At 51.1% G+C, this 234,486-nt stretch overlaps 6 protein-coding genes across 7 annotated transcripts; 3 read left to right on the top strand and 3 right to left on the bottom strand.

The window, feature by feature from the left end:
- Window positions 1-31,941: 31,941 nt before the first annotated feature.
- ACTR2 (actin related protein 2) lies at window positions 31,942-60,106 on the bottom strand. 2 transcript variants are annotated; one of them, XM_054177215.1, is made up of 10 exons: window positions 59,953-60,106; window positions 53,334-53,444; window positions 49,113-49,127; window positions 45,396-45,611; window positions 40,644-40,716; window positions 37,642-37,778; window positions 36,960-37,109; window positions 35,574-35,719; window positions 34,418-34,550; window positions 31,942-32,127 (listed from the first exon to the last, which is right to left on the bottom strand). In XM_054177215.1, exons 1-10 carry the CDS (start codon window positions 59,998-60,000, stop codon window positions 31,957-31,959), a joined length of 1,200 nt encoding a protein of 399 aa, XP_054033190.1. In that variant the 5' UTR covers window positions 60,001-60,106; the 3' UTR covers window positions 31,942-31,956. The 2 variants fall into 2 exon arrangements, with proteins under 2 accessions (XP_054033190.1, XP_009899924.2); XM_009901622.2 differs by lacking the exons at window positions 49,113-49,127; window positions 59,953-60,106 and having other exon boundaries at window positions 53,334-53,480.
- Window positions 60,107-74,770: 14,664 nt separating this feature from the next.
- Window positions 74,771-88,341, top strand: RAB1A (RAB1A, member RAS oncogene family). Its single transcript, XM_054177219.1, has 6 exons — window positions 74,771-75,015; window positions 82,197-82,269; window positions 84,276-84,371; window positions 86,332-86,427; window positions 87,689-87,820; window positions 88,043-88,341. The coding sequence occupies exons 1-6, from the start codon at window positions 74,993-74,995 to the stop codon at window positions 88,238-88,240; spliced, it is 618 nt and encodes a 205-aa protein (XP_054033194.1). The 5' UTR covers window positions 74,771-74,992; the 3' UTR covers window positions 88,241-88,341.
- Window positions 88,342-91,572: 3,231 nt separating this feature from the next.
- On the bottom strand, window positions 91,573-104,371 carry CEP68 (centrosomal protein 68). The gene is made up of 7 exons (XM_054177227.1): window positions 104,300-104,371; window positions 98,337-98,765; window positions 95,871-97,319; window positions 93,898-94,020; window positions 93,166-93,262; window positions 92,520-92,663; window positions 91,573-91,713 (listed from the first exon to the last, which is right to left on the bottom strand). The coding sequence occupies exons 2-7, from the start codon at window positions 98,718-98,720 to the stop codon at window positions 91,682-91,684; spliced, it is 2,229 nt and encodes a 742-aa protein (XP_054033202.1). The 5' UTR covers window positions 98,721-98,765; window positions 104,300-104,371; the 3' UTR covers window positions 91,573-91,681.
- Window positions 104,372-112,987: 8,616 nt separating this feature from the next.
- On the top strand, window positions 112,988-180,976 carry MAP4K3 (mitogen-activated protein kinase kinase kinase kinase 3). The gene is made up of 34 exons (XM_054177225.1): window positions 112,988-113,211; window positions 124,311-124,368; window positions 126,363-126,453; window positions 129,726-129,790; window positions 131,463-131,518; window positions 132,883-132,930; window positions 134,301-134,343; window positions 136,747-136,819; window positions 138,957-139,088; window positions 140,025-140,087; window positions 140,172-140,253; window positions 140,376-140,486; window positions 141,958-142,033; window positions 143,099-143,157; window positions 145,671-145,733; window positions 151,999-152,057; window positions 153,218-153,256; window positions 153,548-153,601; window positions 156,150-156,192; window positions 157,642-157,804; window positions 159,928-160,040; window positions 162,211-162,252; window positions 165,104-165,188; window positions 167,492-167,571; window positions 168,556-168,616; window positions 168,704-168,821; window positions 170,614-170,672; window positions 171,488-171,591; window positions 172,856-173,027; window positions 174,351-174,419; window positions 175,627-175,719; window positions 178,087-178,157; window positions 178,578-178,633; window positions 180,568-180,976. The coding sequence occupies exons 1-34, from the start codon at window positions 113,098-113,100 to the stop codon at window positions 180,653-180,655; spliced, it is 2,703 nt and encodes a 900-aa protein (XP_054033200.1). The 5' UTR covers window positions 112,988-113,097; the 3' UTR covers window positions 180,656-180,976.
- A 5,537-nt stretch (window positions 180,977-186,513) lies between these two features.
- On the top strand, window positions 186,514-193,062 carry MAL (mal, T cell differentiation protein). The gene is made up of 4 exons (XM_009901432.2): window positions 186,514-186,609; window positions 191,428-191,595; window positions 192,593-192,730; window positions 192,988-193,062. Exons 1-4 carry the CDS (start codon window positions 186,523-186,525, stop codon window positions 193,060-193,062), a joined length of 468 nt encoding a protein of 155 aa, XP_009899734.1. The 5' UTR covers window positions 186,514-186,522.
- A 4,790-nt stretch (window positions 193,063-197,852) lies between these two features.
- On the bottom strand, window positions 197,853-226,890 carry MRPS5 (mitochondrial ribosomal protein S5). The gene is made up of 11 exons (XM_054177246.1): window positions 226,815-226,890; window positions 224,664-224,801; window positions 218,491-218,616; window positions 217,942-218,175; window positions 216,292-216,326; window positions 203,984-204,074; window positions 202,912-202,958; window positions 201,638-201,695; window positions 200,383-200,445; window positions 199,777-199,913; window positions 197,853-198,088 (listed from the first exon to the last, which is right to left on the bottom strand). The coding sequence occupies exons 1-11, from the start codon at window positions 226,879-226,881 to the stop codon at window positions 197,864-197,866; spliced, it is 1,221 nt and encodes a 406-aa protein (XP_054033221.1). The 5' UTR covers window positions 226,882-226,890; the 3' UTR covers window positions 197,853-197,863.
- Between the last annotated feature and the right edge of the window lie 7,596 nt (window positions 226,891-234,486).

Raw genomic sequence — 234,486 nt, 5'->3', positions numbered from 1 at the left:
CGCTCTGGGTGACGTGTCTGGGTTTGCTGAATGGAAGACAAATACTTTGTGCCTAATTAACAATTGACAAATCTCTCGATGGTGTCTAGTAACCAGCAAGCCAGCCTCAAAAACAAAAAGAAATATATATATATATATATATATAAAAAAATAACTAATGGAACAACCTTTTTCCTTTTCTATTTCTGTTTCTCAAGAGTGGGTTTTTTTTTTTGTCTAAACAAATATCTGTAAGATCTTCTCTCTATAAAGCACAACACTACCAAAAAACAAAACAAAACGACACAAAGATCTTACAGCTTTTTGTGCGGTCTCGCAGTGCCCCTATTTATTTAAGTAAAGCAGACGTGCTTTCTGCATGTCTTGAAATGAAACAAAAATATAGAAAGGGGGAAAAAAAATCCCTTTTTTTTTTTTTTGTTTAATTACCTTTTATTTTTTAGCCCACTTCCTCCCTATCCCTGTACGAGGGGGGTTTGGTAATACTTGCAGGTCTTCGCTGCGTGTTGTCGTTTGGTTTGTGAAGGCAGTGGTGTAAGGGCACAAGGACAGAAATGTGTGTGGGGCTTGGTTGGTTGGGTTTGGGGCTCTTTGGGTTTTGGGGTTGGTTGGTTGGGGTTTTTTTTGTGTGTAAATAATATTTCTCCTTAATTTCCACACTGCTGCTGAACAGTGTGTAGCCTTCTCCTGGTCAGCTTTGCAATACCGGCATCGATCACTTGAGAGAAATTACTCAGATTTTATTTTTGTAGCTGTGGTAACAAAACATTAACCAAGTTTTCTTTTGTTTGGGTTTCTTTTCTCTTGTGAAAAGGGGTTTATTTTATTTTATTTTATTTTATTTTATTTTATTTTATTTTATTTTATTTTACTTTATTTTATTTTATTTTACTTTATGTTATTTTATTTTATTTTATGTTATTTTACTTTATTTTATTTTATTTTATTTTACTTTATTTTATTTTATTTTACTTTATTTTATTTTATTTTATGTTATTTTATTTTATTTTATTTTACTTTATTTTATTTTATTTTACTTTATTTTATTTTATTTTATGTTATTTTATTTTATTTTACTTTATTTTTGGTTGTTTATTGGGGGGTGTGTTTCGTTTTGTTTCGTTTCCTTTCGTTTCGTTTCCAAGCTATTGCTCACGTTAACAAATTAAAGTGCCTGAAGCCTCATCATTATTGTATCTATATACTAAAAGTTAAAAACCCTGTTGTATTGATTTTTATAAGCCTTTTTACCTCTGTGTAAGAAAAAAAAAAGGAAGAAAAAAAAAAAAGACAAAAACAAAAATATCTATACAAGTGTATGATGTACATTTTAGTTCTTAACTTCTTTTTTTATTGTTTCTAATATGTATGATCAGTGTAGCTGTTGCTTTCAAATGTACCATGTAAATACAAATACATGATATCAAAAGTGATCCCTGCTTGCTTCGTCATTCAGCTTGCCTGGAAGGCAGGGGGGAAACATGGGAAGGGGGGAAACATGGGAAGGGGACCATCGCCACAGCTGGCTCCTCCAAGACCTCAAGTTTCTGAGGCACAGTTTCTAGCCACTCTGCCCCAAGCCTGGAGCATTCATGGGGTTGTTGTGCCCCAAGTGCAGGATCCAGCCCTTGGCCTTGTTGGATCTCATCCCGTTGGCCTCAGCCCATCGATCCACCCTGGCCAGGTCCCCTCTGTAGAGCCTTCTGTCATTCATGTCTGGGATGAATCGTGTATCAGCATTCACAGGATCACAGGATGTCAGGGATTGGAAGGGACCCAAAGGGATCATACAAAGGACCATACAATCTAGCTCAGGTCACAGAGGAAGGAGGCTCTGCAGCCTCTCTGGGCAGCCTGTTCCAGTGCTCTGTGACCCTTACAGCAAAGAAGTTCCCCCTTGTGTTGAGGTGGATGCTCCTGTGCTGCAGCTTGCATCCATTGCTCCTTGTCCTGTCCCAGGGAACAAGTGAGCAGAGCCTGTCCCCTCCCTCCTGTCGCCCAGCCCTCAGATATTTATAAACATTTATTAAATCCCCTCTAAGTTTCAGACAAAAGAGCCCCAGGTGCCTCAGCTCCTCCTCAGGCAGTGCTCCAGTCCCCTAATCACCCTCGTAGCCTTCTGCTGGACCCTCTCCAGCAGATCCCTGTCCCTCTTGAAGTGGGGAGAAGAGGGGCATGGATGGAGCCCTGCCTTCCACTCTGTCTTTAGCTGCTCAGTTTTCTGAAGCAAACCCATTTTGGTCAGCCTGATGAGCAAAGCCAGCAGAGCCCTTCTGTAGGCCGTTGTGGCACAATGCCTTTGGAAGTTCTCCTTTTTAACCTGCCCTCTGAGAGGAAAAATGTGCTTTTATTTTAGGGTTTGGGGTTTTTTTGGGTTTGGGGGATTTTTTGTGGCTAGTGCTGCTAGCCCCAGGGGACAGGTGTGTTTTTCAAGTGGTTTCTGAGGTGGTTTTCAGGCGTTTCTTGTGGGTTTGGCAGGAGCAGGCCCCGGTGGCCATGACAGCAGCAAAGACTCCTCTCCTCCTCTCCCTTCTCTTCTCCCCAGGCCTCCATCCCTTGGGAGCTGCTTTGGGCTGGGCTAAGTAGGGCTGCAGGGACGTTTTTGGTTTGTGCTGTTTCAGCCAAGGTGGAGCAGCAGACAAGGGGAAAGTGGAGAGCAGGGCCTGCAGACGTGGCTGCCATTTTGAGAGCCCCCGGTGGGAGCTTGCAGGCTCCACCGGCTGCCACTGCCGCCCAGCCCTGGGGCACTGCCAGCCCCGCTCAGAGAGGGTTCATGGGAATGATGGAAGAGGAATAACCCACTGAAAATGGGCAGCAAGCTGCACCTGAGGGACTGACAAAACCAGAAGGAAAATGGTGAGTAGGTCTGATTTTGGTGTTGTTTTGATAGCTAATGGGAGCTAACCTGGCCAACATCATGGCGGAAGGCAGCTCCACAGAGAAGGACCTTGGAGTCCTGGGGGACTGTAAGTTACCCATGGGGCAGCAATGTGCCTTCTTGACCAAGAAAGCCTCCTGGGGTGCAATGAGAAGAGTGTGGCCAGTAGGTTGAGGGAGGTTCTCCTCCCCCTCTACTCTGCCCTGCTGAGACCACACCTGGAGTAGTGTGTCTGGGTCTGGGCTCCCCAGTTCAAGAAGAAGAGGGAAATTATACAGAGAGTCTAATGGAGGATGATTAAGTGACTGGAGCTCCTGTCTTTGAGGAGGGACTGAGAGACCTGGGGCTGTTTAGCCTGGAGAAGACTGAGAAGGGATCTTACTAATGTCTATAAATACCTGAAGGGTGGGTGTCAAAAAGAAGGGGCCAGGCTCTTTTCAGTGATTCCCTGTGATAGGACAAGGGACAATGGACACAAACTGGAACACAGAAAGTTCAGCTGTGAGGGTGCTGGAGGCCTGGAGCAGGCTGCCCAGAGAGGTTGTGGAGTCTCCTCTGGAGGCTGTGTTGCTGTGACCTGGCTCACACGTGCGAGTCCGAGGGTAGGATGAAGCATATTCCTGTGTGGCCTGCCCTGACTGATCCTGCTCTTGCAGGGGGGTTGGATTTGATGCCTTCTGGAGGTCCCATCCAACCCCTCCAATTCTATGAGTCTGTGATTCTATGTGCTGTGTCATTTCTCTGCAGCTAAATGATAACACCACCAAGGTGGTAGCACAACCAAGCCATTACTCTTTGGTTTGGTTGGTTGGGTTTTTGTTCTGTTATGTGCTGCTCGTTTGCTGCTGAACAACAAAGCTACCTTGAGCAGTGTGTAAGGGGGGAGGCAAAGAGCACAGCTGCCAAACTAGGCTTGCAGTTATTTGTGTCATCTCCACCCACCCAGCACATGGGGGGACACGCTGATGCATTAACCTCCATGACTCCGTTTACTGCAGCTTTGCTGAGATCCTGAGTCCACCTTTGCTTTTTATTGGCTCATGCTTGCATTCATCTGCTTCTGGAAGTATTATGCTGCCATAGAAAAAGAGATCTCTGTTTGCATTGGCCATTGAAGTGTTAGAATTGTTTGTGTGAAAAGGTTTTGCAGGCTTCGTGAGAAGCGTGCGTGCTGTGGGGTCAGATGTGGTCAGGAGGACTCGTTGCACACTAAATCCTTTGGTCTGCATTGGTGTTGCATCAATCCATGGCTAAACTGAGGGCAAAGGGGCCTATGGCTTACAGTTCTTGACTAAAGGTAGCAAGAAGACTTCAGCACTGGTCCCTGGCCGTTTGAGTTCAGCTTGTCCCACAGAAGGCCTGACTGAGCCATGTATTTTCACAGTATCACCAAGGTTGGAAGAGACCCCAAGGATCATCGAGTCCAAGCTGTCACCACAGACCTCATGACCAGACCATGGCACCAAGTGCCACATCCAGTCCCCTCCTGAACACCTCCAGGGACGGTGACTCCACCACCTCCCTGGGCAGCACATCCCAATGCCGAACGACTCGCTCAGTGAAGAACTTTCTCCTCACCTCGAGCCTAAACCTCCCCTGGCACAGCTTGAGACTGTGTCCTCTTGTTCTGGTGCTGGTTGCTAGAGAGAAGAGACCAACCCCTTCCTGGCTACAACCACCTTTCAGGTAGTTGTAGAGAGCAATGATGTCACCCCTGAGCCTCCTCTTCTCCAGGCTAAACAATCCTGCCATGTCCTCCTGCTTTCCTCTGTGAAGCAAAGGGATTACTTGTGCCTAGAGAGCTCTAAACTGAGCCAGTCAATGGTACATTTGGACCCTGGATCCATGGAAAATGCCACCACCAAGACAGAAGGCACCAGGAAAGGTCCATGACCTCCCTGGGCAACCTGTTCCAGGGTCTCACCACCCTCACTCCAGTCTAAATCTGCCTTCCTCAAGCACCAATCCATTCCTTCTCATCCTGTCACTCCAAGCCCTTGTAAAAATCTCTCCTCTCCTGCGATCCCTTTCAGGTTCTGAAAGGCTGCTCTAAGGTTTCCCCAGCCCCCTCTCCTCTCCAGGCTGCACAGCCCCAACTCTCTCAGCCTGTCCCCATAGGGGAGGTTCTCCAGCCCTCTTCATGGGCTCTTCTGGGCCCACTCCAGCAGCTTTATATCCCTCTTATGCTGGGGGCACCAGGACCTGGACCCAGTGTATGGGTTATCACCATGGAAGTCCCACCTATGTGAAGTTTTCTCCTTGGAGCCTGTGCAGCTGAAGAGACAGAGGGCAAGGAGAGGACTTTCTTGACTCTGCTCACTCAGAAAGCCTTCAAATACTTCCACCAAGCAGCATCAGGTCGGGAGCTGCAGGGCGAACGGAGGGCATGTGTGTGGAACCCTCCAGCTACAACATCTCTGTTTTGCTGCAAGGCACTGTGATGACATTGTCAAGCATTTCTCAGGAGTGACTGCATCTGCCCAGCATTGCCTTCAGGGGCAGAATGTTTTGCAGCCAGCCTCCTCTTTATGAGAGTGATTAAAGCTTTGCTCACTCTGCTCAGAGAGCTGTAATTGAAACAGGCAAAAGTGACTTCGCCCTGTTGTGAAAGTGAGGAAGTCCGAGAGAGTCTGAATGACTTGCATAACATCACATCAGGAATTTGTGGCACAAGCACCCTGAGCACAAGCCCACCCCCATCTTCTTCCAAAGGTTCTCTCTCCTCTCTCTCTGTCTGAAGATTAATTATGGGGAGGTTTGGGCTCCTACAGGAGGCCTGGCTGCGGGGAGCGCAAAGCAAACCAACCCCATCAGCAGGGGAGGTGTAAGTCTCCATTCTCTGCTAATTCCACTTGGAAATGCAGACTGGAAGTAGCTGTCAGGATGGCTGGGAACAGGAGGCATCCTTGTGTGTGTTCCCAGTGCTTATCACAGGCAGAACTTGGCTTCTTGCACAGAGCAACTGCAGCCCTTTTCACAACTCATTTGCGAGCTCACTTGCAGCACCAGCAGCCAGCAGCGCTCTCCTTTCTTCAGCACAGGCTGAATTAACATCCTCCTAGCACCTTGTCCATTTCCAGAACGTTCAGCCTTCTGGTATTTTCTTCACATTTTGAATCAGGCAATTAAATTCCTCAGTCTCTCAGTGGCATAGATGGAAATAAATAGAAAAAAAAAAAGAACTGTTTGGCTCCCACCCAGAGACAAGATATTTCAATGGTGGAAAAAATGTGTGTATTTTGGGGGTGATGTACTTAGATAGCCACAAATATTTTTAGCTGCTTCCCTGCACTCGTGCACAGCCATCCCAGGCCCCCATTCCTCACTTGCAAACTCATTTAGGAAGAGTTGACAGACTCGAGTTTGGCTTCTGCTAGATTCCAAGCCTGCTGCCTGACATGGTGTGAGACAGAAGCTTGCAGCAGGGCTCTCTGGGTGGCTGTAAAGGAAAAGGTTTCTGAGCAAACTACCTGAAAGGAGGTTGTAGACTTGGGGTTGGTCTCTTCTGCCAGGCAACCAGCACCACAACAAGAGGACAGAAGTTTAGGCTGGAGGTGAGGAGAAAGTTCTTCCCAGAAAGAGTAATTGGCCATTGGGATGTGCTGCCCAGGGAGGTGGTGGAGTCCCCATCCCTGGAGGTGCTCAAAAAAGGCTTGGATGTGGCCCTTGGAGCCATGGTTTGGTTGTCAGGAGGTGTCAGGTATTAGGTAATAGGTTGGACTTGATGATCTGTGAGGTCTTTTCCAACCTGGTGGATTCTATGACTTAATTGTTGTTAATGATACAGAGAGTGCAATCTGAAGTGGCATTTCTTTCCCTGTGTTTAGAAGGTTATGTCCCAGGGAGCTGCAGACCTGGCCAGCAGCTGTTTTAAGGGACTGCTCTCAGGCTTCCCAAGCCGTTCGGGCACTTCTCTGATCTGCACACTCCCCCCTCCCCTTCAGCCTTGTGCCAGTGTTAGCTTATTCACTGTTTGAGCTCTTGGTGTGACACTTCAGTCCTACCAAAAGGAAGAACAAAAAAAAAGAAAGAAAAGACAGGAGGAGGATAAGGAAGTCGTCAGTGCAAACACTCTGATCCCTGATGATGAGGAACCAGGACTGGTGTGGTCCCAAATGTGTTCTGTCTTCTGAGGTTTCCAATATTCAGCTTGTGTTTAGCTCTGACCTGATTCAGAAACTAAAAGCTCAGGCACTTGTAAAATTTGAAGCATTCATGTCCCTGTGCCCTGGAGGGCCATTTCCAACCTCAAAAGCCCCATTCCAGAACTACTAAACTCAGGTGATTTCACTTTTAAAGTGCTTACTCTTTACAGCTTCCTGAGAACAGTGATAAAAGCCAGGTTAAAAAGGAGAACTTCCAAATGTATTGTGCCCCAGCTGAGAGCACTGGGGTGTGCACAGCCTACAGAAGGGCTCTGCTGGGTTTGTTCATCAATCTGAACAAAATTAGTTTGTTTCAGAAAACTGAGCAGCTAAAAAGACAAAGTAGAAGGTAGGACTGAGTGCTGATACATGATTCATCCCAGATATGAAATGTATTGATGGAAGGCTCTACAGAGGGGACCTGGCCAGGGTGGATTGATGGGCTGAGGCCAATGGCATCAGATCCAGCAAGGCCAAGCGCTGGATCCTGCACTTGGGGCACAACAACCCCATGAATGCTCCAGGTCTGGGGCAGAGTGGCTAGAAACTGCTCAGCAGAGAAAGACCTGGAGGTGCTGGCTGAGAGCCAGCTGAAGATGAGCCATCAGTGTGCCCAGCTGGCCAAGAAAGTCCACGGGATTTTGGCCTGCATCATGAATATTAGGACCAGTAGGAGCAGGAGAGTGATTGTCCCTCTGTAGTTGGCACTGGTGAGGCCACACCTACCTTGAATACTGGGTTTAATTTTAGGACCCTCACTCCAAGAAGGACATTGAGGTGCTGCAGCAGGTCCAGAGAAGGACAAGGGGTCTGGAGAACAGGGCTGGTGAGGAGCAGCTGAGGCAACTGGGGTTGTTTAGTGTGGAGAAAAGGAGGCTGAGGGGAGACCATGCTCTCTACAGCTCCCAGGTTGGAGCCAGGTGGGGCTTGGTAACAAATAATGAGAGGAGAAGAAATGGCCTCAAGTTTCCCCAGGGGAGGTTTAGGTTGGAGATTAGAAGAAACTTCTTCACTGAAAGGGTTCTCAAACCCTGGAACAGGCTCCCCAGGGAGGTGGTTGAGTGCCCATCCCTGGAGGTGTTTCAAAGACTCAGAGATGTGGTGCTGGGGGACATGGTTTAGTCCCAGCCTTGGCAGAGCTAGAGAGTGGTTGGACTTGATGATCTTAAAGGTCTTTTCCAACTGAAATGAATCTGTTTTGGCTTTTTTTGAGTGGTACCTAAACTGAAGCTCCCAGCATTACAGTGATGTATGGGGCCTGATGTTCAAGCTGAGGTACCTCCAGCAGTTTCCATGTGCTCCTGCCAGGAAGGGCAGATGGTTTGTGCCTCTGAGAATGCTCCTGTTAAGACCAATAATGCAGCTCAGGCTGCCAAGCAGGAAATGTACATACACATATGTATGCCTGTGAATCCTGCTGGAGCAGCAATCTGAAACTACCAGCATGAGCTGCAAACCCAAGTGATTTTATCCTTGAAAGAAGTAACTAAGCAGATAAAACTCCAGCTGTGTGGCTGACCCTGGTGGCTTGGCAGCAATGAATGAGCTTTTTTGTGCAGTAGCCCCAAGTGTTGGGTATCTCTGCAGGATTTCTCTGCTCCCTGAGTGAACAGACCTCACTGAACATCCTCATCTCGGGGGAAAACCCCATCACCCATTAAGTGCCTGAGCCAGACACAGAAATGGGAAGGCTTCCAAAGTAGAAAGTGCAATATTAGCAGCAGGATGAAGCAGAGAGGTCTCTTCTGCCCAGAGGAGTCATCTGCTCTGCTGTGACTTGAGGGTCATGTGCTGAGTGGTCAGTGGGTCTCTTTCTCTGAGGCCAGTAAGGAAACCACAGGCATTTTGGTGACCAGGACAGACTGGGCATTGATTCCTCTGCCTGAAATGGAGGGGCTTGCTGCAATCCATTTGGCCAGAGCAAGGCAGCCTTGGCAGTGCTGGCACCACAGTTTCCATCTGGTTTCCCCCATCTGCTGCAGGGCTGGACTTCCAGGTGTGGCCAGACATGCCACAGCTCCCGAGCAGGCTGCTGGCTGAGGCTTTGCAGTGATGCAAAGGGCTGCAATGTGTCAGAGAGGCAGCAAGCAAGATCACATACGTTTTATTTCAGAGCTCTAGCACCCATCAGAGCTGCAACACTGTGTGCTGCATTTCTGCTTCCCCAGACTCGGAACAGATGGCCTCCTTCCAGCAGCAAGCAGGAGAAGACTGGAGAGGAACAGCCCATTCAGTGCCAGAAGATTGTGTTCCCCACTTCCTTGAGGGAAAATCCTGACTCCACTTAAGTCAGTGGCAAAAATCCCATACACTTAGGTGAAGCCAGGATTTGTCTCCTGGGATCTGCAGGATTTGGATGCCAGTATCTCAAGATCTGGCACTCCAAGTCCCCCCTGCACTGGCAGCTCCCTGAGGTGAACTCTCCACAGTCTTCTCCCTCCTCCGTTCTCCTAAGGAGTGCACGAAGCACAATGACAGCAAAAGCCCATGCAAAGGAATTCATTATCTGATGCAATGAATCACTTCCCTACTTCTGTCTTTAAAGGGCCACTTCCTGCTCCTGCAAAGTTGCAAGTAGGTGACTGAGGAGGAAGAACGTCCTGCTGAGAGCAGGACCCCAGGAGCACTGGTTTTAGCCTTAACACTTAGCTCATCACCCTTTTCCCTATGCCCAGTTGGCTATCCACAGCTTGGACCTCCACAAACCAGCTCAGAAAAGAAAAGAACAATAATGCATCTAGAATCATAGAATCACAGAACTGTCAGGGTTGGAAGGGACCTCAAGGATCAGCCAGCTCCAACCCCCTGCCATGGGCAGGGACACCTCACACTACAGCAGGTTGCTCACAGCCACATCCAGCCTGGCCTGAAAAACCTCCAGGCAGGAGGCTTCCACCACCTCCCTGGGCAACCTGTGCCAGGCTCTCACCACCCTCAGGGGCAAGAACTTCTTCCTAACATCCAATCTGAATCTCCCCACTTCTAGTTTTGCTCCATTCCCCCCAGTCCTATCACTCCCTGACACCCTCAAAAGTCCCTCCCCAGCTTTCTTGGAGCCCCCTGCAGGTACTGGAAGGCCACAAGAAGGTCTCCTGGGAGCCTTCTCCTCTCCAGACTGCACAGCCCCAACTCTCTCAGTCTGTCTCCAGAGCAGAGCAGCTCCATCCTTCTGCTCATCCCCGTGGCCCTTCTCTGGACCCCTTCCAGCACCTCCAGATCCTTCCTGTAACAACAGAGGCTCCAGAGCTGGACACAGAGCTCCAGGTGGGGTCTCAGCAGAGTGGAGCAGAGGGGCAGAATCCCCTCCCTGGCCCTGCTGGCCACACTTCTCTTGCTGCAGCCCAGGCTCTGCTTGGCTCTCTGGGCTGCAAGTGCTCCCTGGCTGCTCGTATTGAAAGTGACAAATTGGCAGGGGCATTCCCTCAGCCACCTTTCACTCATTCTTGACAGCATGCAGGGGTTCCAGCTGGCAGCAGCTCTTGCCAATATTAGGCTGAATTTACAGTCCAGGATTAAAAGGCTGAAAGGGTGCCTATGTGCTTGCACACACGGGAAAAGGGCACTGTATCAAAGAAGCACCCATGAAAGGACTGTGTTTTCAAACCCACTCCCATACATAATGTTTTAAGAGCTGTCACCATCAGAGCACATTTTATGGCCAGTTCCTGAAGGAAGTGGTTGTAAAGATGTGGCCTGAAGAGCACAAAATCCAGGTGCCGAGCAGAGAGCTTTTGAACTCACCAGCAAACGCGTGATGCTTTCTTCTGAGCAGAACAACTGCTGCTTGTGACCATCTGAACTTTGAGCTACAAGAAAATGTCTTTGGGGGTTGTCAGGCTGATATCCTGTCTCTAACCACAGCCTGTACCAGATACTTCAAAGGCAGAGAATACAAGAAACTCTGTATTGGAATCATCTGCCAGCAGAGGAAATTTCTTCCCAACAGCAGACAATTTGTCATTGATTTAATCCCTCAAACAGGAGTTTATGTGCCTCTTAGCAAAAAAAATTGTATATATATAAAAAAAAATCCCAACTCAACCTAACAGCAGTGTGAGTTTATTCCTTAAGCCTAACAATTTTTCCTTGGAATGTTATTTGATTTCTCCCAAACTCCAGGACAAGCCTTCCACCATTTTTCCAGTCCTGGATTGATAGTTTGAGAGGTTTTCCCAGCTGGAATGTTGCACAGATAGCCCTGCAAATGTGATGATGTTCAGGAGCTGCAGCCCTGGAGCAGCCATTTTGCAAAAGTCAGTGCCTCCTCCTGCAAATCCTTCTTTTGGCAAGTGGTTTTAATCCCCTTTTATGGATCCTTTAACCTTCACTTTCTTATTGTTGATGTGTTATTATGTTATTGTTACACAGTTTCTTTGAAGCATCCTATGTGTCAAAGACAAAACAGATTGAGGCTATGAAGTGGGTAGTGAAAAGACAGCGAATGTATTGGTTTGGATTGTGTGGATGAGCTCATTCCAGAGCAGACACCAGGAAAGCAATGTAGGAAAAGCCTTGCTGTGAATGCCCTTCCTTTGGATAAACTCTCAGATGGTAGTCATGCCCTACTGGACACTGAACATCCACCCCACAAGAGCAGCTTTGCTTTCACACCATGCCTCTCTCATAAACAGCCAGCCATGCTCAAACACATCCTCTGGAAACCAAGCACCATTGTCTTCATGGCTTGTGGAATCCTTGTTTCAATGCACACAAGTGATAGCCAGGAGGGAAGTGACAGGTTTTACCGCATCAGGGCAAAGAAACATCTCAAGTAATGGCCTGCTTGCTTTCACTCTGGCGCTGGCTGCTAAAGGCTCTGCTTCACAATTTGTTCGCCCAGCTGAGAATGTTGGCTGCAGCTTTGAAAGCCTGTAGGTGGCTGGGGGCTTGTGTTGTTGTTGCTGCCAGATTGAAGAAGATTTAACCTGGGGAAGAGGAGGTTCAGGGGAGAACTTACTGCAGTCTACAACTACCTGAAGGGAGGTTGTGGCCAGGTGGGGGTTGGTCTCTTCTCCCAGGCAGCCAGCACCAGAACAAGAGGACACAGTCTCAAGCTGTGTAGGGGGAAGCTTAGGCTTGATCTTAGCAAGATGTTCTTCACAGAAAGAGATATTGGCCATTGGAATGTGCTGCCCAGGGAGGTGGTGGGTTCAGCATCCCTGGAGGTGTTTGAGACTGGATGAGGCACTTAGTGCCATGGTCTGGTTGATTAGATAGGGTTGGGTGATCAGTTAGACTTGATGATCTTGGAGGTCTCTTCCAACCTGGTTGATTCTATGATCCTATGAAGTCTGTTTTCATCTTTTTTCCCCTGTGCATCCATCTGTGATTAAATTATTGTAGCTGGAAAGTTAATGTGACCATTTGAGGTGTCCCTAGCCACGGCAGCAGGGTTGGATCTGGATGATCCTTGAGGTCCCTTCCAACCCTGACAATTCTAAGGGGGCAAAAATAAAAGGGGGTCCCTTGTTTTCAGACCCTTTTGTCTAATCTGGTTTGATTGTAAGCTCTTGCAGGCAGAGATTGTTACCACACCATCATGGGGGGCAAAGGAAGGGGTCCCTTCCTTTCATATCTTTTTGTCTAACTGGGTTGGATTGTAAGATCTTGCAGGCAGAGATTGTTACCACATGGCTGCATGTTGTCTACTGGGATGGGGACCCTGGTCCTAGTGGTAAATAACAGCCTTCAACACTTACTCTCACGTGAATAAAATACGACCAGCAAAGTGATCCAAGTCATCTATCAAATAACCCACAGCTCCACACGCCTACAGCTCCTCCATATGAATCCTGAGCTTAATTAAAAGAATCTGAAGAATGATGGGGTTAGGATGATTTTGGTTGAGCACTGAAGACTGATGTATCTCACAAGATCCCCATGCTGTTCCTTTGGGCTAGGGGCTTTTCACAGAATCACAGAACGGCTTTAGTTGCCCAAGGCCTCACCCAAGCTGGCCTTGAACACCTCCAGGGAGGGGGCATCCACAGCCTCCCTGGGTAACCTATTTCAGTGTCTCACCACACTTGTACCAAAGAACTTCTTAATATCCAGTCTAACTCTGCTTTCCCTCAGCTTCAAACCGTTCCCCCTTGACCTGTCTCTAGACACCCTCAGGAAAAGTCCCTCTGCAGCCTTCCTGCAGGATCCCTTCAGGTACTAGAAGGCAGCTCTGAGGTCCTGCATGAAGCCTTCTCTTCTCCAGCCAGAACACCCCCAACTCCCTCAGCCTATCCTCATAGCAGAGCTGCTCCATCCCTTGGATCACCCTTGTGGCCCTTCTCTGGACTCACTCCAGCAGCTCTGTGTCCTTCTGGGGACGCCAGAACTGGAGGCAGCATTTGTTTTACGTGATGGCTGGTCAGTCCTCAACAGGCCAGCTAGGTTTCTAGCTGCTCTGTGCAGGCTATACCAAACTACAGGTTTAAATATTCATTGCATTCTTCACATGCCAGATCATCTAAGTTGGAAAGCAGGAGCCCAAGATTTTGCAAAGCTGCTTTTGCACATAAAGACCATTAAAAATTCATTGTGGCAGGGGAAAAAACAACATTGCCAGTAGTAGGGAACTTTATGTTGATTTGGCTAATGCTGTGTGAGGCTAAGTTAGAGCTAACCACATTAATCCACTTAAATGGAAGGGTGAGCCTGATCCAGTAAAAGCAATAAATCCTCTTTAGAACTGACCAGACTCCAGGAGAATGGGGCTGAATGGTAAACAGTTGGCAGGAGGTGACTGGATGGGGCCTGAATTTCCAATGTGCCAGGTAATTTAACCCACAGCATCCACTTGCCCCCATATGCACAGGCAGGTTGTGGGTAGGACCACATCACAAAGCTCTTGGTGCCAGAGGGGAAACGATAGACTGTGGGGAGAGGAAACTCCCTGCCAGTCCAGAGCTGGAAAGCTTGAGAGAGCTCTCCATCATCACAGGGAGTGTACCCAAGGTGACTGCCTCGGCAGCATTATTATCCCAGACAACTGGAGCAAAAGGGGTGAGATGCCTGGAGCAGAGATGGGCAAAGACCTGGCCTGGAGCTAGCGAGGCTCTGCCTCGCCTCGAGGCAGCCCGCAGGCGTCAGGAGAGAAGGGCCAGCTGCTGCTTCTTTGCTGTGGGTGAGGGACTGCCTGGGTTGCTGTCAAACTCCTCAGAAAGACCTCTGAAGCTGAGCTGGCCGGGGAGCAGCAGACCTGCGTGCCCGGGAAGCGGCCGTCGCTATCAGGGAGCGATTTTCTCAAGGCTGACCCCAGACGCAGAACTCAACCCAGGCCAGGCGAATCTCTCTTGTTTCCTTATTCCTCTGAGAAACCCAGCCTGAATTTAAAAGGCTGCTTAACACTTTGAAGCCACCCACAGCTCTGTCTTTGCCTCCCACACAAGGAACTGAGTCATTCCCGCCGTATTTTGGGCTGCGCGTGGATCCCACTGGCAGCGTAGGAAGATCCCTGCTCAGCCAGGCGAGCCGAGCGCGCATTGTGACTGGAGCTCGCTGGGCTTGAAAAGGTTTCTCCATGCCGACTCACAGCCCACTGTATCTGCAGACATCTGGCCTGCCTTCTAAAGTAGAGCAGGAACCAGATTCTTTAGTGAGCTGGGTAATTTATGCCCTGTCTGCTGCTTCTCCATTCACGACGCTTCCTTAATGTCAACTATTAAATAGCTGTCTGTGGAAATAAGTGACACTGTCATCTGCTTTTAAATGAAGAGAGGCTTGCTCTAGGAGCAGGCATTCACCTCTCCTCTCCCCATTCTCCCTGGAAAACTCGCCTTGCTTCTCTTCCCTTCTGGGGATGCCACTTGGAGCTTTGCAGCGCTTTAAAGGGTGTGAGCGATGTGTTCACAGCTCAGGAAAATCAGCCAGGCTTTCTGCGAGGGCAGACCTAGGGCTGTCCCTCAGACCTCTGCCAGTCTGCAGAGCTCAAAAACTCTTCCCAGTCTGGAACACAGTCCTGATATCCCTGGATTTCTCACTCACTACTTCTTCCGCCGCTGAGGAAAACAGCTCACTTCTTGCTGACATCACGCTGTCCTCCCGCTATGCCGTATCCACTGACCCTTTAAAGCTTCATGCTATGCCTGAACAATTACACCCACGTTTTGGCTGGGAAACAGAGACAAATGAAGGCACTTAGGAGGAGGACATGGGAGCCCTGCCTTCCGTTTTCCTGTTCACACTGGGCTCATCAGTGCTGCCTTTCCCCCTGCCTGGCAGCAAATCTCCAGCAGAGACCTGTTGGGTCACCGCTCTGTGCCTTTCCCTGCTCCTCTGCAGGAGATACCTCTGGTCTCTTTGGGCTCTGAACCACTTCTGCGTGCCGTGACACCCATGGCACATTCTTTGCAGATAAACATTTGCTGGGTTTTGAGCTCACTGTATGGTTAGAGAAGAGAGGGGGAGTAAACATCCGTCTCAGTACAAAGGAATTGTCAACAAACTCGGAGAAGAAGGGGAGAAGTGTCCAAAGGCTTGCTCCAGTTTTGGCTTGTTGCATTTGGTCTCCTTCATGCAACTCACTGAATGTTTGCCTCTCTCTGCAAAAAATCTGGGGCAAAGGCTTGGCTCTTGTCTGCACTATTAGCTAACGAAGACAGGAATTTACCTCTGTCACCACCTGGGAATTGAATAATGTAAACCCCATCCTGCTGGCACTGGGCTGAGTTCCATTAGCTCCTGAGGAGCTTTTTGGAGTGCACAGTCCTGACCTGCTCACAGTGGCTAGTATTAGCTGAGACATGAATAAACAATAAAGGAGATAAAGGAGAGGCTGGGTTGAAAGCAACAGCTGTTTCCTATGGAGTCCTGAATAAATTCAGGCTCCTCTTGCTGAGGGGCTGGGCTTTTGTCCTTGTGCAAAGGAATGAGCTGCTGTGGGAGCTGCATTCTGATCTAGCAGCAGAATGGGATCTGTTTGTCAAATGCAAAGGGCTGAATCAAACAGAGTGAAGAAGAGGGGGGAAAAAGTCTATTTCAAAATGTGTTTATTTCAGGTAGTTACAAAACTTTTAGCTGTGTTATCTTGCTCTTGGGAGCAGGGTTACACCCCAGACATGCACGTGTAGATCCTATATGGCAAAGAGCAAAGTCCTTGGCCTGAGATAGCCTTTTGCTGACTTCAGATGTGCTTCTCTGCCATAAACTCATTCGGAGGCCCAGTGCTGCATTACATAAGCCACTCAGTGTTTTTAACATTTCTACAGCAGGAGCTATCCCTTCTCTGTGTAACTAAGCAAAAGGTTTGGCTTGAGCCTGTTGCTATAACAAATTTCTGAAGACTGGCTTGTGGGAGTGACTCCATCAGTAAAGCATGAGCCTCTGCTCTGCTCTGCCTCTAGGAGTGCACAGACAGGCTCAGAGCTTAAAGCATTTACTCCTCATTTCCATCAGTGGAGCAGAGAGAAGAGATTGACCAGGAGAGGTGGATATGAGTCCAGAGAAAGGGTAATAAAGCTGGTAGAGAGTTTGGGGAACAGGTCTTGTGAGGACCTGAGGAAACTGCAGTTGCTTAGTCTGGAGAAGAGGAAACTGAGAGGAAACCCTCTTACTCTCTGCAACTAACTGAATGGAGCCTGGAGAGAGGTGGGGGTCAATCTCATCTCCCTAGTAACAAGTGATAGTGCAAATTGAAATGACCTTAAGTTGCACCAGGGGATGCTTAGGTTGGATATTAGAAGAAAACTCTTCACTGAAAGGGTTCTCAACCACTGGAACAGGCTGCCCAGGGAGGTACTTGAATCCACACTCCTAAAGAGGCAGAGATGTGGTGCTGAAGGACATGATCTAGCACCAGCCTGGGTAGAGCTAGAGAATGGCTGGAGTCTATGGTCATAAAGATCCTTCCTAATCAAAACAATTCCATGATTTTCCTGATACTTCACTTGTGTAAACCCAACCATTCGTGTGGAAACCAAGCCTTTCTTCTTTCACAGTGAGACTGAGCCCTTCAGTTACCTCAGCAGTGCAGCAAGAGGAAATTGTAACATGATGATCTGGAAAACCAATAAACGCAATCTGTCTTAAGGCAGCAGAATGCAACAGTCTCCTTCTCAGTTACTACTATGTTACTATAGCTGAAAATCCTTTGCAGAGTCTATTCACTCAGGTAATCTCTTCATTTGCTGAGGGCTGCTTTTGCTTGCATGCAAAAAATGTGGATTCCAGATTAGCCAGTCCCTGTCCTCCCACCTCTGCTTCTCATCTGCAGAAGGGTAGCTGCACACTGCAGCAGTTTGCTTTCAGCAGCATTGGTGCTGTCACCGCAGAGACCTGACCCACAAGAACTAGAGTTTAGAGGTTTTGTAGGGTCTGATGTGGGTACCCAGGCTGTATCTACCTTTTCAATACAAGGCAACTGGTTGCAGCTGCAGTGGGAATTTAGAATAGAATAGAATAGAATAGAATAGAGTAGAGTAGAGTAGAGTAAAATAGAATAGAATAGAATAGAATAGAATAGAATAGAATAGAATAGAATAGAATAGAATAGAGTAGAGTAGAGTAGAGTAGAATAGAATAGAATAGAATAGAATAGAATAGAATAGAATAGAATAGAATAGACCAGGTTGGAAGAGACCTTCAAGAGCATCACGTCCAACTCCTCAACCAATCCAACCACCTAATCAACTAACCCATGGCACCAAGCACCCCATCAAGTCTCCTCCTGAACACCTCCAATGATGGTGACTCCACCAGCTCCCCGGGCAGCCCATCCCAATGGGCAATCACTCTCTCTGTGTAGAACTTCTTCCTCACATCCAACCTAAACTGACTGGTGTAGCCTGAGTCTGTGTCCTCTTGTTCTGGTACTGGCTGCCTGGGAGAAGAGACCATCGTCTGTCTGACCATCCAGGCAGCTGTGGCTGGTGGGCTGTGCCGGGGGCCAGGGCAGCCACAGGTGCAGTGAGGTTGTGGCTCTCTGGAGCGGCTGCAGAGTAAGAGGGCTGCTGGCAAAGCGGCTGCCCACGGAGAACAGATCACACCAGCCCTGTCTCCTCAGTGAATCTGGTAATGAATGAAGCAGAGCTGTGACTGCATCTGTGCCATCCAGGTTGTTAGCAGCTTTCTTTCCTTTCTTTCCTGGTGTTTTATTCTTTTCTTTTTTTTTTTTTTCCATGGGGAGGGAGAGTAAAATCCCTGGGGAAGTAAAATCTGAGGGTAACCAAGCCTTATAAACCATTCTGCTCTTGGTATGTTTGAAATGAGTTATGCCTTGCCTTAAGACAAACCTAAGTGCATAGAAATACAAGCCTGCTGAATTTCTAATGCTGCTTCAGAAGAGAGCAAATTTAATATTAGCTAGAACTCAGATCCCTTCAGCCTTGCCTTTTCTTTCTCTTTCCTCTTTTTCACCAAGCCATGCCCATCTCAACTGCTTTCCTGAAGCTCTTTTCTTTTTTTTTTTGGTGTTTATCCTACACAATTTCCTTCCTTCAAGTCCAGATCCCCTTGTTCCCCTGGGGCTTCCTATGATAGCTAGGCACTAATCATGTACTTCTGCCTCAGAAGCACAGATAGAGGCTTCCTCCCCCTGCTTCCAGTCAAAGGAGGATGTAAGGCATAATGGTAATCTTAAACAACACTGCTATTCATTGTTTGGGAGATCTGGGAAATATCCTTTAATTCAGCTTGCTAAATTAGCTGCTTCTTGAGTAACCCACAGCTGCTGCCTAGCTGTCCCGTTCCCTGTTACAAAAATGCAGCAGTTCCCATTACATGTGATACTCTCTCAGCATATGGGCCTTCCATTAGTTTATGTCTCTCTCTCTAGCTCAGTTGCCGTGAATGTATACACAGAAACAGTTTCTTTTGTACTGAAAACAAAAACAAACACCCAAGAAAAACAAACCAAACCCCCAGCAGCCCCCAAAACAACAACCCACACCCAGCAGCTCTTGAAAAGAGATTAAAGAGGGACAGCTGCCGTTATTCAGATGGGAAGAAGATGGTGGAAGAAGCCTCTGTCAGGAGTCAATACTCAGATGAGACTGTTGCTCCTGGCAGTAAAAGCGGTAACTAGCAGTGGGTTTAAGGCTTCATCCTGCCCTGCTGTGCACACAAACATCTGCCTTGAGGCTGACAGACGTTGCCTTGTGCACGCAGATAGTGAGAGTCAGAAGGACCCTGGGTGGAAGGTGATGCTTCATCACCTATCTGAGGCTCTGAAGGGATTTGGCCTTGTGTGTTTGCTCCTTCACAGTGATTCACAGGGGAATCTGGGTTGAAAGAAGAGGAGTTCCTAGTCTGAGTGGATTTACACTCTCTGTCCTATTAAGAACTTCTTTGCATGAGCCAAGAACTTGAGCAAACTCCTGGGAGAAAGGTTTCTCTCTCTCCCCTGTCCTGAGTGAGTGTCTAGGCTTTGCCTCTCACAGTGAAGCTGTTTCCAGCAGATCTAGGGAGGTTCTCCTCCCCCTCTACTCTGCCCTAGTGAAACCTCACCTGGAATACTGCATCCAGTTCTAGGCTCCCCAGTTCAAGAGGGACAGAGATCTGCTGGAGAGAGCCCAAGGGAGGGCTACAAGGATGATTAAAGGACTGCAGCATGTACCCTATGAGGAGAGGCTGAGAACCCTGGGGCTTTTTAGTCTGGAGAAGAGAAGACTGAGAGGGGATTTAATAAATGTTTATAAATATCTGAGGGCTGAGTGTCAGGAAGGAGGGGACAGGTTCCTCTCCATTGCACTCTGTGATAGGACAGGAGGCAATGGATATAAACTACAGCACAGGAGGTTCCACCTCAACATGAGGAGGAACTTCTTCACTGTGAGGGTCACAGAGCACTAGAACAAGTTGCCCAGTGAGGTTGTGGAGTCTCCTCTGGAGGCTTTCAAGACCCATCTGGATGTGTTCTTGTGTGACCTGTGCTAGATTCTATGGTCCTGCTCTGGCTGGGGGGTTGGACTTGATGATCTTTGAAGGTCCCTTCCAACCCCTAACATCCTATGGTCCTATGAAGATGCTTGGTGCTAAGAAGAGAGGGAGAGGATGAATATATGATCCTATGAAACCCAAACTTCCATCTTCACTGTTGTCCCTCTGAGATAGCTGGTTCCACTAAGGTGGACTCCTTGATGCATCAAGTACTTTAAATAAACATGCAATGCTAGAAGAAGAGACAGTTTCCCTTGGGGCCCCCAGAGCACTGGCTCATTGACTCCAGAAGGAGCGTGGCCAAGGGTGAGCACTGGCTCTGCTCTGAGCATTGGGGAAAGTGCTGCATGTTTGAACACTGACCATTGCTACCTGCTACAAAACACGGGGTGTGCCTCATCCAGGCCTTTCTTAAATGCTTCCAGGGATGGTGACCACCTCCCTGGGCAGCCCATTCCAATATCTCTCTTTCTGTGAAGAATTTCTTCCTCACATCTATCCCAAACCTCCCCTGGTGCAGCTTGAGATTGAAACTGTGGTGAGTCTCATTCTGTCACTGGTTGCTTGGGAGAAGAGACCAACCCCCACCTGACTACAACCTCCTTTCAGGTAGTTGTGGAGAGCAATAAGGGTGTGTCTTCCTTGTCAGGATGATACAAACTTGAACACAGAAGATTTCACCTCAACATGAGGAAAAAATTCTTTACAGTGAGAGTGACAGAGCCCTGGAGCAGGCTGCCCAAGGAGGTTGTGGAGTCTCCTTCTCTGGAGACTTTCCAAACCCACCTGGCTGTGCTCCTGTGTGCCCTGCCCTGGGTGACCCTGCTCTGGCAGTGGGGTTGGACTGGATGTTCTCTGGAGGTCCCTTCCTACCTCTATGCTCTGTGCATGGGCAGGAGCTCTTTGCAAGAGAGGCCCCTCCCGTGAAACAGAGGAAGCAGCTTTGGCTTTCCTTTCAGTGGCCTCCACATCAGTTGCCCAGAGCACAGTCCTGTCTTTTCCTGGAGGTATTCAGGCCCTTTCCTTTAGAAGTCCTCTCTGGTTGTGTTAGTATTTGTGCATCAATGAATATTAATGGCAAATGTGGTCTGACTACTGGGCCCATTTCCTCACACAGCTGCTTTTGTGTGAGACCTGATCCAAAAACATCTTGCACACACATCTTCCAGCCTGGCTCTGCAGGCAGGCTTGATGGAGAAGGCTTTGCTAGTAAAGCTTATTGTGGTTTAGGCAGGGACACAGCACATAGCTGCTTGGTGTTGTCAGGGTCTCATCAGGATTGCCTTCGCCTCACAGCAGACATTTAGGTACCCAGGGAATTTGTGTTTTAACTGGAAAAAAAGCTTCTGTGCCAGAGGCCTCCTGTTGCAAGGGAAGCTGCAGCTGAGCAGAGGCTTTGGAGGGGCTGAACGCCGGAGTTCACTGCTCCAGCTGGCAAGGAGGGCCACCCACAGCTTAGGTGGCATTTGGGGCTCTGGATTTCAACTTGAGCACCAGCATCTGAAATCAAGCATCGAAACACCTGCACTGTAACACTGCTATTTCACTACACTTCTGTGCATTTCTACATTTACCCTTTTCTGTGGATTTATCCCAAAGAGGTCACTGGGACTGAGCTCTGAGACTCCTGCAGGAAAAGATGGTCTCAGAGACAACAGGTTCTGAGAACAAATACTCCCAGCACTCTGCTTTCTAATCATTAAATGAGCATAACCTTGCAGACTGAGATTTATTTAAGCAGGGAAAGGGATTTGTTGTGTGACTCACATGTCTGAACTAATTACTGCTCATGTGCAACCCCCCTCAGAACTGTTCATGAACAATCTGCAATGGATGTGTGTGCTTGGAAACTCTTGAGCGAGCCATTTCGGACCTGAGAAGGTTGTCTCTAGATGATGTCCTCGCCAACCACTTCTGTTGAGACAGGTCCTCATTTAGAGTGTACAGCAGGCAGAAACAAAAAGGTTCCCATTGCCCCAAACTAGTCACAACTAATTTGCCTGGCTCTTGGGTTTTAATCAGGTGGTGCAATAACAACAACCCCATCCATATGAAATACATGTTCCCACCTTGGAGTATTTTCCTGGTGTGGAAACCCACTCACGGCATCATGCCTGGCCATTTGTGTGCCTGGTTCCTGTTGCAAAAGGTGAAGGGAGATGGGGGAAGGATGGTTGGTGAAACATGTGGCTTGAAGCCCCTTCTTTTGGCCCAAAGCCAGAGCGGGGCAGCCCACAGAGATGCTGTCACAGATCCAGGCCGGCTGGGGTTAAACGGTTTCCTCAGCTTTTCTCCCTAAATCAACTTGAACAATCTTGGCAAGCTCTATTACTATGCATGGTGGGCAGCTGTGATTCAAGCAGGGATTTTATTTCTTCCCCCCCATCCTCCCTCACCCCCCCCCCCCCCTTCCTACTGTCCCAGTCTTCCTGTCTTGTGCAGATGTGATCCTTTCCCTCTGTCTGCCTAACAGCTAATTATTTTACCAGACAAGCCAACAGTCTGAAGAAAACAGACCCTGCATATTCTTGAAGGCAACAACTGTGTTACAGTGTGAGGGGGGATGGGAAATTTCAGGGAGAAGAAAATAATAAAAGCAGTCACTTCCTTCTGACCCCCTCCACTCCTTAAGAAAACCTCCAAAAATAGCAAGGGTTCTGATTTAGGACCGACCTACCTTTCAGTTAGTACTCCCACCACCCCCCCCCCGCCCTTAACAGCAGAAAACTTGCACCATGTAATTGGGTAAAGTGGGGAAAAAGTCAGCTTGCATATAGAAAAGCCATCCAGCCAACAGCTCTGTAATCAACAGCAACCCTAAAATGTCCACACCCTTGTTACTGCGAGAATGTGGACAAGAGCACATCAGCTGCTCCCCAGAAACTGCTGTTGCTGCTGGGCTGGCGGAGATTTCACTCCAAGGCACCACTGCGCCTTGCTGGTTCGAATCAGGGGTCCCTGGATGATAGCTTAGGGTTGGGTGATCGGTTGGACTTGATGATCTTGGAGGTCTCTTCCAACCTGGTTGATTCTGTGACTCTAGAACTCCACTTTCTGCTTTTGGTGGTTCTGTTTGAGGAGGCTTTTCTGGTACAGTTACATTCTTTGACAGTGAAGGTGGTGAGATGCTGGCACAGGTTGCCCGAGGAGGCTGTGGCTGTCCCCTCTCTGGGGGTGTTCAAGGCCAGGTTGGATGAGGCCTTGAGCAAGCTGGGCTGGTGGGAGGTGTCCCTGCCCACGGCAGGGGGTTGGAACTGGGTGATCTTTAAGGTCCCTTCCAGCCCAAACTATTCTATGAATCTATGAATGTGGGCTTTGCAGCCCACCCCAAAGCTAACAGCTCTAAAGCAGTGTCAGCCATGTCCCAAGTGTCAGCTGTGACCTAGAAGGGAGCACAACAGCAGTGCAGTTGTGTTTGGTGGCCTGCAGGCTGCCTTTTGTGAATCACAGAATGACCTAGGATGGAAGGGACCTTGGAGATTATCTACTCCAACAGGACCACCTCTCAGTTAGACTTGGTTGACCAAGCCCTTATCCAGTCTGGCCTTGAACACCCACAGGGAGGAGGCATCCACACCCACTCTGGGTAACATGTTCCAGAGTCTCATCACCCCCACACTGAAGAACTTCTTCCTAAGATCCAGTCTGAAACTACTCTCTCTCAGCTTCAAACCATTTCCCCTTGTCCTGTCTCCAGACACCCTTATGGAAAGTCCCTCTCGAGCCTCCTTGGAGGCTCCCTTCAGGTATTGGAAGGCAGCTCTAAGGTCCCCCCAGAGTATTCTCTTCTCCAGGCTCCCTCAGCCTATCCTCACAGCAGAGGTGCTCCAGCCCTTGTGGCCCTCCTCTGGACTCACTCCAAAATCTCTGTGTCCCTCCTGTGCTGGGGGCACCAGAACTGGATGCAGTAGGAGCTGGATGAGGCAGGCAAGAGAGGCAGAGGAACGCTTCCACATCCCACAGAAGTTCAGCACCAGTCTGCCTGGAGCACCACGGCGACACAAAAGCTGCGCTGTCCTACTGATACCTGCTGAGCCACACTTCTCACCTACCTTGATCCCAGGGCGCTGAAGAACAGCAGGCCAGGCTGGAGGTGGCTGTGAGCAACCTGCTGCAGTGTGAGGTGTCCCTGCCCATGGCAGGGGGGTGGAACTGGCTGAGCCTTGAGGTCCCTTCCAACCCAGACAGTTCTAAGATTCTATGATCAGGCAGGGCTAAGGTCAGGGCTGAGAGGAGGTAGAACACTTCCCATCACAGTGATTTGGGTTAAGCTGAGAACTGTGGACACTGAGACAAGCTCTGAAAAATCTTTCACTGGAGCCTGGGGGGAGGTTCTTCATGGAGATGATTTACAGTGTTCATCAACAGTTGATGCTGCAAAGAGATACATCTTTTTGTGATGTTATCTGAACTTAGAGATGCTTTAGGAAGTCATGGCTAATGGAGTTACCTAGAAAACTTAGTTCTATAGCTCAGGAGTGGGCATCTCTCTGTGCACTTTGTGTACTCTGCTGGGTGGGTATTGAGGTTTCTAAAGCATTCTCTTGCTTAAGTTACTGTATTTCTGTATTTTTTTTTCTCTGCTTGCTGTCAGGTCTGGCAGACCCTAGAGAACAGAAGCAGAGAGGGAGCTGGGGTTGCTCAGCCTGGAGAAGAGAGGGCTCTGGGGAGACCTAATAGTGGCCTTGCAGTACCTGAAGGGAACTACAAGAAGGCTTCAGAGGAACTGTTTGCAAGGCCTGCAGTGAGAGCAGGAGGGGAAATGGCTTGAAATGAGAACAGAGCAGATTTAGATTGGGTGTTAGGAACAAGTTCTGTACCATGAGGGTGCTGGAACACTGCAACAGGGACTCCAGGGAAGTAGCTGATGCTCAGCAAGGCTCTGAGCATCCTGCTCTAGTGGAGGATGTCCCTGGTGACTGCAGGGAGATTGGACTAGATGACCTTTGGAGGTCACTTCCAACCCAAACCATTCTATAACTCTATGACAATGTGTAACCCCTAAAAAAATGTCACAGGGATGATGTGGGTTGGTGCTTCCCAAAATCCTGCCTGTCACATCCTTAATGCCACCCTTGCCTTTCCTGCTTTGGCAGGGAAAGCCAGCAGCAGGGCTACACAGAATCATCCAGGTTGGCAGAGACCTCCAAGATCATCAAGTCCAACTGATCACCCCACCCTAAGCAATCCACTAGACCAAGGCACTAAGTGCCTCATTCAGGCTTTTCTTAAATACCTCCAGGGCCATTGACCCCACCACCTCCCTGGGCAGCACATTCCAGTGGCCAATCTCTCTGTCTGTGAAGAACTTCTTCTGAACACCAAGCCTGAACTTCTCTCTGCACAGCTTGAGACTGTGTCCTCTGGTGCTGGTTGCCTGGGAGAAGAAACCAACCCCCACCTGGCTACAACCTCCCTTCAGGTAGTTGTAGAGAGCAGCAAGGTCTCCCCTGAGCCTCCTCTTCTCCAAGCTAAACAACCCCAGCTCCCTCAGCCTCTCCTCAGAGGGCTTTTGCGGTTTGGAACAGAAACTCACTTCAGGAGACAAAGTTTTTGGTTTGGAGTATCCCCCAGGACAGAGCTGCTGTGCTAAGAAAAGCACCTGATGCAAGTCAGGACTTACAGGATGTACTTGTGTTGAGGTCAGCAACTGGCAATTAATTACTTCATTAAGATACCTGGAGAGATTGAAAGTGGGCACACGGTGAGAACCTGCATGCGAGAAGAGGATCTGGAAAGCACTTCAGCTTCAGGGCAAACAAAACCCAGATGGGAGATGGGTGTGGTGATGAAAAGGTGTAGGCAAGGGGCCCATAGCTGTCATTATTCCTGCAGCTACAATTTAATTACCAGTCCAAGGCTTTGGGGAGCAGAGATTTTTGTTTCTTTATGAAGGTACAGGAGGGAACACAAGTTGGGTGCTTGGAAGGTGCCACTCAGCATCGGCCCAGGGCTCGGTGGGAGACTCTCGTGGCCTTACACTGCCTTAAGGGGGCTACCAGAAATCTGGGGAGGGACCTCTGAGGGTGTCAGGGAGGGACAGGATGGGGAGGCATGGAAACAAATTGAAATGGGTAGATTCAGAGTTGGATGTTAGGAAGAAGTTCTTCCCCATGAGGGTGGTGAGACCCTGGCACAGGCTGCCCAGGGAGGTGGTGGAAGCCTCCTTCTTGGAGGTGTTTCAGGCCAGGCTGGATGTGGCTGTGAGCAACCTGCTGTAGTGTGAGGTGTCCCTGCCCATGGCAGGTGGGGTGGAACTGGCTGCTCCTTGAGGTCCTTTCCAACCCTAACAATTCTATGATTCCATGATCAATAGCAGGTCAGGAAGGATTTTTTTTACAGGGTCTTGTAGTGACAGGACAATTGAGGAGGGCTGAGATCTGTAAGAAATTCTGTACAGTGAGGGTGGGGAGACACTGGCACAGGTTGCCCCAGGGAGGTGGTGGATGCACCCTGGAGGTGTTGAAGGCCAGGCTGGATGAGGCCTTGAGCAAGCTGGGCTGGTGGGAGGTGTCCCTGCCCATGGCAGGGGGGGGTGGAACTGGATGATCGAGGTCCCATCCAACCTAAACCACTCTATGAATAGAGTGCCACAAGGGCAACCACCCCAGCCCAGGGGAGAAGAACAACTTATCACATGGCAGGGCTCAAACAAAGCACAACTTCATCTGAGGTTTAATATTTGCTGGAAAGGGCCAAACCTTTTTTTTTCCTTTTCTTTTCTTTTTTTCCCCTCCTCACCATCCTCCTCCTGGTTGCTAAGAATGCAGGAAGAGATACATTTGGATTTAAAAATCAAACCAAACCAAACAACCCAGCCCCACCCCCCACCAATTGATTTTTCACAGAATTAAAAGAGCTATTTGTGCCAGAGCTGATGTGCCTGCAGGGAGGAATTCACTATTGAAAAAGCTGACTAGCAAATGGCAACTGAGCTGTCTTTTTAGCCCTTGCCACACAAAAGCCATGGCAGGCAAAGCAAGCCAAAGGGGAGTGGAACATGAATTATTGCTCAGCAGAGGTAAAGCCAGATTTAGCATTCCCCCCTTCCCCCAGATAAAGATTTGGGTTGGGGGGGACTTTATTTTTTCACTATCCAAATCCTGTCTACCTGTATCTGATCCACTTTGACCTAGCCACTGAGACAGCTGCAAGCAGAGCCCAGCACTCCAGCACTGAGTGTAGAGCTTGAACTGGACCTGGGGGTGTTTAGCTTGGAGAAGAGGAGGCTCAGGGGAGACCTTCTTGCTCTCTACAACTACCTGAAGGGAGGTTGTAGCCAGGTGGGGTTGGTCCCTTCTCCCAGGCAACCAGCACCAGAGGACACAGTCTCAAGCTGTGCAGAGAGAAGTTTAGGCTTGGTGTTCAGAAGAAGTTCTTCACAGAAAGAGAGATTGGCCATGGGAATGTGCTGCCCAGGGAGGTGGTGGGGTCAGCATCCCTGGAGGTATTTAAGAAAAGCCTGAATGAGGCACTTGGCACCATGGTCTAGTTGATTAGATACGGCTGGGTGATCAGGTGGACTTGATGATCTTGGAGGTCTCTTCCAACCTGGATGATTCTGTGATTTCTCCACCCCTGGAGATATTCAAGGTGAGGCTGGGCAGGGCTCTGGGTGCCCTGATCTAGTGCAGGATTTCTCTGCTCACTGCAGGGGGATTTGGACTAGATGACCTTTAGAGGTCCTTGCCAACTTGGGTGATTCTAGGATTTGTGTCCAAGAAAAGAATGTAGAGCTTGAACTAGCCCAGGTTTCTGTCCAAGACAAGGAATTTATTTGTAAGGAAGCTAGGGTGGAGGGAGTAGAGTCTTGGCTAGAGCATGGAGTAGGGGTGCTTGTCTCAACTCTACAACAGCCAGCAAGGGGGAGGGTGTTGCCATGTCAGATTTCTTCAGCATAAGCACCTCATGAGAGTTTTGGGGTGGAAGTTAAGAGGAAACTAAAAGAGCTGTGATTTCCCCTGAAGGAAAGAAGCAAGCCATCCACACTTTGCAAAACAACTCTTGCTTTTATTCTTCTGCCTTGTCAATGCAAAGAGCTGGGGTTACTTCCACTCCTGCTCTCCACCAGCCTGGTGTTAAGCAACAACTGTACAAAAAGAGTGGTTAACATCCTACAACACTGGAGGCTGGGGTAGGGCAGGGGTTGAGGCAGCTTAACAGTAAAAAATAGGATGTCTCCCCAACAAACAAACCCCAACAACTTCCAACTGCAGTGGCATCTTGTATTCTGATAGGAGCCAAAGGGTATCCCACATACAGCTCAAATTATTGGGTCTTCAAGACAAAAATAATTAATAACAACAATAAAAAGGACACAAAAAACCTCAACCCCCACTTTAAAAGCAGATTGCTTTCAGAGCAAGAGTGAAGAGAACACACAGAGAGAGCCTCCTGTGTGCAGAAAACACACATGGAGAGTGCCAGCCGGAAGGCCCCAGCCAGGCTGTGGGTGATGAATGTGTGCTTCGGAGTCCCTGCTAGCTGTCATTTCAAACGCTAGCTGCCTCTCCCCACCCCCCCAGCCCCCCCCACCTGCTCATCCAGACACTGTTCCCATGGCAACCCAGGGTTCTGCACAAACCACTGACATTTATTACTCATGGTGCTGTGAAGTTCTTGAGCATGAAAGGGCCAAACTCCTGCAGCGTCCCTCAAATGCGCCTGCACCTACCCAAAGCTAAGGAGCAGGGGAGGAGATGGTCAGGAGAAGTGCAGGGGGAGTGGGGCAGGATCTAGATTTTAAAACATAAAAATAATCACATGACAGATGGTCATTGAGGGGGGGGAAAAAATAAGAGGAAAGGAAAAAAAAAAGAGTTTTGAAGTCATTCTTTGGTTTATTTCCATGATTCTCAGCACTGTCTGAAAAGCCCAGAGACAGCCACAAAAGCAACCATCGCTCTAGAGCAAGACACACCTCCCCCCACCCCCAGCACTTTTAGGTCTTGTGTATTAAATGCTCAGAAGACTACAGGAATTCAGAGCACCCCTTACATTCATGTCCCCAAAAATCTAGTAAATGCTGAAGTGCATCCACTGAGGCATGACCAGCATGCCTGTCAATTTAATATTGTTCAAGTTAAGAGTAAATATAGCTAAGGAAAAAAAACAAACCCAAAACCCCAACCCCCTAAAAACCCACCCCACCTATAATTAAATGCTCATCACTAGCACTACTACAGCGAGTGTCTTGTTATTAAAGCAATGCAGACACGGTTTCTGCTCAGCCCAAAGGGAAGCTGCCTGCCTGATTTAGAAGGAAAGCACATTTGGAGAATCCAAAAGGAGTCCAGCATTTCCACGTTCCTGGGGAGGGGTCAACTGTTCATGTAAAAATGCAGACAAATGGCAAGCAGATGAAAGCATCTCTCATACATTCCAAGGTGTGGGAGTCAAAAGAAGACCTTAACTTCCTTAGGCTTCAGTGTTTGGTACGGCAGGCTTGGAAAAACCAAGCGTACCGCCACGGAAAGCAAAGTTAGGGCTGTGTCTGACTGGCATTTGGATGCAAGCAGCTTCTCCTATAAGGCAGATTTTGTTGTCAAGATAGTCTGCTAGCAGGAGGAAAATGCAGGCAACTCTACTCAGAAGAAGAGGGCTTGATAATTACTAGTGACAACTTCTCTTTTTCAGTACAACTCTTCTTTAATGTGCTTTCTGGAAACAGCATTTCCATCACCGCTTTTCACTTCCTTCCCCATCCCACGTCAAAAGTATCCAAAAGCAAACCAAAACAACCAACCTCCCTTCCCCCCTCCCCCCCCCCCCCCCCCCCCAAAAAAAAAATTAATTAATAAAATCCCAAGAGTGGACAAAATGAATTGTGGATATTTACCAACCAACAACGTCTCATATTGCAATGTTATTTTTAACTGGAGCAAATATAGGTCATTCTTTCTAACCTGCTGCCAGGGGCTGTTTATAAATACTCTGCTTGCTGGAATAAGCACTGCTCACTGAAATCCTCAGCTGCAGGCACTGCTTGGCACTAGGGTTAACATGCTTCTCAAAGTTTAATGGAAGTGCTTCTGCTGGACATCCAAACACTTGAAACATCAGACTTTTTAACACTTAGGCTTTGTTTGGGTGGTTTTGTGGGGGGTGGGTAGGGGGGGGTCATATCTGCAGTCACAGTTTTCACAAGCATTTCTTAGAAGCAGTCAATCTCTTCAGAAGTTGAGAGGCTCCTGTCTCAGCATCTCTGTGGTGTTATTTTATTGGGGGGTTTTTTGTTGTTGTTGTTGTTGCAACGATTACAGAATAATTTATTTAACATTCTTGCTCCCTAATGCTGAAACAACACAGTACCAAAATTTAGCTATCAAAAAGAAACCCCCAAAAAACCCCAAAGAAGAGGCATTTTTGGTCAGGTTGACCCTACCCCACCCCCCCCCCCCCCCCAAGCTGTCCCTCAACAGAAAAGCAACACAGCTCAAACCTGTCTGCTCCCCTCCAGAAGACAAGAGCAAAGGCCACAAAGGGACACTTGCCAGAGCACCAGGTGCTTCTCCCCTGTGGGAGCTGTGGACATGCCCCCTTGAGAGAAGCACAGCCTGAGAGCCCAACCACCACCACCCTGGGGATCACCCACCTCAGGAGCCAGCTTAGGCAGCAGTGCATTTGGAACCACGGTGCACCAAGACAGTGTCAAAGCCACGCCAGCTGGTTAAAGCTAGGTTCTAACAATGTTCAAGCAAAATTTCAGGAAAGGAAAAAAAAAATTAAAAGGAAACAAAATAAAAGAAAAAAAAATTAAAAACTAAACATCTTAATCAGAGAGGCAAAACAACAAAGATGGCAAAGATGAGACCACCACAAGGATCCAACAGCCAGAACTCCCTGGTTCATGGTTTTCTCATGCTAAAAAAGGCACACAGCCCCTTGTGAACTAGAGACAAAAGCTAGCAGCACTACAGCAATGAACCCAGAAGGGGAAAAGCCAAGCAACCCAACAAGGGAGTGGGGGGAAAACACCACCAAGCAACCCAACAAGGGGGGGAGGGGGAAACAAACCACCAAGCAACCCAACAAGGGAGTGGGGGGAAAACACCACCAAGCAACCCAACAAGGGTGGGGGGAAACAACCCACCAAGCAACCCAACAAGGGAGGGGGGAAAAAACCACCAAGCAACCCAACAAGGGAGGGGGGAAAAAACCACCAAGCAACCCAACAAGGGAGTGGGGGGAAAACACCACCAAGCAACCCAACAAGGGGGGGGGGGGGGAACAAACCACCAAGCAACCCAGCAAGGGAGGGGGGGAAACAAACCACCAAGCAACCCAACAAGGGAGGGAGAAAAGAACCACCAAGCAACCCAACAAGGGAGGGGGAACAACCACCAAGCAACCCAACAAGGGAGGGGGAACAACCACCAAGCAACCCAACAAGGGGGGGAGGGGGAAACAAACCACCAAGCAACCCAACGAGGGGGGGAGGGGGAAACAAACCACCAAGCAACCCAACAAGGGGGGGGGGGGGGGGGGGGAGACAAACCACCAAGCAACCCAACAAGGGGGGGGACAAACCACCAAGCAACCCAACAAGGAGGGGGGGGGGGGGAACCAACCACCAAGCAACCCAATAAGGGGGGGGGGGGAACCAACCCAACAAAAAAGGGGGAAAAAAACCAAAGGAGAAAAAAAAGGTAAAAAAAAAAACACCCCCAAACTAAACAAACAAAACCCCCACAAAAGACCAAAACAAACAGAAAAAGCCCCAAGCCTACCAGGACTACCCAGCTGCCTCCTGGGAAGCAGCCATGAAGCAGCCAGGGCTGCTCCTGCTGTCTGGCTTGCGGGGAAGCCGTCCAACCGAACACTCCAATTTTTAGCCCCATTAAGAAAACGTTCAACAGAAGCTAACCCCTAAGGAACCTAGAACCAAACCTGCCCTTCAGGTCAAAAGGCCACAGCCAGGCCCTTTCCATAGCGTGTAGCTGAGTGAGTTCAGAGATTGGCAATGAAAGGAGAGGGAAAAAAAAAACCCCAAACAAAACCACAACCCCAACAAACCCCCAACCAACCAGAAAGCTTTAACCACGCGATGGGAAGAAGCTTTGGGCTCTATCGGACAGTCACACCAAGCTTCTCCAGCACACGCACTCCCTTCTCTTGGTACTCCTGTCGGGTCATCCAGAAGTTGTCTTTGTCCTTCATGATGTCAGCCAGGACCGCCCCGCCCAGGAACACCATGTGCTTCCGGCGAGGGGGATCCTCGATCCGGATCTTGAATTTCTAAGGAGAGACAGGAGATTGTCACCGGGGCTCCTGACACAAAGCCAGTCGAGACAGAACTCAGCTTCCCCTGGCAGCAGGCTTGGAACCGGATGATCCTTGAGGGCTATTCCAACCCTGACAACTCTGTGATTCTATGAGGACAGGCTGAGAGAGTTGGGGTTGCTGAGTCTGAAGAAGAAAAGGCTCCAAGGAGACCTCATTGTGGCCTTCCAGTATCTGAAGGGAGCTGGGGAGGGACTTTTGAGGGTGTCAGGGAGTGATAGGACTGGTGGGAATGGAGCAAAAGTAGAAGTGGGGAGATTCAGATTGGATGTCAGGAAGAAGTTCTTGGCCATGAGGGTGGTGAGACACTGGCACAGGTTGCCCAGGGAGGTGGTGGAAGCCTCATCCTTGAAGTTTTTCAGGCCAGGCTGGATGTGGCTGTGAGCAACCTGCTGCAGTGTGAGGTGTCCCTGCCCATGGCAGGGGGGTTGGAACTGGCTGATCCTTGAGATCCCTTCCAATGCTGACAATTGAATCTGTGATTCCCACCAGAAACATTGAAATGGAAACTGCTCAGTAAGAGAAAAGGCAACCAGAAAACTGAACTGCCAAGCACAGACAGCTATGTGTGAGCTTCGAACTCGCACAACCGAAGTAAAAGACCTGGACATTAGAGACAGCTAGTGATGCTTCCCCCAAAATGACACTTGCAGTGCACCTACAAATACCCCAGAAGTCAGAGCACTGTACTTTTGCATTTCATGAACATGGTAAAGGGGGAAATACTTCCTAAACCTCGCTGGCTGAAACTGTCAGAAGTTAGCAGATCATCAAATCACAAAATATTTTTCATAAGGCTGTCCAGGGACAGGCCAAGGGGGCATGGTTTGAAGCTTAGGGAGAGGAGGGTTAGACTGGAGCTTAGGAAGAAGTTCTTCAGTACAAGGGTGGTGAGACTCTGGAGTAGGTTGCCCAGAGTGGCTGTGGATGCCTCCTCCCTAGATGTGTTCAATGCCAGGCTGGATGAGGCCTTGGGCAACCCAGTCTCGTTCAGAGGTATGTGTGCCCATGGCAGTGGGGTTGGAGTAGATGACCTCTGAGGTCTCTTCCAGCCTAAGCCATTCTTGGATTCTATATCAAGCTTTAAAAGGGCAGGTGGAACAGATTTTAGACCATCTTAATTAACATTGCCTTAGACTGGAGGTTAGAGGGAAGTTCTTTACAGTGAGGGTGGTGAGACACTGGAACAGGTTGTGGCTGTTCAAGGTGAGGCTGGATGAAGCCTTGAGCAGCTTGGTCCGGTGGAAGGTGTCCCTGCCCATGGCAGGGGGTTGGAACTGGATTCTATGAATCTAAATTCTTTGGTGCTGAAGCTCTAAGTTCAAGAGCTACTATGAGTACAGTTAAAGCTGCCTGTGAAATACTTCACCTTAAAACATTCTGAACAATTGAGTCATTCCACAGAGACTGCAGAAGATCTTTAGAGAACACTGCATCGAGAAGCAGGGAAGTTCAGTTCAGTTTATCATCAGAAACTCCACTCAAGGAACTTTCTCTACAAATATCTCCTCTCTGAAGAGCAGGCAGCACTACAATGCAGTCTCACCTCCACAGAGTGTAACTCTTGGCTGCTTATCACAGCAACCAATGAGCATGGGAACTTCATTCCACTTGAAGGTGTGTGAGAAGTCCAGCCTCTGACTTTTGAGTATTTCATAGAACCACAGAATTGTTTCACTTGGCAATGCCCTTTAAGGTCAAGTCCAGCCATTCTCTGCCTCTAGCAAGGCTGGTGCTAGCCTGTGTCCCTCAGCACCACATCTCTGAAACACCTCCAGGGATGGGCATTCAACCACTCCCCTGGGAAGCCTATTCCAGCGTGGAACCCTTTCAATAAAGAAGTTTCTTTTCACACTGAACCTAAACCTCCTCTGGTCCAACTCCAGGCAATTTCCTTCCCCTTCCAACACGAACCAAAACTTTCACAGCTTCGAAGAAGTAATTTTGCACACTGATGTCTTTAAGTCTAAGAGCTCAAGTTGTGTCCTCTGGGCATTTATCAGCCCGTTTTACATTCAAACAACCCACAACTTCAGGAATGTCTTGCTAATTACTAGCACCAACCAGCAGGCTGCTTTGCTGCCAATATATAGACAGAAGCCACCTCTATCAAAGGCAGGGCTGTGGAGAAGCAGCAGCGCTTTTGGCCAGCGCCAGAGCCTCTCATTTTTGACTGCTTGGTTCCCTCTAGTGGGGATCCAGCATAGCTCTCGGCCCCACACACAGCCGCGGCTCTAGAACCTACCGACAGCTTTTCCACGTCTCCTTTCAGGACCCGTTCCAGGTAGAGCTGTTTCAGTTCTCGCTCCAGTCGTGAGGGGAGCCCTGGGTACATGGTGGACCCTCCAGACAGCACAATGTGCTTGTAGAATTCAGACCTGACCAAAACAAAAGAAGAGAGTCCTTCCAGTGTCTTAAATCATCCTCTGTAGTACGAGGAGGTGCCTGTGCACGCCTGGGAGGCAAACAACAATCCAAAACCCAGTCGCTACCTGAAGATAGACCTCACATGACTTGGGCAGCCTTGCTTGTCTCATGCTTTATCATCAGACAACCCAGAAAGCAGAAGTAAAGAAAAAAAGATTAAAATGGAGATAAGAGTCTTGCAAGCACAGATTCTATTTGCTCACTCACACCAAAACAAGCAGGATTCCAAACTTGCTAAGTGCCAAGATCTGTTGGAAAGCAGCTCTGGAGAAAAGGACCTGGGAGTGCTGGTGGATAAGTGGGTGACCATAAGCCACCAATCTGCCCTTGTGGCCAAGGGCATCTTGGGGTGCATCAAGAAGAGTGTGGCCAGCAGGTCAAACAAAATCATCCTGCCCTGGTGAGGCCACATCTGGAGTACTGTGTCCAGTTCAAGAGAGACAGGGACTTGATGGAAAGGGTACAGCAGGGCACTGAGGTAGGGGATCTGTAAATACCTAAAGGGACTGAGGTAGGGGATCTGTAAATACCTAAAAGGGTGGGTGTCAGGAGGATGGGACCAGTCTTTTTTTCAGTGGCACCAAGTACCAGGACAAGAGGTAAAGGGCACAAACTTGAGAGAGGAACTTCTTTAATTTAAAGGTGCTGGAGCAGGCTGCCCTGGTTGTGGAGTCATCTCCTCTGCAGACACTTAAAACCTACCTGGACGTGTTTCTGTGTGACCTTCTTTAGGCAAACCTGCCTTGGCAGGGGGGGTTGGACTTGATGCTCTCCAGAGGTCCCTTCCAATCCTTTCCAAGATCTAGCACAGTGTGTGACACTGATCTCAGCCTAAGCCCCCCCCTCCCAGCACACCCACTCCCCAGCAGGACAGGGATTAGGGTCCAGAGCACAAGATAATATTATTGCTTGAATGTGGTTCTCTGCAGTCAAACCTGCACCCTGGCAGAGGATTTGAAGTATTCAGCTCTCACCTGGTATCGATGTCAGCAGCCTGGATGGTGTTAAACAGCAACTCAGCCACACCAACTCCCTCTACATTGATTAGGTGAGGCTGGAAGAGGGCCTCGGGGGCCTCGAACCGTTCGCCGCCGACTTTGATAATCCTGCCATCTGGGAGCTGGTTAATGCAAAAAACAACCACAGCTCAGGAGAACACTTTGAGCCACTTGGTTACTGACCAAACCAAGAGGAAATGACCTACATTGTTCCCTAATGTTCTAAAACAGGAAATTGTTGAGCATTCTCACCACTACAAGAAGTCATTCAGTATTACTGACAGAAGAGACAAATTCTTCCACCATTATGTAATTTAAAGACATCAGGGGCCAGAGGCAGTGATCAGAGAATTGTAGACCCCTTTAGGTTAGAAAGGGCCTCCAAGATCAAGTCCAACCATTACAAAGAGTTGATACTGACATCCCAAACATCTCCAGCTCTCAGTGTCAATTTAGAAGCTGTTTTCCAGCAGAAAGTTCCTTCCTTGTGTGTGATCACAGGAAGTTTCCTTGCACTAAGAGCAAGTTCACCATTCTTCTATCACCAGGAGCAGTCTCAGCTGTGGTACTGCTGGATGGATGAAGCTGAAACAATCTGACATGCTAGAGTAAGGCCACTTTCTCTACAGGTTCCTCCACTGAAACATTCTAATGTCAAGGATCTACAATGACAATAATGAGTACAAAGGATGATGAAGGGACTGGAGCATCTCTCTCATGAGAGCCTTGGGGCTGTTTAGTCTGGAGGAGAGAAGGCTGAGAGGGGACCTTATCAGTTTCTAGAGATATCTGGAGGGTGGCTGTCAGGAGGATGGAGCCAGACTCTTTCCAGTGTTTGCCAGTCACAGGGCAAGGGGCAATGGACATGAACTCAGTCACAGGAAATTCCATCTCAGCATGGGGAGAAACTTCTTTACTGTGAGGGTGCTGGAGCCCTGAAGCAGGCTGCCCAGAGAGGTCTCCTTCTCTGGAGATCTTCGAAAGCCAGCTGGATGTGCTCCTGTGTGACCCTTCCTAAGTGGTCCTGCTTTGCAAGGGGGATGGTCTTGATCTCTGGAGGTCCCTTCCAACCCCTAGCATTCTAGGATTCTAAGATCTGAAAAAGAAAACACTGAGGCTTTTAACCATTTTCCCAGAACCAAGAAATCTGATTCTACAGACTCCTTTGTCTAGGAAGTGAGCTATTGCCAAGACAAACTGAGAAAGAATCCAAGCTAAATGCCACCTGAATTTAAACCTATGAAGTTTAGGCCAGAAAACAAACCAACCACCAACCACCACCAACACAACACACGAAAAACCTACTCCAAAAACCCACCAACAACCCAGAAACAAATAACCATGTTGTCTCCAAAGACTTACTGTGTAGGATTCAACTAGTACTGTGGTCTCTAATGCCAGCTTCTGCTCCTGCTCAATGTTGTATCCCACGTAACACAGCTTCTCCTTGATCATGCGAACGGTCTCAAAGTCAGCCGAGTGGTTGAAAGCATAGCCTCGGAGCAAGAGCAGCTGGAGGGGACACACCAGGTTAGCAGTCAACTAAGAGGCTGAAAGCAAGGCAACTGGTAAATGGCTGGACCTGCAACTAAGCTGTATGAATACCTGCAATTAATTAGGTAATGATGCCCTGGTGAGTCCTCACCTGGAGTTTTGTGTCCAGTTCGGGGCCCCTCAGGGGCCAAAGGGAAGTTGTAGTCAGGTGGGGGTCAGACTCTTCTCCCAGACAGCTTGTGACAGGACAAGAGGGCATGGCCTGAAGCTGTGCCAGGGGAGGTTTAGGTTGGAAGCACTTCCTCAGGGAAAGGGCAATTAGACACTGGAATGAGCTGCCCAGGGAGGTGGAGGAGTTGCCATCCCTGGAGGTGTTTAAGGCAAGACTGGATGTGGCAATTAGTGACACGTTCTGGTTGATGTGGTGGTGTTAGGTCATAGCTGGACTTGATGATCTCATAGCTCTATTCCAGCCTCAATAAAGCTGTGATTCCATGAACCTGAATCAAATGTACCACAGCTTCAGCCTTCAAACTTCTTCAGAGCTTACCTTGATGAGATACCTTGTGATATCCCTGCCAGCAATATCTAACCGCCTGGTGAGATGAGGGAGAGAGAAACCTTCGTAAACCGGGCAGATGTGAGTTACACCATCTCCAGAGTCCACAACAACACCAGTCAACAAACCTGAAAGAAAGAGTGGGGACAGGAATCAACACCACACAAACCACAAACACTGATCAGCACCTTCACAAACCGAACAGAATAGCAGGTTGAAGAGCATTTTCTTTTTCCATTGTCATCTTAACGCAGCCTCTGTTCCTCTTGTCATCACCTTGGGAAGAGCTGCCACAATTCAACCTTCAGCTCTTGCCATTCAGCTGGATTTGAAGCTTGGTTTCCAGAGCAGTAAGTGTTCTCATAGAGGTTTTTACCAAGCATTACTGAGATGCTTAAACTCTACCCTTCACAATTTTCACTCTAATTAAAGAGAGGAGCTCAGGGCATTAAATGCTTGGGGGGTGGGAAGGGCAAAAACTCCTCCTCAGATTCAACTGGCTATAGGCAGCCTTCTAGCAGGCTCTCAAACAGAAGAAATATGGAAGTATTCAGGCCACCATTTTGTCTGCAATTATTAGGACCTCACTACACTCCATTTGCAAAGAATAGGACTTGATTTGGACTGGTGTTCAGAAAACAAACCAAAGCTTTCATCAGAAGGCAGAGCACATTTGAGCTATACAGCACACATCTCGAGTCCAGAGGAGGGCCAAAGAGATGACCCAAGGCCTGGAGCAGTGCTGCTATGAAGGCTGAGGGAGCTGGGGGTGTTCAGCCCAGAGAAGAGAAAGCTCACAGGAGACCTTAGAGCTGCCTTGCAATAGCTGAAGGGATCCTGCAGGAACCCTGCAGAGGGTCTTTTCCTGAGGGTGTCCAGAGACAGGCCAAGGGGGAATGGTTTGAAGCAGAGGAAGAGCAGGGTCAGACTGCAGCTGAGGAAGAAGTTGGTGAGACTCTAGAACAGGCTGCACAGGGAACTTGTGGACGCCTCCTCCTCTGAGGTCCCTTCCAACCTGAGCCACGCTGTGATTCTATGAGTAATAAGAATAGGGTTTGATACCTGGAGCCCTTTTCCCTTGAAAGGCACCCAGAATTCCAGGGGAAAGCAGCAATTCATCTACAGCACTGAAACAAGGCACGTCTGTGTGTGCAGCCCGAGCTGCCACTTTCATCTTGAATGCAGTACCAATAAGCAGGGGGTTTCAAAGGGCTCTTGTTATTAGTATTTATAAACCCCAGTGTTCCATTCCTGTGCCCCTGGGGGGTTTCAATTTCACGTGACAGCAACACCCTGGACTGCCCTAAGGGTTTTACACTTCGTTACTCACAAATCAGCCCAGCCCTAGACCAGAAAACACAGGGACAATGCCAGCAGAGGCCAAGACCCCCCTCCTGGGGAAGAACTTCTTCCTAACATCCAATCTGAATCCACCCATTTCTACTTTTGTACCATTCCCCCTAGTCCTATCATTCCCATCACATTTATTGAACCTGCAATTTTCTCCTCAGGGTGAAGATCATTTATTCTACATTTATATACTGGGGGAAAAAAAGGCCAACCAAACCAATCAAATCAAACCACAACATTTCCCCCCCCAACAACAAAAACAGCCAAAAAAATGCCCATAACATAAAACAATAATAATAAAACTAAAAAAAACCACACAAACAAAACCCAGAACTAACCAAACAAAATGAAAACCAGGAAAAAACAACATAAAAACCCCAAACAACAAAGCCCCCCCCCCCAAGCACCTCAAAAACACAAAACCTCAACCAAACAAGAAACAGACCCCCCCCCTCCCCCCCCAACCCTTAACAAAATAAACCCATCAAAAACCAAAACCAACCAACCACAACAACCACCACCAAACAAACCTCCCCCAAAAGGCAAAGCTCAAAAAGCAAACAAACAAAAGGCTGGAGAGCTGACAAACAGAGAGGGACCTGGGGGTGCTGATTGACAGCTGCCTGAACATGAGCCAGCAGTGTGCCCAGGTGGCCAAGAGGGCCAAGGGCATCCTGGCCTGCATTAGGAATAGTGTGGCCAGCAGGAGCAGGGAGGTCATTGTGCCCTGTGCTCAGCACTGGTTAGGCCACACCTTGAGTCCTGTGTCCAGTTCTGGGCCCCTCAGTTTAAGAAGGACATTGAGAGGCTTGAAGGTGTCCAGAGAAGGGCAACAAGGCCTTGAGCACAGCCCTGTGAGGAGAGGCTGAGGGAGCTGGGGTTGCTTAGCCTGGAGAAGAGGAGGCCCAGGGGTGACCTCATTGCCCTCTACAACTACCTGAAAGGTGGTTGGAGCCAGGAAGGGGTTGGTCTCTTCTGCCAGGCAACCAGCACCAGAACAAGGGGACACAGTCTCAAGCTGTGCCAGGGGAAGTTTAGGCTGGAGGTGAGGAGAAAGTTCTTCACTTGAGAGTCATTCATCATTGGGATGTGCTGCCCAGGGAGGTGGTGGAGTCCCCATCCCTGGACGGGTTCAAGAGGAGATTGGATGTGGCACTTGGAGCCATGGTCTGGTCATGAGCTCTGTGCTGACAGCTTGGACTCGATGATCTTTAAGGTCTCTTCCTGATACTGTAAAACCAAAAGCTCTTTTTTTTTACCTTTTCAATCTGAAACCAGCAGCAAAGCACCAGGTCTTCTTCCTGACTTTTACTGGTGGGCACATTTTTTTGCTGGGCCCCCACTAGAAAATCCCAAGCACGTCCCTTGAGACTTGCTGCCAAAGGCTAAGCGCCTGCAGCCCAGACCGCTGCCGGTTTCGCTGGGGCAGACTTTTGCCTTTCCAAGCACATTTCCACAGTTGGTTCAGGAAAATAACACCAAGAGTGGTACCCAGCAAGAATGCCTCCAAACAGAAAAATCAAGCCCTTAATTCAGAGCTGGGCTGACAGCAGCACTTGGATTATGCCCAGGACCCATTCACGCCACGCTGGCTCAGGAGCACGTTCAGAAACAGGAGAGATCTGGAAGTTATCTTTGCCTACCTTGAGCATACAGAGTAAGAACGGCCTGAATGGCAACATACACCCCAGAAAACTGGTAGGTCTCAAACATAACCTGCAAGAGGAATGCAAAAAAAGAATTAATGTCTAAAAACACCTTGGGAATTTCAGAGGTGTCTGAACAGTGCATTTCAACAATTCTGTCATTTCAGTTCATCATTGTTTTTGCTAATCAAAGATCACCTTCCATCAAGTGTCCTAACTCAGACTCTGCATGAAGATCAGCAACCTGCTTTAAGGCAGCAGGACAGAGAATCATAGAATTGTCAGGGTTGGAAGGGACCTCAAGGAGCAGCCAGTTCCAACCCCCCCTGCCACGGGCAGGGACACCTCACACTGCAGCAGGTTGCTCACAGCCACAGCCAGCCTGGCCTGAAACACCTCCAGGCAGGAGGCTTCCACCACCTCCCTGGGCAGCCTGTGCCAGTGTCTCACCACCCTCCTGGGGAAGAACTTCTTCCTAACATCCAATCTGGATCTCCCCATTTCTACTTTTTTCCCATTCCCCCCAGTCCTATCACACCCTCAGAAGTCCCTCCCCAGCTTTCTTGGAGCCCCCTTCAGATACTGGAAGGCCACAAGAAGGTCTTCTCGGAGCCTCCTCTTTTCTAAGCAGTCCCAACTCCCTCAGTCTGTGCTCACAGGAGAGGTGCTCCAGCCCTCTGACCACCCTCATGGCCCTTCCCTTGGCACATTTGGTTCTAGACCTTACCCAATGACCTAAGACCAGCCATACAAACTATTCCACATCCCTTCAGCATCCCCAGAGCATGCTCACACAGCAACTCCTGCAGCTTTGTGAGGGGCAGGCAGTACTTTAGGTCAGCCAAATACTCCACTCGAATGAAACCTCTGTTAAAGGTGTATGCCCCTGCTGGAGTGGGTCCAGAGGAAAGCCACAAAGATGCTCAGAAAGCTGGAGAACCTCTGCTGTGAAGACAGGCTGAAAGAATTGGGGCTGTTCAGCCAGGAGAGGAGAAGGCTCCAGGGAGACCTTAGAGCTACATTTCAATATCTGAAGGGGAGCTACAGGAAGGCTGGGGAGGGACTGCTCAGAAAGGCTGGGAGTGCTAGGCCAAGAGGCAATCAGGAAGAAGCTCTGCACAAGAAGAGCAGTGAGACACTGGCACAGGCTGCCCAGGATTGTGGTTCCATTCCTGGAAACATTGAAGCTGAGCCTGGCTGTGTCCCTGTGCAGCCTGCTCTAGCTGGAGGCATCCCTGCAGAGTGCAGGGGGGGTGCACAAGATGCCATTTGAGAGTCCCTTCCCACCCAGCACAGCCTGTGAATGTATGACCTTTAGGCTTGATGAAGTTCAGGCACTTGGTTTGCTTCTTCATATCAAGCCCTTGCAGACTTTGGACAACTGCAGACTGTGTTGCAGTCATCCCTGCAGGCACTCAAGGTCAAACTTGAGGGGGCCCTGAGCAACCTGATCCAGTTGGAAATGTCCCTGCTGACTACAGGGGGACTGGACAAGAGGACCTTTGGGGGTCCCTCCAACATGATGCATTCTGTGATTCTGTGTTGCAAAGACTGAAGACTCCTTACACAGAGGGGTGCTGAGCAAGTCCAGTGTCACAGGATTGTTCTCTGCACCTGGGATACCTTCTTACCTCCTTTAAAGCACAGCAGATGACAAACTACCAGAGAAGTGAAAAATCCACTACAACTGACATGATACAGGTAATAATGTCTCCAGAGAGGGAGACTCCACAACCTCTCTGGGCAGCCTGCTCCAGGGTTCTGTCACCCTCACAGTGAAAAAGTTCTCCCTTCTGTTCCCATGGAACCTCCTCTGCTCCAGCTTGCCCCCACTGCCCCTTGTGCTGTCATTGGCCATCCCTGAGCAGAGTCTGGCTCTGTCCTCCTGACACTGCCCTGCACATCTTTATCAACAGCAATAAGGTCACCCTCAGGCTCCTCTGCTCCAAGCTACAGAGCCCTCAGCTCCCCCAGCCTGGCCTCACAGGGAGATGTTCCACTGCCTGCAGCAGCTTTGTGGCTCTGTGCTGGACTCTCTCAAGCAGTTCCCTGAGGTCCTTCTTGGGTTGAGGGGCCCAGAACTGGACACAATACTCCACAGCCAGTCCACAGGTCCTCCACAGCCAGGACCCAGCAAGCCTGGGTTTGTTTCCCATGCTGCATCCCACCCAGAAATCCCCTTTAGGGAAAATCAGTTTTAATGTGGTTTGTTTTCAGGGGGAGCCCAGAACTGGACACAATATTCCAGATGTGGCCTCACCAGGGCAGAGGAGAGAGGGAGGAGAACCTCTCTCGACCTGTCACCTTTATAGGCACAAAATGTCCACCTAAACCAATCATATTACAGAACAGTTTCCCCTCCAAACAGATGACCTCTGACTGTTCAGCACACAGAGAAGTTTAGTTGTTTGCTGTTCTGCAGCCTTCTGAACACTCCTGCAGTTTCCAGGATCAAACTCATTAAACCCTAGCTACTCCCACAGCTCCAGTGAAAGAGCTAAATACTTGCAAAGAGAAAAGAGAAGACACCTGACAATTTTAGCATTCTGAACTAGAGGACCTCCTCTCTTAGGACAACCTCATTTTAAAAGGCTGTCCTGAATCAACCCCCTGATCCTTCAAGTCAAGGTCATTATTTCATAGCTGTATCAAGCACACCACAAAACCCTTGGGAAGCCTCATGCTGCCTTTCTGGGGAAGGTCAGTGACAAGTGGGAGTTCATCTGGGGTCTGCCCTGGGTCTGGTGCTGTTTAACACCTTTGTCTGTGACATGGACAGTGGCACTGAGTGCACCCTCAGCAAGTTTGCTGATGACATTGAGCTGTGTGCTGTGCTGGACTCACTGAAGTGAAGGGATCCATACAGAAGGATCTTGACAGGCTTGGGAGATCAGCCAGTGCCAACTGCATGAGGTTCAACAAGTCAAAGTGCAAGGTCCTGCATCTGGGTTGGGCCAACCCCAGGCACAAATCCAGGCTGGGTGCAGAGCAGCCCTGAAGAAAGAGGCTTGGGAGTGTTGGTTGCTGAGCAGCTCCCCAGGAGCCAGCAGTGCCCTCCTGCAGCCCAGCAGGCAGCTGTGTGCTGAGCTGCAGCCAGAGGAGTGTGGGCAGCAGGGCAAGAGAGGGGATTCTGCCCCTTGGCTCTGCTCTGCTGAGACCTCACCTCCAATCCTGCCTCCAGTTCTGCTGTCCCCAGCAGAAGGAGGACACAGAGCTGCTGGAGTGAGGCCAGAGGAGGCCACAGAGATGAGCCAAGGGCTGGAGCAGCTCTGCTGTGAGGACAGCCTGAGGGAGCTGGGGGTGTTCAACCTGGAGAGGAGAAGGCTGCAGGGGGACCTTAGAGCTGCCTTCCATTACCTGAAGGGGCTACAAGAAGGCTTCAGAGGGACTGTTTCCAAAGGCCTGAAGTGACAGCACAAGGGGCAATGGTTTGAAATTAGAGCAGAACAGATTTAGATTGGATGTGAGGAACAAGTTCTGCACCAGGGGGGTGCTGAACACTGCAACAGGTTGCACAGAGGTAGTTGAGGCCCCATCCCTGGTGATACTCAAGGTCAGGCTCAACAAGGCTTTGAGCAACCTCATCTAGTAGAGGACATCCCTGATGACTGTGGGGGGGTTGGACTGGATGACCTCTGGAGGTCCTTCCCAGCCCCTAACATTCTGTGATTCTAACAGCACTGAACACTTACATCAACTGAAAATAGCTATGATTGAAGGGGGGGGAAAAAAGTGGTGGTGGTGGGGAAACAACTAAACTTTTCAATCTGGTCAAACATTACTGCTCTTCAAAATCAGCCTTGTCACATGGTGCTAGAGCTGAACACTTTCCATCTGATGACCTACATTAATGCAAGGTTCAGATGGAGTTTAGGTCACCCAGGGCAGCACTATGAGACACAGGATTCAAGAGCCAGGCTTTCCTTCTTAGAAGGCTTTCATTGATAATCCCTAGCCTTAACCAAAGATTAGGGAATTGGTTGTCATCACACCCTTGTCTCAGCTACCTCCATCTGGTAAGCATCATCTTGCTCAAGCCTCAATCTCCTCTGAATCATTACTGGCTTACAGGAATCCATATAATTTAGAGTAATTAACAATGATCTCACACTAAGCAATCAATGTATCTTAAACACAGAGAGATAAGCATGTACTGTGTTCTACTGCTGCTATGGCCAGACAGGAAGCCTGCTTACAGCTTTTGAATGAGGCTGGCTTAGAATCAAAGAATTGTTTTGGCTGGAAAGCTCTTTAAAATCATGGAGTCCAACCATGCTCTAACAAGGCTGGGGGGCTAAACCGTGACCCTCAGCACCCCTGCAACACCTCCAGGGATGGGCATTCAACCACCTCCCTGGGCAGTCTGTGCCAGGGTCCAAAAACTCTTCAAGTCAAGAAGTTTCCTCTAATCTCCAACCCAAACCACCCCCTGGCATAACTTGAGGCCACTTCCTCCTGTCCTACCACTTATTACTAAGGAGAAGAGACTGACCCCCGCCTGGTTCCAGCCTTCTTTCAGGCATTGTCAGAGATTGAGAGCTCTCTCCTCAGCCTCCTTCTCTCAATACTAACCCCCCCAAATTCCCTCAGGTACTTGGTTGAATTTAACCATAGCAGCCCTCATGACTATACCTGAGGGCAAATTTTGGTTACAAACCAGAACTGCTTTGCTTCAGAGCTCCAAGAAGTTAAGATCCCTCAGCAATGCCTCCCTGACAGCACAGCCCAGCTGCTACCGGCCAGCCATACCTCCACGATCTTCTCCCTGTTTTTAGTTGGATTCATGGGGGGTTCTGTGAGCAGAATTTTACAATTCTTTGTGTCAATGTTAAGTTTCTCTGGTCCAAAGGTGTAGTCCCAGAGGTGCTTCATATCATCCCAGTTCCGGACGATGCCATTCTCCATGGGGTAGTTCACTTCCAGCATCGAGCGCAGTTCGCTTGCTTCATCACCCACCATCAGATCCTGCAAAGTTGTGAGAGACAGACACCTGTCAGTGCTTGCAAACTCTGCCAACCACCACCACCTTCACCTCCAGAGCTGCTGCAGCCTCTCTCCAGAGCTGTGTTCCTAAAGCCCACATTTTAGTATCGCTTTCAGGCGCTTAAGAGAAAGAGAGGAACCTATTTCACTTCGTACTGCAAGGTGGTGGGGACCCATCCCAAACCTCTCCCAAGAATCAGCTTTGGGAGTTCCTGTTACAGTTTACAGCTATTCCCCTAGTTTAATGTCTTCACTGCAAATAAGACTTTTCCAGAGGCTTTGAGTCTAAAGAATAAACAATTGTAGGCATCAGACATCAAATGATGCAAGATAAATTCTACCACCCCATTGGTTCCTTGAAAGTCTTCTACTTTGTACCACAGATTGCTCTCTTTTCTCCTTGCCTCTCTCTTTGACCCTGCTGCTGCCAGAATAATCTCTTGGTTTGGATCTGTGTGTGTGAGGTGCATGGAGTGGGGGGAAAAGGGGGAGGCAGTCAAAAGCAGGCGAGCTGCATGCAGCCTCCTTTGGGACCTGTGTGTCCAGAGGGGTTGCAGGGGAGGGGGGAGGGGGGAAGAGCTGAATTACTGCACACTGGGGGGGTGTTTATCTGATTATCTGATGTTGTTGAACTGTGACTAGATGTAAACAGACCCTGTATGTGTTTATTGCCTTTTGTAATTGCATATTTAGTCCATTTTTGTAAATGGAACTTCATTTGGCTTCCAAAATTCTGAGCTCATGTGGCAAATTTCTTCTGGGGGATAAACCACCTATTGGGGGGAGGGAGGGGACAAATCCAGCCCACAACAATTCCATTCTCCAGTTAACCTTCAACTGAGAAACCCTGCTACAGTTAGGCACCACAAAGACCTTTAGAAGTGCAGATGTTTCTCCACTGACACCTCCAAATTTCTTCTACCAAATGCTGCTCTAAAAGGCTGAGATGCAAACAAGGGCAGGAAGTGGGACTGGCAGAGGGCTTTCCCATGCATGTTGCAAACTTCTGTGCACAACACCAAAAGAGGAGTAATGAGTGGTGAATGAGCACACTCAGCAGGAGTAAGGGCATGTAAGAGGGTCTAAGCTCCACTTTAGACATGAAAAGAAACAGTGAGTTTTGTATTGTCTACATCCACAGAGTGTGAAGAGACATCCAAGTATAAAATACACCCTCTGCAGTCCCATGCCCAACAGCCCAGTACCACATTCTTGCACACATCCAGCCACCCAGTGCAGACTTTGCACAGTCATTTCACACTGATGGAGCAATTGGTTTATTGAAGTTAGTGAGGCAAACATTGCACATTCAAATTAGCAGCATCATTATCTTCTCCTTTCCCACCGATTTCCCAGGGCAGGTGCACACAGCAGCATCTGGAGTGCTGCAGCTGCTTCATGGAACTCCTGGAGAGGGTTCAGAGCAGGCCAGGAAGATGATCAGAGGGCTGGAGCACCTCTCCTATGGGGACAGGCTGGGAGAGTTGGGGTTATTCACCCTGGAGGGGAGAAGACTCCAGGGAGACCTTAGAGCAGCCTTCCAGTACCTGAAGGGGGCTACAGGAGAGCTGGGGAGGGACTCTTTACAAGGGCTTGAAGTGACAGGATGAGAGGGAATGGATTGAAGCTTGAGAAGGGCAGATTTGGACTGGAGATTAGGAAGAATTTCTTCACAGTGAGGGTGGGGAGACACTGGCACAGGCTGCCCAGGGAGGCTGTGGCTGTCCCCTCCCTGGGGATGTTCCAGGCCAGGCTGGATGAGGCCTTGAGCAGCCTGGGCTGGTGGGAGGTTGTCCTGGCAGCAGATGATCTTTAAGGTCCCTTCCAACCTAAACCATTCAGTGAATCTCATCTTTGTTTCATCCCATACAGCCTCTCCTGGCTTGCTCATATGAGGCCTAGAAAAACATCTTTCTAGGTGCCATGACCACTGTCTCTGTACCAGCATCACATTCACTTCACTGCAAGACCCCAGCTGCTGAAGACACAAACACATCACCACAGTCAGTTACTGGGGCACAGATACCTTCCCAGTGAAGGTTACTCAACCTGCTGCTCGATGCCAGGGGGGAAAAAGATGCACAACAAAAATAACAAACTAAATGCAGAGCCTGGCTGCTAACAGCTTAGGAAGCAACCTAAACAATTAACTGCTGAGTTGGCAACAAGGAAGTTAATTGGAAACAGCTGAAAGCAAACCACCTCCCTGGGCAGCACATTCCAATGGCAAATTACCCTTTCTGGGAAGAACTTTCTCCTCACCTCCAGCCTACACTTCCCCTGGCACAGCTTGAGCCTGTGTCCTCTTGTTCTGCCACTGATTGCCTGGGAGAAGAGACCAAGCCCCACCTGGCTACAACCTCCCTTCAGGCAGTTGTAGAGAGCAAGGTGGTCTCCCCTGAGCCTCCTCTTCTCCAGGCTAAACAATCCCAGCTCCCTCAGCCTCTCTGCTCAGGGCTTGTGCTCAAGACCTCTCCCCAGCCCTGTTGCCCTTCTCTAGACAGTGTCTCAACATCTTCCTTGAACTGAGGGGCCCAGGACTGGACACAGGACTCAAGGTGTGGCCTAACCAGTGCTGAGCACAGGGCAGAATGACCTCCCTGCTCCTGCTGGCCATGCTATTTCTGATGCAGGCCAGGATGCCATTGGCTGCCTTAGCCATGTGGGCACACTGCTGGCTCATGTTCAGCTGCTGCCAACCAGTACCCCCAGGTTCCTCTCTGCCTGGCTGCTCTCAGCCACTCTGACCCCAGCCTGTAGCACTGCATGGGGCTGTTGTGGCCAAAGTGCAGAACCTGCCACTTGGACTTGTTAAATGCCATCCTGCTGGACTCTGCCCCTCTGTCCAGCCTGTCCAGGTCCCTCTGCAGAGCCCTCCTGCCCTCTAACAGATCCACACCTGCCCCCAACATGGTGTCATCTTCAAACTTCCTAACGGTGGACTCTATCTCCTCATCCAGATCATCAATAAAGACATTAAGCAGGATTGGGCCCCACACTGATCCCTTTAAATCCTTTTTAAACAAAGTCTAAAGGGCAGAACAATTGCTCTCAAGAGCAAACATGCAGACTTAGGAGGTGAAGAGGGAAGAAAGCACAACTGAATTTGCAGAGAGGAACCCATTCTCAGGGCAGTCAGTGTCTCCCCTGTTTGGCTACTTGGTAATTTGTGCCTAACTGAAACCTGTAGGTTGTTTCAAGCTTTTGGTTCATCAAATGTTAAAGAGAACAATTTCTAGCATCAAAGACTCTGTGCTCATGCTGCTCCTTAGGAGTTATTCTTACACCTTGCAAAAATACAGATCAGGTAGTGTTCAGAAGCAATAAGAGAGTCTCATGAATTAGTTGCTGGTAAACCAAAGCCATCCAAAACAAGTAAGGATTAAAATGCAGGACAAACCAACAAAGAGCATCAAAAAGGATGTCACAGCTACCAGACCAAGCAAAAAGGGCACAGAAACAGCACAGGGGCACCTCACTTACCAGCTTTTTGTTATTCTACTTCAACAGGTCAAGGGAGGTGAAGAAAGAAGGTAGAAGCAAGAAAGTCAGAAAAGGCCTACATGAAATTCTCAAGGTATTGTAAGCAGACAGTGGAAAGAGGCTGAAAAGAGATGCAAGTACAACAGGGAACCATCTGAGTTAGTTTAGTTAGGGCCAAAGTAACACTTCTAATCTGAGAGCCTGAGAACTGTCTCTTTAAAGGAAGCTGTCACCACCTGGTTGGACCTGCTCATATGAGGGATCTTTTCCAAGGGGGCCTACAAGAAAGCTGGGGAGGGACTTTTGAGGGTGTCAGGGAGTGATAGGACTGGGAGGATGGAGCAAAACTAGAAGTGGGGAGATTCAGATTGGATGTTAGGAAGAAGTTCCAATGGCCACTCTCTCTTTCTGGGAAGAACTTTCTCCTCACCTCAAGCCTAAACTTCCCCTGGCACAGCTTGACATTGTGTCCTCTTGTTCTGGTGCTGGTTGCCTGGGAGAAGAGACCAACCCCCACCTGGCTATGACCTCCTTTCAGGTAGTTGTAGAGAGCAGTAAGGTCTCCCCTGAGCCTCCTCTTCTCCAGGCTAAACACCCCCAGCTCCCTCAGCCTCTCCTCACAGGGCTTGTGCCAGAGACCTCTCCCCAGCCTCACTGCCCTTCTCTGGGCACACTGAAGTGTCTCCATGTCCCTTCTTATTTCAAGCAAAACAAGCCCAGCAATAACTGAACTTTTGTGTTCATGTCCTGGAGATGGTGATTATGAGTGAGGGAAAAAACAAAGCAGGCAGCTACATTCCTGCTGCTGGCTGGAACAGGAATCCAACAGGAAAAATGTGGCCAAAGTAACTTGAAACTGGCAACTCAATGGATGGATGATAACCACTGTTTTGATCAGCTTCCAGACTCTACTCAGAGAGCTGCTGTGAATTCCACTTGACAGGAATGACAGCTTTTCTGAAGAGTTTTGAGAAGTCAAACTGCTAATCCTCTTGCCAGCTTCCTTTACTTGGTTTTGAGTTTATCCCCCAAGAACTGGCAGCAAATGGCTGGGATCAAGCTGTGGCACAAACCTCATCTGCTAAGACACCTTCCTTTTTTTCAGGAAGTCTGCAAGAACCTCCCAAAGGAACACAGCACTCACACTTAACAAGTCTTCCTACTGCATTTTATCCTACTGGGATAGTATCTGTGGCAGGGATTGCTTCTCTTTTCCTCAAGGAAAAGTGCCCAGTGATTGTAGGCAGATGACATAAAACTTCAGGGAACTACTGGAGGGCTATGAGGAAGGGACTGGAGCACCTCTCTCACAAGGACAGTCCTGGGGCTGTTTAGTCTGGAGAAGAGAAGGCTGAGAGGTGACCTTACCCTTGTCTACAAACACCAGCAGGGTGACAGTCAGGAGGATGGAGCCAGGCTCTGCTCAGTGATGCCCAGTGATAGAATGAGGAGCAACAGATGTAAACTCAACCACAGGAAATTCCACTTCAGCATGAGGAGAAACATTTTTCCTGGGAGGGTGCTGGAGCAGGCTGCCCAGACAGGGTGTGGAGTCTCCTCTGGAGACATTCAAAACCTACCTAGAGGCATAGAGTAGTCCAGGCCAGAAGGGACCTCCAAAGCTCATCTAGTCCAATGCCCCTGCAGTCAGCAAGGACATCCTCAACTAGATCAGGTTGCCCAGAGCTCTGTCAAACCTCACCTTGAATATCTCCAGGGAAGAGGCCTCAACCACCTCCCTGGGCAACCTGTTCCAGTGATTCACCACCCTCATAGTAAAGAACTTGATCCTAACATCCAATCCAAATCTGTCCTTCTCTGGTTTGAAGCCATTGTGTTTTATCCTGTCCCTGTAGGTCTTTGCAAACAGTCTCTCTCCATCCTTCCTGTAGCCCCCTTCACATAGGTGCTGGAGGCTGCTATTAGGTCTCCCTGGAGCCTTCTCTTCTCCAGGCTGAACACCCCCAGCTCCCTGATCCTGTCCTTGTAGCACAGGTGCTCCAACCCCCTGATCACTTTTGTGCCCTCCTCTGGATCCATTCCATCAGGTCCATGTCCTTCCTATGTCGAGGGCTCCAGAGCTGGACACACTACTCCAGGTGAGGTCTCACCAGAGCAAAATGTGACCTGCCCTAGGTCTGCTTTGCAGAGGGGTTGCACTCAATCTCTGGAGGTCCCTTCCAACCCCTCACATTCTGTGATTCTTCAGACATCAACCAGCTCATGTTCTCTAAAACACAGTCATGTCATCCATGCTCAAGCAGAAGATGGGCAATGCATGCAAAATTAGAGCTGACTGGTTCTTTCACCCTGACCTCACAGCAGCTACCCACTCTGACCTCTTGTCAACTTTACCAAGACCACCATGTTCATGTCAAGTACAGATCTGAAGCATCCCCAAGTGTTACCAAAAAAGGAAGATGTTTTCCCTCTCCTTATGAAAACTTCTCCCTACTGCAAAGGGAAAGATCTCCATCCTTTCAACCAATCTGCTGCAGCTGACACAAGGTAAGAGGCACTGCAATATTGAAAACCAAAACAAAAAAGGAAAGGAAAAGCTCCTTTTGGAAAGGTCTGACATCCTTCAGCCTCTTGAGTTCCTACTGCAGCCTCTTTTGAGCTCCTAGTATGGCCTTCTGCCAACCCCACTGACTTTTGAGGGGCATTACAGAAATCAAGCTCTCCTCCTTGCCCACAGGTTCTGAAAACAAGGACCAAGACTGGGCAGAGTTGTGGTTTTTTTCCTTTCTTTCTACTCAACTGCAGCTCAGAATCCACAGGGAAAACAAAATTGAAAGCCTGCCCATGTGTGGTTCTTCCTGACCGTCGCTGGCCTAAGTGAGAGCTTCTGCAGTTGACAGTGCCCTGGGCTGGGAGGGAGCATCCAAGGGCATCCTGTGCAACCCCCCTGCACTCAGCAGGCATACTTCCAGCTAGAGCAGGCTGCACAGGGACACAGCCAGGCTGAGCTGCAGGGATGGGGCCTCAAGCCCAGCCCTGGGCAGCCTGTGCCAGTGTCTCCCCACTCTCCTTGGGCACAACTTCCTCCTGAGGGCCAACCTCAAGCTGCCCTGCTCCACTTTCAAACCCTTGCCCCTGGGCCTAGCACTCCAAGCCCTTCTGAACAATCCCTCCCCAGGCTTCCTGTAGGTCCATTTCAGATATTGAAATGCAGCTCTAAGGTCTCCCTGGAGCCTTCTCCTCTCCTGGGTGAACAGCCACAAGTCTTTCAGCCTGTCCTCATAGCAGAGTTTGTCACCTCTCGCTTGCGTGTCACCACCTGCTTCTGCCTTGCTCTCAAACTGGAGCTGGCACAATTGCCTAGTGAGGGAGTCAAACCTTCACCTGACAAAGAAATGAGCCCAGCTGGATCAGCTCACTGAAGTGGCTCACCACACAACTTCACAAGCAGTGCAACCAGCACCAGCTAAGGATGTGTGGCTTCAGGAGGCAGGATGTGACCACAGTAGGGCCACGACATCTACTGAAGCCTGTACTGCAGAAGCAACTGCTGACATCAGAAGTGCTGTTCTGTAACTACAAAATAAAGGGAGAAACCATAGCTCCTTAGACTTCAGAAAAACACTCTCAAACAGCTGCCCACCCCCATTCCAAGCTTGGAATAACATCCCAAGACAAAGTAGCCTGAATACAGCCTCTCCATCTCTCTTCTCCAGCTGGTGTGGAGTACCTTCACCTACCACCAGCCACAAGAAAAGCCAGTAGGAACACTGAAATGCAAACACAGCCCAGGTTAAACACCTCATACAAGATCAGAGATGATCCACTGTAAGCAGAAAGCAAGCAGTATATAAAGACCTGGAAGCCACAGCATCTCCAAATCCAACAGGACACTTTGGTGACAAACATCAACAGCTTCTGTCTGATTTTGGCCTTCTAATCTTGACATCATTCACATGCTGGCATTTGAAGCCACTTTTTTTGCCCAGAACCACTCAAGCCCTGCCTGCTGCCACCTCAGCTGCAGTATCTGAAGACCTCCAGTGCTTTAGATCACTCTTTTAATGACTTTGTCATTTGTTAGCAGGCTGAAACCCGACACGGAAATAAACCAAGAGACACTGAAACAGCACAAAGGGGAACTAAGGGGGAGGGGGGAAACCAAAACAACCCACACCAATTTGTCAGACATTCTGCAAGTCAAAAGCTGCCCTAAAGTCTTTTATCTGTCAGAAAGGAGTAAGAATGGGAACAATTTACCTTGATTTCGATGTTCCCCACTTTAGCAGTTGATCTTATGATGGGTCTGCCAACCAACGCTGGGAAAATGTGCTCCGGGAAATTTGAGCCTGCATAGCCACACTTCACGAACTGGAAAGGAATAAAGACTTGCATTAAAACAGGCATGGCTTCAGCTCCCCAACAAACCTGCCTGGGGGTAAAAGAAATGGAAGCAAACATCAACGTTTAAAAGCATGCAGCCCACTGGAAACTGATTGGCTTTACAACTTCACACATTTCAGAGGAGGTATGGCTCCCTAGAACGGAATGACAGGTTTAAATGGCTACATACATGGAGAGGTCTGCACAGAGTCCCTTGTTTGAATCTGGAATTCCTGACAATCCATTGAGAAACAAACAAAAAAAAAAAGGTGGGGGAGAAGCTGGACAGGAGCCAGCAGTGGGCACTGGCAGCACAGGAGGCCAAGGGCAGCCTGGGCTGCATCCAAAGCAGTGTGGCCAGAGCTGGAGAGAGGGGATCCTGCCCCTCTGCTCTGGGGAGACCTCACCTGCAGGGCTGTGTTCAGCTCTGGGACCCCAACACAAGAGAGACCTGGAGCTGACAGAGAGGGTGCAGAGGAGGCCACAAAGATGCTCAGAGGGCTGGAGAGCCTCTGCTGTGGGGACAGGCTGGGAGAGCTGGGGCTGTTCAGCCTGGAGAGGAGAAGGCTCCAGGGTGACCATAGAGCTGCATTTCAATATCTTTGGACTCTATTGTGTCACCAGTTCCTAATCCATCTCACTGTCTGTTCTATCCCACACTTCCTGAGCTTACTCACAAGGATGGTATGGGAGATAGTGTCAAAAGCCTTACTAAAGTCAAGGTAGACTACATCCACTGGTTTCCCTGCATGTACCCATTCTGTTACATCATCACAAAAGGCTATCAGCTAAGTCAAGCATGACTTCCCCTTGGTAAATCCATGCTGACTACTGCTGGTCATCATCTTCTCTTCCAAGTCCCTAGAGATAACCTCCAATATGAGCCACACCACCATTTTTCCAGGGATGGAGGTGAGGCTCAGTGGCCTGTAGCTTCCTGGAACCCCTTTTTTGCCCTTTTTGAAGGCTGGAGTGACACTGGCTTCTCTGCAGCCCTCAGGCACCTCACCTGTCTGCCAGGATTTCACAAGAAAGAGGGAGAGTGGCAGACAGACAATGAGAATGCAGCACTGCTAGAAAGGCAGAAGTGGCCACAAGCATTTCCTGATCATGCTACCTGACTACACCAGCAGACTTTTCACAGTATCACTAAGGTTGGAAGAGACCCCAAGGATCAAGTCCAACCTGTCCCAACAGACCTCACAACTAGACCATGGCACCAAGTGCCACATCCAATCTCCCCTTCAACACCTCCAGGGACGGTGAGAGAGGATGGAGTGGAAGATCTTCCTCACGAGGAAAGCCTGAGGGGGCTGAGGGCTCTTCAGCTTGGAGAAGGGGAGCCTGAGGGTGACCTCATTCATGTTTATCAAGATGTGCATGGTGAGTGCCAAGAGGATGGAGCCAGGCTCTGCTCAGTGATGCCCAATGACAGCACAAGGGGCAATGGGTGGAAGTTCCATGGAAACATGGGGAAAAAGCAGTTTACTGTGAGGGTGACAGAACACTGGCACAGGCTGCCCAGGGGGGTTGTGGACTCTCCCTCTCTGGAGACATCCAAGACCTGCCTGGAGGTGTTCCTGTGTGATCTGCTCTAGGTGATTCTGCACTGGCAAGGGGGTTGGACTGGATGATCTTTCAAGGTCTCTTCTAACCCCTAACATTCTGTGGTTCTGTGAAACCTAAGACACTTCTCTCTTCCTCACAGAAGAGTCTCCAAAATGTTCAATTAAGCATCATGAACTGCAGTGATTTGGAGGAGAAGCAGCAGCTTCTCTTTTTCAGTGCCAGACAAGAAATACAAGCTGTTCTTTCCACTCTCCATTTGAAAGCTTCTAATACAATTTAAATATAGCATCCTTTTTTTTTCCCCCCTCCTCCACCTCTTCATGTGCACACTCCTTGGAACACTTGCTCCAGTAATTTCAGTACAATGGCAAGGCATACACCACACATCCTGCACAATAACCACGGAATCCTTTCAGATGGAAAAGACCTTTCGGATCATCAAGCCCAACCATGCTTTTAAGGACAAACATGCAGTCTCTGCCAGGTCATCCACAGACTCTAAAAGCACTTTATTCCATTTGGCATTCAAAACAGATTGAAATAAAGCCACCAACACAGGTAAAGTGTCACAGAGTAATTCTTGGTTGGAAAGGGCCAAAAGGATCATCAAGTCTGACCAGCAGCTAACTCTGCAAAGGCTGCTGCTCAACCATGTCCCCCAGCACCACATCTCTGCCTCTCTGGAACACTTGCAGGGACAGGCATTCAGTCACCTCCCTGGGGAGCCTGTTTCAGAGCCTGAGAACCCTTCCAGTGAAGAAGTTTCTTCTAATATCCAACCTTTAGGCTATAGCCCTCTTGGTGCAACTTGAGGCCACTTTCTCTCATTCTGTCACTTCTCACTGGGGAGATGACCAACCCCAACCTCCTCTACAAGCTCCTTTCGGGTTAACACCGATGCTCAGTGAATTTATACACCCTCCTAAGCAAGCCAAGAATTCAGTCACAGATTGCATTGGCTTGGAAGGGACCCTTGAATGGCACCTTTTGTCCAACCCCCCTGCACTCAGCAGGGACACCTCCAACTAGATCAGGCTGCCCAGGGCCACACCGAGTCTGATCTTGAACACCTCCAGAGACAGGGCCTCAACCACATCCCTGGGCAACCTGGTTCAGCATTTTCCCTCTACCATCCCCCTTCATTTTTGCAAGCAGTTGATTCAGGATGTTTGAACAGCAGCTCCCCAGCTTGCCTGTGGGCATGCCCACCTCTGTAAGAAGTTTTACCAAATATAGCTGCTGCTCCGTTTCGCTGTGGTTCACACTGACTCTTTCACTTCCTACTGAGTCACCCAACAGAAAGATCTTGCATCTCTAAAGTCTGCTCTCAAACAATGAGGAAGCTCTAACACAGCTCACATGTTGACACGTTTTAAAATGAAGACTGACATTCTTGCCAGGTCCCTCTGCTTGCTTCTTTCCCTTGATGCAGCTGTCAAGCAAAAGCCCTCAACACAATGAGAGCAACTTTACAGGCCACTGAGGAACTGATTGTTTGTCCTATAAGGGCAACAACATCCACCCCTAAGCCTGTGAGGTGCTAGTGGCTGCTTCCCTCCCACAGCACATGTTGCAAGAACTTCCTTCTAGTACCTCTTCCTCAAAGAGTGTTTGCAACCAGACACATCAGAATCATAGAATTGGAAGGGACCTCAAGGATCAGCCAGTTCCAAGCCCTCTGCTGCCACGGGCAGGGACACCTCACACCACAGCAGGTTGCTCACAGCCACAGCCAGCCTGGCCCTAAAAACCTCCAGGCAGGAGGCTTCCACCACCTCCCTGGGCAACCTGTGCCAGTGTCTCACCACCCTCAAGGGCAAGAACTTCTTCCTAACATCCAATCTGAATCTCCCCACTTCTAGTTTTGCTCCATTCCCCCCAGTCCTATCACTCTGTGACACCCTAAAACATCCCTCCCCAGCTTTCTTGTAGACCCCCCTCAAGATACTGGAAGGCCACAATAAGGTCTTAGAAGTCCTGCTGCAGCACAACAAGAGCAACAGATTTCAAAGACAAGCCTAAAGCCAAAACCCACATCTCATTCTTCTAATATTTTATGTAATATTTCTGACACCTTGCAAGAGATTTCATTTCCATCATGGCTTCAGTATGACACATCACAGCGGATCAGAAATCACTCTGACAAAGCAGCTCCTCTTGGCCAGTCAGGAAAAATATCTGCATCAAAAAGCTTAACAATGCAGGACAACTTGAGAATCTCAATATGCACTTGGAGCTTCCAAGACTTACTGGATGAAATTTTCTTCCAGTTTAATTACCCCAATTCTGATTTAATTATTCCAATTCATAGAATGGCTCAGGTTGGAAGGGACTTCAGAGATCATCTACCCCAACCCCCCTGCTGCTCAAGGCCTCATCCAACCTGGCCTTAAATACCTCCAGGGAGGAGGCATCCCCAGTCTCCCTGGGCAGCCTGTTCCAGAGTCTCACCACCCTCCTACTGAAGAACAACTTCCCCAGCTCCAGTCTGACCCTGCTCTGCCTCAGCCTCAAACCATATCCCCTTGTCCTACCTCCAGATATGCTCAGGGAAAGTCCCGCTGCAGCTATTGCAAGGCAGCTCTAAGGTCCTCCAGGCACCTTCTCTTCTCCAGGCTGAACATCCCCAACTCCCTCAGCCTGTCCTCATAGCTCCAGCCCTTGGATCATCTTTGTGACCTACTCTTGATTCACTCCAGCAGCTCTGTGTCCTTCTCATGCTGGGGACACCAGAACTGGAGGCAGGATTGGAGGTGAGGTCTCAGCAGAGCAGAGCCCAGGGGCAGAATCCCCTCTCTTGCCCTGCTGCCCACACTCCTCTGGCTGCAGCCCAGCACACAGCTGCCTGCTGGGCTGCATGAGCACAACCTAAGTTTGAGTTCACTGAATTAACAATCATTTCTTGATGCTCTGCTCTCCCACACAGTGAACTCTGTGGCCAGGGTAATTCCATACACAGGCTACTTCTGCTTGAAGGCCAAACCCAAGCTGAAGCGACACAGAGCCCTCCTTGTAGCACTGCAACAGCACAACGAAGGCACCTTCTAGTGCTGGTTATTTATATCCTACTGGTACACTTCATAGAGGAACAAAAGAAAGGGGGGGGGGGGGGGAGAAGGTGTAACTGCAAGACATCTCCTGATTTAAAAGCAGGCACAGATCCATTACCCTGCCCAAAATCCAGCAGACTGCTGCCCCAGCCCTCACCTTACTGGGACCAGCCAAAGCACAGCACTGCTGGCAAAGTAAGCATTTGACAATGCAATGACTTATTGCTACATGAAGGAGCACACTACAAGGAGGAAGTTCTACTTTTAGGGGTGCTTTTTGTTTGTTTTTTAACATGGCCAGGTTGGATGAGGCCTTGAGCAACCTGGTCTAGTGGAAGGTGTCCCTGCCCGTGGCGGGAAAGTGCTGGAACTGGATGATCTTTAAGGTCCCTTCCAATCTAAATCATGCTATGAATCTCTGAGTATTAAACAATGCAAAAAACCCCTAACCCAACACAAAAGCTTCCACATCCCTTTTGTGAGAAGAAAATGGGAAATGCCTTCTTTTCCCTTCCTCTTTTGCTACATCACTGTATCAAAAGTACCCAAAGGGTCCAGACCCCAGCCCTCTTAAAGATCATTTTTGCTAGAGGAGATAAAAAGGAGAAGGCATCACAACTGTCAAACCCCACAGCCATCAAACACAACACACATCCTTCTAACCACTCCAGGTGCTAATTGGAAAACCCTCTAACTCAGGAGGCATCCTTTGTCTCAACTATTCCCTCCTGAGCCTGGAAAAAGAAATTTCTTCTTTATACCAACAGTTTTCAAATAATAGAAATTGGGGGAAAAAACCCAACACCACTTCCTCCTCTTTTCTTTTTTGCCATCCAAGAGATCAGTTGTGTTCACTCTCCAGATATTGCCCTGCTGGGGGATTGCTAAACCAAATTACCACGGGGAAATGTCTCTTTTTCCACCCCCCCCACCTCTTTCTTTTGCTTTAAAATGGTATCTTGGCAACTTCCTTCCAAGCTGCCTCAAAGCCTGCGTGCCAGTGACCAAAAGGATGAATTTCTATAGCGGGTGCCACCACGCTGAATGAAGGCAGGAAAAAGTCTTTTCCCAAACCAAAACAGAAGAAGAAAAACCTTTGGGGCTCTCTTAATTAAGCCAGAAACTTAAAAAAAAAAAAAAAGGGGGAAAAAAAAGCCAATTTGGACTGTGCTACAGATTAGGAAGATATTAACAAAAAAGACGCTGCTCCATTGTAACCTGTGGCTGAAAAAAATATCCCCAAACAACGCCCCCCGCCCAAAACTCAAACAAACCCCCATTTCCCTACAACTGATAATCCTGCGTGGTGAGGACACATCCCTGATTGCTCGATACAGAATGTGCTCGTTCAGGATTTTCCCTGAAAATCGGTATTTTTGGTTAGACGTTCTCGTTGATGCAGAGGAAGGAGACAGTCGCAGCAAGCAGCAAAACGCCGGGGGGAAGGGGAAAGACGGGGGCGCGTAGCACCACCTCCGTGCCCCGGACGTAGCACCCCTCGACGGTAAAATGGGCTCAGCCGGTTTAGAAAGAAGCGAACAAACGAGAACCCGCCGGGATCGGAGTTTTCTCCGCGCCGGGCTCTCCCCGCCCATTCATTCCGCAAGGCCCGCACGGCTCCGCCGCGGGCCGGGGCGCTGGCGGAGGGCGGCGAGGGCCTCGCTGGCCCCGAGCAGCGCCTCGGAGCCGGGGTCGGGGATAAAACGCGGCTGGGCGCGGTAGCGGCGACGGCGGCAGCACCAACAGGCCGGGCGCGGCCCGCGGGCGTGCCGGCAGGAAGCCGGGCCGGGGCTGGCGGGGGGAGTCGCCCTGCTTCCCCCTTCCTCCCCTCCTCTTTCTCCGGCGGCAGGGCGGTTCCCGGTGCCGAAGCGACTCACCCCGGTGCCGTTGTCGCACACCACCACCTTCCTGCCCAGCGTGTCCATCCCGGCGCGCCGCCGCCCTGCACCGACAGAGACCCAAACTCGGCCGCCGCTGCTACTGCCTCCTCTTCCTCCTCCGCCGCCGCCCCAGCCCCCGCGCCGCCGCCGGCTCCCCCCACGGCCCGCGCGCTCTGCCGCCCGCCGCGCGCGCACGCCGGAAGCCGTCAGCGCTCGCCACCGCCCAATCGGCACCGCGAGAGCCTCTCCACCACCTCCCACTCAGCGTCGCGACAGCTCTTCCGCTGCCCAATCAGCGCCGCGACAGCTCCGCCGCCGCCCAATCGGCACCTGGAGAGCCCTTCCGCCGCCGCCCGCCTCTTTCCCCTCCGTCCCGCCCCCGTTGCCATGGCGGCGGCTCCGCGCCCCGCGCTCTTCTCCGTCCCCACAGGTCTCAAAGCAGCCTGAAAATGGAGATAAATAACGGAATTTCGTGTTTGCTTTTCGCTTTCCACTCAGGCTGAGATGCGGGACATGGTGCTTCGGTGGTGGTGGTCGTGAGGTGTGTGTGTGTGGGACGGAGGTGGGGTCAGCGAGCTCCCCTCGGCTGCCTGTGCTGTCGTAACAGCGGTACAGACGGACAGACAGACAGACAGACACTTCCTCTATCGCCTCCGGAGTGCATCCTCGAGGGGTCCGGGGCAGCCGGGACAGGGAGCCGGGCTGGAGCAGCGCCCTCTGCCTCCTGAGGAGCGCAGGCCGCACGCCTCGGGGTTGCCTGCCAGTCAGTCCCCGGGCTGAGGGGGCGGCCTGTCTGCCTGTTCCCTTCACCCCTTCCCCTCCCCAGCAGCCTGCGTAGCAGCGGGTTTGTCTGCTAGCTCTGCTTGCCTTGAGCGAAATTAGGAAACTGTCAACGAGCTATCGTTACTACTGTTGTTATTTCACAGCTCAGCCTCCCAGAAGAACTTGGACTCTTCCCCCAAGAGATTTTGCCCAGATGTGCTCAGCAAACACTGCATTTATCTGATGGACTCCAAATAAAGGAAAGAATAAGTATGAGCTCCTGGCTGGATCACAAGATGTTAGGGGTTGGAAGGGATCTCCGAAGATCATCAAGTCCAAACCCCCTGCCAGAGCAGGACCATGGAATCCAGCACAGGTCACACAGGAACAGAGCCAGATGGGTCTTGAAACTCTCCAGAGGAGACTGGCACAACCGCTCTGGGGAGCCTGTTCCAGTGCTCCCTGACGCCCACAGATGCCTCTGTCAGCTCAGGATTTTGTTCTCGTGTTGCCCACTGAATTCCAGGAGACTTAAAAATTCAGGAACCATTCCCTCCCTTTCTAACCTCTGTGTTATGAGCTGTGTCAAGCCAGCATGAACAATGACCTGTTCCAATCCGGCAGAGTAGGAACAAAGTAAGCACAAGGGGGAGCTGGGGGTGGTTGTACAGCTACATTTATATCAGTTATTATACTAAATGTTGTTATAAATATCTAAATATTATAAATAGTGGTGGTTGTAATTTTTTTTCTGCCTTAGATTTTACAGCCTAGTGGGGACAATCAGAAATGTTTAAAATACTGGAATATAGGCTATAATATCTGAATTGGGTTTGATTTTTTCCCCCCCACTTTAAGCACATCCAGATATTGAGAATGTGGAGAAGACAGGGCATTGCCTAAAAGGATGAAGAAGCTATGCAAACATGGACTAATCCAATGCCATGCAGCTGGAATAGAAGGACCCCCTGCTCACTGCAGCAGCTTTACCTGGGTATGAATTGCTTGCCAATACCAATGTGGTTTAGTCTGTTTTTCGTGGCGTGATGCTTTGATGTTTATACAAGTAAGAGGTTTACATTGCTGAGTGAATCCAGGTGTGCAAAGTAATTGCCTTAAAAGCCTGCTCTTTGTCCAGGAAAGAAAAAAACCCCACAGTTAATCTGTAGAGAGCTGCCTATGGTTTCCTAGTAGGAGAGGGTATGGTGACTTGCTGTGGCTTTTGGGAGAGAAGATCATAAAAGAGTAATCAGTAAGCAGAGGGCTGAAGCTTATCAAAAGTACCACAATTATCTTGAACTCAATTTAATGGATCTTTACAAACTTGCCAGGGAAGTGCTTCATGCTTCTCCTCATGTGCCAGAGGCAGGGAACTCTAAGAAAAGAAAGGAAAAATGAGCTCCTGGGACAGCTGTCATAGATTCAGAGAGTGGTTTAGGTTGGAAGGGACCTTAAAGATCATCCAGTTCCAACTGCCCTGCCATGGACAGGGACACCTTCCACTAGACCAGCCTGCTCAAGGCCTCACCCAGCTTGGCCTTGGACACCTCAAGGGAGGGGACATTCACAGCTTTCCTTAGTGTAGCAGAAAAAGGAGAGTTTAGGAGGAAGAGATGACATCTCACACACAGCACACACACAGTCCCACTTTCCCTGTGGAGCCCTCTCTCTCAGTGCAGGCACACAAGATTTGCAGGTGCCAGCTCTGTGCTGACTTGGGGAAACTGAGGCCACTTCCTCTGTTGATGAGGCCAGTTCCAATGTTCTTTTGGCAGAGCAGGGAAAAGACATTCTACCTTTTATCAGTCTCTTGTATCTTCATGAATCTGTTTGGGTCCTTATTGAGGCATTTTTACCTTTGCCTCAGAATTATTGAATTACTTCACCAAAGCCAGAAGATTAGAAATATTCCTAGAAAGCATCCATTAGAACTGATTGATCACTGGCTATGGCTCACTGCATTTCTTAAACAGTGGATGTTGTAAGCTAAAAACATCCAGGGAGTCTGAGTCCTCCTGAAAGTGGAACAAAACTGGAAGTGGGGAGATTCAGATTGGATGTTAAGAAGAAGTTGTTGCCCATGAGGGTGGTGAGAGCCTGGCACAGGTTGCCCAGGGAGGTGGTGGAAGCCTCCTGCCTGGAGGTTTTTCAGGCCAGGCTGGAGGTGGCTGTGAGCAACCTGCTGTAGTGTGAGGTGTCCCTGCCCATGGCAGCAGAGGGGTTGGAACTGGATGACCTTTGAGGTCCCTTCCAACCCTAACAACTCTATGAATAGTTCATGGTTTAAAGAGCAGATAAGCCCTTAACAGACACACCTCCCACACTGTGTGACTACCTCATTTGCACTGAGGGACTCTGACCTTTCCCAGAGCTGGAATATCTAACTTTCCTGGTTATCCAAACCAACCTCACTCAGAAGCAGCATGCAGGGCAGCCTATGCAGGGTCTTTCTCCTGCTCAGAAAAGACAGCTCTGGTGTGCCAGACTGCCAAGCACACCTGGATTTCTGGGAAGGACAAAAGGATCTGGATTCTCCTCCCTATAAGCACCACCCATTCTGAGTCATCTGAGCTGGAAGCACTGGCATGATTGCAAAACATCTTGACACAGATGGCAGGAGCCAGTGCAGGTTACATGAGGCTTCCTGAGAGACTTATTTGGCTGTTTAATTAAAATATGACAAGGACAGGTCATTACTGTTGAGGGTTTTTCAATAGCTTCTTCATCAGGTGGAGAAAAACCTCTGTCCTCTTCAGTGTGGCAGGGTTACAGTCTGTGCTTTTCTTTCTGTTCACTCAGTTCCAGTTAAACAGAAGAACACATTGTAAAGGTTGCTTTGGGTTTGTGGAACCCAAAGTAGGTGGAAACAGAGAGGACTGTTCAGTGATCTGAGGCACTGAGGAGATCTACTCTGAGCATGGAGAAAAGTCCTCATTAAATATGCCTCAGAGTTGTTTGAGAAGAAGATGTAGTTGGAGCATAACTTGGGCTGCAAAGGGCATGAGCAGGTATTTAGGGAGCCCTAGGGCTCTGGTAGGAAAGTCTAAGAGAAACAAGCAAGTGGATCCATGAGCAATGGAATCAATGAAGCCTGGTTTCCAGTGGATTTGTGTCTCATGGAAGTTTCCCCCTTGGCCTGGATGGCCTTTGCATCTGGCCTGGATGGACTGTCTGATGTCTGAGAGGAATGGGGCTTTTGCTACATCCTTTTCCATGGCTGGAGGCAGAATCTGGATCTCCTTCCTAGCTGGCTGCTCGCCTCCATTAAAATTGTGACCACTTTGTATCTTGAAACCTGTGATTCACTTTCAAATGCAGTTGGAAAACAGACACTGGTTTCAAATGTTACTGAAAGAGGAAGTGAAGACAGCAGAGCAGGCACTCAGACACTAAATATGATGACAAAGGCCTTTTTCCCTTAGGAAACTGGAACAGTTGGAGGAGGCACTTCCTCCAGCTCTGGTGATTTCCAGCACTGGCAGTCTCAAACTGGGGCAGAGAAAGGGTGAATGGAAGCAGCACTCAATTCCAGCCAGCTTCTCTCAGCAAATGGGCAATAGATTAGCAGTACAGAAAGTGATTGGTTTCCTCTGTCTTTGAAGCCCATTTCAAAACTCATGCCTTGAAAGGAGGAAGGGCTGGTGTCCTGGAGAAGAGGAGGCTGTGGGGAGACCTCATTGCTCTCTACAGCTCCCTGAAAGGAGGTTGGAGCCAGGAGGGGGTTGGCCTCTGCTCCCCAGTATCAGGTGACAGAATGGCCTGAAATAGTGCCAGAGGAGGTTTAGGCTGGAGATGAGGAGAAATTCCTTTATTGAGAGGTCAGGCATGGGAACAGGCTGCCCAGGAAGGTGGTGGAGTCACCATCCCTGGAGACATTCAGGAAACCTGTGGCCATGGCACTTAGGCACATGGTTTAATGGCCATGGTGGTGTTGGTTGGACTGGATGATCTTGGAGGCCTTTTCCAGCAGGAACAACTCTATGGTTCTATGTGCAGCTATTCTTGCTTAAGCTTTCAAATGAACTCCACATGAACCAGCCTGGCCACCCTGGCTTTGACACTGGAAAAAACCAGGAACTGTGTGACCTGCTCTGCTCTAGTGGCAGGTGAGGCAGACTAGCTCATCTTTGGAGGTCCCTCCCAAGCCCTAGCTTGGTTCTCTCATTCTGTCAGAGAAATGACAGTGCAGTCAGGGTTTGCAAATGCAAAGTTCTGCAGAAAGATGTCGTTGTGCTGCACTGCTCCCAGAGCAGCAGAGGAGCTTTTCATGCATCCACAAAGAACAAAGTGCTGATGTGGCTGGGGGGGTCTTGGAAACTGTCCTTTGCTCAGCTCTTTCTTGTTGCTTCCTCAAGCTGTGCACTTCAGAAGTGAATGAGGACCTACTGTAGAGGTGTGAGACGATTCCTTGGATAGCTGTAGGCATTTGCCAGTAAAAAAGGGAAAGGAAAGTGAAAGCACAGCAGAAAGTTTTGTCTCAGTTGAGGATTTGATGCCTCCTGCCAGCACACCGCCTTCCCCTGGGCTGACCTTGCTTGACATGCTCAGCAGAGGCTGCTTCTTACATCTCACCGCCCGAGACCTTCAGCGCCGTGCATGAGTGCTGCTCCTTTCACCCTGAGACAAGCTCTGCATGCTCTGAGCTCGCCTTGGCAGCGCCCTTCACACAGCTCCGCTGCAGTATCTGCAGGCTGACGCTGGGAGGCTGTCCGCAGGCCACGCACTGCTGCAGAACTTGGAAGCTTCCTCTCTGCGTTAACAGATAATACAATACATCCTCACCAGCCTCCACTGGACTCTCTCCGGCAGGTCTCTGTCTCTCTTGAACTGAGGAGCCCACAACTGGACACAGTATTCCAGGTGTGGTCCAGGGCAGAGTAGAGAGGAAGAAGAACCTCCCTAGCCCTGCTGGCCACACTTTTCTTGCTGCACCGCAGGATGCCATTAGCCCTCTTGGCCACAAGGGCACATTGCTGTCCCGTGTATAACTTGCTGTCCACTAGAACTCCAAGGTCCAGATCCAGTTTGTTAATACCATACAGCATCACATCTTGAATTGTGTGTGAGACTGAACCAAGAGCATTTCCCCCCAAGCTTAATTCTAAACAGAACAGCACAACCTGCAGTGAAGGTACTTCCCTCTTCTTTAGTCTCTTAGTCTTTCTTCCTCCTTTTTCACTGTGAGTGCTGGAGCCCTGGAGCAGGCTGCCCAGAGAGCATATGGAGTCTCCTTCCATGGAGCCTTTCTAACCTTGCCTGGATGCATTCCTGTGTGACCTGCCCTAGGTGATCCTGCTTCGGCAGGGGGGTTGGACTGGTTGATCTTCTGACATCCATTCCAACCCCTCCCATTCTGTGATTCTGTGAAAGGAGAAGAGAGTGGACAGTACAGTGGCTGTCTGCTGGCAGGCCTCAAGAAGCAACATAGTGGAATCAAAATGTACTTTTCTCCCTATTTCTTTGTCACTGCAAATATATGGGCTATTCAGTCTGGAGAGGAGAAGGCTCCCAGGAGACCTTCTTGTGGCCTTCCACTATCTGAAGTGGGCTACAAGAAAGCTGGGGAGGGACTTTTTGGGGTGTCAGGTAATGATAGGACAATGGGGAATGGAACAAAACTGGAAATGGGTAGATTCAGATTGGATGTCAGGAAGAAGTTCTTGCCCATGAGGGTGGTGAGACACTGGCACAGGTTGCCCAGGGAGGTGGTGGAAGCCTCCTGCCTGGAGGTTTTTCAGGCCAGGCTGGCTGTGGCTGTGAGCAACCTGCTGCAGTGTGAGGTGTCCCTGCCCATGGCAGGGGGGTTGGAACTGGCTGATCCTTGAGGTCCCTTCCAACCCTGACAATTCTATGATTCTATAGGGTGAAGTGGTGCTCAGTGCTCTTTCAGTTCTCCAGAAATGCTGCAGGGGTATTGTGATGACTTCTTCACAAGGGAGGTTTAAATCAGCAGGTAGGGAGCCAGTGGTGCTGGGCAGGATGCAGGCAATTGCCTCATCTTCAGCTCTGCAGAGAGCCACACAGGAGCTGTGTTGCTGACAGCCAGGTAGTGAAGGTTCTTTCTCTTTTTTGTCTCTGCTCTACCCAGCAGAAAGCAGCTGCTTTGGCTTTGCAGGTGATTCAGAGACCTGCTGTCCCTGGAAGGCAGGGTGAGTTGTTTGTTACAGCCAGTGTGTGCTTTTAGACATGTGCCCTGGCTTTGGGGGTTTTTCCCTTTTCTCTTGTCACTTACTGGAGGTGGAGACAGAACCATGAGGGTTTTGTCTGTCATTAATCACACAGGAGACAGAACCATGTGGGTTTTGTCTGTCATTAATCACACAGGTAATCCTGTTTGTCTTAAAATCAAGGCAAATATCTCTTGTGTTCTGTCCATCTGTTCCAGACACCACCAGCAAGCTCATCACCATGGTGTTGGAACAGGCTGGTACACAAACAGCAATCAGCAGTTATTAACACAATACTATTACTTGGTCCCTAATATTGCCAGAGATCCTCCCCATCACACCCTGTGAGAGAGTTTCTCAACTGATACACTTCATTCTGCAATATTCTGGATAAAAAGCAGCCAAAGGATGCATTTGTTGCTCTTTCATGCAAGCAGTATAAATCCTGAGTAAAATGCATACAAAATGTTACTCCTTACATCCAGGCATTTACAATCCATTGCTGTCTTGTGCAGACCAACATTCTTTAGAAAGCCAAGGGCTGGTTTTTCATTTGATGCATCAAATCACTGAATTGTCAGGGTTGGAAGGGTCCTCACACATCAGCCAGTTCCAACCCCACTGCCATGGGCAGGGACACCTCACACCACAGCAGGTTGCTCACACCCACAGCCAGCCTGGCCTGAAAAACCTCCAGGCAGGAGGCTTCCACCACCCAAGAGAGACATGGACCTGATGGAGAGGGTCCAGAGGAGGCCACAAAATGTAAATGGTTGTCAAGAAAACTGTTGCCAAATGGGCTGAAATGACTGAAAAGGCCATCAGGAAAACCAGAGGATTGTTCCTATAGCTCAGCTCTGCCTTGAACACTTGGCTTCTGGCTCAGCTGTGGGAAGGAGTCTAAAGTACTGGGTGACTTTCATATGTGAGGGGCAAAGTGCAGCATTTTTTTCCTGTCATTCCCTTTTATCAGTCCCAGTTATTAAGCAAGGGGTGGATATTAAGATCAACATTGCCTTAAACATTTAATAGTCCAGGTCTGGTGTCCCCAGCAGAAGGACACAGAACTGTTGGAGCAAGTCCAAATGAGGGCCACAGAGATGAGCCAAGGGCTGGAGCAGCTCTGCTGTGAGCACAGGCTGAGGGAGCTGGGGGTGTTCAGCCTGGAGAGGAGAAGGCTCCAGGGGCACCTCAGAGCTGCCTTGCAATAGCTGAAGGGATCCTGCAGGAATCCTGCAGAGGGACTTTTGCTGAGGGTGTCTAGAGACAGGACATGGGGGAGTGGTTTGAAGCTGGGGCAGAGCAGGGTCAGACTGGAGGTGAGGAAGAAGTTCTTCAGTGGGAGGGAGCAGTGGGAGCAGGGAGTTGTAGAGAGACAGAAGGTCTCCCCTTAGCCTCCTTTTGTTCAGGCTAAACACTTCCAGTTCCCTCAGCTGTTTCTCCCCAGCCTTGTTCTCCAGACCCCTCACCAGCTTCTTTGCCCTACTCTGGACCTGCTGCACCACCTCAATGTCTTTCTTGTAGTGGTGCCCCCCAAGCTGAACACAGTCCTGAAGGTGAGGCCTCCCCAGTGCTGAGTGCATGGAGGGAGTCTGTTAAGATCTGAGAGAACTGTTTTGCTATACCTGGAAATCAGTCTAGACCTGAATTGGATGAAATGAAATGAAGCATCTATATGCAGAATTTGGAGTTTAACAGGATGTGCCTCATGGACAAGAGCAAAAGTAATTCCCACTGTGGATAGTTTTTGTCTTGGGTCATGCTTTTCTATCCCATTTCAGCCATGTGCCCTGTATGGTAATGTCTTTGCTTTCATGTTTGCTTGTTTGTTTGTCCAAGCTGGGCAGTCATTACACAATGTCATTTAGAATCAACTTAGCATCCTTCCACTGTGCTGGGCAGCTCCACTGAATAATGATTGCAGGATTAGCCTGCAACTAATTAAATGGTGCTGCCTCTGAGCTGGAAAATGAAACACCTCAATGGAATGTAAGAGTTACTGCTTTATTTAGGCTGTGTGTCTAAATGGTATGGAGAGATGCACCAGGCCAGTGCAGACACAGAGCCAGACACTGAAACAAGCAAAAAGGCAAAGAGGGAGAGAGGGAGAAGAGAGCAAGAAAGTGAAAGAAAGAAAGACAACAAGTTCACTGAAACTTCACACACAAATTCATTAAAGCTTTGTATTGCATGAACTGGTTTTTTCCCTACACTCAGCTGAATCCTGAGTGTAATTTCCTCACTTTGCCTTTGTCCCATCCATAGTAATGGGGTTCAGTCTGTCCTCACTGTCACTCGAAGATGGGTGCACGTGAGAAGCTCTGTAAGGTAGGACATGTTGCCTGTTTGTGGAAGGCTAGAGCTGCAGCTGCTGCAGCGAAGCTGAAGCTGGGTTCCCTCCTGTCTGGGGACCACAAACTTACTGTTTGAGGGACTTTTTGCAAGGGTGTGTAGTGATGGGATGAGGGGAAATGGATTGAAGCTGCTGGAGGGCAGATTTAGACTGGAGATTAGGAAGTAACTCTTTGCAGTGAGGGTAGTGAGACACTGGAACAGGTTGCCCAGGGATGCCCCCTGCCTTGAGGTGTTCAGGGCCAGGCTGGATGAGGCCTTGAGCAACCTGGGCTGGTGGGGAGGTGTCGCTGCCCGTGGCAGGGAGGTTGGAACTAGGTGGTCTCTAAGGTCCCTCCCAACCCAACCCATTCTGTGATTCTATAACTAAGTAACACTTGCTTCTCACATTGCCTTAACTGCTCTGCAGTTTTCTTACTTGAATTCACTGATGACTAGCAGGAACACATCCAGACAGGGCTTGAAATTCCCCAGAGGAGACTCCAAAACTTCTCTGGGCAGCCTGTTCCAGTGCTCTGTGACCCTTACAGTAAAGAAGTTCCTCCCCATGTTGAGGTAGAACCTCCTGTGCTGTAGTTTATATCCATTGTCCCTTGTCCTATCACAGGGCACAAGCAAGCAGAGGCTCTCCTCTCTCTCTTGACACATAGCCTTCAGGTATTTATATCCATTTATTAAATCCCCTCTCAGTCTTCTCTCCAGACTAAGCAGCCCCAGGGCTCTCAGCCTCTCCTCACCAGGCAGTGCTCCAGGCCCTTCAGCATCCTTGTAGCCCTCCCTTGGACTCTCTCCAGCAGATCCCTGTCCCTCCTGAACTGGGGAGCCCAAAACTGGACACAACATTCCAGGTGAGGTCTCACTGGGGCAGAGTGGAGGGGGAGGAGGAGCTTCCTTGATCTGCTGAGAGTCTTTTGACTCTCTCAGCAGATACAGAGCCTGAGCTTTTTACCTTAAACTTTTGTCACATTTAAAGATTCCTGCTGAATAACAATATTGAAAGATGAATCCCATCTGCTTTTTCTGTTGCTTGTTAGTTTAGTGCATGACTACTCAGAGTTTAGTCTGCCAGCCAAGGAAGGCCTGGACTTATCAACATTGCTGACAGGATAAAAACACTTATGTAAACTTATTTCCAAACCTCCTCCAATCCCATCATATTAAGAAAGTAAGATACAGCATCAAACAGAGGTTTCATTGAGAGCTTTGGGTGGGCTAAGTAATGTTGTTGACTGATTCTTTGCCCATTGCCATTTGTAGGCATGAAATACAGCAGGAAACAGACAAGAAAGTATGGAGAAGAAAAACACTGAGCTGTAGGAAAGACTTTTGAGAGCTGTCAGGAAGACTTGCCTGCTTAGCAAGCCGTGGAGGCCCAAGCACTGAAAAGGTCAGCATGTGCTGTATTTGGGGGTGAGGGTGGTGGTGTCTACTTGGTGCTGCATCTTTGAGCTGTAACAGGATTTCTCAATCCATTGCCTTGGCAGGACTCCAGATTAATCCTAGGTGGGGAGAGGAAAGAGCCCATGTGGCTTGGCAAAAATTGCTTGTCCTTTCCTCACCAAGATATGCTTTTGTTCCTGGCTAGTGTGGGAGGTGGCTCCTCCTTTCTCTCTGCATTTGTTGCCACTGTGAATACAGATAATTCTAGAAGACAGCCTAGTACACAATTGTAGACCTAAAGGTCATTGTGGAGATCTAAGGCTCGCTCTCCTGACACACAGCTAAATTCTACATGCATGTGGAAGCAGTTCCACCAACCTGCTAATCAATGCCCCAAAGCAAGTGAGACTGAGATTAGAAGGCATGCATAAGGAGAGAGAAAAGTGCCAGGGGGCAAGAAAGGTGAAAAAGCACAAAGAGCAGTGAGAAAGAAAATCAAAATGTAGATCATTGAAAGTGTAAACTGGCATCATGGATGCCAGGCCAAGGAACAAGGCAGGCTTTCTGCTGTTGAATCATGCTGCTGGCCCCTGCTAAGAGTGCAACACACAAAGCATGGAAGATGCTGTGCAAGGCAGGTGAGTATAAGGATGAGCAAACAGAGGGGAGCAGAATGTTTTTAAGAAGAGGTCAGAAGACAGCATACTGACATGAAAACTGATCCAGGAGGCAAAGCATGAGACAGTAGTAGGGAAGATGAAAGTAAAGCCACTGGCATTTGCTGGTTCTCATTAGAAATGTATCCTTTTGCCACTCCAGGATGCCATACACATAGCATCATAGAATGATTTGGGTTGGGAGGGACTTTCAAAGGTCATCACCCAGTCCAACCCCCCTGCAGTCATCAGGGACATCCTCCACTAGTTCAGGTTGCTCAAAGCCTTACTTGGAATATGTCCATGGATGGGGCCTCAACTACCTCCCTGGGCAACTTGTTGCAGTGCTCCACCACCCTCATGGTGCAGAACTTGTTCCTGGCATCCAATGTAAATCTCCTCTTCTCTACTTTCAAACCATTGTCCCTCATCGTGTCCCTGCAGGCCTTTGCAAGCAGTGCCTCTGCAGCCTTCTTGCAGCCCCCTTCAGGTACTGGGAGGCTGCTCTCAATGTCTCCCTGGAGCCTTCTCTTCTCCAGGCTGAACAGCCCCAGCTCCCTCAGCCCATCCTTGCAGCAGAGATGCTCCAGCCCCTCAATCATCTTCATGACCTCCCCTGCACCTGTTCCATCACACATGTAGGATGCCACACACATGGATAAGAGAACACAATCTTTTCAGCTTAACAGACTGAAGCTTCCAGAATGCCAGCATCAAACCCACCAGGCAAACCTAATAAACCATCCTGCAGTAAGGAATCGATGCCAGTGTTAAATAACACCCTGTGCCAAGCAGGCAGCTGCCAGCCCAGCTGGGGGAACACATGCCAGAGCACTTAGATGATAACTGGTATGATGAATCAAATTCTTAAGCAAATAGGTACCCAGGCAAAGAGCAGAGCGACCAAACTCCATGGTGCACTACCCTGCTATCTCCACTGGCTTGTGTGAGTCAGATAGAAGACAGCTCTTGGCACTACTGTGGAGAGTACTATGATTCCCACTTGAGCAAACCCCTGAGTTCTTACTTCCTGATGCTCCTGAGCCCTTTTCAAGGGTGATTTCTAGCAGTACTCTGCCCCAATGTCTGTGTGGCAGTCAGCCAAGGGCAGACTAATTTACTGGAAGGAGCTGTGTGCTGCAAGCAGGTGCTCAGGAGGCAGCAACCTGAGTCCAACCTCCTGTTGCACCCTTGTGGAGCACAGTCTGAGCTGCCACAATGAAAACAACAAATGAGCCAGACAGATCCTCAGCTGGCACAAAGTCACAGAAGCTCAGCATAGGAGAAGAGAATCACAGAATCACAGAAGCATGGAGTTACAGAAGCACAGAATCACAGAAGAGTCAGAAGAATCATAGAAGAATCACAGAATGATCTGGGTTGGAAGGGACCTTCAAAGGTCATCTAGTCCAACCCCCTCTGCAGTAAGCAGGGAGATCCTCAACTAGATCAGGGATGGAGATACTGAGTTCTGTCTTCTTTATCTCTTGTGCCACTGAAAATCAGGATCAAAAAAGATGCCTGAGCTGCTTCATTTATTCTAGGAATTTTACCACTGAGCTTTTGGGTTGGTTTGGTTTGGTTTTTGACCTTTCTTGTGGGTGCTGTCATAAATGGCCTGTGGGAATTGTCACTTCTAGGCATTTTCAAACGTATCACTGTTGGGGTTGAAACAGAGGCAAGTGAAGGAGAGGAACAGACCAGATTGGACTTGATGATCTTAGAGGTCTTTTCCAACCAAAACAGTTCTATGATTCTATCATCTCTTGGTGTCTCTTCCAACAGCAAGTGCATTCACTGCCTGTCCTAGGTTTGCAGTGTGACACTGCTTCCACTAGCCTTGTGTAACAGAGCCCCAACTCCCAAACCCCTCTGCTTCCTCCATGGCTACTCCTCTTCTGTAGCTCCCTTCACATACTGGAAGGCTGCTTTAAGGTCTTCCCAGAGCCTTCTATTCTCCAAGCTGAACAGCCCCAACTCTCTCAGCCTGTTCCCACAGGGGAGTTTCTCCAGCCCTCTGACCATCTTCATGGCTTCCTCTGGACCTGCTCCAGCAGTTCCATGTCCTTCTGTTGAATTGTCTGTGATGGCCACCACAGAAACTGTACCTACAGCAATTTACATGGTAGATTCACCTGCAGATGATGTTACCTAACAAGCAATGCAAGAGAGGAAAGGAAACCCCAAACCTGTTTGTAAGTAATGCTCAGTATTTTCAGCTACATCTGGCAGAGTTTATTGACTTTGATGAATCAAACAGAACTGTATTAAAACCACGAAGATGTGTGGAGCCTGAGCTGACTTCATGATCTTAAGGGGGTGAGGGAGGGGCAAACAGACAAGACTCAGCGATTTCAGTTCCTCTGGGGATTCAGCTCTCTTCTGTTGATGTCCCATGGAAGACTTCCATTCACATTGGTTATTGCAGGAGTCCCTTGGTGCTGGGGTCTGGCTCTGAGTCTGGTGACTTGCAGTGCAGTAGAACTCAGCATAGAATCACAGGATTGGAAGAGACCTCAAGAATCATCTGCTTTCAACCCCCTGCAGTGGTGGCCTAAACTGTCACACCCCCTCTGCCATAGGCAGGGACACGTCACACTACAGCAGGTTGCTCACAGCCACAGCCAGTGCTTCCTACAGGGGGTCAGTCACTTCCTTTGAAAGCCATCCCAGCTTTGCCAGTCACCCCCGCTGTCTGTATTGTTGTGAGAGCTCCTCCACCTTCACCCCACACATGAGCAGCAGAGAGGTTTGTCCCCTTCCCAGCGCCCCGGCCACCGCAGGCCTGTTCTCGCCTCCAAGATGGAATGTTTACAACCCGCTCCAGCTCGGACCTGCCTCGCTTGTCCCTCCTCACCGCCCCCCCGCCCCGGGGCCGTGTGGAACGCGTTCCACCACCCTCGACAGGCGGATGTCGGTCACCAGCAGCCTTAAGGCGGGGCTCGCAATCTCCTCGCCGCCCGCGTTTAGAGCGGAGGAAATGGGAAAGAGAAAAGCTGCGGCAGGGCCACGCTGCGGGGCGAGAGAGCGATCGCATCGCAGGCGGGAAGGGCACGGCGCAGGCCCCACCGCCGAAGCCCAGGCGGAGGTGTCCCTGCCGGGGCTCCACTGCCCCCCACTGCCCCCCGCTTCCCCACCGCCCGGCGCCGCCGGCAGCCGTCGGGGGGCCCCGCCCCGCCCCTCTCCTGGCCGCGCGGTGACTCGTCCCAGCTGCCACGTCTGCTCACTGACGTCACTCGGAGCCGGCCCCGCCCCAGCCAATCGGCAGTGCCAACCGCCGCGCCGAGCCGCCGGGGCTCAGGGAAGAAAGGGCTGCCCGTGCGCATGCGCCTCCGCCGCCGCGGGAGCCGACGGGAAAGCGAGTCCCTCGCTCTCGAGAGCTGCCGCCCAGAGGCACGAGCGAGAGGCGGCGGCGCGGACTCGCTTTCCCGGCAGGCTCCGCGGCCGGCCCCCGGCCATGTAAGCGCTGCTCGGCAAGAGGCCGCCCCGTTTCCTGGTTGGGCTCTGGCAGCCATTTTGGGCTGAGGAGAGCGAGTGCGGAGGCCGTGGAGCAGGCAGGGCGCCGGCTGAGGGGCAGGCCGAGCCGAGCGCCGGGCGAAGGCGGCAGCTGTTGGACGCTTGCATCTGCGGAGCGCCCGCTTCGGCGGCGGGAGGAGCCAGGCCGCGACCGCCCCCCCTCAGAGCGCACTCGTCGTCCCTCGGGCCGCGGGCCCCACGGACATGTCCAGCATGAATCCCGAATAGTGAGTGCGGGCAGGGGGAGGGCCTGGACGCGGTCGTGGGCCCCGCCGTACCGCGCCGTGGGGTCGCGATCGGGCAGGCCGCGGGCGGGGCGGGGGGGGTCGGGGAGGGGCAGGTGGCCGCCGCCGGCGGGTCTGACGCGAGGGGGGGGTGGCTTGGATGGGTGGGCCGAGCAGTTGGGCCGCAGGGCCTCCAGCGACCCATCGCCTGCGCCCGGTCACCGAGGGAGCCGGCCCCCGGCGGCCGTATGGCTGCGGAGGGCAGGCGCCAGGCCTGCTGTTGCGATCCCCGCGGGGGTTGGGTTACGGGCACCGGGGTTGGGGAGGGCGGAGGTCAGCCGCACGGCAGGCCTTGAAGAGTTAACGATGCCCCTGCTGTAAATCGGCCCTGTGAACCGGCTGGCTTCTGCATCCCGGATCTCTCCTCCGGGAGCGCTGTCGGCGATGAAATAAGTATGGGCGCAGCCGACGGCGATTTTTCCGGACCTCGAAATGCGCATCGGAGACCAGGCTCCAACAAGTGAAGGCGGGGGGCGGCAAAACCAGCTCTTTGTGAAAGCCGATCGTCCTGGCTGCTTGCTGCTGGCAGCTTAATAGTCAGAGGTCCACCCTTCACTTTAGCTGCAAGTCATGTGTGTGTCACATGGCTCTTGCAAAACACTTCTTGCCTATGTAGATTTTGCAACGCTGTGACTTGATAATGAAATGCTCTTGGGGCTGTCTTGAGCTGAAATAGCACTTGCCTAGAAAACCTGGTGATGGCACAGTGGCTTTTGGGAGGGTCATGGTACCTGGTCGTGTGAGTGTAGCCGTTTTCTCTTAATTGGCCTGCTCAAGAGCAAGGAGGTCTGAGTCCTCTGGTCAATAGTTGTCCGTATCCTGGCAACTGTAAGAGCAGTGATTTGCCCACCAGGGTGTCGAGGACAATAAACCTTGTTTTGCTCGTGGATTATTTTTGTTTTAGTAAGAGGAGAGGCTTGGGATTAGTTTTAAAAGCACTTTGTAAAACTGCTGCTGCCCTCTCAATGCTTCGCTGTTGAGAGTTGGTAGAAGTATTTCACTGCTGCTGGCCTTGGTGCTCCAGTTTGGGATGGTGAAGCCACTGTGCTCTGTGTAACTGAAGTGGTTATTGAAATGCATGTCAGGTATGAATTTACTACCCTAGGTACCCATGGCCTGTGTCCACAGATGGCCCTACCATCTACTGGGCCTTGAACCATGCTTGTCCTCACTGATAAGGCTTCTGACTTGCATGGTTGTGGGGTTCTGTGTTCTCTGCTTATGGTAGCGCAGCTGCAAGCACTTTGGCCTTGTTAAAATCACCTGAAGAGCTGAGAGGAGTTGAAGGTAATGTAGTCATGAGCTAGTGTGAGGGAGCTGCTGAAAACTAAGAGTACAGCCAGCAACTCAAGTTACATCTTGGCAAGATATAACTGAGCAACCTTGCTTGTGTGGCTTTGGAAAACACCAGAAGAGTAGCTGGAGTTAGTCAGTGGGTGAAAGGCCAACAAATTGTTGGTACTTGTGTGGCCTTAGAGATTCTCAGAGTTAAATTTACCTTGCAGGCTGGGTTTTGTAGTGAAATGCTGCCTGCAAAGCATTAGGCCACAAACACTGCAGTACTGGGTTGAAAGGGGCTTTAACCACAAAATATTCTGGCCATGCCTGAAGCCTCTCAGTTTTCTAGACCCTAATGCAGAGTTGGTTCCCTGCTGTCAGGTATTGAGTGCTGCTTTGAAGGTGGAGAAAACCTTTTGAGGGAGACTTGTTCTCAGTGAAGAGCATGCATGGTGAGGACTGCTGAGCTCTTGCAAGTAAAACAAAGAGGAAAAGCTGTGGTGCAGGATGGATTTGCAGTACTCAGTCGTCACTTCCTGACAGGGTTGTGCCTGCAGGATGAAGTTGGGATGTGGAAGGGTGTGGTGAGATGGACAGAAAATATCTGTCACTGATCTGTATGCTCAGGTCAGTGTTAAACCTGGAATGGGATTTATGGGATTGTGACATTATTCCTGCTGGCTACCTGGAACAGATCCATTTGTCCTTCCAGAAGTGCCTTGCCCCTAACAGCACATTCTCACTTCCCTCTCACAGCTTCAGATCAGGCTGTAGCCCCCAGTCCTGCGTAGCAGTCATGCCAGAGCTCTTGTCAGGGGTCAGTGAGATAGCTAGTTAAGGTTGCTTAATCAAAAGCCTCGCCTTCTCCAATGTTCCTGTTGAAGTTAGAGAAGCAGAAGCTGCTTGGGGCTCTGGGTCAACCTAGAGAATTAGTTGAATGGAGTTGAAGGAGGATGGATGAGATACTCGTGCTAGCATTTGGAAGCTAAGTTCACAAAGCACCTGCCCACCTAGCACTGCAATATATTACTTGTGTGGTTCTCCCCCAACCTCTCATGGTGTTTAAATGAGCAAAATGGCAGTGTTGGCTTATTGTGGCTAGGGCCCTTCAGGTTCAGCGTTTCCTATGCCTTCTGCAGGCTGACTGGTGGGTGAACAACTACCTTAACAACCAGCTGGTACCAGGAATTAATCTTGCTCAGTGTGCTTGACCAGCCTTACTCTTACTGGATCTTCTTCCAGGGAAGATGAGGAGGTGAAGTGCTTTTTAGAGTAAACCTGGTTTGGTTTTTGTTTTGTTGGTTTGGGACTCTTTATTCTTCAGGGGTGTTGGAGAATACCTGTTGTGGGGTTTCACTTTTGTATGACAGGGTTGAGTAAATGACTGCTGAGTGACAGCTTCTGGGTTGCTGGAACCACCTGAAGTTGTTTGTGCCCTAACCTTGCCAAACAACTCTGCAACGTGGCATTACACCTTCTGGAGTCTGTTTACTGACACCAGCAGTATGTAATCACAGGGACAGTCAGGCTCTTCAGAATTTCTTGGGTGGCTGAACAGAGTGGGGATTCGATTGTGTCCTGAGTACCTGTTTACAGTAAACCAGCAGCTGATACCAGCAATTGAAGCTGATTCCAGCTGTTCCTTGCTGGAGACTTGTAACTGCTTAGCCCTGTCTGCTTTGGCAGAAACCCTGACATGGGAAGGAGAAAAATCCCCAGTACAAACAGCAATACCTTAGAGGTCCACAGGTCCTTTGTTCCACACAGCCTTGGCCAGGCCTGTCCTCAGCTTGACTTCCCAGTCTTCAGCTGAACCATTGTGTGGAAAATGTTTGTAAAAGGAGGATGCAGCTCTGCTCAGAAGTTGCAGGGTAGTCTTGGAGGCAAGAGGCAATTAAGCTTAGCACATCTGTGCTCTGTTTCTTTGGCAAGTTCCCGTCTCCTCTTCCTGATGGGGAGGATTTGAAAGCCTTGCTCTTACCAACAGTGCCTACCTGCCTTGCTGCACTTGTTCTTCCAGTGTGCTCTCTGGAGTGCCAGGTGTGACTTGCTTATATCCATGGTGAGAAGTGGCTGAATGATACATCTGAGTTCGCACTCTGTGCAGGGAGTGTGGAGAAGGCTGTGCTGCAGAGCTCAGCGTGCTTCAGAAAGGCTCCCCCAAACTGGGGGAGGCCTCATGTTTAAGAGCAGCAGGAGTGGAGTGGCTTTCCAGGAGCAAATCCCAAAACTAACCTGCAGGCTTGTTGGGCACACTGGTGTTCACAGGTTCAGCAGTACTGGTGTGGTTCAGGCTAGGAGCAGATTCCTGCATGGTTTTGCAGCTTGTTTTCACTTTCTTTGATAAAAGGGGTGGTGCTGGGGACAGCTCTTCAGGGTGCAGCAGTGCTTTGTGACAGGCTGCTCGTTTGGGTCTCAAGGCCATTCTGTAGGTACAGTGGCTTTAGGCCCTTTGAAAGGGAGGCAGAGTGTTGTTGGAATATGGGATCACTTTAACTCTTTGAAACCTCACTAGTCAAGTTCTATTGAAGTTGTGTGAGCTGATGCAGGTCTGAAGTGTTAATCCTGTTCAACAAAACCAGGTTTTGGTAATGCTGTACCCATTTCTAAGGTCAGAGGCCTGGGTGAGGGCCAATTCCAACCATGCTGCAGCTTGACTGGCACTGGCCCTGGTTTTGGTGGGGATGAGGCTCAGGCTGCCATATGAGCCTGTGGTTTTCACCTGCCTCTGAAAATACTGAAGTGCAAAGTGAGGGAAGGTCTTAATGGCAAAGATTTAAGGCTTGTGGGTTCTTGTTAACTTACTTAATAGTAGGGCTGTGTATGAGCCATTATTGCTTCTGCACAGTGAAAGATTTAATAGCAGGGTAGATCTGGTTGGGAGCTGCTCTTAACATTAAGAGGAAAACAGGTTCCTTGGTACTTGGGGGCTGGGGAGACTTGAGTTCCCTTTGGAAGCAAGAGGAGACTCAAGTGAATTTTCAGACTCTTGGCTGAAGCCTTACCTACACCAGGAAGAAATCTTCCCCATTAATTTCAGTGAAGACAAAGTAGTGGTAGTATTCATGTGCTAGCCTTCTTAAGGGGATTAGAACATGCTGCAAGCTCTAATACTTTAGTGCTTACTGTAAGTAGTAATTTCACTTCAGGGCTGCTGAAAATTCTGGTTTTGCAGAGAACTGACCAACCAAAACTTCCTACTGAAGCAGGAAGGAGCTGTTTGAAGGGTGAGGCAGTTGGTAGCTTCAGTTTATGCACAGTGCTGGACACAGGTTTAACAGTGGAGCAAGTTTCAGGGCCATAGTACCTTACTAATACAAGCTAAGAAGTTGTAAATGCCTCTGGCTACTTTTGCTGTTGGCTGGCCCCTTTGCCTCTGTTCTTGGATGGTGCTGGGTTTGAGGCAGCAGACCTGGTCAGAACAGCTGATGGTGATCCTTGGGCTGAAACGTTTGTGGTGAGGCATAACTGTCCTGTCAGTGTGGCTGTGGTGGTGCTTCTGCAAGTGGAGCCACAGGAAACACAAGCCTCCCTTGAAGCACGTGAGGGAGGCAGTGCTCAGGGCTCTGGGTTGTGAGGTGGGATTTGGATGACACCTTAGGGGCTTACTTGAGCTTTGAGAACCATGGATTTCATCTGTGCTCACCAGTGTGAGAGTGCAAGTGCTTCTGGTCAGGAATAATGCTTCAGGTGCCTTGAAGCTGTTGAGATGTGAGCTGAGATGTAAGGGGACATCTCCCCTGGGTAGTTTGGATTAATAACTTGTTCTGCTGAAGTCCTCTTGTGTTACCTGAGAGGTGGAGTAGTGAGTTCTGTGACTGTGCACTGCCAGGTATCCTTTGAGGTTGGGATTTGGTTTGGGGGGTGGGGGTTGTGTTGTTGTTGTGTTTTTCTTTTGTATTTCCAGATGCCTTGAGTTTTTAGCTTTATTTTTAAGGGTCAGTTTATTAGTTGCTACATTTAGAATCCTAGAGTTGTTAGGGTTGGAAGGGACCTCGAGGAGCAGCCAGTTCCAACCCCCTGCCATGGGCAGGGACACCTCACACTACAGCAGGTTGTTCACAGCCACATCCAGCCTGGCCTGAAAAACCTTCTGGAATGAGGCTTCCACCACCTCCCTGGGCAGCCTGTGCCACTTCTGCTGCAGAAACTGGTGAAGGCTTTAGATGAATGTGTTCTTACAGCCTGGGCCCAGCTAAGATGTGATTTGGGCACTTGAGTATAGGAGTGGTTAACTGAGTAGTTAACCATCTGTTTGGCTGTTATCAGCTGGTGATGGGTGCAGTTTCCTGGCTGGATCCCTGCCAATCAGTCAGTGACGTTGTGAGCAGGAATAATAGGTGGAGGCAGTTTAACTTCAGGCATTCACATAAATTCTATCTTGTCAGTCTGCTGAAGTGGGCATAGAAATACATCTGCTGTAAACTAGTGGTTAACAGGGAACAAATCCTGATCCTGGACACTGCAGGGTTGAAAAGCTGTAAAGCTTAAAATGGGTTAGTGTAGAACTTAGAGCAAAATAACTTGTCAGTGGTGCTTTGATGCCTTTTTCTCTGCCACTGTATTCCTAAACCTCCTCCTCAGTGATAACACAAACCATGTTTTGCTAACAATGAAATCTTCCCTAGCCTTTGAAGTGTAAGACTGGTTTTGGTCACTGATGATACTGTGCTTGTTCCCTTGGTATTGTGAGAACTCAACATTAAGCAAAGAAGTGTCAGCCCTTCCAGTGTAACTTGAATTCCTGTTCTCATAGGCTGGTGTGGAAGGCGGCTGTTCATTTGCAGGAAGGATCTGGAGGTGCTGGAATGTGTCCTGAGGAAGGCCATGAGGATGAGCAGAGGGCTGGAGCTCCTCTCCTATGGAGACAGCCTGAGGGAGCTGGGGTTGTGCAGTCTGGAGAGGAGAAGGCTCTGAGGAGACCTTCTTGTGGCCTTCTGAAGGGGGCTCCAAGAAAGCTGGGCAGGAACTTTTGAGGGTGTCAGGGAGTGATAGGACTGGGGGGAATGGAGCAAAACTGGAAATGGGTAGATTCAGATTGAATGTTAGGAGGAAATTTCTTCCCTGTGAGGGTGGTGAGACACTGGCACAGGTTGCCCAGGGAGGTGGTGGAAGCCTCCTGCCTGGAGGTTCTTCAGGCCAGGCTGGCTGTGGCTGTGAGCAACCTGCTGTAGTGTGAGGTGTCCCTGCCCATGGCAGGGGGTTGGAGCTGGCTGAGCCTTGAGGCCCCTTCCAACCCTGACAATTCTATGATTTGTTTTGCTGCAGTCAATGGTTTGTGTATTTAAATGACACATTGTGCTGTTGGGTTCTGCTGGAACCTAAATGTGGGTAAATTGAGGAAAGAATTAAATGCTTTTGGTGAGCTACATGATACTGATGAAGCTGGGCAGTGGAATCAAGCCTTTGGCCTGAAAGAAGAGGCAAAGGCAGTGGCTGTAGTGGACAGTGGGCTGTTACCCCTGTGTGCTGCTCCAGTCATTGAACCAAACAGGGTGGCTTGCACTTAATTGCAAAGCAGGGTTTTAATCTGAGCTAGACCTTGCAAGGGGGAAAGCAGGACTGTGTTAATGATGGGATGCTGGTGTGGCTGTCACCTAGAGGAGTTTCCTAGGGAAGCACAGCTGTACACAGACACTGTGGTGAGAGCATCTGCCTCACGCTTCTCTTACTGAGTAAACCATGAGACTGTCTAAACTGGACAGAGAAGGCTGCAGTTGTAGGGGGCTTCCCTACTAGTGAATTCATGTGCCTTTCTCAATCATCACTCTGTACTAGCTGTAAGGAACTTGATTTGCAGTTGTGCTTTTCATTAAGTGACTTAATTTATTTTCTCCCTCCTACAGTGACTATTTATTCAAGCTACTTCTGATTGGAGACTCCGGTGTCGGGAAATCTTGCCTTCTACTTAGGTTTGCAGTAAGTGATCCTCTTTGAAAACTTGATGTGGCAAAACCCCACCAGATCCTTAAGAACCTGCTGTCTGTCAGGTCTGGTATACCAGGGAATAAGCAAAAATATTGTAGCCCCCTCCTGTCTTCTGCATTTGTTTCTAGCTGATGTGTTTGGGTGATGTGGAAAGGGAAAAAACCTATCAGGAATACATCCTGTAAAGTTTGATTCTCCTGTTCCTGCTGCTTGAGGAAAAGAGAGCTTAATTCAGCTTCCAGCATTACCCTGAAACCAGAACAGACTTGGTCTGGGGTGTGTGGCTTGAGGCTTGAAGAGCACAAATGTGGCAGGGCGAGACCTTGATCACTTACTACTTGATCTGAATTTTTACAGCCAGGGGAAGTTTATCTCCACTGCAAGAGCCTCCCAGTTGCTTAGCCAGAGGGAGAGGTCATTTATAGAGCAGTGTAGGAATGCTGAGGCCTTGAGCTTTCTGCAGTGACTGGGTATGTGGTAAATGTTAAGATTGCTGTGGAGTTTGATGCAAGAAGCTCTAGTTTTCTTGTCAGCAAGAAAAGTTACAAGGGGTTTGACAGCTCTGAGTAGAAAAAGCTGGAGTCCAGTGAGCTCCTTACCTACTTCTGTGTCAAAGTACAGCATTGCATGGGTGTGGGAGGAGAGAGGGAGCAAGGGACTATGTAGGCCATCACTTCAGCAGCTGCAATCTTACTACTGCAGGGTGAGGGCAGCAGTTTTGCAGCTGTGGGAAGAGCCTGTTTTGTGTTGTCCCTGGGAAAAGGTGGTCTGGTGTGTGCAAGGAGCATCACCTCAGTTAAAGCTGTCCCAGGGAGACACTACACCCACTGTGAGCACGGGAAAGGTGTGACCTGCTCTGCTCCCAGAACTGGAGCAGTACTCCCAGATTGGTCCAGCCTGCATCTCTTGTTGAGACTTCTGAATGTTGGGTTCATGTAAACAGTGCAGCTTTTGGGGGGTTGATGGCCACTTTATGTGGTGTTTCTTGAAGTAGCGTTTTTTTCCTTGAGAAACTTGACTTCAGGGTGGTTGTTTTTTACCCTAACAGCAAGGGATCACTGCAGCATTCACTTGCACCTCTTCTGCCTGATGTAGGTGCAATGGCATCAGGCTTTTCAGATGTAGCCTTTTGAGTGTTGAACTGTTAAGGAAATAAATGCTGCATCATTCTAGGTGGTTTCATTCTTGCTTGCACGTGTTCCCTCAGGCAGATCTGTTACCCAAGGTGTTTTCCCACTCACGACTCAAAGCAATCCCTTGCTGTTGTGAGAGCTGTTGGCTTCCTAAAGCCTTGTGTGGCATAGTTCACCTGAAGGTCTATCCTACTGGTACTTGGGGAACAGAAGCTTCCTTCCTGCTGGCAAGCTAATGGTCACTAGAAGGTAGCAAAGGCTGAACCAGCACTTTCTGTGTGCCTGGAGGCCTGCTGGAAACTGCAGCTGGGTCCATGAAAGCTGCTACAAGCAGTGCTGGGCTTTCCTCTCTGTATTGGCACAGCCTGCAGAGCAGGCAACTTAACACAGGTGCCCCAGCTGTAACCAGCTAGCTGCCCTAGCAACCAGCTGTGGCTGCAGAGGATTTGATGTTCAGATGTGGTGTGTGGCTGAGGCAAAGCCTCTGACTTGCAGGAAGCTGTTGTGTAGTACAGATGAAAGACCATCCAAGGAAAATAAAAAGCTGAGGCATTTTAATGACTGTAATGGTTTTAAATAGCCCTTCAGTTGGCCAGCATGGGCAGGGGCTTTCTGAAACTAGAGGTGAAAAGGACTTCACAGGACAGGAGTTCCAGAGAAGAGGCTTTTGGGCTGGTTTGGGGACCACAAAACCCCCACTTTGCAGGAGTTTTGAAAAGCAGCCAATGCTTAGCTACCTGCAGGACCTTCCACAAAGTGTCACACTCCCCTTGCTAGGCAATTAAGCACCTCTGTCTGCTGGGTGAAATCAATGAGTAGAAAGGAAGTGGAGCTGGCTTGACTTGTGTTCTCTCTTTCTCCTAGGATGACACGTACACAGAAAGTTACATCAGCACGATTGGTGTGGACTTCAAAATCAGAACTATAGAACTAGATGGGAAAACAATCAAGCTTCAGATAGTAAGTAGCATTTCTCAACCCCTGGCTACTGTAAGCTGGCAAAGCAGAGTTACATTCCTGGCTGCTGGTGCTTACCTTTGCACTTTAACCATTCCAATAAGCACTGTCTTCCCTGCTGGAGGAGGCTGGGCAGTCTCCACAAGATTGCAAGGCTTCCTATGACCTGCCCTTGGAGAAGGAGGCCTGCCAAGGCTCTGCCTGTTGGAGATTCACTGTCCCAGGAAGAAAAAGCTGGGATGTGTAAAAGGCAGCCTGGGCTGTGGGCTAAAGCCCTGTGCTGAGGGCTGTCCTACCCAAACTGCTGGAGTTCTGCAGTGCTTTGCAAGGGTTTGTGTAAGAGCAAGAACTTAGTGACACTAAAGCTTAGGGGGACTGTTGATCTACTTGAGAGGTAAGAAGGCTCTACAGAGGGACCTGCACAGGCTGGGGCCAGTAGAATGAGATTCAACAAGGCCAAGGGCTGGGTGCTGCACTTGGGTCATAACCCCTGTGAATGCTCCAGGCTTGGAGCAGAGTGGCTGGAAACTGCCCAGCAGAGAGATCTGGGGATGTTTCTTGCCAGCTGGCTGAAGATAAGCTGGGGGTGCCCGGGTGGCCAAGAAGGCCACCAGCAGCCTGGCCTGGGTCAGCAATGGTGTGAGCAGCAGGAGCAGGGCAGGGATTGTTTCCCTGGACTCAGCACTGGGGAGGCCCCAGCTTGAGTCCTGCTTTCAGTTTTGGGGCCCTCACTCCAAGGACATTGGGCAACTGCAGCAGGTTCAGAGAAAGGCAGTGAAGCTGGAAATGGCCTCAAGCTGCACCAGGGGAGGTTTAGGTTGGATATTAGAAGGGTTCTCACCACTGGAACAGGCTACCCATGGAGGTGGCTGAATCCCCATCCCAAGAGGTGTTTCAAAGAGGCAGAGGTATGGTGCTGAGATCCATGGCTTAGTCCCAGCCCTTGGTAGAGTTAAGAGAATGGCTGGGCTCAATTTTAAAGGTCCTTTCCACCTGAAACCCTTCTGTGATGCCACAGCTGTCCAAGATGTGTGGGTTCCACGGCAGCTGGTGATAGCAGGCTGCATTGCCTAGTGCTGGAAGCTCTGCTTTTGTTGACTGGAGTGGGAAACACTGACACAAGTGCTTGTGCCTGGGCAGTGTTTGCTGCTTGTGCTTTTGGCCTTGGCATAAGCAGGGGACTAGACTTGGCAGTTCTTCCCTCTAATCTTGAAGCACTATAAAAGGGTGACTGGATGGAATGAAATCTAATATCTGTGCAAGGTCACACAATCCTTGTCAGCCACTGCTTCCAGCTCAGGACTTGAAGGCAATGACTTGGGGTTTCTGGGCCCTGTTGTGGAGTAGGAGTCCAGTTTACAGCCAGAGGCCTCAGCCTCCACACTTGAATGTAGCTGTCCTGAGTCCAGAGCAGCCCACTGGGAATGCTGCCACTGCTGAAATCTGCCAAGCAGCTAGCCCTGTTCTGCACCTGGCTCCAGAGAGATGTTTGGGTGAGTGCTGATGTCCTTCCTTAACTCCCAGCAGGAGAAGGGGACCAGGTTTGCTTTGAATTGTTGCACCTGCTGCCTGCAAATACTTTTGCTGCAGCTCCTGTGCTAAGGAAGCTGAAGAAAGTGGTGATGGTAGAGACCCACATCTCTCTAACCTTAGCTCTGCCAGGTGTCCAAGCCCTGGCTCATGTTTGTTGTTCTAACCACTGAACTGTGGCTGCTGCTTGGGTCTGAACTGCCCTAGTGATTTATTTCCTCAGTGAGGTCTCTGCAGTGCCCTTGTCAAAACCCATGCCAAGGAGCACTCCCAGAAGTGCACCTACTGAAGTGTAACTTTCTCACCTGGAACACTTGGATCTTCTCAGAGCATCTTAGGTGTCTGCTGGTGTAGAGCCATCGGTGTGGCTGTGGGCTGGATGGCTGCTGAGCTGCATTGCTGGTGGGGGCTGACCCTGTCCTTTGTCTTGCAGTGGGACACGGCAGGGCAGGAGAGGTTTCGAACCATCACTTCCAGTTACTATAGGGGTGCTCATGGCATCATCGTGGTGTATGATGTTACAGACCAGGTAAGTGTTCAACCTGTGCCTGGAGAGCTGCTCCAGCTGGAGTGTACCAGGCTGCTGAGTAAATCAACCTGGGACATTAGGAACTGTGTTCTCCAGGCTGCACTAAGCTTTATCAATCCAGATGTAGGTGGCAAGTCTCTAGTTTGGGGCTAAGCCCAGCTCTAACAGGAGTGGAAGGACCTGTGGCTCTAAAGCAGTTGTGTCATAGGCTTAACCTCAGGCTTGGTGGGCAGGGAGCTGAGTGTTCTATGTGAGCACTCTCGCTCTGCCTCTGGCTGCAGGAAATCAGTTACTGATGGAAGTTGATGAAAAATTGCTGAGTGTGGCATTTGAAACCAAAACTTGTCTGTGTGGAGGACACAGGTGAGGCAGTGTGTTCTGTGGGAGCAGCTCTGAAGAGGACTGGTGCAGTTACCCTGTTTGAAGGGCTCTTAGGAAGTGTAGTTTCCTGACCAGGAAAAGGAGGATCGGTTCCATCACTGACTTGATCAGCACAGCAGCTCTGCACTTCTGCAGGCAAAGGTTGTTCCAGCATCTCTGCAGCGGTGTCCTTTGCACCTGCTCCTGGTGCTTTCTAAATGCCAGTTTCAGCTGTGCCATGGCTTATCTCTGCTGCTGGAGGAGGAGGAAGAGTCCCAGATAGTCAAAGTTGTCTGTTGAAGCTGTGGAGCAGCAAAGAATAAGCAGGGGGAGTACAGCAAGGGAGGAAGGAAGGGCTGATAGTGAGGGAGCTGGGGTTGTTTAGCTTGGAGAAGAGGAGGCTCAGGGGAAACCTTATTGCTCTCTACAACTACCTGAAGGGAGGTTGTAGCCAGGTGGGGGTTGGTCTCTTCTCCCAGGCAACCAGCACCAGAACAAGAGGACACAGTCTCAAGCTGCACCAGGGGAGCTTCAGGCTGGAGGTGAGGAGAAACTCCTTCTGTGAAGAACTAACCGGCCAGTGGAATGTGCTGCCCAGGGAGGTGGTGTAGTCCCTGTTGGTGTTCAGAAAAGGACTGGATGTGGCACTTGGAGCCACAGTTTAGTTGTCAGGAGGTGTTAGGTACTAGGCATAGGTTGGACTTGATATCTCTGAGGTCTTTTTCCAGCCTGGTTGATTCTGTGATTCTATGGGGCAAGAGCTGTGTAGAGCGGATGGTGACACTCCTGTCCCAAGGCAGTCAGGCTCATGACTCTCACCAAGCACAGATCACACAGCTCCATGCGTTCTGCCACCTTTCTCTTGGCCAGGGCTCCTGCTGACGGTTCTCTTGCCCCCTAGGAGTCTTTCAACAACGTGAAGCAGTGGCTGCAGGAGATAGACCGTTACGCCAGTGAGAACGTCAACAAGTTGTTGGTGGGGAACAAATGTGATCTGACCACAAAGAAAGTAGTAGACTATACAACAGCAAAGGTAGGTCGATGTTTGCTTGGTGAGCACCTCCTCTGGATTGTAATGCCCTTGAGTAAGTGCTGGAGTGGGAAAGGGCCTTGGTACGCAGGTGCCACAAACACGAGGAGCCGGCGGCGCTTCGGGAGCGGGGTGGCGGTGTGGGACTGGTGGCCGACGCGCGCCCGGAAGCAAGGCGAGCGGTCGGCGCCTGAGCTTACTCCAGTTTGTCTCCTCGGTTGGCAGGAATTTGCAGATTCCCTTGGAATTCCCTTTTTGGAAACCAGTGCAAAGAATGCTACAAATGTAGAACAGTCTTTCATGACCATGGCTGCTGAGATCAAAAAGCGAATGGGGCCGGGAGCGACGGCTGGCGGTGCCGAGAAGTCCAACGTGAAAATTCAGAGCACTCCAGTCAAGCAGTCCAGCGGAGGTTGCTGCTAAAACTTGCCTCCCTCCCTTCCTCCTCCTCTTCCTCCTCTCCCCCTTTTGTCTCACAACAATTAATTTGCAATCTGAAAACCCAAGTGAAAACAAAAAAACAAAAACCCCGCCTGAATTGTACTGTATGTAGCTGCACTACAACAGATTCTTAACCGTCTCCACCAAGGTCAGAGATTGTAACTGGTCAATACTGACTTCTGTTTGGGTTTGGTTTTTTTATTCCCTTGACTCAAGACAGCTTCACTTCATTTTCAGAACCGTTTTAAACCTTTTCTGTTGGGGGGTTTCGTTTCTTTTGGTGGTTGTTCTTTTCCCCCCTTGCTGTGCTGGTTTCTAAACAGGTGTCCTCCTCCTTGCTTCTCCTGATAACCAGACTGCTGCCCTGTGGTTGGGTTAGGACGTGTTGATTTTGTTTCACTGTTTCCTATCCAGGCATGTTTAGCTTGTGTGGGGGTTTAGTCTTTCTGAAGATGAAGTTTAGCCATTTTGTATCCAAACAGCACAAAGGGTGTCTGTCACTTTCCATGCAGAAGATTTAGTGAAGATGTCTGTAAGATCTGATGATCATCATCATTATTATTATTATTTTTCGCTAGTTCCTTCTTGTAGAATTATCAATGGGAGCGATCACACCTCTCTGATCAATAGTTTCTCTTCATCCTCTCTGCATATTAATTTGTGGCTGCAGAAAATATTGTAATTTGTTGCACAAATATGTAACAGAACAACAAAAACGACGGAAGAAAAATGTTTAATAAATATTGTACTTACTGGAAGTAATATCAAACCGTATGGTGAGAAATATGTCTCAATTTGTATGGCTTAAAGGGGGAATCAGGCTTGCATTGTGCACAAAACATATCTGTGTGCAGCCATGGCTCTCAGGCCCTTTCCTAGCAGGCCCAGAGACCGTCCCTGCAACTCAAAGTAGTGATTATGCCGACCCCCACCCCCCAAAAAGACCCCGAGCCACCGAGAGACTGAGTTGTCCCAGTGCTCAAGGCACATCTGCTGTACCAGAGGCAGCCAGCTGATGCTGCTGGAGGCAGAGCAGGCTCTGAATGTACAACTGCTCCCCACCTTCGGCTTGCAAGTTTGAACTCGAGGGAGTCCGTGTGGGGAACTTCTGCCTGCAGTGTAGGGGGGAGGGTTGCGTTCCCCCAGCAGGTGACTTCACCTTCACCTCCTCCAGGTGGTTTAACTTCCTCCCAGTATATTGTGTCTTCTCTATACTGTTAATTCCATCCTCTTTTGAGCAGTACTCTTCTGACTTAGTGCAACAGCTTAGCTTCTGCTCTGTTACGCACAGAGGCAGCAGAAGGACGAAGCGGCCAGTGGAGCCCCCACCCCAGACTGCTGCTCAAGGCAGGGGCCCAACCTCCACCACTTTGGAATGAACCAGCAGCCAGGAGGGTTTTGGACAGTGTGATTCTTTGTACAGAGCTAATCCAATCATTAGTGCCTGATGTCTAGCTGAAAGCCACAGGAAAAGCTAGCCTATAACACTTCCTCCACATGTACAATTGTTCAGCTTTATCTAAACTCTGACCTTCAGCCTACTCTGTAAATAGTCTCATGTTTGAAAGCCCATGTAACATTCCCCCGGTAGTAAATACACCCTGTGCTAGTCAGAACTATATAGCCTAGGTATGTTGTGAGGTATACATGAAAACTGGTGCAAATAGCCTCTTTTTTTCTTTGGGGTGTTTTTTTGGTTGTTCCTTTTTGGGGTTGTTTTGGGGTGGGGGTGTGGGGTGGGAGGAAGGGGATGACTTTGGCTAACAGCTTTCTTCAACATAGTTGCATTAAAATCGACAGGCAATTGTAACCCATCCGAGTTATTGTCATGGTTAAGTTGAACTCTTCCACTGGAGACCTTCACAATAAAGTGATGTGCTTTCTATTAGAGATGTGCTTGTTGGTATAATTCATTATGGAGTAAGGGCAGCCGCTGTGAGGGAGCTGTGAGTGCTGCTGAGGTCCAGGGAGCCGAGCAGGATGGAGAGAGGTGGTGGTGGTGGTGTGTTGAGGGTGAGAGATCTTTCCCTTCAGGGAAGTGCACAAATGAACTTAAATGTCAAGATGCCTGCTACATACTATCCAAACCAATGTTAATATATACAGTAATAAAAGCATTGCAAAACCAGCTTGTGCTACACCACTTCTTGGGTGCTTATTTGACTTCATCCTTCCCCCCCTGCCATGCCATGAAACCATTCCTGTGTTACAGTGCTGGGAAATGCCAGTCTGTGGGCCTCAGGCTGGAGGCAGAGCAGGCCCCATGGGGTCAGGGAATGGTTTGGGTTCAAAGGGACCCTAATGATCATCTGGTTCCATCCCCACCTGCCACGGGCAGGGACACCTCCCACCAGCCCAGGTTGCTCAAGGCCTCACTGAACCTGGCCTTGAACATCTCCAAGGAGGGAGTATCCACAGCCTCCCTGGGCAACCTGTGCCAGTGTCTCCCCACCCTCATGGGCAGCAACTTCTTCTAACATCCAATCTGAATCTCCACTTCTAGTTTTGCTCCATCCCCCCCAGTCCTGTCACTCCCTGACACCCTCAAAAGTCCCTCCCCAGCTTTCTTGGAGCCCCTTTCAGATACTGGAAGGCCACAAGGTCTCCTCAGAGCCTTCTCTTTTGGCTACTTACCTTGCTCTGCAGCTTCAGAGATGCCCTTTTCTGTTGCAGGAAAGGGTTTTCAAAGCCTGTACCAACATCTTGTGAGCAGTGGTGAGCTGCACCAAGCTGTTAGGAGGTGAAAAGTGCAGCTGCTTGCCCAGGGAAACCAACAGCTCCTGCAGACACCACTTGGGAGCAGCTCATAGTTCACCTGGCTCCCCCCTGAGCATGCTCAGCTGTTTGTGGAGGTTCACACAGAACACTGCCTCGCGGTGTTTATGCAGAAGAGAACCGAAAGTTACCTTGGCCCTGCTTCAGCAGGGATGATAAACAAGAGGTCAGTTTGCACCCAAGAACCAGGAGGAGTTTGCTATTTCTTGGCTTCAAGCTGCTCTTTCTGAAGAGCATAAACAAGAGGTGAGGACACTGCTCTTAAAGTCACACAGCTTTACTGGGGAGCAATTTGCATGGCACACCGTGGAGCATACAGGTCAAAACCAGCCTGCCCCTGGCCTTTTGCTAACACCTGGAGCAGGCCACTCCAATTGAAAACAAACAAGGAAAGCTACATTGAAAAAAAGAAACCCAAAAAAGAACCAAACCCCCAAACCAAAAGAAAAAGCCAGCTGGAGCCTCCCCAACCTCCCCAGCCCACTCAGCTCCTTTAACCAGACCTAGAGCTGGCCACTGTTAAACACAACAAACCCACCCTGAAACCAGCCTGGGCTGGCTGGCTCCAAACAGTGATCACAGGCATTGGGCCCCTGTGGAAGAGGTGCTCTGGTGCTTGCTGGAGTTTTCAGCCATCCCAGAATGGGCTCAACCGAGCCCAGGTCTGACAGAGGCAGCACCTGAAAGACAACAAAGGAAAGGCGCTGCTGTGCTTTGGCTGCAAGCCAGCACACAAGGCAACACCGACAGCCCACCCACCCCTCCACGCTGCACTGAAATCACCTCTGACATGCTAAGCAGTGCACAGGACACAGCTATCTCTATTTAGCAATTAAAAAGAACCCATTAGTGACGGACTCACAGACTCGGTTTGCTTGGACCTTTCAGCTCATCCAGTCCAACCGTTCTGTGGCCCTCAGCACCACATCTCTGCCCCTCTGAGACACCTCCAGGGGTGGGCATTCAGCCACCTCCCTGAGCAGCCTCAGTCAGGCTTTGAGACCCCTTCAAGTGAAGAACTTTCTTCTAATCTCCAATCTCCCCTGGGGCAACTTGAGGCCATTTCCTCTCACCCTATCACTAGGCAGAAGAGCCCAACCCCCACCTGGCTCCAACCTCCTTTCAGGGAGGTGTAGAGAGCAATGAACCCACAAAACCTCTCAGCCCAAACCCAGCCCCTTCCATCTTTCCCCTGCTGTCCAAGTGCTTTTGGCAGAGCAGCTGTCTGTGCTGGGCTGCTGACCCTCCCGGGGTCTCTCTGAGGAGCTGCCACGGCTCTCATCTGCTGCTTCACCCACACCCTGCTCTTCCCTGGCACACTTCAAGCTGCTGGGGCAGCAATTTTGCCATCCCCTTTGCTTTCTGCTGCTTTTAGGCTTTGCAGGCATCAGATGAAATGAGTTAATGACAAGTCCTGATGCACACTACTTGCTAATTTATCTTCCTATGCTGCCCTCCCTCTCCCTACCAGTGCCCCCCTGCTTACCCACTGAGCAGCTCTCTGTTGTGCCCTCCTCATCTTCCACCCTGTCCTGGCCCACAGTAGCTAGGACAGACTCGTACAAGTGCTCTGCATGTGCTTCCAGCTCTTCTGACTGCTTCACAATCAAGCCCAGAGTGTCTCTCAGAGCTAGAAAAGGGATGAGGAGAGTGGTAGTAAGGTGACAATTCAGTGTCTCTAAGAGCAGCACGAGAGGGTTCCCCTGGCCCAGGCAGGCTTCTGAAGAACACCAAGTAACAGAAATAATAGGCTGGTCTCCATCCCATCCAAGCTGTGATCCAGCTGCCCATGCCACGGTTAAGAGAGAAAAAAACACCTCAGGAGGGACTCCATAAGAAGCAGAAACACATCCATCCATCAGCCATGATGCATGGGCATGGCACAAGGCAATGGCCAAGGCACAGCACAGCAGAAAGTGCTCAGAAAGGATTCCTTCAACCTCCAAGTCACCTCCAGGTCTCCAGGAGCTCTAAGTCCCTCTTCATTCCCACACAGATGCTGAATGGTCAACTCTGCCCCACTGCTTCCCCTGCCCCACACACTTGGGGGGCAGGGATGCCAAGGGGCAGATGTTATGGCCAGCATCACCAGCTGTGTCCACAGCCAGCGCCACTCAAGGGCTCCTTCTCACCTGGAGAAGTTGCTGCCAGGCAGTCCAGGAGAGCTTCTCCCCTCTCCAGCACACTCTTGGTCAGGCTCTGGTGCTTGGCCACATCTTTCCTGAATTCCTGGGAAGAGAATCACAGAGCTGGCAGGGTTGGAAGGGACCTCAAGGACCATCCAGTTCCAACCCCCTGCCATGGGCAGGGACACCTCACACTACAGCAGGTTGCTCACAGCCACAGCCAGCCTGGCCTGAAAAACCTCCAGGCAGGAGGCTTCCACCACCTCCCTGGGCAACCTGTGCCAGGCTCTCACCACCCTCATGGCCAAGAACTTCTTCCTGACATCCAATCTGAATCTCCACTTCTAGTTTTGTTCCATTCCCCCCCAGTCCTATTACTCCCTGACACGATCTGAAGTCTCTCCCCAGCTTTCTTGGAGCCTCCTTCAGATCCTGGAAGGCCACAAGAAGGTCTCCTGGGAGCCTTCTCTCCAGACTGCACAACCCCAACTCTCTCAGGCTGTCTCCAGAGCAGAGCAGCTCCAGCCCTCAGCTCACCCTTGCAGAGCATGAGGACCATGCACCTGCATTGCCCAGGGAGAGGCATGTCCTGAGCAGGTTCCTGGAGCTGCCAGATTTGGCTCTGCACACGTGGTGCCTCCTGCACTACCCCCTGCAGCACGCCAGCAGCGTTCTGCTTCATGCTGCTTGCTGCCCACAGCACCCAAGACAGGGAGGGAAGCCAGCGGTGATGCCTACCAGGTAGTGGTGCAGCAAGGCCTTCACACCTCCGGCGTGGGGCCAGGCTGGCTGCCAGCTGCCAGCAGCCTCCACGGTGTTGTACAGCCAATGGATCAGCTCCTCCAGCTGGCAGCAGAACGTCTGCTTGACAAAGCAAACCAAGAGGGGTCACTGAGCTACGTCTGTGTGGTAGTCTCAGGCTGTGCCTGGAAAATTTTCCACACATCTTGAACAGCAAGTGGTGGAATGTAAATAAATCACATTGGATGTGAAAAGTGGGAAGGTCATAGAATCACAGAACTGTCAGGGCTGGAAGGGACCTCAAGGAGCAGCCAGCTCCAACCCCCTGCCATGGGCAGGGACACCTCACACTGCAGCAGGTTGCTCACAGCCACAGCCAGCCTGGCCTGAAACACCTCCAGGCAGGAGGCTTCCACCACCTCCCTGGGCAACCTGTGCCAGTGTCTCACCACCCTCATGGGCAACAACTTCTTCCTGACAGCCAATCTGAATCTCCCCACTTCTAGTTTTGCTCCATCCCCCCCAGTCCTATCACTCCCTGACACCCTCAGAAGTCCCTCCCCAGCTTTCTTGGAGCCCCCTTCAGATCCTGCAAGGCCACAAGAAGGTCTCCTGGGAGCCTTCTCCTCTCCAGACTGCACAACCCCAACTCTCTCAGTCTGTCTCCATGGCAGAGCAGCTCCAGCCCTCTGCTCACCCTCCTGGCCCTTCCTGGACCCCTTCCAGCACCTCCAGATCCCTCCTGTACCAGGGCTAAATAATCCCATTGGACAGAGAATAAAAATGAAAGTTGAGTTTTGTACACTCTCTCTTTGCAGCTTCCTTGCTCCAGCAGATGCTGGCTCTGGCTTCTTCTGGCTTTGCAGACCTTGGCTGCATTGCTTTGCTGGGGCTGCTCTTTCTCTTGTCCCATGTGTACAGGGGGGAGGGAAGGGAGCAGGGAGTGGGGAAGCTCTTAGTAGCTCCCTGGTTTGTCCTGAGGGGTTCTTGTGTGGTTCATAAATTGTAACTATTGTCTGGTTTGTACACATTCATTGCATTTCAGATTTAGCTTGGAGCTCTGCTTTGTAAGCACAGCTTCATTTGCTTCCAGCTCAGCTGGCCTGGCAAGTTTATGCTGAGGGCAGGGGGAAATTTTCAACCCACCAGAGTCTGCAACCAAGACAGGGCAGGGACACTAACAGGTGTGGTTTGGAAAGTCCCTGTTCCCTTCTCCCTGCACATGCACAGCCCTGAGCTGGGGAACCCAAGGGTCAACAAAGAGCTCAAACCCCCCAACACAGTGTGACCAGCAGGGACTGTATGCAGCACTGGGGAGGCCACATCTTCAGTGCTGGGTTCAGTGCTGGGGCACTCACTCCAAGGACATTAAAGGGCTGGAAGGAGTCCAGAGAAGGGCAAGGAAGCTGGGGAAGGGTCTGAAGAACAGGGCTGGTGAGGAGCAGCTGAGGGAGCTGGGGGTGTTTAGTAGAGGAGGCTAAGGGGAGAGACCTCCTTGCTCTCTACAGCTCCCTGAGAGGAGGCAGGAGCCAGGTGGGGCTTGGGCTTTTCTCCCTGGTATCAGGTGACAGAACGAGAGGAAATGGCCTCGAGTTGCCCCAGGGGAGGTTTAGGTTGGAGATCAGGAACAATTTTATTTCTTGCAAGAGTGGAGGGGGATTGGCACAGGCTGCCCAGGGAGGTGGTGGAGTCCCCACCCATGGAGGTGTTCAAGAAAGGTGTGAACATGACACCTGGGGCCATGGTTCAGTCACCACAGTTGGGTTGATGGTTGGACTGGATGAGCTCTGTTAACCCAAACATTTCCCTGACTCTGTGATGCTGAGCCCCAGCAGAAGCAAGATGGGCTCCAGTTCCACCAGAAGGAACTCTGCTCTGCTGAGCCCCCTGCATGTCACTCCTTGCTGCCAGGCACCAAATGCAACTTGAGGCCTTCCCATAATGAACTTCATTCCTCACCTCAGCCTTACCTTAAGGCACTGTGCAAGGGACTCGCCCTCCTGGCTCTTCTTTGGGTGCCCCTTGCCCTGTGGTTCACTTAGGCATGTCCCATCCAAGGTGTCCCTGAGGCCAGCTTGCAGAGTCAGGCCCCGCAGAGGATCCCTGTGGCTCTGGCCACAGAGTTCAGTGTTTTCCCAGCTGGGCTGGTGAGAGCTGCAGGGGGGCCCCAGCCCCCCCAGATCCCCAACATTCCCTCTTCTGTCCCTGCCACAAGCTTCGTGCCCCAGAGCTGCCCTGGCTACAGGGGGCTGAGTGAGTGAGGGGCTCCCACGGGCGTGCACAGGCATCCTGACGGTCAGGGAAAGGCTGGACAGGAACTGAGCCAGCCCCTCCAGCTCCAGCAGTTTTGGAGGCAGGGACAGAAATTCCTCATCAGCATCCCATTCTTTCCTCAGGGGGAGCACCCCTGTGGTAGGCAAAAACCTATGGGTGCTTTTCAGCTGCCCTTTGTGGCTTGGGAAAGAGCTGGCTCTGGCATGCCAGCTCCTCCCATCTGCAGCAGGGGGGCCAGGTGAACCCAGCCCGGCTGACTCCAACGTTAGTGCCTTAGCAGGACCTCTAGGAGAGAGAGAGGAAGCTCTCCTTGTGAAGGAAAACTCTTTTGCAATAGGTGAAGGTTCACAGCACAAGCTAGCTCCTGAGCAGCCTCTCTTCCCAGGCCCTGGGGTGGAGCACCTCTCTGCAGAGGCCACGAACCTACGATGTCCATTTCTTCCACTTCCCTCAGCCTGCCCACTTCGGCCATAAACGCTGGTGGAAGCCGAGGTACCTTCCAGGGAAACGGAAAAGCTGTCCAGGCCTATTCCCGAGTCGTGGAGGAAAGGCTCAGGCACCTTTGCCAGCCTGTACCCTGGCTTCAGGGGATAAGCATAATCCAGCAAGTCCTCGTACTCTTTGTTGGGGTCCCAGCGGCGCGAACGGCGGTCCGGGGAGGGGGGCAAGGAGTCCGGGATGGCGCAGGCCCAGTAGTTGGCTTGGTAGGACGACACCTCCCGGACGCGCTCCGCGGCGCTGCGGCCGCCCAGCAGCGCAGGTCTGAAGGAGCTGCACAGCCGCAGCGCGCTGCCCTCTGCTCCACCCCAGCCGCAGCACAGCTCCCGGGGGGAGGCGGCTGCGGGAGAAGGCAGGGCCGTGCTGGTCAGCAGGCTCCCGGAGGGCTCCGCAGAAAGCCCCTGGTCTTCCGAAGACAGAGCCGAGAAGCACGACGCAGAGCGGCTCCGCAGGGCTCCCTCGGGGCTGGCTGGGCTTGGGGGACGCAGGAGCTCTGGGGTGGAGGGTACTGAGGATTGATCTGCCCATCTTCTGCCCGGGCCGGCAAGAGCACGGTGGCAGCTGCCAGCAAGGATGCCCTCCTCTGCAGAGCTGCGCCGGCTGGGAGGGCTGGACGCCGGCTCCCAACAGCCCAATGCCTTCCCCTGCTGCAGGGTGGGGAAAAAGAGAGAGAGAGAGATGCGTGAAATGAAGCACAGCACCCGGACAAAAGGCTTCTTTGAGCTGGCACACGGAGGAAAAACAGCCCAGCCCTGGGCCTGCCCAAGGAGAAGCTGGACAGGGAGCTCTGCTATGCCGGAGGGACGGCAGGCAGCTGCCTGGAGCCCAGAGTGGGGCTTGCCTTTAAGGAAAGGTATCCCAGGGGCTTGGAAGGCTGTGCCAGGCAGCTGGCAGCAAGAGGCTCGGATTTAAGGAGCCCCATTCCAAACAACTTGCAAGATCTGCAGCGGCACAAGAAAGCCAGGAAGGGACTTTTGACAATGGTTTGTGTGATAGGATGAGAAGAAACAGATTGCAGCTCGAGAAGGGCAGGTTTAGACTGGAGATGAGAAAGAAGTTCTTTCCAGTGAGGATGGGGAGACTCTGGAACAGGCTGCCCAGGGAAGCTGCAGATGCCCCCTCCCTGGGGGTGTTAAGGCCAGGCTGGATGAGGCCTTGAGCAACCTTGGCTAGTAGGAGGTGCCCCTGCCCAAGGCAAGGGGGTTGGAACTGGATGATCTTTAAAAGTCCCTTCCAGCCCAAACCATTCTAGGAATTTATGAACAGAAGCAATGCCTTAGGGCCCAAAGCCCTTCCCCACCGTGCAGCTTAGCCCAAGGCTGGGGAGAGCAGCCTCTGGCTGGAGGAGATCACAGGATCAGCCAGGTTGGAAGAGATGTCCAAGATCACCAAGTCCAAGTGATCACCCAACCCTATCTAATCAACCAGACCAGGCACTAAGTGCCTCAGCCAGGCTCCTCTTAAACATCTCCAGGGAGGCTGACCCCACCACCTCCCTGGGCAGCACATTCCAATGGCCAATCTCTCTGTCTGTGAAGAACATCTTGCTAAGATCAAGCCTAAAAATGGAAAGCCCTTGCTAGGAGAAGCCTGGACAAACCAGTGCCAGTCTTGCCTGGGACCTCCTGGTGATGCAGCCAGACCTGTGCGTGCAACCTGCTCACCTGCTGCTCCGAGGAGGAGAGGAACCAGTGGCTCCCATGATGAGGCACATCAGCACCATCAGTGGCTCTGTGAAGTGAAGTCTCTGTCTCTGGGAGGCTTGCCCTTGCTTTGGGCAGTCTGGGTGCAGGTGCTGGAGACACTTCTGGGTGGTAGCTTGAGCTTCCCTGCGTGGCAGCCGTGGCCAAGCGACTGCATCCGCTCACTGCCAGCCCCTCTGTGCCCTGTGGGCAGGATGTGGCCTTCTCTGTACCCAGAAGCTGGTGCAGGCTGTCTGCTAGCTGAGGGTGGTCCATCTCCACCTCTGTGCAGTCCCATCTACCATGGCTCTCGGTGACCCCACTCAGGGAGGCTCTAGAAGGTGATTTCCCAACATCTACAGCCATCAGGACACAAGTCCGTCTGCAGGATGCCGCCGAGCCTTGGGCTGCCTGGAAGACACAACACATGCTAGAGGAAACTGGCTGTGACTCCTCACCTCCATGCCAAGTACAGATACTGGGTACAGGCTCACAGGGTGTTAGGGATTGGAAAGAACCTCTAGAGATCTTCCAGTCCAAGCCCCCTTGGCTCAAAACAACCCCAAGAACACTCCAAGCCTGGGGCAGAGTGGATGAAAACTGCCCATCAGAGAAAGACCTGGGGATGCTGACAGTCAGCTGAACATGAGCCAGTGTGCCCAGGTGGCTAAGAAGGCCACTAGCATCCTGGCGTGGATCAGCAACAGTCTGGGCAGCAGGACCAGGGAAGTGATTGTGCCCTGGTGCTGGGCACTTGTGAGGCCACACCTTCAGTACTGGGTTGAGTTCTGGAGCCCTCACTCCAAGAAGGGCATTGAAGAGCTGGAGAGTGTCCAGAGAAGGGCAAAGAAACTGGGGAAGGGTCTGGAGAAGAGGGCTGGGGAGGAGCAGCTGAGGGAGCTGGGGGTGGTCAGTGCGGAGGAGGCTGAGGGGAGACCTCCTTGCTCTCTACAGCTCCCTGAGAGGAGGCTGGGGCCAGGTGGGGCTTGGGCTCTGCTCCCTGATATCAGGCGATAGAATGAGAGGAAATGGCCTCAAGTTGCCCCAGGGGAGGTTTAGGTTGAAGATGAGAAGGATTCCCAAAGCCTGGCAGAGGCTGCCCAGGGGGGTGGTGGAATGCCCACGCCTGGAGGCGTCTTGAGGAAGCAGAGCTGTGGTGCTGAAGGACATGGCGCAGCACCAGCCTGGGTGCAGAGTGAAGAGCACGGTGGGACCCAATGATCTGAGAGGGCTTTTCCAAAGGGAACAATTTTCTATGACTTTTATGAACTCAAACGCAAAAGAAATTAAATTAAAACAAAAAAAACACAAAAACAAACCACCAAAACCCCCAAAACCAAACACCACAACCAACCACACAAAACCCCCAAACGAACCAACCAAAACCACCCAAAAATAAGGCAAAAAAAAAAAACAAAACCCTAACCAACCAACGGGGAAAAAGAAAGAAATAAAAAGTGATTAATGCGGCAAGTGCCCCGAAACAAGGCTTGGGAGCAGGGAGCACCGCCGGGACTGCCGCCCGCCCTCAGCCCTTTTGAGGCGATCGCTTTTCCCGCCCAGCCGCGCCGCGGCCGTTGCTATGGGGCAGGGCCCTGCCGGCCGGCAGAGCGCAGCGCAGCGCAGCGGAGCGCGGGGTGCAGCAGGCGGACACTTGGCGCGGCACGGCCCGCAGCTCTGCCAGCCCTCCACACAGACCCTGTCATACCGCCACAGAACTGGCAGGGCTGGAAGGGGCCTCAAGGAGCAGCCAGTCCCACACCCCGCTGCCATGGGCAGGGACACCTCACACTGCAGCAGGTTGCTCACAGCCACAGCCAGCCTGGCCTGAAACACCTCCAGGCAGGAGGCTTCCACCACCTCCCTGGGCAACCTGTGCCAGGCTCTCACCACCCTCATGAGGAAGAACTTCTTCCTAACAGCCAATCTGAATCTACCAACTTCTACCTTGGATCCATCCCCCCAGTCCTATCACTCCCTGACACCCTCACAACTCCCTCCCCAGCTTTCTTGGAGCCCTCTTCAGATCCTGCAAGGCCACAAGAAGGTCTCCTGGGAGCCTTCTCCTCTCCAGACTGCACAACCCCAACTCTCTCAGGCTGTCTCCAGAGCAGAGCAGCTCCAGCCCTCTGCTCACCCTCCTGGCCCTTCTCTGGACCCCTTCCAGCACCTCCAGCTCCTTCCTGGAAGAGAGGCTCCAGAGCTGGACACAGAGCTCCAGGTGGGGTCTCAGCAGAGTGGAGCAGAGGGGGAGCATTACCTCCCTCAACCTGCTGACCACACTTGATGCCCCCTGCCTCCTTCTCCTGATGTCCCCTGCCCACACCTGGACTCACCCACTCAATGACTTCACTCACTACTGAACACCAAACAGAATCACAGAATCAACCAGGTTGGAGAAGACCTTCAAGATCATCAAGTCCAACCTATCACCCAACACCATCTAATCAGCTAAACCATGGCACCAAGTGCCTCATCCACTCTTATTTTAAACACTTCCAGGGATGGGGACTCCACCGCCTCCCTGGACAGCACATTCCCAGGGCCAATCTTTCTTTCTGTGAAGAATTTCCTCCTAACATCCAGCCCAAACTGCAAAATTGTTTTAGAATCATAGAATTGTTGGGGTTGGAGGGGACCTCAAGGCTCAGCCAGTTCCAACCCCCCTGCCACGGGCAGGGACATCTCACACTACAGCAGGTTGCTCACAGCCACATCCAGCCTGGCCTGAAAAACTCCCAGGGATGGGGACTCCACCACCTCCCTGGGCAAACCATTCCAGTGTCTCACCACCCTCATGGGGAAGAATTGCTTCCTAACATCCACTCTGAAGCTTCCCATTTCTATTTTTTTCCCACTCCCTCTAGTTCTATCATTACCTGAAACCCTCAAAGTCCCTCACCTGCCCCATTTCCCCCCTTGCCCCTCAAATCCCACAGCACCTGGGCTCTGTTGGAGTCCCCTCCCACCCCAGGTGTGGCCACTTGGCCCTCCCCACCCACTCCCCTTTTTAATCCCCCCCAGGAAAGGCAGAAGCCCTAAGCTGAGCCCATTCTGGGCTGAGGGATCCTCCTCTCATCACTGGTGAGTGCCCCTGCTGCACACTGGGTGATGGTGGTGGTGACAACAAAGGCCGGGGGGCCTGGTGGCCCCCCGGTTGTTAGGGCTCTGATTGATGACTCCTCCAATCTCATCCACGGGTGCTGGCTGAGCCTCCTTACTGGGGCTGAGCTTCTCTGGGTGGTGTCTTGGCTGCTGAGGGTCTTGCCCCTGGTTCTCTCCACGCCACTTGCCCCCTTCTCTTTATGCTCCCTGCCCACACCTGGACTCACCCACTCGATGACTTCACTCACTACTGAACACCAAACAAAGAAGACTCCACCACCACCTCTCTGGGCAGCCTGTCCCAGGGCTCCAGCACCTTCACAGGAAAAGTTTCTCCTTACATTCAAGTGAAACCTCCTGTGTTCCAGTTTGTGCCCACTGTTGTCTTATTACAGGGCACCCCTGGAAAGAGCCTGGCCCCATCCTTTTGACCTGCACTCTTCAGTCTTGAGAAGATCCTCTTAGTCTTCTTCAGGCTAAAAAGCCTCAGGTCTCTCAACCTCTGCTCATAAGAGAGCTGTTCCAGTCCCCTCAGCATCTTTATAGCCCTCCACTGGACTCTCTCCAGTAGTTCCCTCTCTTTCTTGAACTGAGGAGTCCAGAGCTTGGACACAGTACTTCAGGTGTAACCTCAGCAGGGCAGAGTAGAGGAGGAGGAGAAATGCCCTTGACCTGCTGCCCACACTCTTCTTGATGCACCCCAGGATCTCATCAGCCTTCTTGCCCAGGAGGGCACATTGCTGGCTCATGGTAAACTTGGCCACCAGCACTCCTCAGTCCTTTTCCCAAGTGCTGCTCTCCAGCAGGTCAGCCTGTCCTGGTGCAGGGAATTGTTCCTCCCCAGGTGCAGGATCCTACAGATGCCCTCCTTAACTTCATAAGGTTCCCTCTGGCCAGCTCTGAGCCTGTCCAGGTCTGGCTGAAGAGCAGCACAGCCTGAGGGAGTCAGCCACTCCTCTCAGTTCTGTATCATCATCAAACAGGCTGAGGGTCTGCTCTGTCCCTTCATCCAGGTCAGTGATGAAGATGCTGAGCAAAGCTTGACCTAATACTGATCCTTGGGGAACACCACCAACCACAGGCCTCCAGCTAGGCCCTGCACTGCTGGCCACAGCCTTCTGTGCTGTGTCATTCAGCCAGCATTCAACGTACTGACTGAACTCCCAAGACTCTTTTGTCGATCTTGGGGAGGCAGCAGGCAGTGCCACACACCCCTGTGATGCCATCCACCTTTAACAAAAAAGCAAATGTCCTCCACAGGGTCATTCTGTCCCCACAAGCTACCTGGAAGCTAGAGAGAAACCAGGAGCCCTGACAACACGCCAAGTAAGAGCCAATCTGTGTATTCCACCATTTATAAGGATATTAAAAGGGGACAGCCCGGATTTCACTGTGTTTTCAAAGTCTCTAACTCAGACAGCTATTTTCAACTAATTTTGGAGCAAAACTAGAAGTGGGTAGATTCAGATTGGATGTTAGGAAGAAGGTCTTCAACGTGAGGGTGGTGAGACACTGGAATAGGTTGCCCAGGAAGGTGGCAGAAACCCCACCCCAGGAGGTTTTTAAGGCCAGACTGGATGTGGCTCTCAGCAGTGTTATCTCGTGTGAGGTGTCCCTGCCCATGGCAGGGGGGCTGGAACTAGATGATCCTTGAAGTCTCCTCCAACTCTGACAATTCTATGATTCTAATTTCAGGGAGAGCAGACACCCAAAAAGCACTTGGATAGAGGTGAAGCAGTCACACACACGCTGTACACAGAACCATCAGGCACACACAACCTTTAAAAACAGAGTGAAAACACCAATGCCACTAAGCACAAACCCCAACTACAAGAGGATCTAGGAAGCAAAGGAGGTTTCTCACCATTTTCTGACAAAACCAGAACAATCCAGAGCCCGGGTTGCCAGCGGTGGCAAATGCATCGAGATGGGAAGAAGCAAGCCCAAATCTTTGGGCAGGACTGGCACAGCTCTCAAGAGGGATGTACACCCACAGCTTCAGGCATAGTGGAGATTTTCCACTGGCCTTCAAACCCCAGGAAAAAGGGACAGGGATGCCAGCTACACCCGAGCCCTCCATCGTCTCCCCAGAGACGGAGCGGCACACAGACCTGTGACTGTTTTCTTTAGCTGATGGCTGCAGACAGTGGCCGTTTCATTCATCCCAAGTGGGAAAGGTCCACTCAAGGAAAGCGATCCCTGAACTTTTTTACGTCATCCAAAGGATGCTCCCTGCCAAGAGCTGCATAAAACCCCAGCAGACAACAGGAGCCCTGTTCCGACGAGGGAGGTCCCACCGCCGGCAGGCAGGTAGGTACCGCTTGGCTGGCAACCTCAACAAGAGCAGCAGACACTGCTAGGAGTTTCCACCTCCCGCAGCTCCGGTTTTACTGGGGAGGGCTGGGGGGTTATTCTGAGGAACAAGCACATGGCCCTTTGCCTTTGAGGCCTGCAGGATCACAGAGTTTTGGGAGGTTGGGGTTCTGTTTGGTTGCTTTTTTGCCTTTTCTTGCACACTTTGCTGTCCGGAAAGTCTTTCCTCAGCCAAAACCAAAATAGCAGATAAACAAAGAATGCCCGGAAAGAAAGGCAACAAAGCCAAAGAGGCACCACAGCTGGGGGATTATGCCCAAGTTGCTGGAGACACGGATGCCACACGCCACGAGTAACGGGGAGGGACTCCTAACGGGAAAGCCTCCCGCTTCCCTCTACCCCGTTCCCTTCCGCATCCCGAGAGGCCATGGCAAGCCTCGGAGCTAGCTGCTCCTCCGACCTCTCCGACCCCCCCCGGGTCCCTATCGCGTCGCGCTGCGGCCCGGCCCGACCCTGCCCGCACTTACCGAGCGGCAGCCGCCACTACCCCCGGCCCCGCATCCCAGCCAATGGGAGTGGCGGATGCTACGTCACACGGGCGCCCTTGCGGCCCGGCAGCCAACGGGAGCGGAGCGTGGTGCCGGGGCCAGTGGCGCCGCCCTGACCCGCTCGGCCGCCCCGAGCCGGCCCCCAGCCTTGCCCGGCTCCCAGCCTTGGCCGCGCCGCTGCTGGCTTCGTTCCCGGCGCTGCCTTCAGCCTCGGCCGCCCCGCTCCCGGTCCTTCCAGTGTGGGGGTTAAATTAGCTGCCTGCCGCCGGGGATTCGAGGAGCACCCTTCGGCTGTGCCCCTTGCCGGAGCAGTGTCATCGCCGCTGTCTTTGAACTCGTTGTAACTTGAGGGTGTTTCCTCTTTAGAGGATGACAGAACGGCAGGGGTTGGAAAGGACCTCTGAATATCATTTAGTACAACCAGCCTGCTGGAGCGGGATCACCCAGAGTAAACCGCATAGGAATGTCTCCAGGCAAGTTTGGAATGCCTCCAGAGATAGAGGCTCCACAACCTCTCTGGGATAACATCCTGGAGAAAGAGCTTATTCCAACGTAGCTGAGTCTGGTTTGGGGCCAGGCTGCGAGTATGTCCAGGGGCTAGATAGCAGATGCTGGTCGTGTGTGTGGTCGGGCAGCTTTCTGAGTACATCACAGGGTCACAGAAAATCATGGAAAAGCCCTTTAAGATCATCCAGTCCAACCATTCTCTAACTCTGCCAAGGCTGGTGCTAAGCCATGGCCCTCAGCACCACATCTCTGCCTCTCTGAAACACCTCCAGGGGTGGGCATTCAACCACCTCCATGGGCCGCCTGTGCCAGGCTTTGAGAATCTTTTCATTGAAGTTTTTTTGTCATGTTCAACCTAAACCTCCCCTGGTGCAGCAAACTTAGGCCATTTTCTTTGATCCTATCACTTGTAACTAGGATGAAGAGGCTAACCCCCCACCTCACTACAATGGATCCTCACTACACAGATCTTCATGCTGTGCTTTGAAACAGTCTGCTCTGGGGTTTCTACCAGGCCAGACCCTTCTGTCCAAACCATGGCAGGGGGGTTGGAACTAGGTGATCCTTGAGGTCCCTTCCAACCCTAACAACTCTATGTCCTGTAGAAAATATAAACCTTCCTACTTGTTTGTTTTTGTAGGTTGATTCTGTATTTTTGTCTGCATCATCTGCTTTTGGAGCTTAGCTTAGATAATGTTGAGATTTCCTAGAGGTCAATTATCTGATAAAGCATTTCATGAATGCCATTGCTGCCAGCTTTAGGCCACGAGGTAGCAAAACAAACATATCCCAGGCTTGCTCAGCAGGCTGACAGTGTCAAATCAGGAACCCAACTCCTTACTGCTGGGTTTCACACTAAGGAGCAAGCATTTCTTTATTACAAAGTTGTGCAAGGTTGGGTACCAGAGGCATTCCCACAAATCTAGCACACACCAGCTGAAATCCCTAGTGGATGTTTAGACAGTGATATGTAGATGTTACAGAATCACAAAAACATTCAGGTGGGCAAAGACCCTCAGGATCACCAAGTCCAACCACTGACCTTACTCTACAAGGGTCACCGCTGAACCAGATTCCCAAGCACCACATCCAAAACACCTTTAAACACATCCAGGCTTGGTGACTCCACCACCTTCCTGGGCAGCTCAGTCCAGTGCCTGACCACTCTTGATGGGGAAAAAATTCTTCCTACTGTCCAGTCTAAACCTACCCAGCCACAGCTTGAGGCTGTTCCTTCTTGTTCTATCACCTGTGAGAAGAGACCAGCACCAACCTCTCCACAACCTCCCTTCAGGGAGCTGTAGAGAGTGTCCTCTCTACAGTGTAGTTTCACACTAACCATTCCCAGCTCCTTCAGTTGCTCTTCATAAGATTTATTCTCCAGGCCCTTCCCCATCTTCATTGCCCTCCTCTGCACTCACCAACACCTACAACTCATGCCAACACCTATTGATCAGTTTCTTAACTTGCTTTGCATGAAAGGTCCAGCTTCTCTTAAATTTACTGCCCATGCTCCAAGGGTGAGGGGTTTATTTTGGGCAAAGGTCTTCCAGCTAGGAGGTGTGGTCTCCAGGGTCTCTGGTGGTCTTTCAAGCTTTAACTTTGTTTGACCTTTTGAATTCCTTCTCCTTATATGGTCACAAGTTAGATCATCACCTATTTTTCCAGGTCCTAGACCATAGTAATTGATTTTTTTGCTGGTTTTGAAGGACACTTTGGTACTTAAGGAAAGCTCAGTGTGGAGGCTTCAGTGTTAAGGATTCAAAGACTCTTTGTTAGTTCCAGGCAATAGGGATATGGTTAAGTTGCTGAGATGGCACCAGCTGCCCAAGCTTAATTAAAAATTTGTAAACACTTTCCAACAACAGCAGGGTGAGGAGCACAACTCAGGTATCCCACCCAAGCCCCTGGCTAGTGCTTCAGTCTGCTGGCCAGACTCCTCAGCTCGTTAGTGTGCTCCTGCTCTTTCATCCCACGTATTCTGGTCCAGATTCCTAGCTGCTATGAACGTGGGTTTGTCCTACTGACCTCAGTGGAACTGGCCCCATTTCTACCATCCTGCAGAAGCTTATTGTTTTGGGTTTTTTTCCCCCTCTCCAGAGAAACAAAGTGGAAGTATCTTTTTCAAAGCTGCTTCAAAAAGCAGAGCTATCACACCAGGGTATGTGATATCTCTCAGAAGAACTCATGGCCAAGAAACAGCTCCCATCATCTCTGGTCCTCTGTAAAATGTCTATATTTGGGGGTTACAGGAGGGCTGCACATCCCTCTGCCTCGGATGCATGCTTAGAGAGTCAGCTTAATGCTGGAACTCACACAGGAAAAGCCCTCCTGAAAGAAAAATCCTTTTAAAATGTTGTTTATGGCTTACCCTGCAGGGAGCCAGCTGCCTGCCGTGCTGATTTCAGGCAAGTCAAAAGGCTGAAGCAAACACGGATGGGCCATGATTCATCCTCGGGCTGTGGCTGTTTTTAGCTGGTATAAATTACTTGCAAGCTGCCAGACATTGTTCTCGGAGCTGAATAGTGCTTGGCTGTGGTCTTGGCCCTGGCAGGAAAGGTTCATGTCCTGTTCTGCCTCCCATCAAACGAGTGCCAGGATGTCTGCAAGACCAGACATCTGTCCTCTCTCCTTGGGCTCACGCTGGGAGGATGTTAATAAACAAGGTGGGGGAATAAACCAGTAATGTAAAGGTGAGATTATTTTAAAGATCAGGGGAACACCTTTTATTTTAAAGATCAGGGTTGGAAAAGGCCTCAGAGATCATCAAGTCTAACCTATTACCTAATACCTAACACCACATTGCTCCCCAGCAATAACATGTACCCCCATTGCCCCTTGTCCTTTCCATGTGACTCCTTGCAAAAAGGGAGACTCCATCCTCCTGGCATTCACCTTTTTATGTACTGGTCCATGGTAGTAGTAATTCAACAGTAATCCTCATACCTATGAAATGAAGTCGAGCTTGCTTACAGCAAACCAGGTTTGAAAGTGGTCTGTGAGAAGCCAGGACAGGCAGACTGCATTTTCTTCAGGAACTTCCTTGCTTCCTGGTGGGAAGGTCCCTGTTTCTGCTCAGAGCTGCATCTGCCAGGAGCCCCAGCTGAATGTATGCTGAGTTTTAACATGCCCACAACAGGTGATGAGCTGTTACCCAGAGTTTTCAGCACATCAGTCTGTAAGTCCTTTTTGCCTTCACTGGTCTCACACTACAAACCAGACAGTTAACACCCTGAGATGAAACCTGAAGCTGGATGGACACCATATGCTCTTGCAGAGCATCTGCACTATCTTCTGCTTCAAATTTCAGTCTCTTACAATGCAAATGTTTGGGATGGATGAGATGTCAGGAAATGTAGGGCTTGGAGGACCTGACCTAATTGTTCCCAGAGCATTGCTACCAGTATTAATAGAGTACTGCAGAAGTGATTAGAAACTACTTGTGATCACCTTGCCAGCAGCATGGCAGCATGTGGGGACTGTTTGCCTGTGTTTGTGTTTTGGATTGGATTGCACCACACAACAATTTGGAAATCTACCCCAAGGAGTAAATTTACCACACTTACTCAGAATTTGGAAGTAAAATGAAATTAGGTTTCCAAAAGTAAATTAAGAATAAAAGGCAATAAACATCCTCAAAATATATTCACATACATTTACAGTTCAACCACAGCATAACACCCCCTTGTACAAATAATCCATCTCGCTCTCTTCCCCCCCTGTGCAGATCCACACCCTCAGGACATAAGAGTCCAGAGGACTGTGTGTAGCTGAATTATCTCTATCCCATGCTGTATCTTTACCAAACCCAAACAGAAATCAGCCAGCCAAGCAAGCAAAGTCAAAGGCAGAGAGAGAGAAGCAAGAAGTCAGGCAAGGGAGATCCCAGAGAGAGAAAACAAACTTCTGCTGCCAAATGCAATAAATTCTGTAGCCCAGTTGGATGAGACAAACTTACCTTCCATTCTTCTGTCTAGCCCCTGGACTTGAATCCTCTGGAAAACCCTGTTTACAATTAAGCACAGCCCTAAAACTGTAACAGTTTGGAAAAATCACAGAATGGTCAGGGTTGGAAGGGACCTCAAGCATCATCCAGTTCCAACCCCCCTGCCATGGGCAGGGACACCTCTCACACTAGATCAGGCTGCTCAGAGCCACATCCAGCCTGGCCTGAAAAACCTCATGGGCAAGAGTTTCCTCCTAACATCCAATCTGAACCTACACATTTCTATTTTTGTTCCATCCCCCCCAGTCCTATCACTCCCTGACACCCTCAGAAGTCCCTCCCCAGCTTTCTTGGAGCCCCCTTCAGATCCTGCAAGGCTGCAAGAAGGTCTCCTTGGAGCCTTCTCTTCTCCAGACTGAACAGCTCCAACTCTCCCATTCTGACTCCATTGCAGAGCAGCTCCTGCCCTCTGCTCATCCTCGTGGCTCTTCTCTGGACTCTCTCCAGCACCTCGAGATCCTTCCTGTAATAGGGACTCCAGAACTGGACACATTGCTCCAGGTGGGGTCTCAGCAGAGTGGAGTAGAGAATCCCCTCCCTCAACCTTCTGGCTGTGCTTCTCTTGCTGCAGCCCAGGTCCCCCCAGGGCCTTTTCCTCAGGGCTACTCTTAGGCCAGTCCCTGCCCAGCCTATATCTGTGCTTGGGATTGCCCTGACCCAGAGGCAGGACCTTGCCCTTGGTCTTGTAGAACTTCAGAATGTTGGCTTTCTACTTGTGATGCTGTGCCTCAGACAGCCAGAGAGTTAATATTACATGTAACCTGTTGGGGTAGTTCTAGGCTGTGCCTTTAAAATTTTCCACAGATGTTGAACAGAAAGTGGTAGAATGTAAATAAATCACCACTGGGTGTAAAAAGGGAAACAATGATAAGTTCTAAACAATCCCATTGGAGAGAGATCTACCATAAGAATTAGACTGGTAAACTTTCTGTCTTCTTTTGGTTTCCTCACTCTGGGAGACACTAACAACTTGCTTCTGCTGACCTTGGCTGTGTTATTTGGGCTGAGTTCTAACAACTCTCTGCTCTTGTCCCTTTGTGTCCAGGGAGGTAAGGAAGGGGACAGGGAGTGGGAAGCTATTAGCTCCCCTGGTTTTTAGCCAGGGGAGGTTCTTGTGCTGTTGATCAATTGTAAATACCTCCAAATGTTGTGTATTTTGTACACATTCATTGCATTTCATTGTAGATTGGAGTTTTGCTTGTAAACACAGCTTCATTTGCTTCCAGATGGGCAATGTAATGTTGGAGGGAATCTTCAACCCACCATACCTGGTGGTTAGTACACCTCCCCATCATCCAGTATTAAGCTGTCATTAAGGTGGGAAGGAGCTCCTAAAAGCTTTCTTTGCTTTTGTTGGCCCCATCTCAAAGTTATTGACATTGCTCCTACCCTGTGTTGAAGTTGCTTAGGCACTGATTTATAAAAATAACCCAACAGTTATGTTATTCCTGGGCCCTTAAGGACAGGCTGGCTGCCAAACTCTCTCCCCTGTGCTTCTGGGAAGCAGCCGTCTTCCTACAGCGCTCCGCTTGCTGTGTGCTCACTCTGGCTAACCCCTCTCTGAAGGGTGACCATGAGAGGTCCTTCTTCTCTTGAGGCTAACAACCCTCTTCCCCAGAGGTCAGCATTTCCACATCTTATTCATAGATTCATAGAATGGTTTGGAATGTCACCCCTCAACAAGTGCAAAATCCTGGCAAACTGGTAAAACACTTGGAAAATATCTGTTGTCAGCCCAGAAGTTCCTGAGAGACAGGAATCACTGCAACGTGTTGGGGCCTGGCCCACACCTGTGCAGAGCACTCAGGGGCAAGTGAAGGACCTACAGGCAGCCTGACCTCATTTCAATCCAGTGCTGTACAAAATGACTCCTTCAGAATTCTGCCATTAGATGTCAGTGTCAGCCTGCCTAACAAGGACCACAATCTCAGGAAACTATTTCCCCTTTAAAAAAGTCTTCTTTTGTCTCTTTCCCTTTCCAGTTATTCAATAAATATAGGCACTGACTAGAGCCTGATGGTGATTTCCTCAGCATGCCTGAGAAGTGGAGCTACCAAATACCACCACTTAAGAAAGAACTGCAGCTCTTCTTCATTTGGCCTGCTGACATACTCTGACATTGCAGTCACTTGGAGAAGGCTCCAGAGAGACTTTAGAGCAGCATTCCAGTACCTGAAGGGAGCTACAGGAGAGGTGGGAAGGGACTTTTGACAAGAGCTTGTAGTGACAGGGTGAGGGGAAAATGACTTTCAGCTGGAAGAGATTTAGACTGGAGATTAGGAAGAAATTCTTTGCAGTGAGGGTGGTGAGACTCTGGCACAGGTTGCCCAGGGAGGCTGTGGCTGCCTCCTCCCTGGGGGTGTTCAGGGCCAGGCTGGCTGAGGCCTTGAGCAAGCTGGGCTGGTGGAAGGTGTCCCTGCCCATAGCAGAGGGATTAGAACTAGGTTGCCTTCAAGGTCCCTTCTATCAGTTCTGTTCTGTCTAAGGGACTGGATGCAATCCACCCAAAGATTCTGAGAGAGCTGGCAGAGGTGCACACTAAGCCTTTTTCCCCTCATCTCTCAGCAGCTGTGGCTAACTGGGGAGGTCCCAGAAGACTGGAAGTTACCCAATGTGTGTAACATCTACGAGAAGGAGGGCTGGAAGGAGGATCTGTGAAGCTACAGGCCTGTCAGTTTAACTTGGGTGCTGGGGAAGCTGATGGAGCAGCACAGGACAACCATGATGATCAGGCCCAGTCAGCATGGGTTCATGAAGGGCAGGTCCTGGATCTCCTCTACAACATGGTCACCTGCACAGTGGGTGAGGGAAAGGCTGTAGATGTTGTTTACCTGGACTTTAGTAAAGCCCTTGACAATATTTCCCACAGCATTCTCCTGGAGAAAACTGACTGCTTATAGCTTCCATGGGTGGTCACTTTGCTAACAACTAGCTGGCTGACCATGCCCAAAGAGCGGTGGTGAATGGAACTAAGTCCAGTTGGCAACTGGTCATTCGCTGTCTGGATCATTGATGAAGATACTGAATAGCACTGGCCCCAGTGCAGACCCTTTGGGGACACCACTTGTTGCCCTTCTCCATTTGGACATTACAGAATCACAGAAACATTCAGGTTGCAAGAGACCCTCAGGATCACCAAGTCCAACCACTGACCCTACTCTAAAAGGGTCACCCCTAAACCATAGCTCCAAGTACCCCATCCAAAACACCTTTAAACACCTCCAGGGTTGGTGACTCCACCACCTTCCTGGGCAGCCCATGCCAGTGCCTGATCACTCTTGATGGGAAAAACTTCTTCCTAATGTCCAGTCTAAACCTACCCAATCATAGCTTGAGGCTGTTCCCTCTTGTTCTATCACTAATCACCAGGGAGAAGAGACCAGCACCAACCTCTCCACAACCTCCTCTCAGGTAGTTGTAGAAAGCAATGAGGTCTCCCCTCAGCCTCCTCTTCTCCAAACTACACAGCCCCAGCTCCCTCAGTTGCTCCTCACAAGATTTATTCTACAGGCCCTTGTCAGCTTTGTTGTCCTCCTCTGCACTGGCTCCAGCACCTCCACATCTCTCTTGTACTGAGGTGCCCCAAACTGAGCTATTGACCTTTTGTATGCAAACATGCAACCAATTCCTTATCTGCTGGACAGTCCACCCCTCAAATCCACATCTCTCCAGCTTACTCAGAAAGGTCTTGTGGGACACTGTGTCAAAGGCCTTACACAAGTCCAGGCAGGTGACATTTGTTGGTCTTTCCTTGTCCACTGATGTAGTTACACCGTTGTAGCAAGCCACCAGGATAGGGAGGGGAGAGAGGGGTGAAGGGCGAGAGGGGTGAAGAAGAGGGAGAGGGGGGGAGAAGGGAAAGAGAGGGTGGAAGGGGGATGGAGGGGAGGGGGTGGAGAGGAGGGAGAGCAGCGGGGGAGAGGGAGGGTGGAGGGAGGGGAAGGAGGTGGAGGGAGGGGAGAGGGAAGAGAGAGGGCGTTAGAGGGAAGGAGAGAGGAGAGAGAGGGGCGGAGCGGCTCGCGAGGCGCGCACGCAGCGCGAGGCCGGCCCCCGCCCCGCCCCGTCGTGCCTCGCCTCGCGCAGGCCCCGGTAGCGCGGAGGCGGAGCGTGGCGGCGACCACCTCTGCGCCTGCGCGCTGCGGGACGCGGCGCCATGTTGCCGGAGCGGGCCGGGGGGCGGCGGTGAGCCTTCCGGTATCGGCTTCCCTCAGCCTCTCCTCCGGTCCGGGGGGTCGCAGCCGAGCGGGGTCCTCCCCCCGGCACCATGAGCGGCGGTGGCGGCGGCGGGCGGGTATGCGACCTGTCTCGGCGCAACCCTCAGGAGGACTTCGAGCTCATCCAGCGCATCGGCAGCGGCACCTACGGCGACGTTTACAAGGTAGGTGCAGCACCGCTGCGAGAAGCGGGGGGCTTCTTGTCTCCCCGCCCTTCCCACGGTGATTGGTTCCGTTGCCGAGCAACCGGGTCTGCCCTTCACCCCAAGTAATCGGGGGGCCTTCCGTGGCCAAGAGATGTTTACCTTCCCTCCCCGGCTCTGAGGAGGCTTCCCGCTGTTGGGGGGCAGTGAGATTGCCGTTTTCCCGCCCCCCACTTCAGGTGGGGTCTGCCTCGTCGTACCGACCACGGGCGGCGTGGGAGCGGGAGGGTGCCCGGCCTGGCCGCCCCTAGCTGCCCTCCGCGGAGGCCCAGCCCTGTTTCGCTGCCCCTGCCCGCTAGCCTGGCCGGCCCGTGCTAGGAGGCGACCTCCGGGGCCCACCTGGGCGCTCGTGGGGCCGGACCCTGCTGCCGGCGCCGGGCCGGTGGTGCGGGGCCGCGGCACGCTCCCGGCTGCCTGCGGCCCGGGAGCCGGTTCCTGCCGCTGCTGGGTGCCGGCTCGGGTGTCTGTTCCACGGGCGGAGCCTGGGGGTCAGCTCCCCTCCGGAGCAAGCGGCAGGAAGCACACGCTTGCTCGTTCGCTGCTAGCACAAATGTCACTTTAAATTGTGTGCCTGAAGGCGAGCAGCCTGCTGCTCTCGTCATTGTCTTGGGTGGAAATATCAGTGTTTTGGGCTTCTGTCGCTGCAAAACCTGAGGCAGGCTCGACAGAGGACAAACCAGGAAGTCAGGGACCTTGTCATTAGGATCAGAGTCTTTCATGATCTGGGCCTAACTTAGGAGGGTAGAATAAGCAAAGCTAAAGCAACAGCGGCCGAACATAATTTTAGCTTTTATGGCTTTATAGTGTGCCTTGTTCTTTTTTCTCTGCTCTGCAGCATACGCTGTTCCTTGTGTGTCCCTTTGAACTCTTGCCCACCTAGTGGGCTGCCCCTCGGGTGGGATGACACGGGTTGTCATCTGCTCCTGTTTGGTGGCAGAGCAGAGGGAAGAATTGAAGTTGGTTGGAAGCATCACTTCAAACGTGTGCTTTTCCGAGTGTCTTCTGGTCTGGTTTTGCCACCCCAGGGTGGGCCATGGGTGTTTTAAGAGGGCCTGTGTCGTTAGGCAGGACCATAGGGAAACATTTAGAGCTATTCTGGTTTGAGGTGCGCAAAACTGGGGCTTGATGCTGCTTTTGACACCGAGTGAATGTATGTAGGGTGAAGTCTTATTTGGGTTGGGGTGATTTTGGTTTAATCCCAGCTCACCGACATGTTATGAAAGTTTCAGGACCTAAATCCTCTTGTTATTGAGCTCCTAGTGGGCTAAATCCTGCTTTATTAATTGTTTAATTGAAAGGGGCTTTGTGTTCTTTTTTTCCCACCTTGAAAGCTTTCTTGGGGTGTTTGTGTACTATGCTGATGATTTAGTTGTCCAAGTCTGCTTGCCTTATACTCTCCTTTCCTGTTTTCCTGTAAAATGTTACCTTGATGTGCTCAGCTCTGTTTCTGTTAAAAGGTTTGGTTTTTTTTTTTTAACTGGCATGCTGGCTCTGTGCCATCTTATCAATCAGATTTATTCAGTGCTGTGTATGGGTTTTTGTATGGATGTGAATTAGCCAAATCATCTTTGCTTCTGCTTTAACTTTAAGGACATTACCAGCTACAGCGTGAATGTTCAGATTTGTCATGGCCCTCTGCATCTGAAACCTATCCAGTTTCCCTGAGTTTATCAAGGTTTTCTGGATGATTATTGTACTTGCACTTCAGTAGCTTTCAGGTTGGTGTTCTGTGAGTAGCCAGCTGTTTTGGCACTGCTTGTGACTCTCTTTTGTTGTTGTTGATTGAGGCAGAGTGGATTTATTTGTTTACAATCTCCCTGTGACAGCCAAGAAAGATGATGACATATCAGGGCAAGGATACATTAGGCTGGTGTAAAAAAATGTATTTCTTCTAGAGGAGAGAGAGGTAAAGTGCTTTCTGGTTAGGCTGTGGACAGTGTAGGGAAGATGAGATGTGCTTTTTCTCCTGGATGGATTATTGCCTGTTTCATTTTGGGGCAAGGTCTAAGTGGAGTATGAAAGTAGCCCAAAAACAATGACACAAGCTGGTTACTTCTAATGTGACAAAGAGGAAGTAATACAGTCCTAAGTGTCATCCCCACATAGAATCATAGAACTGTTAGGGTTGGAAGGGACCTCAAGCATCATCCAGTTCCAGCACCCCTGCCATGGGCAGGGACACCTCACACTGCAGCAGGTTGCTCACAGCCACAGCCAGCCTGGCCTGAAACACCTCCAGGCAGGAGGCTTCCACCACCTCCCTGGGCAACCTGTGCCAGTGTCTCACCACCCTCATGGTGAAAAGCTTCTTCCTGAGAGCAGCTTCTTTCACATAAGCTCACTGGGGTTTTATCTTACATTTTGTGAGGGGTTTCATGAAGCTTTTTTGCTTTACTTCATCCTGCTGGCTGTAGGTGAATTTTGTGCTTTAGGAAATCACTGTGCCAATTTGAAATGAGCTGTGTGAGGATGGTGCTTGTGTTAGGGTTTCAGCAAAGAGGATCCTGTCTTCAAACTCTCTCTGAATTGTGGTTTACCACCTTAGCAGGGACAACTGTGTAGGGAGGTGTTGCTACTGTTAGTAGGTAGGGATTAATGGCTTAATAAAATGACAATCTTGTTACATTGGCATTCTTGCTAAAGTGCTGACCTTTCTGTAACCTGCTTTCATGGCAAAGGAGGGGATGAGTTGAAAGCAGAGCAGGCTGGCATCTACTTCCTTTCTTCATTCCAGTTGAACTGAGACACATGGATTAAATGCTTGATTTGTTTTTTCTTAAAAAAAGCAGTTGTATATTTTAAAAAGGAAAAGAGGCAAGGATTCTACTCTGGAGATTTTTTTATTTTGAAGTTTTGAGAGTCTGTGGTGTGGATTAATTATAGAGACACGAAGAGAATGAGAACATGGGTCGGATTGGAGCACTCTTGATGCTGTGAGTCCTGCTGGTTATATCTGGAAATGGGCTGGTGTGCTGCAAGTAGGGATTTTTGGCTCCAACCAACATTTTATAACCTGCTCTTCCACCCAAGTTCAGCTTTCAAACAGGCCTTGGGGAAGATGATAATGAATGCATCACAGAAAAGGTAATGGGGAACCTGTTCATTCCATTAGCTCTCTATCAGATAAGCACAGTCACCAATAGCCAGCACCAGTGCATGCTTCTTGTGGGAGGTGTATGTTGTCTGGATTGCTTAGTTCTTAATGTATCTCTGGGGATGTGAACACTGGACAGAACACTTTTTTTTTCCAGTGAGGGTCTAAAAAAAGATGTTTGGCTGCTTATTTTGGTTTTTTTCTTCAGTGAAGCTGTGTTGCCATGTTAGATAACTAAAATACAAAGTCCTTCTTAGAAGTTTAAGTAAAATACAGGACTTGATCCGTTCCCTTGTCCAGAGACGTCTCTCCTGAAGCCTGCTGTAGGTAATGGTGACATTGAGTTACTGTTTTGTTGTAGTGTTGCTGTATCTTTAACAAAACTGACAGTCTGCTAGTAGTGGCGTTTGGTGGTTGCTTTGTTGTTGTTGTTTTGCTTTTTGAAGCTGAGTATTCATGAGTGTTGCATGTCACACTTTCACTGGCACATTTTCATTGTCTGCATTTCAGTATGCTTGAGACAGTGGAGTCACCGTCCCTGGAGGTGTTCAAAATAGGATTGGACGTGGCATTTCAAGCCATGGTTTGGTTGTTATGAGGTGTTAGGTAATAGGTTGGACTTGATGATCTCTGAGGTCTTTTCCCAACCTGGTTGATTCTGTGATTCTATGAAATGTTGTTTAATCTAAAGTCTTCGTTTAGAGACTGAAGGCAAAAATTGCTTTTCTGATGGTAGCTGTGTGTCAGGAGAATTCTTAAATGTTATCCTTTGTTTCTGTGGAGTTTTCTCACCCAAAATGATACACAAAGAGCAGGCTCCATATGCTCTGAATCAGGCTCTTATAGAAGTAATTTCTGTATTCTGTGTTTCACTGTTGCAAAGAATTTGTGTAGGGTGTTAAGCGAAGTGTAAAAGAGGAGTGGGAAAATAGTTGCTGTCCTGTCCTCAGCACTTTCAGGAAATGTTCCTGGAGTTAAATGAGGTGGTTGCTTAATTTAGCTTGCTCCCCATCTCTCATGTAGAATGACTTTTCTGTCTTTTTTTTTTTTTTCATATGGAATTGCTGTTCTAATTGTCCCTAGTCCCAGGTTCTCTTGAATTTCTGCCTTTCTTTTGGAGTTTGGGTTAGAAGTGCTGCACATGATATTCTGACAGAGCATATTAGTGGTGCTGCTGTCATTTTCCTCTGTGCAGCAGCTCAGCTGCTTCATCCTGCATCTCTCACATTCTCTTGGTATCTCTAAAGGATGCCTGGTGACTTCCTGCATTTTGTTGTCGACTGTGCTTCAGGGTGCCTGGTTTCCAATTGCATTCCAGGTGAGCTTGAACTTCCCCAAGCTCCTGTTTTACAGAGTCCTGTGCACAAGTCTCCTCTCTCCACATCTGTGCTCTTGCTTCTCTTCTCTGGGATGGTCCTTTAAGGCATCAATTCTTCTATAGTTCTGCTTCATCTGGAGTATAGAAACTGTGGCTTTTCAGCAGTGTGTTTTTCGATAGGCATTTTAGTCTCCCTTGCTTCTTGACTGAAGTTAAAGCTGGTGGAGGTCTGTTGGAGTTTGCTGGGAATAAATTATTGTCTGTGCATTGAAGGTTCTCTAGTTCAGCTTTTATTCCATTTTGAAGCTTATCAGGCAGGCAGAGAGGGGTGGCTGTTTTGCCCTCCTGTTTTTACCGTGCTAAGTACCACTGATCTTAGTTATTGTGGCTTCCTTAACCAATAATGCGTGACTTGCTTTCCAGATTTTCGTTTGCTGCAGTTTCAGATCTTTTTGTTTAACATTGCCTTTATCAAAACCATGCTTGCTGAACTTGGAGTTTTTTGATATCATGTTTCCTACCAGAATGTGGAACCTAAGTATTTTTAGCATATTTCTCAGTTGTTCAATCTCTGTTAATTGCAGCTGTGACTTTGAAGGGTGGGCTGAACTGATGACCGAGAGGGGCGATTCCCTACCCTGCTCCTGCCTGTCTTGCTGCTTACTTCCCATTAGCTCTGGTGCTCAGCATGATGCCAGCACAGTTAGCTAACCTGGCAGAAAACTAACCCAAAAAAGGAGGCAAGTGGGTTTCTGCTGGCTTGGAGAATTGAACTGGGGCCTGGGGAAGTCGTGTGAGCTTGAGAGAAACAGGACGGGAAGCTGTAGGGCTGGAAGCAAGGGGGGGTGCATTTTCCTGAGGAGTGGAGCTAATCCAGGTCAGGAAGCCTGTCTGTACCCTGGAACCTGTTATCCCATGAAGTAGCAACTTGGTTAGAAATGGCTTGTCGACATTTTATTCAGCATCTCATGTAAGTAGTCAGAACCAGCAGCATTTTGTCGTTGCTGTCTTAGACTTTGTTTTTTTCCTTGACTATTATTTGTATACATGCTTTGTGTGACCAATGTCCTTTTGAAGGGCGAGTGTAAACTTGGCAAGAGATTTCTTTTTCCTCCTTGGACCTTGGATTTTGTGTCTGTACTGGTTCAGCTGCACAGAGCTCTCCTCTGTACGAATCTGCTGTTGTGACATATGTAAGAAGCAGTGCTAAATGTGCCTTCTTCCTGCTTTTATTTCCAGAGACACACTATGCACTTCTTTGGCTGGGCCGGTGTTTCCCACACGGAGCTTATCTGAGTATTGCCTCGCTCTAATGCTCTTTTCCTCTCTATTTTACAGCAATAATTTCTTTGCAGTTGTGAGGCAGTTTGGTTAATCAATTTTTGCATAATGCAGGAGGAACAAAACCTGTATTTTTCTAGCTTTTACCTCTAGTGGGTGGCAGTTTTTTATATAACATTTTGATCTGTTATCCTACTGTTGTCACAGAGACACCAGTAATTATTTCCTCTTTAATTTGGTAGTGCCTCTCAGCCTGATTTAGCAGTTGGATGATTTTTTTTTTTTTAACTGCTCCTGCAGTCTAGCTGTCTGGAAAAGTATAATTCTTCTAGCTACTGGGAGGATGAGGATACTTACACAATTCTCCAGGGAAAAGTCTTTCTTAGCCTTGCACGTCTCAGTCACTCATTCACATAAGCAAGGAATTGCTTCACGACTGATGGTTTCAAAGGTATTTAATTAGACCTAGTCAATCCTGTCAGAGGTACCTAACATTCATCCTTGGCAGGGAACCTTTGTGTCACTACAACCAGGGTTACATTTATTTTACATTTTTTTTTTCAGCACCCACATGAACACAGTTCTTACTCTTCCTTGTGACAGCACTTTCAGTACTGGTAGCCCAAATGGAAGAGGATGCAAAGGGATGGCTTACTCAGATTGTTGACTTCAAGTCATGTTTTCTTAAGCAACAATTTATGCCCTTAAGCAGTTGGTAGCCTGCTGTACCTGAAGGCATCGGTCACCTGTGTGAAATCAAGGTCTGTTTCTCCATTCTGGCTGTCTTGAGCCAAGATGTACTGGCCCAGGGGATGACCAGCTGGCCAAAGAGGCCCACTACTGCTGGTGTTGAGGAAAGGAAGCAGTGCCTAAGCTGAAGGTGAAAAGACATGACATTTGTGCTTTGCTGCCCATGAGGATGATCAGAGGGCTGGAGCACCCCTCCTGTGAGGACAGACTGAGGGAATTGGAGTTGTTCAGTCTGGAGAAGAGAAGGCTCTGAGGAGACCTCCTTGTGGCCTTCAGTATCTGCAGGGGGCTCCAAGAAAGCTGGGGAGGGACTTTTGAGGGTGTCAGGTAATGACAGAACAGGGGGAATGGAACAAAACCAGAAATGGGTAGATTCAGATTGGCTGTGAGGAGGAAGTTGTTGCCCATGAGGGTGGTGAGACACTGGCACAGGTTGCCCAGGGAGGTGGTGGAAGCCTCCTGCCTGGAGGTTTTTCAGGCCAGGCTGGCTGTGGCTGTGAGCAACCTGCTGTAGTGTGAGGTGTCCCTGCCCATGGCAGGGGGGTTGGGACTGGCTGATCCTTGAGGTCCCTTCCAACCCTGACAATCCTATGATTCTCAAAACAAGAAATCCTGTTGCAGTGGGAGAGAGCCAAACCAGCCATAAGGTGTGGAGAGAGCAGGTCTGGCAAGGCTGCCTGCTGCTTGGACTCTATTCCTCCGGCTGGCATTTTGCATGTCCTGCTCCAGATGTATCTGTAGAAGCATCTAGAGATTTTTGTGATACTATTTTTTGGCATTACCATCACATAAGACTTTGCAATGAGTATCCTGCTGTGTTTTAATCAGATTTGTTCTGAAATGGAATGTTAGAGGTTAAGGGACTGGTGTCCTAATTGTAAACAAGCTTTTCCAGAGAATTTGTGTCCAGTGGGATGGACAATCTCAAAGGAGCTGAGCAGAACATAAGAAGACAAATCTGTTCCATTTCATTGGTTCTGCAGATTTCTCTACAGTTTGGTGCCACAGCTTGTTCTTTCTCATCTCCTGTTTTTCCTTCACTGCCTTCTTTCTGAACTTTGTTTTCACCTCTCTCTGACAATCATTTGGGCTATTGGTAAGAACACAGGCTGGGATGAGAGGGAGATAACTTAGCAGGCACACAGCCTTCTGGGCTTTGTCTGGGGTGGGTTGTGGGCTCCTTTTGTGTACAAGGGGGGTCTCTACAATACAGGGGGTAGCTGGACTATTGTCCCATTTCTGCTGTTCTTAGTGTCTTTAGTATAATAAATGTCACCCTATATAGTGATGAGTGGAGAGAGACCCTGCTACCATCTGCATGGGCAAATAATGAATCACAGAATCAACCAGGTTGGAAAAGATCTCAGAGATCATCATGTCCAACCTGTTACCTAACACCTGCTGACAACTAAACCATGGCTTCAGGTTCCACATTCAGGCCTTTTTTGAACACCTTCAGGGACAGGGACTTACAGGGAAGGCTGCCAGGAAAAAAGTTAACTTTTTTCCCCCAGTCTATCAAGTGTGGATGAGTCTTTGATTTTTATAGGATCTCTGTTACTTCCAAGACCAATCCATAGCCATCTGCCTGCAAACTGTTTGCAAATGCCAGTAGTCCTGGCATTCCAGGAGGGAATTGCCACACCAAGGAACAGTGAGAGGTTTGAGATTGGCTGTGTTAGGAATGACCAGGCTAGATCTCCAGACACAGAAATATGCACTGCATTTGTTTCCAGGCTGTGTTGCCAGCTGGTTTTTATAGTCTTAGGGTTGTTGGTTTTTTTCCTCCTTCTGGTTCCACAACCAGCTTTCCAGCTGCTGTGTTAAGAACTGTGCTTTTACAGCATTTGATGAGTCTCATAGCCAGTCAATAAAAGGTGTGAGCCCTTGAGCTCTTAAAGTGGCTTAAGTGAGACCAGTGGTGGCTTACAAGGTGGGCAATTATCTGCATCCTTCAGTTCTGTAGTTCTGGCCTATTTGTATGTGAAAGTCAGTGAGGGGGGAAAGGCTGAAGCAGAACTGGTCTCTCTGTAGGGACATAGAGTGGGCACGACATTCGGTGCAGCAGTGGTCCAGCACCATGCAGCTCCAGGTACCAAGACTTGCCTGGGGAGAGGAAAGAATACAGAATTAAGCAGGTTGGAAAAGACCTTCGAGACCACAGCATCACAGAATCACCAGGGTTGGAAGAGGCCTCAAAGATCACAGAGTCCAACCCATCACCACAGACCTCATGACTAAACCATCATCAAGTCCAACCTATCACCCAACACCATCTAATCAACTAAACCATGGCACTGAGTGCCTCATCCAGGCTCTTTTTAAACACTTCCAGGGATGGAGACTCCACCACCTCCCTGGGCAGCACATCCCAATGGCCAATCACTCCCCTGAGCCTCTTCTTCTCCAGGCTAAAAAGGCTGTAGCTTAGCATCCTTCAAAGGCTGGGGAGCAGCTTTGCTGCCTTCTTTCCAAACTTGGGTGCAGAGGCAGGCATGCAAGCACCCTGAAAGCACAGGGCAGGTGACTCTGCAGTTTTAGTTAGCTGTCAAATGCAACTGTTCTGAAGGAGGAATCATTATTATAGTTGTTTATGTTGCTGCTTAACGGTTTTAAAACGCTTCAGCTTGCTTGGCTTTAGCCTGCCAGAGCCCTGTACAAAATGCAGTTGTGCTGTGAGGAGTTGCTGCTAAGCTAGCCACAGAGCTGCTGTGCATAGGAGGGGGTGGTATTTTTAGGCTATGCCTTCAAAATTTTTCACAGATCTTGAACAGAAAAGTAGTCAAATGTAAAGCAATCACTAGTTGGGGTGAGAAGGAAAAGAAAGATAATTCTAAACAGTTCCTTTGCTTCTGTTTGACCTTGGCTGCATTGTTGTGCTTAAATCTAACAGCAGCTTTCTCTCTTCCTTTCTCTTCTCCTTTGGTACAGGGAGGGTAAGGGGAGGCAGAGAAGGAGAAGTTAGTAGCTTCCTCTGGTCTTTGGCCAGGAGGGTTCTTGTGCTGTTTGTTAATTGTAAATACCTGTAGCTATTGTATATTTTGTACATATTTGTTGCATTTCATTGTAGTTGTGCTTGTGAGTACAGCTTTCACTTGCTTCCAGCTGGGCTGCTCTGGCAAAGTTCATGTTGGGGGGGAAATTTCAACCCACCACAGAGGGGAGGGCTTTGAAACTCCTTTGTGCTTGGCTTGGCTTTTTTCTCCCCTTTGCAGCACAGCCAGGGGAGTTGCTGGTGGAGAGTAAGGACCAAGGGGTGCATGGTGACGTGAGCAGGAAGAGTTGTGTGGGCCGATGGGTGGCTTGGGAGCTGTCAGATGTGCTGCAGGGTACAACATGCTCCCTGGGCCCTGCCTGTCTGCTGCTTGGTCCCTGCCTGTTGTAGCTGCTTTGCAGGCAGGACCTCTGTAGGTGGTTTGTTAATGAGTTTCTAATGTGGAAGAGCAGCCTAGTAGAATACTTGTGGAATTTCAGGCAGTTATGTGGCAGCCTAGACTTTCCTAAGTATAATTCAAGCTTCAGCTCTCTGTACAGGTTAGCTGGTTGATTTTTACTTCTATATATCCCCCCCCACCCTTTTAAAACTTTTTTTTTTAAAGAAAGCTTGCTTTATCATTAAAAAAAATAAATCCAGGATAAGATGTGATGTTGGAAGGTTGCTTCCTACAAATGTGTAGCAGAGGAGAGCATGCTAACTCCAGAATTCCTGGTATTCAGCTTACTTGTATTAAGCACAGACAAGGATTCATAGGATGGTTTGGATTGGAAGGGACCTTAAAGCTCATCCAGTTCCAACCCCCCTGCCATGGGCAGGGACACCTCACACTAGCCCAGGCTGCTCAAGGCCTCATCCAACCTGGCCTTGAACACCTCCAGGGAGGAGGCAGCCACAACCTCCCTTTTCCAGTCTCTCCCCATCCTCACTGGAAAGAATTTCTTTTTAATCTCCAGTCTAAATCTGCCCTCCTGCAGCTTCAGTCTGTTCCCTCTCACTCTCTCAAAACAGGCCCTTGTACCAAGGCCCTCCCTGGCTTTCTTGGAGGTTCCCTTCTCCTACACCGGAAGGCTGCTGGAAGGCCTCCCCAGCGCCTTCTCTTCTCCAGGCTGAACAGTCCCAGCTGTCCCAGCCTGTCCCCATAAGGGGTGGTTCTCCAGCCCTCTGATGGTCTTTGTGGCCTCCTGGACCTGCTCCAGCAGTTCCATGACCCTGTTATGCTGGGGGCACCAGTACTGGACTGTTATTTTTGTATCCAAACCACTTATTAAGGGTAAGTCACTAGTGATGCTTATGTCATGAGAATGTGTGCTGTAAGCCTAATGAAAAAATAAATTCATGGTGTATTTGGGGAAAAAAACCCCCAACAACCTAGCCTTGCATGGAACTTAAATACAGAAGATTGTTTGACTTCAGTGGCTCTTCCTGAGATTGTTTTTGCTTCAAAGAAGCCACAAACCCACAAGTGGTTTCGCTGGTTTAGACCACTGTGTATCTCAGTTGCTCTTTGTGTAACTCAGTTGCTCTTTGACTCTGTTGTCAGGGAGTGCAGAGTTGAGAATGCAGGGCTGCTTGCTGTGTGCTGCTCTCTAAAATGTTTCCTTTTTTTGTTGTTTTTGTAGGCTCGAAATGTCAACACTGGGGAGCTAGCAGCAATAAAAGTGATAAAACTAGAACCAGGTAAGTGTTTCTTAATTGAAATAGGCCACAGAAACAAAACTGCTTTGTGTCAGACACAGTTGTGCAAAATTAATTGAGCCTCCTCACTGAAAGAAGGAATGCTGGTTGCCTTTTGGTGTGGGACAGCTCTGAAAAATAATGAGCATGACAAGTGAGAGGTAAAAGTGTAACTGGAGAGCAGTTAAAGGAAAGCTGATTAAAATGTGAATGGGAGTTGTGGGGGTTTTGTCTTAAATGGGCAACCTGTGCCAGTGTCTCACCACCCTCACTGTCAAGAATGTCTTCCTCCTCAAGCTTCAGTCCATTCTTTCTCATCCTGTCACTACAAGCCCTTGTAAAAAGTCTCTCCCCAGTTATGCTGAAATGTGCTACAGCAGTACACTAAAAGGAGAAGTTTGAAATACTTCGAATTTTCCATTTGCTTATAGTTTCTCTTCAGTGGTTTATGAAGCTAAATGATTATTTTAGGCTTTCAGGCTTGTTTCATGTATAAAGCCCTTGAGGTTAGTAAGGAATGACTGTCTAGTAAGTAGTCAAACTTCATAACAGCTGTGTTAGAGACCAGGCTAGCTATAATTTGCCTTAGGACATTTTAGAGGAGCTTCAGTGCAAGGCACAAGAGAACCTGCCATGTATTTCTGTAAAAATCTAATCTTAAAGGCTATTAGCTACCTGTTACCATCCTTCTCTTACCTTGGGTATCTTTTTCACCTTCCCTCTTAACCACAGAGCCCTTGCACAGCACTCCCAAACCAGAGATGTCTCTTCTTGGTTTTCGGTTTCATACATGATTCCTTCAGTGTACACAGCTGGTAGGAATCTTATATCCTGTGTCCAGTTTTGGGCCCTCCAAGAGACAGGGACCTGCTGGAGAGAGTCCAACAGAGAGCTATGAGGATGATGGAGTGGAGCACCTCTCCTGTGAAGTAAGACTGAGAGCCCTGGGGCTAGTCTGGAAAGGAGAAGGCTGAGAGGGGATCTGATCAATGTCTATCAATAGCTGAGAGCTGGGGGTCAGGATGAAGGGGCTGGGCTCTGGTGGTGCCCAGTGACAGCACAAGGCACAGCAGGTCCAACCTGGAACCTCAACACGAGGAGAAACTGGCTGCTGGAGGCCTGGAGCAGGCTGCCCAGAAAGGTTGTGGAGTCTTCTCTGAAGACATTCAAAACCTACCTGGATGCTTTGATCTGTTGCCTGCTCTGGCTGAGCTTGATCTCTAGAAGTCCCTTGCAATCACTGACAACTGGGGACAGCCAAGGTAGGCAACAGTAAGACTTGGGGAAATGCCACATCCCTCTCGGTGTTTAGTGGACATATGTTAGGCAGAGTCCATAACTGTTCATGGTTTCTGAGCTGACTGAAAACTTGCAGCAGGAAACTCTTGAACGTTTGGCTTGTTTTGTTGTGGGGTTTTTTTTTGCTTAGGGAGATGATCTAATGGGGTGTTTGGCACATGGCCAAACCCAGCAGAGTCCTGTCATGTTTTTAAGAACCTGGACTATTGACAAGGCAGATAGGCACAGTAGGATCTTGGGGAACAGGAAGGTTTCAGAAAGAGCTGTGGTCAATACCCTAAGAGATACCAGATAGCAGATGTGAGGTCCCTCTGACTCTGAATGAGACATTCTTCACCATAAGGGTAGTGGGACACTGGATGAGGTTGCCCAGGGAGGTGGTGGAAGCCTCATTCCTGGAAGTTTTTCAGGCCAGGCTGGCTGTGACTGTGAGCAAGCTGCTGTAGTGTGAGGTGTCCCTGCCTGTGGCACGAGGGCTGGAACTAGATGATGCTTGAGGTCCCTTCCAACCCTAGAAGTTCTGTGATTCTGTGATTTTAAGACTGAAGTTACTTATTGCTAAGGCTTGCTAATAAATGCTGATGTACAGCTGTGAAACTGGCAGAAGATCAGTTTTAATTACTGAAACCCATCTATTTTATAAATGAGCTGTGAGTGTGAGCCAGGCCAATGAAAACATTTATCCTTCTGCTTTTCAGGAGAAGATTTTGCTGTTGTGCAGCAGGAAATCATCATGATGAAAGACTGTAAACATCCAAACATTGTGGCTTATTTTGGCAGCTATCTCAGGTACAGTTTGTTTCTTTTGCTCATGTGAAAATGGTGTCAGCTCTCTCTCTCCTTGTCAAGGACTAATCTAGAAGGTGCCTTAGACAAAATGATTTCCCAAGTTAGTATCTTGTGTTTTGCACTCATTTGTTACTATTTGCACCACTTTCATAGGTGATTCTTCATTTATTTTAAAGTCTGTTCTGCTTACTACATTGTCCCTCTGTAGATAAAGTGTATCTTAGCAAAATCTTACACAGTGGCTGTGTAGCCCTGTGTCCTTGGCAGTGAGTTGTTGATTAAAAGCTTTGAAGTGCACACACAAATGGAAAATGAAGCAGCATGGATGAAGAGAGAATCTGTTTATCACAGTAGCTTTGAAATCTCTTCCAGAGAGATGTCTCTTAAATACTTTGGGCAGTGTAAACATTGCATAATATAGGCAGAGTTTTTCTGACTTCACTGGTGTTGGCATGCAGAAGTGTCTGCTGGGGCAGAACTGAATGTTGTGTGGAAATAAGGAGCGGGAAAATAAAGAGGAGTAGTGATACACTGAGCCTTAAAGATCATTTCCTACTGAAGCACCTGAGACCATAAGTTGTGCAGCCTTGCAGAAACCTGCTGGTGATCTGTGGTGTGGATTTGTTTTGAAGTATAAAAATGATTTGAGATTCTAGCTTTCTTTTTAGTCCAGAATTGTTTAGGACACTTAATGTGGTGTATGTAAATTGTTCTGTCTCTGGAGGAGGCTTCCAATACCTACAGGGAGGCTGGAGAGGGACTTTTCATAAGGGTGTCTAGAGACAGGATAAGGGGGAATGGTTTGAAGCTGAGAGAGAGTAGGGTTGCTGCAGCCCAGGATACTGCACTTTTTGTGTTCTTGCTCCTCTGCCCTTTCTTTGGTGTGGTGCTTCTCTTGTTTGAGCAGTGAAATGACTGTCTCTGGGCCTCTCATTCTCTGACCTCCTGTGTTTCAAGTCCCCTTCAATGGGAAGGCCAAGCAGTGGAGTACATTTGTCCTATATTAGGCAGATATCAGTGGCTTGCTCCCCACTTGGTCACCCTTTCCTTCTGTGTACTTGGGGACTTTTCAGGCAGTCAAACTCGTGCTTTGCTCTTATCTGAGGTATTAAGTTGCAGACATTAAGTGGTGCTGTTGATCCTGTCTCTGTTTGTTGTTGTGCTTGCTGTATGTTCTACAGACAGACAGCTATGTACTCTGTTCAGGGTGATTAGGTGGAGCTTCCTTTGTCTCAAAGCTCTTAGGTGCAGTAAAAGGCTAAGATGAAAGGCTAGATAGCAAATTAGAAGTACAGTTTCCTCTCTTGATCCTCTTAGGTTTTTTCCTTTTCTCTAGGGCTTTTCCACACTGGGAAATTAATGCCCAGTAGGTGAAGGTGTGAATTTACAGCACTTACCTACCTCATGTCAGCCTGGAAAAGAGATGGCTCCAGGAAGTCCTGATAACAGCCTTCCAGTACCTGAAGGGGGGCTGCAAGAAGGCTACTTCCAAAGGCCTGCAGTTGTAGCATGAGGGGCAATGGTTTGAAATTAGGGAAGAGAAGACAGAGTGGATGTGAAGAACAAGTTCTGCAGCCAGGATGCCCCTGGCTCTCTTGGCCACCTGGGCACACTGCTGGCTCCTCTTCAGCTGCTTGGCCATTTGCACCCCCAGCTCCCTTTCTGCCAGCAGCTTTCCAGTCACACTGCCCCAAGCCTGCAGCACTGCTTGGGGTGGTTGTGACCCCTGGCATTTGGCCTTGTTGAAGCTTATCTTGTTAATGTTGGAATAGAATAGAATAAACCAGGTTGGAAGAGGCCTTCGAGATCGTGTCCAACCTATCATCCAACACCACCTAATCAACTAAACCATGCAACCAAGCACCCTATCAAGTCTCCTCCTAAACACCTCCAATGATGGTGACTCCACCACCTCCCCAGGCAGCCCATTCCAATGGGCAATCACTCTTCTCTGTGCAGAATTTCTTCCTAACTTCCAGCCTAAACCTCCCCTGGTGCAGCCTGAGACTGTGTCCTCTTCTTCTGGTGCTGGTTGCCTGGGAGAAGAGACCAGCCCCCACCTGGCTACAACCTCCCTTCAGGTAGTTGTGGAGGGCTGAGAGAGAAGGCCCAGCTTTCCCTCCCCCACTGAGAAGGAATAAAAGAAACCCCACAGCTAACTCAGCTGGAGAAGCAAAGGGAATGCTGTAGTTTGCAAGCAATATGAGATGCAGGGGTATATGTGTACCCAAAATACACAGTATTTACAGTATATACAGAAATATACAGCAAGGAAACAAAACCAGGAACAAGACCCCTGGAAGAGGGGGGTTTCCCCCTGTACCCCCTTCACCCCCCTACCTCCCTTTTTTCCCCAAAGAGGGTTAGAGAGAGAAAAGGGGAGTTAATAAGGAAGAAAAGTAGGCCTAGTGCAGAATTAGTGCTTATCTGTTACCTGGCTAGGTGCCCAGAAGCAGGCAGGCTGGGAAAGGGTGAGCGAAGAGGAACACACAGGAAGAGGAACTGAGGAAAATTCCAGCTGCACTAAAACTTAAAGCTACATTCTACCAATCTACCAATGACATTCCTTTAGAATATCAATATATTCACAAAATATTCAGCCAGAGTGTCCCAGCACTGTCCCTTTCTTAAAGGCTCAGCCTCAAATGGTCACAGGAGCAATAAGCTCTCCCCTGTGGTATAGTGAGTCAGACTGAACCAGCTCCTTTAGATGGATCTGAAGAACTTCCCTCTGATCCCTACGGAAAAAGATCTCCATAGGTCGTTTTGAGGGAGAAGCCTTCATCTGAGAAGGCATTTAGCCTCCTCCATGGGTTCTGCTCACTCTAGCTTTGCCTGAAGCATTGAAGAGTTTGACCCCATTTGTTTCCACAGAAATTGAGGGCTTTTTGATTTGGGTTTGGGTGCTTTTCTGAGGTGAAAAAGTAGAGGAGAAGTGAAAGCAAAGAGGACTATAAGAAGCCATGTCTGGTTTGTCTCTTTTTCTTGATGAAAATGCATTTCATTTTTGTAGTGGAAAAATCAGTGTGTACATTTTGCTAAGACTGTTTGCATTACTCCAATGAACCCTGGAATATTTTTGCTCTTCAATTGCTCTTTTGACAGGGAAGTACAACATAGACTAAATAATGTTCCTGGTTTGACTTGTACTTTTTCATGCTACAAGAGCTTGTTATGTTGTGCTTTTTAATGTGTGCATCCCCTGACTTAGCCTCTGTGGGTGCTGTGTGCAGGCTTGACAGCTAATTGATGGCTTTGTGTTCACTTTTCAGACGAGACAAGCTGTGGATTTGCATGGAGTTCTGTGGAGGTGGCTCCCTACAGGATATTTATCATGGTATGTCAAGAGTAATTGCTTCAAGTCAAGCTTATTTTCAAAAAGGGAGGTGATTGCAGTGCTGTGGAACCAGAGAGCAGGAAGAGTAAATGAATTACCAATAATAATCCATTGAAGATCAACTTCAGCTGATGTATTTGCACAATTGGTTAGGTTTGGGGTTGGTTTCTTTCAACAAAATTAGCTATAGTGGGATATTTATTTACTTGGGTTTTGAGCAAAAGTGATTTCCTTCCTTCAGGAGCTCACATATCCCTCAGGATTTTTCAGAGGCTATAAAATCAGACAACATTGTATTGTAAATATAAATCCTCACGTGCTGTCTCACTTCATAGCCATTTGGCTTCTGAGCTGTAATAGAATCTATAACACTGCCTATGGATACCTAGATAAGTGGATTGTTTTTTCCTGGATACTCTTGGCCTTGTGGTTTCTGTAGCAGTAGTGCCATGAGGGTGGGTTTTGTGTTTGTCTCTTTGATGCTGGGTGCATGATGTGAACAGCAAAGGTGGCCTCTGTGCTTGCTTAAGGCTTAGGTACAACGGGTGGCCAAAGAAACAAGGGGCACGTATGAATCTCTTGCATAAAGAGAGGGTCACTCAGTGGATTAGCTGCTGATCTTTTTTCAAGAGACAAAATCAGTTTTGAGGGATTTTATTGTCCTGCAATTAAGACTTGCTTAGGAAAGGAGCATGCCATAAGTAAGTAAAAGAATCATAGAAGGGTTTGGGTTAGAAAGCACCTCCCAGGCTCAGCCAGTCCAACCCCCCTGCAGTCAGCAGGGACGTGTCTTCCACTGGATCAGCTTGCTCAGAGCCTTGTCCAGCCTGACCTTCAATATCTCCAGGGATGAGGCCTCAACTACCTCCCTGGGCAACCTGTTGCAGTGATCCCTCACCCTCATGGTGCAGAAGTTGTTCCTGCCATCCAATGGCTTTGTGGTTTTGGGGTGAGGTTTTCCAGAGCAGAAATCTCTCAGTATTGTATGTTGGGAAGGTTTTGCATGGTAGGATCTCCACATCCTCCTCTTCAATCTGGGTGCAATTAAACCAGGGCACCAGTTCCCAAGTTCACACCATGTTCATGCTGTAGTCTTTTGAGCCTTGTTGATCCTTTACATCTCTGCCAGTGCTGATAGTGTCCAGTATTTTTGTTGGCTATGCAGAATACCTGTAGGGCAGGAAATGAGCTGGTGCCACAGAACTGCCTGACTAGATGCCATACAGGGGCTGTTTCCTCTTGCAGCTGGGGGTTCTCTGCCAGCAGCTAAAGAGGAAGGCTCTTCTCTGATCTGATGTTCTAAAGGGCCCCACTCCAATTGAACTATAGGCATCTGTAATCTTTAAAGTCACTTAAATAAATGTCTCAAATGTATATGCCTGTACATCCATGCCTGGATGCTCCTGTGTTTAGCTTTTTGTGGAGCTGGAGCTTTTCTTTCAGAAGAGCAAGCTGGATCTAGACCTGTTTTGAAGATGCTTATTGCATGATGCTAATATCATTGGGGGTTTTGTAGAAGATAAGCAGATAGGTGCTTAAAACATCTCATTTTTAACTCCCTGTTTCTTCAGTTTCCTTGGAGAAGCCCAAGAAGGCAGGCAGGCAAGGCAGGAGAAGGAAAACCAAGGACTTGACTTTCATAACTTATTTTTTCCCCTCCCTTCCATTTCAGTGACTGGACCCCTGTCAGAACAGCAGATTGCCTATGTCAGCAGAGAAACATTACAGGTAGTAATTCTCAGGTTCTCACTGCTGGTTGTTAAGTGTGCAAGTATTGAAAGCCAAAATGCAAGGTTGCAGACAGGTGTGATGTTTGCATGGTGCAGCATTTCTCTATAGACTTTGGAGGGGGTCCTGTGCATGATTGTATCACCTCAAATTATCCTGGGTCATTTGATGCAAACTGGCCTAATCTTCCTGCTGTTAATTCATTTTACCTTTACAGTGGGGAAGCAGCATATTTATTAATCTCTATTTGTGGTACAAATGACTTGCTGTTCAGTTTGAAAGAAACTGTAGGCTCTGGGTTTTATATCTGACAGTTGATCTGTGCCAACAAGAAGAAACCAAAATTGCCAGTGTATTTGAGGTGGTCAGGTCAGTGTATTTGAGGTGGTCAGGATAAGGCCATCAGCATATTCTCATGGCTATACTAGCTTTCATTTTCCTGTCACAGAATGTTAGAAGCTGGAAGGGACCTCCAGAGATCATCCATTCCAACACCCCTGCCAGAGCAGGGTTACCCAGGGCAGGTCACACAGGAGCACATCCAGGCAGGTTTTGGATATGTCCAGGGGGAGACTCCACAACCCCCCTGGGCAGCCTGTTCCAGTGTTCTGTCACCCTCACAGGGGAAAACTTCTTCCTCATGTTCATGTGAAACTTCCCATGCCTCAGCTTCCACTGTTGCCCCTTGTGCTGGCATTGGGCATCACTGATTAGAGCCTGGCTCTATCCTCTGGGTGCTCACCCTGCACATCTTTATCAATAGCAAGGAGGTCACCCTCAGGCTCCTCCTTTCCAAGCTAAAGAGACCTGGCTCCCTCAGGCTCTCCTCCTAAGGAAGATGTTCCACTGCCTGCAGCATCTCTGTGGCTCTGTGCTGGACTCTCTCTAGCAGCTCCCTGTTGTTCCCCTTGAGTCGAGGGGCTCAGAACTGGACACAATATTGCAGTTGAGGCCTCACCAGGGCAGAGTAGAGGAGGAGGAGAACCTTTCTCAACCTCCTAACCATTCCCTTTCCAATCCACCCCAGCATTGGTCTTCTTGGCCACCAGAGCACATTGCTGGCTCACAGTCAACCTCCCATCCACAGGAACTCCCACATCCTTTTCCCCTTCCCTACTCTCCAGCAGCTCAGTCCCCAGCCTCTGCTGCTCCATGGGGTGGTTCTTTCCCAGGTGCAAGACTCTTCCCATCTGCTCTGTGGTTTAGGTATTCTGTTAGTACAGATTGAATTTGCAGATGCAGTTCAGCTGCCCTGAAGTATGACATTGACTCATTTGGGTGATTGAAATGGTTCATAATTAAGTGAGCAATGTGTGTGAAATGAAAAATCCTGGAGTAAATGATGATCTGAATCTTTTATGCAGGGCCTGTATTATCTTCACAGCAAAGGAAAGATGCACAGAGATATAAAGGTGAGTAAAAACTGGTGGGAATTTTGATGTATTTATGATAGGCTCTGATGGATTTGGGGGGGGGATGAAATGCATCCATAGAAATGTGAGTGTCATCTGCAGATCCTCTTGGCTTGGATTCTGTTTGTTTCCCTCAGGAACTAAGTTAGGCTTGGGGGTAGTTGTCCTGTTACATTTGAAAGGCAGAGGAGGTCGAGAGGCTGTTAGCTGGGGCCTGTCACAGTGTTTACCCAGCTCCCTGTCTAAGGCTCATTAACTCTAATTGTGCAATGTTTTCCCAAGCAAGCTTTGTTTTACTGCAGGCCTCACTTCCTGCTCTCTGAAAAGTCACAGTGTGGAGAAACAGAAATTTTGGGAGGCCCACCAGTGCTGCCTTTCCATCTAATTTATGGGCAATGCTGACATTTGGAGCCCAGTTTAGTCAAGCTCCAGCCTTCACTCAGCTCAGCCTCTACCTGGGTATAGGATGACATTTGGAGCTGAGTTTAGTCAGGCTCCAACCTTCTCTTAGCTCAGCCTCTACCTGGGTATAGGCAGACATTTGGAGCTGAGTTTAGTCAGGCTCCAGCCTTCACTCAGCTCAGCCTCTGCCTGTGTATAAGCTGACATTTGGAGCTGAGTTTAGTCAGGCTCCAGCCTTCACTCAGCTCAGCCTCTGCCTGTGTATAAGCTGACATTTGGAGCTGAGTTTAGTCAGCTCCAGCCTCCAGGCTGAGCCGAATGAAGGTTGCAGCAGGTTAAACTCAGCTCTTTAGATCAGATTTGTTCTCAGTCCATTGATATTGCAACTTTCTAGTACCAACTACTCCTTGGGGTTAGTTTTTGATTATTGAACTGAGGTGTGTGGTCCATCTAGGCACACAAATGCAAGTTCTTCAAATCTGGCAAGGACAGAGTCTCTGCTGCATAAGGGTGGAAATAGTTTTCCTAAATACTTGCTAAATATAAATAGGTCCTTTAAGCTGCAATTATCATGGCTCTCAAACAAGACAAAACCAATTCATGGTTATGAAAAGGAAATCCAATTCCTGCTGCTTTGACCTTTAGAGTTTTTATTTAATAGAATAGAAAATGGTAAGAATTCATCAGCACAGGAAGCCATCTTATTCTGCTTTTTGAGGAGGGTTTTGTATCCAGTGGAAGCTTTGCAATACCAAACTAAAACTGAATGAGAAACCCTGGAAATCTGAGTTTCTTTAGAGAGCAGAAGAGCAGCTTGCTAAGCACAAGCATCACCTTGGTAAGGCTGCAGGTTTCTTGAGCATGCAACCCTTGGGTTGTCTTTGTCCCCCTAGTTTGCAGGAAGATTGCAGATAATGTTGTTACTGAAAATCTTTGTTTTAATCCAAGTGTGCTGACTTCTTTTTAAGGGAGCAAACATTCTCTTAACGGATAGTGGACATGTGAAATTGGGTGAGTTGATACAGTTTGCTGTTGAAAACAGATTTTTATGTGCTCTAAGTCTTCTCTCTTTTGTTTAATGAGGTACATGTATGAAATGGATGAACATGAGAATTCTTTCTCTCATGCTGGTAGTATCTGACTGCATCCATGGAATCATAGAATGGGTTGGAAGGGACCTCCAAAGGTCACAGGATCTTAGGCATTGGAGGGGACCTCTGGTGATCATTGAGTCCAACATCCCTGCCAGAGCAGGGCCATAGAATCCAGCACAGGTCACACAGGAACACAGCCAGACAGGGCTTGAAAGTCTCCACAGAAGGAGACTCCACAACCTCTCTGGGAGCGTGTTCCAGTGCTCTGTGACCCTCAGAGTGAAGAAGTTCCTCCTCATGTTGAGGTGGAACCTCCTGTGCTGCAGTTTACATCCATTGCCCCTTGTCCTACTACAGGGAGCAAGTGAGCAGAGGCTGTCCCTTCCTTTGTGACCCCCAGCCCTCAGCTATTGATAGACATTCATAAATCCCCTCTCAGCCTTCTCCTCTGCAGGCTAAACAGCCCCAGGTCTGTCAGCCTCTCCCCATCAGGCACTTCTCCAGTCCCTTCATCATCCTTGCAGCCCTCCATTTGACTCTCTCCAGCAGATCCCTGTCCCTCCTGAACTGGTGAGCCCAAAACTGGATGCAGTGTTCCAGGTGAGGTCTTACCAGGCCAGAGTAGAGGGGGAGGAGAACCTTGCTTGATCTGCTGGCCACGCTTCTTAAAGCACCCATGGATCCCATTGGCCTTCCTGTCCACAAGGGCACATTGCTGTCCCTTGTCATCCAGTCCAACTCCCCTCCAGTCAGCAGGGATATTCTCAGCTAGATCAGGTTGCCCAGAGCCCTGTTGAGCCTCATCTTGAATATCTCCAGGGACGGGACACCAACTACCTCCCTGGGCAACCTGTTCCAGTGTTCCACTACCCTCCTGATAAAGAACTTGTTCCTAACATCCAAATCATCAAGTCAGTGTCTGAAGGAGTAATATTGAAACACTGAGTGAAGACATCCTGATGCTATAAAGGGAAGCTAAAAATAAATCACAGGTTTTCATCAATTATTAATATAATGTGGCACCCAGAGTGTTTGCAGTGTGAAACATACCTTGAAAGAATCTTTTGGATAATACTTAATGTCTTTTATCATATTAAAGCTCTGCATGTAACTGCTAAGACTTGTGTGCCAGCCTGCTTTTTCCTGTGTTGAGGAGGGGAGGCACAGCAGCTGAGGGAGCTGGGGGTGTTTAGCCTGGAGAAGAGGAGGCTCGAGGGAAGGCTACCTGAAGGGAAGTTGTAGCCACGTGGGTGTCTGTCCCTTTTCCCAGGGAACCAGCAACAGAAGAAAAGGCCACAGTCTCAAGCTGCTCCAGGGGAGCTAGATGTTAGGAAGAAATTCTTCCCAGAAAGAGAGATTTGCCATTGAAGTGGCTTGCCAGGGGAGGTAGTGGAGTCACCATCCCTGGAAGTGTTTAAGAAAAGCTGGGATGAGGCTCTTGGTGCCATGGTTTAGTTGATTGGATGGTGTTGGGTGATAGGTTGGGCTTGATCTCTAAGGTCTTTTCCAGCCTTGATAATTCTGTGATTCTGTGACATGTTTGCCTTCTGAAAGGAGCTGACCTACAGTATCTGAGGTACCAGGCTGGCTGAGGTCTTGAGCATCCTGCTCTGGTGGAATGCTGGGGGAGGTTGGAACTAGATGATCTTTAAGGCCCCTTCCATCCCAGCCCATTCTATGAATCTCTGCATGTACCAAGTTTCCACTATTTGCTTTTAGAGTTTAATTTCTTGTTAAATATTTCTGGCATATTTAAGAAACTCTTAGAGTGAGGAAACCAAACCTGGATGTGCTGGATTGTGCCCAGAGAATAGCCACAAGGATGAGCAGAGGGCTGGAGCTCCTCTGCTATGGAGACAGACTGAGGGAGTTGGGGCTGTTCAGTCTGGAGAGGAGAAGGCTCTGAGGAGACCTTCTTGTGGCCTTGCAGTATCTGAAGAGGGCTCCAAGAAAGCTGGGAGGGACTTTTGAGGGTGTCAGGGAGTGATAGGGCTGGGGGGAATGGAGCAAAAGTAGAAGTGGGGAGAGTCAGATTGGATGTCAGGAAGAAGTTGTTGCCCATGAGGGTGGTGAGACACTGGCACAGGTTGCCCAGGGAGGTGGTGGAAGCCTCCTGCCTGGAGGTGTTTCAGGCCAGGCTGGCTGTGGCTGTGAGCAGCCTGCTGCAGTGTGAGGTGTCCCTGCCCGTGGCAGCGGAGTTGGAACTGCCTCGAAGTCCCTTCCAACTCTAGCAATTCAATGATTCTATGATTAAGAATTAATTGCATCAAATCAATTACTGACTGTCTTTTTTTTTCTCCTTTTTTTTCCCCCCTAATAGCTGATTTTGGGGTATCTGCACAGATAACTGCTACAATTGCCAAAAGGAAGTCATTCATTGGCACCCCGTATTGGTAACTGTGTTTTCTGTGGCCACTGATGTAACATGAACGTATCTAATACTGTTGATGCTGTGATACCATCTGTAATGTTATAATGCTGTGATAAAAGCATGCTGGGTCACTCTCTGGCTAATCACTAAAGGCTGTGTTAGGCTGTCTGCTGATCATATCTCTACCACTTATGCTAACTGCTGAATGAGCTGAGTGTAGGAGAAAGTGCCCTAGTGGTGGGGAAAAGGGGAAGGACTGTGTGCTGGTGACACTGGTGACTGATGGATCTCAATTTAGTCAAAGCTTTGAAGCTATCAACGACTTTGCATGGGTTTAACTCTGACTTTTCAACCTTTTTTGGTTCCCTGGTTTTCTGTTTTGTTTCTTCCCTCTACTCTAGCTAGTCTTGTCTGTACCTCTTCAGCTAAGTTTCACCTGTTTGTCTCCACAAATCCTGTTGCCACTGGAATGCCTCCTCTCAGCCATTTTCTTGTCCCCTTATTTGCCCAAACTGAGCTGTACAGTTCTAGTCTATCTGTACTGCAGCTTTACTCTTCCCTCACTGAGCTCATTTCTGTACTTCATCTTTTCATTGTAAAACCAGCACCTTTGCTGTCTGCTTCTCAGAGAGATACTCCAGATTCTGCTGTCTGACAGCATAGTAGGTACAAAGTAAAACCTGAGTGTAACAAAAATCCCCTTGCATTCAAATACTCAGTCTTGAAATAATCAAGCACAGCATTTTTAGCAGCACAAGTCACTCCAAAGCATGGATTTGCTTCTCTTTCAGAACAATGCAAACACCTAGCAGTCACAGTTGTGTCATTGGTTTATAGCTGTCTTTAGTCCTGATCCGTATCACAGCTTCCAAATTGTGCCATCACCTTGAACTGTAACTTTGGAAGCATTCCATAGGTTGAATGTGATGAAAAGCATCAGTTTTTCTTCTCAGATTTGAGACAAGCAAGGAGGCAAAATTGTTGAGGAGGTTAGGGAGGAGAACATTTAGTTGGAAACAGGGAATCTGAAGGTTTCAGGTGTGATTAGAAATGTCTGGGCAGGTAAGGCTGTGGTGCTTGGATAGAAGTGAAGGGCAAAACTTCAGTGAAGCACTACTCCTGTTCTTGCCCCTTGTGCTTCTCCTGCAGAGTTAATGTCTCTTCCCCCCTCTACCTGGGTAAGGTACTCCTTTGGGATTTAGAGTGAGTGGGGAGTTTTATGAACTCCTGAGTAAAGGTATGGAAGTGCAGTTTAATTATGCAAAACTTGCCCTAATTTATGCCACCACACCTGCTGATGTTTTCAGACCTGCAGATAAGGATGCCTGTGTTTAAGTCATGCATCATTTGAGATGCATTCTGCTGCTTTACTGGATCACTCCTTCAGTGACATTTCTCTGTATTGACTCACATCTCCAGTTCCACTTCTCAGGTGCTCTGTTCAGATCTAAAAGAAAACATTACTAAGTTTGTCATCTGATAGGAGTGTGTAGGACAATCGAATCCACAATTTACTTTGCCCTTTCAAAACATGTGAATCATTTCCTTTAGGTATTCCTATTTCTCTGTCAGTTATGCCTTATAATTTTTCCCCACCTGAGGAGGTAAAACTGCTTTGTTGACTTCCATGACCTCACTTCTGCCATTACAGTGAGGCAGACTTTGCAAACAGTGAGTGCTCTGTGCAGAGGTGACAGAGGCTCCTGGTTTCAGGATTCAGGAGAGCTCTGATTGTGTAAATCATCCTCTTTGTTAGAGTTCTTTTTGTCAAAGTCAGTTGATCACTTTCTGTGTGAGTCTGGATAGTGTTGGGACTTTACTGTAGTTCAATAGTTATAACTTCCCCTCTTTGGTGGTTGAGTGGCAGTTTTGTGTGACTGCAAAAATAGTCTGAGTCCTGTTGGCTTCATCCACACTGGGAAACAGCTGGTTGGGAAACTGCCTTTTAATGACTAGAAGCTGATTGAGGGAAGCTTAACTTGTGCATAACTTCTTGCACACACATACACATAATCAAGATTCAGTTGTAGAAATGTTTGTGCTGTGAGCTCATAGATTTTGCCCTCCAGAGCAGAGAGCAGTAAACTGTTGCATGCAGAAAAATGTTGCATTTGTGGTGAGAAGCTTATCAAGAAATATTTTCTTATCCTACCCTTTAGGATGGCTCCAGAAGTTGCTGCAGTAGAAAGAAAAGGTGGCTATAACCAGCTGTGTGATCTGTGGGCAGTTGGAATAACTGCTATAGAGCTTGCTGAACTTCAGCCTCCCATGTTTGACCTGCACCCAATGAGGTTAGTAAGGGGTTAAAGCTGGGAGTGGAAATGCAGTTTCTGACGGAATCCGTGTGGAGCAGTGACTGTGTCTGCTTGTGGTGTTGGCAGGTACTGCAAGGTCCTTGGGTTGTAAGTGTTCTGAATGCAGTGAGTGAAATTCTAACAACTCTTTTGGTGGTGTCTGAATGTCTCACCTTCTGGTAGCATCTCTTAAAGTGACAGACTTCTTCCTACCAACTGAACAATCACAGAATCACAGAATGTTAGGGCTGGGAGGGACCTTGAAAGATCATCCAGTCCAATCCCCCCTGCCAGACCTAGAGTAGGCCACACAGGAATGCATCCAGACAGGTTTTGAATGCCTCCAGAGGAGGAGGTTCCACATCTTCTCTGGGCGGCCTGCTCAAGGGCTCCAGCACCCTCACAGTGACAAAGTTTTCCCTTCTGTTTCCATGGCACCTCCTCTGCTCCACCTTGCCCCTGTTGCCCCTTGTGCTGTCATTGGACATCCTTGAGCAGAGCCTGGCTCTGTCCTCCTGATGCTGCCCTGCACATCTTTGTCACCAGCCATGAGGGCAGCCCTCAGGCTCCTCTGCTCCAAGCTCCAGAGCCCCAGAACTCCCTCAGCTTCAGCAGGGAGATGTTCCACTGCCTTCAGCAGCTTTGCATCTCTGTGCTGGACTCTCTCAAGGAGGTTCCTGAGGTCTTTGAACCAAGGGGCCCAGGACTGGACACAGTATTCCATATGTGGTCTCAGCAGGGTGGAGCAGAGGGGAAGGAGAACTCTCTTGATGTACTACCTGCTCCCCTTCCAATCAGCCCCAGGATGCCACTGGCCTTCTTGGCCCCAAGGACACATGCCCCATGGATATGTAACTAAACAATGCTTTGAACAATTAATCTTCTGTATGCATGGCAGTGTAAACCTCAGAAATCCTCTTGGCTTTTTTTCAGAGCACTTTTCCTAATGACAAAAAGCAACTTCCAGCCTCCTAAATTAAAGGACAAAATGAAATGGTAAGCCCTTTCCTCTGTCAGTAGATAACAGGCAATGCAAGCTGATGGGCAACTGATTCTATTGTTTGCCACTTCCTTTTACAGGTCAAATAGTTTCCATCACTTTGTGAAAATGGCACTTACAAAAAATCCTAAGAAAAGACCTACAGCTGAGAAGTTGTTACAGGTACACATTTATGGATGGGGTTTATTTTTAGCTGTGAAATTAAACCAGGCTTAAGATGAGTGGTTGGAACTTTCATGTGTGTGGTTTCTTTGTTTCTCCCCCCTCCCCCATCTGTCTTTCAGCATCCTTTTGTTACCCAGCCATTAAATCGAAGTCTTGCCATTGAACTTCTGGATAAAATGAATAATCCTGATCATTCCACTTACCATGACTTTGATGATGATGATCCTGAGGTAGGAATCTCTTTTAATTGTAGATTCAGAGTAGGTTTTCGTTTGCTGATGAGATGAACCAGGGGCTGGAGCACCTCTGGCATTAAGGAGAGGCTGAGGGAGCTGAGGCTATTCAGCCTGGAGAAGAGAATACTCTGGGGGGATCTCAGAGCTGCCTTCCAGTGGCTGAAGGGAGCCTACAGGAAGGCTGCAGAGGGACTTTTCCTCAGGGTGTCTAGAGACAGGACAAGGGGGAAGGGTTTGAAGGTGAGGGAGAGCAGGCTCCATTGTGGCATTTATCCACCTGCAAATTGAGATTAGTGGAGCAAAACTAGAAGTGGAGATTCAGATTGGATGTTAGGAAGAAGTTCTTGCCCATGAAGGTGGTGAGAGACTGGCACAGGCTGCCCAGGGAGGTGGTGGAAGCCTCCTGCCTGGAGGTTTTTCAGGCCAGGCTGGCTGTGGCTGTGAGCAGCCTGCTGTAGTGTGAGGTGTCCCTGCCCATGGCAGGGGAGGTGGAACTGGCTGCTCCTTGAGGTCCCTTCCAACCCTGCCAGTTCTATGATTCTATGATCCTCAACCACCTTCATTGTAAAGAACGTTTTCCTAACATCTAGTGATTGAGGACTGGAACAGGTTGCTCAGGGAAGTGGTTGAGGTCCCATCCCTGGAAATATTGGAGGTGAGGCTGGAGAGGGCTCTGGATGACCTGACCTAGTGCAGGATGTCCCTGCCGACAGCAGGGGATTGGGCTGGCTCCTGGGTGATTCGGATTCCTTTATCCTCTCACGCAGCTCCTGTATCAGCTTTCTGTGTCTGTCTGTTGTCAGCATAGGCCTTTTATTTTAGGGTGACTTAAGGACTTTGTCCTCTTGACTGAGAGATGAGGCTTTGACATCTCCCAGTAATTCTCTGTACCTGGGGATGGAAGAATGAGGACAGGCTCTGCATGTTGTGCAGTGCAGACATCCGTAGCAGGATGCAATGAACTCGACTACATGGCTGTACCTCCTCCCCCCACTGCAGCTGGCCTCCTGCTGCTCCCATTCTGCATACACAGCCATTGTGTGGGAGAGGACAATGCCTCTTCAGAACAAGATTGTAATTAAGCAGCCTCTTAGCACTTGAAGTTTTTGAAGTGCTGAAGATTATAAGGATGATCAGAGGGCTGGAGAGCCTCCCCTGTTGGGACAGAGAGAGTTGGGGCTGTTCAGCCTGGAGAAGGGAAGGCTCCAGGGTGACCTTAGAGCAGCCTTCCAGAACCTGAAGGGGGCTCCAGGAAAGATTGAGAGGGACTTTTTAGAAGGACTTGTTGTGACAGGAGGGAATGGATTGAAGCTTGAAGAGGGTAGATTTAGAGTGGAGATAAGAAGAGATTCCTACTAGACAACCTTTGGAGGCCCCTTCCAAGCCAAGCCACTCTATGATTGTAAAATACTATGTTTCTAGTAGTATATTTTTGATGTTAACATATCCTGTGTTTCTCTTTCAGCCTCTTGTAGTGCCTCATAGAATTCATTCAACAAGTAGAAATGTGAGAGAAGAAAAGACACGCTCTGAAATAAACTGTAAGCACGAATGCTTCCAACATCATCATGAAAACTCCCTCTTCTCTAATGCTATTCTGACTGCCTTACATATACAGAACCATTTTTTAGTGATCTAGAAGAAAATAGGTTGCTGTGCAAAAGAAATCATGGTGTGAAATACTTGAACACACCTTTTGCTCAGCACTTCATCTCAAGTCTCACTGTTGCTTCAGCTCCATTGAACAGGACACAACCTGAGCTCTTCTGAGAGCTGGTTGACACAGCTGCATTTTTGCCAATGCAGCAAAAATATTCTGAGTGATGCCAGATTGTGCTGGCAGAGGAAGATTTTGCCAAAGTAGTATCTTGCTCTAGTTTTTGGGTTTCACAGGCTCACAGGATGTTAGGGGTTGGAAGGGACCTCTGAAGGTCATTGAGTCCAACCCCCCTGCCAGAGCAGGACCATAGAATCCAGCACAGGTTGCACAGGAACACATCCAGACAGGGCTGGAAAGGCTCCAGAGAAGAAGACTCCACAACCTCCCTGAGCAGCTTGTTCCAGTGCTCTGCTTGGGGGATTGCTCTGATTTGTCTTTGCTGAATTTAAAATTGAGGGGAGGAGTGTCTGGCAAAGAGCTGGCCTAGAAGATGTGATCTGCTGTCTCCAGAGTTCATTCAAGGGGCCCTCTTCAGTGCTAGTAAATCTCCCAGAAGAACAGATCCAAAAGTAGATTCACACACTTGCTGTTGGGTTTTTTCCCCTTTGCTTTTCTTTGGTTTGTTTTTTCTTTCTGTAAATTACAGCTGTTTTGCTCTTCTAAAGAGAGCATTTCACTGCCCTGTGTGCAGAATGGTTTGCCTGATCTTTCTAATGAACAGGCAGAGCAAATGGTGCTTGTGCTGCCCTTGTGATGGGAGAGAGTTTTCTGTGTCCATTGGTTTCTAGCAGGCATGTGTTTGGGATTTCTGTGTGTTGGAAGTTCCCATCAGCAGGGATATAATACAGTCACTGAACTGGATCCTTCTTTTTAGTTGGCATTTGGAGCTAAACTTTATCTAATTACAGTCCAACTTAACTTCTTGTTTTCTTTCTCTCCTCTTCAGTTGGTCAAGTCAAATTTGATCCACCCTTGAGGAAAGAGACAGAGCCGCATCACGAATTTGTGAGTAACAAGCAGCATGGCCTATGCTCTCCACATTGGTCCCTGCAAATGTCTGTGCAGGAGGAGAAATCCAAGATGTCTCACATACCTCCTTAGCACTGTTCAGCTTGGGAGTGCTTTTTCTGACAAGTTGAAACATGCTGGTCCTAAATTTTTTGGGGTACTTTTAGACTCCCTCAGCAAGACTGCCTTACTTGTGGGCTCTGCTACATGTGATGGATGTGCTAGCCCTTGGTCTTCTGTGTTGCCTCTTGTCCTTTATACCTCATTGCCCTTTAGCTATATTTTTTGTTAATTGTAGAATGACTGTGGGTACTCAGATGTTTCTCTGCCTTGTGCTTGCATTGACACTGATGGATAGTGGCAAGAGGTGTGATGCTTTTTGAGTAATGGGATTGTTGTGTGGTCCTTATTCTGCCACTCAAACAATCTTCCTCTGCTCCTGCATCACACCTGAGCCACTCTGGGTCTGCCACTTACTGTATTCTGCAAAGATGTCTTCCCATGGGCCCAGCAGTACATGAGGTATGAGAACTCAGGCAGTGAGGGAAAAGGCATCTGTGCTGTCTTACACCCGGGATTGCAGCAGCTGCCTCTTCTCTATGGAGACTGCTGATTGCCCCATTTGTGCACTTGAACACTTTCTTCACATGCCTGGATTAAAAAAAGACTCCTTTGCTTCCTCACTGCACACTTCTGTGTTCTTTTTTGCCCCCCTAAGACAGGTGTTAAGGTGAAAAAGTTAGCTTAGTACATAGGTGGGGCAAATGGCTTTGCTCTGAGTTGATTTTGGGAAGGGGGTGCTAGGAGATGTACTTCCTCGGCTATAGCCTGCAAAACATGAGTAGGGTTTCTGACACAGACCTCCTTGTACTGCCCTGGGCCTGTACTGAAATCTTCCTCGTGCCTTGTCCTTTGGTCAGCTGGCTCTGGGTGTCCCAGGTTGTGTGGAATCTTCTTCCTCAGCCACTGGCTGGATAGGTAGCCTGTAGTTTCTGGTGCCTGTTTGAGGCAGAGAGGAGCTTAGCAAATCACAGAGAAGAGGTTACCAAATCACACATGGGGCTCAGACAGTTATTTCAGATAGGTTATTTAGACCTTGACATAACTGCATAACAACATCATTTAGAAGTGGGTTTGAAGTATGGCAGTGAAGTCAGTGTTTCTGCCATGAACTCCTCACTTCACTCAAAAGGATTTGTAAACTGGTTCTCAGTTCTCCTGCCTTTACTTCCCTCATAGTTCAGATTAGAACTGGTTTGCTCCTTAAGAGCTGTATTTCTTTCTACACACAGAGACTCATAACTGCAAAAAGATGACAATGGAGAAGCTCAACTTTCAGAAACACTTTCTTCCATTGCTTTTTTTTTGGTCAGTCACTGACTAGTCAAACCAGTTAGGAGATAACTTTGTTGGGTAGAGAGGTGTTTTCCTTGCACTTTAGGAACCAGAGTTGCTAAATGGGAGAGAGAGTTGTGGTTTTTTCCCCACAGAGATTAAAGCAGAACTTTTTAGAGCACTTCACTGGCAGGTGTGGAGGAGCTGAGCCTTTTCCTACCTTGTGCTGTAGCCGTCAGAACCTTTGCACTTTGGAATCTCAGAAGCTCTGGCTGCTCCAAGAAGGGGCTTGAGCTGTCCAGCTTAACTCTACTGATAAGAAAATCTTTAGTATTGTGTGTTCCTGACAGAGTTTGCATGTTTGAAATCTGTCCAAAGAACTTGCCTCATCTCCCTGTCTACAGGGAAGATCTATAACTACTTGTCTGGATCTTTCTGAAGAGGGAAATTAAGTGCTGCACTGCTCCTAGAAGAATCAAGCATGCAGACCTGATAATGTCCTTCTCAGATAAAACAAAACTCTGATTTCTTTTTAAACTGTGTAGAGTCTAGACACCAAAGGAAAACTGTATTTTTGTCAGTGGATATAGAACCACTGGACAACTTGAACTGGCAGCATGTCAAATGCAAATGAGATCTGGTCAAGGAACCTGAGCACAAGGCAGGCCGAGGGGGAAGTCTGTAACAATTTATATTCTGGGAGAGATGGAAGCAGCTACAAGAGGTGCTTGTCTCTTCCTTCAGCAATAACAGTGTGGACCCCTTTCCACTAAAGGAGTTCTGCTGACCTTTCTGCTTCTGCCTCACAAAAGCATGCTTGGACTTGCTGCTTATTTTAAACTTGTGGCTCTGACTGCACGAACCGAAAGGACTGCAGCACGACGAGTGCACTGAGATGTTGAACTGGTACATACTTGCCTCTCACTGAGGCAGTTTATCACTTGTTGCCACAATTGAGGTGATGACCAATGGTTCATTCTTTTGGTGTGATTCAGCAGTGTTTGGTAATGTGTTGATACTCTTAGCTGTCTTTTACCCCCGTGCCCAGAGCTGCCTGAAGTTGAGTTTCAGCTAACACCTTCCTAGTTTTAGCCAGAAAATTTCCCTTTATGTACCCCTGTCTTTTAGTCACAATGTAAATAACCTGAGTTTCTTGATCTCTGTCTAATGAACAGCCTGACAGTAGCGATTTTTTGGACAATTCAGAAGAAATATACTACACTGCAAGATCTAACCTGGTATTTTTCATCTTACACCTTTCTTTGTCAGTGTTAACTTTTGTTTTCCTTTTCCAAAGCTCGTGTTTTGTCTTAGTGTCCCAGTGGTGTTTTCCTCTGTGTCAAAGCCCCTCAGTGTGAGGATGAGTCTGTGTTTGTGTTGCTGTAATGTAGGAAGGAGTCCTATCAATGCTAAATTGAAAAGATTTAACCCCTCTTCCTGTTTGGTTTCAATCACTTTTGTAGAAGGGGCTCAGTATTGTGCACTGATTCTAATTTCTTTAACCACCTTACAGTGCCTAACTTGGTAATTGGCTTTTTTGTGTGTGTGATTAAAAATGGATATACTCTCCTTATTTTTGTCTGAGAATTCCTTTCAGTAGCCCCATTAAAATGACATACTATAACTATATAATAATACATAACTATATAATACTATATAACTATGTATCTATAATATATAACTATACAATGATACATATGTAAGCCTGTGAAGTCTCCAGATGGTAATTCTCTTCCAAAATGAATTTACACTTAATGCAAATAACAGAAAGTGGGGTCCTAAGTGTTTTCAATGGCATTTGGCATCATCTATTGTCTGATCCATTTTCCAAGTTTGCTCTTACTGCACTGCTAAAAAATGTGGCTGTTAGCATTGCAGTGTAGAGTTGACTCTAGAAAGTGAGTTTTCTTATTTCTCTGATCTTTAGGCACTGAAGAGTTAGTAAAGCAATGCTTTTTGAACCTTGGGACATCTTCAGATTCTTAGATTTATAGGATCATACAATTGTTAGGGTTGGAAGGGACCTCAAGGATCATCTAGTTCCAGCCCCTTGCCATGGGCAGGGACACCTTCCTGATGGGGGGCAAAAAAGAAGAAAGAGAAACATTCAGTCCCTGAAGAAGTCCCTGCTAACTGCCTTTGCTTTGTGAGCTATTGAAGTGCAGCAAAAGGAAAATGCAAAACCAGGGTGCCTAAGAATGTCTTGGTTTGGGTTTTTGTGCTGCTTTGTGCTGTGGATTTTTGGGGGTTTATTTTGGCATCAGCTGGCTTGGTGTGACTTGAGGCTGCCAGCAGCGTAATTACCGAGAGCTTCGACTGTGTTCCACATTCTTGGAAGGAACTCTAGGGGATGCTGTTCCAGCAGGGTGGCGTTGGACTTGCTGATCTTTTGAGGCCCCTTCCAGCTCCTAACACTCTGTGATTCTGTCTCATCCTGTGACTGCTAGATTAAAAACAAACTCCTCTGAGACCAGCTCAGATTTCTCTGTGCTGCTGTGGGAGCACCTCCATCCTGTGCAATCGCTCTGCTTTTTGGCAGGGTGGGTTTGGGTTTTCAGTTTGCTTTGCTTTTGGTTTTGTCTTTTTAGTTCGAGATCTGATTTATAGCAGATTGACATTTGAATCTGTTGTTAAAATCTTACCTTCTTCAGGTTGCTTGTCTTGCTAGGCTAGGACTGTGGGTCTAAGAGACAAATGAGGATGTGTCTCCTAACTGGACTTTCGCCCCACACTGTTCAGGACAGTCTTCAAATTGATTGCTATCTGTTGTAGGCTGGGTTTGCCCCCCAACAAATTACCCCTGGAATAAATTTTGCCACACTAGCTCAGAATTTTGTTTTATGTTATTTTTTTGAAAGCAAAATGAAGTTATAGTTCCCAAAATAGACTAAATATGACATTATAGAAGGCAATAAAGACATGCAGGCTGTATTTACATATATGCACAATTCAACAACCTCAGAAAAAACTCCCTTACACCAAGACAGTTCTTTCCCCCACCCCCTCAAAAGGAGGCTGCACAGAGCTAGCCTGCTTCTCCCTGTCCCCCTTTCTCCCTTGTACCTCAGACCCAGAGTCTAAACAAAGACCATTCCAGCAAGACCAGGGTCAGAGAGAGAGAGGCAAGTCACAGGGAGAAAAAGAAGGAGGAACTATCTGTGGTGCAAACCAGGAATTATTCAACAAGCCAATGGGATGATAGACATTTCTATTGCATCATTCTGTGTCCAATCCCTAAAATTGTTTATTCTTTAGAGTCAAAGTCTCTGGAAAGATTAACAATTGGTGTTGAAGCTAGGCACTAGCTCTAAACTGTAATACCATGATAAAGCTTATAAAGTCCTGTTGCTGTCACAACAGTGAGAGGGTTTTTAAAGCCAGTTGACAGCACTTTCTGAGTCTCACTGCCTTCTTCCCAACCTTCTGTGCTCACTGTAAATCAAACAGAATTCTGACTTGGTGCTAGTGCTTCACCCATTTGTGAGATGTTTTTTTGCCCCAGGAAGTCCTAATCCTTCTGAAAATGAGAGGAAGTATTTAGTAGTTGGTTTATTCTTCTTGTGGACCAGGACATACTAATTAGACTTCTCTAGCTCATTTTTCTCTGCTCTCCCTTCTCCTGCTCTAACAGTATTGGCTTCAGATATGTTGAGCTTCAACAAGACCAAATGCAAGGTTCTGCATCTGGGTTGGGGCAATCCCGAGGACCAGCTCTTCAAGGGCTTAGAAGAGCACTAAACAGGCTGTTGAGAGCAGGAAAATAGATCTATCCAATTGGAATCATAGTGCAAGAAGTGCTGATAGGCAGCACAATAAGAAACTGAAACAAAACAAAGCTTTTGTCCTCTCAAAGCAGTTAAGCACAGAGAATTCTGGCACATGTCGCTTTCCATAAAGACAGTTTCCAGTAAGGCTTTAAAAAAGTGGTGAGAGATGAGAGCTCCTTGTCTTGCATGGGGGTGATTGGTTTTCCTCTTGCTGCTGTACAGTTGCACAGGGTGTAAATGAAGCCCCCCAGATGCTTGGGCTGTGCTCAGGGCAAGAGCTTCATTTCCCTTCACTTCTGATGAACGTGATTGTGCGTCGGGTAGACAAAATGCTTCTCACTTCAAAGTGTCAAAGTCTCAGATTTCATTATGCTGATCTGGGCTTATTTTTCCCAGCAGCCTCCCAGTCTTTGTTCTGGCATCCTCTCACATAGACTCACACAACCTGTTTAACCTCCTTGTTCATGAGTCTGGTGGCATCTCATGTTTCCGGCCTGGTTGTTTTCTGCTCTTGAGCCTGAGTCTTCAAAATACCTGTGCTTAAAGAGTTTTGAGATTACTGTGAGTCCTTTCATTACTTCTATGCAAAGAATCATAGAATTGTTAGGGTTGGAAGGGACCTCAAGGATCAGCCAGTTCCAACCCCTCTGCCATGGGCAGGGACACCTCACACTGCAGCAGGTTGCTCACAGCCACATCCAGCCTGGCCTGCAAAACCTCCAGGCAGGAGGCTTCCACCACCTCCCTGGGCAGCCTCTTCCAGAAAGTTAAGTCTGTGTTTCTTTGGGATTGATTGGAGTAGAGTGGTGGTAGGGATCAGCAGAAAGGAATTGCCTGGATAAAATGCCAGATGTTGGTAATGATGCAGAGACTGAAGGGAGAGGGAGTGGATTGAAGCTTGAGGAGGGCAGATTTAGACTGGAGATAGGAAGAAATTCTTTCCAGTGAGGGTGGGGAGACTCTGGCACAGGTTGCCCAGGGAGGCTGTGGATGCTCCCTCCCTGGAGGTGTTGAAGGCCAGGCTGGATGAGGCCTTGAGCAACCTGGGCTGGTGGGAGTTGTCCCTGCCCATGGTGGGGGAGGTTGGAACTGGATGATCTTTGAGGTGCCTTCCAAACAGCTCTATGAAGCTCTAGAATTGCAGAAGGCTTAGGAAGGCCTTTTTGGAGTGAAAGACTTGAGATTGGGGCATAGGGAGAGGATAAAACTATGAAAAGGAGGATAAGCATGGTGAAAGGGATCAAAGATAGCCACAACTAAGGCCTGACCCTTTCCACCTGCCACCTTGCAAAGCCCAAGACACATTCCTGGAGAGGAGTAAGCTTCCCTGCCCACCCATTCAGCCCCTTGAGCGCCCTTCCCCGAGGCCACCGGGCTTCCGAGCTACACTGACAAATGTCTAGGGGGGAAGTTGGGTGGCCCTTGTGGGAGAGAGCCATAGCAGCAGCTGAGCTGTAGTGGTTTAGATGCATAGTAAGGTTGGTACAAAGACTGAAGAGTCATTTCTGCATGGTTCAGGAAATGCCAGCCTTGGGCTGGCCTTTGCAGTTTTTATTCAGTCCTGTGATCTGTGCATTCTTTTCCTTGCAGTAATTATCAGTTCCAGAGTGGTTTGGGCTTCTTTTCCACCATACTGCACTTCTTTGGGGAAAATATGGGATGTCACTGAAGCAATCAAATGCTACTGACAGCTGTGGTAGAAACACCCATGTGGAAACTACTACTTAGCATTACAGAGCAGAAGTGAGGGTGCAGTGAACAGCCTGTGACTCCTCAGCAAGCAGAGAACAGTCACAGAATCACAGCATTTCAGGGGCTTGAAGGGACCTCCTGAGATCATCCAGCCCAACCCCGCTGCCAGAGCAGGATCACCTAGACCAGATTACACAGGAACACATCCAGATGAGTTTTGAATATCTCCAGAGAGGGAGACTCCACAACCTAACCTTTGTGTTCAAGCCATTGTCCTTCAGGCCACAACAGGAAGCTGGAGTGGCTTCTTGTCTCATCATCTTGGAGCACTGGCAGATCCAGTGGGAGACTTTGCTCCTCTGGTTTAGAAAAATGCTCTTTTGAGGGTGAAACCTGGGAGTTGGCATCATCTGCTCCAACCTTACTACTCTTACAGCTTGAATATCTGGGAGTCTTTCTGCTGGGCTTTTGATACAGGCTGCAGCTGAAAGAGGTCTGGTTTGGACAGAAGGTGGTGAGGACCTTTGAAGTGTTTCCTGGAAAGGAGCAGTGTAGCTCCATTTATCACTGACTTAGGTGATCAATAACTCATTTCTTCTGCTGTATTTTTGCTGGCTTTTCTTTTTTCCTGTCATGATTTACCTGCAGGAAAAAATACCCTGGAATTCTAGTATCATAGAATGCTGGGGGTTGGAAGGGACCTCCAGAGATGGAGTCCAACCCCTCTGCAAAGCAGGATCACCTAGGGCAGGTTACACAGGAATGTGTCCAGATGGGTTTTGAAGAGATCTAGAGGAGGAGACTCCACAACCTCTCTGGGCAGCCTGCTCCAGGGCACTAGCACTCTCACACCAAAGAAGTTTCTCCTCATGTTGAGAGGGAATTTCCTGTGATTGAGTTGATGTCCATTGCCCCTTGTGCTGTCACTGGGTGTCACTGAGCAGAGCCTGCCTGCATCCTCCTGACAGCCACCCTTCAGATATTTGTAGACATTGATAAGGTCTCCTGTCAGCCTTCTCTTCTCCAGACCAAACACTCCCTGGTCTCTCAGTCTTTCCTCATAAGAGAGATGCTCCAGTCCCTTCTTCATCCTCACAGCTGCTGTTGAACCCTCCAGTAGTTCCCTGTTGAACCCAGGGAGCCCAGAAGTGGACACAGTATTCCACATGTGGATTAACTAGGGCTGAGTAGACAGGGTGGAGAATCTCCACTGACCTGCTGGCCACGCTCTCCTTAATGCACCCAAGTATTACCATTGGCCTTCTTGGCCACCAGGGCACATCATAGCAATGTCCTCCTGGCAGATGTGGTGGTGCTTCAGTATGGCCCCTGGACTCCCATTAAAGCATTAAATGTGTATGTATGGCAGCAGGCATTTATGGAATAGTGTTGGAGGCCTGTTGCCACTCTTAAGAGCTCCATGATTGAGAGGTCCTTGGTGCTGCTGGTAATGCTGTGCTGTGATGATAAAGTCTTCAGGAGAGCAGAGATAGTTCCCCTTCAAATATTTATTGCTATAAAACCACTCTGACTGTCCTCTCTGCTTCCTTCTTTCACTTCCTCATGTGCTAAAGTCTTTTCAGGCTCCCAGCTAGAACTGTTCCCATCTACACATGCTACACATACCAGTGAGGGTTCTCTGTGGAGACTGGGAGATCCTCAAATGGGTTTTTTTTTGGTTCTGTTTCTTTGGTTTTACTTTTTGTTTGGTTGTTTGGGGTTTTTTGTTTGTTTGTTTGTTTCTTTGGTTTGGTTGGTTTGGTTTTGGTTGGTTTTGTTTCCTCTTCTGCTGCCCACTTTATTTGAGTAGAGAAATCTTTGTGTTCGAGGAAGGGGCCCTAAGATCAGAGCTTTAAAAGGAATTGGAGATGCAGTAAACTGGCAAGGAGGAGATTGCTGGGTCTGAGAGTGGTGTTTAGGGGCCAGGGAGGCCAGAGGAATGAGCTCCTTTGGTAGCTCAGGGGTGGCAGAGGGGGATAGCTGCAGCATGAACCAGGCTATGTGTTTGACCCTTACTTGTTCCTTTGTTCTTTTACATTTGCAGGATCTGCAGCTAGAGTATGGTCATGGTCCTCAGTGTGGCTACTTGCTGGGTACAAACAAGTAAGCAGCAGCATTTCCTGGCTTTAATTCATTAAGGCTGTTTTAATGTTAAAAAAATCTACTGAACACCTTAGGCTGAACCAGGTATTGTAAAGGGTGTCAGACTGGTTTCTATCAGTTACAAATCCCTCTGTCTCTTGAACTGGGGAGCCCAGAAGTGGACAGCACTTTCCAGTATTTGAGGTTCTGTTGACCACATTGACTCCATGGTGCTGTAAGATCCCTTGGTCCACTGGTTAACAAAATACTCTGCATGACAGCTCCCACAGAGCAGCATTTTGCCCCACTTAGGAATGGGCACTGCTGGTCTTTGGCATGTTTTATGCCCTTCTTCATGTTATAGGGCACTAGGAATGCTGAATTATGGGAATTAAAAGAACATCCCTGACTCAGCAAAGTCCCTTGATTCATATTCATGCATTTAAACATTTTGTTGAAGTAGTTTTCCATGCAATTCTTCCTTTCTGCTCACTTAAATGTATGCATTGTCAGAATGGGGCTGCCTGGCTTGGCTTTGCTAAATTAAATCATACAGGAAAACAATGCAGAGGATCTGGGCATAGAACACGAATATGAAGAGCTGAATCCTGATAGCTTCCAAAATGCTGTTCCTTCTCATCACTGCTATTCTCCCCTCTGTGTGAGTTTCAGACAGAGAAACAAACAATGAAGAAATTCAGAATGTTGCCATGATTAACTAGGGAAGAAGGCCTTGATTCCAATCATAGTTTAATCTTTGACTGGATTCCAATAATAGTTTAAGCTTCTGCTCAGTCCAATTACTTATTCATCAGTTAATGATGATGATTGGCTTGGGTATTGGATTTCATTATTTTTTTCCTGGCTGTTTTCCTGGATCAGGTTAAGACAATCCTTGTTTGGTCTGTCCAAGGATCAATGACCACTGCACTGTAATATCAATCAATTAATAAACACATTTGAAAGTGTGGTGTGCTTAAAAACATCAAGACCCCACCAAAAACCCCCCAACAGCTGTCTTCATTTGTGTGGGGGTGTTTGAGAGCTGTTCTGCAAGCCAGCTGAAACAGCATGCTTTGGGTTATTTACTGGGATATAATCACAGCAGCCTTTGCCCTGCCTTTTGATGATCTGTGTGCCACAATCAAACTGTGTGTTCTTGTTCTTGTTCAATGCTGAAGGAGTCTCTTGAAATCAGTTGAAGAAGAACTGCATCAGAGGTAATTCTGATTTTCCTCCCTACCCCCCTTGTGTGTTCCAAAGTCATTTGTGTGTTGATTCCTCCTGTCTGTCACGAGTAGATCTTGTTTGCCCCTGTAGCTGCTGAGAGGATATGGGAGAGGCTTAGTTGTGTGGATTGCAGTGGTGCTTTAAAAGGATAATGATGACAAAAAGCTGAAAGAGAGTAAAATTCTGTCAGAGAGGGGGTGGTAGCCCTGGAGAGCAACATTTTCCACAGCAGCCAAAGTGGTTTTAATACAACTCACTGAGTACCTTCTTCATTTTCTTAGGGGACATGTGGCACATTTAGAAGATGATGATGATGCAGATGATGATGCTAAACAGTAAGTGCTTTCCTTCTGTGAAAACAAAGAAATATCTCTAGAAGCTGCTTCTTGAATAGATGAACATTAAGAAAAAGCCAAGCTGAGTCATGTTTTGTCCATAAGAGCTCAGAAATCTTCTGTAGCATTTTTAAAGAGAAGCTTTTAGTGTTGGTCCAGGACTTTTCTTACTCTGCTCATAAACTTGTGGTAAAGGGAATGAAATCTTCTTCCTCACTTGATGCATCTTGATCCTCACTTTTGTTTTCTTTTATTATTGAACAAAATCTTGGCATAGTTAAAGGGAGCCAGTAATTCATCTGCCCCTGATCCTGGTGTCCTCAATTCTTTAGAGCTGATGACCCTATATTAAAATAAAGCTCATTAAAAAGACATAAAATCTCTATGTCATTGTCTTCTCTGGATAATGGAGTTTGCTCTGTCCACACTCTCAGCTAGGAGGATGCTTGATTTTGGAAAAGAGAGGTTATGCAGCTGCAAAGGCAGTATCAGTAGCTGTGTTACATTAATTATGGTTGTATTAAATTCACAGATTGCATCAGGTTGGAAGGGACCCTCCAAGGGACACCTCCAGCTAGAGCAGGCTGCACAGGGACACAGCCAGGCTGAGCTTCAGTGGCTCCAGGGATGGGGCCTCAAGCCCAGCCCTGGGCAGCCTGTGCCAGTGTCTCCCCACTCTCCTTGGGCAGAATTTCCTCCTGAGGGCCAACCTCAAGCTGCCCTGCTCCACTTTCAAACCACTGCCCCTGGGCCTAGCACTCCAAGCCCTTCTGAACAGCTTCCCTCCCCAGCCTGCCTGTAGGTTGCCTTCAGATATGGAAATGCAGCTCTAAGGTCTCCCTGCAGCCTTCACTTCTCCAGGTTGAACAGCCCCAACTCTCTCAGCCTGTCCCCACAGGGGAGGTTCTGCAACCTTCTGATCATCATTGTGCTCCTCCTCTGGACCTGCATTCATAGGTGCATGTCTCTTTTGTGTTAGGAAACCCAGAGTCACTGATACAAATATTCCTGACCTCATTTTATAGGCAGATGAGAGCTGAAACATTTGAAATGTATAGCCAGGGTGGAAATTTATATTCCTAAATGTATTGATGTGGAATGAGACCCCAGCTGGAGCACTGTGTCTAGTTCTGGAGCATCTATTATAGGAAGGATCTGGAGGTGCTGGAAGGTGTCCAGAGGAGGGCCACGAGGATGAGCAGAGGGCTGGAGCTGCTCTGCCATGGAGACAGACTGAGAGAGTTGGGGTTGTGCAGTCTGGAGAGGAGAAGGCTCTGAGGAGATCTCATTGTGGCCTTCCAGTATCTGAAGGGGGCTCCAAGAAGGCTGGGGAGGGACTTTTGAGGGTGTCAGGGAGTGATAGGGCTGGGGGGAATGGGAAAAAAAAGTAGAAATGGGTAGCTCCAGATTGGCTGTTAGGAAGAGGTTCTTCCCCTTGAGAGTGGTGAGACACTGGAAGAAGTTGCTCAGAAAGGTGGTGGAAGCCTCCTGCCTGGAGGTTTTTCAGGCCAGGCTGGCTGTGGCTGTGAGCAACCTGCTGTGGTGTGAGGTGTCCCTGCCCATGGTAGGGGGGTTGGAGCTGGCTGCTCCTTGAGGTCCCTTCCAACCCTAACAATTCTATGATAAAGACCAAAGAGAAGATGCCATTGATGGAGAATTCTTGTTTGCTTTCTGTTGAGGAGCCATTTTAAAAGCTGTTGCTTCATCCCAGAGACCTGTAAACCAAGCATTATCTGTTGCTGACATCTCTCTCTCTCTTTTTCTTCCTGAGTTATTTTACTGCTGTCCTTCTCAAACAAAGGCAGTGGGTTTTATCACTGCTGCTGAGCAAGAGGGACAACCCCCTTGAGGGAGGGTAAAGCTGCTGACAGGATCTGATGTCACTAGGTGACAGGGAGGTTGTGTAATGATCAACTTCTCAAGGCACAAGTGTGTTTGCTCTTTGACACAAGTGATGCTTAGATAAGAATAAAGATTCTTTAAGACATTTTTAACTGACTTTATTCCATTGTGGATTCCACCAGAGTGTGCCAAGATTAAGGAGTTGTTCAGAGGCATGATTGTTTCTGCACTTCATCCATAATGCAGAGCTCTCATGTCTTGTCTTTGAGGGGAAGAGGATGATAATGCTACTTAGTGATTTGCTCCTCTGCATTTGGACTAAACTGAGAACCTGCAGAGTCCTTGGTAAAACTACCACAGTACCTCTCAGGCTTCCTGCTCAGTAGTATGTGACAGTCCTGGAGGGCTCCATGCTGCCAGCTCCACTCCAGTGGCCTCCAGTGAAGATTCACAGCTTGTATGGGGTTGTTGTCACTTGGTGCTCTCTTGGGAGGATCTGTGATACCTGAGTTCCCAGGTAGTGGTGTGCACAGCAGTAACAATATGTTTAAGGAAGTGGTCATGATGAGGTGGTTTGGATGTCATAGTGCTGCTGCTGGGTCAGTGCTGGTGGATTTCTCTGACAGTTCTAAAGCCCAGCATCCTCTTGGACACTGCAACACAAAGTCCAGAGATAACAACCCCTTTTTGTTTCTTTTCTTTGTAGTGCTACTATGAAACCTAAAGTGCCACCTCCTTTGCCACCAAAGGTAAGTGGGGAGCATTTCACTAGCCAGCATAAAAGGGGCCACCTCAGGCAGCAAATGCAGAAGTGTCTAAATGACTGCAGTGATGTTTCTCTCATTTGAGCCACGGGTTGAAGACTTGAAGTTCTAAGTCAAGGGAATGTTCAGGGGGTTGCTTGTAGCCTTTGATTGAAAAGCTGCATGAAGTCTTGCACTACAAGGTATTGACAGTGTCTGAGTGCTGTGTCTGGCTAATTGCACTTCTGATAGCCAAAAAAAATGGAACCAGCAAGTAATTTTTAATACAGAGAGGCCAACTAAAGCATCTGCCTGCTAAATTTTGGTGTCTGAATAGTGATCTTCAGAAGCATTCCTGGAGCAGAACAGATCTTTGTGTGCTGCCACTTGAAGATTGAATAAATCTGTTCACTCTGGAATTAACTTAACATGAACCCAACCAAGCAAACAAACATATTTGTCTGGCTGTCAGATCTTCAGTCACAGAATCCCAGAATGTTGAGGTCTGGAAGGGAACTCTACAGGTCATCCAGTCCATCCAACTCCCCTGCCAAAGCAGGATCAGCTAGGGCAGGCCACATCCTGAGGTACATGGAGAAGAGTGTGGCTAGCAGGTCAAGGCAGGTTCTCCTCCCCCTCTGCTCTGCCCTGCTGAGACCACACCTGGAAGACTGTGTCCCATTTCGGGTTCCCCAGTTGAAGAGAGACAGAGACCTGCTGGAGAGAGTCCAGTGGACAGCCATGAGGATGGTTTGGGGTCTTGAACATTTCACTGTGAAGGAAGGCTGAAAGCTCTGGGTCTGTTTGGAGAGGAGAAGGCTGAGAGGGGATCTGATCAATGTCTATCAATAGATGAGGGCTGGGGGTCAGGATGAAGGTTCCAGGCTCTGTTTGGTGGTGCCCAGTGACAGGACAAGGCACAGCAGGTCCAAGCTGGAACCCAGGAGGTTCCACCTCAGCATGAGGAGAAACTTGTTTGGTGTGAGGCTGCTGGAGGCCTGGAGCAGGCTGCCCAGAGAGGTTGTGGAGTCTCCTTCTCTGGAGCCTTTTTAAACCCCACCTGGCTGTGCTCCTGTGTGCCCTGCCCTGGGTGCCCCTGCTCTGGCAGGGGGGTTAGGCTGAATGATCTCTGGAGGTCCCTTCCAGCCCCAAACATTCTGTGACTGCAGAGTGACATTTCTCCAGGCCCAGTAACTGTTCATGCATGAATTGAATGTGATGATTTGGAATGCACCCTCTGATAACAAGGTTTTCCTTATTACTGTGCATCTCCTCCCTGTTGATGTTTTGTGAGGCATTTGCATGGCAGAACATGTGGCTTTGTCAGTTTGCTTGTGACACTTCCATCACCCAAATACTGCTCATGTGCTTTGTTCCTCCTTTAGAAGCAGCACTGAGGCTTGGAACCTCTCTTTATTTTCCATTATGCTTTCATTATTGCTGTGTCTTTTCCAGCCTAAATCCATCTTTATCCCCCAAGAAACTCATTCTTCTGAAAATGATAATCAAGGGACAATCAAAAGGTGCCCAACATCAGAGAGCCCAGCAAAATCTGCATCTCAGGTTCCACCAAGACCTCCACCTCCTCGGTTACCTCCGCAGAAACTGAACTCCTTAGGTAATGAGAGTGATGCCCAGAGGGACACAAATGTTTCTGGAATGATCTCATGTCATTTTATTTCTACATCCTCCTTGGACACAGTCCCCCCCAGCATCCTTGCAGCTAAACTGAGGCACTGTGTTCTGGATGATCAGGTAGTGAGGTGGATGTGAACTGGTTGAAGGAAAGAAGTCAGAGAGTTGTGGTTAATCAGGGAGAGTCTGTTGGGAGGCCTTTGTCTAGTGGAGTCCCTCAGGGGTCAGTGCTGGGACCAGAGCTGTTGAATATATTCATCAGTTACCTGGATGAGGGCTCAGGGGGCACTGCCAGCAAGTTTGCTGATGGCACCAAACTGGGAGCAGTGGTGACACAGGAGGGTTGTGCTGCCATTCAGCCAGACCTGGACAGGCTGAGAGCTGGGCAGGGAGAAAAGGAATGAGGTTCAACAAGGGTAAGGGGAGAGTCTGGCACCTGGGAAAGAACAACCCCATGGAGCAGGAGAGGTTGGGGACTGAGCTGCAGGAGAGCAGGGAAGGGGAAAAGGACCTGGGGGTCCTGGTGGATGGGAGGTTGGCCATGAGCCAGCAATGTGCTCTGGTGGCCAAGAAGGCCAAGGGTAGCCTGGGCTGGATGAGAAGGGCTGTGGGCAGTAAGTTGGGAGAGGTTCTTCTCCTTCTCTGCTCTGCCCTGCTGAGGCCACATCTGGAATATTGTGTCCAGTTCTGGGGCCCTCAGCTCAAGAAGGACCTAAGGGAACTGCTTGAGAGAGTCCAGCAGAGAGCTACAAAGATGCTGAAGGCAGTGGAACATCTCCCTGAGAGGACAGGCTGAGGGGGATGAGGGCTCTGTGGCTTGGAGAGGAGGAGCCTGAGGGTGAGCTCCTTGCTGGTGATCAAGATGTGCAGGGTGAGTGCCCAGGGGCTGGAGCCAGGCTCTGCTGGGGGATGCCCAATGCCAGCACAAGGGGCAGTGGTGGAAGCTGAGGCTTAGAAACATGTTTCCATGGGAACAGGAGGAAGAATTTTGTCACTGTGAGGGTGCTGGAGCCCTGGGGCAGGCTGCCCAGGGGGTTTGTGGAGTCTCCTTCTCTGGAGATATTTAAGACCTGTCTGGATGCATTCCTGTGTGATCTGCTCTAGGTGACCCTGCTCTGGCAGGGAGGTTGGACTGAATGATCTCTGGGGGTCCCTTCCAGCCTCTAAGATTCTGTGATTCTGTGAATCTATTGATTTTAGCTGACAGGCCCCAGTAGAAGGGCCAAGGGCCAGGGGATGGGGCTACCCTGCACCAAACACACATGAAAGCATTTAGTGGCATTTTCTGTGATGATCAAGTAACAGAAATTGTCTGAAAGCCAAAGTGCACAAAGAAGCCATGCTGAGAGCTCTTCAGAGGGTTAAGTGAACCTTGTAGGAAAATCACTGCTATGATTCCTGCTGATGCTACTGGTGACAATCATTTTCCTGAGCAACAGGCTTGTAGTATCAGCACTCTCACAGGGAACAAAGAAGTTTCCCTCTATATATGTTCCCAATCCTGGCCTTGTGTGTCAGTTGTTGTCATTTGACATGTCAAGAGCAGAGTTTTGCTTTCAAAGCTTGCTTTTATCTGTGATGGACTGGGGTGAGTAGTGTAGCAGGTAACTGTTTACCCTTTGCTCAGGTTGTTCCTTTTATGCTGTTGTTGAAGATTGATGCTTTGAAAGTTGTCCTGGACTGGATTGTTTTAAGCAAGCTTACTGTCTGACTCTTAATTGATATCTTTGCTAGCTGGAAGTGTGATCAGCAAGACAAGGGAGGTGATTCTCCCCCTCTGCTCTGCTGAGACCCCACCTGCAGCACTGCCTCCAGTTCTGGTGCCCCCTGCATGAGAGGGACATGGAACTGCTGGGGCATTTCCAGAGGAGGCCACGAAGCTGATCAAAGGGCTGGAGAACCTCTGCTATGGGGACAGGCTGAGAGAGTTGGGGCTGTTCAGCCTGGAAAGAGAAGGCTTCAGGGAGACCTTAGAGCAGCCTTCCAGTGCTTGAAGGGGGCCTACAAGAAAGCTGGGAAGGGACTTTTTCCAACAGCTCTGTCAGGAGGGTTGGATGCAATGATCTTTCAAAGTCCCTTCAAACCTCTGACACTCTGTGATTGTAGGTAATGGAGTCACTACTTCTGTGCAGTTAAACGGTGAGAGAGAGGGATCACCTCATCAGCCGAGTGAAGCCAGAGACACCAACTTTGCAAGGAAAGAAAAGAAGGAACTGCTGGTAGGTATTGGAGCTTCCAGCTCTTATTTTCAAGTTCTCCCAACTCTCTGGCACGTGCCAGGGGCGTGAGCCACACTGCTCTTGGGAGGAGAGAAAGGATTCTGGGATGACATCTTCTTTGCTTTTGAATCAAAGCAGTCTTGCTAGGTTGTCTGCTTGAGGTCCAGTCTGAAGCTGAAGCTTGAGCTGGTCTTTAATTTTCCTTAGAAACAAAGCTCATCGTGGCTATACAAGATTTACTTGCTTGTGCTCACATGCTTGAGGGACGTGTCATGAGGAGATCCTTGAAGAGTGATGTAATGCCTTGTACTGGGCAATGACCCTTGAAGCAGAGGAGGAAATGAAGGCGTCTGCTGCCCCCTCATGGCTTGCTGGAGGATTTGGCTGGCCCTGGGAAAGGAGCTCAGTCAGGAGGATGAAGCCAGTGTCTTGTCAGTGATACCTGGAGATAGAGTGAGTGACAATGGACATAGTCACAGGAAATCCCATCTCAGTGTGAGGAGAAACTTCTTCACTGGGGGGGTGCTGGAGCCCTGGAGCAGGCTGCCCACAGAGGTGGTGTAGTTTCCTTCTCTGGAGACTTTCCAACCCCACCTGGATGTGTTCCTGTGTGACCTGCCCTAGGTGATCCTGCTGTGTCAGGGGGGTTGGACTGGATGATCTCTGGAGGTCCCTCCCAAGCTTTAGCATTCTGTGAGTCTATGAAATCTGGATTGATGGTCCAGATCTGCAAGCTGCTCGCCTCCCAGGCTCCTGAGCTCTGGGTTTCAGGGTTGAACAGCTTGGATTTACTGTCAGACTTGAGCTGCATAGGCTGATGTAAAGTTGCAGTCATGGAGAGGATGCAGTTTTACACCCATGTATAGTCTGATCCAGCTGTGAGCTGAGAAAGTGCTCCTGCATCCTTTTCTCCTCTTCCAAGTGAGTCTTTCTATCAAAGCAGCACATGGCTTCCAGAGTCACTGCTGTGTTACTGTGCTGCAAAAGCAAAAGTGGGAGTATGAAACAGGAGAGAGGAGGACAGCTGCAGTTAAGTCAGATTAAATGTAACAGGAACCTGCAGTCTCTGGGGGCCTCTTCCAAGAATGAGGTTGGAAATGTCACTCTTTTGAGAGAAGTGAAGGTAGAGGAAAAACCTTTAGCATGTTTTTGTGTGAAGGGAGTGCCCATAATGCTGGCAGTGCTTTGGCAAGCCTGGAACTTGGCATTTGAAATGATGGTTTGGAAGTTTCCTCTGTTACCTGTCAAACACCCTTCTTTGGAAGCAGGTTTTTATCAGGAGAAATCCCCAGCACTAATCCAGGCTGGGTGAGGAGTGGCTGGAGAGCAGTCTGCAGGAGAAGGCCTTGGGGGTGTCACTTGGTGACAAAGTGCCCAGGAGCCAGCAGTGGTCACTGGCAGCCCAGCAGGCAGCTGTGTGCTGAGCTGCAGCCAGAGCAGGGAGAGCAGCAGCACAGGGAGGGGATTCTGCCCTCTGCTCTGCTCAGACCCCAACTGCAGCACTGCCTCCAGTTCTGGGGCCCCCAGCACAAGAAGAACCTGGAGCTGCTGGAGAGGTTCCAGAGGAGGCTATGAAGATGCTCAGAGGGCTGCAGAACCTCCCCTGTGGGGACAGGCTGGGAGAGTTGAGGCTGTTCAGCCTGGAGAAGTGAAGGCTTCAGGGAGACCTTAGAGCAGCCTTCCAGTACCTGAAGGGGACTACAAGAGAGCTGGGGAAGGACTTTTGCCAAGGGCTGGGAGTGACAGGAGGAGAGGGAATGGGTTGAAGCTTGACAGGGGAGACTGAGACTGGAAATGAGGAATAAATTCTTTGCCAGTGAGGATGGTGAGACTCTGGCACAGGTTGCCCAGGGAGGCTGTGGATATCTCCTCCTTGGGGGCATTCAGGGTCAGGCTGGATGAGGCCTTGAGCAAGCTGGGCTGGTGGGAGGTGTCCCTGCTCATGGGCAAGGGAGTTTGGAACTGAATGATCTTTGAGGTCCCTTCCAGCCTAAATCATTCTCTGTGTCTGTGACTCTCATCACGCTCAGGAAGTTCTGAAGCGCTTTTAACAGCGATGATTTGTGTAGCCTTGTGTTTTGGTGGTGCTGTGGTGTCAGGGGAGAGCCTGCATGTTGGGGGGGTTGGGTACAGCTGAGTGTAAACTTCCTTTTGCCCTTCTGTTTTGCAGAAGCCAGTGAGCAATGGCCTTCCTCCCACACCTAAAGTACACGTGAGTATTACTGAGTCATGCAAACGCACCTTAGAAGCAGGGCTGGTTTGCTTGCTGGAGCTGGCAGAGGACATGTTTAGATAGTTTGTAGCCTTCTGTTTAAAAAGTAGAAGTGTCCAGTACCTGTTAGAAATGGTGAGCTGCAGCTGTGGTGTTTCAGAAAGCCTCTTTCATTTTGGGCTTTGAGCATCAGCTGGTGTGTTTCCTCTGGAGTGCCTTTTAGCACCCTGTGTGCTTGGGATAAGCCCTGGTTAGTCCACATCTGGAATCCTGGGTCCAGTTCAAGAGGAGCAGGAAACTACTGGAGAGAGCTCAAGGAAGACCTGTGAGGATGATGAAGGGACTGGAGCATCTCTCTTCTGAGGAAAGACTGAGAGACCTGGGGCAAAGAGAAGACTGAGAGGGGACCTTATGAATGTCTACAAATACTTGAGGGTGGCTGTCAGGAGGATGCAGCCAGGCTCTGCTCAGTGATGCTCAGTCATAGGATGAGGGGCAATGGACATAAACTCAAACACAGGAAATTCCACCTCAACATGAGGAGAAGCTTCTTTGGTGTGAGGGTGCTGGAACCCTGGAGCAGGCTGCCCAGAGAGGTTGTGGAGTCTCCTGCTCTGGAGATCTTCAAAAGCTGCTTGCATGTGTTCCTGAGTGACCTGCCCTGGGTGCCCCTGCCCTGGCAGGGTCATTGGGCTGGATGATTTCCAGCATTCTGCTAAGACTTTCATAAGACTGCCCAAGAAAGCCCTTGATTGTTTTTCCTTCTATCAGCCCTCCCACAAACTCCTTATTGCCAGGGGATTTGACAGCCAAGCTGTCAGTACCTCGAGGTCCACTCTGTGTCAGTATCTTCTCACATTGCAGCCTCACATAGGTCTTTTCTCCATTCTCAATGCCCACAGAAGGATCAAGTCATTGTGCAGCAAGCAGCCAGCCTTCTGCTGGGCTGCCAGCAGTCTGCTCTTGACTTTGTGCAATGGAGTCTTTCACCTTTTACTCATTACCTGAAGACTTTGATTCTTCCCTCACATAAGTGTATGTGGACAAACTCCTGGACTTCATGATAGTGATGGAAGAGGCAGGTGTCCAAAACACCTTCTCTCTTTCCTCTCTTTTTGCTTTGCTTCTCTTTCACCTCCTCTCTCTCTTTTTCCCTTCCAACCCCTAACTCTAGTTCATCTCTGCTTGTTCAGGATGAGCAGTTGTTCTTTGATGGTTGAGGGGAAAGGAGGAAGCCTTGACTTTGGGTTTTTTGTCACCTTGAAGCAGTTTTAGCAAGTGTTCTTCTAGATGTCTGTAAGTGTTGCAATCCACTAGAGGGAAGATGACAGAGTCACAGAATGTTAGAGGTTGGAAGGGACCTCAAAAGATCATCCAGTCCAACCCCCCTGCCAGAGCAGGGTCACCCATGGCAGGTCACACAGGAACACAGCCAGGTGGGGTTGGAGTATCTCCAGAGAGGGAGACTCCACAACCCCCCTGGGCAGCCTGCTCCAGGCCTCCAGCACCCTCACAGTGACCAAATTCTCCCTTCTGTTCCCCTGGCACCTCCTCTGCTCCAGCTTGCCCCCACTGCCCCTTTTACTGCCATTGGACATCCCTGAGCAGAGCCTGGCTTGGCTCCCCACGCTGCCCTGCACATCTTTATCACCATCAATGAGGGCAGCACTCAGGCTCCTCTGCTCCAAGCTCCAGCCAGAGCTCCCTCAGCCTGTCCTCACAGGGAGATGTTCCTTCAGCATCTTTGTGGCTCTGTGCTGGACTCTTTCAAGGAGTTCCCTGAGGCCCATCTTGAACTGAGGGACCCAGAACTGCACACAGTATTCCAGATGTGGCCTCACCAGGGCAGAGCAGAGGGAGAGGAGAACCTCTGTCAATCTACTGACTGCAGCCCTTCTAATACACCCCAAGGTTCCCTTGGCCTTCTTGGCTCCTAGGGCACGTTGCTGGCTCATGGTCATTCTTCTGTTCACCAGGACCCCTGGGTCCCTTTCCCCTGTGCTGCTCTCCAGCAGGTCAGTCCCCAGCCTGTGCTGGCCCATGGGGTTGTCCTTTCCCAGATGCAAGACTTCTCCTGGTTGAATTTCATTCAGTTTCTTCCCACCCAACTCTCCAGCCTGTCCAGGTCTGGCTGAATGGCAGCACAGCCTAAAGGGGTGTCAGCCACTCTCCCAAGATGCAGAGATGGATTCTATTGCACTCTACAAGACACTTAATAGCAAGCTGAGTTTGCCAGGGTTATGCTGACCAAGGATTAAGATGTCCTACCAGAAGTTTCTCTTTGAGAGGCTATCAATAGTGAAAGTAAGTTAATATGAAACAAGAAATAGAGAAGCTGAGGCAAGATTTTGTCTGTGGCTTGACCTAGAGCTGTATTTTAAATGTATGAAATATGGCACAGGTTGCCCAGGGAGGTGGTGGAAGCCTCATCCCTGGAGGGTTTTTAAGGCCAGGCTGGCTGTGAGCAACCTGCTGTAGTGTGAGGTGGCAGGGGGGTTGGAACTGGGTGATCCTCGAGGCCCCTTCCAACCCTGACAATGCTGTGACAAGAATAAACTTTCTGTGTTGAGACTTCCTCAAGTCACAGAATTCAGGAAGCCTTTTCATGTTTGTCTCCTCTGTGTTCTGTGCTCAGACTGAGCTTAGTATCTAATTCTGGGGGTTTTGTTCAGAAATACCTTCTGCAGGAAGGGAAAAATCACTTTCAAAATACCTCTTTGTCAGCTTGTTGTCTGGGTGAGGTTATCTTCTCCATGGCAAATGACATTTACCTTAACATTTTGTCACTGCTTTCAGTAAAAAATGTCACCTCTCAGCTTCTCCTGTGTGTGTTGTGGTTTTGTTCCTGCAGATGGGGGCTTGCTTTTCAAAGGTTTTCAATGGCTGTCCGTTAAAAATCCACTGTGCAACGTCGTGGATCAATCCAGACACAAGAGGTAGAATATTGGATGTGTTTTACCCATTTCCACAGAATCACAGAAACAGTCAGGTTGGAAAAGACCCTCAGAATCACCAAGTCCAAGCCCTGACCCTGCTCTGCAAGGCTCACCCCTAAACCATAGCCCCAAGCACCACAGCCAAACCACCTTTAAACACCTCCAGGCTTGGGGACTCCACCACCTCCCTGTGCAGCTCAGCCCAGTGCCTGACCACTCTTGAGGGGGAAAATTCTTCCTACTGTGCAGTGGCAGCTTGAGGCTCTTCCCTCTTGTTCTATCACTAATTACCTGTGAGAAGAGAGCTCAGCTCCTGCAGTTGCTCCTCCTCAGATTTCTCCTGCAGGCCCTTCCCAGCTTCCTTGCCCTCCTCTGCCCTGGCTCCAGCCCCTCCACCTCTCTCTTGCATTGAGCTGCCCCAAACTGGAGCCAGCCCTCGAGGTGTGGCCTGCCCAGAGCTGAGGCCCAGAGGACAATGCCCTCCCTGCTCCTGCTGGACACAGCATTGCTGATGCCAGCCAGGATGCCCCTGGCTCTCTTGGCCCCCTGGGCACACTGCTGGTTCCTCTTCAGCTGCTTGGCCATTAGCACCCCCAGCTCCCTTTCTGCCAGCAGCTTTCCAGCCACACTGCCCCAAGCCTGCAGCACTGCTTGGGGTGGTTGTGACCCAAGGTCAGGCCCTGGCACTTGGCCTTGTTGGAGCTCCTGCTGTTACCCTTGGCCATGGATCCAACCTCTCCAAGTCCCTCTGCAGAGCCTCCCTGCCCTGGTGCAGACCAACACTGCCACCTCACTTGGTGCCATCTGCCAACCTGCTGCTGACACACTCTGGGCCTTCAGCAAGGTCAGCAATCAAGATGTGAAACAGGAGTGATCCCAGCACTGAGGCCTGAGGAACACCACTGGTGACCAGCCAGCAGCTGGGTTTGGCTCCATTGACCACCACTCTTCAGGCCAGTGCTTTATCCAGCAGAGCCAAACCCCCAGTTTGGCCACGAGAATTCTGTGGGGAAGTGTCCTTGGATGAGCAAGATTATTCCTTTTGAAACAGACATACTGTGAAGTAGGCTGTTTCCCATCAGCAGAAGTTGTCATTATGCCCCTGCTCTCTGAAGTTTGATGCTGAGAAGCTTTGTTAGGTTAGAGCTACGTGGGGCATGACTGCAGCTTTCATTAAAAGGATTAAATGACATGGAGCTGAGGGAGAAATTCTTCAGTATGAGGGTGAAGAGACTCTGGAATAGCCTGCCCAGAGAGGTTGTGGCTGCCTCCTCCCTGGGGATACACAAGGCCAGGTTGGATGAGGCCTTGAGCAGCCAAGCCTAGTTGAGAGGTGTCCCTGCCCGTGGCAGAGGGGTTGGAATAGATGATCTCTGAGGTGCCTTCCAACCTGAGCTGTTCTGGGATTTTAGTCCAAAAGATGCCAATCTTAATGTATTTTTTAAACTGTGACTTTGGAGGTCATGGCTGAGGTGGATTTTCCCTGTCACTTACTTGATTTGTTTGTTTGTTTGCTGTTTGGGCTTTTTGGTGGTGGTTGGTTTGGGATTGGGCTGGGGTTTGGGATTGGGGTGGGGTTGGGTTGGGGTTGGAGTTGGGTTGGGGTTGGTTTGGGGTATGGTTTGGTTTCTTTTTGTCTTCCTCAATCATTCTGGTTCTGCAGGTTTCTCCAATCCATTTTTGCACATGTTTTGGTGCTTGCATATAGGGTAGGGGAAGGGCTAATTGGTTAGCACTGTACTTGCATTGCCTGCAACTTCACCCTTTGCTTACAGGCTGTACAGAGATGCTGCTGAGCCAGGAAGCAAGGCAAAACTAAGACACTGTAGAAACTGAAACAGTGCAAGCCAGTCTTTTGCAGTTGCCATCTTCTCAGTGTGAGGTGTTTGACTTATTTGCAGATCTAAATGCAGCCCAGGGTGCTAGCTATGTTCCAAACCTGAGGCACCTCCTAAGGACTAAGGACATTTTCCAGTCAATACTGTTCATGAACTGCTCTGAAAGGGGGCTGTGAATATGCCACAAAAGAGATGGAGATGTCTAAGTAGGATAAGCTATAGATGGGGATAGAATTCATGGGATTCTTGCTTGTGGTTGTACCACCACTGGCTTTTATTCCAATCATTAGTTATAAAAGAGGAAAAAAGTCTGATTTTTTTCCCTCATGTCTTAAAGTAGCCTCATTGAAGCTTCTTTTGCAAGATGAATCTTTCATCCTTTCAAACCCTGTGGGTGAAGAGCTACACAGGCTGATAAAACAGCTTCCTGAAATCAGGCTTTCCTTTGTTTGCTTTTGTTTGCAGATCAGTACTTGATATTTGGTGCAGAAGAAGGTATTTATACACTGAACCTCAATGAACTTCATGAAACATCAATGGAGCAGGTGGGTTCCTGGTCTGATATTTTGGGAAGATCTTTGTCACTTTTTTCAGCCACTCAGAGCAATTCACAGATTGCATCAGGTTGGAAGGGAGCCTCCAAGGGCCTCCTGTGCAACCCCCCTGCCCTCAGCAGGGACACCTCCAGCTCCAGCAGGCTGCACAGGGACACAGCCAGGCTGCAAGTTTGTGTTTTCCTTAAAGCATTGTCATGAGATACATTCATGAGATAGAATAGCTTGGGTTGGAAAGGACCTCAAAGCTCATCCACTTCCAACCCCCTGCCATGGGCAGGGACACCTCCCACCAGCCCAGATTGCTCAAGGCCTCATCCAGCCTGGCCTTGAACACCTCCAGGGAGGGGGCAGCCACAACCTCCCTGAGCAGCTCTTTCCAGTGTCTCCCCATCCTCACTGGAAAGAATTTCTTCTTAATCTCCAGTCTGAATCTCCCCTGCTCTAATTGCAGATCATTGCCCTTTGTCCTGTCACTACAGGCCCTTATTAAAAGCCTGGAGAAGATGAGGCTCCAGGGATACCTAATAGTAGCCCTCCAGAACTGGAAGCAAGCCTACAAGAGTGATGGAGAGAGACTGTTGAGTGACAGGACGAGGGACAATGGCTTCAAACTAGAGAAGAGCAGATCTAAATTGGATGTTAGGAACAGATTCTTTACTACTAGGCTAGTGAAACATTGGAATAGGTTGCCCAGGGAGGTGGTTGGGGCCCCATCCCTGGAGATTCTCAAGGTAAGGCTCGACAGGGCTCTGGGCAGCCTGATCTAGTGGAGGATGCCCCTGCTACTGCAGAGCAGCTTGGCCTGGATGAGCTTTAGAGGTCCCTTCTAACCCAGACTGTTCTATGGCTTCAGCTGATTGCAGCTCCAAAAAGCAAGTCACTGTTAGTTTTGTCCTGTCACCTATGCAGATTGATCACCTTCAAGCACTCAAATTTTGTGTGCATCCCACTGACTTCTTCCTTCTTTCCTAGCTCTTCCCTCGGAGGTGTACCTGGCTCTATGTCATGAACAACTGCTTGCTGTCAATATCTGGTAAGTTGCTGTGCTGCCTTTGAGCAGCAGGTGCTGGGCAACCTTTGCCTTCCTAGTTGAAGTGTGGTTTTGTTTTCTAATTTGCAGGTAAAGCTTCCCAGCTTTATTCCCACAATCTCCCAGGGCTCTTCGATTACGCCAGGCAAATGCAGAAGTTACCTGTTGCTATTCCAGCACACAAACTCCCTGACAGGATACTTCCCAGGTAAGTGTGTGTCATCAGACACAACAGCATGTCTTCATCCTGGGAATTCAGGATATGCTTGTGGTGCTCTGCAACACCAGCGTGTGGAGCTCTGGTCACAGGTTCCCATCCATGGGCAGTGATCAGAGAATAACCTCTATCTTTGCACGTGTAGAGAAATGGACTTGGGGACATTTTGGAGGCCTGTGGCCAGTGGTGTTCCCCCAGGGACCAGTATTGAGTGCAGTTTTGTTTAGTATCTTTATCAATGAAGGGATTGAGAGTACCCTCAGCAGGTGTGTGTGGGGTGCGGCTGGCTGACACCTGCCAGGCTGTGCTGCCATCCAGTGAGAGCTGGGCAGGCTGAGAGCTGCCTGCAGGCAAACCTTAGGAAGTTCAACAAGGACAAGTGCAGGGTCCTGCATCTGGGGAAGCATAACAGCAGGCACTAGTACAGGTTAGGGGCTGCCCTGCTGGAAAGCAGCTCCAAGGAGAAAGACCTTGGAGTGCTGGTGGACAAGGAGTTCTGCATGGGACAGCAATGGGCCCAGGGGAGCAAATGGTATCCTGGGCTGCAGTAAGAGAGATGTGACCAGCAGGGCTAGGGAGGTTCTTCTTCCCCTCTAGCACCTGGAATACTGTGTCTGGTTCTGGGCTCCCCAGTTCAAGAGAGTCAGAGACCTGCTGCAGGGAGTCCAATGGAGAGCCACAAGGATGATTAGGGGCCCTGAGCATTTCCCCTGTGAAGAGAGACTGAGAGCCCTGGGGCTGTTCAGTCGGGAGAGGAGAAGCCTGAGAGGGATCTGATCAATGTCTATCAATATCTGAGGGCTGGGGTCAAGTGGAGGGGGCCAGGCTCTGTTTGGTGGTGCACAGTAATGACACAAACATAGAAGATTGCACCTCAACATGAGGAAAAACTTCTTTCCAGTGAGGGTGACAGTGGGGTGTCCCTGCCCATGGCAGGGGGGTTGGAACTAGATGATCCTTGTGGTCCCTTCCATCCCTGACTGATACTATGATAACCTTGCTGGGCAGCCTGTTCCAGGGCTCTGGGACCCTCACAGGGAAGAAGTTCCTCCTGATGTTGAGGTACAACCTCCTGTGCTGTAGTTTATATCCATTACCTCTTGTGCTGTCACAGGGTGCAACATCATCTTCCCTGGCTTTTCTTTATAGCTTGGACTTGGTGATCCTGAGGGTCTTTTCCAAGCTGTTTCTGTGCTCTGATGATTTTCCCAGTAACTGGTTTCATATTTCTCAGGCAGCATCCCCTGCACGTGACAAAAAAGATCTTGCAAAGCTGCCTTCCACTTCTTCAGACCTCTTGAAAGTCCTCTTGTTGTAACATGGAAGCTGTTAGCTTGCAAGGCCTCTGGCCCAGCAGGCTGCCCAGTGTGGCATGATGTCCCATCCTCACTGGGTCCAGGTGTCTGTACCAACCTTGGGACAAGAGGGGGGGGCCTTTATTTTGTCTTTCCTAGTGTCCAGCACGAGAGGCAATCAGTTCCAGCATGACAAAGCTCTGGAAAAGATCAGGGGAGTACCAAGAGACCATAAATAGTTTTCATTGAATAGCAAGCACTGCATGACAGCTGAAGGTACTGAGGCACCTGCTCTTCTCAGCCCTGATTTTTAGCTGCATTCATAATGCTGCACAAGTGAGCAGCATCTCAGTGCTAGCAGAGGGATCCCCATGTATGCACCTGGGGGGTGCAAAGAGGATTTCCCTCTCCCCCACTAACTCTCTGAAGAGCAAATCCATTCCATTTGCTGTAGTTGATCAATGATTCTCTGTCTTTGTATCTTGCAGGAAGTTTGCAGTGTCTACAAAAATTCCTGACACTAAGTGGTGTCAGAAGTGCTGTGTGGGTAAGTAGAGATCTGCAGAGCAAGTGCCAAGGAGCTGTGCCAGTGGTGGTGGTGTAAAGGTCACTGAGCCAGGGTTAGGATGCTCAAGGGAGACTTCTCTCATTATTATGAAGCTGTGCATTTGCAGCCAGTGAGCAGGTTCAGGTTACTCCATGTGTTTAAGCACTGAAAACTTTCCTGTTTCGCTCCTCCAATTGAAAGACAATTCTCAAGCAATGCAGAGAAGCAGAATGCAGACCCAGTTTAAACCAGCCCTCATCTCGCTGCATGGAGTGGCTTTACAAAGCTGCCATCAGGCTTGAGGAGCCTGAATTCTTAGCACAGGCTCCAGTGACCCACACAGCAGTGCTGAATGATAAAAAGCAAAGAGTGTGTCCAGTTCCTGGGGGGCAGTGGCATCAGCACAGCCTGGAGAAAAGAGGGCCCTAAACCAGGAAATAAAACACGAGACCAGCACTAAACCTGGAGTTGGAGGGGTGAAATATTTTACTGTTTCCTTTAAAGACTCTAAAGCAGTGACTGAAAACACCAACAGTAAACTTGGAGTTGGAGGGGTGAAATGTAGCAGAGGGCTCTTGTCAGAGTTGTGTTTCTTGTGGCTTACCTGGCACCAGCTCGCTGTGCTTGGTGGCAGGACAGCTCCTGTTCCAGCATGCTCACTGTCACCCTTTCCTTGCTGTGGGTATTGACCTTCCAGCAGCTTCTTTAGGTAGTAAATAAGAATGGTGGTGCTGGGGATTGTCCTGCTTAGCTGGAAACGGTGTGGAATTTGTGTCCTCATGTACTTTACCTCTCCTCTTTTGTTGTTTTGGCAGTGAGGAATCCCTACACAGGCCACAAATACCTTTGTGGAGCACTACAGTCCAGCATTGTTTTGTTAGAATGGGTTGAACCAATGCAAAAATTTATGTTGATCAAGGTAATGTTGCACCAAGGTGAAATGAGCTCCTGTTCAGCTCTGTTGGGCTTCTCACAACTTGTTAACAAGAAGTATTAGCCATTTCTGGAGGGGTTTGTGCTTGTTAGATGATACTGGAAATGGCAATTTAAATGTGTCATCTGTAGTCACTGACTCAAAATAGAGAGAGGCCTGTTCTTGTCTGAAGAACACCTGGAATAGTGCATCCAGTTCAAGAGGGACAGGGATCTACCTGAGAGAGTCCAACAGATATGAAGGGCCTGGAGCACTGCCTGATGAGGAGAGGCTGAGAGCTCTGGGGCTGTTTAGTCTGGAGAGGAGACTGAGGGGGGATCTGATCAATGTCTATCAATAGCTGAGGGCTGGGGGTCAGGAAGGAAGGGATGGGGACAGCCTCTGCTCACTTGCACTCTGTGATAGGCCAAGAGGCAATGGATGGAAACTCCAGCACAGGAAGTTCCACCTCAACATGAGGAAAAACTTCTTCCCTGTGAGGGTCCCAGAGCCCTGGAGCAGGCTGCCCAGAGAGGTTGTGGAGTCTCTTCTCTGGCCTTTCCAGCCCTGTCTGGATGTGTTCCTCTGTGACCTGTGCTGGATTCTGTGGTCCTGCTCTGGCAGGGGGCTTGGACTGGAAGATCTGCAGAAGTTCCATCCAACCCCTGACATCCTGTGAACAAAGCCCTTCTCCCCATGAGCATTGCCTTTTAATTGCATGGTAAAAACCCTTAGGCTGCCTGGCTGAGACAGAGCAGAGTGGAATGAGAACATGGGTTGTTAGCAGCAGGTTTGCTCCCATAGCAGAGAGAAGATGGCCACTGACTGTGCTTTATGGCACTGGAGCTGCTCAGAAGTGGTGGTGGTCTCTCCATCTGACACCACCTGTGGAGATGCAGCCAAGGTGGACACATCAGCCTGGGAAACAAGGCTTAGAGGCTCCCTAGGCAGGGAGAGCAATTCTGAGTGTAGCAGTTGGCACCTGTTGGCAGCTGCAGAGGACAGGAGATGGAAGCCATCCCCTCTTATTTTAACTCACTCTCTACTTATTTAACCCAGGCCTCTTAGTCTAGCAGTTACTGTTACCTGAAGAAGTAAATAAACAGGGTGACAAAATGTCTGGCATCAAATTCACCATATGATTTCAATAACTAAAAGATAGATGTGATTTAAATACATACACACACTCATCTGTGAAATATCTGTGATTTGAGCAACTCAGACTGAACTTGGTTTTCCTTCTGAAACCTATTTTTGTTCCTTTGTCTAGCACATAGATTTCCCTGTCCCTTGTCCTCTGAGGCTGTTTGAGATGCTGGTAGTCCCTGAGCAGGAATTCCCCTTAGTTTGTGTCGGCGTCAGTAAAGGAAGAGATTTCAACCAGGTGGTGAATTTTGAGACTGTCAACCCAAACTCTACCTCTTCATGGTTTACAGAAACAGGTTTGTGTGTGGCAATTGCATTCAGAAATGTTCCTTCCTCTTCCACTGTGGCTGAAGCACTACAGAAAGGCAGTTTCCTCTGAGGAGAAGAAGGATTACACATCGTGAAGCACAGAGTCATCAGGGCTGTGCAGTCTGGAGAAGAGAAGGCTCCCAGGAGACCTTCTTGTAGCCTTCCAGCATCTGATGGGGACCTACAAGAATGCTGAAGAGGGACTTTTGAGGGTGTCAGGGAGTGATTGGCCTGGGGGGAATGGGAAAGAACTAGAAATGGGTGGATTCAGATTGGATGTCAGGAAGAAGTTCTTCCCCATGAGGGTGGTGAGACACTGGCACAGGTTGCCCAGGGAGGTGGTGGAAGCCTCCTGCCTGGAGGTTTTTCAGGCCAGGCTGGCTGTGGCTGTGAGCAACCTGCTGTAGTGTGAGGTGTCCCTGCCCATGGCAGGAGGTTGGGACTGGATGATCCTTGAGGTCCTTTCCAACCCTAACAATTCTGTGAATCATTGGTTGGAAGGGGGCCTCCAAGATTATCAAGTCCAACTATCAAACCATGTCCCCCAGATTGGACATCCAGGCCAGACTGGATGAGGCCTTGGGCAATCAGGTCTAGTTGAGAGGTGTTCTTGCTCTTGCAAAGCTGCTCTTCTCTTTTGAGTTGACTTGCTCACTAATCATGGCTTAGGTCTCCCTGCTTCCTGTGATGGGGACTGCTGCAGCTGTAACCCAAAAGAGCAGAAGATAACTCTTCTTCTAAGAGATTGGGGCAAGAAAGAATCCCTTACTTTGGGAAGATTCTGGGATGGAAAGACTAAAAATAGCAGCCAGAACAAAGCACCAATTTAAAAGTCCCTAGCAAGATTTGGAAGGAATCAGCACTGAGCTTCAGCATGGACAGGCTCAGGTACCTGCCTGGCTTCCACAACAACAACATGAAATTATCCCAGCAGTGAGCAAAGGGAGAGCAAGGCCAGGCTGGATGAGGCCTTGAGCAACTCAGTCTAGTGAAAGGTGTCCCTGCCCATGCAGGTTTGGAAGTAGATGATCTTTAAGGCCCCTTCCAACCTAAACCATTGTATGGATGTATTCTGTGAACACTGAGCCCCTGAGCTGCTGCAGGGAAGGTTGGATTAAGTCCATACTTTAATATTACAGCTTCAGCTTTCCCATCCCAGTCAGCATGCCTCTCTTAAGAGAGGAGAAATGCCACTTGGTAAGATGATGGTTTCAAGCAGATCACAGCACACTAACTTGCTAAATTGTCTCAGTCTGTAGGAGCTGCCTTTCAAACTTGATGCTGATGTGTGTGTCATTTGTTTGTTGTAGACACTACAGAGACCAGTGTTGTCCACGTAACACAGCTGGAGAGAGATACCATTTTGGTGTGCTTGGATTGTAAGTTTCACTGTCAGCTCAATTTCTGTCCCTGTCCTCAGAGCAGATGTTGAAGATGAATTCTTGGTTGACTGTTGTGGGTTTAAGACTGGATGTCTTCAGCAGAGAGCTGAAAAATCCTCCAAGGGGGTAAATAGGCCAAGGGCATCCTGGCCTGCATCAGGAACAGTGTGGCCAGCAGGAGCAGGGAAGTCATTGTGCCCTGTGCTCAGCACTGGTCAGGCCACACCTTGAGTCCTGTGTCCAGTTCTGGGCTCCTCAATTCAACAAAGATGTTGAGATGCTGGAAGGTGTCCAGAGAAGGGCAACGAGGCTGGGGAGGGGTCTGGAGCACAGCCCTGTGAGGAGAGGCTGAGGGAGCTGGGGTTGCTTAGCCTGGAGGAGAGGAGGCTCAGGGGAGACCTTCTTGCTCTCTACAACTACTTGAGAGGAGGTTGTAGCCAGGTAGGGATTGCTCTCTTCTCCCAGGCAAGCAGCACCAGAACAAGAGGACACAGTCTCAAGCTGTGCCAGGGGAGGTTTGGGCTGGTTGTTAGGAAGAAATTCTTCCCAGCAAGAGAGATTGGCCCTGGGAATGTGCTGCCCAGGGAGGTGGTGGAGTCCCCACCACTGGAAATATTTAGAGCCTGGCTGAGGCACTTGGTGCCATGGGTTAGTTGATTAGATGGTGTTGGGTGATAGGTTGGACTTGATGATCTCAAAGGTCTTTTCCAACCTGCTGAATTCTGTGATAGGCACAGGAAATTGTGACATTTTGTTGTTGCACCCCATAAAGATCTGCTGCAGAGCCAGGCTGCAGAGCCAGTTCCTCCCTTTTCTGCCTCCCTCTCCCTTCCCAGCACGGATCTCTTATCTCTGGTGCTGTGGGGGAGGTTTGCCGCCTGGCTCAGCCTGGGCAAAGCCGGTTTGGTAGCTGCACCGTTAGGCTTAGGTTGAGGGGGTGGGGAGGAATGGTGGGAGGCCTGGGGAGGGGGCCTGGGGCCTGATCTGTTGGAAGGTGTTTGGCTTAATGAGGTGGTTGTGAGCTGAAATGGGACCGTGGGTGGTGTGCGTTGGTGTCAGGCTTTGTCAGTAGTGTTTGTGGTTGAATTCCCAGCTCTGTGAGGAGCTGTTTGGATTGGGCTCCTCTCGGGGAGGGGCAGGATTCTCTTTCTGCCTGCTCTAAATGCTGAACCAAGCCAGCTGACATCTCCTGTTTCTTGCCTAGGCTGCATCAAAATCGTCAACCTGCAGGGCAGGTTAAAGTCCAGCCGCAAACTCTCGTCGGAGCTCACCTTTGACTTCCAGATCGAGTCAATAGGTGAGTTGGGTTTTGCTACTGATCATCAGCCAGGCTGGAGAGCTGGGCAGCAGCTAGAGCAAACGAAACAAGAGCAAGTGACAGATTCTGCACCTTGTTATACAGACAAACTGGGGCATGGGAGGCTGCAGAGCAAGCCAGGGGAAAGAGAGCTGTGCCCTCGGGGCGATGGCAAGGTGAAGATGAGGCAGCGATTTGCCCTGGCAGCTGTGGGGGGTTGAAAAGCCCTCCCCCAACATAAACTTGCCAGCCCAGCTGAGCTGGAAGCAAATGAAGCTGTGCTTACAAAGCAGAACTCCAAGCTAAATCTGAAATGCAATGAATGTGTACAAACCAGACAATAGTTACAATTTATGAACAACACAAGAACCCCTCAGGACAAACCAGGGAGCTACTAAGAGCTTCCCCACTCCCTGCTCCCTTCCCTCCCCCCTGTACACACAGGACAAGAGAAGGAGCAGAAGGTTGCTGTTAGTTACTTAACCACAAGAAGAATGCATTTGAGGTCAGCAAAGCCAAGCAGAAGCACAGGTTAGTATCTGCCAGAGTGAGGAATCAGAATTGTTAGGGTTAGAAGGGACCTTGAGGAGCATCCAGTTCCAACCCCAGGTTGCTCACAGCCACAGCCAGCCTGGCCTGAAAAACCTCCAGGCAGGAGGCTTCCACCACCCCCCTGGGCAACCTGTGCCAGGCTCTCACCACCCTCATGGGGAAGAACTTCTTCCTGACATCCAATCTGAATCTACCCACTAACAACTCTGTGATTCTATTAGAGTGTGTCCAGAGGAGGGCAACAAAGATGGTGAAAGGCTGGAGCAGGGAGGGCATTGTCCTCTGGGCCTCAGCTCTGGGCAGGCCACACCTTGAGGGCTGGGTCCAGTTTGGGGCAGCTCAATGCAAGAGAGAGGTGGAGGGGCTGGAGCCAGGGCAGAGGAGGGCAAGGAAGCTGGGAAGGGCCTGCAGGAGAAATCTGAGGAGGAGCAACTGCAGGAGCTGGGCTCTCTTCTCACAGGTAATTAGTGATAGAACAAGAGGGAAGAGCCTCAAGCTGCCACTGCACAGTAGGAAGAATTTTTCCCCATCAAGAGTGGTCAGGCACTGGGCTGAGCTGCACAGGGAGGTGGTGGAGTCCCCAAGCCTGGAGGTGTTTAAAGGTGGTTTGGCTGTGGTGCTTGGGGCTATGGTTTAGGGGTGAGCCTTGCAGAGCAGGGTCAGGGCTTGGACTTGGTGCTCCTGAGGGTGTTCTCCAGGCTGAATGTTTCTGTGAACCTTCACCTGTATGAAGTCTGTGACTCACTCCTGGCTCACTCACTCACTCACCTGTGCTCACAGCAGTTTTAGATAACAGATCAAAGGCTGTGCTGTGTCTGTCTCACTGTGTGGAGATCCAGCTTCTCTTCTGAAGAATATGAATGAATGAATGAATCTGTGGGACAGAAGCACTGAACAGAACTGTTTGGACAGTTTTCCAGTGGTTACATCCCTGGATTGCTCCACATGCTTCTGAAGGGAGAGGAGGAAGGATGTGTGCAAAGGTGCAGGGTGGGAGCACCAGAAGAGGAGGAACAGTAGGAACCAAATGAATGAGTTGGAGGGAATTTGCTTCTGTCCTAGAGGGAGGAGGATGAAAAGCCATTGTCATGGAAAATATGACTTCCATGGCTCCCGGAGGTTAGGAATGGGGCAGGAAGGGGTACACAGACCTGAAGCTGCTCACTGTGAGACCTCTGCACTTGCTGTAGTGCTCTGATTGTCACAAACAAGTTGCCAGTGTCCTCTTCTAACAGTAGTGTCCCCAAAGAGCTCTGCTCTCCTCCTGTATCTGCCCAGAGGCAGGATGCTGGATGCAGGTGGGGCATCTGCAGGGCTACACACTTGCCCTCTCTTTGAGGAAGGCCCTGGAGCCATTTCCTTTCCCAGGGCTCACATGCAAGTGTCTGTCCCAAAGGCACGGGCTGGGGAGTTCAGGGTCTGGAAGGCTTTGCAGTGCTGGTGCAGAAGGAGCACTCTGGCCAAGAGCCGCTGGGACGGTGGAAGACATCTCTGCAGCCTCCCTGGTGGTGGTGTGTTGCATTTTCTGCTAGTCTGAGGGTAAGGAGGCACTTCCCAGGCAGCAGCAGGGGCATGTTTAGGGCTGGACAGAAGGACAGGTTTAGAATTCTTTTCTAGTTGAGTGGGAATGGGAACTCCACTCATTACAGAGAGAGAAACACAGGCAGGCAGCTACTCTGGAGGCAGACTCAGCAACTCCAGCGAGGCACCTTGCAGGCTGTATGGGTGAGCATGGCACAACACAACCTACAGGTGCTGACTGCAGAGGAAAAGCTCAACTGCCTCAGAACTGATTGCAGTGTTCTTTGTTACCAGTCTGTCTACAGGACAGTGTGTTGGCCTTCTGGAAGCATGGCATGCAAGGAAGGAGTTTCAGATCAAACGAGGTGAGCACTGCACTATGCTGCAAGTTCTAGACTAAGGATGAATGCAGAAGTGTAGAGCTATGCATCTGGGGAGGAACAGCACCAGGCACCAGTACAGACTGGGGCTCATCCTGCTGGAAGGCAGCTCCATGGAGAAGTTGTAGTGGGCAGCAAGCTCTGCGTGGGACAGCAATGTGTCCTTGTGGCCAAGAGGGCCAAGGGCATCCTGGGGTGCAGCAAAGAATGTGTGGCCAGCAGGGCTGGGGAGGTTCTGCTCCCCCTCTGCTCTGCCCTGCTGGAATATTGCATCCAGTTCTGGGCTCCCCAGTTCAAGAGAGACAGAGGCCTGCTGGGGAGAGTCCAAGAGAGAGCTCTTTGGCCTAGGTTAAACCAGACAGACTGCTGCATGTGCTGTAAATATTTCCCTTGTTTTTTGTCCAGATCACACAAGAAATCTCTGACAACACCAGGATATTCAGGCTCCTGGGATCTGACAGGTAGGGAAGGAAATGAGCATGCTACAACAGAAGGGTAATGTGTTTCTCCTCCATTGCAAGCACTCTTTCTGCTTCTCCCTTGTGAGCCCTTTATTTAAGTTGTTGTGGCCACCTTACTGATTCCTTCCCAAGCATGTCTGCCTTGCAGCCCTGCGAGTTTCTTTCTCATTCCTTCTAAATGGCTTTGTGGCTTTCTGGAAATGCTCAGCCATGCCAGCAAACTCCTCTCTGGCTGCTGGCACAGCCTCTGCCAGTGGCCTCCTTTCTGTGCTGAATTCTTGGACAATCTGTACTCTCAGACAGTTCACCTTAGCTCCTCAAGATCTACTTCCTCAGACAGATGCCCTCCACAGGACTCTGGGCAACCTGATCCAGATGAGGCTGTCCCTGCTTCACGCAGAGGGGGTTGGAGTAGCTCACCTTTGAGTTCAGTGTGCTGTGTCTCATCAGCAAAGCTGCTTTGAAGGCCAGAAGAATGGAGCTGAGTGTCTCAGGGATCCCCTGACTTTGCTGTAGCTGAACCATGGGTTTTTACCACAAGGGAAGAGGAACACTGGAACAGGTTGCCCGGGGAGGTGGTTCAGGTCTCATCCCTAGAGATATTCAAGGTGAGGCTTGACAGGGCTCTGGGCAGCCTGATCTAGTGGAGGAGGTCCCTGCTGACTGCAGAGGGGTTGGACTGGGTGAGCTTTGGCAGTCCCTTCCAACCCAAACCATTCCATGATTCTTACAAGTGTGTTAGAAGCTGCCCCAGCGTGGTCTGCACTAAAGCCCCTCACAAGTGACCCAGGACTTGTGGAGGCAGTGGATGGACACTTCCTAAGTCAACAGAGCAGTTCAGCACCTGGAGATGGCCACTCTGCCTTGCTGTGGGGGTGCTGCCTTCACTGCCCAGAGCAGGCAGGCCAGAGCAGCCTCTCTTTGATGTTTTCAAAAGGTACTTTTTCTAAGGGCCTGCAGTGACAGGACAGGGGGAGATGGTTTGCAATCAGAGCAGGGGAGATTCAGACTGGAGAGGAGGAAGAAATTCTTGCCAGTGAGGGTGGTGAGACTCTGGCACAGGCTGCCCAGGGAGGCTGTGGCTGTCCCCTCCCTGGAGGTGTTGAAGGCCAGGCTGGATGAGGCCTTGAGCAAGCTGGGCTGGTGGGAGGTGTCCCTGCCCATGGCAGGGGGTTGGCACTGGATGGTCTTTGAGGTCCCTTCCAACCCAACCCATTCTACGATAGTTTTCTTCACATGCTTAGAGATGAGCTGCTCCATCACTTTTCTGGTGTGAGGGTGCTGGAACCGTGGAGCAGGCTGCCCAGAGAGGCTGTGGAGTCTCCTCTGGAGACATGCAAAATCTGCCTGATGTGTTTTGTGTGACCTGCCATGGGTGACCCTGCTCTGGCAGGGGGGTTGGACTGGTGGTGATCTTTGGAGGTCCCTTCCAGCCCCTAACATTCTGTGAGATTCCAGCAGGATTGAAGAGAGGGAAATATTGTTGTGAGGGCAGTTGAATACAGAATCACCAAGGTTGGAGGAGACCTCGAGGATCATTGAGTCCAAGCTGTCACCACAGAGCTCATGACCAGACCATGGCACCAAGTGCCACATCCAATCCCCTCTTGAACCCCTCCAGGGATGGGGACTCCACCACCCCCCTGGGCAGCACATCCCAATGATGAACAACTCGCTCGGGGAAGAACTTTCTCCTCCCCTCGAGCCCAAACTTCCCCCTAACCTACTGCACTAGGAGCCAAGGGAGGCTATGGAGGATCCTTGCCTGAGCAAGGCCCTGAACTAGCCTTGAGCTTGGCCTTGCTTTTGAACTGGGGAAAGAGAAGCGACCACCGGTCAGCTGGCTTCTGGCCAAGAGTCTTTGCAGCTCTAGCCAAGGCTGTTTCAGAAGTGAAGGCTCAACTGACACTGTGGCTTTCTGGTTTTCCTTTTAGGGTTGTAGTGCTGGAGAGCAGGCCCACAGATAACCCCACAGCCAACAGCAACCTCTACATCCTGGCAGGGCATGAGAACAGCTACTGAGGAGAGCGCCTGGCGAGCAGCTCAGCGGGACAGGAGCGCGCTCCTGGCTGGCATTGCACAAAAGCTGCAGTCACCCCCACCTGAGTTCCTTTCTAATTTATTGTGGCACCAGAGGAAGCCAAGAATCCTTTGTGCTACGGACACACAAGCACCAGGGCACCGTGGCAGTGCTTCACTGACTCTTATGTAGTCTTTGTACATAGGCAGGATTCTCGGTGAAGCCTCCTGCCGAAGGCCTCCACTGACTGTCTGTAAATAGCTGCCCTCCTGCTGCGTACAAGTGTTAGCTGTACAGAGGGGGGAAGGTCACTGAGGAAGCAAAAAGACAACAAAGTGCATCTGGGGTACTCTCCTCAAGGACTTTCTCAGCTGTTTCTGGGATGCTGGCAGCGAGTCCACTCCGTTTAACACCATCCCTGTGTCTTTCTGCCACGGGATTTGCTAAGCCAAAGGAATCTGACCAGGGCAGAGAGCGCCGCAGAGCAGGGCTGCCAGCAAGGCTGCCGACCCCCTTGGAAAGCTGGGGGGCAGCTCGCTGGCTGTCCATGTTTGCACAGCTCTCTTGGAGATGTGGCAGGTCACAGAAGGTAAGCTGTGGCTTTGTGGCTATCGCTTGGGCTTCAGAGATCCTTTGTTTTGGTTGGGTGGTTTCTTTTTCGCCTTCCTTGGGTAGTTCTCCACCTGAACCCAAGCAGCTCAAGACCTGCATTTGCCTCTTGAATTGTAAACTCTCCTCCTTCCCAGTGAACTTCTTGATGCTTGAAGAGAATCCTCGCTGGATGGCTCTCAGCCCCAGACTAGTGGTACCTGGCTGTTAACACTGCAGTAGGTGTTTGAACTCTTCGTGTTAGGCAGTGAGCCACACTAACAGCGCTGTTCATCTCCCTGCAGACAGGCTCACATCACAGAGAGCAGCATTCCACACGGTGGGAATGGCTCACAGCTGTTGCCATTTGGACTCCTTCCTTCCTTCCTTCCTTCCTTCCTTCCTTCCTTCCTTCCTTCCTTTTTCTTTTGGCCTTACCATGATTTTCACACTTTTGTTTTTTTTTGTTGTTGATGATTTTGGGTTGGTTTTTTTTTTGCTGTCAGGATGTTAACACATGGCCAAAATAATTTAGTTACTACCTCATTCAGACAACACAAATGGTTACTGCACATCACAGGAACTTAGTTGTGATCAGAAGTTGGGGTTGGTTTTTTTTTGGGGGGGGGGGGGGAGGGGGTTGGGGTTTTGTTTTGATTGCTGTTTTCCAATGAAGTCTGTAAAATGCCAAGGTTTGAGCCAAGTGCACACATTGGACTCCTCTCTGGTTTTTTTGGGGGGGGTTGTTTGGTTGGTTTCTCCTGGGTTTTTTTTTTTTGTATGTGTTCTTTATATTTTCTGGTGATGATGTACACACTAAAAGCCAAACTGAAGTGATTCATGGCCTGCATTATTGTTGTGCTTGGTGATGCTTTTAAATATGTTCCCTGATGTACATAGTGTAAAATAAATCCTTTTTTCTTTCTTTCTTTCTTTCTTTTTGTTAAACATGCTGCTGTGCAGTTCCAGACTCAGCACCTCCACCCATCTTCCCCCAGCCCCTGGGACCTTGAAGTCTGCCATTAAATGCTGTGCCAAGCGCAGAAGCTGGGCATTTCTGAATGCATGACTGAACGGTGCAGGCCACTGGGGCTCAGCGCAGTTTTAGGCTAGCAGTTGAGGGCAGGCATGAGTCAGAGATTCACAGAAGCAGTGCCCTCCTGCAGCCCAGCAGGCAGCTGTGTGCTGGGCTGCAGCCACAGGAGGGTGGGCAGCAGGGCAAGAGAGGGGATTCTGCCCTCAGACTCTGCTCTGCTCAGACCTCACCTCCAATCCTGCCTCCAGTTCTGCTGTCCCCAGCAGAAGGACACAGAGCTGCTGGAGTGAGGCCAGAGGAGGCCACAGAGATGAGCCAAGGGCTGGAGCAGCTCTGCTGTGAGCACAGGCTGAGGGAGCTGGGGCTGTGCAGCCTGGAGAGGAGAAGGCTCCATGGGGACCTCAGAGCTGCCTTGCAATAGCTGAAGGGATCCTGCAGGGAGGCTGCAGAGGGACTTTTGCTGAGGGTGTCTGGAGCCAGGCCAAGGGGAATGGTTTGAAGCTGAGGCAGAGCAGGGTCAGACTGGAGCTCCTTGCTCGCCTCTACCCTTAATCAGCTGAAGCAAAACTACTTCCCCTGCAAGCCCTTTACAGACCCAGTGCTGGAAATAACATTTTACTCCACAGGCTTTGTCCCTCAGAGACAATTTTAGGAGGGGAGTGGTTTCTCACCCCCCCTGCCGCTCGATGATGCTTCCCCCTGGCTGCCCCCCGCACCTCCCCCACAGCAGGGCCGGGGCAGAGTTCTGCAGCTGGTAGAGAGGAGCCCTGAGGAGCAGCAGAGGCTGGCACTGACCTGGTGCAGAGCAGAGGGGTGAAGGGTCCTGGGGGGTCCTGGGGTCCAGGCCGGTGCGGCCGGCGCCATCTTGGAGCCCCCAGACCCCCTTTGTCACCCTCTAAACACCTTTACACGCCCCCAGCTCGCCTTTGCTTGCCGGTGGAGGCGTGTCTGGGGGTCCCGGGGCTGCAGGGACACCACAAACCTGAGTGAGACCTCCCTGAACCCTGCGGGACCCCAAGACCTGGAACCCCCCTCGAGAGCCCTGAACCTCACTGCCACACCACCTTCGGGACCCTCCAGAGGCCCCCAAACCACTTTTGATGCCCACAAAACCCCTTTAAACGTCACCGGCTCCCCCCCGCCCCCCGCCCCAAACCCTTTACCTGCTTCCAGAGCCCCTCCAGAGCCGGCGCTCAGCAGCCGGCGCAGGCAGTACCTGGCCCTGGCCACAAGGCGGCAGCAGGGAGCGCGAGCGCCGGGTCCCGCGCAGCGCCGCAGGGCGACCCCGGCTCGGGGGGGACCCCACGGAGACCCCAGAGCCACGCGGAGACAGCCCCGGGATCCTTCGGGACCCTCCTGGGGTCCCCCGGGAGACCCTCCAGAGCCCCCCAACACCACAGGACAGCCCAGGCACTGCGGGGACCTGACAGGGACTCCAAAGCCACATTGAGACCACCCCCCTGGCTCCTTTGGGGCTCGCCTGGGAGCCCCCCGGAGCCTCTCCTGAGCCCCCCAACGCCACTGGGAGCACTGGGAGCACGCTGGGGCCATGCTGGGAGCACTGGGTGTTACTGGGAGTGCTTGAATGGCTTTTGCAGCTACTGGGATCACTGGGAGGACACTGGGAAGGGGACTTGGGGGTTGCTGGAAGCAGTGGGAGGAACTGGGAGTGTCCTGGGGCTTTACTGGGGGGAGCTGGGAGCACTGGGGCCATACTGAAACACTCAGAGGCACTGGGAGGACACTGGGGGTCTGTACAGGTCGGGAGGGGTCTGCAGATGTCTGCACTGGTCTGGAGGGGTCTGGGGGATTCTGTAGATGTCTGGAGAGGTCTCTAGGGGGTCTGTGGAGGTCCATAGGGATCTGCAGGGGTCCTGCAGTGGTCTACAGGGGTCTGCAGATGTCTGCACTGGTCTGGAGGGGCTCTGCAGGGGACTGTAGGGGTCTGCAGGTGTCTTTGGTGGCCTGCAGGGTGTTCGAGAGGCCTGGAGGCTCCTGTATGAGTCTGCAAGGGTCTGGAGGTTTGTGCAGAAGTCTGTTGGGGTTTGCAGAGGTCTGTAGCAGAAGAGAAAGCTCCAGGGGGACCTCAGAGCTGCCTTCCAGTAGCTGAAGGGATCCTGCAGGAAGGCTGCAGAGGGACTTTTGCTGAGGGTGTCTCAAGACAGGCCAAGGAGGAAAGGTTTGAAGCTGAGGCAGAGCAGGGTCAGCCTGGAGCTGAGGGAGAAGTTCTTCAGTAGGAGGCTGGTGAGGCACAGGCTGCCCAGGGGGGTTGTGGAGTCTCCCTGTCTGGAGATATTCCAACCCCACCTGGATGAGTTCCTGTGTGCCCTGCCCTGGGTGGGGGTTGGCCTGGATGATCTCTGGAGGCCCCTTCCAGCACTCTGTGACAGGAAGGCAGCACTCAGCCTGGAGCTCGCTGTGAGTGTGACTGCTGGGCCAGCATTCCAGCTGTAGGCAGTGTCTCCCATCACAAAGCTGGAGGCTTGGGCAGCACAATCATTCTTCAGAGGGTGTAGACTTAAGCCCTGGCAATGACAGGGCCCTTGGAACGAAATGATCCTTACGATGACCTCCCCCCAGCCCAGCTTGCTCATCCCCAGGTTGCTCATCCAGCCTGGCCTTGAGCACCTCCAGGGAGGGGCAGCCTGTGCCAGTGCCTCCCCACCCTCCCTCTCAAGAATTTCTTCCTCATCTCCAGTGCCAATCTGCCCTCCTCAAGCTTCAATCCATTCCCTCTGTCCAAGATGGTTGACCAAACCCTGCTGTGTCAAGCTTCTGGGGAGATGCCCTCTGCCCAGACACATCTCCATGATCTCCCACTGATGGAGTGTGGCACTCACCAAACCCCAGCAGGGTAGGACTGGAAGGGACTCCTGGAGCTCCCCCAGTCCAGCCCCCTGCTCCAGCAGGGCACCCACAGCAGCTTGCCCAGCAGCACAGTGGCCCAGGGGGGCTGGAAGCTCTCCAGAGAAGGAGACTCCACAACCTCTCTGGGCAGCCTGCTCCAGGGCTCCAGCAGCCTCACACCAAAGGAGTTTCTCCTCATGTTGTGGTGGAGCCTCCTGGGTTGCAGTTTGTGGCCACTGCCCTTTGTCCATCACTGGGCAGCACTGAGCAGAGAGTGGCCCCAGCCTCGTGCCCCCCACAGCTCCTTCAGCTCTTGCTGAGCATTACAGAATCACAGAACAGAGCCAACCAGGTTGGAAAAGACCTCAGAGATCATCCAGTCCAACCCATTCCCCAATACAGAACAGCTCCTGGCAGCTAGGCCATGGCTCCAAGTGCCACATCCAATCCCTTTTTGCTCAGATTCCCTCTGGGGCTGCTGTTCTCCAGGCTCCACAGCCCCACAGGGGATGTGAATGATGAGTGGTTGCCCCTGCAAGGGCAGCACCCTCGCCCTGGGGTGCACCCCTGCTGTGTGACATTGGAGCAAGCTCCCCAGGGAGGTGGTGGAGTTGAAGAGTACTACAGGTGCAGTGCTCAGGGATATGCTTCAGGTGAGGGCTCTTTGCTGCCAGCTTGGTGGTTGGATTCCACCACAGAACTGTAGAGTTCCTAGGGCTGGAAGGGCCCTCAAGGAGCAACCAGCTCCAACCCCCCTGCCATGGGCAGGGACACCTCACACTACAGCAGGTTGCTCACAGCCACAGCCAGCCTGGCCTGAAACACCTCCAGGCAGGAGGCTTCCACCAGCTCCCTGGGCAGCCTGTGCCAGGCTCTCCACCATCTTCAAGGTCTCCTCCAACCTGGGCAGTTCTGTGACTGTGGCATTCCTCAGCCCTGCCTGCATGCCCTGTCTCGCCCTGGCTGCCAGCTGCCCTCCTGCCTGCTGCTGTGGGTGGGGGACAGAGCTGACTGACTCTGCAAACAGAGGGGCTGAGAGGCTGCCCAGCTGGCTGGGCCAGGTCTTACTCTTGCCCTTGGGGGTAAGCCAGTGCCACCCACCCACACCCAGGCCCTTGCCCTCAGCTTGTGCAGACAGCTGTGCCTCCAGTGCCCCAGCAGGGCTGCCCACCTCTCCTGCACACCAGGGTGGCTCCTGCCAGCCAGCAGGGAAGGCCTGGGCACAGGGGTTGGGCCACACCTGTGCCACTCACAGTTATCTTCACCTGCCAGTAGGAAGGAGGGAGGTGAGGAGGAAGAGCAGGAAGGAGGGAAGGAGGAAGAGAGAGCAGGAGGGGAGCAGGCTGCGTGCGGCACCTAGCTCGGAGCGGCTGCCGGCGGCGCTGGGAGAGGCTCACGATGTCCTCAGCAACTGCCAGCACCTCTTTGCCCAGCGGCCTGAGGGTCCTGCTGACCTTCCCAGATGTGCTCTTCATCCCTGAGCTGGTGAGTGCTGCCACAGGTGCTGCTGGGGAGGGGGCTGCAGGGGGCTGAGGGACCAGAGGACTCGGAGGCTGTGGTGCCGGAGGTCCCTTGAGCCACATGGGGCTGGGGGCACCCCCTGGGCCTCTGCCTCACCTTCACAGCAAAGCCACAAGCCCTGAGCTGGGGGCTCTGACCTTCTCCTGCAGGCTGCAGGGCATTGGGTGGTGCCTCTGCAGCCCTGCAGGGATTGCTGCCTTCAGCAGTGGGGAGGGCTTGCTGGGGGCTTTCGTTCAGCCGCTCCATGAAATGGGAGATGATAAAGGAGGCTGCCTGAGGTTACCAGCAGCAAGCATGCTGGGCTGTGGAAGCTGTGCAGCTCAGCTGCAACCTCCCTGTGCTGCTCAGCTGCAACCCTCCTGTGCAGCTCAGCTGCAACCTCCCTGTGCTGCTCAGCTGCAACCTCCCTGTGCTGCTCAGCTGCAACCCTCCTGTGCAGCTCAGCTGCAACCTCCCTGTGCAGCTCAGCTGCAACCTCCCTGTGCAGCTCAGCTGCAACCCTCCTGTGCTGCTCAGCTGCAACCCTCCTGTGCAGCTCAGCTGCAACCTCCCTGTGCTGCTCAGCTGCAACCTCCCTGTGCAGCTCAGCTGCACCCCTCCTGTCCTGCTCAGCTGCACCCCTCCTGTGCAGCTCAGCTGCAACCCTCCTGTGCAGCTCAGCTGCAACCTCCCTGTGCAGCTCAGCTGCACCCCTCCTGTGCAGCTCAGCTGCAACCCCCCTCTGCTGCTCAGCTGCAACTTCCCCAGCGTGCAGGAGGTGCAGAGCTGTGCCTGGGGCTGTAGGCAATGCTGAGTGAGCAAAGAGTTAAAGGAGCCCCTTGGAACTTCTCCCCACATGGTCACTTCCTCCAGCAGAGGAGGATCCTAGCCCAGAGGATTTGGCACAGGTGATCAGAAGCAGTTGCTGTGAGCACTGCCTGGGAGAGGGAAAGTTTCAAGCAGAACCTTTCACCCCTGCACTCCCCATGTCCTCTGTGCCCCCTGCCAGAGAATCAGAGAATTGAGAAGGTTGGAAAGGGCCTCAAGGATCATCCAGTTCCAACCCCAAGTGCTGCCAGAAGAGCAAAGTTTCAGCCAACCTCATGAAGTTCAAGGCCAAGGGCAAGGTCCTGCAGCTGGGTCAGGGCAATCCCAGGCACTGATATAGGCTGGGTGAGGAGTGGCTGGAGAGCAGCCCTGAAGAAAAGGCCTTGGGGGTGCTGGGGGAGGAGAAGCTCAGCAGGAGCCAGCAGGGAGCACTTGCAGCCCAGAGAGCCAAGCAGAGCCTGGGCTGCAGCAAGAGAAGTGTGGCCAGCAGGGCCAGGGAGGGGATTCTGCCCCTCTGCTCCACTCTGCTGAGACCCCACCTGGAGCTCTGTGTCCAGCTCTGGAGCCTCTCTTCCAGGAAGGATCTGGAGGTGCTGGAAGGGGTCCAGAGAAGGGCCACGAGGGTGAGCAGAGGGCTGGAGCTGCTCTGCTCTGGAGACAGCCTGAGAGAGTTGGGGTTGTGCAGTCAGGAGAGGAGAAGGCTCCAAGGAGACCTTCTTGTGGCCTTGCAGTATCTGAAGGGAGCTCCAAGCAAGCTGGGGAGGGACTTTTGAGGGTGTCAGGGAGGGATAGGACTGGGGGGAATGGAGCAAAACTAGAAGTGGGGAGATTCAGATTGGCTGTCAGGAAGAAGTTGTTGCCCATGAGGGTGGTGAGAGCCTGGCACAGGCTGCCCAGGGAGGTGGTGGAAGCCTCCTGCCTGGAGATTTTCCAGGCCAGGCTGGATGTGGCTGTGAGCAACCTGCTGTGGTGTGAGGTGTCCCTGCCCATGGCAGGGGGTTGGAGCTGGCTGAGCCCTGAGGTCCCTTCCAGCCCTGACAATCCTGTGGGAGCCAGGCCTGCCTCCACAGGCTGGGGCAGGCTGCAGGCAGAGGTTTGCTTTGGACAAAAAAGCCTTTCAGAGGCCCAGGCTCTGTTGGCCTGGTGTCCCCAGCCTGCTGTCCCCCAGCCTGCTGTCCCCAGCCTGCTGTCCCCAGCCTGCTGTCCCCAGCCTGCTGTCCCCCAGCCCAGCCTGCTGTCCCCCAGCCTGCTGTCCCCCAGCCTGCTGTCCCCAGCCTGCTGTCCCCCAGCCTGCTGTCCCCAGCCTGCTGTCCCCATCCTGCTGTCCCCAGCCTGCTGTCCCTAGCCTGCTGTCCCCAGCCTGCTGTCCCCCAGCCTGCTGTCCCTAGCCTGCTGTCCCCAGCCTGCTGTCCCCCAGCCTGCTGTCCCCCAGCCTGCTGTCCCCCAGCCTGCTGACCCCCAGCCTGCTGTCCCCCATCCTGCTGTCCCCAGCCTGCTGTCCCCCAGCCTGCTGTCCCCAGCCTGCTGTCCCCCAGCCTGCTGTCCCCCATCCTGCTGTCCCCAGCCTGCTATCCCCCAGCCTGCTGTCCCCAGCCTGCTGTCCCCCAGCCTGCTGTCCCCCAGCCTGCTGTCCCCAGCCTGCTGTCCCCATCCTGCTGTCCCCAGCCTGCTGTCCCTAGCCTGCTGTCCCCAGCCTGCTGGGGGTTGGGTGCTGAAAGCCTCTTGACCCTTTCCTGAATTTTTATGAGGCTGCTGAAAGCCATAAAGCCCCAAGTCAGGAATCAAAGCATGTCAGACATTCCTGCCTGGGTGAACAGGCAGATCAGCATCAGAGATAGGGCTGAGGAAGGAGAAGGGACACTTCTGCACTCACCTCAGATCCCACCCCACCTCTGCTGGGTTTTCATGGAGCAGCTGCAAGGCTGTCCCCAGGGTCCTCAGCTGCAGCACATTCCTGGTGTGCCCTCAATCAGTGGCAGCCTTGGGGTGTGCCAGGAGGCACCAAACCAGCAGCTTTCCACAGCCCTGCTTGCAGCCAGGTCCTCACCACCTCTCAGTTTGTGCAGTGGGACCAGGGAATTCCCTGCCCTGGGGGCTGGCACCAGTGTGGTGACACTTCCTGAGCAGCACACTGCAGGCACTGCTCCTCCACTGCAAAACCAGAGACCTGGAATGGGTTGGCTTGGAAGGGACCACAAAGCTCATCCAGTTCCAACCCCCTGCCATGGGCAGGGACACCTCCCACCAGCCCAGGCTGCTCAAGGCCTCATCCAGCCTGGCCCTGAGCACCTCCAGGGAGGGGACAGCCACAGCCTCCCTGGGCAGCCTGTGCCAGGGTCTCCCCACCCTCACTCCAAAGACTTTCTTCCTCATCTCCAGTCTCAATCTGCCCTCCTCAAGCTTCAATCCATTCCCTCTTCTCCTGTCACTCCCAGCCCTTGGCAAAAGTTCCTCCCCAGCTCTCCTGGAGCCCCCTTCAGGTACTGAAGGCTGCTCTGAGGTCTCCCTGGAACCTTCTCTCCAGGCTGCACAGCCCCAACTCTTTCAGCCTAATCCCATAAGCCTCAAGCCCTTTGATCATCTTTGTGGCCTCCTCTGGACCCTCTCCAGCAGTTCCATGTCCTTGTGCTGGGGGCTCCAGAGCTGGACACAGCAGTCCAGGTGAGGTCTCAGCAGGGGAAGCAGAGGGGCAGTCACCTCCTCCAAGGCCACAGAAATGCTGTTCTGTATGAGCTGGCACCTGGCTGCTGCCTGGCCAGGGATCTGCTGCTGCTCACAATGATCACAGCCTCACAGGACACTAGGGGTTGGGAGGGACTTCCAGACATCATCAGGTCCAACCCCCCCTGCCAGAGCATCTTGGTGAGACTCTGAGAGTTACCTCTGGGGGTTTGCCTGGCAAATCCAAGAGCAGTCAGTGATGAGAGGCAGGTCCCCCCCAGCAGCTCTGATCTCCACCCAGGGTGTGCTCAGCTGAGGAGCTCCTCACTGTAGGGGGCTGCATGGCCTAACCTCTGCACTAGCTGAAGAACCAAGCAGGCTGATGTGGCACAGAGCAAAGCTGTGATGTGTGTTTGGTGCAAAGACACCACCTGCAGCTTGGACATCACCCTGCAGCACTGCAGATCACCCTGCAGCACTGCACATCATCCTGCAGCACTGCAGATCATCCTGCAGCTTGGACATCACCCTGCAGCTTGCAGATCCTCCTGCAGCACTGCAGACCATGCTGCAGCACTATAGATCCTCCAGCAGCACTGCAGACCATGCTGCAGCACTATAGATCCTCCTGCAGCACTGCAGACCATGCTGCAGCACTATAGATCATGCTGCAGCACTGCAGACCATGCTGCAGCACTATAGATCCTCCTGCAGCACTGCAGACCATGCTGCAGCACTGCAGACCATGCTGCAGCACTGCAGACCATGCTGCAGCACTACAGATCATGCTGCAGCACTGCAGACCATGCTGCAGCACTACAGATCATCCTGCAGCACTGCAGACCATGCTGCAGCACTGCAGACCATGCTGCAGCACTATAGATCATGCTGCAGCACTGCAGACCATGCTGCAGCACTATAGATCATGCTGCAGCACTGCAGACCATGCTGCAGCACTATAGATCATGCTGCAGCACTGCAGACCATGCTGCAGCACTATAGACCATGCTGCAGCACTGCAGACCATGCTGCAGCACTATAGACCATGCTGCAGCACTATAGACCATGCTGCAGCACTGCAGACCATGCTGCAGCACTATAGACCATGCTGCAGCACTGCAGACCATGCTGCAGCACTGCAGACCATGCTGCAGCACTGCAGACCATGCTGCAGCACTGCAGACCATGCTGCAGCACTGCAGACCCTCCTGCAGCACTGGAGATCCTCCTGCGCAGTGCCGGTGCCGGAGCCAGCGTGGCTTGGACTCTGCTCTGGCTGTGTGGCTTTACCCCAGCTCTGCCTTCTCTCCCAAGGTCTTTGGGGGCCTTGTCTGGATCCTGGTGGCCTCCTCGAGGGTGCAGTCAGCCATGCTGCAAGGCTGGGTGATGTTTGTCTCCGTCTTCTGCTTCGTCATGACCAGCATCCTCCTGTGCCTCTACGTCGCTGCTGTGCACGGAGGCAGCAGCTCCTGGGTTACCTTGGTGAGTGCCTGTGACAAACCCCAGGCCCTCAGCCCTCTCTGCTGGCACCAGCAGGCAGTTGTGTCCTCTGCACAGCAGACCACAGGCTGGGACTCACTTGTGTGGGTTCCTTTCCCTCCATGGTGTGCTCCCTCCTTGGCAAGGACTGGAGGGAAGGGATCCATCCAGTGGGACCTGGGCAGGCTGCAGAGCTGGGCCCAAGCCAATGTCATGAGACTCAGCAAGGCCAAGGGCAAGGTCCTGCAGCTGGGTCAGGGCAGTCCCAGGCACTGATATAGGCTGTGAGAGCAGCCCTGAAGAAAAGGCCTTGGGGGTGCTGGGGGAGGAGAAGCTCAGCAGGAGCCAGCAGGGAGCACTTGCAGCCCAGAGAGCCAAGCAGAGCCTGGGCTGCAGCAAGAGAAGTGTGGCCAGCAGGGCCAGGGAGGGGATTCTGCCCCTCTGCTCCACTCTGCTGAGACCCCACCTGGAGCTCTGTGTCCAGCTCTGGAGCCTCTCTTCCAGGAAGGGGCTGGAGGTGCTGGAAGGGGTCCAGAGAAGGGCCAGGAGGGTGAGCAGAGGGCTGGAGCTGCTCTGCTCTGGAGACAGCCTGAGAGAGTTGGGGTTGTGCAGTCTGGAGAGGAGAAGGTTCCCAGCAGACCTTCTTGTGGCCTTGCAATGTCTGAAGGGGGCTCCAAGCAAGCTGGGGAGGGACTTCTGAGGGTGTCAGGGAGTGATAGGACTGGGGGGAATGGAGCAAAAGTAGAAGTGGGGAGAGTCAGACTGGATGTCAGGAAGAAGTTGTTGCCCCTGAGGGTGGTGAGAGCCTGGCACAGGCTGCCCAGGGAGGTGGTGGAAGCCTCCTGCCTGGAGGTTTTCCAGGCCAGGCTGGCTGTGGCTGTGAGCAGCCTGCTGCAGTGTGAGGTGTCCCTGCCCATGGTGGGGGGAATTGGAACTGGCTGCTCCTTGAGGTCCCTTCCAGCCCTGCCAATTCCATGCCTCTCTGATCCTTGCTCCCTAGGATGCCATCTGCCAGTCGACTGCAGCTCTGTTCTACCTCAGTGCTGCTGTGCTGGAAGCCTTCTTCACCTACAGCATTGCACCTGCAGCCAGCATACCTGCCTACCTGCTCATCTACCAGGAGAACATTGCTGCTGTGGTGAGTGCCAGGCAAGCAGGTGTGGCAGTTACAGGCAAGCAAAGATCTGCTCTGGAGGCTGCTCCACAGCCGCTGGATCCACATCTCCAGAGCAGACCTTGACTCGCCCCAGCTGTCCAACCCCTCCAAGCACACAAGGCTCACCAGGCCTCCAAGGTCACCAGGCCTCCAGGGGTCACCAGGCCTCCAAGGCACCCAGGGGGTGTTTGCTGAGTGCCAATCTAAAGTTAACTGGCTGCTGTGTTTGCCCACTGCAGGTGTTTGCCTTCGTGGCCACCCTGATCTACGTCATCCATCAGGTGTGGTCCCTCCGGCGATGGAAGTCCTCCTAAGAGCCTCAGCCCCTGCAAGCCTCCCTCATGGCCACCCAAGCTGGTCACCCACTGCCACTTCCAGCCTGGGGTTAGGGTGGGGTTTTTTGTGGGTTTTTTTGGTGTCTGTTCTGTGCTTTCCATGTGAGGAAATGGCAATGAAGACAGAGCTCCTGCCCGAGGAAGCGATGCCCTTCAGTCCACTCTGGGCTGGGTTTGAGGCAGGGGAATTGGGGGCCCAAACCCATCCAGCTTCCAAAGGCAAGGCACAGATGGGGCCCCTGAGCCACACCATGATGCCTCCAGGGCTGTCCCTGCTATCAGGGCAACAGTCATAGACTCAGAATGGGTTGGGCTGGAAGGGACCTCCAAAGGTCATCTAGTCCAGGCCCCTCTGCAGTCAGCAGGGGCATCCTCCCCCAGAGCAGGAGCCCTGTCGAGCCTGACCTTGCATAGCTCCAGGGATGAGGCCTCAACTACCTCACTGCTCTGCAAGGAGGTCTCCCCTCAGCCTCCTCTTCTCCACACTAAACACTCCCAGCTCCCTCAGCTGCTCCTCCCCAGCCCTCTTCTCCAGACCCTTCCCCAGCTTCCTTGCCCTTCTCTGGACCCTCTCCAGCTCCTCAATGTCCTTCTTGCACTGAGGGCCCAGAACTGAGCCCAGCACTGCAGGTGTGGCCTCCCCAGTGCTGAGTGCAGGAGGACAATCCCTGCCCTGCTCCTGCTGCCCACACCCCTGCTGACCCAGGCCAGGCTGCTGGTGGCCTCCTTGCCCACCTGGGCACCCCCTGGCTCCTCTCCAGCCAGCTGCCCACCAACACCCCCAGGGCTTTCTCTGCTGGGCACTTTGCAGCCCCTCTGCCCCAAGCCTGCAGCCTTCCTGGGGTTGTTGTGGCCCAAGGGCAGGACCCAGCCCTTGGCCTTGTTGGATCTCATCCCATGGCCTCAGCCCATGGATGCAGCCTGTGCAGGTCCCTCTGCAGAGCCTGAGGAGCATGGGTGTGAAACCAGGTCCTTGATGTTGCTGCCCATCCATGTCAGCCTGCTCCCCTCCCTAAACCTGCTGTTCCAGAAGAGCCTCTTCATGCCCTGCCTGCCTGGAGCTGCCATCCCTGACTGGTGATGACAGAGAGGGACAATGTTTAACTTGCCCTGGGGACAGCAGCACTTCCTCCAAGCCCTGAAGGGTGGTGCTGGACTCAAGGCACAACCACAATGCCCAGGAATTGCAATTCCCTGAACCTCCCTCCCCCACCCCCACCAAAGCTCCTCCTGGAGGGTGTGCTGGAGGCTGTGGGAGAATGGTGTGGAAGATGAAAACAAGACCTTGCCTAACCAGAGGCCATCAGCTCTTGCCTTGGGTGCAGGGATGCCCTTACCTACCCTTCCCTTCTGTAGCTAATAAAGAATGGTTCTGTTGGGGTGGTGCAGAGGAGGTGTTGCTGCTGCTTCCTCCCTGCTGCTGACACAGTCCTGCCCTGCCCAGCCTGGGCAGTGTCTGAGCAGGAGGTGCAGCTGGGGCCACCACCAAGAGGAGGGGAGGGACCCCTGGGGCCCTGCAGCCAGGGCTTAAAGCAGCTCAGCTCAATCACAGAAGTGTTTTGGTTGGCAAAGGCCTCATCCAGTCCAACCAGCAGCCCAGCACCACCATGGCCCCTAAGCCATGGCCCCAGGTGCCATGGCCACACTGTTCTGGAGCCCCTCCAGGTGTGCTGCCACACCAGTGCTGCAGGGGTGGTCTGAGCAGAGCAGGGGGCACAATCCCCTCCCTGCCCTGGCTGCAGCTCAGCACACAGCTGCCTGCTGGGCTGCCAGTGACCACTGCTGGCTCCTGGGCACTTTGTCACCAACTGACACCCCCAAGGCCTTCTCCTGCAGGCTGCTCTCCTGCCCCTCCTCACCCAGCCTGGCTTTGTGCTTGGCATACTTGCTAGCTGGGGCTAAACCATGTCAGTGAGCTGATGTCAATGTGTTGTTGGACCCAAGAGGGAGGATTTTCAGACCCAAGGAGGATTTTCTTTCACCTTAGAGGTTCCTAATAAGGCAGAAGGGGAACAAAAGCTGCTTTGGAGCCACCTCTGTTGCTTCAGATCAAGGGGGAGCTTTTGAGCTGTGCCCATGGCTTTGTCTCTAAGCTTCTTAGCTGCAATGTGAGGAGAAGATTTGATTGCTTTGTGTTGTTTCTTTGTTGCTTGCTTTTGTTCCTTGCTGCAACCAAGCCAGCCTGGCCTGTTCTGCTGCTTGGTTTTGCTCCCTCTTTTTGCCTGTTTCACTGTGACTACAGCAACCTGATGGCAGCAGAGGTGGAACCTGAAACCCCTTTGCAGAGCAGGGAGGAGACCTCTGAGCCTCTTTGGCCCTTGGCACTTGGGGCTGAAGGTTCAGCAGGCACCTGGCTGGAACTGGTGGCAGCCTGGCCTGGGGAGAAGGGGAAGGTGTGGGCTGTGGGGGAGGGCTGGTGCTCAGGTGTGCCCTGCCCCTCTCAACACCCCAGACCTCAGCACCAAAGCCACCTTTCTGCTTGGCTCCACTGGCAAAGGTTGTGTTCACCCCCTGGGCTCTGCTCTCTCTGTCCACCTCCTGTTCCCAGCACCTTTGCTGCCTGTCCCCTCCTGGCCATCTCCCTGTGCCCTGTGGCTACCACCACACTTGCAGCCTATCTCTTGGCAGGGCTCCAATCTCTCCTCCTCAGTTCCTTTGCCCTTTGCTGCTCCTTTCCCTGCCACACACCAGTTTACACCAGTCTGCACCAGTTCACATGCTGGCCTGCTGGCCCCACCTGGTTTGCTGAGGTAGCTTCCTTCCAGGAACAGAGCAACATTCCTGCAAAGCAGTGGAAAAACCCCAGGCAGGTGCTGGTGGCAGGGGAGGGCTCCTCAGCCCCAGCACAGCTGGGCCCTGGGCTCAGGCAGGGCTGGGTGGCCCCAGTGCAAACTGGGCATGCCTGGACAAAGAGAAGAGCCAGCACAGGGTCAAGAGCATCTCAATGAACTGATCCAAAGGAGAAGTTTCTCCCAATGTTCAAATCAAACCTCCCAGCATGAAACCTGAGGCCATTTCCTCTCCTCCTCTCACCTGTTCCCAGGGAGCAGAGTCCAAGCCCCACCTGGCTGCAGCCTCCCCTCAGGGAGCTGCAGAGAGCAAGGAGGTCTCCCCTCAGCCTCCTCCACACTAAACACCCCCAGCTCCCTCAGCTGCTCCTCCCCAGCCCTCTTCTCCAGACCCTTCCCCAGCTTCCTTGCCCTTCTCTGGACCCTCTCCAGCCCCTCAATGTCCTTCTTGCAGTGAGGGCCCAGAACTGAGCCCAGCACTGCAGGTGTGGCCTCCCCAGTGCTGAGTCCAAGGGGACAATCCCTGCCCTGCTCCTAGACTGAGCTCCCTGCCAGCCTCCTGCTTTTGCCACAACAGCTTCATAGGCTCCTAGAATGGTTTGGGGTTGGAAGGGTCCTTCAAGATCATCCAGTTCCAACCCCCTGCCATGGGCAGGGACACCTCCCACCAGCCCAGCTTGCTCAAGGCCTCATCCAGCCTGGCCTTGACCACCAGCTGGGGACAGGCTCTTTAGGAGGGCTGTCAAAATAATGCTTTCAGATTGAAGGAGAGGGGATTCAGCCTAGAAAGAAGGAAGAAAGAAGGAACACCAGCAAAGGCTCTCCAGAGAGCCTGGAAGCATTCAAGGTCATTCAATTCATTTACTGCCATTCTCTGGACCCTCTCCAGCCCCTCCTTGCAGTCTGGGCCCCAAAACTGCACCCAGCATTCCAGGAGTGGCCTCCCCAGTGCTGAATGCAGGAGGACAATCCCTGCCCTGGTGGCCTCCTTGCCCACCTGGGCACCCCCTGGCTCCTCTCCAGCCAGCTGCCCACCAACACCCCCAGGGCTTTCTCTGCTGGGCACTTTGCAGCCCAAGGCCTGCAGCCTTCCTGGGGTTGCTGTGCCCCAAGTGCAGGAGCCAGCCCTTGGCCTTGTTGAATCCCAACCAGCCCTGTCCTCCAGACCCTTCCCCAGCTTGGCTGCACCTACTTCATGATCTCCCAGACCTTGGCACGCTGTGAAAGAGGCCCCAGCAAGCCCCCTCCTGACTCATTCTGAGGCTGCTTTATTGCTTTCCCATCTTCCCAGCAGCTTCCCCAGAGCTTGGAAGGACATCCTGGGAGCTGTGGATTGAACATCTCCAGGAACCAAGGAAATGCATGCTTGGGGACAAAGCCACATCAGCTGCCTCCACCTGCACATCCCCAGCCCCCCAGCAGCCAGCAGTGAGGCTGAGGGGAGCCCTGGGAGCAGCCCTGGGGGCAGCCCTGGGGGCAGCCCTGGGGGCAGCCCTGGGAGCAGCCCTGGGAGCAGCCCTGGGGGCAGCCCTGGGAGCAGCCCTGGGAGCAGCCCTGGGAGCAGCCCTGGGGGCAGCCCTGGGAGCAGCACCGGGAGCAGCCCTGGGAGCAGCCCTGGGAGCAGCCCTGGGAGCAGCACTGGGAGCAGCACTGGGGGCAGCCCTGGGAGCAGCACTGGGAGCAGCCCTGGGGGCAGCCCTGGGAGCAGCACTGGGGGCAGCCCTGGCAGCAGCCCTGGGAGCAGCCCTGGGAGCAGCCCTGGGGGCAGCACCGGGAGCAGCCCTGGGAGCAGCCCTGGGGGCAGCCCTGGGGGCAGCCCTGGCAGCAGCACTGGGAGCAGCCCTGGCAGCAGCCCTGGCAGCAGCCCTGGCAGCAGCACCAGGCACGTCCCGAGGGGCCAAGCGCCGCCCTCCGCAGTGCCAGGCTGGAGCAGCCCTTGGCTGGCCCAGGACCAGCACCTCCGAGCAGGGGAGGGAGAGGGGCTGGGGCTGTCACCAGACTGTCCGTCTGACCTTGGCCCAGGGAGATTTCTTCATGCCCTGAGCCTCCTTCACCTCGCTCCACTCCAGCTGGGTGTCTGGCAGCTCGTCCTGCGGCTCAGGCTCGGCGCGGGCAGGGCCCTGGGGCACGGCCGCCACGAGGGGCAGCGGGCCCTGCTCCTCACGGAACTCCACCATGTACAGCCTCTTCTGGTTGGCCAGCTGCTGGTGAGTCTCCTGGGCACAGGGAAGAGAGGGGGCTTCAAACAAGGGGTCCTGGGCTCAGACAATGGGCTGGGTGGGTTGGGTTGGGAGGCACCATGAAGCTCATCCAGTTCCGACTGCAGAGGAGCTTGGTCTGGATGACCTTTGGAGGTCATTGTGCCCTGTACTCTGCATTGGTTAGGCCACACCTTGAGTCCTGTGTCTAGTTCTGGGCCCCTCAGTTTAAGAAGGACATTGAGACACTTGAAGGTGTCCAGAGAAGGGCAACAAGGCTGAGGAGAGGCCTTGAGCACAGCCCTGTGAGGAGAGACTGAGGGAGCTGGGGTTGTTTAGCCTGGAACAGAGAAGGATCAGAGGTGACCTCATTGCCCTCTACAACTACCTGAAAGGTGGTTGTAGCCAGGAGGGGGTTGGTCTCTTCTCCCAGGCAACCAGCACCAGAACAAGGGGACACAGTCTCAAGCTGTGCCAGGGGAGGTTTAGACTCGAGGTGAGGAGAAAGTTCTTCACTGAGCGAGTCGTTCGGCATTGGGATGTGCTGCCCAGGGAGGTGGTGGAGTCCCCATCCCTGGAGGGGTTCAAGGGGAGATTGGATGTGGCACTTGGTGCCATGGTCTAGTTGTGGGGTCTGTTGGGACAGGTTGGACTTGATGATCCTTGGGGTCTCTTCCAACCTTAGTGATACTGTGGTACTGTGGTACTGAGGTCCCTTCTGAGCCAGACCTTCCCAGGGCTCTGTGGTGCTGTCTCAAGGTGAAACAAAGCAACAACTCAAGGCTGCCCTTGCAGGCAGTCACTGGGGAGGCTGCTGGCTGGGCACAGACAGTTCTTCTAGCTCCAACCTTCCAGCTGCCAGTAGAAAGCCATCCTAAATCCAGTTTATTAGTCCCCAGAGGATGTGAATGAACACACCCTCACCAAGGGCAGCTTCCAGGAAGTCATGGAGCTCATGGAATGGCCTGGGGTGGAAGCAGCCTTGAAGGTCTTCCAGTTCCAGCCCCCTGCCATGGCTGGAGCCAGGTGGGGCTTGGGCTCTCTCCCCCAGTACCAGATGGTAGGAGTGGAAATGGCCCCAAGTCGCCCCAGGGAAGGTTTAGGTTGGGAAATGAAAGGTTGTTAAGCACTGGCCCAGGCTGGCCCAGGAAATGGCTGAGTCACCAACTCTGGAGCTGTAGGAGTGGGTTTCAGTCCCTTGGTTTAGTGGTGCACTGGGCAGTCTCAGCCTAATGCTTGGACCCAATGATCTCTGCTAGGAGGAAAACAGAGCCCTGGGGCTGTTCTGTCTGGAAAGGGCTGAGAGGGATCTGCTCAATGTCTATCAGTAGCTGAGGGCTACAGGATGAAGGTTCCAGGCTCTGTTTGGTGGTGCCCAGGGACAGGACAAGGCACAGCAGGTCCCAGCCAGAACCCAGGAGGTTCCACCTCAACATGAGGAGAAACTTGTTTGGTGTGAGGCTGCTGGAGGCCTGGAGCAGGCTGCCCAGGGAGGTTGTGGAGTCTCCTTCTCTGGAGCCTTTCCAACCCCACCTGGCTGTGTTCCTGTGTGCCCTGCCCTGGGTGCCCCTGCTCTGGCAGTGGGGGTGGGCTGGGTGATCTCTGGAGGTCCCTTCCAGCTGCTAACATTCTGTGTTTGACCCCAAACTCTGAGAGTATCAACTCCCTCATCTCCTCCAGAAGAACCACTGAGGTGTGCAACCTACCTGTTGTGTCAAGCCCTTAAAGAGAGCCCTGGTGATGTTGATCAGGTTCTTGGACCCAGTCACCCTGGCATACATGTCCTGAATGCCAATCAGTTTGCAGAGGGTGATGATAGCTCTGTGGCAGTGAAGACCATACCCTGGGGGAGAGAACAAAGCAGTTAGCATTACCTGCTTAATTGTAAGCATGCCACTGAGCTGATGAGGAAGTGAGACCTAAGAGCTCTTTGCAGTCACTTAGGTGGCCTAGCACCTCAAACCTCCTCAGTGCTTAGAGATGGCACTGTGGGCCCAGGGGTCACAGCAGGGCTGCCTGGGGGTGCTGCTGGGTGGGACAGAGCCCACTGAGAAGTGGGTCAGAGGGCCAAGACACTGGGCAGAAGCCAGGCTGGTACTTGAGGGCTCCACAAATGTGTGTGCCTGTGATCCTGGAGAGTGCTCTCTGTGCCTGCTCTGGGACCTTCTGCCACTGCCAGGCAAGTGTCAGACAGGGCAGCCTAGCATCAAAGGCTCTGCCTCTGAAGCCAGCATCCATGGCACACATTTCACTTCCTCCCACACCAGTCAGAGCTTAGTGAAGCTTCAGTGCTGCCAAGCAGCTTTGATTACCTTTGTTCTGCTTCCTCATGCGGATGGTTGTGCTCTTAAACCTCACTCTGATGTCATGGTAAACTGGAGGGGGGAAAAGAGGCATTAGGGAGAAATTCTTCCTTCTAAAAAGGCTTCAGCTCAGCACAGTTAAGGATTCATTAAGATCCACTGAATGGTTTGGGTTGGAAGGGACCTTCAGGGTCATCCAGTTCCATCTGTTTAGTGTGGAGAAGAGGAGGCTGAGGGGAGACCTCCTTGCTCTCTACAGCTCCCTGAGAGGGGGCTGGAGCCAGGTGGGGCTTGGGCTCTCTCCCCCAGTACCAGATGGTAGGAGTGGAAATGGCCCCAAGTCGCCCCAGGGAAGGTTTAGGTTGGGAAATGAAAGGTTGTTAAGCACTGGCCCAGGCTGGCCCAGGAAATGGCTGAGTCACCAACTCTGGAGCTGTAGGAGTGGGTTTCAGTCCTTTGGTTTAGTGGTGCACTGGGCAGTCTCAGCCTAATGCTTGGACCCAATGATCTCTGCTAGGAGGAAAACAGAGCCCTGGGGCTGCTCAGTCTGGAAAGGACTGAGAGGGATCTGCTCAATGTCTATCAACAGCTGAGGGCTGGGGGTCAGGATGAAGGTTCCAGGCTCTGTTTGGTGGTGCCCAGGGACAGGACAAGGCACAGCAGGTCCCAGTCAGAACCCAGTAGGTTCCACCTCAACATGAGGAGAAACTTCTTTGGTGTGAGGCTGCTGGAGGCCTGGAGCAGGCTGCCCAGAGAGGTTGTGGAGTCTCCTTCCTGGAGCCTTTGAAAACCCACCTGGCTGTGTGCCTGGGTGCCCCTGCTCTGGCAGGTCCCTTCCAGCCCCCTACCCTTCTCTGAGTGTCACCTTAAATGTCTTTCCCAACCTACATGAGTCTATGTTGCTATGACTCTCACTCTCTCAGTGTTTCAGCAGTTTCCTCTCATCTTCACTACTCTTGCCCAACCTTCTAGAACTGTTGATACAAACCTGAGTGGAAGCCAACAGCAAAGCAGAGACTCCTTCCAGGTAAGGCTTGACTTATGTGGCACAGACCCTGACTGACCACACTCTGACACCACCACTGCCCACCTAAACCAGCCTGGAGCAAAGGCTTCACCCAGCATGCTCAAGAAGAGGAAGAATACAACACATCAGCTCCCAGTGGCTTCAGTTAACAGCATTTTATGCTTGGTGGCAACCAGCTCCTGTTGGGATATTCAAAAGGCTGAAGAAAGAGTCCAAAGAAGCCCTCAGAATACTCACTGGTGTGGTTCTGGTACAGCTCTATGAAATGTAAGCAGTGTATGGCTTTGTTCTTTGCCTAGGGAGGAACAGCAAAAGACATTTGGGGTTTAGCTTTCCCACTGGCCAGGTCACCAGGACAGGAGAGAGGCAAGAGAGCAAAGTGAGGAAAGCAGCTTTGCTTGGGTGAGGAAGCCAGCTTGGGCACATCCTCGAGGGGAATGGAACTGCTCCCACTGAGGAGCTCTCTGCTTTTGCCTAGCAGAGGTATTCACAGGTTCACAGAATGCTTTGGCTTGGATGGAACATTAAAGATCATCCAGCTCCAACCCCCTGCCATGGGCAGGGACACCTCCCACCAGCCCAGGCTGCCCAAGGCCTCATCCAGCCTGGCCTTCAACACCTCCAGGGAGGAGGCAGCCACAGCCTCCCTGGGCAGCCTGTGCCAGAGTCTCCCCACCCTCACTGCCAAGAATGCCTTGGACACCTCAGGTGAGCAGTTCAGCTCCAACCAGAGAAATGTTCCTGGACAAGGCAAACTTGAAAGTCCAAAGCAGCATTGGTAAGTTTGCTCTGCATGGCTGAGACCCAAATTCCTCCACACCAACTGCATGAGGAAATTGGCTGCTCTACAGATATGGGAAAGAAGTGACCAAGGGTGAGGAGCTGCCCACCAGGGAAACAGCAGCAGAAAGACAACAAATGGAACTTCATGGCAGGGCAGCCTCAGCATGCAGGTCCAGGGATGGGCAAGGAAGCTGGGGAAGGGTCTGGAGAAGAGGGCTGGGGAGGAGCAGCTGAGGGAGCTGGGGGTGTTGAGTGTGGAGAAGAGGAGGCTGAGGGGAGACCTCCTTGCTCTCTGCAGCTCCCTGAGAGGAGGCTGGGGCCAGGTGGGGGTTGGTCTCTTCTCCCTACTAACAAGTGACAGGAGCAGAAAAAAAGGCCTCAAGCTACCCAGGGGAGGCTGAGGTTGGACATTAGGAAAACTTTCTTCCCTGCAAGAGCTGTTAAGCAGTGGAACAGGCTGCCCAGGGAAGTGCTGGAGTCACCACTTGTAGAGGTATTGGATAAGAGCTGCACTCAGTGGGGGGCTTAGTGGTGCTGGGTTAACTCCACGATCTTAAAGAGGCCTTCTGCAGCTTCCATGATGGTGTGACTCCTCCTAACAGGTGGGCAAGCCATGCACACTCTTTGCACAGCCTACAAAAGCCCCTGGTTATGAAGGGAAAGAAAAGAGAGCAGTGTGGGGGTGAGCTCCCTGAGTTTGTCCTCAAGGCCCACCTTGCTCGACCTACCTTCCGCAGAGCGTTCATCCTGTCCCCTGCTTTGCCCAGGGCAAACCCTGCAAGGCAGAACAAGAGGCCCTCTGTTACTGCACAGGGGAAAAGCAGTCACAAAGCACAGGGAACAATATTGTGTCCAGCTCTGGGCCCCTCAGCTCAAGAAGGCCCTCAGGGAACTGCTTGAGAGAGTCCAGCCCAGAGCCACAAAGATGCTGCAGGCAGTGGAACATCTTCCTTAGGAGGAGAGCCTGAGGGAGCTGAGGGCTCTGTGGCTTGGAGAGGAGGAGCCTGAGGGTGAGCTCCTTGCTGGTGATCAAGATGTGCAGGGTGAGTGCCCAGGGGCTGGAGCCAGGCTCTGCTGGGGGATGCCCAATGCCAGCACAAGGGGCAGTGGTGGAAGCTGAGGCAGAGGAAGCTCCATGGAAAGAGGAGGAAGAATTTTGTGACTGTGAGGGTGACAGAGCCCTGGGGCAGGCTGCCCTGGGTCAGACTGGAGCTGAGGGAGAAGTTCTTCAGTGTGAGGGTGGTGAGACTCTGGCACAGGCTGCCCAGGGAGGCTGTGGCTGCCTCCTCCCTGGAGGTGTTCAAGGCCAGGCTGGATGAGGCCTTGAGCAGCTGAGTCCAGCTGAGAGGTGTCCCTGCCCATGGCAGGGGGTTGGAGTAGCTGAGCCTTAAGGCCACTTCCAACCTGAGCCATTCTGTGCCTGTGTGACCCAGTGGCATGGGGAAGAAGAGCTTCTCCTGCAGGGCTCTGCTGGAAAAGAACTAAAGCAGCCCTGTGCCTGGGACAGCCCTGACTCAGGGAGGTTGTGGAGCCTCAGGTTAATGGTTGGACTCAATGATCTCTCCTAGGAGGAAAACTGAGAGCCCTGGGGCTGTTCAGTCTGGAAAGGGCTGAGAGGGATCTGATCAATGCCCATCAATAGCTGAGGGCTGGGGGTCAGGATGAAGGTTCCAGGCTCTCCTTGGTGGTGCCCAGGGACAGGACAAGGCACAGCAGGCCCCAGCTGGAGGCCTGGAGCTGGCTGCCCAGAGAGGTTGTGGAGTCACAAGCAATGATTCCTGTGGCACCCTTCAGACATACCTGCAGCCCCTTTCCCGTTCCCCACAGCCACCAAGGCACGGATGGACTTCTTTCTGCCTTCCTTTGCCTTCATGCAGAACACACTCTTCACCTGAAGGAAAACAGAACAAAGCACTTTCCTATGGCACAGTCCAACTCTTTCCTCTGGACTGGGGCTGTCTGGTTTGGTTTGGTTTGGTTTGGGGTTTTTTTAAAGAGAGGTCAGTTTACCAGAAAGGACTTTGGGGTCTGTGATGAAACCTCAACAATATTCACAGATGGCACTGGGCTGGGAGGCAGCCTCCAAGGGCCTCTTGTGCAACCCCCCTGCACTCAGCAGGGACACCCCCAGCTAGAGCAGGCTGCACAGGGACACTGCCAGTATCACAGCATCACAGTCTCACAGTATCACTAAGGTTGGAAGAGACCTCGAGGATCATCGAGTCCAAGCTGTCAGCACAGAGCTCATGACCAGACCATGGCACCAAGTGCCACATCCAATCCCCTCTTGAACCCCTCCAGGGATGGGGACTCCACCACCTCCCTGGGCAACACATCCCAATGGCTAACAACTCTCTCTGTGAAGAACTTTCTCCTCACCTCCAGCCTAAACTTCTCCTGGCACAGCTTGAGACTGTGTCCTCTTGTTCTGGTGCTGCTTGCCTGGCAGAAGAGACCAACCCCCACCTGGCTACAACCTCCCTTCAGGTAGTTGTAGAGGGCAATGAGGTCACCCCTGAGCCTCCTCTTCTCCAGGCTAAGCAACCCCAGCTCCCTCAGCCTCTCCTCACAGGGCTGTGCTCAAGGCCTTGTTGCCCTTCTCTGGACACCTTCAAGTCTCTCAATGTCCTTCTTAAACTGAGGAGCCCAGAACTGGACACAGGACTCAAGGTGTGGCCTAACCAGTGCTGAGCACAGGGCACAATGACCTCCCTGCTCCTGCTGGCCACACTATTCCTAATGCAGGCCAGGATGCCCTTGGCCTTCTTGGCCCCCTGGGCACACTGCTGGCTCATGTTTAGGCAGCTGTCAATCAGCACCCCCAGGTTCCTCTCTGCCTGGCTGCTCTCAGCCACTCTGACCCCAGCCTGTAGCTCTGCCTGGGGTTGCTGCAGCCAAAGTGCAGCCCCTGGCACTTGGCCTTGTTGAATGCCATCCTGTTGGCCTCTGCCCATCTGTGCAGTCGGTCAAGGTCCCTCTGCAGAGCCCTTCTGCCCTCTAACTGACCAACATCTGCTCCCAGCTTGGTGTCATCTGCAAACTTGCTGCTGACTGACTCAATGCCCTCATCCAGATCAGCAATGAAGATGTTAAAGAGGCTGAGGCCCAGCACTGATCCCTGGGGCACACCACTGGTGCCTGGCTGCCAGCTGGCTGTGGCACCATTCACCACCACTCTCTGGGCTCAGCCTCCAGCCAGTTCCTAACCCAGCTCAGAGAGCTGCTGGCCAAGCCAGGGGCTGACAGCTTAGCCAGCAGTCTGCTGTGGGGGATGGTGTCAAAGGCCTTGCTGAAGTCCAGGCAGACCACATCCACAGCCTGCCCCACAGCCACCAGGCAGTCACCTGGGCATAGAAGGAGCTCAGGTTGGAGAGGCAGGACCTGCCCTTCCTGAATCCATGTTGGCTGGGCCTGAGCCCTTGGCCATCCAAGGGCAGAGCAGAGGGCAGGATCCCCTCTCTTCAGCTCTGGCCACACTGCTTTGGATGCAGCCCAGGCCACACTGTGCTGCCAGTGCCCATTGCTGGCTCCTGTCCACCTTCTCTCCCCCAGCACCCCCAAGGCCTCCTTTGCAGGGCTGCTCTCAATCTCATCCCCCCCAGCCTGGATTGGTACCAAGGGTTGCCCTGATGTAGGTGCAGGACCTTGCCCTTGGCCACCTTGAACCTCCTGAGGCTCTCCTCAGCCCAGCTCTGCAGTGGTGCTGATCTGCAGTGGGATGCTGGCTGCAAGACATTAAATCCATACAGGCTGTTCCAAGTCCCTCCTCACAGAAGTCACCTCAGTACAGCTTCATCAAAATCCTCCCTCTCTGGTGTTGAGCTGCACAACAGCTGCTGCTGGCTTCACGTGGGATTTGAAGCATGATGAAGGAACAAGGAGTAAGATGGAAAGGGCCAGCAACATCTCACTGCCCCCCACAACATTCTCACATGCTTTAGCAGCACTCTCAGGAAATGCTCCAGGCATCTTGCTGCTGCTTAATGTGGGTTCCAGCTTGGAACTGAAATCCACTTGCAGGCTGCAGAAGGCACTCTCATTACTGAGATGGCAGAGGCTAAAGAGAAGAGTTAATGGAAGAGAGAGCAGAAGGAAGTGGTCTTGCATTGCTGGCACCACAAATGTGCACAGGAACTGCCAGAATTCAAGCAGAGACTGAAGAATCACACAGGATGTTAGGGGCTGGAAGAGACCTCCAGAGATCATGCAGTCCAAAACCCCCTGCCTGAGCAGGGTCACTCAGGGCAGGTCACACATCCAGGTGGGTCTGTAAAGTCTCCAGGGGAAGGAGACTCCACAACCCCCCTGGGCAGCCTGCTCCAGGCCTCCAGCAGCCTCACAGGAAAGAAAGCTCTTGAGTTTGGAGTGGGGGCTCACAACAGCTGGGGAGACAGGGAGCCTCATGGTTAGCACTCTGCAAGTCTAATCATGCTTCTGCCTCTGCAGCAGGCTGCCCTGGGGGCCTACTGCCAAGCCACTGCCTTAGTTTCCCACCTTAGATGTCTAATACATCATCTGAGATGCTTTGTCCATCTAGCTCCAGTCCTAGGTTCCCCTTGGGTTTAAAGTATCATAGAAGAGAATCAAAGAATGGTTTCAGCTGGAGAAGACCTCCAAGATCCTCCAGCCCAAGCATTCTCTAACTCTGCCAAGCTTGGAGCTAAACCATGGCCCTCAGCACCACAGCTCTGCAGCTTTGAAACAGCTCCAGGGATGGGGACTCCACCACCTCCCTGGGCAGCCTGTGCCAACCCCTGACCACTCTTGCAGCAAAGAAATTCTTCCTAATCTCCAACCTCAGCCTCCCCTGGGTAGCTTGAGGCCATTTTTTCTGCTCCTGTCACTTGTTAGTAGGGAGAAGAGACCAACCCCCACCTGGCCCCAGCCTCCTCTCAGGGAGCTGCAGAGAGCAAGGAGGTCTCCCCTCAGCCTCCTCCACACTAACCACCCCCAGCTCCCTCAGCTGCTCCTCCCCAGCCCTCTTCTCCAGACCCTTCCCCAGCTTCCTTGCCCTTCTCTGGACCCTTTGAAACTCCTCCTTGGAGTGAGGAGCCCAGAACTGAGCCCAGAACTCCTCAGTGCAGGAGGACAATCCATGCCCTGCTCCTGCTGCTCAGACCACTGCTGATGCAGGCTACAAAATGCTGGCAGATGTGGGGGGAGGTTACCTCTGGTTTATACATTGCTCCTAGATTAAAACTCCTAGATTAAAACTCCTAGATTATACATTGCTCCTAGATCAGAACACTACAACAGGTGTATCTGAAAATAAACACCTGGCTTTCCTACAGCCTACTGATGGCTGGAGATGAGGAAGACATTCTTGAGAGTGAGGGTGGTGAGGCACTGGCACAGGTTGCCCAGGGAGATGCTGGAGGCTGCCCCCCTGGAGACATTCAAGGTCAAGCTGGATGGGGGTGTGAGCAGCCTCTCTAGTTGGGGATGTCTCTGCTTACTGCAGGGTGGGTTGAATAAGATGCATCCTATGACTCTGTGAGGGTATGTTTGCAGAAAGCTGCTCCAGAACTCTTTTTCTCCCTTCCCAGAAGGTGGCAATAAAGCCACAGGCATGGAGCTTCTCCAGAAGCCTTCCTCAAACTGCTGTTCTCAGCTATTTGTGAGCAGCTCTGAAGGGAAGGCTGTTCAGTCATCCTCCTGAGATGCTGTGAAGGCCTTTCAAAGGCTTGAAGGTCTCTTCCAACCTGGTCTATTCTTCTCTTCTCTTCTCTTCTCTTCTCTTCTCTTCTCTTCTCTTCTCTTCTCTTCTCTTCTCTTCTCTTCTCTTCTCTTCTCTTCCTATTCTTTTCTATTTCTATTTCTATTCTATTCTATGATGCACACAGGCTGCCATGGCTGCTGGAGCAACAGTGTCCTCACATCCTCCCTGCCTCAACCCTGTGACACCTTCCATCAAACCCAGCACAGAATCACAGAACTGTCAGGGTTGGAAAGGACCTCAAGGAGCAGCCAGCTCCAACCCCCTGCCATGGGCAGGGACACCTCACACTGCAGCAGGTTGCTCACAGCCACAGCCAGCCTGGCCTGGAAATCCTCCAGGCAGGAGGCTTCCACCACCTCCCTGGGCAGCCTGTGCCAGGCTCTCACCACCCTCAGGGGTAAGAACTTCTTCCTGACAGTCAATCTGAATCTCCCCATTTCTGATCTTTTTCTCCATCCCCCCCAGTCCTGTCCCTCCCTGACACCCTCAAAAGTCCCTCCCCAGCTTTCATGGAGCCCCCTGCAGTGCTCCAGCAGTGCTCTTCCCCAGCACCCTCAGCAGTGCTGCCCAGCTGCCCCTGGAGCCCATCCAGCACAGCACAGACTCTGCTGAAGCAAGGGAGCTGGGGAGGGGTCTGGAGCACAGGGCTGGGGAGGAGCAGCTGAGGGAGCTGGGGGTGTTGAGTGTGGAGGAGGCTGAGGGGAGACCTCCTTGCTCTCTGCAGCTCCCTGAGAGGAGGCTGGGGCCAGGTGGGGCTTGGGCTCTGCTCCCAGTTAATCAGTGACAGAATAAGAAATAGCCTGGAATTGTGCCAGGGGAGGCTGAGGTTGGGGATTGGGAAGAATTTCTTTGCTGCAGGAGTGGTCAGGGGTTGGCACAGGCTGCCCAGGGAGGTGGTGGAGTCCCCATCCCTGGAGCTGTTTCAAAGCTGCAGAGCTGTGGTGCTGAGAGCATGGTTGAGCCCCAGCCTTGGCAGGGTTAGAGACTGGTTGGGCTGGAGGAGCTTGGAGGGCTTTTCCAACCCAAGCATTCTGTGACTCTAAAGGAGGAAATGTGCCTGCAGGTTGGCAGGGAACTCACAGGCAGCCCAGGTCACCTCCTCTGCACACCACCAGAAACCAACCCCAATATGCAGCTGCTGGCCCTTACCACTCACTGCAGCCAGCTGTTCAGCTCTGACAGCTTGAGCTCCACTTCAGATCCACATCTGACCTTCTCTGCCCTCTACTCAACAAGCAGGGGGGGGGAAGGTTAGCTTTTTTGTTTCTCCCTGAGCAGAAAACAATTCAATAAGCAATTCCTCTCTTAGCAAGGGAGCTCAGCCATGGGAGGAATCTAATCACAGCAGGCAGGGCCTTTGCTGACTGTGCTCATCAGGCAGTCCCTTAAAAAATGGCTTTTCCACTTCTTCCTCTGCAAAGTGTGACTTCCCAGCAAACATTATTTTAATCTCCTGGCCTGGCAGAAAGAGAAAAGAGAGAATGGCAAAGCCATCCAGAAATAGCATCCTGTCTGCCATCTCTTTGGGAGAAGAATGCTAAAAAGGAGCTGTTCAGCTCCAAACCTGTGCTTGAGAGCAGGCAATTAGAGCACTTGATTATCCTGGGCTGCATGCTAGCTTTGCAGGCAGAAGTTTGTGCTGCTGCTGCTCTTCTGCAACACTCACACAGAATCACAGCATCAACCAGCCTGGAAAAGACCTCAGAGATCATCAAGTCCAACCTCTTACCTAATACCTAACACCTCCTGACAACCAACCCATGGCTCCAAGTGCCACATCCAAGCCTTTTGTGAACACCTCCAGGGATGGGGACTCCACCACCTCCCTGGGCAGCACATCCCAATGGCCAATCTCTCTTGCTGGGAAGAACTTTCTCCTCACCTCCAGCCTAAACTTCCCCTGGCAAAGCTTGAGACTGTGTCCTCTTGTTCTGGTGCTGGTTGCCTGGGAGAAGAGACCAACCCCCACCTGGCTACAACCTCCCTTCAGGTAGCTGTAGAGAGCAGTAAGGTCTCCCCTGAGCCTCCTCTTCTGCAGGCTAAACACCCCCAGCTCCCTCAGCCTCTCCTCACAGGGCTGTGCTCCAGACCCCTCCCCAGCCTCACTGCCTTTCTGTGGACACATTCAAGTACCTCAATGTCCTTCTTAAACTGAGGAGCCTGAGCACTCCTGCTCCTCAGATCTCCTTCTCCTTTCACATCCATGGCAACCTCATAGAATGGCAGAGCCCCAGCCTCTGAAAGCTTGTTCTGCTCTAACAAAGCATGAGAACAGATTTGTACAGCATGTGGAAGCACTGCAGAGCAACCTACTGTGATGTATAATCCTGCAGCTGGGGCAGGGCAATCCCAGGCACAAAGCCAGGCTGGGTGAGGAGGGGCAGGAGAGCAGCCTGCAGGAGAAGGCCTTGGGGGTGTCAGTTGGTGACAAAGTGCCCAGGAGCCAGCAGTGGTCACTGGCAGCCCAGCAGGCAGCTGTGTGCTGAGCTGCAGCCAGAGCAGGGAGAGCAGCAGCACAGGGAGGGGATTCTGCCCCTCTGCTCTGATCCCACCAAGAGTCCTGCACTCTCTGTAACTCCCTGAAGTGAGGCTGGAATCAGGTGGAGGGTTTGATTCTTCTCCTAAGTACCAAGTGATAGGATCAGAAGAAGTGGCCTCAAGGTGCCCCAGGTTTAGGCTGGAGATGAGGAAAATCTTCTTGGCTGAAAGGGTTCTCAAAGCCTGGCAGAGGCTGCCCAGGGAGGTGGTTGGATGCCCATCCCTGGAGGTCTTTGAAAGAGGCAGAGCTGTGGTGCTGAGGGCCATGGCTCAGCCCCAGCCTTGGCAGAGTTAGAGGCTGGTTGGACTGAATGATCCTAAAGGGGTTCTGCAAAGAAAATGATGCTCTGACTTTATTAACAGGGACTCTGGTATGTAAGTGGAGCAGATGATTCACTTCAGTCTGGTTAGATGTTCACCAGGCCTTTTCCCAAGCATCCTTCCCAGGCTGATCTGGAGAGGTCCAGAGAGGCACAGCAGCAGAGGCAATAGAAGCAAGCAACCCATTTGCTATTGTGACAAAGCCCTGGGGACATTAAATCCAAGTTTGCTACTCCTTTACTTTTCTGTCACCAGAAAAGGTGTCCAGGCACCAGTGACACAGCTGGCAACTGGAGGGGTTACAGACCCCTGGCAACTGGAGGGGTTACAGACCCCTGAGGAAACAGAAAACTTACTGGCATGGCTTTATATTCATGTCTGTTTAGGTATGGATGGCACAAAGGGCATTAAGTTTGTCTCCAGCAGGAGAAGGACACAGAGCTGCTGGAGTGAGGCCAGAGGAGGCCACAAGGATGAGCCAAGGGCTGGAGCAGCTCTGCTGTGAGCACAGGCTGAGGGAGCTGGGGCTGTGCAGCCTGGAGAGGAGAAGGCTCCAGGGGGACCTCAGAGCTGCCTTGCAGTAGCTGAAGGGATCCTGCAGGGAGGCTGCAGAGGGACTTTTGCTGAGGGTGTCTGAGACAGGCCAAGGGGGAATGGTTTGAAGCTGAGGCAGAGCAGGGTCAGACTGGAGCTGGGGGAGAAGTTCTTCAGTGTGAGGGTGGTGAGGCTCTGGCACAGGCTGCCCAGGGAGGCTGTGGCTGCCTCCTCCCTGGAGGTGTTGGAGGCCAGGCTGGATGAGGCCTTGAGCAAGCTGGGCTGGTTGAGAGGTGTCCCTGCCCATGGCAGGGGGTTGGATGATCTCTGAGGTCCCTTCCAGTCTGAGCCATTCTAGGGTTCTATGAACTGCCTGTGGAGCTCAGATCCTTGGATAAATAATCTCTTAGCATTCAGTCTGGATACACATCAATGAAGAAGATCTTCCTCATTCCATTACCCTCAGTGCCATTGGCTCTGGTGCCTGCCAGCACCACTCCACATGTTCTGCTGGGAAGTCAGACAGCAAGCGAGTTCCACAATAAATAATGACCACATCCAAAGAACCTAAGAGCTCTGTCAAGATGACACCAGAGACACTCCTTGGACTCTAAGTGATGGAACTCTGAAATATTAAAAATGATTAAAAACAGTGGAAAAAAAAAAAAGAAAGAGAAGGCTTAAGACAGAAAAAAACCAACACCCAGAGAGGCAAAGGAAGGGCTGCAGAGAGCCTTCAGAGCCAGCTGACATGAAAACAAACTAAAAAAGAACCTATTTTCCATTTGCAAGGATGTTATCATCACTCTGATAATGGAAACTGATTTTGCTTAACATCTTCATTGTCAGCATAAAAGAGGACTGCCAGTGGTGGAGACATCTGAGACAAGGGCTGCATAAATGTTCTTTCAGGGCAAGCAGAATATGAGGAAGAAACGAAGATGAGGAGGAAACATGAGCACAGAGATGGAGGCATTCATTACAGCCAGGGGAAGAGAGGACTTTAGAGGTGAGAGGAAAACTGAGAGCAGCCCTGCAGAGAAGGACTTGGGGGTGCTGGGAGGGGGAGGAGCTGGACAGAAGCCAGCAGTGGGCACTGGCAGCACAGAAGGCCAAGGGCAGCCTGGGCTGCATCCAAAGCAGTGTGGCCAGAGCTGGAGAGAGGGGATCCTGCCCCTCTGCTCTGCTCTGGGGAGACCTCACCTGCAGGGCTGTGTCCAGCTCTGGGGTCCCTAACACAAGAGAGACCTGGAGCTGATGGAGAGGGTGCAGAGCAGGCCACAAAGATGCTCAGAGGGCTGCAGAACCTCTGCCATGGGACAGGCTGGGAGAGCTGGGGCTGCTCAGCCTGGAGAGGAGAAGGCTCCAGGGAGAGCTCAGAACTGCAGTTCAGGATCTGCAGGGGAGCTGCAGGCAGGCTGGGCAGGGACTGTTCAGAAGGGCTTGGAGTGCTAGGCCCAGGGGCAAGTGTTTGAAAGTGGAGCAGGGCAGGTTTAGACTGGAGATGAGGAAGATGTTCTTGAGAGTGAGGGTGGTGAGACTCTGGCACAGGCTGCCCAGGGAGGCTGTGGCTGCCTCCTCCCTGGAGGTGTTCAGGGCCAGGCTGGATGAGGCCTTGAGCAGCCTGGGCTGGTGGGAGGTGTCCCTGCCCATGGCAGGAGGTTGGAACTGGATGATCTTGAAGGTCCCTTCCAACCCCAACCCATTCTATCAGTCCAGGATTTTGTCTCCCCACCTTCTATTGACAGATTGATCTCTCTTGCTGTTACAAACCTCCACTGGCCCACAGCCCTTCTCTTCCACTCCAGTATTCAGCTTCCCATGGGCAACTCAGACTTTACACCTGCTCTTCCCCAGCTCACTGTCTAAATCCATTGCTCCTGGTGCTCACCAGGGCAAACACAGCTTCTTTGTTGCTGTTCCAACAACAGAGACACCAACTCCTAACTTGCTCTAACACCACAGTCCCACATCCTTGTGTTCCATGCCTCAGAAGACCTGTGAAGGCACTACAAGGAGCAAGGACTTTGATGGGCAGGTTTCATCCAGAGTTCAGGCAAGGTGCTGGATGGATTCCTAACTGATGGTTGTCTCAGCAAAACACAGAGAAATAATCAAGGGCAAAACAAGCTCCATTGGCTCATCTCTCAGGACAGGAGGGAACCCTCAGAGGCTTGTCTGAAGCAGAGCTGTCAATCTGCTCAGCTCCTGACTTGCCTGATGATTCTTTTAGCTTCCAGACAGTGAGCTGCTGCCAAACAAGGCTGCTGCTCTGCTGAGGGACAGGGCCCTCACAATCCCTCTCTCACAGAATCACAGAGTTGTCACTGGTTCCCTGGGAGAAGAGGCCAATGCCAGCTGTGCTCCAGCCTCTGTCCAGGTGGTTGTGGAGAGCAAGAAGGTGCCCCCTCAGCCTCCTTTCCCCACACTTCTCAGCTGCACCACAAGCTCTTCAGAGCCCTCCCCAGCCTTTCTTTCCAAAGCAAATAAACATCTGATTTCACAGCTCTTTAGGCAGCAGCTCTGAGTTTACTGTCAAGGGACCAGATCACTTTATCTCCTGCCTCAAAAGCAGAGATGTTTGGCCCTCTTCCAAGGAAACTGCAGCCAGACACAAGGTCTGGCAAGGAGATCCAGGGATGGCATTTACAGCTAGCTTGGAGATAGGCAGTGCAGAAGGAAGTGGCTGTCTCAGAGAGAAGACAACCTGAAGATGAGACTTCACCGTGACCACAATGCAAAGGCTGAAGGCAGAACAGAACTGACAGGATTCATGGACTGGGAGAGTGGTGCAGGATGGAAGCAGCCTTGAAGCTCATCCAGTTCCAACCCCACCCCTGCCATGGGCAGGGACACCTCCCACCAGCCCAGGCTGCCCAAGGCCTCATCCAGCCTGCACTTGAACACCTCCAGGGAGGAGACAGCCACAGCCTCCCTGGGCAGCCTGTGCCAGAGTCTCACCACCCTCACTGGCAAGAATTTCTTCCTCATCTCCAGCCTCAATCTGCCCTCCTCAAATATCCATCATTTGCTGGGTGATGGACTGGGCTCAGCCTGGAATGCTGTGTCCTATTCTGAGCTCCCCACTTCCAGAAGGACAAGGAGCTACTGGGGAGAGTCCAGCAGAGAGCCGCTGAGCTGCTGAGGACACTGAACATCACCTTGTGAGGAGAGGCTGAGAGCCCTGGGGCTGCTCAGCCTGGAGAGGAGCAGCCTGAGGGGGAGCTCAGCAGTGCTGATCAATAGCTGAAGGGTGAGTGGCAGGAGGAGGCAGCCAGACTCTTCTCAGTGCTGCCCAGGGACAGGGTAAAGGGCAGTGGGCACAGACTGGAAGCCAGGAGGTGCCACAGGAGCAGGAGGAACAAATTCTTCCCTGTGAGGGTGGCAGAGCACTGGGACAGGCTGCCCAGAGAGGCTGTGGGGCCTCCATCTCTGGAGGCTTTCCAGCCCCACCTGGACATGTTCCTGTGTGAGTGACTCTGGGTGACCCTGCTCTGGCAGGGATGTGCCTGAGGAGGATGTGCAGAGGTCCCTTCCAACCCCTGCCCCTCTGTGATTCTGTGAAAGGTTTACCAGGTTGGTTCCAGCTACTAATGGGCTCAGTTTTGGGGCCAGAGCTCTTCAATGTCTTCACAAAGGCTCTGGCTGCAGAGGCTAAAGGTACATTAAGCACATCTGCCAAGGATACTAAATGAGAAGGAACTGTGGCCCTTTCTCAAGGGGAGAGAGGTCTTACAGGGAGATCTGGATAGATTAGGAAGCTGGGCAATCACCAACCATAGCTCCTGCAGGCTGCTGCAACCAGGATGTAGTCCAGGCCCCATCCCTGGAGCCACTGAAGCTGAGCCTGGCTGTGTCCCTGTGCAGCCTGCTGTACCTGGAGGTGTCCCTGCTAAGTGCAGGGGGCTTGCACAGGATGCCCTCTGAGGGTTCTTTCCATCTGGATGCAATCTGTGACTCTCTGAAATTTGATAATAAATATTCTTGCTTCCAGAGCTTCTCCCTTGCTGTGGATAATCTGATTCTGGGCTGGGAGGAAATGAGTCAGAAGAAATCAGTGTTCATCTGAAGCCAGGATTTCCCCCCCCAACAATGCTTATGCCACTTCTGTGGTCTCCATAGTAACTACTGGGTCTGAAATGAAAGGGAAATAAGAACAGAAATGGGGAGCAAGAAGTATCCTGTGAGGGTCTGGGGGTGTGCAGCACCAACAGGTAATGCTCTGCTTTGGGATGAGATACAAGTTGCCTTCTGCAGGGATGGCTTTTCCATGGAGAAGTGACAAAATTAGGACCAGCAGGTTGAGAGAGGTCATTCTGCCCTCCCCCAACTCACCTCTCCTGTGACCCCACCTGAGGAGTACATTCAGCTCAGGAGCCCCCAGCATACAATGGCTCTGGTTGGAAGGGATACCAGAGAGCTCTGCAGCCCCCTGCCTTGGCAGGGACACCTCTCACCTAGACTTGGCTGCTCAAGGCCTCACCCAACCTAGCCTTGAACAGCTCAAGGCATGTAGGCCTGTTGGCCTGGGTCCAGAGGAGGGCCATGAAGATGATCAGAGGGCAGAAGCACATGAACTGGGAGCACAGGCTGGGAGAGCTGGAGAAGGCTCCAGGGAAACCTCAGAGCAGCCTTCCTGTATCTGCAGGGGGCTCCAGCAGAGCTGGGGAGGGACTTTTACAACAGCTTGGAGTGCCAGGGGGAGAGGGAATGGACTGAAGCTTGAGGAGGGCAGATTGAGACTGCAGAGGAGGAAGAAATTCTTGGCAGGGAGGGTGGGGAGACTCTGGCACAGGCTGCCCAGGGAGGCTGTGGCTGCCTCCTCCCTGGAGGTGTTTCAGGCCAGGCTGGCTGTGGCTGTGAGCAGCCTGCTGCAGTGTGAGGTGTCCCTGCCCATGGCAGGGGGGTTGGAACTGGCTGCTCCTTGGGGTCCCTCCCAACCCTGCCAGTTTTGATGCTCTGCTTTCAAGCCCTTGTGCAGCTCTGCAGTGCTTACCTCAATGACTCTTGTTTCAAAGCCTTCATAGGTCTCTGTGGGGAGAAAAGGAAGGAATTACATTCCCTGCTGCCCCTGCCCCAGCAGCACAGCTCCCTGGGGGTGGGAGAACTTACCAAGGACCCAATGCTCATGCAACTGAGGCTAGGAGCAACCTCAGCAGCAAGGAGAAAAGGTAAGAGAAACTTGGAAGCCATTCACCTGCCAGTGAGATTTAGAAGCTGCTTCCTTTTGGAAACCCCTCAAATATGCTGGTTTGCTGTTTGGGGTCTTTTAACTCCTCCATTCATTCCATTTCTTTTACAATAAGATTAGTGAAGAAAAACCAGCATAAAAGTTTGTGCTTTTTGCACACCCCCTCCCCTCCTCCCTCCCATCTCTTCAGTAAAATCAATTTCTGTGAGGAAAATGAGCTTAGAAAAGACACCAACCCCCAAGCAGTTAGAATGGCAGCTTCCCACAGCAGGGCTTGGGGCAAGCACAGTGAAGCACCTGGTCAGGCTGGGCAGAGGAGAGCTCATGGAGTTGAACCAGGGCAAGTGCAGGGTCCTGGACCTGGGGAGGAACAATCCCCAGGTGAGGGCTGACCTGCTAGAGAGCAGCTCTGCAGAGGAGGACCTGGTGGAGAGGTTCACTGTGAGCCAGCAAGGTGCCCTCGTGGGCAGGAAGGCCAATGGGATTCTGGGGTGCCCCAAGAGTGTGGCCAGCAGCTTGAGGGAAGGTTCTCCTCTCCTTCTACTCTGCCCTGCTGAGGCCACAGCTGGAGCTTTGTGTCCAGTTCTGGGTTCCCCAGGTCAAGAAAGAAAGGGAAGAGAGTCCAGCTGAGGCTCCAAAGCTGCTGAGGGGGCTGGAGCATCCATGTGAGGAGGAAAGGCTGAGAGCCCTGGGGCTGGTGAGCCTGGAAAAGAGCAGCCCCAGAGGGGATCTTCTCTGATCAACTGATAAAGAATAGAGGTCCAGAAGCAGAGCAGACACCCAGATCCTGGTTCTATTTTACAGCTCAGAAATGGACTTCCTCTAGGACCTTGATACTTCTCTGTAACCTGGAGCTGCCCTTTTCACAGGATCAGAGGATGTGAGGGGTTGGAAGGGACTTCTGAAGGTCATCTGAGTCCAAGCCCCCTGCCAGAGCAGGGCCATAGAATCCAGCACAGGTCACACAGGAGCACAGCCAGACAGGGCTGGGAAGGCTCCAGAGAAGGAGACTCCACAACCTCTCTGGGCAGCCTGCTCCAGGGCTCTGGGAGCCTCACAGGGAAGAAGTTCCTCCTCATGTTGAGGTGGAACCTCCTGTGCTGCAGCTTCCATCCATTGCCCCTTGTCCTATCCCAGGGCACAGTGAGCAGAGCCTGTCCCTGTCCCTTCCTTCCTGACCCCCAGCCTTCAGCTATTGATAGGCATTGATCAGATCCCTCTCAGCCTTCTCCTCTCCAGACTAAGCAGCCCCAGGGCTCTCAGCCTCTCCTCACCAGGCAGTGCAGCAGCCTTGCAGCCCTCCCTTGGACTCTCTCCAGCAGATCCCTGAACTGGGGAGCCCAGAACTGGTTGCAGTACTCCAGGTGTGGCCTCCCCAGGGCAGAGCAGAGCCAGGGGAGAAACCCCTTCCCAGAAAGACTGAGAAAGACCAAAATAAACAAGCAGCTTTCTTACCTCCATTGGGACCTGGGTCAGGAGGGTCCAGAAGGACACCTCCCCAACACTTCCCACTCCAGCCTCCTTCTCTCTTAATTTTGATCTTCCTTTTCTTCTCCCAGGTATCTCTCTGCTGAACAATTTCAGACTGAATCCTCTCCCTTTCTTCTTTTTCCCTCTGGGTAACTGCCTGCACTTTCCCATCCTGCACCACAGGAGCATTAAGGCCAGGCCAGAGGAAACCAGAACGCCCTACAGAGAACAAAGGAGAAGCAAGGCCAGAGCATGTTTTACTCCAAGTGAGGACTCAGGCTCTGTACCCTGCAAGAAGAAAGGCAAAAAGGCAGGAAAAGGGAAGCTTCTCCCCCAGTTCATGCATGTTTTATGACAGCAAATTGAGATTCAAACCCCACCCCCCTCCCCCCAGGGCACCATGGAACAACAGAGCAGGTGGAGACCTCTCTGGCACCGCAGCAGTCAGCAGCTCTTTGTCCACTGAGTAAATGAAGGAACACTTAGACATGGAAAGGTCATGGGCTGTGGTCAGCCCCTGCTCTGGCAACCTACCTTCACCAATCTCCTGGCCTCTGTTGAGATTCTTCCTGAGCTTCTTCTTCCTTCTCTTCCCTCTTCCTTTCCTTACTCCCACGCCAGTCTCTGCCAAAGCTCCTTTCCAGAGCTCATCAGCTGTCACTGAGAGAAAAAAGCTTTCATGAGTAAGGCACAAGCACAGCTCCTCTGGCAACCTCAAGCTGAACAGCAGAAAGCAAATCCTGACATGGGAGCCTCTTGCATGGCCTTGGCTGGGATCTGAACTGTAGGATTCAGTGAGACCTAAGACAGGCTGAGAGCTGGGCAGGGAGAAAAGGAATGAAACTCAACAAGGGCAAGGGGAGAGCCTGGCACCTGGGAAAGAACAACCCCATGGAGCAGCAGAGGTTGGGGACTGAGCTGCTGGAGAGCAGGGAAGGGGAAAAGGCCCTGGGGGTCCTGGTGGATGGGAGGTTGGCCATGAGCCAGCAATGTGCTCTGGTGGCCAAGAAGGCCAAGGGCAGCCTGGGCTGGATGAGAAGGGCTGTGGGCAGTAGGTCAGAGAGGTTCTCCTGCCCCTCTGCTCTGCCCTGCTGAGGCCACAGCTGGAATATTGTGTCCAGCTCTGGGCCCCTCAGCTCAAGAAGGACCTCAGGGAACAGCTTGAGAGAGTCCAGCACAGAGCCCCAGAGCTGCTGCAGGCAGTGGAACATCTTCCTTAGGAGGAGAGCCTGAGGCAGCTGAGGGCTCTGTGGCTTGGAGAGGAGGAGCCTGAGGGTGAGCTCCTTGCTGGTGATCAAGATGTGCAGGGTGAGTGCCCAGGGGCTGGAGCCAGGCTCTGCTGGGGGATGCCCAATGCCAGCACAAGGGGCAGTGGTGGAAGCTGAGGCAGAGGAAGCTCCATGGAAAGAGGAGGAAGAGTTTTGTGACTGTGGGGGTGACAGAGCCCTGGAGCAGGCTGCCCAGGGGGATGTGGAGTCTCCCTCTCTGGAGCCTTTCCAGCCCCACCTGGCTGTGTTCCTGTGTGCCCTGCCCTGGCTGCCCCTGCTCTGGCAGGGGGGTTGGGCTGGCTGATCTCTGGAGGCCCCTTCCAGCCCCTAACACTCAGTGATTACTGCCTGCCCAAGAAAGGAGTTTCCCACCAGGTGTGCAGAGATGTGCCTCTACCACAGCCTCTACCACAGCCTCTACCACAGCATCACAGAATGCCAGGGGCTGGAAAAGACCTCCAGAGATCACCCAGTCCAATGCTCCTGCCAGAGCAGGGGCACCCAGGGCAGGGCACACAGGAACACAGCCAGGTGGGTTTTGAAGCTCTCTAGATGATTGCCCACTGAATGGAACCACCAAAGGTCCTCAGAACCCAGGCAAAGCCAAAGTACACCAAGATGGACCTGAGGGTGTGAAGCAGACAGCATATTTCCTCCTGCTGGTGCAGGGCAGGAGGCCAGCACCACAAAGCACACACAGCACCACTGCTGGATTTGCTGCCTGATGCTGTTCTGTGTCTCACCCAGAGGCTGTGTTACTATGGCAGCTTAAAGCTCTCCTCTTCTCTCATCAAGAAACTGATTTGGTTCCTCTGAAGGCAGCACAGACTTTCAGCCAGGGGAATTAAAATAGCTACAGCCCCATCTTTTCCATCCCCACACTGCTTAGACTGGGAGAGGATCTGGGGGTCTCAGCAGAGTGGAGCAGAGGGGCAGAATCCCCTCCCTGGCCCTGCTGGCCACACTTCTCTTGCTGCAGCCCAGGCTCTGCTTGGCTCTCTGGGCTGCAAGTGCTCCCTGCTGGCTCCTGCTGAGCTTCTCCTCCCCCAGCACCCCCAAGGCCTTTGCTTCAAGCTCTCAAGCTTGATTTCAAGCCTGCTCTCAAGCCAGTCCCTCCCCAGCCTATGTAAGTGCTTGGGACTTCCTTGACCCAGCTGCAGGCCCTTGCATTTGTTCCTGTTGAACCTCAGGAGGCTGTCCTGGGCTCACCTCTCCAGCCTGTCAGGGTCCCTCTGGATGGCATCAACTCACCAAACACAAATTCATTGCTGGACTTGAGCATCTCACTCCCAAGAAAAGCCCAGCTGTGCCAGGAGCCAGGCTGCCTGCAAGCAGGGACTGCTACCCTCCGACAACACTGCACCAAGGCCCAGCACAGAAGGCTGCTGGTAAGTAGCTCTTGCATGATGCAGCTCTGCAGGTTCTCAAGTGGCCTAGAGGTCTGCTGCAGGAGTTGGAATGTAGATGGTCAATCACCTTAAGCTTCTTAGCTGACTCAGAACACTGCTGTGTAAGCAGCAGCTCCTTTTTGAACTGCTAATCCTGCTAGCCTGGAAACATGCAGTGACAATAAACCTATTTACATTCTCCTTTGCAAGCTCGGTTTCAAAAGAGGGAGAGGTCCCCAAGCTCCTGCAGTTGGTGTGGCCTCACAAAGGGTCAGAGCTGCAAAGGAGGCTGCAGAGGGGCAGCAACAAGCAGGTGAGAGCAGGGAGGCCTTCAGCTGGGAACACATTCAAAAACCTCCCAGCACTCTGAGCTGTATTCTCCTTATCTGCAGAGTAAGATCTCAGAAGCCAAAAGAGAGGAAAGGAGCAGAAGTCACAGAGCAGAGACTGTATTGTACCAAAGGAGAGCAGCTGATCCCAAAAGATCAGTCAGCTAAGGTTATACCCAAGGACATCCTGTGCAACCCCCTGCACTCAGCAGGGACACCTCCAGCTGGAGCAGGCTGCACAGGGACACAGCCAGGCTGAGCTGCAATGGCTCCAGGCATGGGGCCTCAAGCCCAGAATCACAGAGTGCTAGGGGCTGGAAGGGACCTCTCCAGAGATCAGCCAGTCCAACCCCCTGCCAGAGCAGGGGCACCCAGGGCAGGGCACACAGGAGCACAGCCAGGTGGGGATGGAAAGGCTCCAGAGAAGGAGACTCCACAACCTCCCTGGGCAGCCTGCTCCAGGCCTCCAGCAGCCTCACACCAAAGCAGTTTCTCCTCATGTTGAGGTGGAACCTCCTGGGTTCCAGCTTGGACCTTTTATGCCTTGTGCTGTCCCTGGGCACCACCAAACAGAGCCTGGGACCTTCATCCTGACCCCCAGCCTCAGCTATTGATAGACATTGAGCAGATCCCTCTCAGCCTTCTGCTCTCCAGACTGAACAGCCCCAGGGCTCTCAGCCTCTCCTCACAGGGGAGATGCTCAAGTCTCACAATCATCCTCATAGCTCTGTTGGACTCTCCCCAGCAGTTCTGTCTCTCCTGAACTGGGGAGCTCAGAACTGGACACAGCCTTCCAGGCATGGTCTCAGCAGAGTAGAGGAGAATGGGAGCAGAACCTCCCCAGCCCTGCTGGCCACACTCTTGCTGCACCCCAGGATGCCCTTGGCCCTCTTGGCCACAAGGGCACACTGCTGCCCACCAGCACTCCAAGGTCTTTCTCCATGGAGCTGCTCTCCAGCAGGCTCACCCCTGGTCTGTCCTAGTGCCCACATCTCTGGGCAGCCTGTTCCAGTGTTTCACCACCCTCCAGATGTCCAACCTAATCCCCACTCCAGTTTCAAACCTTTGCCCCTTTCCTACCACTTGGCTGAGTCAAGTTTTGACCTCAAGCACCAGACAAACTCTGCCAAAATGAGAAGCAGATGACAATGTCACATTTGGTACCCAAGTGCAGCTCAGCTAATCAGTCTGCAACAATCCCATCCTGTGTTTGGAGAGCAGTGAATTTCATGGAGCACATGGGAAGCCTGCAGGCTGCAGAGCTGAGACCTCTTTAGAAGATGGCAGATATCAGCCTGACTGTAAGGCAAAGTGACAAGACTGGAATGTGGAAGGGATGTGCTGCAGTCAAGAAGATTACAGTGGCAGGGACACTGCTCACAACAGACAGACAGCACAGCAGGGGAGGAATAAAAGATATCTGACCACAGGAAAGGTCAATCTGGCTTGGCAGCAAAGCACCAAGTTGACTGAAGAGCACAGGCATGGGCAGGAGAAATGTAGGCTTGGGAAGCAGTGGCAGGAGAGCAGCCTGCAGGAGAAGGCCTTGGGGGTGTCAGTTGGTGACAAAGTGCCCAGGAGCCAGCAGTGGTCACTGGCAGCCCAGCAGGCAGCTGTGTGCTGAGCTGCAGCCAGGGCAGGGAGAGCAGCAGCACAGGGAGGGGATTCTGCCCCTCTGCTCTGCTCAGACCACCCCTGCAGCACTGCCTCCAGCTCTGGGGCCCCCAGCACAAGAGGGACCTGGAGCTACTGGAGGTGGGTCCAGAGAATGCCACCAAGATGGTCAGAGAGCTGGAGAACCTCCCCTAGGGGGATAGGCTGAGGGAGTTGGAGCTGTTCAGGCTGGAGAAAGAGAAGGTTCCAGGGTGACCTTAGAGCAGCCTTCCAGTACCTGAAAGGGGCTCCAGGAGAGCTGAGGAGGGACATTTTACAAGGGCTTGTAGTGATAGCATGAGGGGCAATGCTGAAGCTTGAGGAGGGCAGATTGAGGCTGGAGATGAGGAAGAAATTCTTGGCAGTGAGGGTGGGGAGACTCTGGCACAGGCTGCCCAGGGAGGCTGTGGCTGCCTCTTCCCTGGAGGTGTTCAAGGCCAGGCTGGATGAGGCCTTGAGCAGCCTGGGCTGGTGGGAGGAAATTAGATCTTTAAGGGGTTGGAATTGGATGATCTTTTAGGTGCCTTCCAAGCCAAACCATTCTATCAATCTATGATCTATGAACTAGTTCTGCAGCCCTCTGAGCATCTTTGTGGCCTCCTCTGGAGCCTCTCCATCAGCTCCAGGTCTCTCTTGTGTTGGGGTCCCCAGAGCTGGACACAGCCCTGCAGGTGAGGTCTCCCCAGAGCAGAGCAGAGGGGCAGGATCCCCTCTCTCCAGCTCTGGCCACACTGCTTTGGATGCAGCCCAGGCTGCCCTTGGCCTTCTGTGCTGCCAGTGCCCACTGCTGGCTCCTGTCCAGCTCCTCCCTCCCCAGCACCCCTGAGTCCTTTCCCCAGGGCTGCCCACACCTCACTGGAGCTAAATTACTAAATCATGAAATTTGATGTTCAGAAAGTATTTTGCTGCTGCTGCTCTGGTGCCACCTTGTAGCTCTGAGTGCAACTCCACTCACCACCTCTGATACAGTCAGAAGGAGCACACTGGGACCAGAGGCAAATTTACATTAGAAAGGACTTCAAGAGGTCCTTGATCTAATCCCACACTCAAAGCAAAGCCAACTTCAAAGCTAAATTCAGCTTCAAGAATGGACAGAGAATTGCTGACTCCTGTGTTGGTATCCCCAGTAACAGGAATTCCACAGCCTCCCTGGATTCCCCTCCCTGGTGCAGTGTTGGAGCACTCTCAGGAAGAAGAACTTTCCCTACTGTGTAACCAGACCTGTCCTTCATCTTACTGCTGTTGGCTGTCCTTCATTGCTGGCCTAGGCACCTCAGGTGTGTGTCTGTGTCTTCTGCAGAAGCACAACATAATGTAGGTTGGAAGGAACCACAGCATAGCACTGACTCCATCCTCAAGCTCAGGCAGAGCTGGCTCAGATTTCACAGATTCACAGAACTGGATGGGTTGGAAGGGACTTTAAAGTTCATTCTGTTCCAACCCCCTGCCATGGGCAGGGACACCTCCCACCAGCCCAGCTTGCTCAAGGCCTCATCCAGCCTGGCCTTCAACACCTCCAGGGAGGAAGCAGCCACAGCCTCCCTGGGCAGCCTGTGCCAGAGTCTCCCCACCCTCACTGCCAAGAATTTCTTCCTCATCTCCAGTCTCAGTCTGTCCTCCTCAAACTCAAAGCCATTCCCCCTTGTCCTTTCTCTCCCAGCCCTTGTCAAAAGTCCCTGCCCAGCTCTCCTGGAGCCCTTTCAGGTACTGGAAGGCTGCTCTAAGGTCTCCCTGCAGCCTTCTCTTCTCCAGGCTGAACAGCCCCAACTCTCCCAGCCTGTCCCCACAGGGGAGGTTCTGCAGCCCTCTGAGCATCTTTGTGGCCTCCTCTGGACCCACTCCAGCAGGTCCAGGTCCTTCCTGTGCTGGGGGCCCAGAACTGGAGGCAGTGCTGCAGGTGGGGTCTGAGCAGAGCAGAGCAGGGGGGCAGAACCCCTTCCCTGTGCTGCTGCTCTCCCTGCTCTGGGTGGCACACAGTTGGCCATTTCATGACTGTATCTCTCCACAGCAAATTTGTTTTCCTCTTCTGTTTATTACAGACAATCATTTCAATCCACTTTGAGACTTACATCTGTTGAAGAAGCTGCTGCCTCTGTGCTGCTCAACTGTCCCAGTCCAGGGGCCAGAGATGGAACACCGTGCTTGGAAAGACCAGGCCAGGCTGGAATAGGAACAGCAACTCCCTCCCAGTGGCCCAGAACCAAACCCTGAGAATGAAGACAAGAAAGGTGTTCATGGACAGCTCCTCTTCTTCTTTAAAGCAGTGTTCCCTGGGCAAACCATTCCAGTGTCTCACCACCCTCATGGGGAAGAATTGCTTCCTAACATCCACTCTGAAGCTTCCCATTTCTATTTTTTTCCCACTCCCTCTAGTTCTATCATTACCTGAAACCCTCAAAGTCCCTCACCTGCCCCATTTCCCCCCTTGCCCCTCAAATCCCACAGCACCTGGGCTCTGTTGGAGTCTCCTCCCACCCCAGCTGTGGCCACTTGGCCCTCCCCACCCACTCCCCTTTTTAATCCCCCCCAGGAAAGGCAGAAGCCCTAAGCTGAGCCCATTCTGGGCCGAGGGATCCTCCTCTCATCACTGGTGAGTGCCCCTGCTGCACACTGGGTGATGGTGGTGGTGACAACAAAGGCCGGGGGGCCTGGTGGCCCCCCGGTTGTTAGGGCTCTGATTGATGACTCCTCCAATCTCATCCACGGGTGCTGGCTGAGCCTCCTTACTGGGGCTGAGCTCCTCTGGGTGGTGTCTTGGCTGCTGAGGGTCTTGCCCCTGGCTCTGGGATGGGTGCAGAATTAGAATAGAATTAACCAGGTTGGAAAAGACCTTTGAGGTCATCGAGTCCAACCTATCACCCAACACCATCTGATCAGCTAACCCATGGCACCAAGGGCCTCACCCAGGCTCTTTCTAAACACCTCCAGTGATGGGGACTCCACCACCTCCCTGGGCAGCACATTCCCAGGGCAAATAACTCTTTCTATGAAGAACTTCTTCCTAACATCCAGCCCAAACTTCCCCTGGCACAGCTTGAGACTGTGCCCTCCTGTTCTGGTGCTGGTTGCCTGGGAGAAGAGACCAACCCCACCTGGCTACAACCTCCCTTAAGGTAGTTGTAGACAGCAATGAGGTCACCCCTGAGCCTCCTCTTCTCCAGGCTAAGCAACCCCAGCTCCCTCAGCCTCTCCTCATAGGGCTGTGCTCCAGACCCCTCCCCAGCTTTGTTGCCCTTAGCATCTTCTCTGCCCCACTGCTGCAGCCTGTCCAGGTCTGGATAAATGTCAGCACAACCTCCCAGTTTCTTGGAGCCTTCCTGGGTTGCTGTGGCCCAAGTGCAGGACCCAGCCCTTGGCCTTGTTGGATCTGATGCCATTGGCCTCAGCCCACGGATGCAGCCTGTGCAGGTCCCTCTGCAGAGCCTTCCCACCCTCATGATGACAAACACTCGTTTAGTGTCATTGCAAACTCCCTGAGGGCGCCTCCAGCTCCTTGCCGGCTCCATTGACGGAGCTGTGTTGTGTTCTGACCCAGGCGCCTCCAGAGCAGCTCCTCAAGGGCAGCTGGTTCTCCTACCACCAAGAGCTCCTGCCAGATCGCACCCCAGCACTGTGCGGCCCCAGCACGGACAGAGCAAACCGATTTCCCGCTCTTAGGAGCGCACCCAAGCAAGCACACACCGGCCCCGGCCGGCGGCATCCGCCCGGGGCTCTGCCTGCCCTTGCCACGGGAGACGGCCCCACGGGTGATTCCTGCCTCCCCTCCCGGGGAGTCACACAATTGTCAGGGTCGGAAGGGTCATCCAGTCCCAACCCCCCTGCTGCCATGGGCAGGGACACCTCACACTGCAGCAGGTTTCTCACAGCCACAGCCAGCCTGGCCTGAAAAACCTCCAGGCAGGAGGCTTCCACCACCTCCCTGGGCAACCTGTGCCAGGGTCTCACCACCCTCAGGGGCAACAACTTCTTCCTGACATCCAATCTGAATCTCCCCACTTCTAGTTTTGCTCCATCCCCCCCAGCCCTATCCCTCCCTGACACCCTCAGAAGTCCCTCCCCAGCTTTCTTGGAGCCCCCTGCAGATCCTGCAAGGCCACAAGAAGGTCTCCTGGGAGCCTTCTCTCCAGCCTGAACAGCCCCAACTCCCTCAGTCTGTCCTCCTAGCAGAGGTGCTCCAGCCCTCCCTCGGGACGATGTGCACCCCACCCCACGCCTATTACCTCTCCACGCCACTCTGAAGGCACCAGAGGTGCATGCCCGCCCGATAGCCGCCACCACGGCCGCCATGCCGGCGCCTTCCCCCTCACACTCCCCGCCTCCCTCTTTAGGTGCCCACCGCACTGCCTGAGGAGAAAGCGAACACAGGCAGAGGCCGGCTCGGGGTAGCGCCAGAGCGGAGCGGCGAAAACCGGCGGCTGACGCTTAGCTGAAGTCTTACCGAAAGGCTCCCGCCGCCTCGGCCCCGTCCCAGGATAGCTGCGCCGTTAAGGGGCCGACAGGCGAGCGCCGGACAGCCCCGCACCAGAGGCCCCGGAGCAGAACCCAAACTCAGGGGCGGCCCCAGGCGGCGGTGCCCGCCGCCGGTCGGTGCCCGCCGCCGGTCGGTGCCCGCCGCCGGTCGGTGCCCGGTCAAGCCCGGGCTGAGCGCTGGTGCTCAGTATGAGGGAGCTGAAGTAAATAGCCGCCCGCTTGCCGCCCTGCGCTTCCCGCCCCGGCAGCCAGCCGCGGGAGCGGGCTGTGGGTGCAGCCGGCTGCCGAGCCGCGGTGGGGCTGGTGCCGGGGTCCGCTCCAACCCGAAGCTGGCAGGAGCGGCAGGGCTCGGTTGGCTTTCCTGGGAGCAGCCATCCCTTCCCGCGGGATGCCGCTCGCCTGCCGTGCTCCCGAGGCGCAGCGAGGTGCTCCCAGCGGGTGCGGGCTCGGCTGGCTGAGGTGGCTCCTCAAGGTTTTCTCGGTAGCACTCTCATGGTGCTGGCTGCTGCGTGAGTGCTGCTGGCCATTGGGTCCAAAGAGGCAAGGTGGGCTCCGTCAGAAGCTGCTGCCTGCGCAGGTGAACTTTGCCGTGGCGCAGAAGGCTTCCCTTGTGCCTGCCCGGAGCGCTGTGAAATACCTTGCAGCGTCCACGCAGCTCTGTTACTCCTCGACCCGCAGAGGCTCTTCGGCTGATGGTGCTTGAGGAGCTGCTCAAGACTCCACTCGCAGCACCACCTGTAATGCGTCCTAGCAGCTCAACAGCTCTGGGCAGGCCATACCTCGAGGTCTGTGTCCAGTATTGGGCACCTCAATACAAGAGAGATGTGGAGGGGCTGGAGCCAGGGCAGAGGAGGGCAAGGAAGCTGGGAAGGGCCTGCAGGAGAAATCTTATGGAGGAGCTGGGGATGGTTAGTGGGAAACAGAGGAGGCTGAGGGCAGACCTCATGGCTCTCTCCAGCTGCCTGAAAGGAGGCTGTGGAGAGGTTGGTGCTGGTCTCTTCTCCCAGGTAATTAGGGACAGAACAAGAGGGAAGAGCCTCAAGCTGCAGCAGGGCAGGGGCAGGCTGGAGAGCAGGAAGAATTTTTCCCCATCAAGAGAGGTCAGGCACTGGGCTGAGCTGCACAGGGAGGTGGTGGAGTCCCCAAGCCTGGAGGTGTTTAAAGGTGGCTTGGCTGTGGTGCTTGGGGCTGTGGTTTAGGGCTGAGCCTTGCAGAGCAGGGTCAGGGGTTGGGCTTGGTGCTCCTGAGGCTCTCTTCCACCCTGAATGTTTCTGTGATTCTCTAACATGCAGAACACACCACCTTCTATCTTTTGGTGTAGTCACCTCAGGGTTGGAACCATCTCCTGCTTTCCCCATATGCTGCCTACCACTGTGCCCACAAGATCTATTATACCAACAATGTAAAGGCAGAATGCTAGGGGATGAATTCTTGCAGGGAAAATTTTGCTGGAAGCTATTCACAGAAGCTTTTCCCACCCCCACCCTGCTTATTTTTCTCTTTCCTGTGCAGCAAAGCCAATGGAGTCATTGATCAGGCTGCCCTCCTCTGCAATACAGACATTTTAATGTGCTGCATTACCATTCTTCTTCCTGATGCTCCACTGTTAAAGACTACAGTAATCTACAGCTGAGTTTGTGTTGGTGAGCAGAAGCACACAGCAGCCTTCCAGGACCTGAGGGGGGCCTACAAAACAGCTGGGGAGGGACTTTTGACAAGACCCTGTAGTGACCCTCCCGGGGGGAGTTGGAGCTGGAGAGGAGAAGGCTCCCAGGAGACCTTCTTGTGGCCTTGCAGTATCTGAAGGGGGCTCCAAGAAAGCTGGGGAGGGACTTTTGAGGGTGTCAGGGAATGATAGGACTGGGGGGAATGGAGCAAAACTAGAAGTGGGGAGATTCAGATTGGCTGTCAGGAAGAAGTTGTTGCCCATGAGGGTGGTGAGACACTGGCACAGGTTGCCCAGGGAGGTGGTGGAAGCCTCCTGCCTGGAGGTTTTTCAGGCCAGGCTGGCTGTGGCTGTGAGCAACCTGCTGTGGTGTGAGGGGTCCCTGCCCATGGCAGGTGGGGAGTGTGTTGGAGCTGGATGATGGTTTAGGTCCTTTCCAACCCAACCCTTTCTATCAGTCTGTGAACAGAACTTGCAGCACCTTCAGCATGCAGCACAATGATTCCTTTCTACCTTCTGGAACAGAAATGCACTGAGATTCTCTGAAGAGGAATCTCTTTCTGCTGCTGGCAGGGGTCAAAAAAAAAAAAAAAGGATAAAATGGTGCAAGACATAATCTTTGAAACAGGATTTTTATCTTATCTTCAGGCACTTTTACAATCTGCTCATTCCCACAGCATTAGAGCACCACTTATTTCAGGCCAGAACCCTGACAGTGTCACTAAGGATTACACCAATTAGTCTCCTAAATTCCTGCAGATCTGGTCATTGCAGGATTTATTTCCAGTCCTTTCCTTGTGGAAGTGATTGTGTCACATAGAGAATTAATCTCTCTCTTACCCCCCCATTATTTATGCCCTGGATGATGTAATGGAAGTGACACTTTCTGTGGATCATTGACTAGAGAGAGGGAATTTGCCTTGTACAAAGGATTTGTCTTGTGCAGAGAATTTGCCTTCTGTGCATTTGTTCCAGAGGAGAAAAAAATTACAGTGCAATGGGTGGTTGGCAACTGCAGCTTCTCACCCACACAGCATCACAGAGGGTCTTGGGTTGTCTTCCAGCTCATCCAGTCCAGCCCTCCACCCAGCACTTCAGGGTCAGCACCAAACCTTGTCCCTAAGCACAGCTCCACAGGCTGCTGGAGCACCCCCAGGGATGGTGACTGCAGCACTGCCCTGGGCAGACCATTCCAATGTCTGAGATCCCTTCCAGGGCAGAAAGAGTTCCTGAGCTCCAGCCTGAGCCTGCCCTGGGACAGCTTGGAACCATTGCCTCTGCTCCTGTCCCTTGTCACCAAGGAGCAGAGGCTGCCCCCTCCTCACTCCAACCTCCCTTCAGGGAGCTGCAGAGAGCAATGAATAGAATTAACCAGGTTGGAAAAGGGCTTTGAGATCATCGAGTCCAACCTGTCACCCAACACCATCTGATCAACTAAACCATGGCACCAAGTGCCTCATTCAGGCTCTTCCTAAACACCTCCAGTGATGGTGACTCCACCACCTCCCTGGGCAGCACATTCCCATGGCCAATCACTCTTTCTGTGAAGAATTTCTTCCTAACATTCAGCCTAAACCTCCCCTGGCACAGCTTGAGACTGTGTTCTCTTGTTCTGGTTGCTGGTTGCAACCTGCTGTCGTGTGAGGTGTCCCTGCCCATGGCAGGGGGTTGGAGCTGGATGAGCCTTGAGGTCCCTTCCAACCATAGTCATTCTATGCTTCTAAGTGTTTCCCCTGGGAAAGCTCTTTAAGATGGAGTACAACCAGCCTCCAACTCTGCCAAGACTGGGCTTAAGCTGTGGCTCTCAGTGCCACATCTCTGCCTCTTTGAAACACCTCTGGGGGTGGCCATTTAACCACCTCCCTGGGCAGCCTGTGCCTGTGGTTGAGAACCCTTGCAGTCAAGAGGCTTTTAATACCCAGCTTAAACCTCCCCTGGTGCAACCTGAAGCCATTTCCTCTCATCCTGCCACTTGTTACTAGGGAGAAGTGACCAACAGCCACTTCACTCCAAGCTGGGAGCAGTGGCTGACAGCCCTCAGGCTGTGCTGCCATTCAGCCAGAGCTGCACAGGCTGAGGGCTGGGCAGAGGGAACCTCCTGAAGTCCAACAAGGACAAGGGCAGAGTCCTGCACCTGGGGAGGAACAACCTCCTGCAGCAGGACAGGTGAGGGCTGACCTGCAGGGGAGCAGCTCCATGGGGAAGGGCCTGGGAGCGCTGGGGCTCAACACATTCATCAGGAGCCAGCAATGTGCCCTGGTGGCCAAGAAGGCCAATGGCATCCTGGGGTGCACTGAGAAGACAAGGGAGGTTCTCTTCCCTCTCTACTCAGCACAGCTGAAACCACACCTGGAATACTGTGCCCAGTTCTGGGCTCCCCAGTTCAAGAGGGACAGGGAACTACTGGAGGGAGTCCGGTGGAAGGCCACAAAGATGCTGAGTGGCCTGGAGCAGCTCTCTGACAAGGAGAGGCTGAGAGCCCTGAGGCTGTTTAGCCTGGAGAAGAGCAGATTGAGAGGGGATCTGATCAATGCTGATCAATAACTACAGGGTGGAGGCCAAGAGGATGAGGCTGGGCACTTTCCTGTGGTGCCCAGCAACAAGACAAGGGAGCACGGGCACAGACTGGCACCCAGGACGTTTCACTTAAGCATAAGGAGAAATGTCTTTGGTGTGGGGGTGCTGGAGCAGGCTGCCCAGAGAGGTTGTGGAATCTCCTCTCTGGAGACTGTTAAAACCCACCTGCATGTGTTCCTGTGTCACCTGCCCTAGGCAGAGCTGCATTAGCAGAGGGGTTGGGCTGAATGATCTCCAGAGGTCCCTTCCAATCCCTACCATTCTGGGATGATTTCCCACACAGTCTGCTGATGTTTCCCTCCTCCTTTTCATTGCTCCCTGCTTGTCCATGGTTTCTGCACAGGGGGACCCTGGCTGATGCTGTGATGTGCTTTTACAGGCTGGGACCTCTAGGCAATTAGAGACTGACTGGAAATCAGTGGAACAACTTTCACAGCCACATCCTGTCAAGATCTGATCTAAGCAGTTGTACAAAAAAGGAGAACTAGCATCTCACATCCATAATGCATGCTCTGACTTTCTGCTGGCTTGACAGCCTGCTAAAGAAGCTGTTGAAAGATTCCATTGGCAAATGATGAGTTCAGCAGCAGCCTCAGAGAGTGCTCCTAAAGAGAAGAAAGCAAAGTATGGGAGACACTGCAGTTTCCTGAAGTCAAGGCCTTTTCTGCTCCTCAGCACTCATGTGACAGGCACAGATTGCATCAGGTGGGGAGGGAGCCTCCAAGGGCATCCTGTGCAACCCCCCTGCACTCAGCAGGGACACCTCCAGCTAGAGCAGGCTGCACAGGGACACAGCCAGGCTGAGCTTCAATGGCTCCAGGGATGGGGCCTCAAGCCCAGCCCTGGGCAGCCTGTGCCAGTGTCTCCCCACTCTCCTTGGGCACAACTTCCTCCTGAGGGCCAACCTCAAGCTGCCCTGCTCCACTTTCAAACCCTTGCCCCTGGGCCTAGCACTCCAAGCCCTTCTGAACAGTCCCTGCCCAGCCTGCCTGCAGCTCCCCTGCAGATCCTGAACTGCAGCTCTGAGCTCTCCCTGGAACTTCCTCTTCAGGCCCTGACTTACCATCAATCTAACCTACTGATGAGGGCTTTCAGACCAAGGGATGGTCTGGCCTGCTTGTGGACCATACTGTCCAGGCAGCTGAACTAACAACCAGCAGCAGCTCAAGGCACAGCTGGAAGTATGCTCACAAGTAGACATCATTGCTCAGACCTCCAGAGACCATCCAGTCCAACCCCCTGCCAGGGCAGGGTCACCCAGGGCAGGGCACACAGGAACACAGCCAGGTGGGGATGGAAAGGCTCCAGGGAAGGAGACTCCACAACCTCTCTGGGCAGCCTGCTCCAGGCCTCCAGCAGCCTCACACCAAAGAAGTTTCTCCTCATGCTGAGGTGGAACCTCCTGGGTTCCAGCTGGGACCTGCTGTGCCTTGTCCTGTCCCTGGGCACCACCAAACAGAGCCTGGAACCTTCATCCTGACCCCCAGCCCTCAGCTATTGATAGACACTGATCAGATCCCTCTCAGCCCTCTCCAGACTGAACACCCCCAGGTCTCTCAGCCTCTCTTCAGAGTAGAGATGTTCAAGTCCCACAATCATCCTTGTGGCTCACTCCAGCAGGTCTTTGTCTCTCCTGAACTGGGGAGCCCAGAACTGGACACAGCCTTCCAGGTGTGGTCTCAGCAGGTCAGAGCAGAGGGGCAGGAGAACCTCTTTATGTGGCTAACATTATCAGGAGGTAGAGGTAAGGATTGATTAGAGAGGTCTCAAAGGCCTTATGAGGAAGCAGAGGCCCCAACCCTATTGACCATCACTACAAAGTATGTATCCAAAATTGCCTTGAGAGTCTCTTTCTGCTTCCTTGGACCGAGCCAGTCCCAGACACCCACTGCTGCAGGGAGAAAATCACACTACAGAAATATGTTAAGGCTGGAGGCTTAAAGCCCTGGGGACTCTAAGGGTTGCTTCAATAGGTTGCTGAGCTTCAAACCCATTGGAGCTTCTCTTGGAATCACCAGGAGGGAGATTAAAAAATGGACACTGCTGAGAAGTGAAACCATTGCTCTGCTGAAGCTCATCCTGAAGAGAATGCTTTTTCCATGGCTGGTTTAATCAGGTCAGTAACAACAAGGGAGTAGAAAAGGCTTGGGGTAAGACCTCATCTGCAGTGCTGCTTCCAGCCTGAGCCCTCACCACAGGAAGGACATGGACCTGGTGAGGAGGGTCCAGAGGAAGGCCACAAAGATGATCAGGGGACTGGAGAACTTCTGCTATGAGGACAGGCTGAGGGAGTCCAGAGTGAATTCAGCACTTTCCATCCAGGCTTTGCCTTTTATATCATCCACTCTCTGCATTGAAATTCCATCCTGAGGCTCCCTAAAGAGCCTGAACAGAGTTTGGAAATATAGCTGGGGCCAGGGAAAAAAATCCCACTTCGTGCTCTGCCCTTTGTACTTGAGTGCTTTAAAGGAGCTTCACAAGATATTGTGCTGGCTAAGTTGCTGGCTGGGAAACAGCTTCTGGATGGTAGCTAAGAGCTTTCTGGAGAATTTCCCCCCCCTCCCCCTGAAGCAGGCAAGTCTGCTCTGAGCTGCTTTGATCTTCTCTAACAAGACCTCCCAGGAGATTTACAGCTCTTCCTGGCTACTGTCAGGCTAAAGAGAAGAGCATTTCTCTCTCTTTCTCTCTCTCTTTTTCCTCTTGTTGAGGCATTTTGCCTCCTGGGCACAGCTTCCCTCCATCACAACCCCATTTTGCTCCTCTCAAAAAAAAGAGAGAGACAAAAAAATGGACTGGAGAAATAAAAACCCAAGGAGGCCAGTCAAGTCTTTCTCAGAGCAGCAATAACCTGGATGGAGACTTCAGAGGAGGGTTAAGCTGGATGTTAGCCCAGCAAGGCCTCTCAGGCACTGGCCCAGGCTGCCCAGGGAGGTGGTGGAGTCCCCATCCCTGCTGTGTGGCTGTGGTGCAGGGGGAGGTGGTGCAGTGGCAGTGGCTGAGCAGCAGCGGTGGCTCTGTGAGCTCTGGGGAAGTGGTTGGCCTGGAGGAGTTCTGAGGTTTCTCTTCCAGCCTCAACAGTTCTATGATTAGCCTGGAGAAGAGGAGGCTCAGGGGAGACCTTCTTGCTGTCTACAACTCCCTGAAGGGAGGTTGCAGCCAGGTGGGGGTTGGTCTCTTCT

Source organism: Dryobates pubescens, chromosome 39 (genome assembly GCF_014839835.1).
Source record: "Dryobates pubescens isolate bDryPub1 chromosome 39, bDryPub1.pri, whole genome shotgun sequence".
Taxonomy (NCBI): domain Eukaryota; kingdom Metazoa; phylum Chordata; class Aves; order Piciformes; family Picidae; genus Dryobates; species Dryobates pubescens.
The sequence above is the reverse complement of the archived record's forward strand: the minus strand, read 5'-3'. Positions and strand labels throughout refer to the sequence as shown.

Excerpts from the sequence above, each read along its gene's own strand:
- ACTR2 (XM_054177215.1), bottom strand. The coding sequence starts at position 60,000 with ATGGACACGCTGGGCAGGAAGGTGGTGGTGTGCGACAACGGCACCGGG. Across the intron at positions 40,717-45,395 it reads ACAGGGAGAAGATCGTGGAG|GTTATGTTTGAGACCTACCA; the intron begins GTATGGCTGGCC and ends TTCCTCTTGCAG. Across the intron at positions 37,779-40,643 it reads TCTTACTCTGTATGCTCAAG|GTTTGTTGACTGGTGTTGTT; the intron begins GTAGGCAAAGAT and ends TCTTTCTTTCAG.
- RAB1A (XM_054177219.1), top strand. The coding sequence starts at position 74,993 with ATGTCCAGCATGAATCCCGAATA. Across the intron at positions 82,270-84,275 it reads GCCTTCTACTTAGGTTTGCA|GATGACACGTACACAGAAAG; the intron begins GTAAGTGATCCT and ends TCTTTCTCCTAG. Across the intron at positions 84,372-86,331 it reads AAACAATCAAGCTTCAGATA|TGGGACACGGCAGGGCAGGA; the intron begins GTAAGTAGCATT and ends TTTGTCTTGCAG.
- CEP68 (XM_054177227.1), bottom strand. The coding sequence starts at position 98,720 with ATGGCTGTAGATGTTGGGAAATCACCTTCTAGAGCCTCCCTGAGTGGG. Across the intron at positions 93,263-93,897 it reads CCTTGCTGCACCACTACCTG|GAATTCAGGAAAGATGTGGC; the intron begins GTAGGCATCACC and ends TTCTCTTCCCAG. Across the intron at positions 92,664-93,165 it reads CCTGGCAGCAACTTCTCCAG|CTCTGAGAGACACTCTGGGC; the intron begins GTGAGAAGGAGC and ends TCCCTTTTCTAG.
- MAP4K3 (XM_054177225.1), top strand. The coding sequence starts at position 113,098 with ATGAGCGGCGGTGGCGGCGGCGGGCGGGTATGCGACCTGTCTCGGCGC. Across the intron at positions 162,253-165,103 it reads CTCCCACACCTAAAGTACAC|ATGGGGGCTTGCTTTTCAAA; the intron begins GTGAGTATTACT and ends TTGTTCCTGCAG. Across the intron at positions 178,634-180,567 it reads AGGCTCCTGGGATCTGACAG|GGTTGTAGTGCTGGAGAGCA; the intron begins GTAGGGAAGGAA and ends TTTTCCTTTTAG.
- MAL (XM_009901432.2), top strand. The coding sequence starts at position 186,523 with ATGTCCTCAGCAACTGCCAGCACCTCTTTGCCCAGCGGCCTGAGGGTC. Across the intron at positions 186,610-191,427 it reads TGCTCTTCATCCCTGAGCTG|GTCTTTGGGGGCCTTGTCTG; the intron begins GTGAGTGCTGCC and ends TTCTCTCCCAAG. Across the intron at positions 191,596-192,592 it reads GCAGCTCCTGGGTTACCTTG|GATGCCATCTGCCAGTCGAC; the intron begins GTGAGTGCCTGT and ends CTTGCTCCCTAG.
- MRPS5 (XM_054177246.1), bottom strand. The coding sequence starts at position 226,881 with ATGGCGGCCGTGGTGGCGGCTATCGGGCGGGCATGCACCTCTGGTGCC. Across the intron at positions 216,327-217,941 it reads TGACCCAGGTCCCAATGGAG|AGACCTATGAAGGCTTTGAA; the intron begins GTAAGAAAGCTG and ends TTCTCCCCACAG. Across the intron at positions 201,696-202,911 it reads GGATGAACGCTCTGCGGAAG|GCAAAGAACAAAGCCATACA; the intron begins GTAGGTCGAGCA and ends GTTCCTCCCTAG.